At 35.7% G+C, this 288358-nt stretch overlaps 7 protein-coding genes and 3 long non-coding RNA genes across 23 annotated transcripts in view; 3 read left to right on the top strand and 7 right to left on the bottom strand.

Annotated features, from left to right (window-relative positions):
* The first annotated feature begins 89062 nt into the window (after positions 1 to 89062).
* On the top strand, positions 89063 to 90986 carry LOC123309908. Its single transcript, XM_044893209.1, has 3 exons — positions 89063 to 89272; positions 89323 to 89614; positions 90005 to 90986. Exons 1-3 carry the CDS (start codon positions 89270 to 89272, stop codon positions 90844 to 90846), a joined length of 1137 nt encoding a protein of 378 aa, XP_044749144.1. The 5' UTR covers positions 89063 to 89269; the 3' UTR covers positions 90847 to 90986.
* LOC123309909 (palmitoyltransferase ZDHHC20-A-like) lies at positions 90906 to 99505 on the bottom strand. Of its 3 annotated transcripts, XM_044893212.1 has the most exons (4): positions 98786 to 99504; positions 98477 to 98731; positions 95734 to 96045; positions 91282 to 91393 (listed from the first exon to the last, which is right to left on the bottom strand). In XM_044893212.1, exons 1-3 carry the CDS (start codon positions 99169 to 99171, stop codon positions 95760 to 95762), a joined length of 927 nt encoding a protein of 308 aa, XP_044749147.1. In that variant the 5' UTR covers positions 99172 to 99504; the 3' UTR covers positions 91282 to 91393; positions 95734 to 95759. The 3 variants fall into 3 exon arrangements, with proteins under 3 accessions (XP_044749145.1, XP_044749147.1, XP_044749146.1); XM_044893210.1 differs by lacking the exon at positions 95734 to 96045 and having other exon boundaries at positions 90906 to 91393; positions 98786 to 99505; XM_044893211.1 differs by lacking the exon at positions 91282 to 91393 and having other exon boundaries at positions 95694 to 96045.
* A 3160-nt stretch (positions 99506 to 102665) lies between these two features.
* On the bottom strand, positions 102666 to 127943 carry LOC123309342 (eukaryotic translation initiation factor 5). Of its 8 annotated transcripts, none has more exons than XM_044892413.1 (8): positions 127694 to 127943; positions 127448 to 127559; positions 110458 to 110548; positions 108047 to 108541; positions 105074 to 105371; positions 104201 to 104452; positions 103896 to 104141; positions 102666 to 103630 (listed from the first exon to the last, which is right to left on the bottom strand). In XM_044892413.1, exons 4-8 carry the CDS (start codon positions 108328 to 108330, stop codon positions 103385 to 103387), a joined length of 1326 nt encoding a protein of 441 aa, XP_044748348.1. In that variant the 5' UTR covers positions 108331 to 108541; positions 110458 to 110548; positions 127448 to 127559; positions 127694 to 127943; the 3' UTR covers positions 102666 to 103384. The 8 variants fall into 8 exon arrangements, with proteins under 8 accessions (XP_044748348.1, XP_044748349.1, XP_044748351.1 ...); XM_044892414.1 differs by having other exon boundaries at positions 108047 to 108613; XM_044892416.1 differs by lacking the exons at positions 127448 to 127559; positions 127694 to 127943 and adding an exon at positions 122280 to 122393.
* A 291-nt stretch (positions 127944 to 128234) lies between these two features.
* Positions 128235 to 167507, top strand: LOC123309982 (kinesin light chain). 5 transcript variants are annotated; one of them, XM_044893314.1, is made up of 10 exons: positions 128236 to 128421; positions 135293 to 135536; positions 136145 to 136361; positions 148886 to 149195; positions 151774 to 152008; positions 153161 to 153419; positions 156969 to 157173; positions 160211 to 160437; positions 164254 to 164388; positions 167173 to 167507. In XM_044893314.1, the coding sequence occupies exons 2-10, from the start codon at positions 135508 to 135510 to the stop codon at positions 167194 to 167196; spliced, it is 1641 nt and encodes a 546-aa protein (XP_044749249.1). In that variant the 5' UTR covers positions 128236 to 128421; positions 135293 to 135507; the 3' UTR covers positions 167197 to 167507. The 5 variants fall into 5 exon arrangements, with proteins under 5 accessions (XP_044749250.1, XP_044749249.1, XP_044749251.1 ...); XM_044893316.1 differs by lacking the exons at positions 164254 to 164388; positions 167173 to 167507 and adding exons at positions 162433 to 162444; positions 163518 to 163616; XM_044893312.1 differs by lacking the exon at positions 167173 to 167507 and adding an exon at positions 165851 to 166895 and having other exon boundaries at positions 128237 to 128421.
* On the bottom strand, positions 166739 to 177234 carry LOC123309985. Its single transcript, XR_006537307.1, has 3 exons — positions 176765 to 177234; positions 170156 to 170830; positions 166739 to 167208 (listed from the first exon to the last, which is right to left on the bottom strand). It is a non-coding gene; the product is annotated as an uncharacterized LOC123309985 (long non-coding RNA).
* A 175-nt stretch (positions 177235 to 177409) lies between these two features.
* On the top strand, positions 177410 to 186325 carry LOC123309987. The gene is made up of 2 exons (XR_006537309.1): positions 177410 to 177797; positions 186013 to 186325. It is a non-coding gene; the product is annotated as an uncharacterized LOC123309987 (long non-coding RNA).
* Positions 186326 to 186525: 200 nt separating this feature from the next.
* On the bottom strand, positions 186526 to 189966 carry LOC123309986. The gene is made up of 2 exons (XR_006537308.1): positions 188840 to 189966; positions 186526 to 186637 (listed from the first exon to the last, which is right to left on the bottom strand). It is a non-coding gene; the product is annotated as an uncharacterized LOC123309986 (long non-coding RNA).
* A 40243-nt stretch (positions 189967 to 230209) lies between these two features.
* LOC123309984 (facilitated trehalose transporter Tret1-like) lies at positions 230210 to 238262 on the bottom strand. The gene is made up of 3 exons (XM_044893317.1): positions 238142 to 238262; positions 234102 to 234344; positions 230210 to 231399 (listed from the first exon to the last, which is right to left on the bottom strand). The coding sequence occupies exons 1-3, from the start codon at positions 238206 to 238208 to the stop codon at positions 230336 to 230338; spliced, it is 1374 nt and encodes a 457-aa protein (XP_044749252.1). The 5' UTR covers positions 238209 to 238262; the 3' UTR covers positions 230210 to 230335.
* A 5224-nt stretch (positions 238263 to 243486) lies between these two features.
* On the bottom strand, positions 243487 to 263089 carry LOC123309094 (facilitated trehalose transporter Tret1-like). Its single transcript, XM_044891979.1, has 3 exons — positions 262741 to 263089; positions 249094 to 249336; positions 243487 to 244682 (listed from the first exon to the last, which is right to left on the bottom strand). Exons 1-3 carry the CDS (start codon positions 262805 to 262807, stop codon positions 243619 to 243621), a joined length of 1374 nt encoding a protein of 457 aa, XP_044747914.1. The 5' UTR covers positions 262808 to 263089; the 3' UTR covers positions 243487 to 243618.
* A 21146-nt stretch (positions 263090 to 284235) lies between these two features.
* LOC123309095 (facilitated trehalose transporter Tret1-like) overlaps positions 284236 to 288358 on the bottom strand; it is a 15349-nt gene continuing 11226 nt past the window's right edge. Inside the window, exons 2-3 of the mRNA XM_044891981.1 lie at positions 285638 to 285880; positions 284236 to 285582 (exon numbers count right to left, since the gene is read on the bottom strand). Coding sequence (XP_044747916.1) covers positions 284519 to 285582; positions 285638 to 285880 — 1307 coding nt within the window. The 3' untranslated portion in view covers positions 284236 to 284518. The remainder of the gene's footprint in view (positions 285583 to 285637; positions 285881 to 288358) is intronic.

A 288358-nucleotide genomic window follows, 5' to 3' on the forward strand; every position in this document is an offset into this window, starting at 1 on the left:
GTATAATAGGAACTTAGCATAGCGAAAGCAGTAAGAAATATTGTTTAAGTAAATTATGAAAAACAAGGGTCCCAGATGAGATCCCTGAGGAACACCTGATCCATTCGGAAAAATTCTCGACTTTTGCTCATTCACGCAGACAAATTGGGATCTATTCAGAACATAGGACTGTATCCACCTTAACAAGCTTCCACATATGCCCACCTCCGCCAGTCGTCGCAGTAAAATGCCATGATTTATTTTGTCAAAAGCCTTTTTAAAGTCTGTGTAGATAACATCTATCTGACACTGGTTTTCAAAGTCGTCATGAAGATTTTCAAGGAAATTCAATAAATTTGTTTCAAGATTGCGACCTTTGATGAACCCATGTTGATTTTCCACTATGATATGCTTTACATGATTAGAAACGAAATCATACACTAGTGACTCGAATAGCTTAGGAATAGCTGACAGTATGGAAATTGGACGATAGTTCTTGATAATATTTTTTGCGCCACCTTTATGAATAGGTACTATTTTCGAGAGTTTCCATCTATGGGGGAATATGCCCGAATGTAAGGACAAATTGAAAATCATTGTGAGTGGCTTCACCATGTTTATGCTACACTTTTTCAACAACAATGGTGGAATATCATCTGGGCCGGGACCTTTATCTGGATTAAGAGCGTCTAGAGCCTCTTTCACTGCCGTCTCTGTCAAAGTGATCTCGGACAAATACACACTATTATAAAGATTTTGGACCTCATTCGAAACATTATGGATATTCGCAGATGATTCGAAAGCACTGCTGAAAAATTGAGCAAAGAGATTGGCTATATCCTCAGATGAAGAAGCCTCAACATTATCGCTTTTCATTCGTGAGGGAAGTTTACCATGCTTTTTCCTATGAGATATGAACTTGAAAAACTCGGTGGAATCCCTTGAGAGCTTTTGTTCAACCTGATCTAAATAATTATGAAAATCTCTCACCATTAAGTGTTTAGAAAGTGTTCTGAGATGTTTGAAATGATCATAATCGGATTTATTCTTATAGATCTTAAATTTTTTATGTACCTTGAGTTTGCTCCTGATAGTATTAATAAGCTTTTTCGAATAAAATATAGGAAATTTTTTTTTACATCTAGGTTAATTCTAACAAACATTTCCGCTGACAGCGCATTATTTATTCCGAGAAAAGTATCGACTGTATCGAAATTTTGCAAGAGACTTTTTTTTCTCCAGAATCGAATGGGGAACTATAACAGAATTTTATTTTTCGAAAATGTATCCCACAAAAACAATTTTTGAAGGAAAATCATAAGGTTTCTACCTTGTTGTGTTATTTCGAGATTTTTTCGAATTTGCATTCTATAGAATTATTTCAAGAAGTAGAATAGCTTCAGGATATGCTTCGTCTGATTATTTTCCATTCCATAGAATTATAAGTATAGGCTTTTTTTATTATAATGATTTGATTCACTTCGAAGGATCAAGTCGACTTGATAAACGTCCTTTGAAGTAAAGTTGTTAAGAAAAAACATTCGATATCTTCTTGCTTGCGAATAGAAGGGACACAGAAGAAAAAGTTTTCGTAAAAGTGTAACTTTTTCTTCAGAGTCCATAAATTTCTCGATCGTATGTTTATATCTTCAGAAAATCACGAGGCAGCGCCCAGCCGGGTGTGAAAACTATCGCCGAATATCGCGTCCTAGCAAGTTTGTACCGGGATAAATCGGGCGTGAATTTCCAACATTTACTGGCTTCGACCTCGGAAATTGGCTAGGAAATCGGCACATGTGTATTCAGAAGATACCACGGCCCGCAAGGTGTATAATGGCACTCAATCAAGCGATATATTTGATGTATTCTATCTATCGCGGATGAAATTGAATGAGTTAATAATAGAGTAATTGAGAGCAAATCGAGAACTGATAATTGAACCATATCATTTGCGTATACAACTTTACGATTGGTATTCGTTATATTCATCACAACAATTAGCTCTCCTGCTACAGTGAGGGAATAATTTGGTTAATGCAAGTAATGTGAGAGATAATGAAAAATTAGGTAAGAATGGGGGAAAAAATTAAAAAAAAAATCTTATTTTGATTGTATCATTGAGAAATTCATTTGATAGGTATGGAAATCCGAGAGAGTTGAACCACTTCACACTCTGAAGCCATTAAAGTTGTATCCTCGGTTGTATCTGTAAATGGTAGCAATTTTTTTTTGCGTGAAGATATTATGCCCAAATAAATAACGATAGAAAATAGTGGAGTGATGGTGTGATGAATAGTTTGAGTAAAGCAATTCTTTTTTTAGGAACCGAAAATTGTCTCATGTCTCCCTAACCCTTGGGAGAGTTGAACAGGGGGCGAGAGAGACTTTACCATAAGTTTATCAAGAAAAACATTGAAAAAAAAAACAATTTCCAAGACCAATGATTGTTTATGTCTAGGTATCAGCGCATGGAATGCATTTTTTTTATTTCACAGTAACTCTCACTTATTTCCAAGATGTTCTTTACTTTTTTGAACCTTGGTATATTTTTTATACTTATTTCTATTATTCAATATTCTTTCTTTAAGGCAAACTATTATCTAAGCTCAGTACGGGAAACTTGGACCACTGATTATGTTTGCCGACCATAGCATGGATCAAGTCTCAAGCACCCTCTTTTAGTTTATTCAACAGATGTTTTTTACAACTACAGTCAAAACCGATTATAACGACACCGTTTACAACGACGAATCGGTTATAAAGTCTATATGCAAGGATCCCGACCGAATCCCTCTATAAATACTTATGGAATTTACCGTTTATAACGACATCGGACAAAGCGACATATCGGTTAAAGCGACGGAAAGTCATCAGAAATCCTCGAAATTCATCGGCTATAACGACCAACCATCATACTTTCTTATTAAATCCATAATCATTTTGAACCTTATTCTAATGAATAATAGGTATCACTTCACTCCATCTCCACAGTCAACACCACGCATGCTCTACTGCTCTATGCAGGTCATTTGATGTTTTGCGACAAGATCGGACTGATTTAGTGCGCATCACGAGAACCATCGTAGAACTCGTTGAATTGATTTTGACCTAAGGTTTATGAGTCGCGAGATGTCGCAAAAAAAGAGAAAAGCTTTTAATACTGAAGAAAAATTACACATTATATGGAGATTAGAAAATGGTGAGCAGAATGGGAATATTGCTAAGGAATGTGGCGTCTCACACTCTACAATATCAACGATTTGGAAGAATAAGGATAAAATAAAAGCCTTATTTGAAAACAATTCAGTGAAACTTGAACGATCCAATAAGTGGTCCGATCCTGCAGCAGTTATTATTTATTGTTTTCAAAAACCAGTTCAATTCTGATGTTAATCAAGGACTCTTAAAGGAAATGAAACTTAAAATGCAAAATGCTTTCGAGACTAATCTAAAAAATAATCAAACCAAAATTACCGATTATTTTGAAAAATAATTATGTATGTATATTGTTTGTTTTTCAAAATAATTCTTCGTTTTGACTTCTGTTCTTTTATTCGGAAAATGGTCCATATAGAAAATACCGGTTCAAAATAAATGTTCATTGAAATAAAGAAATACTGCTTAAAACGACTACCGGATATAGCGTCCATATTTTGGAGTCCCTTCAATGTCGTTGTAACCGGTTTTGACTATTATTAGAAAGGCTCATCGTTTGTGAAACAATATTAATCTATGAAAGCAATAAAACTAAAAAACACCACGCATCTATCAAACTTTTCAGACAGTATAAAAAACAAAAATTATTAAATTTCCTACTTCCTAACAACAAAATCACGTTCAACCCTCTCACTCCCGAACTGTTCTGATGGCGTCCAAATTGGAGCCGCCACTAGTTGTGTCTTGTTACGAGTACGAGGATGCATTGATATCTAGTTAGCTTTGACCAGTTCCGTGCTTAAAAAAAAAAGATTTCGTTACCATAGCAACGTAATAACTCATTAGATGTGTCAGTGTGAAGTTTGAGGTCAAAAAAGGAAACCAGAGTTATGTAATAATTTAAAAGAAAGAAGATGTTCACCGAAATTGGGAAAATCGAAAAATTGCAGTATCGAGCCCATCATCAAGTACCTACCTGTATTTAAAAGGTTTAAGAGGTAAGCAGATTTACGAAGATATGCTTAATACCCTTGATGATCAATGTGAGTACACGTATGCGACCGTGAAAAATTGGACTGCAAGCTTCAAAAGAGGTAAATTTTCCATTGAAGATGATGACCGATCGGGAAGGCCAGTTTCTGTATCAGTCCCCGAAAATATCGACGCAGTTCACGACATGATTTTATCAGACCGTCGAATTGGGCTAAAACGGATATCTGAAGCATGGAATATTTCATACAAACGCCTTTATAATATAGTTCACGTTAATTTGGACATGATAAAAATTGCTGCAAAATGGATCCCCAAATGTTGGAATTTTGACCGAAAGCGTGCAAGGGTAGAAGTATCGCGTTCGATCTATGTTCGATTTGAAAACGATGTAGACTTCTTAAACCGAATTGTTACCATGGTTGAGACTTTGGTGCATCTCTACGATCCAGAATCAAAGCAACAATCGATGGAATGGCTACACTCTGGTTCTCCAAGACCTAAGAAGTTTCGTGTCCAAAAATCTGCTGGAAAAGTTCTTGCTTCAGTTTTTTGGGATTGCCATGAAGGAATCATGATTGATTTTTTGGATAAGGCTAGAACAATAACCGGAGATTACTATTCGACATTACTGGCCACCTTACGGGAAAAAATTAAAGAGAAAAGACGTTGAAAGCTATCCAAAGGTGTTTCGTTTTTGCAGGACAACGCCCCTGCACACAAATCTAATGTTGCCATGCAAAAAAGTCGTGATTTAGGGTTTGAATTACTAGAGCACCCCCCTTATTCACCAGATTTGTCTTCATCCGACTATCATCTCTTTCCTCAACTGAAAAAAAGTTTAAAAGGCCGTAAATTTTCTTTCAACGAGGAGGTAATAAAAGCTGTGGAGCTATATCCTCGTATGTCGCAAGCTATTACGATTTCGGTAGCGCGTTATTTGAGTCGAAATATTTGAGGTGATTCAAGTCTTCTACCTGAGTAAGTCTCCCGAAGTCCCCCTACATATTATTTAACATTTACATAATTACGCCCGGTTTTACAATCGAAGGTTAACCTTTGGTTAAAGAAATTTTACAGGTTATGCGTTTTACAATAATACAAAAAGTGGTCAACTCTCAGTGAAGTTTTTAAACAATTCCTGAAGTATGGGTAAACCTGAAGTAAAATCAAAACAAGTTATTTTTTCGTGCTTTCAAAATATAGGAAAAAATATAAGAAGCAGTGGTATGAATGTGAAGAAACGATTCCAAAATTTTCAAATTTGGAACTAAAACTCCCTAGTTCTGGAAAATATTCACGAGACTACGAGGCCAATGCGAGACTCTCTACGAGAAGGGAGATGACACCGAGAAAAATCTTGTCTCGTCTCGTCGATGAAATATTAAGTCTCGATATTTTCGATAACTGGACTCTTGTAGGTATCACTATCTCGAACATTTTCAAGATATGATGTTCAGTTGCAATCATTATGCCCATGAAATTTGGCGAAACAAGTGGCCTACAGCAAAGAGGCATACAACTAAATATTGTCAAATTGGGGTATTTCAAAATCAGAGTTTCTTGTAAACTCCGAATATGATAAGAAATTAGGTATTGTGTTGTGAACTTGCAGAGTGATTTCATATTCCATCTCTAGGTAGAGTCGATTTTGCCAAAGTTTAACTCATACTCTAGTCCAAATTTCAAAATGTTATCGACCGAGGGAGCACTGTTCATGTCACTCACCTTGTATTAAATCATAAATTCTCCTAGTTTTTATGTGATATAATAGAATAGAGTAGAATAGAGTGGTTATTACGATCATCACAAGAAAAGCTTGAAAATTGGGATATTTGGAGATTTTCTACAAAGCTCTAAAGATGTTTGAAAACATACTTCAATTCACTAAAATGCCGAAACAATGACCTGACCATACGCTCAGTTGACCCCATTCATTTGATTATTCGAGCTACTTCTGGTTTCTCGAACGGCTTCGGTGCTTGAATTTTCGTTGTCTCTAGGAATTCAAGTTATTAAACTTCCTGTGAAGTGACAAGCGAGTAGAATGTCGGCAGTGAACCAAAAGGTGCTGCCGTCTTCCAAGAATTTCGCGAACGCTATCCCAAACCCGTTCGGAAGACAAATTTTTCCTCATTCTTTCGGAGCTTGTTCGTGACCTTCCAGAAAAGCAGCGGAAAATTGCGGCGCATACTTCAGTCTGTTTTTCGGGGTTCCAAGCGATACTTTAGGGTTGAAGAGTCCATTCGATCTCGCCGTTTCTTTTCGCACGAACGAAGGACAAGCAGTCTAACGTTTTCTACATAATCCGATGAATGAGATAAATGCGGGAACAGTGTATTCCACTTTTGAGTTCCCTCCCCAGAAATCGCCGGTAAACGAGTCAAAATTAAATCTCTTTGTTTTGAGACAGTGCATTTTCTTCATTTAATTCCATCTACCATGGACTACAACTATTTGAGGTTCTTGAACATTCATAGCATTTTGTGAAAATCCTTATCCTCACTTCCTTACTGATATATTATAAAAATGAAAGTCTATGTGTTTTAAGGTTTGTATGTATGTGTGTATAAGAGTTAAAGGTTTTTCAAATAATAGAGGTTTATCAAAAATAACATTTCATTCACAGTTCTCAAGAAGAAGATTGGACAGGTTTTCGATTCTAAGATAAAAACATGGTCGATTCATAATGACGAAATGCCAATTTCATAACATCTACTTGAAATGAAATGCTGCATTACTTTTCCACAGTAAATAAGTCCAAAATAAATTTATCTTCAATTGTTTGAAAATATATATTATATTAAAGCAGAATTGGAAAAATAGCATACATTATTTGAAGGGCCAGTTATCATGAGATTCATGATAATCAGACAGCAAAGTTCATTGTATATACTCCATTCACATTTATTTTAGCAATCGGTTGGCCATGGAAATTTGACACATTTCACTCTGTATAATACGAATATGTGGGGTTATGACGCTTATCAGAACAATTTTGAGTTTTCAATCAGCGCTAGGTTGTCTGTTCTATGTGAAAGTCTCAGCAATTATGTCTTTTATCACAATGTCGAATCACTTCGGAAAATATGTGACGAATATAATTGACGTTTTATCAAACTGATTGAAGGCATACCAAATCTATTTATTTGCATGGAAAATACAAGATATCAGTTTTTAAATATATTTTTTATTTTTGTATTGAATTACTGACACATTATAGGCAGAATCTTGAGGAGAGTTAATGACCCAGAGATGAAATGCATCTGATGCAGTGGTAGGGAAGGTGTATCTCTCGAAGGAATTAACGGATAATTACGAGAATGTTCAATTTTTCAACAGAAATCATCTTGAATCAATGGAAGTCAAAGTAATTAAAGGAAGTTTCAAGGCAAGAGCAACTTCACTTTTAAACAAAAATTTCACATGAATTAACAATTAACAGAACAACTGGCTGGTATTTATGGCTGCTTATTCTCAATACTTTGATATAATAGTAATAATTATATATTTATTGATCCCTTCAAACATTTAAAATGTATAGGACAAGTCAAGTGAAATATGTACTTATAGAAAAATTAATTTTCTGGTTATTCTACGATGACATTAATCGAGAACATTTTTTTGTCTCCCAATAGAAGAAAATTCTTTGTCATCCTCCTCATTCACAATCTTTCTGATGATGGAAACATTCAGTCAAAATATAAGTCGTTTAGATTCAGATGGAACATTATATAAATTCACTTACATTGAATATGTTCGCTACCGTCTGATCAGGCTCACTTACTATTTTAATGAACAAAAAATATATATTTGATCATTTATTCTTTTCATGAGCGAATAGGAAAGGAAAAATCAGATTGAAAAGGAGGATTTCCAAGCTTCCTATCAAATCAAATTAAAAAGTCATAGTGATGGTACAAAAAGGGGAAAATTGTAATAAAAATTGGAATAGTGAAAACTTTCTCAAGATTGTATGGAAATTGTTCTCATCTCTTCGGTAGATCATTTGTTATATACAGGTTGGTCAAAATTCTTCACCTACTGAAGGGATCTCGAGAACTATAGCAGCTAGAAGAAAACTGATAACACATTCTCTAGCTCTTTTTTCTTGACTAATCCAAACCTGAAAAAAAATCTAGGATCTAGCCTAACTTTCATAGATTTTGAGTTATGAACGAAAATTGATAAATTGCCGTTTTCAATTCGAATATGATATTATTAAATTTTTCGATCCAGTCATTTTCGAGATACGACAGGGATTTCTGATTTTTCAAATATAAACTATAGTTGAAAGTTCTTCCATCTTGCTGCAAATTTTTTTCTGATTTCAAAAATGTATCATAAGTCGCTATTCGCATAACATAACATAAGAAAAATATTCAATACTTTTTCCTGCTTTTCTATTAACTGTTGAATTTTCAGTAGGCTGGTGTAACCATAGCGACCGTTGAAAATGCATTATGGTTCGTGAACTCCCCATAATCCAATGTGAAGTCAACCTTTTGTGACAGGAATCACTGACAGTCGAATAATTATTTCTGCTATTGTATATTGATTTCGAGATCGATTATTAGAGAAAAAAAAATTATCGGTTTTTTTATTTGTGAAGAGTCAGTAATATGAAAAATACGATAATAAACTATAATTATGATTTTTACAAAATGTAAAATGATGAAAAATAGGTACATCTATTAACGGTAGTGTTCGAATTGTGAACCATCGTTAGATAAGCACGCCAAACTAACACTACTTTGGCGTTGCCGACGTGAATACTGGTGACTTCTCTCAGGACGTTTTCCGTTGTGTTTCTTAATTTTTTATAATTTGTTTCTTAATTGTTCATAATTTTGTATTCTTGTTTGGTTAATTTTATTTTTCAATCCGTGATTCCAATCACAGAGGCTCAGGTTCACGAAAGATAAGACATATTCAACGGTCGCTATGGTAATGCCAGCCTACATATAATTCATCAAGAAAAAATATACAATTTGTTTCTCGTGTAATATTCATGTGAATAGAGACCTATTGTACATTTTTGAAATCAGCAAAAAAAATGTCAGCAAGATGAAAGAACTTTCCATCACAGTTTACATTTGAAAAATTAAAATTCCCTGTCGTATCTTGAAAATGAATGAATCAAAAAATTCAGTAATATCATATTCGAATTCCTCATGAAAAAGTGCCTGTAGAATGTAAGAACGGATTTCGTTCAAAAAAGCGTTATTCAGCTTCATTGAAAACGACAATTTATCAATTTTCGATCATAACTCAAACTCTATGAACGTTAAGCTAGACTCACAACAGGTCAGTTATGGACACTGATTACTGCTCGGTATTAGAATCATATATGAAAGATCTCCTTAAAGGGACGGAGTTTTTGAAATGACTCGAATAAATTAATATCAAATAAATTAAATGAGGAAAATGAATATTTATTTTCAATTACCAACTGACAGTAACGACTCTATTTTCGTAGCATTTACTATATTTTCAAATGTCAAACTAAAGAATTACAAGGTCTGTTATACAGAGTGTCCTGGGAGTGACTGCACATACTTTTACCAGAGGTATTGGGTTGTACTTCGTGCATACCGATTGCTGTGAAATTATAAGTTCTGGCTTCCCTTAATTTTTCAAATTCTTAAAATAGGTTCAGTTATTCAGTCCAGAATGAAACGTTGATTCCAGTCCAACCTGACAGAATTAAACGGAACTGTTGAAATTAATCTATAAGATCAACTTGAAATTCCGCTTAATTCTGAACTGAGTAACCGATCCTTAGATGCGGATGATGAGCTTTTTGGAAAAAAAATATTATCGAACAAACAATATGTTGGGACTCTCAGCGAAAGATGCAATAAAAGACTTCATGAAAATAAAGATCCTAACCCTGATTTTTTAAAATCTACAATATATCAGACAACTGTTTTGAACGTAGGTATGCAATGTAAGTAAATTTATATTATGATTCATTTGAATCTTAACGACCTATATCTTAGCTGAAAGTGGGTGGAGAGGATTTCAAATAATTTCTTCACATTGGAGGACCCAACACGGTGGTGGCATTTGAGAATTTTATTTTTCGGTGAAAGAACGCAAAAAGTTACTACAGTCTATTTTCTATGAATGTCATATAGTAGAATAGATAGAAAATTGATTTTTCCATTTTTCATTTGACTTGTCCTATACATTGTTAATCTGTCGAGGAATCGATAAATATACTATTATTATTATATAAATGAATTGAAAATAAACAACCATGAATATGATTCAGAGTTCCTGTCTTTTTATATTTGTGTGAAATTTTTGTTTGAAAAAGAAGTTCTTCTTGCCATTGAACTCCTAACTCCCTTTAATTATTTTCACTTCCATTAATGCAAGATGTTTTTTGTTGAAGAGTTTAATATTCTTGTGATTATCTTTATTTTTCCTATGAATGAACTACAGCTTGACAGTTCGTAAGCACTAGATTAAGCAAAACTTTAGTTAAGTCAAGTTAACCAGCTATTGAACAACCGGCTCTGAATAGTAACGTTGTTAATTTTTTGCCCAAAAACGTAGAGGAGAACATGTTTTTGATTCATCTACCTATCATAAATTTTCAAGAACGTTATAAGTGTGTCAAAGCGATTGTAAATTTGTTGTAGAATTAAAATATGTAGTGTATTCATCAGAAAAAATTTTAGTTTACAGTATTTTTCAGATGGAAATCCGAGATTACTTTGTGAAGGGCATACTCAGCTTCCCCAGAAATAAAATGTTGGTGCTGCTGGTATTAATGGAAATCCCATAATCGTCGATTTTTTTAAACCCGGCAATATAACTGGCAAAATCCATTTAGATTTATTGGAGAACACTATTTATCCATTCCTCATGCAAGTATTATAGAATGCAGAAGACCATCAAACGATCATTTTCCAAAAAGATGGCGCAATATTTCATTTCGTTCAAGTGGTGCATCAGTTCTTAGATCAAAATTGAAGAAGGGGACATATTGAGTAGCCACCCAGATCACCTGCTCGGGCTCTACTGGGGTTTTTTCTATGGTGTCACTTAAATACAAGATTTAGCAAGCGTGAGTTTGTGATTTGCGAACTCGTATCATCAATCAATGCCGTCAAATGGCACCAGAAATAAATCAAGAATAAAACACTTTCAGCAACACTTTCAGGTGTGGTGCCTACTACCAGCATTCAATAAACTAACCACAAAAGTAATTACTTTTCCACTATTCGTTATTTCGTTATCGATCGAAATTTTGAAGTAAAATTTCAGGATCATATAGTACTCAATAAGATTTTCAACATAAGGTATCGCAACACCTCTCATCTCTATTCAAAATAGGTTGTGCTAACCCTTTTTGGGGGTTGCAATTACGGTAATGCAAAGAGCGAAAAAGTTGTTTACCCTCAAATCAGAAATTGACGGGTCCAAGCGACTTCCGACAATTTCATTTCAAAGCCAGAAAATAAATGGTATTCGATGGGCTACACTGTATATGCTGAATATGGTTTGGGTCTCACTTGGCCTCGTCACAGCAACACAAATCAACCCTCAACGGAAAAATAATGAAATAAAACGCCCCCTTATTATATTTCAGTAGAGACATTGTGAAGGTATCATCATCATCATCATGTAGCCGTTATTTTCCACTGCTGGACGTAGGCCTCCTCTAATCTCCCCCATGTCTCAACGGTTCTGATCTGGCTGCATCCAGTTCCCCGCAATTCTTCTTACATCGTCGCTCCAGCGTGTCGGTGGTCTTCTGACGCTACGTTTGTCGCCACTCCAATATCCTCCTAGTCCATCTTTCTTTTGATGATCTGAGTATACGACCTGCCCACCTCCCCTTCATTCTAGACATGTGTTCTACTATGTCTTCAACTTTTGTTCTTTGTCTGATTGTAATGTTGGGTATTCTGCCCCTTCTAGAAATTCCAAGCATGGCTCTCTTCAATACTCTTTGGGCAATTTTGGCAATTCTTAGTTTTTCTGCTGACCTTTTTGTAAGTGTTGTGAAGGTATACACAATGGAATTCAAACGTTTCCAACAACCTCTACATGCTGGATTATCTTTAAAGTATGTTTCCTGCAATCTGAGAATCTGGGCAAATGGATACATGCCACCATCAGCCTTCTAATTAGGCAGATACTATATCAGATGGCGCTATGGTTTATTCCTTCACTATACTGAAATCGAATAAACGAGCAAGTTTTTTCGTTCCTTTTTTTTTCGAGGTTTGAATTGACGGGGTTAGAGCGGGACGAAAGTATGGTCAGCATACTCTTTCTCGACGAAATGGTACTTCTGTTGATGCTTTGAGTAATGCAGGTTTGTTAATAATTCAGATCTGTTGACTTTATATTGCGGGCCTCATATGTCTGAATTACTTTTTTTTTTTATTATTCACCTGCCAGAAAGCGATACATATCTATTTATGATATTAGAAATGAAAAATCGAATTGTTGGGCCTGAAATTTTTACAGAACTTGAAAAAACAATAAATAACCTCATGGTCATACTGTTAACAAAATTGGTTTTCCGGTCGTTTCCCGCCGTTCTGCCATAGATGAATTATTCAGACAGATTCGTGGAATTAAAAGCATCCTTAGGAGTTGCGAACTTTTTAGAAAGTTTAATTAACTCCGTCAAGTCGAAGGACCGTTCATTATTTTTTTTCCTCTAGTGCGAAGTAGCGGGGTGGTGAACCGTCAACGGACGACGGAAGATTCTTCGCAAAATATAATACTCGCTATCATTTCACCTCAGTATTTACATTTTTCAGCGTCACCAATATCAATCAGCCATGCCGCTGGCTGATTTACCACCCCATTCTCGTCAATTTTGAAATATGAGGAGATTCGTTCGAATGTTTTTCACGAATAAATATTTTGCCATTCAGAATTTAAGGAACTTCGTGAAGAAAATTGGTATTTTCGAAGTTTTAACACGAAGTAGGATAGCGAAACCTAGCCGGTTAACTCACACCTATGCTGAAATCTAAAATCAATTCTCAAGATCATATCATTTTGAATCCTTATGTGCTCAGCTACTATTCACTACACTCAAGATTTTCGATAGCAATTCTGTCAGGAATAAACAAGATCAATGGCCACCACGTGTCCGAGTTGTGTTACTGCACAGTAATATTATTCAGTTCAAGATTTCTGAGAGAAATCTTTATAGTATTATGAGCGCGAAAAGTTTCTCTCGAGGATACTCATATCATAATTTTCACACTTCACTTCACTTTGAAGACTGAGAGGTACACAGGAATACTTTGATTAAAACTGAAAAATGAAGTTTTAATTATAAAAAAAAAAAATATAAACCTAAAAACACATGATTTTTCATATTGAGAAAATTCAATTCATATAAGATATAAAAAAAAATTAAAACAAAAATATAAAATTATTTTGTTGTTGATCTTCTAACCCTTCTGAAATCCGGGAGGGACAAGTATGAGCTTCATTTTGGCGACTCGATATTATCTCTCTCTTTGCGAATACTTTACCGGAAAACATCTCCCAATGGCATTAGATATGTGGCAGTTGGCGTCATTCTGTCAGGGAATTGTACTCTTGCAGCCTAGCAATGGTTGGCCTTAAAAACTCTTGAAGCATTTCCACAAATCGGTCTGTGTGTACTGTGACTGCGTAGCCCCTTTTTTTTGGTTTAGCAGGGGATAAATCTGAAAGTCAGACGAACCACCCTCTCCTGAGGGGAAACAAGTATGGGGTTTCCCACTCTCCTGAGCTCGAGACCCACTAACCCGTAACTGCTTCTTGAATATTGGTTTCGGGCATTTGCCTATAAACCGCTCATCTCTTAGTCGGTTTTCTTCTCGCACACTATCGTGCTGGGATTTATGTGTTTATACTTTCATATATTGGATAACACTTTATTGGATTTTTATTTTCTTTTTAATTGACCTCTTGGTCTCGGTAAATTCGCATTCTCCTTTTGTCTTCCTCTGAGTTGTAGTCCACTAGTCTCCTGAGTTCTTGATTCGGATGGTTTTTCGCTGTTTCGAATAATTTCTCGCCTTTTCTGTTGAATTCCGTTATGGTTTCCCATTTTAGGTCCCTATAAATCTGTCTATTCCTGACAAACTATGGTGCATCTATTGCACATCGTAGCAGCTTGTTTTCAGTGGCCTGAATTCTTTTGATGAGGCTCTTTGCCACGAAACCCCAGGCAACTGATCCATAAGTCAGTTGAGGCCTAGCAACTGCTTTATCTTCAATTTTGTCTCTTTCGACATGTGGCTTCTTCTTCCTATCAGAGGGTAGAGTCTATTTATCGCTGCTTTCGTTTTGTCGATTGCTTGTTTGATATGACTTTTCCAAGTAAGTCCTTTGTCAAACGTTATTCCTAAATATTTGGCTTCATTTTTCCAGTCGATTTCTTCGCCGTCAACTTCTAGATTCGTTGTGGGTCGCAGTCTTCTCTTCTGTAGTAATATTGCTTGGCTCTTTTGTCCAGTGAGCTTGATTTTCCACTTTATGCACCAGTTGTTTGTTTCGTCAATCGTTTCTTATAGAATTCGTTCTATTACTTTTGAGTTGCGGTGTCGAGTTGCTATGCCTGTGTCATCAGTATATATTGTTAGATGGTTCTTGGATTCTTCGGAATATCGTGAATGTATATGTTGAACAGAAGTGGCCCAAGTCCTGACCCTTGGGGTACTCCAGCCTCTATATCTCTGTGTAGCCCCGAGAATCTTCGAAGAAATAAGGCCCAACGAGTCCCAAACCCTCAATGTCTGGCTTTTGACGGTTTCGCAAAGGCGCTCAAATATCGGCTATTCTGTTTATTGATGAAAGTGGGCTTCGTTCGAGTTAAGGAAGTTATGCTTAGAGGAGTGCTCACGGCGAGACGGGGATCATCTGAATTATGTGAAAAAAAAATTGGGTTAGTGTAGGATTCAGTTATTTTTTTTAATAGAATCTTCAAGTATTATCAGTCTTTGTTTATATAGGTTTCAAAAGTGAACGTTCATCAAGAAGTGCGCATGGTACAAATAACCTGATTTTGTCTATAAAAGTTTCCGATATTCAATAATTGTCTGGAAGTTGCTAGTCCGAAAATTGCCAATTTTTCATCGTTTAAATTCATTACATTTGAAACACTTTCATTCTGTATTGAATGGAGATGGCCGATACTTAATGAAAATCCATAATTGAACTTGAAACAGATTAGATAATTTTCTCAAAGAGAGTTTTTTAACCACGACACGTGTTTCGCTATCACAATAGCATCTTCAGGTGGGTTAAGGTAAACCTTCAAGAATTTAAAAACTCATTTTGGGAAAATCGTATAATCTGTTTCAAGTTGACCTTCTTCCTATAACTAAAAAGATCAGTTAGATGAAGATTCTACAGAGATGATACTTTAGTGTGTATCAGTGTATCATTTGATCTGTTCTTATTATTGCTTCCATATACGAAAGACTTGAAGTCAAAACAATGTAGTAAGGTTGTCGATGATTCGAATTCTTGCGTAACCAAATAGATGTATGATCGGCGTTTCCATAAACACATTTGGTTACGGAATAAAGTCTGAATTTCTGACCAGAAAAATAACTCCAGATATAATTCGAGTCTTGCTACGAATTCCATCTTCTGCGAATCTCATAAATTCCGTCTGCACAAGAATGAGACTCGAGGAATTCGATCGTCTGAGAAGTTTATTCGCCTGCAGATGGATCGCAGTAACAGAGATGGGAAAGAAGATCCCAGTCATATTTACTCGGTTCACCATGAAGCTTGTCCGTCATTTTTCATTCCTCGATATAACTCTCAAATATACCTCCTATGTAAAATGGCTACATCTGTTTATCCAGTATTTTGACTCAAAACATTAGTTTCTGCATAAAGACATGATTAACAAATTTAATTCAACGTCTTTCTCATCAAGGATTTCATTCTGCAGAAAGGAACAATACCAATTATGAATGGAACGGTGAAACGTCTTGTAATTGAGAGAAAGGGCTCTGTACACCCATGGTTTGTCATCTCAGGACAACACCATATACCTACAGGCTGGGCAAAATGCGATGGGATTGAATGGCAACTCTTCGAGAGCTGGAGAAAAGTGGATGGCAAGTTTCCGACCTCGATTTAAAAAAAAAGGGTGGGTAAGAGCGACAACAGCTTCCCTCTATGTTCTTTTGTTTTCAAGTTATGAGTGGAAACTAATTTTTCGGCTATTTGAATTGATGCCTCTATTTCGAAAAGTTTTATCTGAAAACAAATGTTACATTTTAGAGACACTTCTTTCATTTTTTTCAATATAACAGGGTTTTTATTTTTAGATATTCCAGACCCATATTTTTTTCTGGATCGGAATACTAGGTATATAATATACGTTGTGCCTCTGATTTCAAACAAGAACAATTAGAGACACGATCTATATTATTTATTCTGAATCAGAAAGAAATATGCGACTGGAATATAAAATAACAAAATTAATAAAAAAAAATTTCAACTAAATCCTTCTGTTGTATAAGTGTTTGTGAAAACTTTATAATCCACATGGTTCATCATGAGTTTGAGAAGTCTTGAATCCAACTGAATTGCAAAATAGGGAAAAGAATAAGAATAAAATATTGAATACTGAATTTCTTTGATATACATTTAAAATTATCATGGAAAGAGGTTATCTTCATCGAATGTAATTGATCAAGTTAATTAAAAAAATTTTCACTCGAGACTGCATCTTGACTGATCTTACTTCTCATCGTTCTGTTTTATATGTGTTTGTAAAAACTTGATAACCCAAATAGTATAGCATATCTTAGAGAAATCTTGAATCAAATTGAATCAGAAAATACGAATGAGAATAAAATATTGCACGTGTAGTTCTTACAAACCATAGCACTACATCTTAATAAAAAGACTATTGGATACAGATCACATACTTTCCTGATTTCCTGACACCCTTGATTTACAATTTACTACTGAGACGTCAAAGCAATTAAGGCAAAATCAACATTCAATTAGAAAATCAACGATTGGATAGTCAGCAAGTCGCGGTCATTCTGTTATGTGTTCGTAAATGGACATAATTCCATATAACACCAGGATTGGAGATGGACATTGATACCTTAGGATTTTTTTTTCTTGAATTCTAGCAAGCACTATTCATGGTGCAATTTTTTGTGGAAAGCAAATATTATTTTTTTATTTTGATTTTGTATGGGCAATAGTTATAATAATAATAATAATAATAATAATATCTTTATTCCACTGAAAATACAGTGAAGTTAGCAACTTGAAAAGTTTTATAATGAACAGAAAAAAGAGTAAAAAACAAGTGAACAATAAAGTCAAAAATACAAATACTCAAATACATATATATTACTATTGTATATTGTTGTGTTAAATTAATTGATCGTCTGGAATTTTTTTAACCTAATTTATTTAAGTCAAATATAAGACGTTTCGGGTTCGGGCCCTTTTTCAATCTTTATTTTAACAATTTCCAAATCTTCTGCTTGTAGTGCATGTGTCTTCATTCACACATGCACTACAAGCAGAATTATTATTACGTGACACTTGTTGAGTTATAAATGTTATTTTATGCCGCATAAGTCGATTGACTAGTTCTGTAAAATTGTAAACAAAGTTGAAAAATTGCTATTGAGCTTTGAGGAGAACTAAAGGATATTTCAAATAGTGACGAAGATTTCATTACCATGGCATACTGGATGAGTGAAGGAATCAGGATGATGATAGATATTATTGAATTCCTTCGTCAATAGAAAATCTGAAGTCCTGGCGCCAGAGGCAGACCCCTCGAAACTGGTACGGATTTCAAGTTCAATTATGAATCATACGAATTCGAACTGAATCCTGAAATGTTAACTTGCAATTTATAGTCATAATCTGCATTCAACTATGGAAAGGACCGCCAATTATAAGAGCTCTCAGTACTCTTTCAGATCTGCTTTAGAATTCTCATGCTCTTAGACTTATGCTTAATCCTAGAAACGAGAGATTAATGATTTTGCCCAAATTGTATTTCCCTAGTATTTGAATTTTGAACCGAAAACTATTACATTGGACCCATTTACTATTGTAGGGAAGACCACTATGCTGAATGGGAATTTACTCGAACATCGAAGACATAGGAGATTATATTATATTATATCTAATAAAACAAATAGGAGAGCAAGTATTCAGGTGATCGAAATTATAAAAAAAAAATCTGTTGGACATTCTCTAGCATGTGGAATTATATGTCATACCTATCTGAGAGCCAGTGAACTGACTTGATTGAACCATAAACTGTACTGTGGACTGGCATTTGCGTTTGACATTCATTCGATTTGGCACGTATAGCTTAGAATCTAGCGCTCATATTCTCTTTATCGAAAACAGTAGAACCTATAAAACTTCACACCATCATTTTGTAATACACAATTTTCTTGATCAATGCAGAATATAATGCAAGGCACATGAAGCGAGATATTCTACAACAAGTTATTTATGTACTAAGGACAAGAAACTATCCATATTGGAGTCTGAAAATTGATCGCCAGCGCACAGCCTCGAAATATTAAATTTTTTTGTTGACCTAAAACACCTTTATGAAAGCACTTACTTTCCTGTTCGCTGTACGTCGCCTATTTCCTTAATAGCTCTGGAGTAGTGTAGCTGATATTGTGATGAAGTTTCATTTTTTGTTGAAAATTCATCCTCAGTTCAGAGTGATTCGGTAATTTTTTTCTCGTTTTCGATTTCAATTCAGGAATCAAATATTTCGGACCGTCTTACCCTCTTTTCAGTTGTGGAAAACGATGTAGCACTGAAAACTTCCTGTGTTATCTGGGGGTGTTAGTGAAAACAAGTGAAAGTCAAAAAAATCGGTGTTCACAAATTTCATTCGCTGACTCGCACTAAAGATAACAACAGGCACTAATATAAAATCAGTCAAGTGAAAAGCGAAATACAATTGGTGGAATAGGGACAGTCTATTTCGCACAACCAAAGAGGTTTTCCTTGGAATGAAATATAAATAGTGTGATTTTTTCGAACTCTGGCAGCTCCATGCCTTTGCCCGGTCACGAGTGGTCTCATGTGAATAAAGGAAACCATAGTTTCTGCTTCCAACGGGTTTGCACGCCAGCCTTACTCCTAGAAGTTATAGAACTGATTTGGGCTTCATTATCATTTATATTGAATTCACTTCTTGCATCTAAGGTGGTTGAGAATTTGTGTTTTTTCCGTAGAAAAGAACCTTTCGTCCGGACATAGTATTCGCCCGTATTAATTATCAGTACAAAAAGCTGGCCTGGCCTGTTTGAAAGCCGCGATTTGTTATTGCTGACGAATCTCCAGCGTCGTATACGACTCGCGTCTATCATCCCAACTTTTATGGACTCGTGTTGACCTCATCATTTCTTTAATGGGAGTTTAATGGAAGTGAAAACCCTAAAAAGTTTATCAGAAGCGAAAGATGCTACAGTTCCAAACCAGCAACAGCAAATAACGAGTACAATTCAATTGCCGACTCAAACCGCTGAAGTTGCTATGCAGACTGTTCAGCCAGTGCTCATCCAAGCAGGGTTAGTACGAAAGCGTATGAAGAGTACAACATTCATGAATGAAAATATTGTGTGCATATATAACAACATTACGGGAATAGGGCAAAACACACACAACTATAGGAAGATGAATCAAGAGGAATTCTGCAATGCCTATCCAAATCTCATCGTCACTGAACAACGAGAGGCAGACCGCGTAATTTTCAGAAACTCATACTAAGGGCTAGAATCAAAGCAATTGAACAAAAACTTCAGCTTCAGCTAGCAATAGAGAACAACACCAACGCCCCAGATGAAATTAACTTACCTGGGCAACAACAGCCAGAAAAGGATATCGAAGGTCTGCCTTACAAAGCAAGTAAGTCTGAAAACCAGGACGATAAGGAAGAGCTCCGCCGAAAACTTGTGTAGATACTTTGCCGAATTGGAAAGAACAGATCCTCTCCATCGAATAGCACCTCCACGACTAAATTCAGCCAAGAAAGTGTCACTTATAATATACATCTTGAATAAAGGAGGTTATACCTGAGTGCCTATCTGCATCTAGTTTTTCACTATACAGCGCTGACAACATCGAAAACCACAGGGGCAAAAATTCGACAAACGAACAGTAATGGTCCAAGATGACATTGGCTAAGAAGATACCATTGACGACTGACGCTCCTGACGGAGTACTTGAAGGGAAATCACGAAAGAAAGGTTGTTAAAGCTGCAGAAGAAAGCATGGATAGGAACAGGACACACACAGACGAAGAGACGTAGAATGCTACAGCTCACCTCTGCCTCGACACTCTGAAGCAGAAGTTAACTCTATATGCGGAAGAGATATAATAGCAATTATAGCCGTAAAAGAGACAATAATTCATTGGAAAAGTCGAAAGAAACTTTTTGCAGGTCACAAACATCGTGTTGAAGAAAATGGAAAGTTGCGACCAAAGGAAACCATTGAACAATTCTGGACCGAACAATTGTAATAATACACCCCGTATCTCGATCAATGGAAGAGCGGCTTTCCACTGATCATGGAGTGATTATTATTTTTAAGATGTTAAATACACAAAAATCGAATGCCCTCGAAAGGGGAAAAAAATGTGGATCCGGCCCGTCGCACGAAGGACAGGTCTTGAAATTGATATTATTTCTGGGGAGAAGTTTAAATGAAACTCATAAAAAACTTTAACAAATAAATCTATTGGCAAATAAAATTAGAACTTCTCTACAAATATGTACTCGGTCGAAGACGACCAACAAAAAAAAAATCTTCAATTTCTTAAACCTATGCAAATGAGCGCAAAACAACAAAACATATTTTTCGTAACAAAAAATCTTGGGTTAAAATTCAACTTCCCAACTTAGCGCGCAATATTAATCAATACTTAATCAATGAATTTTTTAGAGGAGCTTTCAAGACTCTGGACGAATAAAAAAATTAGAACTTTCTACTTTTTTCTGCGACTACTATTTGTCTGACGCTAGGGATGAAGAACTTTTCGACACCAGACTTTACCCGCACCAATCGGCGAATTCTTTACACTTAACCGAACTTCCCGCACTTTTCCGTCGCAAACGTTTTTCGCTTTGAGTTTCCCTATCCAAAATTTCAACACAATTTTATATCTGGTCTTACTACAAATCAAAATAAACGATCACTCCTCGTCTACTACTTTACTAATTCCCGATATTCCGTTCCTACTTCAACAAAACCAACAACAAACAAAGGACTGGACTTTTCATTGTACTCAACTCTTCCAAATATTTATGAGCCGACCGAGTCTCCGATTCTATTCCATGATCTACCTATACTTTTCTCTCATTTCGTGAAAACCTATTTATTCTAAGTCCCTTTTCGCTTTCTTTAATGACTGACTCTACAACAGACTTATAATTCCTCTACTTATCCGTACCGACTGGAAAGGGTATCTTTTTCGATATTTTTCAGATCACGTCCCCGGACCGACTGACTGACTTTTCCCGATGCACTTTTTCCCCGGTCTTTCTCTCCCACGCTATGGGTGGTACCCAAACGTCCCAAAATCGAAATCATTGGACGATCATTATTGCTGAGTTGAAAAATCAGCGTTCCCAAGCTCGGCGGTTACAAGAAAATTTCGGCTATTTCGAATTCTAAGAACTGTTTTCCTCTCAGGGTCTCCAGACTAATAAATCTTTCTTATTCTACATGACTGACCGTTTTCACCCGTTCTGAAGTCCTTATCACCGGATATTGGAATCAATTACATAGGCCGGCGATCGCCGGTTGCTCTCCGAAAACGTACATTGTATCAATATCTGCAGAATTTCTGACTGAGTGACACTAACTCTTTCAACTCTTATCGAGCTGGTTATTATTTAAATTACCGCGACTTGATACCGCCTGATCTCAAGCGCCTCAAGGTGTCATATTTCCAACTAAAAATCGCCTCTGCAGCACGGCTGCAACAATGTATGAAGGTTCCAGCGATACCTCGTTTCAATTATCCCAAATTAATTCGAATTCTCTTATTCCGATTTATTACACAATTATCAACGAAACTTCAGTTCAATGGAAATAGGTACCAGGTGAATAGAAGATGAAAAATTTGAAGCTCCAAAATATGAACCAATATGCAGCATGACATGATCACAGTTGAAGATGTAAAACCAGCTATCAGAGGACTACACAACTGAAAAACCTGGACCTGTTAGTTAACAGAACTTCTGGATCAAGAAACCTGGGATCATACATGACAAATGAATCTTCGGAATAAATAATGTCATTGAAAATTCTTCCAGTATTTCTATCACATTCCATAACATATACCTGTTACATACCTAAATACCAAAGGAATACAGAAGACCCAACAACGTGCCGAAATCGATGCACCGAAGGAGATAAGTACACGTATCTAGGAATCAAACAGTCTAGACAGATCAATTAAACCCAGATGAAAAGAAGGTTGGCGGAGGAGTACTCTCGAACATTAAGAAGGATATCAACAATTTCACGTCCTTCAATATCTATATGTCAACAAGGATAATGTAATATATAGACGAAACGTCCCTCGGTTAAGAAGTTGTGTTTCATAGGATGTCCTATTTCCCATTATCCTTGTTGACATTAAGAAGGATAATAATAACTGGTCTAAACAGCAAGAACATTACCAAATAAATTAATACATCGCTTGCTCAGCACTGAGCTACTCATTCGGTATCATCTCTTCGACAACCACCGATTAAGCAGTCTTACAGAGAAAAATAATAACAATGCTGACAAAACATCATGAACATCGCCCTAAAAGCTCAATAGAACGAACAGAGCCGCCTCCACACCTTGGGGGTCGAAGAATTGTGGATTTGCAAACAGTATTATGCCTCAGGATATTAAAGGAAGAATATTTTATGAACAGAGCTGCTTCATCAGAACTTCATCGAGTAGTTTGTGATGCTGATAATTCTACTAAGTTAAACTTGCAACAGGCACACTAAGAAATTGTCGAACACTCTGCAGAAAGCAAAATGTAGACACTGATTGTTACATGGGAGGCACCAGAACGAGGTCAATCATGTTTACTTCGACATATTTGCGTCGAACTACTGGTTAACATCCGGAAGGTTGTTTCCTGAGACAGAGGGCTTCATGCTCGCCGTCCAGGATCAGGTGATTCCAACAAGAAATTACATAAAATATGTCGCCAAGGATGCCTCTGTGGCGGACGATAGCTGTCGTTATGGCTGTGCGTCACATGAAACCATGCAGTACATCACCGGGTTATGCCAAAGTTCACGGGCAGCAATAGACATGATGCTATTGGCCAGATGTAACACTGAGAATTGGCAATAAAACACCCACTATTGAGCTCAAAAAGGGTTTCCTATTACAATTCAGATTATGAATTGGAAAATGATCATCAGAAGCTCTACTCTGGGTTTCGTACGGTTTCCACAGACCGGAAAATAATATAATAGATGGAAATAAAGCTCCTTCAATGGATATAGCGATTCCACATAATAATAACCTACAAGATAGGCACATCGAAATGATTTCGAAATATATAGATCTGGAAGAACAAATCAGACAATCAGACAATAGAATTTATGAAATATCAAGACTATTCCTATTGTCATTTCAATTTTCAATGGAAGAACTAACGGAGAATTTTAGAAAACATCAGTTGGACGAAAATATCTATAAAGTTATGTAGAAGGCGGTACTGCTGGGAACGGCGAGAATCATGGGGAATGCAGAGGAACTCCGTCTGCTCCGACAGGAAGTGCGGGTAGATCAGGAATGCAACCGACAACAGGAAGCCATTGGACATCAGGGAGCCGAGGAGCGGCTCGGACCCTAGCACCAACATAAGATCGAAAACCTAGGAAGGGCCAACAAAGCTTACCCCTGAATGAACTGATGAATATAGCTCCAGTTTCAGTTCTGTTTCACTCTTCAATTACCAAACTTTGAAACCGATCGATTAGTGTCAGCGAATGAAAAGATCTTCCTTTGTCTTCCTATTGTATCAAATTTTGTCAACTAGTTTCAGTCGTTTGCTCACAATAGGTAGTTTTCTAGAGATTGCTGCACGAAATCTCTCAAACCTGCCAGATCCTTCAGCTCGCCATTGGGATTTTCAATAAAACGGCAACCTCGCGCGGCCCAATCATTCGAATCAACCCTCTTGAATAGAACTCAATCACGCCGAAAGTGAATGGTTTCAATGATTTCCATCCATCCCGCTTCGGACCCGTTTTTTGCGAATGGGAATGAATCTGTTGCTAGACACGTCGGCCGCGTACACGTAGTTTCAAACCGGTGCCAGCGGCTTGTAGGATTCTCGGATATTGGATAAAGTGAGGATAAAAGGGGAATATGAACGCCGAAGATATGTTGGAAGGCGAATATTCATCGGAGCCGCAGACGGCACTGAAATATCTGGATTGTCTGGAATCTCTGTATGAATTTATATGTCATGAATATGTATATTGGTATGAACGCCCTCTGTTATTTCGGAGTTGGAAATGCTTCTCCCAAGACAACTGAAGTAGAAATTTCTGGGTGTAAGCAAGAAAAGAGAGTCAAAGCGATTATAAAATGTGGAAAAAACTGGTCTCAAACAAACGTCTACTCTCTTCAAATATAGATAGTGCGTGTTTGACTTGTATACATATATTTCAACATTAGATTCTTGAGTCAGAAGAAACACTTTTTTTCCGATTCGGGCTGAATAACAAGAAAGGCCATTTTGAATATTCATAATGGCCTCTTGTAACGCCTTTTTCTCGGTGTACTCGAGCGCCAGCTATTCTTAAAGGGAGGATAGCAAACCTACCCTGGTAGCTACTAGCCGAAAACAAGGTTCCTCGGTGTCTGGGGTGTCAGCGACAACCAGTGAAAGTCAAAATCAACGTACACAAATTATATTTGTCGACTCGTACAAGGAAACACAAATGGCACTATCATAAAAGTCGTACAGTGAAAGACTCGAGATCAGTGAATTTACAGGGCAAAACAGACGGAATGAAACAGGATCCGATCTCAAATATTATACGGGGTTTACGGACGTGTTCTCCAGCCAGAACCTAAGACGCACACTTAACGGACAAGTATCGGACTTCAGCTAGGTTAGGGATGAAACAAAACGGCACAGATTCCCGGCAGCTCACCCCTAAATGCGTTCTTCGGCCCATGAGTATCCACGCCAGCGGGGTTCTTCGAGAACAGCAGTGAGCGTCGGACAAACGAGGGAGGAAAGAGGATTGGCCACTCCAAAGTGCTTTCCGCACCCCCTGAGTATCCACGCCAGCGGGGTGCTTCAGCAATAGGGGTGGAACTTGACCCGGGGTGGTAAGGGATGGAAGAAGTTTTTCGCCACTCCAAAGTGCATTCACCACCCCCTGAGTATCCATGCCAGCGGGGTGCTTCAGCAGTAGGAGTGGAACCTAAACCGGGGAGTAAGGGAGTGAGGGAGTGTCGTCTTACCTATGGTTTCGGTTGGCCACTCCCAGAAAACAGAAAAAAATATCACCCAATAAAACAAAATTTTACTCCGAATCGAAAAAAAAAACTCGAAAAAGTTAATAGTAAGTGAAGTGGCCTGCGGGGGAACATTTGATTTCATACCCACAGGGGGGGTGCGGAAATCAGATGTGCCCCGACTTTCGAAATTCGGTAAAATTTGCGTCGATGAAAACGTCTTAAATTCGACTTATCTGTGCTAGCAAACAAAATACCCGGTTATCTTCCAATTCAGGATGTTTTATACGGTGCGACATCGTTTTTCAGAAATGAAAACGGAATAGAAACGGTACGGAATGTTTACAATTCCGAACGATGTCGGAATCCAGAATTGGAAATTGAAAATATTTCTCTCCAAAATTAATTCAAAAATAAAATTACTTAAAATTAAACTAAAAGGAGTATTCTAAAATGAGGGGGTAGGTTTGAAAACTACCCTCTCATTACACTCTTCATAGAAGATGTTAGTTATTTCACCTCGGAAAGTTAATAACATAAATGAATATTTGTTCTTCAAAATGAAGAAAATTTTGATTTTTATTCTGTTTGAAGAATGAAAAAATTTCTAACTCTCCGAGATTACAAACTGATTGAATTGAATTATAATGAATATAATGGGAGGACAACAACACCGGGGAAAAAACTTGAAAACTTCGAGAAAATTTGTATCGATCACTCGGGGCTCAAAGACGATTTGCGCACGGAAACTTGGGACTGCGTTTTTAGTTCGGAGGATGTGAATACTACTGCTTCGAAATTCACGGATATATTAAAACACCATATTAAACACAATTCAAGGAGAATCAAGAAGATCAGAAAGAACACTGCCATAAAAGAATGGATAATACCCTCAATACTCAGATCTGTGGATAGGAATAATCAACTTTTCGAGGAAATACAGAAGAACCAGGAATCAGATGTACTGAAAGAAAAGTACAGAAAATATAAGGCAACACTTTCCAAACTTATAAAACATTCGAAACGGGAGTATGTACGGAGGAATATCGATGAGAAGAGAGTTGAATCGAAAAATCTGTGGGAATGCGTTAATAAGATCTGCGGCAAGACCAAATCCAAGACAATTATTGATAGTATACAGCTGGAAAATGGAGAAGTATGTACAGTGAAAAAAGATATAGCTACTGAATAGAATATATTTTACAGTAAAGTTGGTCCGAAATGTAGAGGTAGATCGTACGATTCAAGTGGATACAAAGAGAGGGAAATATCTGTGGGGTATCGTTGTTCTTGTCACCTACGAATAAAAAATAAATTTTTGGTTATAAATAAATATATCTCAAACCACAGCAAATGAGTGATACTAACACCCCCTCCAAGGTTCACGTCTATTTGGAAACACTCTGTATAAATTCGACACAATAAGGTGGGAAAGCACACTTTGACACTAAAATAGAGTCAACTTATTACCTCAAATACCTGAATAGTAGGAATCGGAAACTGTAGAAATTAAATGTGCTTCATCGAACAACCGCTTTACAGCGGTAATTTTGTTTGTGTCGAAAGACACAGGTCCATTTGAGGTGTTGTCCATTATCAGACAGCTTAAATCGAATAAGAGTGCAGGAAGCGACAATATACGATCGGAAACTCTGAAAGAAGTACCAAATATTTAGCCTTCACTTCCTATTCTAACAACCTACCTGAAGCAACTCCACTTGAGAGAGGACCGGGCATTTCCATTCCATCCGCACAATCTGTCAGATATCTCGGTATTACGATTGATATGCATCTCAGATGGGATTTTTATATAAAACATCTTAAGGCAAAACTGAGAGGGTTGATTCAGAGATCTCGATATCTCAGAGACTTTTTGAACATTTGAATATCTTGTACTATGCATTGGTGCAGTCACAATTATCATATAGAATTACAGCTTGGGGAGGTGTGAGTGACTGTTACCTTCAAAGTTTGGAGATACTGCAGAAGTGGATATTGAAAGTAATCTGTGATAGAGGAATCAGATTTCCATCAGATCAACTGTATGCGGAAACAGGAATGTGTGACCTAAGACAGTTATTCGCTCTGAACCTTTTGATGAGCATTAACCGACGGAAAATAAAGATCAACCCTATATAACATCCACATAAAACAAGGGGGAGAAGGGAAGGAGCCGTTGTTCCTAGAACCTCCAAGACTATTTGTCAAAGATGTGCCCAGTATATAGCTGAATATCCTGCGCAGCACCTTCAGCGGTTCGAGTCGGCAATTGAATTGGACTCGTTGGTTGCTGTTGTTGCTTTGAAGCTGTAGCTTCTTTTGCAGCAAGAGCTCGCTTCCTGAACATCCTGCCACCGACGTCCCGCATGCTGTCATGTCCAGCGCCGGCTCCAGACATGCCCTGACGATCCCCAGGCAGCGACTTGTTTCCGAGGCTTCTCGTTATCACCATTTCCGTGGGTTTGTGCTCCCCTTTCTCGGTTTGGGTGAGGGGTAGAGAAATGAGAGCAGAAAAAGCACCCTTATAAAGGATGTGAAAGAGAGAGAGGAAAAACGAATGGGACTGCGGACAGCAGGCGTCGCTGGCTGCACCGTCTACGTCGTTACGATGTCTACCCGGCAGGCCATCTACCGGATAAATGCGGGTCAGGCCAGACATTATTATTATGACTTTAGCCTTGCGGCTTTCACACTCCTCTCCAGAGGAACATTTATTTATCCCAGATATCTCAGATATCAAAAGGATTAAGCTCTGTTGGAGCCCCTTCCAGGTTTTCGGGCTCCTGGTGGTGGTCGGGTTCGGGCCGCTCCTCGGCTTCTTGCTGTCAGTTGGATTCCTGATCCACCCGCACTTCCTGTCAAAGTAGACGGTGCTCCTCCGCATTCCACATGTACTTGCGTACAGTTCTCGCCTTTCCCAGCAGTACCGCCTTATTATTATGACTTTAGCCTTGCGGCTTTCACACTCCTCTCCAGAGGAAAATTCACTTATCCCAGATATCTCAGATATCAAAAGGATTAAGCTCTGTTGGAGCCCTTTCCAGATTTTCGGGCTCGTGGTGGTGGTCGGGTTCAGGTCGCTCCTCGGCTCCCTGCTGTCGGTTGGATTCCTGCTCCACCCGCACTTCCTGTCGGAGCAGACGGTGTTCCTCTGCATTCACCATGTACTTGCGTACAGTTCTCGCCGTTCCGATAAGTACCACCTTCTGCATGACTCTATAGATATTTTCGTCCAACTGAAGTTTCCTCAAGTTCTCTAGTAGTTTCTTCGGTATCAGGCCTGTAGATGAAATGACAATAGGGATGGTCTTGATATGTGCCTATCTAGAAGATTGTTATTATTTGGAATTGCCACGTCGATGAATAGTGCTCTGTCCACATCCTTATTGAGCAATATGAGGTCTGGTCTATTGTGGGTTATTTTCCGGTCTGTGGGAACCGTGCGATCCCAATTATTATTAATATTATTTTTAGCATAAATTATTGGTTTCTGACGTAAGTTATTATTTTCTCTCTTTGGACTAACCACTAAAACGGTGTAGACAACAGAACATAACAGATGTTTGTTAGTCTTTCATGCAGAATAGACTGAATTAATTTCGATGAAGTTAACACTAATATAGCTTATACATCAGAATAGGACATAGCAGGCTACAAGTCATGAAAATATCATGTACCTAATCCGCGTACTTTACACATATGAGTTGACGGAAAATATCGACTTTTCATAAACAAGTTGTTAATGAAGCCGTTGATTTAAGGCTTAAAGCCGAAGCTGGGTGAACTATGAGAGATAGAGGAAAATCATCGAGTACAATTTTGCAGAGCTCGAAAACTTCTATTAAAAAATTCGCGATAGCATATATCTAATTTCTAAGTATAATCCATATAATCCACAATGACCAATTTCAACATTTTCAATTCAATCCGAAACACACTTCCATTTTAAAAAAGCTCTTGACTGGCAGAGAATTCATTAATATGAAAATAAATATGACCTATATCTCCGGCTTTATTCCTGGTGAAAAGTGCTCCTTACAGCATGATTCTCTACTGGATATTTCGCGAGATATTACATGTTGAAGAAATACGACTTTAGGCAAGAAGTAAAATCTACATGGAATCTCAGTGTCAACTACTTCTAGGCAAGGTTGAACTAGGATCAAAGAGTAAACACAAGACTTGTCACTCTGTCAATTTGCAATTGATAGATTCATAGAAATTACAAGACATTATTACGCGAACCAAGCAGCGGGTTTAAACTAGTCAAGTAGAAATATTTGCTGAATAATATTCATGCTGTTTTCATGATCTGTTCGGTTTGTGTTTTCCAAAGTTTCTATACTATCGAGCAAGTAAGTATTCAATCTCTATCATCAAAAATTACACGTTCAAGTAAACATATGGCAACATAAACAAGTGAAGAAACAAATCACAGTTGTAGATGAGGTTTTGAGAGAAAAGCCAATTTTCTGTCTCAAGTAATGAAGAACATCAGAAACAACGCAATGGTGAAAAACATCTAACCCCTAGCTGTGGCGGTTAAGAACTCATTCGTCATTCGTCTTGTCCTTCGTATCAAACATCTAAAGGAACCCCAATGATTTTTGTGCTAAAACTCGTAACCCTTCTCTATCGAATAGTTACAAGAAGGCTGAAGAATTAAAACTGAATACTTAAACATCTCCACTGATTATAAGTCCCGTAGGGAACAGCTCGGGAAAAATTTCGTTCAGAATTCAATTTGCAGAGCTAAGTGTACGTTTCCGTACAAAACTTAATGAAATCAGAGAAATAAAGGGGCCATTCAGAGTTGAACGAAGTTTAATTCCGTTTTAGTTATTCGACAGGGTTTTTTGTTCTGTTCTTAGCGAGAATTCGGTTGAAACTTGGGAAATTAAGAGATCGGTGTACAATGAGAGGTTGCGAGAATCTGTGGCAGGGATTATTAATTTAATGAATGTGAAAAAGAATAAATGAACCATTCAGTGTTCAATATTGAGGATACTTCAGATCCAACAGCTATCACATCAAAATGGTATCTAGGGGTAGGCGTCCATTCCATGCCCCTTCATTCTTCAGGAGCTACGCATGTTAGCTACTACACCCTATGCACGAAAAGTATTGATTCATTTTTTTTTCCGTCGTAGTTTGTAGTTCGAATTGTCGCTGAATTTGGAAGGTTTTCATTTTCTTTTCTTCTCATTCTTTAATCTTTTTCTGCAATTATTGTTTGGACGAAACCAATACTTCAACAAGTGACGTTTCCAACCTGACTAGTACAACAACGTAATGTCCTATTTTCATTCAACTAACAAGGAAGTCGATGCTTATAAAAGTTGTTCAAGAAACAATTGAAAATATCATATTAAAGAAGTACAGAAGTCAAATTTGAACGTATTGCAAAAATTGTTTCTTGGTTTCTTATTATATCTAGTAATTCCTTATGTTTATGACGAATTTACTAAGAGTGTTCTGTACATAAACATTAATAATTTTCAAATTAAAATATTGTACTTCATCTGATTAGCATCTTCCTCCTGTTTTCACACATATTTGTTTGCATGTTGGTACAACAAGAAATGCCCGCAAATTCCCTGCTTTCCTTTTTTATCTTCACAATTATTCAATGTTTTACCTAGCAAATCATCAATTTTATGTGCATTCTCAAAAAATCCACTATTTTTCAGTTTTGTGTCTTTCCCAGTTTCATATCTACACCTACAGTTTTGTTTACGTTTATGTTCTATAGTTGTTTGAGTTGTTAGAGGACCTCGAGCAGTTCAAATATTTGGGAAGCTTCATAAATATTAGGGCTAACCTGAACACGGAAATACACAACCGTATCAGTTCAGCATCACGGGCATTCTGGAAGCTGAAAGATAGAGTGTTTCAAAATCACGACTTCAATCTGAAGACCAAGACAGCTGTTTACAAAGCAGTGGTCCTCCGAACGTTCTTTACGGAAGCGAAAGCTGGACGCCCTGATGGCAACACATTAAACAGCTTGAACAAATGCAACAACGTCATCTGAGACAAATAATGCACATCAGATGGTTCCACAAAGTTTTAAATGCAGAAGTCTTGCAGCACGCGAGTTGTATAACAATTCAGACCCAAGTAACGAGGGCCCGACTCAGATGGAGCGGCCATATTCTGAGTATGCAGGACACAAGACTCCCCAAAATAGCTCTGTAAGGGGAGTTCGCAGAGAGAGCTTGGAAACGAGGAGGTCAGTATAAGAGGTTCAAGGATTTACTGCATCAATCATCAATCCCTAAAATCAGTTGATGCCAATCATAACTGGGAGCAGCTAGCGTTAGACAGATCACAGTGGAGGTGTTTGGTCCACAGCTATAATGGAGTCTCTGGTTGGTGAATATCCATGCCCAGAGTGTGGAAGGATCTGTAGGTCACGGTTGGGTCTGTTTAGTCACAAGAGGGCACACAATCGCGAGTATTCCTAAGAAATTATAAGTTATTAGTATCGCACTGATGGTCTTTTTGTAAATTTATTCTCGGTAACGAGATTCAGCAATGAATTAATGAATGAATAAATAGTTTTTCCATCTGATTGTTGTGGAATACTATTGAAGAATAAATTTATTCGAGCAGGAATGGTGTGAAGCAGAATGTATTATTGTGTCCTGCGTCCATATGACTTATTAGTGATATCTTGAAAAATTATATTAATTATTGTCGAAATTGTTTGATCAAAGTGAACACACCAATTTCTTTGATTCAATACTTGAAGTGATTAACAAACAACATGTGTAAATATAGCATCAACAAATTCAAGCAGAAAAAATTCACAATTGATATTTCAGTAGGTAGGTACACAGATTTGAATTGAATTCTTAAAGATTGACTCTCATGAATATGACCAGGTATTCGCTGAAATGGATGAGAGGCGATAATAACTTGTAGATCGCTACATGGTCTCTTTGATTGTGATCTCAGTCATTTGTTTGTGATCAATCGAAATAACTTAAGAGGACATACATTGAAACTCCCAAGTGAGAGATTTTACACCTCCGCCAGACGGAATTTCATCTCCAACATGATATTTGAGGTTTGGAATCGAATGCTGGCCGAGATTGTTTGTCCACCTAGTTTCAACAGTTTTAAAAGTAGATTCGACGTGTGGGCTGCCCGAAATCTTATTTTTTCTTACGAGTAAGTGTGTTTGATTTTCCTGTGTTGCAGCATTCTTTTTTTATATATTTTTGATTGAGTTTATAGGCTTAGCCTCTACTCCGTACCATCTTTAGATCACCATAATAATGATAATAATTTTTTCACCATCCAGAATAGAAACACTGGATTGATGAAAGAATTTATACAGTGTGTTCCGAAACATTTTGGAATCGGAACGAACTTTTTTCGTCGACCTGAATAAAAATTGACATTTTACGTACCTACTAATTTCCAGACGAAAAGTCGCCTATTTTTGAAGGCGAGTACTTTTCGTACTGATTTACTTTTCGTCCGGACTAAGCAATATATTGAATCGCATTGATTGAATCAATTTTGTGAATACAGAATTTAATGAAAACATATGTAAGTGCCTGTGACAACAACTCTTATTTGATGTTGTCAAATTAATTCTTTAAAAAATCGGCTAGATTTTACCAGTGAATTAGGTAAGTTGTCTGAATTTTAGTGTTCAGTATAATCAAGAATGGATAGGGATAGTGATAGCGATATGGATAACAGTAACACTTCACCAGAGCTCAGGGAAGTGACAATTATGAACACCTAGATGAAGCCCTGAAACAGGTAACTGCGACGAAAAATTTTCTATATTGTCTCGCCTGCTTGTTATCCTCGGCTGCGCCTTAGCTATCAATTTGCAGGCTCTACTGTAATTGACAGTTTTTAATCTTTGGTACATAAATAACTATTTTCGGAAAGGTTCAGTTTCCAAGGTTGGAAACCAACTTTCTAAATATTTTTTTGTTATAGCTCTTTATTGAGGTCTACAATCTACTTCTATGAAGTATTGCGCAAACGTAATGAAAGTTACAGACATATTGAATGGATTCTCAGTTAGTTGATTAATCAGGTTGTTTTCGTGACATTGCAGGTTCTGCTAATATCGGTTGAAACGATTTCTGAATGGTATTCCTAGATCGTTATGAATTGTAAGATTGGAGATGTACCAAGGGGCATCTGTTATAGAGCGGAGTATTTTTGATTGGGTTCTCTGAATAATTCCCGTATTCGATGGTTTTGCACATCCCCAAAATTGAATGCCGTAGGTCCATATTGGTTTGATTATTGCCTTATACATCAGAACTTTATTTTCAATCGATAATTTTGACTTTCTGCCTATGAGCCAGTACATGCCTCGAATTTTTAGATTGATCTGTTGTTTCTTTGCTTGAATATGTTTTTTCCAGGTGAGACGTTGGTCTAGATGCATGCCAAGGTATTTTGCATCAGAACTGACTGGTATTTGTTCGTTGTTTATTTTGACCGGAGGGCATAAGCTTTTTTTATTGGTGAATGTAACATGTACTGATTTGGTTTCATTTATTTGCAGAAGCCATTTTTTATACCACACTTCTAGGTCGTTCAAGTGTTGTTGAAGATATTCCGAAGCCGTTTCAGCATCCCTTGAGTTGCCAAGGTTGCTACATCATCTGCATAAGTAGCTATCGTGGTGTTCTGATGTGTTGGTAGGTCAGATGTATAAATGAGGTATAGAATTGGTCTAAGTATGCTTCCTTGAGGAACTCCTGATCTAATTTGATGGGGGTTTGATATCGCTCCTTCGAATTTGACCGCAAAATGTCGATTTACTAAATAAGATATTAGCATAAGGAAGTACGGTTGTGGACGAAGTTTTTTCAATTTATACAGGAGACCTTTATGCCATACCTTATCAAATGCCTGACACGAGTCCAGACAGATAGCTGAACAGAATTTGTTTTCTTCAATACTGGTGGAAATTTTGTTAACTATGCGATGAATTTGGTTCTGGAATTATGTCTTGCAAGTTTATATCGCTTTTCACTCGTTTCAGTAGTAGTTTTTCGAAAAGTTTTCCAATAACTGTTAAGAGACTTATGGGTCTATAAGATTTCACATCATTTTCGGGTTTATTCGCCTTATGTATCATTATTATCTCAGCATATTTCCATAAAGTGGGAAAGTATGAAAGGCTCATCATTCTGTTGAAAGTTTTAACAAGGAGAGCTATTCCTTTTTTTGGCAGTTTTTTAAATATTTTTGCAGTAATGAGGTCGTATCCTGGTGCTTTTTTATTTTTGAGCTTTCTGATTTCTTGCCATACTTCTCTAGGTGTGAAGGGTTAAATGGGGAGAGACATTTGGCAGGCAGCATCCAGAAATGTGTCTATTTCTTCTTCACTATTGTTCGGTTGTGGATGATTTGGGGAGAAAACTTGATTAAGATGGGTGGCAAAGGTGTTCACTTTTTCCTCACCTGATTTTGCCCATTCTCCGTTGGGTGTTTTAATAGGAGGTTTTCTTGTTATGGGTCTTTTCAGCTTCTTTGTGACTTTCCAGATGTTGTGGTCGTTATTATCATCGATCTGTTGGAGATGATTCTGGAATTTTGAATTGAAATAAATGTTCCTGAAGTATTTTGCGTCACCAGCAAGCCTGTGAAGTGGCATTGACTTTTAGATTTTTGAAAAAAAAAAATAGTGTGCCAGTGCCTTTTTCCAAAATTGAATTCATTTCTACAATTCGTATCAAATCAAGAACAAAAAGAGTGAAATTGAGAAACGTTTGTTATTCAAAAAAATACTGGACAAGAGCCATCGAACAATGAATTTTTTCATATCACAAAACTCTTCAAATTGTAAGAATGTAGAGTTCCTGAAAATGGCCCGCTCCATATAGGATATAAAAGTCCAATCGTCTCCCCCTGGATTGCCGAATATCGAGGTATTTGTTATTTATTTGGAAGACATGTAACGCACTATATCCTGAAAACGAAGCATTTCCGAACAAACGCCTTCAGGACCTAGTCGACATCAAATAACTCAGAGATTAATATCCTGAATTTGTTCGCAATGTTTATAAAACACCTTAGATACGGAACAAATGTTTGTCCAATCACAAAAATTCGAGCTGCAAAGACGAAAACTTTCTCAGAATTCAGATAAGATTTGGATGAAAGAGCTAAGACGGAAAATGAACCTATTTTTAATCAACTGACTTCGATCGGGATGTGCCTGAGGCACCCTGCAGATTAGGCCTAGTGAATACTCTTCCATCGGGTTGCCTTCAGGTAAAACCCAACTATAAAAGTCGACGAATGGTAAAACGATGATGTTAGCAATGGACTTTATTTATTATCCATTTTCAGGGAGAAGTGGACTGTATAAGTTGTTTATTAGATCGTAATTTCTTGGAAAGCAGGAAGAAAGACTTTTTAATTAACAATGATCTTTATTCGTGGTCAAAGTCGAATACAATCTGCCTAATTCACATTATCTCAATCTCCGTCAACATATGTCGTGATTCTTTCGCTGCATGCGTGATGGAAATATAAAATAAATGCATTTTTACAATGACGGATCTGTGGATGCGAATATAATAATTATTGATCCTTAACAGATGACAATAGAAATATTTTCATTTGAACAGTTTTTTTATGTGAGTATATTGAGACTGAACCTTTTCTAATCCCTAAGTTTTGCTTGAAATATCTAGAAATAATTCCTCTGTAAGGCTATATAATTTATTATAGCTAGAGAGTCATTGAAAATTGAAGTAGCGATATTGGAAATCTTGGTCAATTTTTATCAAGTTTCACTTGTTTTCTGGGTCAATTTCGATTTTTTCCTTAAATCAGAGCTAGATGAAGCAGTACTACTTCTAATTCTTTTTTCTCTTTATGTGAAAATAAAGTATTTTGGACTTCCTCTGATATTTATCAACATATTTTCAGTTAGATGGAGAAGTTTGTACTTAAACTGAAAAAACCAACGCACTTCTGATTTTTCGATAAGATATCAAAGGGAAGGTAAAGAGAGAATCTCATTCTTCATCGTTTTAGTTGAATATGAGGAAATATTCACTCAAAAATTCCTCTTCGAAACCTTAGGACTTATTTATGCACTCAGACTCCTCATTTATAAATCGGACGAGGCGGTGGGAATTTGCATGCAGTATAATTTCAAAGAAATAAAGTGCTGAAAACTTGCATGCTGCGTCATAACCCCAGGTCTAGCTTGAAACTTCACCGAGGAGGGTAGTTAAAATAACATAAAGATACTTTTTATTCTGTCAGAAAGTTTTATGTATACGTACAATCTCCATTCCCATTTCAGATTGTATCAAGAGGAGTTTCAGACTGAGTGATCATAATTTGTGAAAGATATTAAAATGTGAGGTAAATAGGGAACTGTATAGATCACCCATCTTCAGCCATAATTACACCTGAAGCAATATTATCACAGCCTGCCACACACACACAGAATTTATCATTCTCAATGGAGAACCTTTGAAATCGAACGAAGCAGAAATACTCAATAATTGTATGACCGTAATTGTAATTGTAATTGTCCGTCAGGAACGTCCAGACAATATTCAAATTCCAATTTGCAATTATTCATTATAATCTGGATTTCGATAGGTATCTACAGGTCTACAATACGTCATACGTCATTGCGAATATTATGTTAAAAGTCTCCATCAATCCAGATTCTCCTTTTCCCGAGATTAATGGTCAATTTTTTCCATTGATGAACAAATCTTCATTCATGTTATTCGCTTTCCGAGATGAAAAAGTTTTTTCAATGAATTTCCACATATTATATCCATCCACATATATATATTTTGAAAATGTGTTGCCATTGGCTAATTTCGAAACCGGCTGGAATTGAAAACAGACGTTTGTTAAGTGCTGCCATCTTTTCGACGGTTGTGGAAACTATTGTAATATTTGCAACTTCCACTGATGGTTCAAGTGTTCTGGTATTCTTTCCTCCCTTACGCCTAATACGGATGGCGAGAAAGTCTCGTGGTATGAACTCCTCTTAATTATTTTTTTTATTTTCAATTCTCATTCAGTCTCATTCTTCATTAAGTGTTTGTACAAAAAGAAAAGGAAAAGTTTATAGCTCATTCCTGAATCTATTCCACAGATTACAGAGTAGATCTATTCATCATATTTATCATTCAGTTTATTACTTAACAAAGATATTTATCAATTTGAAATTTTTGTATTTTCTACTCTATATTTGGATTTGAGGATTTCGAATGGAGTTATTGAAGGTAAGATCTCTATATCTCGTTATTGTTCAAGCATTGTTTCGGCAAGGGAGAACAGAATAGAAATTTCTTGAAAATCCTTAATAGTGATGCTTATTATACCTACTAATACATTCAATATTTCCCATTCGTAATATCTTCACAACTTAGGGAATACTTTTGGACCCTATGGTCTTTAATATGAATCAAGGCTCTCAGGCGTTTGGTTGTGAAGATACAAGCTTTCAAATATGGGAAAAACAGAAATACTATTAACTTAACTCATTGTGTTGGACATTTGAAGGAATGGCATTTTGTGGGCATGTTTTACTGATAAAAGTCTCAATGAATATTTTTTCTATTTTGTTGTGATCTCTAAAAGAGTGACACATGCAACCACTATTCCATTTTTCACTAAAACTCTTATAATAAACAAAATCCCTTACTTTGAAAATATGTGTTGAGAACGTTTGATTGAAAATCTCTTATGATCTTTGTATTATGCCCTCAAAATCAATAATTTTGTAACGTTTTATCCTCGTATTTGTAGATCATGCCCTTAATAATGCCATGTCTTCAACTCTCCAGCACTTTCGAGAAATAAAATTTCAGAATATAACATTGAAAAAGTATCCGCTTGTAACGCTTGGAAGAAAGAGCTTCACTTTTAGTTTACATGAAAAATCCCCTCAATTGTCGCATAGGAATCACCTCCTAAAAAAATGTCTTCGTAACGTCCTGTATATATTATTCACCTTGAATCAATACTAAAAGTATTTTAACTTTTTTGTACTAGTTCGAAAATATGCTGATATTTGTTTCTGCATATGTCCTTCAATATATGTAATAATTTCAGCTCATTTTTTACACATATTCATTATCATTACACTTATACAAGCAAACAGAGAAGTTTTCATCTCTGTTTCAAGTATCATACCCCGTTGATATTTTCTTCTGCTTACACTGAGATATTGAACGAGGAACAGGTTCTAGAATCTATCTTTTTTTTCCATTTTTTTAAACCCAGTTTATTGTATTTGGATTGTAAAAGTTTGCATCACTCTATTTCAAAATAATATGTGTCCTTGTGCTTTACCATTTTTTCCGAATCGGCTCGGTTTGGAAGATACAGGCTTTTGAAAAACCATGAAAAATTGTTAAATTGAACTCGCCTGTCTCAAAAATCTGTAGTCATTTTTGATTTTGTTTATAATTTATGTCGTTGGATGAAGGTCTTTATTATTATTATTGATATTATTTTTCGTTCTATCTGCCAAACAGTTTTATCGAATGAAATGAATTTCGGAATCTAGTTTTTCATTTATTCGATGTACCAACATAATATTATATCACTCACGTTTTCCAGTTTTCTCATTATGACCATTACGTACCACAAAAATACTAAAAGTTCGAAGAAACCAACTTTTGAAAATTAAGTTGGACGCTATGTAATAAATCTAATGAATATTGGAACGTTTCATAAAGTAAAATTATTCTCTATACTTTCTCATATAACGCGCCGTTTTAGAGTGATTTGATGCTTAAAAATAAAAAAGTATAGGAAATAATTGTTTATTTTGACCTCAAGAATATAATGTTAAATATTTGTATGAGTCGAAGACTCACCCTGTATAGAGAGTTGAAAAAGATGAAATTTTTTCATGGTTACTTTACGCCTAGGTTTACGAAATACCTCATTTCTCATTTAGGGCACTCTGAGTACTCGGACTATATCATAGATCGAGATTCCTCTGAAGATGCCCACCGTACTGGCGTGAGAAACGTTGGATCTAATACGTGAACAACCTCTGTTAAAATCCACGAAAATTGCGAACATTCAAAGTTACTTACTTCGGTAAAGGCGATATGATTTTGAACAATCCATTCAGAGACAATTTGAACAGATGAAACAAAAATACTTTGAGTTATGTATTTCTTCAACTAAGGAACAGTGCCATATTTTTGAATTAATACGAAAATCCCGTCTGGTAAAAAAGATACTAAAAATTGATTAAAAAAATGGATGGGAAAGAACGATAAAGCAAATTTTCAGAACGACCCCCAGAAAAAGATAAATCATTTCCTAAGATCTATTCTCCTCCGTAGTGTCGTGAAAGCCAACTGTATATTCGTATTTCGTTATATCGTAGCAGTCGGGAGAATCCTAGGGAATTCTTTATTAAATTTTATGAATCGAAAGAACGGGACAATTTGAGTTGTTGTAGTAGAAAGCGACGAATTTAATAGTGGAAGTTTTTATTACGAACGGAGCCACGCCAGGGTAATTTCTTCTAGATCTACTTGTCATACGCCCAGAGCTCCAGCGGCAATAAAAATATTTGTCATAACATCGGGAGAGGAAAATCTTTTTCCGAGTAAAATCTAACAATCTTTATTTTGATGCATTGGATTTGTATTCCGTTCTCAAATTGTTTTTTTCTGAAGACAATGAAATATTTCTTTCCAATTCAGACACAGATTAAAATATATGTTATCTAACAACTTTGTTTTCGCTTTAACTTTTGTATTTACACGTTCTTAATTGGTTCGCCGTATTGGTGGCTTTATAATAATTATGAATTTAGTCTTGCGGTTTTCACACTTCTCTCCAGAGGAACCATCCTATCCCAGATATCTGAAATATCAAGAGGGTTAAGCTCTGTTGATCCCTTTCCTGGTTTTCGGCTTCCTGATGTTGATCAGGTCCTGTTTCCTCTTCTTGTCCTTGGGGTTCATTTGGTTACTGATCTCTCCGCACTTCTTGTCGTAGTGGATGCTGCTCCCTGTTCTCATGTCTTTCCCAGGAACTTGCTTACTGTTCTCGCTGTCCATAGCAATACCGCCTTCAGCATGACTCTATAGATAGTTAGCTCCAATTCAACTTTCTTCAAATTCTCTGGTAGTTTCCTCGATATGAGGCCTGTTAATGAAATGACCATAAGGATGGTCATTGTTTCCTGGTTTGTTCCTCGAGATATCTGTATTTCGATATATTTTTTATGTGCCTATCTAGTAGGTTGTTTTTATTTGGAATCGCCGATAGATGAATAGAGCTATATTCTAATTTTCATTCAGATCTTGTGTGATGATCATTTTCCAATACAGAATATGGATGATAATTGTAGTAAGAAACCATTTCATGACCTTAGAAGTTTATGTCTCATAGCCATCTCATGGAGTGAAATCTTTGCAACAGCATCATGTTTATTCTTGTAATCCGTGCCTGTGATGGCTGAATCGTTTCATATGTCGCACAGCCATAACCACAGCTATCGTCTTCACTGAGGTGTCCTTGGCTATATATTAACATGTAGTTTCTTGTCGGAATCACCTGATCCTGGATGGCGAGGATGAAGCCCTCCGTCTCGAGAAACAAATTTCCGTAAGTCAACCTGTAGTTCGACGCAGATATTTCGACATAATCATGCTTGTGGTTGACTTCGTTCTGGTGTCTCATATAATTGCCAATCAGTTTCTTCATTATGCTGTCAACAGAGTGTATGTGAGCCTGTTACAGTTTTAGTGGAGTAGAATAATCAGCATCCCAAACTACTCCATAAGGTTCTGATGAAGCAGCCTTGTTGAGAAATATTCTCCAAGTCCTTCAATTTTCTGATACATACAGTTCTTGCCAGAGAGGTGAATTTTCATCTAGATCCAGCTGACGCTGAAGTTCCTGTTTTTGCCTCGATCCTTGATTTGGGTATGAGTTCATTTCTGAGTCTGCCACTCGTTGTTCAGTGAGATTTGGGTAGGCGATGCAGAATTCCTCATGGAGCCTTTTCCTATAGTTGTTTGTATTCTGCCCTAGTCCCGTGATGGTGTTATATATGAGCACAATAGTTTCATTCATGGACGTTCTCCACTTCATGCGCTTTCTAACTAACCCCGCTTGGGTGATCACTGGCTGAATATCCTGCGTGTAGAACCTTCAGCGGTTCTTGTCGGCAATTGAATTGGACTCGTTGGTTGCTATTTATGATTTAGAGATGTAGCTTCTTTCGCATCAGGATCCCGCTTCCTCAACATCCTGTCACCGACGTCTCGCATGCTGTAATATCCAGCACCGGCTCCAGACGATCCTCAGGCAGCGACTTCTTTCAGAGTTGTGCTTCGCTTTTTCAGTTTGGGCGAGGGAAAGAGAAATGAGAGCACCCCTATGTAGGATGTGAGAGAAAGGATAGAGGAACAGGACTGGGTGGCCAGAGTTGGAAAACCATTGAACATAATAAAAACTAATTGAAGCTTGTGTACGAATAAAAAGCAAAAAGACAGAAAGGTGAAAACTAACGAAGTTAAGCTCCCCAATTTACCACGCTTGCGGATAGGCGGCATTACAGCTGCAATAAAAATCTACAATAAGACTTTAGTTTTTAACGTAAATGTTATACATCCTACAAAACTTTTAATTATGAGCTATTACAAAACTCTTGCCGATTTTCGTTGCCAGCTCTCGGACTATAGTTAGTAAATAATATAGAAAATGAAACTTTTTATTAACATTCAATAATTTCATAGTGAAATCTTTATTCCTGGGTGTTATCGAAAACTATCATCTACCATTTTCTAACATTTTTAATTTATTTTTTTTTTCACATTTCCTGTAACTGTTTTTTTTTTAACTGTTGGAAAAAAATTCTTATTATCATAATTACCCTTAGTTTTATATTATTCGGTCAGAATCCTGACCAAATATTTATTTCTTAATACTTTATGTTCAAGGGCTGTCGGAGAGAATGAAGTTATTACTCAAATTAATGTATATGAACATCTCACTGAAGCCCTCATATCTGGTCTTATTTCAAAAATTTTTTGACAGGAATGTGATCGAGTTCACATTGGTTAGACGAGGTGATATCTGAATACCGTAGAGATAGTATAAATATACACAACCTGTTCAAACAATAAGAAAATAACACGGCACTAGCAGAACATTTTCTCATGGAACTAAACTCATTTTATTTCATGAACATACTTATATATGAATAAGAAACAGTGAATGTTGAAAATATGAACGTTTATAATTTTGTTGACTGACTGAGCATATTCCAAATTGCAGATAAAACAAAACAAAAAAATTTAACAAGTTGAAGAGAGAATAAAATTAGTCCATGATACCAGAGCAATAAAACAATAAAGTATAAAACTCTCTTCAAAACACAGAACCTATCAATATATTTTTTCCTTTCTTTTCTTTGTTTATATTCTTTCTTTTTTCCATCTCTTTTTTCCACACATTCAACATTGACTGTTTCTTATCTTTCTCCTGATTCTACATGTGATGTCATCGTTATTTCTGTAAGCCTGAAGAAGAACCAATGAAAGAATGAAAGTTATTGAATAATCGTCAACATAATATAGCGACATGGCAGAAAGCGGTCTACGGTAATACGTAAAATAGTAACGAACGAATGTTCGTTTCTATGTTTGACTGTTCATAAAACATTGCATAAACGCTGCTGTTTATAGATGTAACTAGTGATACAATTATGGCTTGAAAAAAACCAAAGGAAAATTCTTCAACAGCAGTATGAGCCTGTCAACAAAAATTTCGATTTTGAGTGTATCAAGACGAATGTAAAAAGGGGGCGAGTAGTTTTGTACCATTTGAATTATTTTCAATTATAAAGAGAAATAACCATTGAATGTCCGAACATCAATAACGATTGATCCATTTGCGAAGAGGAGAATTAAGAATTGAGTTATTGATATCATAGTTCAAATTTTAGTTAGAAAACTTGAGGTGCAATCAACTGAATCAACTAAATTTTCCTGATTACTGTTCTATTTTACATTCTCCTATATAATGAAGCAGTTTAATTTTAATCATTTCATTGATAGCTCAATTTCCATATCGTTTTCTTTCCAAATCATTAATGAGTAAGCAATATTCGGACATTTGATTATGGAACTCATCATAATTAAAAATAATTTTCTGCTTTTTAGTTCGATTTGCTATTGAAGCGTGTTCCTTGATTCTTTCGAAACATAAATAATTTATTTTCCCGACCTTGAGTATTTGAAATGAGTTCACATTTTTTCATCTGACTTATAATCATCTGTCAGTGCAACATAGTTTTTCAGCATCCACAACTTCTATATAAGGTTATATGGCTCATGATCTAATATGGTTTTTCATTCATTCCCAAAAACTGCTCCTTCCACAGAAGTCCTAGGTGTTTTTCCCCAATTCTCGCTTTCCGTCTCACGCAAACACTTGAGAAAATGACAAGAAGGATGAGATGCAATATTGAAAAACCTTGTATAGTGTACGTCACAATGAGATATGGCGGTCTAACTTCAAATAGTCCCAGCGAAAGCAAACATAAATTTCTTGTGACGTTTATGGGGCAAGAACCTTAAATACTCACATTTTTCTTGGGAAATCTCAGTGTATGAATCTATCTGGACTTAACGGGACGCCTCGGCGCCGGGACGGCCATACAGACGCTCTGAGCCAACTCGATAAAAGTGTTCTTCTTTTTAATGCGGTTACCCTGCTAAATAACTGCAATTTCGCAAGACCAACATTTCACGCTATTGAAAGAAAAGTGGAGTTCAGTTATTTGTTCAGTCATTTGCAGAGGCGTACGGAAAAACTGGGAGTTACATTTCAGCGCTTAATCAATATGCTAAAAAATTATATAGTAGTTGTTTAAATAAAGCGTATTCCAAAATTTTATTGTTGTATTTGTTTACTTCTACAGACAGATATGCTTTTCAAATGTGTGGTTCAGTGATCTGAAATGAATTATCGAAACATTTTTTGGCTAAACGAATGTGAGAAAATTTCTGATAACAAATTCCCAATCAATAGGCCATAATCCATTTTTAAGTATAATGACAATATGAGACTTTGTACGTAAATGGATTTTTATTTTTTATATATTATCACTCTACATGTTTCGCTTTACTAGGGAGTTTCGTCCTTTACAGATATTGCACATGTATTCTCTGGTTATGCTGAACTCAATAAAAAACAATAAACACATTTGTTTATAGTTTGTAACGAGTGAATGGAAGAAAATAACTTGGTACTATAAAAAACTTTAAAAAACCAAAATAAATTTAAAAAAAAAACAAAAATTATTGTATTGTATAGGTTGGGAGTTAGCTTGATCTTTAAGATCTAGGAAATTTTATTGAGTTTAGCATAACCAGAGAATATATGTGCAATATCTGTAAATTTGGACGAAACTCCTGAAGATGCCCCAGTAAGGCGAAACATGTATAATGATAATATATAAAAAATAAAAATCCATTTACGTACAAAGTCTCTTATTATCATTAGATTTCTGATATTTTGCAATCCGTTTTTCAGATTCATAATGCATTTTCAAATTTTTTCGGAGTCATTTCTGATATTTATTATAACCTTACTATCGTGAGGAATACGTATAGTATTCAGTATTTATGTCAAAGTATACACCTGGTAGACCTCAAAGTGGTGCTATTGGATGTTCAAGATTTAAAAAAAAAAATTCTTCGGCTATTTGTATATAGACCAATATGACATTGAAAATTGTGATTTTGTTAATGATTTAATTAATGATTATTGTTCTTGAAACGAATCCTAAGTTCCGAAAAGGAATTTTTTGGTTTACAATTCTGGAATGAAGCAAATTGAATAACCATTTCAATACATAGGTGACACCAAACATTGGATTACTCAAATAGTTAATTAATATCGTCAGTTGCTCACCAAATACACATTAATCCAAAAAATCGAGTTGTTTATAATATGCGTATTAGGAAAGTTCAATCTAGTAATTCAAATTTTTGAAAACAAGAAACAAACGAAGATATACTGACAACTAGACAAATAACAAACAAAGAAAAAGAGCATGATGTGAATTCTAGAGATATCAATCTGAGAGTACATTTATTTTTTATTTTTCTTTCATTAAATTTACCTCTTCATTTCATCAACTTATGATTGAATTTCTATAGGTAAGTAATTCTAAGTTTTCGTTCGTTCCAATTGTTCCCTGTGTTATTAATTTGGACCATTGCTCTATAACGAATGAATCAAGAGTTGATTATAGGAAAAAGCAAATTTGAATAAAACTGAATATTCCTAATTTCAGATTGATACCTACCTCTAATGAATAATTATGTGTTCTCCGAGCGAAAAAGCACTACGCTCGTTAGCAAAGTGTCAATTTTCCTGACACTGTTTGGTAAACCATGCAAAGTTCTTCATAAAATGGAATAGCTGTTGTCATTTATTCGGAAATATATCTCGACAAAGTTCAGCTCAACTCTGTGACGTGGCGAAGATATTCTATCTGAGGAACTCTCGACCATTCACTACAGTCCACAATTGATAAATTTCAATTTGCTTTGTGTGGAAATTGTGTAGGTTTCCTGTATACTATTTTTTTGTTGTTCCTCCTCCTCAAGATTTCTGGTAGTTTCTTCGGTATCAGGCCTGTTGTATTATTCATATTAGATATTATTTCTAGTGAATGGCTTTGAAAACTCCGCGGGTAAACTTTCAGTGCATATCCAATATCCAATCATGGAGAAAGAGTTGGTTAGTAAGAATTCTTCTTTGTCACTTTTGAAATCCACGACTGTGTTTATACCATCAGAAAGAACTCAGACAACTTACCTATATTCCAAATATTATTCAAAATCGTCACAATGTAAGGAATATTTTTGCATTTTCATCCAACGCAAGCTGATGTAGCATGCTGTATTTTTTCTGGTTTCTCATTGCATTTTCTAGACCTGTCATCGTCTTGCTTTTGTGCTTTCAACAAGTTCGAAAAATACACTAAGTCGCCTCTTTCTATTATTATTATTATGAACTCTTTATTGCTGTAATAATATTTACAAAAGTGTGTAAATAAACATGTGCAATGGGTGGACATATCGCCAAGTGCGATGTCTTCCTGCCAACCCTCCTAACTCAAGACTACATGTAGGAGTTCGTGATTTGAATACTACTAGTATTGTTCTCTTGATCGATTGGAGTGGGAAAGATTCTATTAAAAGAGCGATAGGAGTAAAAAAAGACGACGAAGTGTATTTTTCGAACTTGGTATTTGATGATAAACCTCAGATAATTCATAATAACTTCAAGGATTCTGTCACTAGAATATCGATATAGGTAGGTACATGATAAAGATGCATACATACGGGTTGTTTCATCATAAACTGGACAAACGTATATTGTCGGTAAATGACACCGGGAGAATCATTTTTGCCTTATGATATATACCCCGTATTCGATGCATAAGCGAGATACAGGGTGTGCAACGTCGTATGTGAGCAATATTCTAATGAGTGTGGTTAGTTATGTATAAACCTCCAAGAAACGATTTCTGGTCACATCTGAGTATTTTTGAGTGCTCAATTCAGAAAAGATTTCGCCCTCCCGTGATCGCCAGCGTGGCTATTGGCAAAAACATGAACTACCTATTGATACATATTTTAGGGGACATTTAATGTGTGGTCTCAAAGCAGCGATCTTTCTCTTTCTCTCTACTCTGCATATTGAAGGCCGGGAATGATGCCAGATGGAAAACCAAGAACCGAAGTGTGTTTAGCAAATACTCACGTACTGAAAGCTTCAGGAAAGGAAAAAAAATATGCTTCAGAAATTTTTGAGATTTTTGATGGTTGCCAAACGCAAACGTCAATTTGATAAAAGTGAGGTTAGCACCAATCGCAGACAGTGATGGGTACTACAGACTAAACACATCGATAGTGAAGAGTTTTCATTAAATTCATTTTATTGTGATTTTTTAAGGCAAATTGGCTGAAAATATGGATCTCCTGGCCTTATAGCCCCTGACTATGTCGATAAAGTAGAAGTAGATTGAGAATCATCAAATAAACTTATATAGATCATATTGCAAGAAGTATATTCTGAATGCTAAGAACTGATCGCGTAATTGTGTATTTTAGTTTGTTGTCAATTTTCAAGAGAAGAAAGAATACCTGCATCTAATCGTTTTCATTTCAGCTACGCTCCTGTGCAGCATTCACCAATGGTCTGGACCTAGAAATTATGTTCTGTTTCAGTTCGGAAAACAGAGAAATAAATGAATTTTATGTAGGTGGTAATGGCCCGTTCCGACGTCAGGCATATTCCAAAACAGGAATTGCAGTTTGTCTTGGCACATTTTTCACTTTTATTATCTCATAGACGCAATGGTCTCCACTTTGCCACTTCTTAAAATGTTGGAAAATATTGTTGAGCACTTTGCAAATTAGAGCCAGGTCGTATCTCACAATAATAGCTGTTTCATAAAGCGGAACAGCTATTCTATCCGGAAAATGCTATTTAAAAGCGTTAATAGTGAAATTAGGCTTATGTTGTATATATTCAAGTGGGTACAGTGCGGCAACATTTTTCTCCTTTTTGGAAGAGAAGGGAGATGATGACTAACGGCTAGTTTCATAATCAAATTTAAAGTCTCTTCATACTTGAAACTTCGTTTATTGTCATTTTTAGTAGGTTTGAAAAAATCTTTAAAATTAAAGGGACCTGAATTTTATTATGAAACTGGACGTTATTCGATAACGTTAAGTTATTGTCTTGTTCACCGCAATTAAAAATCATTGGTGGACTAAGAACTAATAATTTGCATGAGCAATTTCTTGTTGTTCCTTCTGCAAGATCCTATCATGTCGAAAACTTCTGGAACTTTTATTCTATTGTTTCGTTTTCGGCACCTTTCAATAGTTCATATTTATCCATGACTCCCAAAACTACTGAAATACACATTGTGTTTCTCAGTTAAATGTACAGTGTGTTTCACGTGGGGCAATGGATTTTGTGACTCATTCGTTGAGAAAAATTGAAAATCTATATATACTAATATATTGATGGTTCACCATCGATATATTAGTATTCTTCAAGGGCTATCCACTTGAGTAGCAAATAAAGTATCGAACATAGGCAGAAGTATTATCACGAAAACATATCTTTTCGAGAAGAAATAAATTCTGCTGATTCAAATGGTTTTCAAAGTAAATGGTATGGAGAATCCTCTATTCGATCTCACAAATTATTTACTGAATCTGTTTCGAACACAAGATACCAAAAATTCAAAGAACACAACTCTTGAAAGTGAGTTCGATGCTATATAAGGAATATTTGAACGTCCTGTAAAAAGTATTCTTCATATTTTCTCGTATAATGGAACCTGTTTAAAAAATCAACAGATGTGTCACAAATTCAGCTATTCTGTAATTTTGTTTTCAGGGGTGGCACAGCTCATTATGAAAACTTAAAATGGCCGAACTGGATAAAATGGTATAAAAAAATTGTTTCTTTTGACCTTGAAAGTCAACTGTTAAACTATTTGCACGGAATCAAAGACTCACTTTGTATAAATGTAATAGTAATTTTTAATTTATTTCAATCTTTTCGGACAAAATGGTATCAAAGAATTGTTTCTTTTGATCTCAAGAGTCAACTGTTAAAATATTTCTACGAAATCGAAGATTCACCCTGTATAAATATAATAGTAATTTTCAATTTATTTCAATCTTTTCAATTTAAAAAAATATACCCTGAAGAAAAAAGATTTTTGTTCGAAAAATATGTCTATTTTTTTAATGTTTCCATGAAAACTTGATATCAAATTTTGTAGTATTCTCTTTATCACATTTGCAATCAAGTACTTATTAAACATAAAGAATGATATAGTTTTTCAAATTTTGGCTTGAAACAAATATAAAATCACCATTATATTCATGAATATAATATGAATTTGGAGCTGATTAAGCATTCAAAAAGTGTGAGCAAAATTTTGAGGATATTTTGTGAAAGAAAAATTTTACTGTTTTCGGGAAAACAGGACGTTGAAATAATAAATCAATAGTCAGGAATTGTTTTCTTCTTCAACGTACGGTCCACCACTGGGCAGAACTGAGGCGTTGTGTCCCCTTGTTCGTCCACCTCTAGTTGGAGAGACTCAAACCCTGAGATAGACAGACAAAAATGCCACAAGTTGGCAGAGAGGAGTCCCTCCCACTGTAGGAATGGTGATTGTTGCGTTTCATACGTGTGTCATCCTAAACTCTTCAATGTTGCTGCAGTTGAATAGAATATGTTCAACAGTTTCATCAGTGCTCCTACACCAGCGGCACGATTTCACAGGTGCTATATCAAGGGCGATAACTCAGAGCATCAAAAATGCACGAATTTCAAATTCGCATATTCAAAGATACCGCTTCGATTGCAGGTGATGACTATATTCGTTTTCCATAGAATTTCGAGAGAACATCTCCAGGGACGACGATGAAGCCCAAATTAATCGGATTATACGGAAAAGGGTGAACAACTTCAGTAATGGAATTTACTCCGTTAGAAAGTCCCAAAAATGTTTTTAATTTTCCATGAATATGGATGAGTGTTCGACTCTGATCAACGTGGTGTTAAAATACGTTATAATTAGCTTAGAGCCGGATGACATCTCCTTGAGTCTTGTTCTTTACACCAGGTGTCGATTCGGATAAGATGAACCAGATATAGATGACAGAGGTAATTCCCGGATAGGTTTAGCTCCGGTGCAATTTTCCAAGGATGATTAGGCCATGTATATGATTTCGGGGTTCCATATGAATACTATGAACGTGGAGACACATGAATATGTATCATATTTTTTTGAATATTTTTAGTTGGTGCAAGGTACAAATTATTCGGTAGATAGTGAATTGAAATGACAGCCAGAAACCAATATCTTTAATGTCATTCCAGATATGTTAATGGTGTTATACGGGTTCGGAAAATAATATTGTAATCATAAAATAAATGCATCTGAAATATCACAGATGTACACGTGTTCAAAATCGTTATGATTTTGTAAAAAAAGAGTGGTGGACGGTATTACCAGATAATTGATTTGGAGATGGTATTGTAAAAATATTTGTTGAATATCGTTCATAATCATAAAATGAATAAGTTACCTGCACGAAGCTGATACAGTTATAAAAAGAAATATTAACAACATCTATAGACTCTACACTCAGAGAGACATTATTAAACTAAAAAAGATAATCTAGAGTAGTTCAAATGAGAAGTTACTTGGGGTCCGACTCAGACTTTGAGAAAAATCGATAAATTCAAAATTAACACAACGTCTACGGTGAAAGAGCAATCAATGATAATTGATTGCGAGGGCCTCGTTATTCCATCAGAAAATCAGAAGGCTAGAATAATGAATTTTAATGAGATGGCACAGTTGTAATAATGAGATAGGCCATGAGGTGAAAACAAAATTGTCTAAGTCTGGTCATCAATCAGATATCATTACATTAAATGTGAGTCGAGCAATAATTATAATTTTAATATGAGCACAGCAAGAATTTCATAAATTCAATGAGAAGACCAAGAATGTTATTAGTAATATAAGACGAGCAAGCATATTATAATTAATTTAAAGATAACGTTGGTCTTGAAGAGTGCCAAAATTCATCAATGAATACAATATTTACAGAGATGGACTGCTTACATGTGAGCACGATTGCACATCCATCAGAAAAATGGAAGATACAATTGATAAATTATTAGAAGTACAAAATAGCAGTACCAATGAGGGAAACCACTAATCGTTGGTTTCGAGCAGAGCAGAAGGCTGAAAAACTAAAACATATAATGAGCACGATGAGTGAATATGAGAATATATCAATGAAAGTACAAAGTATAGATAGATAGATAGATAGATAGATAATATTTATTCGCCCAAAAATAATACATTATTCCTACATAATAGGATTCGAGCATGTCAAATTAAAAAACTTATAATAACTTACATAATGAAATCATCAATTTTAATTTTATCAGTTAGATATTCAGATACGCTATAGTAAGCTTTATTTATCAGAAATGTCTTTAATTTACTTTTCAACTGCTTGGTATTATAAAGTAGTCTGGTCTCTCCTGGTACCTTATTATATATTGAAATGACCTGGTATTCAGCATTTTTCTGGATGTAAGAAAATTTTAACCGTGGTGGCTTTAAATCATTTTTCTTCCTCGTTTTATATTCATGGTCCCTTATATGTTCTCGAAATAAACTCTGGTTACTGAGTACGAAAGAAACGGCCTCATAGATATAGATAGACGGCAATGTCAGTATACCATATTTCACGAAAATAGGCCTACATGACTCCATCCTATCCAAGCAGAAAATATTCCTTAAGCATTTCTTCTGAAGAACAAATACTCGAGCAGCGTCTGTGGAGTTCCCCCAAAAAACTACACCATACCTCATCCTCGAATATCCATGTGCGTAATACATCTCTAAAGCTGTCTGCTGACTTACTGAATCTGCTAGAACTCTTACAGAGTAACAACATCTTGCCAGTGATTTTGCCACCCCCTCAACATGGCACCTCCAGTCCAGACGTGCATCGATGTCAACTCCCAGCAGATTTACTGTAGGTTTGGGCTGTAATGAAAAATTGTTACAAGCAATTCTGTCCGGTTCATTTGGTGCTTCATCTCTAAATGAAAATCTTAACATTTGAGTTTTTTCAAAATTCAGTAATAAATTGTTATCCTTGAACCATTCGTCCAGTGTTAGCAGTGCTTGTATTATATTTTCCTTCAACTTTATTGAATCGTTCTCTGAGAACACCAGAGACGTGTCATCTGCATACATAGTTAGAAAATTTTTGATAACATCAGGCAGTTCATTGGTGTACACAATAAACAAAAACAAAAATGCCCCGAGGATAGATCCCTGTGGTACCCCTCTCTTAACTTGACGTTCTTCAGATTTCAGGAATTCGCCATTTTCATCTGTTTCAATGACACACTGTTTTCGATTCTTCAAATAAGACCTGACCAAATCCAGTGCTTCTCCTCGAACTCCATATCTCTCCAATTTTCTCAATAAAGTCTGATGATCCACTCTATCGAAAGCCTTTGACAAATCTAGGAATAAGGCTGCTGTATTATTTCCACTATTCAGTGAATCCATAATTCTGCATAGGAGTTGATATATAGCGTTTGTTGTGCTTCGCTGTTTTCTAAAACCACTCTGATAATCTGTCAAAATCATTTTCTTCTCAAAAAAGTCCAACATACGTTTCAGTAAAATCTTTTCAAAAACCTTTCCAATATTCGACAATAAACTGACAGGTCTATAATTATTCATATCAGATTTATCACCTTTTTTGAACACAGGTTTAATCAGGGCCATTTTCAGCTTTTCAGGATATATTCCTTCGATCATTATCCTATTCATAATGTGGCATAGGGGACCCTCTATTAAAGGCGATACCTTCCAGGTATCGCCTTTAATAGAGGTAGATTATACCAATTGGGAGTACCAGAGTACCAGAGCAGACCTTCCAGGGTGGAACCAGGACGAGAGACTGTCAACCAGTTCATAGCTTACCACTGACCGTTGAACCATATTTGAGAAGTTCACGTCGTGTTATGAAGGTAAACTACTAATTCCTGGAGAACATTCATCTGAAACTCGACAACTGTAATTAGTCATATGTAATTAAGCGTTTAACAGGGTTTAGATATGAAAAAAACTACATGCATCCAATTAGAATTGAACTAGCCAATTCAACATCGTCGAGACAACTAAATGAAAAACGTTTCATCGAAGAAGAGCAGATGCTGATCATGGCTTTGGTCTCATTTAACCTCGTCAGAACAAAACAGCTCCTTCTGCGATAGAAAAACATTCAGAATTAGCGGACCCTAATTAAATACTGGGAGTATTACCGAGTAGTACTCGGGCGCCATGTAAATGTTGATTATTGATTATTTTCATGAGCAAGTAGAGAGTACATGTATTAATCAGTATAAACTGTTTCAATCCTCCTTGATCTTATCAGTGTGAGACGGTCATTGATAAACGAAACAAAGTTTATTACTATTGAAAGTGTTTCACTTGTTTTTCTAATGTCTTGCACTTTCATATGGAATTTCTCACCAGTTTCTTGAATGTTCTGGCCTTAATTTTTTTTTCGAGTACAATTTTCCCAGTTTACATTTTCTGTGGCAATTGATTGATGATGAACTTCTATTATGAACATTGGAAGATTGTTCAACAAGAAAAAGCTCAGCAGTTGAAGTGGATGGAGTGGAGTGGCAGAATTCACACCTACTTTTCAGAATCATTTGATGTATAACCTGGAAATAAATTTAGTTATTTTCACACAATATGAAATGAACAAATGAAAAAACTCACTTAAAAAAAAAGAATTATCGGTTGGTCTTCAATTATGTCTTTTCATATTGAACATCCACTATTTTCTCCTCCTTAGGGAAATGCTTCAAGTAAAAGCCTGTATTGGCGGAATTAAGTACCTACTGCAATCGATTGCTGCAAAACCTAGCATTATCTATCCATTAATTATTCAAGAGAATATAATACCCCATTTTATCTTACAAGGGATTATGAATGCAGTCAGGGTAGTCTCTGATGCGGTACTCTAATTTTTGCATTTTCAAATATAACGGTATACAAACACAAAGCAATCTTCAATAAGACGATACGAAGGGTTAAAACATATAAGTATCTGGGTCTTGTGGTAGATGAAGACTTAAATTGGGATTCACACACTGATGAAATAGTTAAAGAAGCTCTCAAGTCTGATAAGCGCATCAAAGCTACATGTCACAAAATTGCAAATTGATCTTTTACAATGCATGTGTACACCCCACCTTCATATATCTTCCATCAATTTGTTAAAATACGACAGAATTAAATCTAAACAGTCTGCAAAGACTGCATAATATGGCAATTAAAAACATACATAATCTGCCATATGAGACCAGCACCAGCTACTTGTATAAAAAGTTTCCAGTGCTGCCGTTCTCTAAGAGTGTGAAACAGGAACAGTGTAAGTTGATCTATAAGATAAAGGCGGGTCAGTTGAAATCAATAGTGAAACTTAAGAAGCATTCTGACGAACACAAATACGGTACAAGAAACGCCAATAATCTGTACGGTGATTTTATTTTCAAGACAACAAGAGGTTCAAAACTTCCAACCTACTCTACAATAAAGTCATATAATGAGTTACGCAATCACTTGAAAAAAAAAAAGAAGACTACCATAAGTTTACAGAAGGGTTAAAAAATATAATATCCGAAATCTAATAAATTAAGTATTAATTGTACTATGTGTTAACAAACTTTGTTTGATTCACAGTTATAGATTATAATAAATAAATAAATAATTACAAGTTAAAAATGAGGAAACACTAATGAAAACTACTGAAAGTTAATCCAATAATTTGAGAACAACAAAAAACTTCTAAAAATTGCCTGAAAAATTACATACGTGTTGAGAATATTTTGTGAAAAAATCCGTTTGGTATTGATGACGGGTTGGTCAGTTCACGTCACGTGACCAAGTCCGCATGTTATTGCAGAAACGGAGATAACCAATCAAAATGAGACCACAATTGCCGCCAGTATCTTTTGTCTTGTTAGAGTCACTGTACCCAGAAGAAGCCTGGACGGCAGAAGGAAGGAGCATTTTCTTGTGCATGTTTTGGTGAACAGACCAAGATATTGCTGATATGTGAAATTTTCATCATTTCGTTCATATTGGTGATGACAATTGAGTTAATAGTTGAATAGTTCGAGCAGGGGTTATACTCCACCTCGACCTTATGGTCTATTGTTTTGTGCCCCTTATCAGCTGTTCTCACAATTGCGGCAATTGAGTTGAAAGAATGACCGATTCAATTTCAGTTGTGTCTGTGATAATGCTTCCTATTTTATATACCAATATGATCGTGTATTGAATTATTGGTTTTTGTTTTATACCCCATAGTTTCTGGTGTTTCAATTGACTCAGTTGGAACTGAATCTGACCACTGTTGATGGAGTTTTTTTGTTAGAGCTATTCCATATGCAGCAACAGAAATATTTAAATTTGAATTCAACTGATCAGTCGCATAGGTTTGTTCGAACTATAACAACGCCCGAGAGTCATTGGTAATTAAATCACGGTTTCGGAAATGGAATGGGGGTGAGGTTTATTGGCTTATGGCTAATTTTAATGGAATATCGAAAGCAGGTCATTCCAGTCGTTTGCTCGAATACGCATAATAATTTTCAATCGGATTCCAGGAAACTTTCGCTTAGCCACCGAATACTCCATCCTACTGAACCCAAAACTTCGTTAAATTCGGTACCTAATTAACACATTGGGTGCTTCGCATGAACCGATTCCATAAAGTCGTTATACAAGATGGCCCCGCAGGAGAGGTATCGTTTCAACAGAGAATTACTGGCATGTCACGTATATCATTCGAGTAGGGTATTATTTTATTTTGACCAAGTGATTCGATAATAAGTGGATGTTCGAATGAAAAATTTGAATATTTTTATTCGTACAATACGGAAAACAGTAATAGAAATCTATGGTTCCGATAACTCAGCGGCCAGAGACAAGAGAAAAGAGAGACTGCCGAATAGATAGGCAACACGGGGGACACGTTTTTAGAATTAGGTTAAGAATTTTTGGAATCCCGTCGGAAATGGCGCTAGTGTTTGGTGGCCAGTTCAAGAACTAGTGGATGTGGATGAAAGAAATCTGTAATCTATGACAGAACTCCAGTCAGCTGATTTCCGTCATTCCGTCTGAGTTTGTTTTGTTTAATGCAAAAAGTTAGAGTATTTCGAGATTTTTGTTTATTCCCCGAAAAAGAAATTGTTTGCTTTTGAACACATGGTGAGTTTTTGTATATATTTCTATTTCTATAATCAATTAAAATTATGTATTGCTTGATTTTACAAAATTGCGAAATGTTATTAATTTTTTGGATACCAAAATATAGAATATTTTTTCAGATCCCATGCCCAGAAGAAACAAGAAAGACTCAAATGGCTTTCAAGTCTGGATGGCTTTAAACAATAAATGCCACACAAAAGTTGTAGGGACCAGGGATTCAAGTTTTTGAGAACTAGAAGTCTCAATCTAGGGGATCCTCCGGGAAATATGTTTGCTTTTCCAACTGTTATTATTACATCATATAAAACTGCAATAATTTGATATTTGACCATTTCTAAATCTAACAAGAGTTATGAAAATGATGAGAATGGCATATTGTACTGCCATTTGGACATCTTGCATCGATAACCCCTAAGTTGAAATTATTTTTAAAGTTGCATGTAACATTTTTCTGGTTTACATGTGATGAACATGTGGACTTGATTGTTCATGATTAATTGGAGTATGGTATGTATTTCTCTAATAATTGTAAGAAAGTATTACGATAATATACAATATGATATGACCACATAGAAATAAAGCCTGAATCCATCAAATTCAGTTATTCATGTATATCAAAGTTCAGTTTTTGTGTTTAGTTTGGCCCATATTATTTATCCATTCAACCCTTTACAAGATCAGTTCCTTTATATAATGTATCCTGTACAATATTCTAATTATAGTTGTTATTGTCAAATATTTCTATTATATATTAATTTCGGTTAATTTTCTGTATATTTTTTCTATACAAATGTAATTTTCTAATATTTTCATGAATATATATTTATTTCAGTTGATTTTCTATTTTATTACACTATTTCATGATTCGTCCAAAAATCTATTATTACCAAGTTCGAAAAATACACTCCATCGACTCTCTCTACTCCTATCGTTCTTTTAATCGAATCTTTCCCACTAAACTCGATAAAAGAACAATAGGAGTAGAGAGAGGCGACGGAGTGTATTTTTCAAACTTGGTAAATATTATTTCAAAAACGAGGCCGTTATTTGAATTTCCCGCGCAAATTTTTTCGGATTAGTTTCTCCAGTAGCCAAGGGGGGCGCCACTAAACGTGTCGCCCATGAATAACACTGAATTGACTACTCTCCTCTTTCCCTTTCTCTATGTCAGCGGCCAACAGACGCGCAACTTAAAAGACAACATTGAACTCTATTGGAACCATAGAGTTCAATGGTTGAGAACTATGTAGTCAACAAGGTTGTAAACGTAGACATGGAGTCATGGACTGAGCATTCCCTTTCCATCTATGCACGAAATACGGTCAAAAAAAGTGAACATTAGGTCAGCTCGTTTCAGTCATCGTCATTTTAAGTAAAAAAAATTTCTGTCGCTTGTATTTTCTTGATATGGGGAGAGCTTGACCAAAGCAGACTCTCGTCGAGTGCGAACTACCCAGTGGTGAAGATATCGGAATTTTAATTATTCGTTCGTTAAAATTTTCGAAGTTGGTGTTATTTCTGTGTCGACTCCAGGTCTCAGAAATCGTTGGTTCTGCAGAAGACATCCGGTGAACTTATTTTTCGTATTCTTTGAAAATTATCTGAAGGGTGTTTCAAAGTGCGCGGTATTTTTAAGAATAAATAAAATATAGATGGCGCACCGAATTTGTCTGAGTATTTTGACATTTAAAAAGTACGATGTACGACATTTATAAAAATGGCTTCGTACACGATACAACAACGCGTTCAAATTGTTAAATTATTTCATGAAAATCAGCGTTCTGTGAAAAATGTTTTTAGAAAATTACGTGAATTTTATGGTTTACATTATCGTCCATCTGAAAGCACTGTTGGTCGAATTATTAACAAATTTCAAGAGACCGGTTCGGTGATAATCGAATTTTTGTGGCCAGAATATTGATAAAGAGGACATTTGGTTTCCACATCTCACTTTGCAAATGACACAATTGATTTATTGAAACAATAATTTCCTGGACGAATAATCTCCAGAAACGCTGATGTCAATTGGCAACCAAGACCATGTGATTTGACACCGTTGGACTTTTTTCTTTGGGGGTTATGTGAGAAGCCAGGTCTATAAGAATAATCCACAATCGATTCCTGAACTAAAGAATGAAATAATTCGTGTCAAAAGTGATTTAGAGCCTTAATTATGTCAAAATGTCATTGAAAATTTAAACAAAAGAGTAGACGTCTGTAGAGCTGCAAGAGGAGGACATTTGGCAGATATTATTATTCGTACATACATGTCATAACTGATTCTTCAATTACCAATAAACAGTTTTCGAAAACGATTGCAAATTATGTGTTTTATTTATTAAAACAAAACCGCGTAATTTGAAACACCCTTTATATTAGTATATAGGGTTAGAACTATTTAGAGGGGGACTACAAGGATATCGTAAAGTTACGTAAAGACAAACATATAAACACATATACAATCTAACAAACACACGGAATTTTACATTTTTAGTAGTGGTAAGTACGAGGGTATATTAAAAAATTCTTAGCCTACTATAGAACAAAACAAAATTTCAATGTCAAAATATTTTATTGCTCAACATATTCTCCTCTCAATAGGATACATTTATTACAGCGAACCTGCAACGTCTCTAGACCTTTCAAAAAAACTGTTTTTCTTGCTCTGCAAACCAGACCTCCACAGCTTCTATTACCTCCTCGTTGGAAGAAAATCTACAACTTTTTAAACTTTTTTTCAGTTGGGGAAAGAGATGATAGTCAGATGGAGCAAAATCTGGTTAATAAGGGGGGGGGTGTTCTAGTAATTCAAATCCTAAATCACAAATTTTTCGCATGGCAAAATGAGATTTGTGTGCCCAGGGGCGTTGTCCTGCAAAAACCAAACACCTTTGGATAGCTTTCCGCGCCTTTTCTCTTTAATTTTTTTTCCGTAGAATGGTCAGTAATGTCGAATAGTGATCTCCGGTCATTGTTCTACCCTCCAAAAAATCAATCATGATTACTTTATGGCAATCCCAAAAAACCGAAGCAAGAACTTTTACAGCAGATTTTTGGACACAAAACTTCTTAAGTCTTGGAGAACCAAAGTGCCGCCATTCCATCGATTTTTGCTTTATTTTTGGATCGTAGGAATGTACCCAAGTCTCATCCATAGTAACAATTCGCTTAAAGAAGTCTACATCGTTTTCAAATTGAGCACAGATCGAACGTGATGCTTCTACCCTTGCACGCTTTTGGTCAACATTCAAACATTTGGGGATCCATTTTGGAGCAATTTTCCTCATGTCCAAATTGACGTGAACTATATGATGAACGCGTTCAGATAAAATATTCTGTGCTTCAGATATCCGTTTAAGTCTAATTCGACGGTCTGATAAAATCATATCATGAACTGCATCCATCGCGATTGGTAATCATCTTCAATGGAATATTCACCTGTTTTGAAACTTGCAGTCCAATTTTTCACGGTCGCCTACGAAGGACAATCACCAAAGGTATTAAGCATATCTTCGTAAATCTGCTTACCTCTTAACCCTTTTAAATACAGGTACTTGATGATGGCTCGATACTCCAATTTTTCGATTTTCACGATTTCGGTGGACATCTTCTTTCTTTCAATTTACTGCGTAACTCTGGTTTACTTTTTCGGACCTCAAACTTCACACTGAGACTAGGCGCAACTAGAAAAGCAGGATAGTGAGGTGACGCAGCGTGAATTTTTGTAAAACATAGAAAAGAACAAGACACAAGACCACACAAATAAATCGTGACAGTGACTTATCAGATAGTACGTGGAGCGCAGAAAAAAGCTGCGTCGCCCTGCGTCACCTCACCAACCTACGTTTCTATTTGCGGCTGGTCTGACACTTCTAATGAGTTTCATTGTTCGTATCGCAATATTTTCTTATGTATGGAGCTGGTTTAGACTAACGAGATATCAATACATCCTCGTATATCACCAGTGAAAAGTTTAAGTTTCAGAGAAGCCAATTGCTGAAATCAATGTCGTGAAGATAGATAAACAACCCAGCCTGAACGGGCGATTGCCGAAGCCTTTGACGGCAAACGTTCCAACTATAATATAACCTGAATACGAAATGCTGTGTGAATAATAGATCAATAATATGTGAATGGAAATCCATATTTCCCCTATCGCTTTATGTCGTGACATTGAATACAAACGACAAATTTTTCCCGCCAACGTCCATAATTACGACCCGTTTCTGTCATAGAGAATTATCAGCTTTCAGAGCGTAGCAAAGTGGCTGTCTCGGTCTCGGCATAAGTTCTAGGGACGCAAATCTCGTAACGGGGGCCATAAGATAGCATAATGACAGGCTTCTTCCTTCCGCCCTCCGCAGACCGCCGACGATAACAATCAGTAATCAGCCGACCCTGCCGCTTGCTGACGTGTAATTTGTTGATAATGGCGAATTACTAATAAGCTGCCGCATTTTCGGATTGAGTGTTTTCTTCTTCTTCGTGGTCGTGGGCTCGTCATGAACGCTTGTTAGATCCAGTACTGCGTTATGAATCGGGATGATGAGCTTAAGGGTTCGGAGGGGTAATTCTGGGAAATGGGTTTTTCGTTTTTTTACAGCACGTGATGATTAGGACGACTTTTAGGTCGATTCAAACAAGATTTACTACTTTTTTCATGAAGAATAAGAATCCACAGTGAAAAATGTACCTTTCCATTAAAAGAAACAAGTTTACCTTGAAATATCATTGAAGTCAAAGTCAAGGCTAAAAAATATGTTCGTTCTCTATCCCCCTTGATATCTAACAATTTCTATTCAAAACATCCGCCTAGTGTTGGCAGGGTAATTATAAGCACTGCGCAGAAGAAGGAACACCAAAAATGTATGATTATAGATTATAGAGTTAGGTTAACCTAACCTAACTCTATAATCTTTGGTATGGTACAGACAGAGTCTCTGGTACAGAGTTTGTCTTTTTATGGTACTTGGAACGAGCGGACGTTTGCCAAGTCGTCTGTAGCCGCTTTAACAAGTGGGGTTGCGCGCTAACTCTCTCTTACTTTATCTCGGATATCTCTAGTTTTTAACAGATGGCAGTCCTAATTTGCGAACATTTTTTGTCATATATCATCATATTCGAAAAAAAATTAGCTGTAAATTGCTATCATAAACATCCGTGTACGCCTTTAAAAATACCTGCGGCCACTTTTGACAGGCTGAGGTGTTATCAGCGTATTGTTCCATCCATAAACGTATGGAAAAATGTGTGTTTGACTCAATACGTAATGAACGTAGTGATTCCTCAGTGGAATCTTAGACTATAAACTTGTGGGGCATTCTGAAAAGTTTTAACTACTTAACTTGATAAAGGGACCTGAAATAGTCATAAACACTTCTTTATATATAACAAAGAGTAATAAGATAAATAATCTTCATCCGGAAAACTACTAGAGGTCCAAGTTGTCTATAAAAGGCGATTCATTCTGAAAATATCAAGTAATAATTTTTTTTTCATAATTGTGTAGTTTTTTATTTCTACTTTTCTTCATCATCCATATTGAAGCTTATTATCGCTGTAAATGACAATTCTGAATAACCAGATATGATAAAAAGCAAAGATTATAAAGTAGAAAGGTAGAAAACGAATAAGCGATTAAAGTGATGTGAGCGCCATCTGTGTTTCAAAAGTGTTTTTAGGGCCCTAAGACTGGTTAAAATATCAATTCGGGGGACATTTGCAGAAAAATATGAAATTTTGTGAGATTTCAGATGGCCATTTCGATCAAAGAGGTTTTGAATGTTTTGATTTTCGTACCTTCTTTTGTTCATCAAACTCGTTCTAGTTGGTGATTATTGGAATTTTTGTGTAATTTCTTGGTGAAAACCTCAAAATATCGTCCGAAAATTATTGTATGGTGAAGAACTGTGGATCAAATAAAAAGAAAAATGGAAATATAAGTATTAAAACTGATTACAAGTGACTCGGTCATTCATTGGTTTTATTTTCAGTGCTACAAAGTGGATAACATTTTCAGGGCATAAAGGCCTGCAAACACTACTGACTACACCATGTGAAATGAACATTTTACTGCAAGTCAATTGAGAAATGTTCATTCAATTCACGTGAAATATTTTATGCAGGAAGCATCCCTTGCATGAAGGGCCCATTTAAGGGAAATAATGACTTTTATACGTCCATTCAAAGATTCCCAATTGCTACTCCTTTAATATATTCAGAAATGCAAAGGTTTCATTGATTTCGTTTTGGGCATCGAGTGACTGTCAAATCGAGTGAAAGTCAAAGTTTTATGAAACCTGCTGTCAGTGTTCTATTCATTCATTAATCAATTTGTATATTGTGTCATAAAGAGACCATATCATACAGAAATTATAAAGAAACTATACTGACGGGCTAACATACAGGTCATGTATTATACCTCTATAAGGTTTTTTTAATTGTGGATCCGAAAATTCTGTAAATAATAAATAATTATATGTATGTGAGTAACTGAAATGTGTATGTTATGATGTTATATTAGGTCCTTTCGTCTGTTTCTCAGTGTAGTTGTAATTAAGATGTCTAAAACTCTGGTGTATTCACTGATTCGATTTTGTTTTTAATTTCGTGGGGATATGGGATCAGTTTCGTTTTTCCCACTGTAGGTAGCGCTATTTAGAATTTGACAGAGCATTGTCAATTGATATTTGAAAATAATTTGAATACTTTACTACGACTTACGAATATGTTGTATTTATAAGCGATTATTATTGGTGTGTGAAAATGTATTCGTTTCGAGAAAGGGATGTAGAACATTCATTTATTCAACATGTCGTTCAGTAAGTTCAGTTTTCTGTATGGACAATCAAGAACTACAGCTAAGAATTCGGTGTTGTTAGAACTTGAGGCAGAACCAAATCAGATGAACGAACATTCAGGACGGATATTGCTAAGTTTTATGGCAACTTCAGCAATATTTCAAAGAAACTATTGGAAATAATGTAATGTGAATTGTGAACATGTATTGAGAATCAGAAATACATCCATCTATTCGAGTCTGTTCTTCAAATATTCTGCATGAGTAGATACAGTGAAAATTCCCTTTCCGTCAACTGTGTTTTATTAAAATTAAATTGAATAACCCCCCTCACGAATTCAATTTGTCAATTATCTTGAAGAAGAATAGTAAATACTCCTTCGAACCCTTATTCGATAGTGTGGAAATATTAACAAATTTGTTTTCACAAAGAAAATTAAACTGTAAATCACAAATAATCCTTAACAGTTGACAAAATGGGTCAGTTCATATTTTGCACTCGTTGATCGATATTCGATATATCAACGCAAAACAAAATAAAACGAGAGATCATTGGACTTCCTTTTATAGAACAAGGATAGAACGAAGCAAATGACATGGTGGCGCCGCCACGAAACTGATCCCATATCCCGGATTTTCTGAAATGTTGATGCTTGCAAAAAATGACAAGTGCACACACCAGTGATTTATACATCTTAGTGTAATCTACACTGCACTTTGAATCAGCTGTTTTTCGGTGGAATTGCGCAAACGAATGAAAAAAATACTGAGGTTAGGTTGTCACGCTCATAGACTAATAATTCGAAATCGAAATATGGTTACGTTTCTCAGAAGATGTGTTACTTGTTCATTCTCTTGTAAAGTGATGAACTTATCGCAAATTTTAAATTTAATCGTATCCATTTCGATAGATTACTGTGACGTCCGAGACATCAATATCAAATTCTGCATTTCACACCATAGAACACTAATATTACACCTCCTTTTGACTAGATGTAACGTGCGTTCAAAAAAATTCGTCGTCAAGTAGGCTATGAAATTTTGAAGGCTGATGTTCGGTGGCTGAACGTATGTCTTTCCTTGAATTACTTCATCTTTCCAAAATGTAAACAATGATGACATTAACCTATATAATAATTTTGTACGGAAAGGCACTTTTTAGAAAAAGTCACCTTTCATTGAGTAAGATGACAAGAATCCAAACAATCTGAGGCGGTTAGAAAAATTCTGCTGTTTGCATAAAGAACGGATGTCACAAAATGAAAAATATAATTTTTTCCATATCACAGTGAACCTTGCTACTCATATAGATTTCGGATCAAAAACTTATAATTTTTTTCACACTCTAGAAGTCAAAATGGGGTGCTTAAATGCTGGGGAGTTTTTTGATTATGATCAGAGTCGATTAAAAATTGATATTTTTTTAAGAGACGGAAATCATTATGAGAAAGCAATCTTTTTGCCATATGAAGATCACGTGATACCTGTCTGCCAGTTTTCCTTTCTCAGGTTTTAATTCTTTGGAATTCTGCATAAAAGCACAATCAATTAGAAGGATCTAGCAGAATGTTATGGTGGAACCGATTGATTGGTTTGATATACTTGAAAGTGTTTGTGTGTTTCTTGTTGAATTACTATATGAAGCTTGTTTTCCAAAATCCTTTTCACCTTAAACTTAATCAAAGTTTCTTCAAAATAGTGGTAAATTATGTGAATCAAACAAAAATCAATGGAAGTAGATGTCCCTGAAACAAAATTGATATTTGCCAATAAAGGCAGGAAATTGACAGCAGTAATTGAAACATCGCCATGTTGTGGAGAGAATCAATAGCGATTTATTGGAACGTGGGCGGCAATATTCATAGACATTCATTTCCTACAGGAAATATAAATTTCCTCTAATGCTACAAGTTGGGGTAAATGATTCCTATCTCCGATAACGTGACAGTTCTCAGGAGAACGATTGATGGACATCCTATTACTGTTCATTCAGTTCAGTTTCAAAAGATCGTCTCGTCACTTTCGAGTATACATTCGTTCCCATTATTTGAAATGAGACAAGACTATGTCAAAAAAATGCTCATCGATTCAGTATTTTCAAGTAGAATGTAGATCCATAATCCTGTTTTCAACCTCTTCATCCACCAACAGGAGATATAGCACCAACCAACAAAATACTTTCTAATTATTAATAACAAGCTGTACTACGCTTCGCAGGACCATTTTCGAATTCTCCCTTCAACAAAAGAGAATACATATTACTGATAGGTCTCAAATAATGCGTCCTCTAAAAAATAGCTGGACGAATTTCACTGCTACTCTATCTGTACATGGATGATACATATTTTACATCTAACGTCGACCATATTTTGTAATTTACTCGAAATATTTGTGGAACTATTGATCCAAAATATTTCTTAATAGGTAGGTATTCTTGATAAATTAACCATTTCGAGTAATTTGAGTTTCAAGATAGGTACGTTCTTCTTCCGAGAGTACAACTACAGCAAGTTGAAGAAAAAATCTTGAACACTACCTACCTTCGAAAGTTTGATTGACCTTACTGATGTTATGTCCTTAAAACGAAAAGATCTATCTTTAGAGTTGAATTTCTCTTGAAAGATTTAGATTTTATCGATAGGTATGTCAACAGTAAAAGGATATCATTTTGAGACGTATTATCTAAAAAAAACTGAGAAACCGAAAAAGATTCGTAATCAAATAACATCATCTTCAAATTATACTTAAGTTATGTAAGAAAAACAGACTATCGTTGCATTTGCATACTTTCACACCTCAAGATGCTGACGGGATTTCGTATGATTGAAGCACCTCTAACGATCGGTTTCGGACATAAGTTTATCAAATAAAGAGCCTTTTTTTTTGGTGTTTCATTATCCCTAAGAATATAGCTTTCGATTCCGAAGAATTGTCGTTCCAATAATACGAGCTAGTCATGAACTAATGTAAGAGGTCCCAGAGAAGTCGAAACATTCAAGTGCAACTATCAACCGGTTTCAGGATCATTTTTCCTCGTCAGTACTGAATCTTCAGAACGGAGGATGCTATATCGGGACGTCGTTTTGAGATATTCTCATCACGATGCGCCACCTATCACGCAAAGACTGAACCAAACCTCGCTTTCCCTGCAGACTCCTACAACAGTTCGTGTCTCCCAATTTCAACTACTTACCGCAGTCGTCGAATGTGAAAACATTCATCAAGGACTTCATCGACTTCTCTGGGACTTCCTATTAGTTCATGACTAGCTCGCATTATTGGAATTGTTACCTCATCATATGAATTAACAACTATTCAACATAAATTTAAAACAGTGAAACGATGATAAGAACAGAACATTGGATTAAATCCGTGACAGTTGGAGCCATAAAAACGATTTAACAATAACAAAAGGCATACATTAATTCATATGCGTCGTAGTGGAAACATCGTTAACGATGTTTCGTTGACATATATTCGCGTATTTAGTCTCATCTTAACCACCGTTTAACCAACAAATATACAGTATGGACATTCTCATAGGTAAACGTCAATACAGTCACAAATTCAGAACAACCATAGAGAAGACACAAGTTCAGAACAACCTCTGAGAACAAGCATGAAACCGAATTTCGAAGTAGGTAGTATCACTAGTATCCGTTGGGCACTTTTATCCTGGAGATCATGAAGTCGTAAATAATGCTCAAGTTGTTTGTATCTTCCCTATAGTTCACAGAATTGTGTCTTCTTATTTGTATCATTTCACTCAACAATCGTCCAGGGTAGCTTTGTTCTCTATCTAAGATAGTTGTGTTGTCAAAATCAAACCAATGTCCTGTTATAGAATATGAAATCTCCAATTACATTGAAACATTTGTATTTCATTTTGATACCTGCAGCGCCATCTCTTATTTACTTGGTATATTGTGTTTGTTTTCTGAGCGCTGGAAACTGTAACTATTTGTCTATGGTCAAAGCCATGACGCATGACGTAATTGTATAAGTTAGTCAGTCTTTGTCTAGTACGTAAGAAGAGAAGGTGATCCATTAAATGCTTTACAGAAAGACGATTGTATTTCTTTCCTGAACGAATATTTCAAGTGAAATATCCACGAAACCTCTAACAGGTTATGGGCCCAGGTACAAGAATTCGTCGTGAAGTATTTTTCGAATCGGTTTAGACATTAAAAGTGCGATTGGAGGTGTTCTTGGTTCAACTCGTAAAGCGGTCAGCAACAAGTGAACAAGATGGCGTCTTCCTCGTTTATCGCGAACGTTCCAAAACTAAAAGGACGAGAAAATTACAGTGAATGGGCTTTCGCAGTAACTAATTTTCTTGTGATAGAGAATTTGGACAAGTATATCACAAGTGAACCGGCGGATACTGCAGCTATTGCTTCTGATCAGAAAGCAAAAGCCAAGTTGGTACTCACCATTGATTCATCACTGTATGTTCACGTGAAGCAGGCAGCTACCACCAACAAAATGTGGGATAAATTGAAATCGATGTTCGACGATTCAGGATTTTCCAGGAGAATAACGTTGCTTCGTTATTTGATCTCAATAAGGTTGGAAAATTGTGACTCCATGAGTTCGTACGTAAATCAAATTGTAGACGTTGCTCAGAAACTCCAAGGAACGGGCTTCGACATAAATGACGAGTGGATAGGCTCACTTTTGCTCGCAGGATTACCCGAGAAGTTCTCTCCGATGATTATGGCGATAGAACACAGTGGAATTGAGATTTCTACAGACTCTATCAAGTCTAAATTGATGGATTTTGAAGAAGAAACGTCAAGATCAGGTGCTGCGTTTGCTGTGAAGGCACGATCTAGAATTCAATCAGGACAGAAATCTTCAAAAAAACTCTTGAATGTGAAATGCTATGGTTGTAATCAAGTTGGACATTATAAAAATAAGTGTCCGCAGCTGAAAAATAAAGTGGCAGATGGTAACAAATACGAAAAGTTCGAGACGAAAGCAAGTCAGGCTTTTAGTGCAGTCTTCATGAGTGGAAAGTACAATGACAATGAATGGTACGTTGACAGTGGTGCCAGTTCTCATTTCACTTCAAATCAAGATTGTCTGGTAAGTGTTTCAACTAAAACCACTTTCAATGATGTTACAGTAGCTAACAAGATGAAGATTCCAATCATATGTTCTGGAAATGTCAATCTCAAGACCAGAGTTGGTAATGAAACCTATGATATTGTTGTTTACAATACTTTATGTGCACCTCAATTGACTACAAACCTATTATCAGTAAGTCAATTAATCAAAAATGGTAATACAGTTAAATTTGAGGAACGTGGTTGCAAAATATTCAACAAAGATGCAGTAATTGTTGCTGAAGCAGATTTGATTAATGATGTTTATAGGCTTAGACTAGCTGATCCTGTATCAAATACAGCAATGGCATATTCGTTGGTGGATACTAGAGCAACAACAGATGTATGGCACAGAAGGTTTGGTCATTTAAATTTTAGAACGCTGAAAAGTATGGAACAGGCTGTAGATGGAATAATTTTTTCAAATGAAATTGTTGGGAAGAACAATTGTTCCATTTGCTGTGAGGGCAAACAATCAAGGGAACCATTTCCGAAGATAGGATCAAGGTCAACAGGCATCTTGGAAATAGTTCATGCAGATCTCTGTGGACCTATGGAGGTTTCATCCATTGGAGGGTCCAGATATTTTTTAATTCTTGAAGATGATTTCTCCAAGATGGCTTTTGTATATTTTCTTAAAACTAAAGATGAATGTTTCAGCTTCTTCAAACAGTTCAAGGCTATGGTTGAAAACCAGAAAGACAAAAGGTTGAAAATTCTAAGAACAGACAACGGTGGAGAGTTTTGCAGCAGAGAATTTGAAACATTTCTAAAAAACTCTGGAATTGTCCACCAGAAAACAAATAGTTTTACACCTGAGCAGAATGGAACTGCAGAACGGTTAAACAGAACAATTGTGGAAAGGGCAAAATGCCTCATGTTTGATGCAAAGTTGGAAAAAAGGTTTTGGGCAGAAGCCACCCATACGGCTGTTTACCTTAGGAATCGCTCCATAACTGCTGGTTTGAATGGGAGAACACCTTTTGAAGTATGGCATGGTTGTAGGCCAAATGTAAGCCATTTGAAAATTTTTGGAAGCCCAGCCATGGTCCACATCCCAAAACAGAAGAGGCTTAAATGGGACAGAAAATCCCAAGAAATGATTTTCGTTGGATACTCCGAAGAAACAAAGGGTTATCGGGTGTATAATACAAAGTCTGAAAGTGTTGAACTCAGTAGAGATGTCAAAGTACAAGAAGAGATCAACAACGACACAGCCATAATTGAAGAGTCTTCAGAAACTGATGCTTCAGTGGAGGAAGTTCTAGAGGAAGTCCCTGAAGAAGTCTTGTCTTCAACTGGTGTAGATAGTGTCGAGTACGAGGATGATGGTTTGGAAGGTGATGAAGAAGTAATCTTTGATAACATTGAGATACCCGAAGAACCAAGGAGATCTCAAAGAGTTCCCAAGTTGAAAACGTTCGATGACTTCGTGACATTCAAATGCGAAGCTGATAAAATCAAGAAAGCACTAGAAGATCCTGAGACATATGAAGATGCTCTATCAAGCGTGAACAGCAGTAAATGGAGACGTGCAATGGAAGAAGAAATATCAGCATTTGAAGAAAACGACGCATGGGAAATTGTTGATCGTCCAGAAGGTAAAACTATTGTTAAGTGCAAGTGGGTATTTAAAACTAAAAGTGATGGTGAAAATCAAGTGCGGTTTCGTGCCAGATTGGTCGCGAAGGGTTGCTCACAGAAGAAAGGACAAGATTATGATGAAATTTATTCACCTGTAGTAAGACACTCTACTCTGAGACTTCTATTTTCTTTGTCAGCTGAATATGATTTAAAAATGACTCATCTTGATGTTAAGACCGCCTTTTTAAATGGGGAATTAACAGAAGACATTTATATGGCTCAGCCATTAGGTTTTGAAGTCAAAGGTCAAGAATCTAAGGTCCTGAAATTAAAAAGGGCAGTATATGGTTTAAAACAGGCGTCACGAGCCTGGAACAAGAAAATTGATCAGATTTTAATTGATTTAGGGTTTAAAAGATCTGAATTTGAATATTGTTTATACACAAAGAGGAATGGTAATTTGATTACAATTCTTTGTTTGTATGTTGATGACATTTTTTGTTTCTCAAATGATGTCTGCTGGATTCAGCAGATTAAATGTGAACTTTCTAAAAGATTTAAGATTAAAGATCTTGGTGATGTACAAAATTGTCTAGGAATGAATGTTAATGTAAATGAAGGTAAAATTACTCTCAGTCAGAAACATTTCATTGAGAAACTATTGTTGAAATTTAACATGCTTGATTGTAAAGGAATAAAAACACCATTGGAAGTCAATCTGAAACTTGATAAGGTTGAGAATTGCAAAATGAATTTTCCTTATCAGGAACTAATAGGCAGCCTTATGTACTTGTCTGTTTTAACTAGGCCAGATATTTCGTATGCAGTAAGCTTCTTGAGTCAGTTCAATAATTTTCATGGTGAAATTCACTGGAAGTGTGCTAAAAGAGTGTTACGTTACTTGCAACAGACTAAAGATTTTTGCCTTGTTTTCGAAAAATCAAATAATAAACCATGTTTGGTAGGATACGTTGATTCTGACTGGGGAGGCAATTTTATCGACAGAAAATCTTATACTGGTTACTGTTTTAAATTCAATAATTGTTTAATTTCTTGGCAAAGTAGAAAACAGCCCACAGTAGCTCTTTCAAGTAGTGAGGCAGAATATATGGCTTTGAGTGATGCTGCAAAGGAAGGTGTATATTTGAAGAATATATTGACTGATTTATTAGGAGAAAGTTTGAAAATTAATTTGTTTAATGATAATCAAAGTGCTATCAAACTTTCTGCCAACCCTGTATTTCATAGTAGAAGTAAGCACATTGACATTAGACACCATTTTATTAGGGATTTGGTTGTTGATGGAACAGTTATCTTAGAGTATAAAGATACTAACCAAATGCCAGCTGATTTATTAACTAAAGCCTTGGGTTCTGTAAAACATTACAATTTTTTGAAAAATTTTGAACTTTATGAATGTTGATCATGTGTTTGCATTATGTATTTGTACGATTTAGTGGAGGTGTTATAGAATATGAAATCTCCAATTACATTGAAACATTTGTATTTCATTTTGATACCTGCAGCGCCATCTCTTATTTACTTGGTATATTGTGTTTGTTTTCTGAGCGCTGGAAACTGTAACTATTTGTCTATGGTCAAAGCCATGACGCATGACGTAATTGTATAAGTTAGTCAGTCTTTGTCTAGTACGTAAGAAGAGAAGGTGATCCATTAAATGCTTTACAGAAAGACGATTGTATTTCTTTCCTGAACGAATATTTCAAGTGAAATATCCACGAAACCTCTAACATGTCCCTCTCTGTGTATGTTGGGTGAGAGCAGTTTTGTTATCGATTTGTGGGCGTTTTATATCATTCCTATGTTGTCTTATCCTGTCCTGTAAGTATTGTTTTGTTTGGCCCACGTATACTTTGTCACAATCTCAAGTAACGAGGGCCCGACTCAGATGGAGCGGCCACATTCTGAGGATGCAAGACACAAGACTCCCCAAAATAGCTCTATACGGCGAACTCACTGAGGGAGCCCGGAAACCAGGAGGCCAGTATAAGCGGTTTAAGGATACACTACATCAATCCCTAAAATCAGTTAATGATAATCATAACTGGGAACAACTAGCGTTAGACAGGTCACAGTGGAGGTCTTTGGTCCACAGTTATAATGGAGAATCGAGAAGGATACAGCGGCGGCCAGATCTGGTTGGAGACTATCCATGCCCTGAGTGTGGAAGGATCTGCAGGTCACGGTTGGGTCTCTTTAGTCACAGGAGGGCACACAGTCGCAACTAGCACTAAGAAGTTACAAGTCTGTTCGAATTTTTTTTTTCTTCTTCTTTTTGTAGATTTATTCCCGGTAACGGGATACAGCAATGATGATGATGATGTCACAATCTTGGCAAGAAATTTGATGTACCAAGCTTGACTGCTTAGATGGAAGGGTTTTGTTTATTAGGTTAGTGAAGAATTTTCTGTTGATATCCAGGATGTTGTAGAATGCCGCCGTATAACCAAACTGTCTGAATATTTTATGTATTCTGTAGGACAATTGCGGAAAAAAATACCTGTTTAACAAATTTTGTTTTGGTGGTATCTTCAGGTTGTGGGGTAATGGTTATGTTTTCCGTTGTACCCTGATCTTGTTTGACCTTGTAGCCGTTAATGACCCTTCTAATAAAGTATTGAAGATAGTTGTTGTTAAAGAGTATATACGTTACTCTCTTTATGTTTTTCTTCTCAAACTTGCTGTGACCAAGAAATAGAGCCCTATGAATCAAATTAGCAGCAACATTTTTCTTTTGTTGGACACTGTGATTCGAAAAGAAGTTGAGACATCGACCGGAATTTGTTGGTTTTGCATACCAATCTGTAATAATTTCATCTTTTATCACAACAACGTCTAGAAAAGGTAACCTGTTGTTTACTTCTCGTTCCATGGTGAATTTAAGTTTTTCGTGAAATGAGTTGAAAATATTGAGTATGATCTAAAACGTGTTATCAACATATACTTTCATCAAAGGGATATTGAAATACAACTCACTAGCAACGCATTCGAACACCTCCAATATAACTAGTTCTGCAAGGGCAGCAATGGCAGGGGATCCCATAGCTGTTCCATCCAACTGTTTATAAATATGTTGTTGAAAGTGGTTGTTTAGATCCTTACCAAAATATGGCATTATATAGGTTGCCTCACTGAATTGGATAGGGATAGTTTCATTTAATTAGTTGAGATAACATTCGACAGTGGTTACCTTACTTTCAATAACATAGTTTTTAAACAGTTGAATGCAACAGCTATGGGATCCCCTGCCATTCCTGCCCTTGCAGATTTAGTTATTTTGGAGGTGTTCGAATGCGCTGCTAGTGAATTGTGTTTCAATATCCCTTTGATGAAAGTATATGTTGATGACACGTTTTTTATCATACCCTTCTCCACTGACATTTTAAGTCTACCCCGGCTCTCTATTGTTGAGATTATGGCGTGGGGGTTCCACTGATTGCCCCACTGGCACCCGAGCAAAGGCAAGGGGCTGTAGGTAAGGGTGCGAAAAAGTCTATCACAATTGGGCTGATTTTTTCTATATATCGTGTGAATGGAACTAGTTCTTGAACGCAATTATACTATCTTGCACTATATTTGCGTGAATGAAAGTTAATATTATATTCTCACCAAGCTTCATTACTCATTGGCTCTGAATCCTTTCGTTGAAACACATATTCTCGCACCTTGTTTCGGTGAAATCTGAGATTTGATTTCTGTTTCAAATTAGTTCGAATATACATACGACCCAACAAATACTGAAGTATGCCTGACATTCGTAGAAAAGCTTTTCATGTCAAGAGATGACGCTTGTTCGATGGCCCTTATACTCCAGTTGTGTAACAACTATCGAAATGTTTATTTTATTGGGGTTTCCCCAACGATGCGCCACGCCACCGCACGAAGCCTTCTGCTACTCCAATCTGGCCCCTTTAATACGACGAAGACCGCATAACTTCTGGAACGAGCTCGCATTTGACGTGTTCCGTTCTCTCCGAGGCAAAATCTTCAGAATGTGCCCTGCATTGCGATCGTTGTAATGGCCTCTTCTGGGTGTTTCTTCCGGTTACAACTCAATTAGGGCTGAATGTCATAATGTCGGTATGCTTATCCTATCCAAAAAGAATGCCTGTTGGTGGAAATGAGTGTAGATAGATGTAGATCAAACAATTATGTGTCGTTTTTGTTAAAACAGATTCAGGAGACGAAGGTACTTCTAAAAATGTGCTTTTGTCGTCTGATAACCCTGGTTTTCAAAAAAACAATCCTTCTTTATAATATACGATCTAGGGCCTAGGCGGATGTTTGACACGTACATATTTCAATATCCGGTTTCTTGAATCCAGCGATTATCAGCCTGTTTGAGTTTCTACCTATAATCTACTGCTCCACAAGAGTTAGGGATATCGAATTCAATCGTTTTTAAAAGTATGTAATCTTCTAGAAAATCGCTGTAAAATCATTCAAAACTCAATAACAACTTGAATCGATCCAAAAAAAAATCAGTATGAGACATTTAGTCAATCTGGTCGCCTTTCTTCTGAAGTTTGCATATCCTTCATGAATGTTCTTATTTTGAAATGAAGTCAGTTTATCAACGGCTTCGATTTGAAACGAGTTTTCTGAAAATGCCAAGACGTAAATTAACAAACGCTGAGGCTAATAGGGCTATCGGAATGCTACAGGGTGGCGTAACTCAGGTTGTTGTAGCGGAAAGGCTCCAAGTCAGCCAAAGTGTGATATCTCGACTTTGGAATAGGTTCAGGGAAACAGGTTCCGTGTTGGAAAGACCAAGGCTTGGTGGGCGACGAAAAACAACACCTGCTCAGGATCGTTTCATCACCGTTTCGGCGAGAAGAAACCTTACATCTACGTGTAGAATGCTACGGAATACTTTTCAAAATGCACATGGGGACCAAGTTTCCATCGAAACCATCAGACGACGTTTGAGGGAGGTGAATCTAGGTTCTAGACGTCCATTAAGAGGAGTTCCATTAACACGTGACCATAAGCGTCAAAGACTGTAATGGGCAAGGCAACATATCAATTGGAACGATCAATGGCGTAGTGTCCTTTTCACTGATGAATCCAGATATGGACAATTTTCAGATACTCGAAGAATAAGGGTATGGACAATCCCACGCATACCCCGTAATCGTCGCTATGTCCAAGAAGTCCATCCATTCCGAGGGGGTAGTGTTATGGTATGGGCCGGGATATGTTTCAACGGGCGCACAGATCTACACATTTGTCCTGGAAATATGACTGCCTTACATAGTAGAGGAGACCGTGGGAGATCGACAGATCGACCTTCACCGATCTGATAACTAGATGAGACATATTTTCTATCAAATATAATTTAAAAACAAATATGCCTATGATAACTTGCCTATCATCACCTTCACTCTTTGATAACCGAATGAGTTTTTCTCAATTGATTGTTTTCAACACACAGAATATGCCTAGGTAGGCTTGACTACTTATTTCTCTTCATGGCTACATGGCAAGTGGATGTGAACAGGTGAGTCAATATAGGTAACTACACCGATCTGATAACCAATCGAAATTGCGCTTATAGGTAAGATATTTTAATTACAAAACCAATTATATAGGCTTGCCTGCAAAAAAAAGTTCATAAAATATTATTGCCAAGCTAAAAAGTTTTTGAATTTTAGTTATTTGATAGCTGCGAGAGAGAAAGTAGAGCGTCCGAGGACCGTGTGATGGAACAGTAGCTGCACGCTACTTGACCGTTGAGTGTATCCGAGTGCGCAAGCTCGCTCATCGGTTTTTTGTTGATTAATTGATAATTAAATAAATAGATCAAAATGGAATGCCAAAAAGAACGCATACACAGGTCGGGGTGCAATAAAAATTCTTCTTGTCGCAATGTGCATAGGTTAGCATTAGCAAACTTATTATTCTAGGAAGTACCTATTTGGATTGGGTGTTCACCTTAAAAAATTGTTTGTTAGCCTAGTTTTGCTATTTATAGGGAAACAAAATCAACCCACCCCCTTTTATTACTCGCTCGCTGTGCTACCGTTAAATTAATATATCTACTGCTTCTTGTTTGTCATGTCTACAGTTTTTCCTTTTTTTCAAGCTTGCAATACTGCGAGCAGCTGTTGAGTTGTGTCCTGTTTCATCACACGGACCTCGGACGCTCTACTTTCTATCTCACACCTATCAAATAGCTAAAATTCTGAAACTTTGTAGCTTGGCAAGAATATTTTATGAACGATTTTTTGCAGGCAAGCCAATATAATAAGTTTTGTAATTAAAATTTCCTACCTATGACATCAATTTCGATTGGTTATCAGATCAGTGTAGTTACCTATATTGACTCACCTGTTCACATCCACTTGTCAGGTAGCCATGAAGAGAAATAAGTAGGCAAGCCTACCTAAACATATTCTGTGTGTTGAAAACTATCAATTGAGAAAAACTCATTGGGTTATCAAAAGAGTGAAGGTGATGAAAAACAATGATTAAAACCAATTAAATTAAAAATAGCTTTGAACACTTTTTGATAGGCAAGTTATCATAGGCATATTTATTTTAATTTTATTTTTATTTTGACTAATTCCGGTTTGCCCGATTCTAACGGGATATTTCACCTAATGAGAGGAAATTTTAGCGTGGTACAAGCCATCCCATGGCTCCATGGGGAGAAATGGTTTTTTACTGAGGTTTTTCCCTAAGCTCTTGTATCGTACACCAAATTGTATCGTACCCCGTTTAGGCAAACCTTTGCTAAAACTGTATATCATAAGCATGCTATTATTATTGTTTGCTATTAAAGATTGTAATGCTCTATATCAAAAGAATTAATTTATTTCATTTATTTATTTTATCCTGATTCTCCTTAGGTACCAAAGTACCCCTCAGAGCGAGTTTTGATCGAGCCATGATGACAAATTCTACCGATCTACCGATAAAGAGATAAAGTTCAAAAAAATTATCATTGAATTCATTCGGAAATGAAAAATGCATCACACAATCAATAAAAAAATATTGATTTATTCTTTTGGTCATTGGAAATATGCATCGTCATATACGAAGCAATAACATCAATAATTTCTATATATTTTCATCTATAAAACATAATTGAAATCATCTTTTATTCCTCAGAATTAGGTTCCATATTGTTTATATTCGATGTCTGAGTTGTGGACAATCTTTTTTGTTCGAAAAAAATACAGAGTGTCTGTTCGAAATTCGAACATTATTCTAAAAAATAATCAAGTTCAATAATATGGAAAATTACATCTGAATTATTCATCAAAACTGGGTCACGCCGAGCGAGCCGTCGATCTACCGAAATCTGCTGACTGGCTAGAAACAATTGATGCAACCGGGGACTCCGTTAGTGCAGTAATACCAAATATGGCAATGTTATTTCTATCGTCATTGTTCGATTTAGTATATAAGCTTAGATTGTAATTAATAAAATCATCATTCATCTTTAGTTTGATCAATATACCTCTTGGGCAACTGTGGAGTTAAGACATTCCCTTGAACGTTCTGAGTCTGGTCGTTCAGTTGCCCTAAAAACTTCAAGCAAGTGTTGTTTCAACCAAAGAAACAACATTTTTTGGTCCTTCGAGCCTGATCGAGAGAAAGGATTTACGACCCTAATCTCGATCAAAACATCAACGCCTGTGGGGAAGCCTTCCAGAGCCAAATCCAGCGCCAGCAGAAGCCCTCCAGAGCCAACAACAGCATCCGTGAAGAAGCCATCCAGCGCCAAATCCGAGCCCGTGAACAAGCCTTCCGGATCAAAAATTCAAAAAGCCAGGGAACACACCGAGTCCACTGGAAAAAATAAGAGCTGAGGATTTACGACCCTTATCTCAATTAAATCATTAACGCCTGTGGAGTTAAGACATTCCCTTGAACGTTCTGAGTCTGGTCGTTCAGTTGCCCCTAAAAACTTCAAGCAAGTGTTGTTTCAACCAAAGAAACAACAGTGTCTGTAAACAAATACAAAAGACTCAGGGAGATGATTCCTTGATGAAAATAAGCAGGGGTAGTTTCTAGAAATTATTTTCGAAATCGACCTCCCTTCCAAGATACAGCCTTTGGAAGGCGATGATTAGTTGACAGTTTTTAATTATTTATGGGTTCTAAAAAACACTGAGTCATAAAAGTTTTCATAATATGAAGCACAGTAGATGTTACGCGTACAATCTTTTTAGATCTCATATCTTTATTATTGGGAATTCAAAACAAGCGATACGCCCCCTAGTGTCAATTTTTGTAAATAAAAAGTTAATGCACTTTTGTTTGTTTACATCGAGAAACGGAGAATATTTTGGGGTTTCAATGAGATCTTTCATAAAAAATATACCTTAATCTGTTGAAAATATCTTTAGCTATCTTGTGATAATGGGGAAAGCTTAGTGAAGATTTCATAATTTGTATCCTTGGAGCAAATCTTCGATTACGATTTCTTGTGAAGATGTCAGTTTTTACTATTTTTCACGATGAAATGAACTTTTAGTCAATGTTTAAGGACATATGTAACTCGTCCTTTTATAGCATAATGAAGGTTTTGTACATTTCAAATCAGTTACGAAGAATAGGAGGTGAATTAAATAACCTGGATATATAACCTCAAAATGAAAGGATTTACACAAAAAACAAATCTGTTTCCCTCAGACAGGACATTTTTCATCTAGTAAGTGGATATACATATGAATTTCGATAACATTCACACAAAATTCATTCAGAAAATCATTTCTGATTCCCAGTTCAACTTGGACAAGTTTTTTTAGCATCAATATTGCAATTTTAGCTATTGTATATAATGGAGAAGGTAAGATATCATAGTTGTGGCTAGCATAAATCAATTTCCTTCTTTTTGATCGTGCAAAGAGCCAAGAAGTTTGAATTAAAAAAATATTGCTCTTATTTATCAGCTGATTCAGAACATACTAGGAATTTTTTTTTAAATACTAATACTTCATGACATTTATTGACCTAAAATTGATAATAATTAACACACTTGAATCCAGATTGGAAAACCAATCTTCAAAATTAAGAGAAAACAACTATCAACTGAGAAAAAAGGATTTTTTGGACGAAAATCTCAAAATCCCCTTCAAAAATGACAATTACTGCATTAACTTTTTATTTCGAACTGTCAACACCATGTCGCTGCCATCTACATTTGAGTTCCCAATTAGGGGTTTAAAATAACAACATGGATTCTAAGCGGGAGGTAGTCATTCTATGGAACTCTTATACAATGAAATGGAATGAACAGAGATCAAAACTGCTTGTAAGTTTTTAATTATTCCGAGAAAAGTATCGACTGTATCGAAATTTTGCAGAAGACTTTTTTTCTATAGAATTGAATGAGAAACCATAAGAGAATTTTATTTTTCGAAAATTATCCCAAGAAAACAATTTTTGAAGGAAAATCATAATGGGTTGTTATTTTCAACCCCTAATAATTAAGTTATGAGATCTAAAAAAATTGTGTGAGCAACATCTACTTGGTGCGTTATAATATGTATAGTTTTATGACTCATTGTTTCTCAGAACCAGTAAAAAAAAATTAAAAACTGTCAACTCGCCATCACCTTTCAAAGGCTGTATCTTGGAAGGGAGGTCGATTTCGAAAAAAATTTAGAGGAACTTCCCCTGCTTATTTTCATCGACGAATCATCTCCCTAAGTCCTTCGCATTTGTTTACAGGCACAGGCAAGAGAAGTTTTCAAAATTGATGCAAATGCTTTATTCAGTCATTTTGCTCATTTTTTTAGATTTGAAAAGCTCATTTTCACCTGGTTGCTCTAACTCAGAAGCACAATTTTTTCGTATCCCCATAGACTGAACAATAAAAGGAGGTAATAGAGGTGAAGAGCACTGAATTAAAATCAGAAGTTCGGAGTTTCTTCAGGATGGATGACTTCAAAGATTGCTGTTGACGTCTTGATGAATTGTGACTCTGATGAAGTTCATAATCTAAGTCAGTAACTAGGTTGTAATAAGCCATAACGTCGAGTTCACAATCGTACAAATAACGTTAATGATTAATAAAGCCGAGCGGCAACTTAATATTCGCTGCAATATACTCTGAATGAAACATTCATTAGATCGGGCTTCTGAAATCGAAACAAAATGGAGTATAGGGGAAGTGATGTTTAGCTTGCCAGGCATCTAACAGATTTCTTATCAATTTGTGTTAATTTTACAGGATGGTTGATTATTAAACACAATAGTCCAAATACTCAGTGACGTTACATGTGTTATTTTAAGAAGAAATATTTCCACAACGTCATTCTTTTACATAAGAATTGCTAGCTACATTTGAATCATACTACTGAAACAATGTCAATATTTTATCTTTGACTTTGACCCACTGCGGTGACATAGCTTGCGCTAATGTCAGTGTTTAACATGGGACCCTTATTCTGTAGCCCATCATAAGTGTCGAAGTTTTTCACCAACAAACGAATCACTTCTTTTCATGCATTTATGCAACAGGAAATCTTAAGGTATCTTGTAAATTTAAGAGGGTTTCCTTGCACTGCGACCTTAACGCAGTGCCCTTCATCAGAGCTGTTCTGGCATCACATCGTCTACAACTCTCCCTCCAGTTCTAGAATTCTAATGGAACCCAGTATCTGGCATATCTTCAAGGAGATTACTTCCTCACTTCCACAAGTTTCTTGTCCAAAACATTTTTGCGTTGACTAGCAATGGCGTGGCATTCCCTCGCCATCAGGTGTTTCGGAGTTTAATATTCTTGCTAAGATCCAGAGACCTTATCGCTATATCACATTCCTTATAGTTTCTTTCTAGGTTCATATCTTCTTTCATTTTTTTTTGCAAAAATACACCCTCATTTCACAATAATTTTTTTGTTTTGAATAATTATTCAAAATTATTCAAGTCACACTTTTTGAAACTCATTGACGTTTTGAAACGTTTTACTTTTCGCAACTGATGATGAAACGATACTTGCTTCCATAGTAACGGAGTGAAAAATTGAATGATTTCCGTCACTAGACGATTTCAAAGCAATCTCCGAGAGAAGCTTTTGAAGACGATTTTGGTATTTTCAATTTTGATATATAGCAACATCCCATTCAAAATTGGAAAAAATATTGTGTGAAACACGTTGGGGAACACTATTTTTCGTATCAATGAATATGTTAACGGCATGCAGACTACACTATTTTTCGTATTTCGCATTCTATACTCTCATTACGAAAAATAATGCTTTTCCCAACTGGTTGCCCAAATAACTATTTTCTTTGCATACGTTTAATTTAAATTTAGGATTCCGACATTGTTTGAAACTGTAAATATTCCGGACCGTTTTTATCTTTTTTTCAGTTCTGAAAAATGATGTCGCACCTTGAAAAACATCCTGAATTGGGAGATAACCGAGTTCAAGACCCGAATTTTACCGATTTTCATCATCTCAGACATATTCCGTTTCCACCAGTGGGTATAAAAGGAGATTGCATTAATTTAAACGACCAATGTGAGACTGTGACTTAGTAATGACAGGGTTCTTTTTGGTCTAGATTGCATAGACTCAGTTGCACCAAATGACGACGTTTCGATTTATTTTAAATCATCATCAGGGGATGTTCCCCAGCTGGTCATTCATTCTGATGAATTCTGAATTTTGGTAGAGTCTGTGCCGAATAGCCAATAAAGAGTAGTGATTGCGGGTTTAGTGGCGATTTGAATCGTATCAGTTCCTTCCGATTATGTCCAAGTTTTCCAATAGTACATTCATTTTTCAATTTTTATTAATCAGGTGCTAGTCTGCGATCCCGTGACGAGCTGGGAACCGCAGCCTAAACCCTCACCCATCTTGTGTCACAATTTAGGTTTTACCCCTACTCTTATTACGATTCTCTCCTGGTGTGAAAACTCGGGGGGAACAGAACGCACTCGTGGGTGAACTGCCTTCCCTTTGTTCCCTAACTTACCAGTGTTCACTTCTATTATTACTACGAATCTCTGCTGATGTGAAAAATCGGAGGAATAGAACGCACTCAGAGGTGAACCGCATCATTACCCGTTAAGTGTGAACCTTGGTTCTGGCTGGCGAATGAATCCGTTTGAGATCGGATCCCTTTTTCTTTCTGTTCAACTCACTCCGTGAATTCACCATCTGTACATTGCTATTTGTATGTAATTTCGGGTAAGACCCTATAAGTTCTCTAAACTAGACTGTTTCGATTCCACCAATTGTACTTGACTGAATAACGGCCGTTTTCAATAAATCTATGTCTATCTATCTATGTGCATTTCAGTTTAATGTGATCTTTTGTTTATTTTAGTTTATATTGGTTTGTGTACTTTTGGTTAACATAGGTATTATTATTATTATTATTTGGTTATGCCCTCATTGGGTCACCATTTTATTGCCTTATTTTTCACAAAACTTGTTTTATACAATATTTATTCAGGAGAAGTCTGTGCTGAAAGTGTGTTGTGTGTTGTTTGGTCTTATTGTGCGTTGTATCTCCTTTCAGTCCTGATGAAGTCTAGAAATCCATACGAAACATCAACTTACGAGTAAAGTTTGTTTCTCACCTATTATGATTTGTCCCGTTCACGTGAAACCCACTGTAGCCTTTTAACTTTTGGATCGGTTGTGTGGAACCCTCATTATTGTATTTAGGTACATAGATAGACTGGAATCCGGAGGGTTTTCCAGTGGAGGTTTGTAAGGCAATGGGGTAGTTGCGAGAGGGTATTTCCAGAGACAACAATAATGTCTATGTCCTGGTCGCTCCGATTCTATTGTAATTCGAATGCGGCAAGTAACACCACTGCAACTCGCCTGTTGCCGGTCACAATTCTTTCCTGTGAACAGACATATATCATAATGAATTGAAACTTATCCCTCTTGAAGAAGAATAGTAGATTTCCCAATGAAATGTTCACTTCCCACACGAATAGATCTCAGGATCCTCACAGTGTTTGTCTTGCTACAACTAGTGTCCACTTCTAACCCCGAATATCCCTAGTTTGAAGTATCAGCAGGTCGATATTCAGGTGACAAGCAATAGAAACGATCAATCACTTTCTCCAAATCATAAATCAAATTTATGTCCATGTAATAACCTCGGTTCGGGTTCAACATTGAAACTATCCATCTACTTCTATAATGTTTTTTATGTGTGGGATTGTTGATGTTTGATCGCTAGATATGTTAGATATGGATTCATGAAATACATCATTTCGTAAATTGAGTTGATATGGCCGATACTTGATGAAAATCCAGAATTGAACTTAAAACAGATATACGATTTTCACAAAATGAGTTTTTGAACCATAAGTTACTTTTACCCACCTGAATATGTTGTTGTGATAGCGAAACACGTGTCGTGATTCTGAAACTCATTTTGTGAAATTCGTATAATCTGTTTTAAGTTTGCATGATTTCGATGGGTAGGTATCGAATTATATATTATACAGAAGGACTAAACACAATTTTGTGCAGAAAATTTGCATATTGTAGTTTTAGACGATGCAATCATTTAAGTACATTGAAAGAAATGCTCAAAATATTCTCTTCTAACACTGTTTCCCAAAAACTTTGAAAGTTTCATTTGAAATATTTCGAATTTCTTGATTTTTTGGAGCTTCTGTTTCAATATAATGATGACACAAGTTGAGAAGAGCACAGAATAAGCTGTAATAGAGTAAATCACAAGATTTTAAAGATTTATGGAGGACAGCAAAAGGAACTCACAAAGGACTATTCTTCACTTCTTGAATAAAGCACAACGCAACTAGAAGTTCTGACAGATCCAGAATATCCTACTCCAAATGTAGCTTCAGCTGCCCACACACCAAAAAAGCTTTTACTTCTTATTACGCTAACCCAGTGCCAATTATTTCATATTAAAGAGAACTCTGTACGTCTATTTTAGAGAGACTAGCTACAGAAACCGTCACTCATATCTTTGATTCTAATCAAACATTGAAGAGTAGAAAGATGGGAAACGAAGCGACTAAAGTGATGTTGGTTCCACCTGTGTTTCAAAAGTGTTTCTAAGATCCCGAAAAGTGTGGCCTCAAACATTTTTCGCAGAACCTTCATTGAGTTTCTTCCCCATCTTGTTGGAAAAGTAAGGCACATTGTTTAGTAATCCTAGTCTATTTAGGTAATTCTGGAATGAGGAATGTCTCTAGCTTGTTTACGCAGTTACTGTTACAGCGCGGTTATTTTCATCCTTAAAAAAATATGGACTAATAAAATACCAAAAGATCCTACTCCACACCACACAACAACTTTTGGATTATGGAGTTCTGTGTAAAGATTTCACGACGCTTTTCATTTGAGTAGTATCCAAAATTCTGTTTATTAACCATGCCGTTCAAATAAAAATTTGCTTCGTCGCTCATTAGTAAACTGTGAATTGCTCGTCTTGATGTAAATTGAAAAATACTTGACGAAATGCTAACCTTGCTCCTTTATCTTGATTGCTAAGGTGTTGTGCTATTTGGTATTTATAGGGATGGAATTTTATATCCTTTTGAAGAATTCGATCTAAGCTTTCCTTTGATATTCCTATGGCTTTGTCGATTAGCAGAGCTTATTTAGGACTTCTCGTAAACGCAATTCTAACTCGTTCAATATTTTCTGGTGTACGAACTGATCTCCGACGTCCAGGCTTCTTCAAATTTCGTACAGAACCATTTTCACGCCCATGACGTACGAACCCATAACTTAACAGTTTTACGATTGGGCGCGTGACTCCTATATTGTTGTTATTACTGACGCCAGAATGCACGCCTAACTTTTTCTATCGAATTGCTTCTTATGTAAGTTTATACACCGAAAAAATTAAATAATTATTGATGAAAACAAACAAACGACGTTCCACGAAATTATTAATTTAAAACTCATTCGTGACAGGCGCCTACTTGATTAAACATTAACTTGAATCCCAAAGACGACAGCCAAAATGTGGTCGGTTTTTAGTACTAGCGATATGAGGGCCCCTAATAGCACAAAGTAGTCCTATGGACATCCATAGGATGTCCTCTTCGGACATTACGGACATCCATGGGACGTCCATTTCTGGTACAATGGACGTTCTATGGACATCCGAGGGACGTACAAATGTCACAACTTTGAACCGAATTCGGACGTCCATCGCGGACGTCCAATGGATATCCCGTTGGGACCATCATTAGCTATCTCAACGGTACAAAAATTTACCACGACGTTGGCTATCCTATCTATTATTATAGAATTTTAATGTCCTAGAACCCAATGTCTTACACTCAGACACAGATATTATTTTTTCTGTGTTGTTCTCATTTCCATCCATACTTACTAGAAAGTTTTTACACTTGGCCCGGATTCGAACTCGCGAGTACGTGGGGACATCGCATTACTGAGTCTTCGCTGCAACCGTCCTAGCTACCGAGACTATACGATATACCTACTTGTAGGAACATATTCATTATATTGTTAACTGATTTATGGAATAGTAGTCGATTAATACAGAAATACCATATAATAAAAACTAAAGTCTTAAAACTCAAACATAGATTATTTTATAATAGTAATTACTCCAGTATTTAGTCTTCGTTCATTATAACGTTATACATAATATAATATTCATAAGATATTCATATACTACAAAGCGGAAAAATGGAGTTTAGTGAAAAATAATATTAAATTTTGGTCTTCATTGATATACATGTATGTATTATTTGGTCCATATTACGGACTCCTAGTGAATATCCGCTATGGACATTCAGAAGATGTCCCTATCGGATATCCACTAGGTATCCGTGATGGACGTTATACGGACCATGTAATGTGTATATGTAATTTGGTCCATATTACGTCCATTACGGACTCCTAGTGAATATCCGGTATGGACATTCAAAAGATGTCCCTACCGGATATCCACTAGGTGTCCGTGATGGACGTTATACGGACCATGTAACATATACATGTTATTTGGTCCATATTACGTCCCTTACGGACTCCTAGTGAATATCCAGTATGGACATTCAAAAGATGTCCCTACCGGATATCCAATAGGTGTCCGTCATAGACGTTGTTTGGACCATGTAATATATACATGTTATTTGGTCCATATTACGTCCATAACGGACTCCTAGTGAATATCCGGTGCGGACATACAAAAGATCTCCCTACCGGATATCCACTAGGTGTACGTGATGGACGTTATACGGACCATGTAATATATATATATATGTATATAAGTTATATGGTCCGTACTATGTTCATCTCGGACACCTAATGGATATCCAGTAAGGACATATTTTTGACATTGCCTGTCGGTCAGGGACTATTTTGGAACTATATGATACGGTCATATGTCATATAGTCCTTATTATGTCCATCACGGTCATCCTATGGATATCCGATACGGACATTGTACATAAATCGGACTAACAATGGATATATATCGTGGACGTGCTAAAACTGTCCGAAAACGGACGTCCAAAGGACATACAAATCAAGTCCATGGACGTTCCGACGTTAAATGGACATGAATTGTACGTCCCATGGACGTTGTGTGCTATTAGAGGCGTTTCCTATCTTTCTACTCTATAATCTTTGGACGACAGAAGACATTCCCACACAGATAGTTGGGGAGCCCAAGAGAATTTACTCGAGCGTATCAGATTAATATAAGGGGAGATACCTATACCTTGGACCCTGTAGAGTACCTCTCTACGAAAAATTAGATATGTCTATATAGGGGAAATTGTCTGGGACATCAGCCTGTCAGATTAGTAAAAAAGAAAGATCATTGTACATAATCAAGCGTGTCAGATTAAGGTATACATATGTGGTTAATTATATGTTGAGATGTAGGTATATATATTCTGACAATTTACGCTTGACGAAATAAATGTGTGAGTCACGTGTGCATTCTCGAGCGCGGTGTCTTTTTTTCTTATATTGAAGTTAATGATTCAATAATAACGAAAAAAATATAAACAGACAAGTTTCAGCGAGCCGAAACATTAAAAATTGGCCATAAAGGTGACAAAAATCAGTTTTTGATAATTATCTCCTCTCCTGGGCTTCAAATTGTTTTCGCATTCATTATAAAAGTTGTGGGTTATAACATTTTCTACAAATTTTGTCCGAAGCAATTTTTTCCACGTTTTAACGTTTTCGAGATATATGGCGATGACTGTACATCAGATTGGGTTTATACATTGACCATGACCTTTGGCATGTGTGGCTAAACTCCTCCTCTTATCGCCCTCTAACTCGAAAACGGTTGAGAGTATGTAAAATTGCTTCAGACAAAAGTTGTATAGAATTTTATTATCTACAACATTTTATAATTAATACAGAAACAATTAGAGGTAGAAGAAGGGAGATATTTAAAGAATGCCTTGTTATTATCTTCAACCCCCTGATTAGTGTCAGATTTATAGGTCTGCAACACCGAGACCTTACTTCACTTCCGAATTGTCACTAGAAAAGTGGCTTCCTTTGGGACCAATTAACTTATCCTCTCAAAATCTGACACGCTCTCAAAAAATTTTTTTTACCATATTCAACTCTTCCTTACGGCTGTTAGCCCCACAATGGAAACTGTCAGATTAACATGAATTTATTATCAAAGACACGTGGGGCATATACAGTATCTTGATCAGACACGCTCGAGTATGTACAACTGACGATTTTTTACATCTTTTAGATCCTGCAAACGCTTTCCCCACCGCTGAAAGTGCATACATCATAGAACCTTTTTTTCTTTCTACCATCTACTCTTGAAAATCTACTAGGTCTCCAGGACGCATCGTCGGCTCGCGAATTAAGAACTAAGAGCAACTTCTTTAGTTATCCCGTAGGAAATTTATTAACAACATATATGGGTGGTCGATCATGGGGGACCCTGTATAATAATGTGGCAACATCAAAACGCCTTCTAGACCAAAGACCACATTGACTTTGCATATCTATAAAAACGAGACAGTCTTTAACATAAGAATGAGTTTTCTTCAACCTATGGATGTCCATAGGACTACTTTGTGCTATTAGAGATATGCTACCCCTTTCACTGAAGTCTAGTTCGCACGACGTTATTAGTTAGCGAGTAATCATTTACTGAAAGTGTGTGAACACCAAGGAATTCAGTCGATTACCTCTAGTAGTATTGGCGGATATTTTAGCTACTAAATTACTCGCTAGCCTAGTCTGAATGAAGTCTTGTTCAGACTGGACTAATTGTTTAGTCCAGTTGCGTGTAATTTAGTGTATGAACACCAAGAATAGCCTGGTATGGTATGACAGAAGCGGGTGTTTAAGCTACTAAAATTACTCGACTACACTAGACTACCAACTAGCCTAGTCTTATCATGGCTCGTGGAGTCAGTGAGCCAATTCGTCAATTCGGACAAAATTAAAAAGTTTCCCGAATTTTGCCTTGCCTTTGTTGGATGTCTAGATACAGCTGAGATTTTCGATTAAACTGAAACACCGTCAAATTCAATTTTCTTTATTTTATACATCTTTTCTCATAGTTTTTTCTTTCAAATGACGATTCACATCACTCATAGCATATAAAGAAATTCAAGAGTAACATTTGTTGATTTAATTATCAACGGCTGCTATGCATCTGAATTAATTTCGTTTGAAATTCAAAACAGGTCATCTATAAAAGTTCCCTAATACAATAAATCTCAAACATATGGCAAATTCTTTGAGGATCAAAATTTGCTCAAGAGGAACCTTTTCCTCTTTGCTCATACCCATGGAGACATAAGAAAAAGAATACTTTGTGAGCAAGGTTCTCGACCATTTAACTCGTTGTGTTAAAAGGAAAACAGTATTTTAGTATTGCTTAATGTTTCATGTCTCACATTTGGAAAATAATTGACGTGTTGTTGGAGGACATTTTAATCTTCAATTGAATTGTGTTATTTTAAGAAAGCAGCAAGTAAAAGTAAGTAGTTCATCAATTTTAACCTAAAACTTTTCGTCTGCTTTTCGATATCCATTGAATACAGTACAAGCTGCAGTATACAATCTAGTGATTTTTGAATTGTGTAAGTGACAGTTCCATAACCTTGAGAGAATTGAAATTATAAATAAGCTGTCTATGATAAGTGTTTGTAGTAAATTGAATAATAATATTGTTGAATAAGCACAATTTTTCTGCTCAGAGGTGATTAGAATAATTTGATTCATTATGAACATCAAATATCATGCAAAAATAGTTTCTCTTCATCGTAATATCGAACGTAACGATGGTAAATAAATTCTTATTTTTATGCTAAATAGTAATCTTCGATTTTTTCAGGAGGTTATTAAATGTGGCTTATGTAAAGAAGAAATTGAGTATGCCCAACGTTGTAGAGTTTATATAAAAACAGATGAACCTCGTCCTTTTCAGAGAATAAGTAAAAGACCACATATAGGGAGATTCAAACTCATATCAACTGCAAAATCTACAGAACATATTTCTTTTGCAAGAAGACTCAAACGCTTGCGAGAACTAAAAAAAAGTAAACAGTCTTCTAGCAATTCTTCTATTAGTGAAGCTGACCTGAAAGAAACCACTGAGAAAGAGGAACCACTGTGTGAAATTAAAGGTGATTCTTGTCAATGACAGAACCAGAATCTAAAAATTTCAAATTTAATGACGTTTCGTCACTTGGAGGAGTATCAGAGCAGGAAAGTTCAGCTCAACTTTTGGTATAACCAGAAGTTCCACCAAGAGAAGAATATTATAGTTGAATAGTTCTCGGCCATTCATTATGATCCCAAAATTTATCCTATTTTTTATTTATACTTCTTTATGTGAGAACCCACATTTTTCAAATATTTATTCATTCATTCATGATAAGATCCGTATATGCATAAAATCAAGCTTTCAAAATATTGATAATGAAAAGTTTAGGCTGCAAAAAAAGGATTTTGTTTTGCTTTCAACTAAGATTTTCCGTATTTTTCACCATTATAATTTCAATTTCTGATTTCAGAAAGTTCAAAGGATTGTGAACCAATCAAAGCTGTTGAAGAGTCCATTGTAGAAAACACCTTGAATAGAACACAAACAGAAAAAATCCCTGAAGAAAAAAAAACAGAAATTGTTGAACGTAGTATAGAACCTTCAAGTTCTGTCAGAGAAGAATTAATCATCATTAGGAAACTTTGCCGTAAAAGTTCTTGTGAAATTACTATTGAGGCTGGCAAATCAGAACTGCAAGAATTCAGAAGTCAAACTTCAAAAACAAAATCATTGAAACAAAAAATGAACTATCCTCACTTTCAAAGCTCCTTTGAAGAATATATTAAACCTATTCTGACCAAAAATAATTCTGTAGTGAGAGATCTTAAATCCTCCATTATGAATTCAGATTCAGATCAAGTCAAAAGATCTCCTGTAACGAGCACACCTAAATCAGTCAAAAATGGACCTATCATCAATATGGCAAATTCTGATTGCGAAACATATTATTGGCTTGAAATTCCAAAGCCTAAACAACCTGAATTGAGGAAGTTGGGTTATCAGTTTGAAAATCTTGTGGCGGAAGTTAAACATATGAAGTTGCCCAATCCTGATTGGAAGATCAAAATAATGGTTCACAAGCAGGAGATGGTTTCAGTAAGTTTCACCAAAAAATTATCACCAGAGAAAGTTGTTACTGTCAATGCAAAAAGTTTAGTCTGTGAGATCACAATTGATGGTAAAAAAGTTGTTCTCCTAGGCTCTCCCCTTTATATTCATTCTATTAAAGACTTAGAAATAATGTTAGATATAGTGAACGACGTTGAACCTAACAGTCCAATGATAAGTTATACAAAATCGTTATCGCAGTAATTCAGTAGAGAAGAAGAATTAGGTTATGCATTATTTTTGATTGAAAAAATTGTGTGAAATACCCTTAGTTGATAATTTTTATAAAATTGGATTAAAATTATACAACATGTAACATTTTAACAAATATATTATTATTATTACTTTATTCTTCAGAAACTTTCACGAATATACAAATTTGAATATTTGATCGAAACTGCATTTCCTACATGTTGTGCTTAGACTAAATAAAACAGTGTATTTTCTCTATAATCTGGAGTTTCTGCTGTAAGTACCCGAACTTCCTCTTGAACTACTACCAGGTTTGTATCGAACTTCAAAGTAAACGCCATTTCCATAGGAAGAGTTGTTGGGTATCCACCATTTCCAGCAAATTTCTCCAGCAACATCTAAAAAATTCTGCATACGTCCCATATTGAAAGTGAGACGTGGGTTTATGAAATGTACTTCTTGAATTGATTCTATTATCGTTTCATTCTTCAATATAAGAACTAAATGCTGACCAAACAGAACGGTCATGAAGATGATGAGGAATGAAGATGAGAAAAATCTGAAATAAATATCGCTTCAAAATACATCTACCTTTTAAAAAATAAAACATTATTATTTTAATTGAAACAAGGTTTCAACATTCATGAATGTTGAAGTTTTCTTGAAATTCCATTGCAGAAAAACAATTTGATGGACTAGGTATATTTCTGACTTTGTAGATTTCTTATGCATTATTAAATTATTATTAATTAATTATTTGCCCTGTTTTTGGATTTTGTCATATGAAGATGTCCTTCAATATAATAATTTCAGCTTATTCTTTACACAAATACATCATCATTACACTTATACGGGCAAAGTTAGAGATTTTTTTTGAGGTTTTTATCTCTGTTTTTTCATGTATCATACGAAGATATGTATGGTACCCCGTTGACATTTTTCCTCTGCTTACACTGAGATCTGGAACAAGGAACAGGTTTTTAGGATCTGTCTCTTGTTGCCATTTCTTTACACCCGCTTCATTGTTTTTCAGATTGTAAAAGTTTGTAACACTCTTTTTCAAAAGAATATATATGTATATACCACACTTCATTAATATTGAATTTGATCAGTAAAATTTTGATGATCTAGATCTTAAAAACTATGAGAGCTAGAAGAAAACGGATGACACATTTCCTAGCTCTGTTTCGGAGAAAAAAAGTACCGTAGCCTCCTACGATTTTTCGTTTTTAGGTTATTAGCAAAAAATGAGATATTGACTGTTTCGAGAAGTTCTCATAACTTTTTTGTCTTTGAAGTTACAGATCTGAAACTTGTACCTTCTACAGCACTTTTTCACGTAGAATCCACTAACGAGCTCCAATTTTTCTTTCATTTAGAATCATTAGGCGAACTTTCGCTTTTTTAAATGCAAAATTTCTTGAATTGAAGAGAATCTTTTGTCAGTGGATTCTACGTATGAAAGTGCCTAAGATGGTTCAAGTTTCAGATGTGTAACATTGAACTCTGAAAGAAGTTCTTTTAGAGTTCAATGATGTGTAACTTCAAAGAAAAAAAAAAGTTATGAGAACAGCTTTTTTGCTGCCTACTCAAAAACGAAGAATCGCAGGAGGCTACGGTTTTCACCATTGTGAAAATGTGTCATCCGTTTTCTTCTAAGCTCTTATAGTTCTCGAGATCCCCTCAGAAGACAACGAATTCTGCCCACCCACCCTGTATTCCATTCTGAGCACTTTAGTTGGGTATCTCCCTTATCTTGAAAGATTGCTTCTTTTTTATGAAAATTGAAAAAGCGCTAGCAGAAATTTGAAGTTTTTAAGAATTGAAGTGTCACTTTTTAGGCACCCCTCGTATCTCGGTTATCTTCAAACTTATCGAAAATTGTTCTGATTGAATTATTTTCGTCAAATAAGCTTTCCCACAGAAAAGTGTGAAGAAAGTTGGCCTGAATCTGAATAGTAATAATTCTTTGCAGTGGCGTAGCTTGCCTTAGAGGGGCCCTGTATCAAAATGTGTTGAGGGGCCCTAAGGAAGGGTGAAGTAAAAATAAAAGTAGCAAAAAATGTTCGATTAGTATCGAAATGATTGTATGTACTTATAATTAAAAGTTCTAACTCATACTTGGTGCTGGGAGCGAAATAATACACAAACAATATAAAATAATATACAAAACAGTTTTTTAAGTTGTTCCCCCTCTATTGACAATAACGATATGTCTGACAGCCGTTCCTGTCCCATAGAAGTCCTCAGATAATTTTTTATGAGTTTTAATTTTGAAAAACTCCTTTCAGCGATTGCAGTTGTAACCGGAATAGTCTAAAATGAAAGGCATGCAGTAATATCGTCCGGAAAACTGGATGCAAGGCTATTGAATTTTATCAGGACTAATTCTAAAAGTTCTTTGATGGCACGAATTTTCTGAATTTCAGATTTTAAGTATTCGTATCTATCTGAATGATCGATTCGGTGTGATGAACGGGATTTTGAAATGAATGGTTGTCTTAGCAGTTAGCAAAAATGCTATTGTAAAACCTGTAAGAGGTTTTCGATAACATTTTTGGGAAGTTTTTGCTTACAGACATTCGGGGGCCCCTAAAGCCTGGGGGCCCCGTATCACTGATACCGCGGTAGCTACGCCCCTGATTCTTTGGCTCTCGCTTCCTCCCCAAAAATCAATATGAAAATTGTTGAAGACAATCTCAAGCTGACTATTTCAGATAATGTCATTAGTTTTGTGGATAGTTCTCGAGACTTGCGGGTTTTGGGTTTGGTTTTGGATGACTCGATGAGATTTTGTGAACATGTAGGGAGCATGCCTGGTGAAGCTAATGGGTCTCTACATAGAGAAAGGGTCTCTGGGTCTCTAAGAATGTTGTTGCGCCATAGATAATATTTGCCTATCTTCACCAAGAAGCTATTATGTGAGGCTTTGGTCTTGTCAAAATTCAATTACTGCTCTTCTGTTTATGGTTTTTGCTTGAACTAGGATACGTTGGATCGAATCATCGAGTATTAAATTATTCATTGAAAAAGTTGGTATGGTTCCCCATGAGGCTACGTTTTCAAATTTTCATTATGCCCACTGCACTTTGCACAATATAATTTTAAAGAGGAGTCCACCTTATCTTTTATACAATGCTATGGCTATAATGAATTGAAAGAGCTCAAAAATGAAAAATTCAAAAGAAATGTCAAGGATTTCCTTCTCAGCTGCTGCTAGCTCTGGTTGTCTCCGAAACATATATATAAGTGTTTTCTCTCTGTAACTGTTATGTTAGTGAACTTCTTTTCACTCTATGGCACTTGATTTTTTTTATAAGAAGGGTCAAGTGGTAAAACACCTCTACTGGGTCAAACTTCCCCCTTGGGATTCCTTTTGGAAATAAAGACCTTATTATTATTGTTATCAGGACGTTTAAAATTGTTTTTAGATTTGGCCCCTTTTGAGGTCAGAAAATTTTCTAGGAGTTTCTATATAGATCATGCCATTTCAGTTGCTGGCAGGTTTCTACCTGTGAATATTTAACTGAACACAACTCGAATCTACATTATATCTGGAGTTTAATCACGAAAGATGAATGAGGGATAAGACTTTTTCTTTTTCATCTTTCGTAATTATCCAACCTTACTATGGATTTCCATCAAGTAATATAGTTTAATCTCCAAAATATTGAAAATTTTTCTTTAAACAGGATTTATAGTTAATACCAACAAAGGTATAACATCTATGCTTTTGTGCAGTAGCAGTTTATTGAAGATAACATTGAATCATTAATTTCATACTGTGCTTTCATACTGCCTGGTTGTATTTAATGTTTGGAAAAAAGCGAAAACACGTGAAGATGGTCGAAACGTTAGTTGTAACGTCTTTTTCTCGGTGTACTCGAGCGACAGCTATTCTTTAAGGGAAAATAGCAAACCTACCCTGGTAGCTACGAGCCGAAGACAAGGCTCCTCGGTGTCTGGGGTGTTAGCGACAACCAGGGAGTCAAAATCAACGTACACAAATTATATTTGTCTACTCGTACAAGCAAACACAAATGGCACTATTATAAAACTCGTAAAGTAAAAGACTCGAGATCAGTGTATTCACAGGGGCAAAATGGACTGAATGAAACAGGATCCGATCTCAAACGTTATACGGGGTTTACGGACTTGTTCGCCAGACAGAACCTAAGACGGATACAACGGACAGGCATAGGACTTCAGCCAAGTTAGGGGATGAAATACGACGACACAGAATTACGACGGCTCACCCTTAGGCGCGTTCGGCACTCCCCGGGTATCCACACCAGCAGAGTGCTTCCCTAACCGTTGGGGTGAACACTGGAACGAACGGGAATATTCTAGGAAGGGTAGCCACCCCAAAGTGCCTTCTGTACCCCCCGGGTATCCACACCAGCAGGGTACGTTATTGACAGTAGGGGTGGAACTCAGACTCGGGTGTAGGAGGGGAGTAGACGGAGACTGAAGTTCTATTGATATATAAAAAACGGAGTGTCGTCTTACCTATCGGTTTGGCCACTTGCACTCGTAAAATTTAAATCACCCAAATAAAGTGAAGAAATTATACTCCGAATCGTAACAAAAAAAAAATTCTAAAGAAATCTCCCAACAAGTTTTTACGGCTGACGGCACTAATTAATCGCAAATCGACAGCAAGTTAATCGTAAGTGAAGTGACCTGCGGGGAACATCAATTCAAAAAAATGAAATTACTAAAATGAAACTAAAAGGATTATTCTAAAATGGGTAGGTTTGAAAACTGCCCTCTCATTACATAGTTTTTAACTGAAATATTGGTAAATAAATTTACGAAGCATTTCAAACACAAATACACTTAATCTTAATCGACCAACAGCATCTAAAAGGGTTCTTTAATTTTGTTTTTGATACCCACATAAAAAAGTGTACATTGAATTCAGATCACGCCATATTCGCCATATATTTTTTATGCCGCACTCTATAATTGTAACCGCCATGGTGCGCGGAACTCATTGGAAAAAACCATTTCCACGCGTCTCTCCCGAAGCAGTCGAGGAAATTTCCTGTATAGCCCAAATTGAATGTGAAACGGTGGTCCTCGAATTGGACCGTCTGCTTTCGCCTTTGGAATGATTCCAATATTGTTTCGTTCTTTTTCAAAAGATTATACACCTGTTCTTGCAGCATCACACTCATTCCCACAACGAATACCATAGAAGTTACAAATCTGCAACAATAAACAAATGACATGAAGAGTCGAAAAAAAAATTATGTTGCAGATTCGTTAAAATTACCTACACTCATGTCAACTTTTTCTAACCCTTTGAATATTCAAATTGACCGGATTCATAGTTTTCCTTAGCGGATACCTGTGTGTTTTATTGAATCTCTCAGCGACTTTTGATAAAAACATTTAGCCATTAAAGTAAGATTGGTATTATATGAGTTTGAGTTTTCCATCAAAATCTGGGCTATTACGTGATGCACTGTTCGAGTTTTTTCTTCTGCTGATTTTGATCAGCAGATCAATTTTTCTCACCATTTCATATCTATTCTTAATATTGTTTGATATAAATAAAAATTTACAGATTCAAGATGGAAAAAACCTAAAACAACCCAGTAGTCGTGTGACCGTACCGTTCAAATAATCGATATGTTACGGCAAAAGATAGGTGTGAGTATAAACTTAAGATTAGCCGCCTAAAGTTCGATAAAATATTCATCTGCGTCAGAGAATTTCATCTTTAGCCGGCTAATGTGCGCATTACCCAAAACGGCTAAAAATGTATTCAATGGACACGCGAAAGGGTGATGTCTTTTGAATGATCGGATAAGAGAAGACGAAAGCACGAGGCCACGTTTTTGTTTCAATTTTTAGAATTGAAATATGCAAAATAGCATCGAATACTATTGTATTGAGGTTTTGTTACATAACGGCCATGGGTTTTCAATTTAACTTTTAATGAGTTATTTTCATCTGTTTAAGAAATTAATGCTCTTCAAATCGAGCCTAAGTTTTTTAAAATCAATCCACATACAGAAGTTAGATATACAGTTTTCCACAGGACAATAGGAACGTGAATAGTCAATTGTCCTTTGAAAAACCAGAATATGACCTCAGAAGGAAATGAAATATAAGATATTATAGACATATAAATTTTTTTTCTGTGAACAAAAGTATATTTTCCTCACCATTCAATAATTGGGTTAATGGAAAAATTTTCTACGAAATGGAAAAGATAGTTTCTAATGTTTCAATTTCTTTCCAATCAATACTTTTGCAAAAAAGAACAAAAAAAAATACGAACATGAATATAGTTGTATTCTTCTGCAAATTATGAATAATAACAAGATGAAAGATAACCATTATCAGTTCTCCCTCACACTCAAAGTAGCATATTCGCTTGAATTTTGTCATCAGGCGTTTAGATTCGCTAATAAGATTACCTTGAGACACATTATAGAAACAAATATATGTTCATTCTCAATTTCTCAACAGAATGCTTTTTCGTTATTAAAAATATGTGAAACTCATACAAAAATACGTTGCATTAATAGTTTGACTATATTACTATTTCTTCACTTTTTTTTCAATTGCCGAAAATTTGCGCCCCTCAAGCCTTGCCAATACTTTTCTCCTCTTCTATTAGCTTCTACATTTTTAGCCGATGAGATGTGGTTACACTCAGTGGCGTACCGACATAGTTCGGGGCCTGGGGCGGCTTTTGATGAGGGGGCCCTATAGAATATATTTAAAGATGAAACTTTTCCTCAAAATTTTTTGAAGGTTAGTTTTAATGCATCGTGATGAACACCCCACATAGTAACACTAATAAGTCTTTTCACTGTCACTCAAACAGTTTCGATAACAAATATAAATTACTATCAAGCACAATGAAGGTAGCAGACAACAGACATAAATAGGTATGTTTATTATTATTTATGTTTTATTATTATTTAAGCTTTGAGTGAAAGCTGCCCAGTGGACTGTATTTTGAATGTTGACGGAACAATAACTAACTAACCATTTGTATAATGTGGAGGTCTTTGCCGTCATGGGGCCTGATAAGTTATTTTAATTTTTTTTTAAAATATGTTTGGTTTTTTTTTTGCCCATCATTTGGGGGCCTATGCTGGTGCGGGGCCTGGGGCGGACCGCCCCACCGCCCCCCCCCTACGGTACGCTACTGGTTACACTTAAGTGTAGCCGGCTAAAGATAGAAGAAACTAACATTAGCAAATAGCCGAAGCTAAACCTAAGTTTAGCCGGCTAATCTTTTAAGTTTATGTTCACACCTATCTTTAGCCGTAACAGATATACCAACTGAATAATATATATATGAAGTCGTACTCAATGATGTATCTTCTCACTTCTGATCTAACCGCGGGCGGAGCGCGGCGTTTTTACTGAGAAGTGTAGGTATCAGATCCGTATTCCAAATGTATCTTAGATCCCTTTAGGTTTCTGTATTGATAATACTACATTTTGAAAATGCAGTATTTGATATACAGTTACTGCACAGTTTCTACTTCAATAATTCTGCTTTAAAAAAATGCAGTATACAGTACTGTACAATATACAGTAAAGTATACATGCAGTATATAATGAAAACTTCGACTAGAGAATGAGTTTTGAAGCAGCGTTTTTCCCTACTTACCCTGAACATATGAAACCTGTGTGGATGTTTGGTTTTACGTAACCGACATGAAGGTAATATTCGATAACTGCTATCGAGTAGAATAAACAAGCTAATGTTCCATACGTCAGCATCAACATGAACGATTTTTGATTGGCGAAACCAACACAATTATTCGTCCAAGGGCAATGATGATCCATTTTAAGGACACAGCTCTCACAAGAGGAGCAATGATGTGCCCTGTCTGGTTTTATTTGATGGCATTTCATACAATATCTGGAATTTAAAATTTATTTTTATATTGAAAAACTTTTCAAGATCTCCAAGCACCTTATCAGATTATCAGCAGTTCTTAGCCATAAAGTTAGATGTCTATTCTGAGCATATTGCTCTAAAACTTCACTTTGCTTCTGCGGAGTCAAATATAAAAGTCGATCATGCTCCACAGCCGAAAGCTTGAACTCGTTGGGAATCCTGTAGTTTGTTTTGCAGCACAGAACATGTAAGTAACACCATGTGAACATGAGGAAAAAGGCATTGCCAATCGTCAAGCAAATCGTCTGTCTCGTGGTATGCTTTCGTAATTCTATGATACAGAACTCCACAATATAAGTGTAATAGGTCCATGCGATGAGAGTAATGAGTAATGCCGAAGGAACTGCTTGTATACATTTTTTTAAACATGGCATAGCATTACGAGGCTTGTCATTCTTCATTTTAAAGTTTCAGATTTGACAACTGATCGAGCTGATTGATAAAATTACGAGTACAGATACAATTGGATATTTCTTTGGGAGTTCCAAAATGGTCGTCACGGTGAGATCATTACTTTTACACGTCCCATTTTGGACCTGAATTAAAAGAGTCTAGGATATTATATATTTTGTGTGGTCGACCTTCAAGACGTAGAGTTTTTGAAAGTGTGTGGTGATTGTTAGATGATCAGTGATTATCACGGAGATTGCGACGCAGCGTGTTTCATGAGATGGCAACCCGCCCAGAACATTTTAAAAAATTGAAAGAATGAATATACCCCTTGTCCAGTGCATAATTCGATTGAAATCAATAAACTTATTAATTTAACTGAATTTTTCAGAATTAATATAATTTTTTGTTCATATCCCGCTTGAAAAGGCTAAGCTAAGTTGATGGTTGATCGAAATTTCTCATTTTTGAGGCAGAATAAGGTCGCCGAGTCAGTGTAATAAATATTCATGGTTGACCTTGCATTACACTCATTACAGTGTGTATATTTAACGGCTTCGCGCTCTCCGCCATTCTATTTTAAAAACAGTTGACCGTGTATGAAGAAAGGTCTCGGACAAAATTTTTCGCAAATTTTAGGCTCTACAACTTTGATAATGAATGTAAACATCATTAGATCCATATAAACCGCGATAATTGCTTGAAACTTGCTTCGAAATTCGACTTTGAATAAATTGATTCCAGTTTATGGTGAGTGCAAGCACAATTGGTTTGTTCGTAGAGTGGTTTGCAACGGTTGTGAACTGTACAGAGCAAGCGCAATTCCATTTTAGGGTAGCGAAAATCCATTTGCGCTTGCTCTGTACAGTTCACAACCGTTGTGAACCACTCTACGAACAAGCCTATCCCTAATAGCACACAACGTCCTTGGGACGTCCAATTCATGTCCATTTAACGTCGGAACGTCCATGTACTTGATTTGTATGTCCTTTGGACGTCCGTTTCCGGACAGTTTTAGGACGTCCAAGATGGATATCCATTGTTAGTCCAATTTATGTACAATGTCCGTATCGGATATCCATTGGATGCCCGTGATGGACATAATACGGACCATATGACACATGTCCGTATCATGTAGTCCCAAAATGGTCCCTGACCGACTTAATACATGCAATGTCAAATATATGTCCTTACTGGATATCCATTAGTTGTCCGAGATGAACATAGTACGGACCATATAACTTATATACATATATATATATATATTACATGGTCCGTATAACGTCCATCACGGACACCTAGTGGATATTCGGTAGGGACATCTTTTGAATGTCCATACCGGATATTCACTAGGTGTCCGTAATATGGACCAAATAATACATACATGTATATCAATGAACACCGAAATTTAATATTATTTTTCACTAAACTCCATTTTTCCGCTTAGTATATGAATATCTTATGAATATTATATTATGTATAACGTTATGATGAACGAAGACTTAATACTTGAGTAATTACTATTATAAAATAATCTATATTTGAGTTTCAAGACTTCAGTTTTTATTAAATGCATTTCTGTATTAATCGACTACTATTCCATAAATCAGTTAACAATATAATGAATATGTTCCTACAAGTAGATATATCGTATGGTCTCGGTAGCTAGGACGGTTGCACCGAAGACCCTGTAATGCGGTGTCCCCACGTACTCGCGAGTTCGAATCCGGGCCAAGTGTAAAAACTTTCTAGTAAGTATGGATTAAAATGAGAACAACACAGAAAAAATAATATCTGCGTCTGAGTGTAAGACATTGGGTTCTAGGACATTAAAATTCTAATAAATAGGATAGCCAACGTCGTGGTAAATTTTTGTACCGTTGAGATTGCTAATATCCCAACGGGATATCCATTGGACGTCCGCGATGGACGTCCGAATTCTGTTCAAAGTTGTGACATTTGTACGTCCCTCGGATGTCCATAGAACGTCCATTGTACCAGAAATGGACGTCCCATGGATGTCCGTAATGTCCGAAGAGGACGTCCTATGGATGTCCATAGGACTATTTTGTGCTATTAGGGATGCTACCGTAAACCGTAGCAAGCTGGGTTCCCGGCTGCATAGTGTATACGTAGGAAATTCTGAAGATAGTCGAGGACGAACCAACAACAAGCAAAAGATCCGTTAGGATAGTGGAAGTAAGACACACTAAAGTTTGAAAGACCCTGGAGGCCCGAGTCAAAAACACTTTTACACCTCCAAAAAGAGATTTTGTCTGTGGCTCTTTACTTATGCAATCTGACAACAATGTTCACCGATGCCTTATTCTCAAGAAATAGAATGAACACCCATGTTTGTTCAACAGAAATTCCCACTACATGTCGACAAATTTCCAGCAAAGTTTTTTTCCAACATTTTCTTCAGCTTTAATGACTAGAAAATATTCCTTTTATTGTCAAAGAATGCGGTTATTACGAAATAAGCCCCCCCCCCTATTAACAACGAAATATCGGAGATTATTTAAATAATGTGTTCCCCAAAAGGTGGAAAGAGCCAATTTTTTTGACCTGCGATTTCTTTCTTTGCGGGGTAATTTGAAAACCTTGGTGTATCGTGAGGGAGAGGTGCAGACCTCTCGAACAAGAAGATTGTGATGATTATTGTGAAGAAATTTGTAAATATGTAATTCAAACGAATTTAATTGGTGAGATTTTGAAGTGCTATTCTATTTTTTACACTTGTGTCCTAATTCTCTTCTGTCAGTTGGTATCGAAATGAGCCATTTCAGAAAATCGTGTAACGTCCAGTTTTATAATAGAATTTAACGTCACTTTAAGCTTAAAGCTTCCTTTTGTGTCATTTTTAGTAGGGTTAAAGGAAGCTTTAAAATTAAAGCGACTTTAGGTTTGATTATGAAACCGGACGTGTAAGTTACTAAAAAATAATGAGAACAATTCGACAATCCTGTTTCCATTTTTATTACCACGTAAATATCGAACCAGCCAATATCCTAAACAAAACCACATGGTCGAATGAGGAGATGACTTTTTTTCCCAATGCTTTGCCATAATTCAGCTAATAAACGGTCTAGGGTCGAATAAGGAACTATTTCAGTAATCACTTTCAATTTTTTTTCAACTTTCGTCATTTTAAAGTTTTGTATAGGTGATTTTTGGTGAAACGCTTTATTTTGATCAGTTCTATTTTCTGTTAAAAAAGCCACACCTTTGAATACACCCTGTAAATACTCCTGAGTCTGCGGATTAGTGTTAGCAGACTAGACTATTGAAAACATTTTGGATTTTCCATAGCCGCCCTAGACGTCATTAATTTTTGAAGAGAGTATAGAACGGCTCTGCTACTGTTAAGCTTTCCCGGAAAGCTAAGAATTGCAGACCAGAGCCGTATTGATAAACTTCCCCTTTCTACATTCCATTGATACACGGAACAGTACATATTTAGGTATAACCTGCGTGAGTCGTTAGTATGAAATAAAATACTTCATAACGTTTTGAAATGCATTTTATTGACATTGAAACAATAATCAATTGAAACCCACATATACATTTTATTTTAAAATGGGACATGGTAAAATATGAAACCTATCTAACCATAAGTAAATATAATTCCTTTATTATAACATTTTCATTATATAAAAACTATTTTATGGTAATCGCAGAGCCAGAATTATAAATCTATGAGAATTTTTTGATTATTTACCAAATGTACCAATAGAGAATCAGATAAGTATCTGATGTTGAGTGAATGAAAAAATTACAACAAATAAAAACATTAAGGACACCTGTGGAGTGATCCCCATAAAGCTGTGTGAATTTATTGTAATTAATAGAAAAAGTATAGAGCAGACATTGGAGAATCAATGTCATACAAAACATCAACTTTTCGCTAAAGGTTATTTGAACATCGATCCAGTTTTTATTTGATTTTCTTTATTTTTTCTTTAAGAATTCACACATCTTTATATCAGTAAAATACTGCACCAATCGCTCAGATAATTGTGGGCTTAGGCCTACCAGAAAGCAATGACTCGTCCACTCAATTGAAATTCAAACTTAAATGAAATGGATGTTGAAAAAATAATATGCCATCAATTCAATTTGAAACTAAGAGGATTCAAGCAATATTAATAAAATGAAGTACCTGGAAGATACCAGATTAACACTGAAATTGGTACAGTATCCCATTTTGACGTCGGAAGTGCTTTAGATAGCATCTATATCAACATCTGCCACATCCTCTTCCTCCTCGATTTTTTTGGCAGGAGCCTCTTGGACTTTCTTTTTCAGAGGCGATATTTGAGCTCTATCGTTATACTCAATTTCAACATCGCTCTCGGACTCTTCACTGTCACTTTCTTCCTCTTCAGCTTCCTTGAGCCACTTAATGAACGGAGCTGCCTTATCATGAATTTCTTGGCTGATCTCTTTGGTGATATATTTTTTCGAAACCTGAAAAATTTTCATTCATTTTGATCCGGCAAAAAGTCTTTCGGGACTATTTTAGGTTAGAAGAATCGAGAGTTAATTCATATTTTTTATAATATTGTATATACTAATTTTTAATTAAATTTCTTGTCATCAAAGTATTATTTTGGGGGAAGTATCGACTCTTTTCATTATATAATTGATAAAATCAAAGTGTTAACAAAACTTCATTCAAAAGTTTCGTATGTATTTTCAGACTTCATCGGGACTGTAAAAAAGTAAAACTCACCTTCTCGCTCCATTCAATGATAGCAGTCTCACTCAATACATCCAAATCGTAAAGCACCTTCAAGATATTTGGCACTTTTGCCATGAGCTGATCCTTGTGCAAGGCAATGACTTGTTCAATACCGCCCATGAGATAGCGTTGCGCTTTTTTGTCGTTCAAGGTGAAACGCAGTATTAACATACGGTATTTCTTTATTTGGCCGAGAATGTTTTGATCGAAAAGCAACTCGCACAGCAACAACGGCGCCTATAGAAAAAATTGATGTTGAAAAAATCTGAATTGATATATTTCACTATGAAGCATACCTTTGTTTTAACCTCAAGACGTTCCGCTTCATTAGCGATCTCCTTTTGCACCGTGAGGTCCTCCAATTGGTTGGCATCACGTTTGGACTTGACTAAGCCATACAAAATGTCGATCCTCTCTTTTTCGGTTTTCTCAAGGTCATCGCTGATGGTCATGTTCTTAGCGCCGTCTGTCAAATCTTGCATTCTGGCCCTAACTGCTTCCTCAGACACGTCGACTGTCCATTCCGTATCATCATCGTCACCAGCTCCCTACAAGTAGACAGAATATTTCTTGAGCCTCAAAAATGATAAATACATTTGTTAAAATTGTTTGCTCATGCATATGCGGCATAGAATTGGAAAATGGACAAACGCCAGGATATCGACAAGGTCATATAATTTTTATACAAAATTTGAAATATCGAACAAGTTGATATCATTAAAACGAAAAGGGTTATATTGATGAACTAGATTATGGAACCCAGTATGAAGTGTGGGCTTCATCTTAACACTGTATAATGAAAAAAAGAGGTGAATAAGAATTATTGAGATGCCAGATCCGCACGGTAGAAGCACATAACACTAATATAAGGGTAGAAGACTGTGTTGTTTTTAGGCCTGGAAGGCATTTTTTTGACGTAAGTGCACGTTTTCAGGCTACCGGCAAATTACCATCCAAAACTGTGCGGGCAACGTTGATGTGTATGTCTTGATCCGTCATTACACAGACTATGACAGGAAGGAACTATTTGTGGATTATTTTAAGCCGATTGCGTGGGTCTTTCTAAAGGATTGATCGCTTGTATCTTAGTTCAAGTATGAAATGAATTAAAAAAACTTTTTCCTAATGACATTCGCAGCGTTCACTCTGAATTATAATTTCTTGCTTACGTTCTTGATAGACTCTGGAGGGGCATCTACCATATCCTGGTCATCTTGACCCTCGCCGTTGGCGTTCGAGTCTCCATTCTTTTTGCTACGTTTCGAACGTTTTCCCTCGGTAAGCGAAGAACCCTGCGATGCAGGGTTCAGGGTAGGCGGGTTCTTCAGTATGTAAGTAACCAGCTTATGGTTAGATTCGAGCAGGCCGTGGTATCCGCAGGCCTTGCAACCCTGCGATATTGTGTTGCGTTTGGTAGAGACTAGAAGGTCCGTCTCTGGGTTATCACATTCCGGACAGAGGACGAATCTACGAGAAAACAGATTGAATGTGTAGTGTGTAAATTTTTTTTTCGGGGTTGATATCGAACGAAAATGAACGTCCCCATAGTTTAAAAGGTTATGCCCATTTTCAACAACAATCCCTACATTTTAGGGGACATCTTAACTCATCATTAAGTGACAATGTATAGAACAATAAAGAAATAATTTTACTGAACAAATAAAAAATACAATGAAAGAAGCAATTTTGGTGAAAACTTAAAGAGAAGTAAGCACGAATTCAATGAAGATGAACAAACGTCTTTCTTACATTAGAAAAAGAAAGGAGCCTTGTACAATATGTTGGAGATATATGAGACCAAAACACATTCAAGAGCAAAATGGAAGACGAAAAAAATTTTCATGAAGAATCTACTGTTAACTTTTTAAGCTGAAAATGAATTTCACATATTCGGTCCAGGTGGTGGCATTTACCACCACTTACTTTAGAGAGTTCTACATACAGTGAGCAGGCATAGTTGCTCTATTAATACCTTCAGGTCGTTACTGCAGAATTCTTAGATGACAAATACTTTAATTATTGCTGCATTAGTGCAGTTCTGTTATTGTGAGAGGCGGTTATTGTTCATTCTATAAGCATGGATCTAAATCACCAAAAACACATGTTTGGTAATTAGCTATATTTTTACATTATTAAGTTCAGGTTATATAATGTATAAGTTTGATAGATGACCTTTTATTAAAAAATGAATAAACAATTTTTTTTTTCCATGTGTGGTATTTACTTGGCATTTGCCACTACTTCCTAATACCTATACTAGTCATGAGAACGACCTAATTTTTTTGAGGGGCCTACTAGGAGGTTACTTCTTAATAAATAACCGAGAATTTTTTTAACTTGAATTTCAAAAAGTCTGGACTGAAAGGGCCAAGGTAACGGTAGGGGTAGGTATTTTTAGATAGAGGCTAATTTAGGTGAAAACGAGCATCAGATATCCAATCGTTGAAAAACACAAGATTCATTCGTCAATGACGGATTCTCGGATGCCTAGGTTAGCATAATCCTTGGAACATAGATACAAGGAATGGAAAATAAACATTCCTTGTTGTCCAAAGACTGGAGTGAACTACTTGCTTAGTGTCGCCAATCATAATTGAGATATACTGCATTCACATTTATTTTAGTAGTCGGTTGGCCATGAAATAATTTTCTCAAGTTTTTGTAACTAGAACGGAGTAAGGTTGTGACACTCATGAAATGTCGTTAATGACAAAATGTCGTTAATGCCAGAACGCCGTTGCCACAACTTATATCAATTTTTATTACGAAAATGCCGAAAGTGGTTGAAAAAAGAGACAGGGTTCCAGGAAGTGCTATTTAGAATTCAGGTCAGCTCATTCAAATAGTTATACCCTGATATTCTTAAATCAGGTCAAGTCAGACGGTAACGAACATATTCAATGTAAGAGAATTTATATAATGTTTCATCTGAATCTAAACGACTTATATTTCAGCTGAATACTTCCACAATCAAAAAGATTGTGAATGAAGAGGATGACAAAGAATTTCCTTCTAATGGGAGACCCAAAAAAGTGCTGGCATTTAAGAATTTTATATTTGAGTGAATTAATGCGAAAAGTTTACTACAGGATTTTCGATGAATGTCATCGTAGAATAAGTTCCCGAAAATTGATTTTTCTATTTTTCATTTGACTTGTCCTATACATTGTAAATGTCTTAAGGTACCAATAAATACCTAATTATTATTATTATTATTATATCAATGCATTAAGATTTAATTAATATTTTTGAAATCTACAACTGATGTAACGTATTCAAACTTTTGCCAAAGAAGATAAACATTAAGGGAGATCGGCCACCGACTGCGAAGTTGCGCGAAGCTGGGCATTTTCAGTACTAATATAATTGACAAGCTACGAATCGAGTGACGCAGCTCGTGATTTAGCATTGAAAAAGCACAGCTTCGCTCAACTTCGCATTCGGTGGCCGATCTCGCTAACTCTCCTCAAGCTAATGCATAATATGATATTATACTGATCTCTTGTATTTTCCATGCAAAAAACTGGATTGGTCAGTTTGTATGAAATTCAATGATGTTCGTCACATATTTTCCGAAGAGATTTGACATTGTGATAAAATACGTAATAACAGAAACTTTTACGTACAAAGGGCAATATAGCGTAGATTTAAAACCAAAAAATGTTTTGGCAAGGTTCATAACCCCACATTTTCGTACTATACAGAGTGAAATGTGTCAAATTTCCATGGCCAACCGACTGCTAAAATAAAAGTGAATGGAATATAGTTGAATCTGACATCATTGTCACGTCAATTTTCTGAACAAAAAGGTAGGAGCTCTATAAATTCATTTATTTCACGCCACTGCCTTAGGGTGACTGGCCACCGAATGCGAAGTTGAGCGTTTTCAGTACTAATATTATTGACAAGCTACGAATCGAGTGACGTAGCTTGTCATTTAGCATTGAAAACGCTCAGCTTCGCTCAACTTCGCATTCGGTGCCGGTCACCCTTAGTGTCGCGCTAGACAGAAGCATCGAATGTTTGTACCACAACAAATACATTCATAGCACGTCAATGTCCATTCCATGTATTTATGTTCAAAGGCATGTTCGGGGCATTAAGATTAAACCTGAAAGAATCAATCAACAAAAAACTCTTACTTCCTGATGAAACCATCCAGTAGATCCTGAAGCTTGTTTGCATCGTGAGATCCGTTGACGATGTAACGTTCGTTCTTGAAATCGAACAGTGTCTGAGCGCCAAGTTCGCAGCCGAAATACTTGGTCGGATAGGTGGGCGGCCGACCAAGGGCCTTCGCGACGTCCGTCATGTTGGCAATGACGGTCTTGATGCCGTTACCTTTGCCCTCGACCTTGGCTATTAGCCTGGGCATCTTGTAACGGTAGAACACATCGCTCACGTTACGGTTAACGTTTATGCTCATGGTGGAGTACTTAAGCGGGGCTGCTGAGTGCTGATGTTTGAGAAGGAAGCGCTATTATTCCTTTTGGCTAGGGGAGAAATGTTGCCGGTTGATGGTAGGCGGCTGAAGAAATCGTGATATATTGATATTATTTGTAGGCGCGGTCGTCGTCAGTCACGTTTCTCTGAAGGGTTGAAGTTTCCGATGCCTATTGGATGAGAATTTTGTAGTCCTGGAAGAGAACACATCAATTAAGCTAGGTAACCGATGGTATCATGAACGCTGCCAATTATGTAACCATTCACTGAAATATGGAATAAAGTATTAAGTTTTTGAGATAAGGAAACATTTTGAAAGACACATTGCTTTGATATTATAACACAGCACGCCATTCGACACAATCGGAGCTTAGGCGTTTAATGATCCTTTGAAAAGTGCTTACGATCTGTGCGTCACTGAAAGTGATCAGCGAATTGTATTGAAACTCAGTAGGTACTACATTATGGCTGTATTCGGGTTCGAATTTCGGACGGTCCGAGAATTGTTCTAGAACTGCGCAAAACTATTGCTCCCTAGTATCGAATCCTCTGCGCAGTTTTAGAACCATTCTCGGACTGTCGGAAAGTTGAACCCGAATACAGCTTATGTCTTTCTTGATCTTTTGAATTCAATTCGATATACCTCCTATCAAAAATACAAAAACCGTGAACAAAATTATATCGACCTTTTGATATCCAAAATATCGGCAGATGGTAATGGGAATTATTATAATAATTTCCATGAATTGAAAACACAATGAACATAGCAGCTGTATTCGGGTTCGGCTTTCGGACAGTCCGAGAATGGTTCTAGAACTGCGCAGAGGATTCAATACTAGGTCGCAACAGTTTTGCGCAGTTCTAGAACAATTCTCGGACTGTCAAAAAGCCGAACCCAAAATATTCGTTCGTTTCTCTTTCGCAGTAAGTGTGCCATACGAAGTGAAAATCGAAATTCATTGTAAAAAGGAAATTTTTTGCTGAAAACAAAACTTTTCTAACTGATCCAGAAAAGATATATTTTGATATTTTAAAGATAAATTTCAATATTATGAGTTCTGCCCTGATAATCTTGCATCTGCCATCTCGAACAGCTATTTGAAGTCAACAAGCCCACACCTTTCTTTGAAATCGGACCAAGTTATAGATTTGGAAAATTACGACCGAAATCCGTAACTGATAGCAACGTTCGAAAAGAATTAACTTTTCTGAAAGGCCTGGATGAGCTGCATTCACGAATAGCCTATGTCTAAACACTCGTGAAACGCCCTGTATATTGAGACATTTCACAACAGTTCATGAAGTCCTTTCGTTTGCATAAAAGTGTAACACTTTTCTACACTCGATTTGATTTACACCAGTGTAGAAGAAGTGTAGTTCATCTACTCCAAGGAGTAGATAAACTAAACCTCCCCTACACTGGTATAAGTTCAATCAGCAAACGAATACTAAAATCGAGTGTAGAAAAGTGCTACACTTTTTACGCAAACGAAAGGACCTATAATGAAACATTCTCAAGATGACAAATTTGAAGAAGCGTATTAATCATCAACATGTGACAGCATATTACATGGTGAAAATTACTAATTACATCATAGGGTATAGACATAGAGCACTGGATCGTATTCGAATTCACAGCATCAGCTGACATCGTAACGCCGGGCGCAGTGCGGTATAGATTCAAGTAAATGTGTCTACAATAAATAGAAGACATGGTCAGCTCATGCAGCGCTCCTAAAAACTAAGATATAATCGGCAGATAGGATTCACGTGATCGTCATCTACCGATTAAATTGGTTCGTTTCTTAGGTCTTAGTATCTCTGCATGAACCCACCAACAGATAACATGATGCTAACTGAACACCCGCCATACCATCATGCTAGTATGATAAATTGATGTGGAAGGATAAAATAAATGTGTATGATTTTCAATTCCTTATAGCGAATTCCATTAGAAAAATCAGCTTTCGGAATTATTGTACCGACTTCAAAGTATGCAAATAGTGCGCGCTAGCAGAGCAGCTCTTCTACTGAAATTCGCTATAAAATTAAGTGGCAAGTTAGTTCTCAGGGTGTTCAGTGTTTCTCCGTACATAACTGCCGAACTTACCTATAACAGGTGGGCTCTCGTCGCTGCGAAGTCATACACCTCGCTAGTTCGGGCCCTAAACTCCCAACAATGCTTTTGTTTAGTAATGTCTCTGTAATAAATGAAAAATCACCGTTAAAAAAATGATCTTCATGAGAGCAAAGAAATACAAATGAAAGGGATATTTAACAATGGAAAAAAAAAACGGAATCATGTCACATAAGATGATCAATAAATATCACAATAATTATAATAATTTATGAACGAAGAGAAAAAGGTCCTATGTCCACAATCTTTATTAGGTGTTCTTCTTCTTCCACATATCATAGGCCTTAGGCCTGTGTTTTCCAACTCTCAGTTCTCTTGAGACATTGATGACCACGAATCCATCCATCTCTTTGGTGGTCTTCCTAAGGGGCGTCGTGTCCGTGGTGTACCATCCCTAGCGATTTTTGCTAGTCTTCCCGTAGTCATCCTGTCCACGTGATCATTCCAAGCTCTTCTACGCTTACGTCCCCACCTGACAATGCCTTCTACTTGACATTCGTGCCTTATGTCAGTGTTTCTTTTCCTATCTCTTAGTGTGTAGCCTGAGATGTTCCTTAGTATTTTCATTTCAGTTGTTCGAATGATATTTTTAGTTTTTTTGTTGTCAGCTCTTGTTTCTATAGCGTATGTTAATACCGGTCTAACACAAGTTTTGTATATCCTAACTTTAGCCTTTTTATTCATAAAAGTATTATTCCAGATGATGTCCCGTAGTGCACCTGATATTCGGCTGGCTTTAGTCGCTTGTCCATTCACTTCATTTGTTCTATTTTGGCTTGAAGTAATTTGTATGCCTAGGTAGTCGAATGACATAACTTGTTCAATGATTAGGTGTTAAAGAGTACTATAGTTTCGGGACTTTCAATATAGTCTCATTTTGAAGTCGCACAATATTAAAATGGAAACTTAATATTGTAGATTGGATCTTTGTCACTTAAAAATGTGACTATATTAAAAGTCTTCAACATCTAAGGGAGAGCGCCGACCAAAGCAGCGTAACACCGACATGGCACATACATGACTAAGGAGATGCATAATAATAACAACTGACCCTTCACTGAGAGGCGATATCTGAAAATTATGAACCGCCTTTGTCATATACTTATGTGCCATGTCAGTGCTACGCTACTTTGGTGGGCTCTCCACTAATAAAGATTGTGGGACATTTTTTGTAGTTAAGACCTGTCTTAGTAGGGCAGTATAGCTCGGCAAATATAGCTGTTGGAAAAAATCATAGTACGCTACTGGATTGCTATAAAAAGTGTCTATAATGTTTTCATTTCAACATCCTAGCTTAACCAGAAAAGCCGATAATGACGAAAGTTTAAATTTTAATTTTTGCCTATAACTCGAAAACAAAAGAAGATAGAGGAATGCCATGGTCCTATTGCCTGACCAGAAATATCACAAGAGCTCAATCGTTTGAAGTTTTTCGTATGGGAATGTTAAAAATAAAATTTTCAATCATAAATTGGCTTGACTTAGATCAGAGTGTCAGGAACGCCATCATGGACATTTAATGCGTTAGGGAGAGCGCCCACGTAAGTAGCGTAACACTGACATGGCACATACATGACAAAGGTGCTGCAAAATAATAACTGAATCTTCACCTGGATGTGCGATATCTGAAAATTATGAATCGCCTTCGTCATGTATGTGACATGGAAGTAGTTACGCTACTTTCGTGGGCGCTCCCACTTATGCTGTTGAATACAGTGAATTCTGTTGTAAAAATGTCGAATTTGTTTACAGAATGATCATCAATTTGAGAACTTTTTATGAGTTATATTGAAATTAATCATAGAAATTCTGCTCGATATTTATTCGAATTGAGTGTAATATGAATCACATGATTTTATAGAAGTAATATATGTTTGAGTAAGATGTCTAAGACTCTGGGATATTCACTGAATCGATTTTCTTTTTAATTTCGTGGGGATATGGAATCAGTTTCGTTTTTCCCACTGTAGGTAGCGCTGTTTAGACTTTGATAGAGCATTATCAATTGATATTTGAAAATAATTTGAATACTTTCCTACGACTTACGAATATGTTGTATTTATAAGCGATTATTGGTGTGTGAAAATGTATTAGTTTCGAGAAAGGAGTGTAGAACATTCATTTATTCAACATGTCGTTGAGTAAGTTCAGTTTTCTGTATGGACAATCAAGAACTACAGCTAAAAATTCGGTGTTGTTGGAATTTGAGGCAACTTCAGCAATATTTCAAAGGAACTGTATTTGAAATACGTAATGTGAATTGTGAGCATGTATTGAGAAATACATAAATCTATTCGAGTCTGTTCTTCAAATATTCTTCCTGAGTAGATATAGTGAAAATTCCCTTTCCGTCAACTGAAAATATTGGATATGATATTTGACCAATCAACTGTGTTTTATTAAAATCATATTGAATTACCCCCCTCACGAATTCAAGTTGTCAAACGGAAATTATCTTGAAGAAGAACAGTAAATACTTCTTCGAACCATTATTCGACAGTGTTAAAATATCGACAGATTTGTTTTCACAACGAAAATTAAACTGTAAATCACAAATAATCCGTAACAGTTGACAAAATAGGCCAGTTCATATTTTGAACTCGTTGATCGATATTCGATATCAACGCAAAACACAATAAAACGAGAGAGTATCATTGGACTTTTTTTGGTAGAACAAGGATAGAACGAAGCAAATGATATGGTGGCGCCGCCACGAAACTGATCCCATATCCCCGATTTGCTGAAATGTTGATGCTTGCAAAAAGTAACAAGTGCACACAACAGTGTTTTAGAATTCTTATGTTTCAGCTAACAAATGAAATTCTATGAACGGCAAGTTCTATTTCGTATCATAGAGATAGAGATTTATCTCCATCTCATTTTTGTGGTGCCGAAAATATGAATTTCAATAAAATGGTAATTTTGTCTTGAGTGAATAAGTGATATAGCGACATAAACATATATTTTCGAAAAGCAATTTTTTTTATAGCATGAGATCAAAAAAAGGTTCCATCCGTATTTAAAATGAAGAAGTTATTATTTTTCCACCTTTAATACTAGATATAAGAAAAGGTGGATATAGTGTCGTATTGCCAGTGAATTTATTGGTTAAATCTTCAAGACAAATGAAGGTATCGTGAAGCGGTTTCCACTAATGGACTTTTCAAGAAAATCGAGTACAGGAATCCTCTCAACGTTTTCTCCTATCTAGTCTGGAAGTTCCAGAAACAGCCAAAATCAAGCAATTTGGGATATTCTGTACAGGAGACTCCTGCAAATCCAAACCGACTAGTCTACTAGAATTCAACACAAACCAATCGATCCCTATTATAACAGCACAATAACAAGTAAGTTAAACATTTCCACGAATAAAAACAAGGAACTTATCGGTGTTCTATGCATTTTTTTAAATATTATCGGAAATCATTGTTTATAGTTCGCTACATTCCAACCTTCGCCATATCTTCACCGTTTCTCTTGACAGATCTAGTACGGAACAGAAACCAAAACTGCCGCTATCGAAATCGGCAATTTCTTTAATGAGTAATCGAATAAAAACTCACCTAATAAATCAAAATTCTCGCACTCATTGCAGAAAAAACGTTTTATCATTATCTGACAAACTCAGAATGATCGATGACATTTATCAAAAAACAATATTCACACGAAAATTATAGTCAACTTTCCATGACAACCAATATCCTAGAAAATTTTCGTTTGAACGCCATTGAATATTGCGGCAACATCATACGTAATAGCGGATTCTATAAATTTCTAAAAACGCTCATGCATATTTCTTTCAACGTGTGAGCGACATAAGAAACGATTAAAACCGAGTTTTCGACTTTTTCCTTTGTTCCTAATCAATAAATGTGAAATTATTTGATGCTGATGCTTAATGGAAAATCATAAAGTTTGAAATATCTAAATGATATTGCCAATTATATTATATTGCTTTTGAGAATGGCTCATGATTCCATGATTGATTTGAATTCAATCGGAAATCACCGAGGTTCTTTCAGAAAGGAACAAGAATCATTACTTCCACATTATTCTGGCTCGTTCAGTGCTTATTTGTTTTTTTTTTCAATGAAATAATAAAAAAAAAAGAGATATTGGCGGACAGTTTAGACTGAAATTGAAGAAAATTGTGCTATTATTCATAATAACTAGTGGCAAAATATTATATCGATTATTTTGGTTCATCATCGAAAGGGTGGGTGCAGCTAATCAACATTGATATAGCTTATCAAGAGCTTACTTACGGTGCAGAATTTCATTCCTTGCTTCAATTCTCTATCGGTACTTGTATGAAATAATCATTAGTAACATAATACCAGGATCATTGGATTCGTTTCATCAATTCGGTTAGAAGGTTGTTGCATTGATTCAAATTGTTGAATTCCTTACTATTTTACCAGATTCTGATTGACCAGCCCCATAACAAGATCTTCGTAACAGGCCCTTTGATTTTTCATCGGATCAGTATGAGTGAGTACGAATAAATACCCGAAAAAAACATTCAACTACATTTGAATTTTGACTGTGGATTTTGACGCGAGTCAATCTCGTCAAGGCACGCCGAAAAAAATTAGTTATCGAAAATGTAGAGTGAGTGAATATGAAATAATGTACCACCCAGTTTGCAATATGATTTCTATCCCTAAACACAAGGTTCAAAATTACCAGTTCAAAGTTTGAAAAATGTACAAGACGTGGATTTTACATTCGTTCCTATAAACCGCGGTAAATGTATAACGAGCCTCTTATACAGGGCAAAGATTATAGAGTAGAAAGATGGGAAACGAGGCGACTAAAGCGATTTGAGCGCCATCTGTGTGTCACGCGTGTTTTTAAAACGCTAGGACTGGTTAAAATATTAATTTGAGTGCCATTTGCAGAAATATATGAAATTTTTTAAGATTTCAGACGTCAATTTTGATCGAAGAGGTTTTGAATGTTTTGATTCTCATTCCGCTTTTTGTTTATCTGGCTCGTTCTAGTTGCTGATTTTTGAAGTTTTTTTTATTTCTTGGTGAAAACATCAAAATATTGTTCGAGAATTATTGAATGGTGTAGAACGGTGGATCAAATAATAAAATGTATTTTACGTGATTAAGTTTTTCACTCAACTATATAAGGAAAATAGAAGCGTAAGTATTAAAAGTCGTAACATGTGAATCAGTCATTCATTGATTCTATTTTTCAGTGCTCCGAAGTGGATAAAATTCTCAGGGCTTGAAGACAATTACTACAGCAAACACTATTAACTACACCATGTGCAATGAACATTTTACTGCAGATCAATTGAGAACTGTTCATCGATGAAAATTGTTGTATGCAGAAAGCATCCCTTGCATGAACGGCCTATTAAGAGGAAAGTATGATCTTTATAGGTCCATTCAATGATTCTCACTTGCTACTCTTTCAATATATTCAGAAATGTAGAGGTTTTATTGATTTCCATTTGGGAACCGAGTGACTGTCAAATTGTTTGGAAAGTCAAAGTTTTTTGAAACCTGCTGTGAGTGTTTTGTTCGTTCATTAATCAATTTGTATATTGTGACATGAAGAGACCATATCATAAGGATATCATAAAAAAAGCACCAAGAAACTATACTGACATACAGTTCTTGCATATGTCTGTAAGGTTATTTTTAAGCGTGGTTCTGAAAATTCTTTAAATAATACCTACATATGTAAGTAACTGGAATATGTATGCTATGATGGTATATTGAATATTGGTTCATATTAATTTCTGATATATGTATATTTTACAAATTCAACTGAGTTCATTAATTCAGAACAACCTTCTGTACAGATACAACACCTTCGACGTATAGCAGATCACCATATACTTTAGTGTCCCAGTTAAAGCTTCATTTATTGCTCACTATTTCAATTTTTGTAAATTTTTTATGAATTGCAAATAAAAATATAGCACATCCAACAGCGTTTTTCGTTGATATCAATTGATTCCAAACAATGTTCAGATGAAAACTAACATCCTGATCACAAAGCAAAACCATACTTTTGTTTTGTCGCTCAGGATGTTTGTTTTCTGATGGAAACAAGGTCAATATGGGAATGCAATACGAGAAATAGAATTCGAATTTCGCGCCCCTCATTTAAAAAACAGAAAACTGTTATCAAAAAGTTTTCCTGTATTGACAGTGCGTTTTTAGCGCCATCTCATTGTCACGCGTGTTTTCACTGGCCAAAATGTAGTCGGTTTTTAGTACTAGCGATATGAGGGCGTTTCCTATCTTTCTACTCTATAATCTTTGATACAGGGTTTATTTAAAGGTGAGGCTTTCTCTTAACAGAAAGAACTGGCCAAAATGTAGCGTTTTACCAAAAATCACCTATACAAAACTTTCAAAATGACAATGTTGAAAAACAAACAAAAAATGAAAACTGAACTAGATGCAACTAATCAAATAAACTCGGAGGTATGAATCATTCATTGTCCAGTCATATGTTTATATGTTGTTTTGTTTCGTTTTTCCGATGCCGGAATCACCTTCCACAGTCCCGTACTTGAACTTTAATGAAATTTTGTCAAACTTCTAGAGGCTGTAGCTCAGCCATCTTGAATATTTTATAAAGACCATTTTCGGTGAAATCACTTTTGTTGATGACTTGTACCTTCTGTCTTCTGAAAACACCCTGTATATTTGCTCTTTGTACACAGGATGAATATTTGGACTACATGTTGAAGGTGGTACAGAAAGTGAACAGGCTATTCACGATCACTGTTGAACACTTAAATCTGCTTTCATGTTTCCATTCGCCTTTAATCAACTAGCTTGGAAGGAACTTCGGGGTCATCCACGTTTTTTTGAGAGGTAGCGGGCAAATCCATTCGGTTGATGTCATTCATTTCTATATATACGAGCGTTGAAACAGTGTGGACGAGCATTATCGTCTATTAATACTGTCGCAAAGGGAACAATAATAAGTTCTACAATCATATCACGATACGTTACCGCTGTTCCGCGTGTTCCAGTTCTTATGTTCGAGAGCCCAACGACATCTCACACGCCGCTCTTCCCTACTCAATCGCGGGGGCTCAATTCTTGCTCTCAAAATTTGAGCCATGCGACCAATTTCGGATTTTTTGACCAGAAACTATGCGGTAGCTTGTCGGAATGAGCTATTAATTTGGGATGCTGTGAAGAAGAGATTTCGTCGTGCAGTAAATAGTATCAGTCGATCTTGTGCGACGGTTGTAGCTTTGGCTCCTCCACCAGTAATACAGCACTTCCACTACTACGTTAGCCATTCCTACACTTTGCAAAACCTGGAGTAGGTTAGTAGTTTCTTGTTAAGTTAAACCTTCGTTTCTCCAACATACAACTTGTTCAAGTTGTCGCACGTACGGGCCACAAAAAATATCATACACTTACAAGAAATGAGTTTCTTGTATTTTGTTTTTCGAATAAGCCATTTAGTGTCATGAGGACCTTATTTTATGCGTTATGCGCAAACACACGCCACTCTACATGGTATGTGCAGCAACACTGAAAATTCGATAAGTGCAAAAAGGAAGCTTTATCCCGAATATCCAGTTCAATTTTTGAGCAATGTAATAGGTATAGGCTTATAATAAAGATTATATTTATTCAGAAATGGGCAAACTATGGATACCTCTTCCATAGTTTTGATAGGGATATATAAACATGTAATCACATGTTTTAGGATGGAAATTTGGAGAAACATGAGACGAAAACAATTCATGTTTATTTGAGAACAACTGTTTTATGATTTGTAACATTGTCTTTTCAATAAGTATTTAATGAGAACATTACCCAAATGGGTAGCCCTAATGAATATTTGGATTATTCTTTGAGCATTGAGGGAAATGCGAACCCTGAATCAGAAATCGATCCTAATAATCCCCACAATGTGGCAGAGACCAAGAGTTCAGTTTCCAAGCTCATGCGGTCTTATCGATCGATGACAGATGAGCGGATAATAGTCTACCAACCTGGGAATTCACATTTCTCCGAATGCACAAATAATATAATAATAATCCTAGGTTTGCAGGTGATACTGGATTGTTTCATATCTGCATTGGTGGAAATTCGAAATTCCCACTTATTCACCGCGAGCCATTAAAATAGATGTACAAGACAAGACTCACCCTGTATAATAAACCAGTCCACATGGAATATGCACTAGAGCATTATTATTTATGTTCCGCAGGTTCATTTCATCGTTGAACTAATTGGCACGTATGAGTTCAGCTGAATCATAACGTGAGCCGAATTGAACACCCACTTACCCCATTAGTTATCGGTCTAACAATCTACTTCCTAACTTCAATATGTGTCACTACATTTTCCACAGCTCGATCTCAAAATCACGAGTATAGAAACGTGAGGGATTTCAACCTTCTTATATTTCCAGAACACAAACAGCTATCTTTCAATAAAAAAGAATGATTGAAGCAGATACGTCAAGTCGGGAACTTTTGCGCGTTTGCTCAAGTTAACCCGTCAAGGTACTGAAATCGTTCAACGCTGCATGGCTTCCAAAAATTCTTTTTTCAATATTTCCAAAAACACACATATAATTATGTTGACAACTAAAACATGTCCCTAAGGTAACTTATCAGAGGTTATTGCAATATTTGAGTCATCTGCCGATTAGTTTCCGAGATAGATACAGAATTTTTTATGGAAAATTTCGACTGAATATTCGAAAATTACAAACATGACAACCCCTTCCTAGGAAAAAGCTCGTTAGATTCGGTGTGGACATCATTGCCAAATCCTTCCAACTTAACAAGGAGTGATTGAACAAGAGGCTCTGATTGTTTGACATTATTGAAATGGTAATACCGAGGGTAATACATGGATCGCCACGATGTTTTTCACCACCACCTCAGCTTTCAAAATAGTTTCTTCAGTTGAAATAAAAATTCATCGTATATGAATATCATATAATTTAGATTTTTATTTATTATAATAAAACCATGCTGTGCCATTCAACTCTTATTCTTGTTATTGAATTGAGGCCTGGAAAGTTTTTTTACCAGCAAGTGTTACCTTCACCCACCGGAAAAAAGTCTCATAGTAGCGAAACATTTGTAGTGCTGAAAAAGTCACCCATAGTGACTACCAGTTTCAAAATCAATTTTAAAGTCTCTTTAAAGCTTCCTAAGTTATTCTATTTGGTTCTTCAACATTGATTATAATATCACCTCAATTGAATGCTTTCATAACAGTTTGCTAGAGTTGAGAGTACAAAAATTAAACTTTTTTAATGGTTTTGAAGTCTATAAAAAAAACGTAGTAGTGGACTTAATATAATCCAAGTAAAAAAAAAATATGCTGATATTTATATCTTCCACTGATATTGGTATTCATCTGAATTGAGATCACCACTTAATGCCTTTAAGCGATATCATTATTATCGAAAATAATATTTCGGAATCGAATGCAGACAAAATACATTATCAACGTTAAGGCGCGTTCTTTAATTCACCAAACTGGTGTGATTGAGGTGGTATAATATGGTGAACAAAAATACGTCATTTTCCGTGAGAATCAGCTCATTTCCACCAGTAGGTAATTTAGAAAAGACCCGGTGGTTATGTGGTGGAATCATATAACAACTGACATTAGCAGATTGAGCTAGTTTGAGATTGAAATCGCAACTTCACGTATATTATTTTAACATACAATTTTTGTCCTGATTGTAATGGTTAATAATATAGGTAAAGCAATATCCATATGTATATTATTCATTAGTCACATTCATCTGAAACAAATTTTAGGATTATACGATAATATTAATAAAACAACCTAAAATTTCTTATTTCCAAAAGATATTTTCTGGATACAACGATATGGATTTCAAATTCCATTCCAGATTGTCAAGGTCTTATGTTGAAGAAGTTCTTATAGTACTTCATTTTAATCCTATTACCCCTCACTTCAAGACTGCTGAAGCATCCCTCATGACCTTAGGGGTACAGGGTTAGGGTTATGTAGGGGACATGCCCATAATATTTCCATACAGACTTTGAAAAAAAAATTGCCTTGATTTAGTCTTCTAAACTGACTGCGCAATAAATTTGTTTATATAGCACTGCGATCATAAACATAAGTTAGCTAATAACATATCCACGAAACTCATCAACCTTTTCAGTCGGTGGAAAGTTCAAAACTTGGTGGATCAACCTGTTGAATTGAAAAACGGTGTGCCCACCACTTACACCACAATAATAAAAGCACGACTTAGTGGATTACCACTCTTCCACCACAGCACTTTGGTGAATTAAAAAACACGCATTTATAAGCCCCCCTTTGTTTTGATGTTATGAAATTTCAAATATTATATTTGATACGTATTATGGAACGTAGATATGTTTGTAAACGCAGCTGTCTTCGGAGCACTCACTTATCACCAAAAGGATATACTATACTATACTATATTATATTGATTACAAAAAATGAATTAATTACTTTGGAAAATTTCATTACTGCAAACTGCAATTACAAAATATTGTGACATGATCTTCATGTCAAACAGAATACATTACGTAATCCTGTTAATAGGAATAAACGGTAGTAAGAACTACTTGGTAATAAGAACAAAATACACAAATGTTTGTATTGACTACTCTATAAAATGAACATAGTATAATGTCGCTAGTATGAACTAGCGAGGGAGTGGATAAAATTTTACCATTGATTAATTTATTGTGCTCGCAATTCATGTTATTGAAGAGTTACCTTGGTCACAGGGTAAAAATTGATGAAAGATGAAAAAACAGAATGTTGTATTGGGATTTTTATTTCAGATAATAGACCAATTGATTCCCAACGCAAATGGCCTTCTTCATGTATGTCAATAACCTCAAAATACATAAACAAAAGGTTCTCTCAATGACCAAATGAACCTCAAACAAAATTTCTATCCTGTTCTGACAAAAGGTTAGGGTTGCCATTTGAAAAAACCCAACTACCCTCTGTTCCAGCATTTATTCACAAAATAGTGAATATAAATATCGAATAGGTATACGAATTTTGTGTACTATTTTTTACTCACTCTGTATTGCCAGTTACCTATGTATATCTGTCAAATTTTAGGTTTATGGGGATGACAGTGAACCATATTTGCCTAAAAACATATTGCAACGCGAAAATCACTAAATTAATTATTCTATTATTTGAGGAAACAATGAATTTGAAATTTTATACTGAAAATAATGTTGTATTCAGGCACCTAAAATTCGCCACTGCGTGGCCAGTTGACTATCAGTGACTTCACACTTGTATTGTGAAAAGTGATATGACAAAGGTTCATCACTGGAAATAATTAACCAATATCGTAAAGATTTTTTATTTCAATTTATGGCTGCTGGGGACATTCAATCAATATGCCCAAAAACTTAAACCTTATCTTCACCCCTATTTATGTCAGGGGTGTCCCCCTAATTTCCAAGCAACCACGACCGGCACCTATATCGCAAGAGAATGCTTATCCCCCTTTCCTGAAGAAATTAACAGAACACCATTTTGCTTTCCGAAATCTGGCTATAAATCATCTCGGCAAATGTGAAACAACGGCACAGATCGAGACCACGACCCGCCACGTACAAGTTTTATCGATCTACCGCACGAAGGACCAAACTTCGCACCGCGAACAAAAACGGTAAACGTTCTCAATCCACCCTCTCATCATGGAGGACGAACCCTACAAGATCGCCTCCAAATATATCGAAATTTTTTGGCGTCAGTTTCGCAAAAACTAAAAATAATAGACACACATACTGATCTCACCATTCTGAAGATGCGATAGCATGGGCATTGAGGAGGCTGTCGCTGAGCCCCCACAAACCGACCGCGAACTCTTGTCCTTAGGGGGTTTCTAAGCGAACGAACAGGCGGGCGAACCAGCACTGGCACGGTAACACCGCCGCCACTCGGTCACGCGTCGAGACGGAGGCGGCGAAACGTACTACGGAAGGGTTGGATGTACGGGTAGGCGGCGACACGTTGCCGGATCGCCGAAAAAATCCCATCTTTCAAAAGTGACGCTCAGAATTCATTTATTCGGTAATTACTATTATGTTGAAAAATGCTATATATAACAGGTCAATTTTTATTTTAGACTTGCTCGGTCTATCCGCAATTTAAAGTATTGAATAGTAAAGTGCAAAACACAATCGCGATGTTCACATACAGGGTGATTCATAACTATTGGGACATAGGTTAAGGGCAGATGGTTTGGACCAAAATAGGGCGATAGGACCAAATATACCTCAATAAAATATTGCTGTGGAAAAAGATAGAGGGCGTTAAAGTTGAATTTTTTATGAAGGTACAGAATAATATTTTCTTCGAAGTTTGAAAGTCCTTTATTGAAAGAATTTGAAAAGGCATAGAAGTCGGAGGAGGCCACGTAGAACATTTAATTTAAGTTTATTCTTTTTATGTTGTTGTTTTTAATTATGCTTTATCGTCGAAATAAATAAATAAAATATATAAATCGTTACTTCAAATCCCCTTCCGATGCTCTGAACTGTTCAATTGTGTTTTTCTTAAAAACGGGTGAAAAAATATACAGTGAAATTATTAGCAAAAAACGGAAAAAAAAATTCAACTTTAACGCCCTCTATCTTTTTCCACAGCAATATTTTATTGAGGTATATTTGGTCCTATCGCCATATTTTGGTCCAAACAATCTACCCTTAGCCTATGTCCCAATAGCTATGAATCACCCTGTATAGTGTTTGAAATCAATATACTGATCACTAATTACTCACAACAATAATCGATTAACTGATAACCAAAATGATGACTTGTTAAATGAATATTAACATAGAATTTCATTAACTTCATTTGTCAAGTGTCAACTGTCAGCAATCACTTGTCAGTAAAAGGTAGACTTACTAATACACTTGCGTAGGAGTTTGAACTTTCTTGATTTTCTCAGTTTCTCAGGCTGCTTTTCCGATTTTTTTTCGTTAAAACCTTCTACAAAATACACTGTGTGTACATTTTGATTGAGGCTGCACCGTATCTCAGCTATTATTAAAGATAGAGACATGCGGTTTTCGTGACCCGGTATCACTTTTTTTGTAAAACTTTTAAAGCCACAAACAGAAATATTCCATCTACTTTTGTTCCTGAAATACAGGGCGAAAACGAAAATGGAGATTACAGGCCCTGTATTAGATAGAAAAAAAAAAGAGAACTGCTTAAAATAGATATTTTCACATAAGTCAGTGTCGCCGTTTTCAAGATTGGGCACAAACTTGGTATTTTTGTAATGGAACGTGTATATTTATCGTCAAATTTTTGCTATTTTTTTTTAATAAATTGATGTATCACATTCTAATTTTCGATAAATTATTGCTTTAATCAGAAAAATTCATATTTATATTTGTTTTTTCAATAGTAGGCCATAAATTTTTTCACACATACAGGGTGGGCAAAATTCGTTGTCTACTGAGAGGATCTCGAGAACTATAGCTAAAAGAATACGGATGACACATTTCCGAGCTCTTTTTCGGAGAAACAAAAAATGGTGAAAATCGCAGCCTCATACGATACTTCGTTATTGAGTTTGACAATTTCCTGAAGTTCTCATAAATTTTTTGTCTTTGAAGTTCTGAAACTTGAACCTTCTACAGGCACTTTTTTACGAAGAATCCTCTGATGAGCTCAAAATATTTTTTCATTTCTAATCATGAGGTGAACTTTCTTTTTTTTTAAATCCAAACTTTTATTGAATTTGTTATTTTTGAATTGGAAAAAAATTTCTTTTGTCAGTAGATTCTACGTATGAAAGTGCCTAACAAGGAAGTTTCAGATCTGTAAATTCAAAGACAAAAAAGTTATGAGAACTTTTCGGAATCGTCAAAATCTCAATTTTTGTTTATACCTCGAAATCTAAAAATGAATGGCCGATTCTGTTTTCAGATTTGTATTAGTCATGAAAAAAGAGCTCGAGTATGTGTCATCCGTTTTCTTTTAGCTGCTATAGTTCTCGAGATCCCCTCAGTAGACAACGAATTTTGCTCACCCTGTACATTTAATCTTATACAGGGCCTGAGGACTCATAACATCTCCAAAAGTGAATATTTTCGTTTTCGCCCTGTATTACGGGAACAAAAGTAGTAGGAATACTTCTGTTTGTGGCTTTAAAAGTTTTACAAAAAAGTGATACAGGGTCGCGAAAACCCCATGTCTCTATCTTTGACAATAGCCGAGATATAGTGCAGTCTCAATCAAAATGTGACACAGTGTACTAGGACGGTTTCCAAGAAAAAATGAATTAAATCGGTTCAAACATTTTCAGGTGATGCGATGACAACGTAAAGCAGGGCTCCATTTTTATTTATACATAAATAATAAGGATAAAGATTACGCAAATTCCCATGCATAACTGAGGAGTTTGTCATGCAACCTGTACCAGGGGTGGAGGGTTATTTTTTAAGAAGCTTTTCATACCAGAAATAGATAGACCTTATTGTTGCCGAGGATGATTTTATCTTTTATGTTTTTTCTATTAACCCTTTCTTTGTTCATTTTATATAGGTATGAAATATTGATTATTTATTTTTCTTTTGTATTTTTGGGTCAATGACATGCAATTTAAAAGTTATTTATTTCAGAAGGAACGGAATACCAATGGGTCAAAAAGCCCAGACTGAATATATGGATAAGCATCATAACTGCCAAACAATTTGTATTGTAATATGGACCAGCGAACAAACCGGATTCCTGGTGATCCAGGATGGTATATGGATGCCATATAGGCATCCGCCAGATATCAGGGTTGATCTCTTCTTCGACAGACGTTCAACTTCTTAGGGTTAAAACGAGATAATCCCTGATGTTTGCCGAAACGTTGGATACATTAATCCAACATGGAAGATGATGGTCCAATAAATTCACAACGAACAATGTTTTTTGCGGTTTCCTGTTATTTGATTCGTGATTTGAAGTCTTCATTCTTTGGTCAATTGTGATACACATGGGTATATTATCCGTCAGTTTCGATTATACATTACTTATCTGCAGATTTCCTTCTTGGCTGAGAACCGACAACGCAGCAACCCCCATAATATAGCTTACGGTATGATCGATAGCCCCCGATAGTATAACGGCGCAATGTGACGCAATATAAACGGCGTCCCGCTTCTTTTATCGATTGGTAGACACGGGACGCCCGCCGAACCATTGCGACGCCGCTGTTGCAATGCGCCGTCGTGCTCTCCAGGTGCGTGGGAGGCCTTCGAGGGGGCTACCAATGGAAAATGCTGAATATTTATCAATTGCGGTTACCTAAAGTGGGTTGATCGATGAAGAATTACATTCGCGTAGAAATGAGAAAAATATCAATGAAAAAAATTTTTGTTTTATTGAAAAAAAAGCTATGAATTCTGAATCTTTGAAAGTCTTCAAATTTTACACTTAGGTTCCCCATTTAGAGTAAGGCTCAAAGAATGATGTAAGAAGGGGCGTAGAGAGTAAGATTGCGTGCCATTTTGGACATCAGGATATTCTTATGACAGATTGATGTCATGACATATCAATAGTTGACATATAGGAGACTATAGAAAATTATTTAACACGATAGGAACACGATAACGAACACGTGTTGATGGTGATATTGTAAAAAGGTATATGATGATAATATAGACAGGTATGGAATATTATGATGAAAAAGTAAAAATAAAGGAACTCGAAGTGCATTTCGAAATCTGATTAAATAGTTCCTCAAAAAACCATTTTCTTTGCGTCATTGTTCATTTTTTAAACGAAAACACCCTTATTATTTTCAAATCTTAAAATAAATTGCTAAAAAAATAAAAGTTCTCCTGAAGAACAAAATTTATTTTTATTTCTAGATAGATCATCATCATCATATCATTAGAAGTGCTCAATTGGGGTTTGCAAGCTATCAAAAATGTAGTTGCCGATTCTAACAACGAATCCATATTCCTAAAGTAGGCACAAAGCTAACATGTATAATCACACCGATAACAAGAAATAAATAATCACTTTACTACAGGCATGAACTTATTAAATTTTATGTGGGTGAAACAGAAACACTAAAAGGAGAGTATTTCCAAATATATATGCAGCGAAACTCATCAATTCAAAAAATTGTCGGATATCTATGGGTCGTAATATTCTATTCAGAAATAAATCAAACAAAGAAGGATTCTTCTCTGATATGGGTTGAATTGTGTAATATTTGATTCAACATCAACTATATTTATCACCTTTCACAACTTCATTGAATCAGTATATTTGTTCAATTTCTGGTAAACAATTCCCCACAATAAATATGTCTCAACTTTGTATCTTAAGCAGCTCCTCGTAAAACATTTTAATACTTTCGAACAGATAGTATTAAAGATACTGAAATAAGTGGAAACTATGTGGTTCATTCAGGTTTGTTTCAGAAGAATTCTGTTTTTACATACATGATGCTGGAATATTCCGGAAAAATCTCATCATAATAGAAAATGGCTATTCATATACCCACTTCGCATGAAACTAACAAGTTGAGAAAATTAATTGTTTTCATGAAACCCTTTCAATTACTGCATTTCAGTAGTGGATGTACCAATTTTTATCTATAGCATTTACAGCTCTTAAATTTAAAAAAACCAAGACTCCAATTCAGAAAGAAAAATTTGTTGAAATCCCTAGAACAAATGTAGGTAATGTTTGATCTACACGTTACTTTATTCTATAATATGGATGATGTAACACCCTCATCAACATTCTCATTCAATATGGTACTCTATTTTGAAAGAGTACAATACATGCAAAACAGGAAAAACGTGGTGAACCCCACTATTTGCTTTGGACACTAGCAGAAAATCTATATTTTTATTTCAAGATACCCATGTCCCAGATATTTTTAGAATTTGGTAAGTCAAAAATGGAATCAGTCAATATCAGGTTAAAAATTATCCAGCACTCACCTGATGATTTTACCAAAGTCATATAAAATAGTAGCGCCCCTCTGGACGATATCAAATGGTGGACAAAATATGATATTTGGCGAACAAACGAAAGATAATGATGGTTGGAAACCTGAAAATTTTATTAGCTTATAATTACGAACTCTGACATGTGCAGGAAATATAATGTGCTCTTATCACAAAGATATCTATGAACTTAAAAATATCGAGTGCTGTTTTATGCAATCCCTTGGATAATTAACATACCTCGTTTTCCGAATTTTTTAATAGCAATATTTATGGAGATTTTGCCTAGGACTACTATACCTAAACCAAGACCTCACCAGAAACTAATCGAAATAAAAGTGATAGAACAACAAATTATTTCTTATGTAGCTAATAAACACCCATAAAACAATAAATATGCCAGTGATAAAGAGTGCGAATCACTACTATAATTGCTTTTCTAGACAGAACCAGAATTTTCAATGCAGCAGTGCATGTAGTCGTATGACCTAATCAGGAGTACCAATCGAAATGGAAACTAAAATATGAAACGTCATATCTTTGCAGTAAAAAGTACAGTACAGTTCTCGAACATATTTTTCCTGAATTAGATATCAAAATTTCGTATTGTCCGCAGAAGAAATATGAATATTAGAATATTTGGAAGATACTACAACTGATTAGAGTAAATAATAAGTAACTTTTGACCATCACGAAAAAATATATATTCTTGTTTTTCTGTGGTGTTCAAGGATTCCTGCCACATTCTATGTTTTGTAGTTTGACAGAAACAGCTTATTTTGACATCAGTCATCAGTGACAGCTGAAAGTGTCTACTGTCTACATACGACAACAGTGGTTAATTCTATCTCAAATTCGTTTTACTCTAATCAGTGTGAAAGAAGGTTTTATGTTGCAGTTGGTTCAATAACTACCAGTTTGGTCAGCATTTCCTGATAAGTGCATTGAATACCGTCTTTAACACACTTGTAAGTATTTCCCTTTTATATTCAGCGTCCATATTAGAAATTTTTTTGGTCACGGATTCTTCCCACATAAAAGCTATATGTTGAGGATATCTTTCACTGTTTGGTATTTAAATAATAGTGATGAAAACATTGTATCTTTTGTAAGTATGAGGATATATCTAGTTGAGTTCTCAAACGTTTTTTTCACTATATATAAAGTTCAAATATCGAGGCAAACTCTACTTTGATATAGTATGACTAATATACCAAATTATCTCAGTCGCAGAATCTTACTCTTGTGTGGAATTCCTCCAGCCAGAATAATATAAATATATCGTAGATCGCATGATTGCATCAAATCTAATTTTGAAGATTCTTGAGTGTTCTCATGACTCAATTCAACTCCCCATTTAAAAAAATTGTCATCGGTCAAATTTATTCAAATCATGTTCATTAATGATTACATCTCAGGTGTTATCAAGGCTATGTAGAGGTACTGTCATTAATCAGCCTTTGATTTTTTTGGACTAGAAGATACTCATTGGCGTTCATATGCGAGGACAAATTGTGAACCTAATAAAAAAAAAATTGTCTCCCAAAGGATTATCAATAATTTGCACCTTTATTTCTGTAACATTCTACATTAATACAGTACACCCTCCTATCTCATCAAATTCCTATTGAGAATATGTGTTAATGCATATTATTTATGATAATTAATATTGATATGTGATTCAGTTCCAAACTGCATTTGAAATTGATGGTTTTTACACCTTTCAACTCCAAAGAATTGTTTCTTACCTAAATATTTTTATCTGTCTCTGGAGAGGCTATCACTTTTTATTCATTTTAAAGAATAATCTATATTTTCGGTCTGAAGGGTTGTTTTGATTTGATTTGACAAACATACTTATGTCCAAGCTTATTACTAATCTGAGGTAGATTTGAGCCATTCAATGCTTCAGAGAATTACGTTTAATCATGAGTGTGTATTTGGTTTTGTCATATGTAAAAAATACATAAGTGAACTAAATTTTATTGAAAAAACAAAAAATTATCAGTTTATCAGCACCAAAAAGTAAGATATTCAAAAAACAAGCATATCAAATATAGGCAAAAATATATATTAGAGAAATTAATGTGATGGGAGTTCGGTTACTTAGCACTCGAGTTCTAGTCAGAACTGTTGTAGTGAGATTGATTTTTTTTCATCTGTATTTGAAATGTATTTTTTTCGAATTTCTGACTAGAATGGCCTATAATTTGAAAAGTTTGGTTTTTTTGATGGAACTCTGTTGAAATATTCCATGAAATCGTCGAGGACAGCCTCGGAGTTTGAGAACTGAGCTGAAATTCATTTTTTTTTTTTCATTAGATTGAATGACTTGCCAGAACTATTCAAAATACTTAACAGGGACTCCAAAAATTCACTCAGAACTCCAATAAAATTACTGTTTTTGAAAAACCCTAGACAGCTAGACTCATTTTAACTATAGGTGCTTTATTGAATAGGGTGTTAGATCCTTAGAAAGTGGAACCTTCGGAGAAAATCATATCGATCGTACATATTTTTTATGTCATGTTTAACTGCCTTGTGCGATTCAAAACGGTCGAGCAATAATTACGTTTCTGGGAATATTCTAAATTGTCGAAACTGGCCGAAATTTCACACAGTGTGATTATTTTCTTTCAAGGGCTCTTAAGAAGGAATTACACCTTATTCAAATTTAAGTCACATTTTTGCCTGCTACAGATATCCCAAAGATTTGTGGTTTTCAAAGATATTTCGTGAAAAATGTGGTAGGAAAAGCCAACTAAACTATGCATATTACATTCGGAAAGGAAAAAAAAAATTTCGCATTTTTGCGGAAAAAAAAATTGGCTTTTCACCTGTTCAGGGTGGGCAAAATTGGTGATACCTAAACTACAACTTTTTAACCCAACGAGATAGAGGAGAATGATTGCGCCATTCATGTCGACTTTTTTCGAGAAACTAATAATGCCATCAACTGCATTCCTCTATCTTCTTTTGTTTTTGAGTTATAGGCCAAAATTTAAATTTGGGCCATTTCAACTTTGGTCATTATGTCCGTTTCTGTTTGTGCTTGGATGTTGAAATGAAAACATTATACAGTCCCTTTTTTGATAGCAATCCGGTGGCGTACTATGATTTTTTCCTACAGGTTTATTTGCTGAGCTATAACATAAAGTTGTGTCTTTTCTTATGGAGACAGTAGTTTTAAATGACCGCCATTTTTTACCGTTTCAGAAATGTATGATACATCGCCCTCTGTCTTTCTGAATCATTTTGAACTACAGAAAAAACACATCTTCATGTTATAGCTCAGCAAATATACCTGTTGGAAAAAAATCATAGTACGCCACTGGATTGCTATAAAAAAGTTCTATAATGTTTTCATTTCAACATCCTAGCTTAACCAGAAACGCCGATAATGACCAAAGTTGAAATTTAAATTTTGACCTATAACTCGAAAGCTAAAGAAGATATAGGTATGTAGTTGATGGCATTATTAGTTTCTCGAAAAAAGACGACCGTAATGTGCCATGCATTTTCCTGTATCTCTCGAAAAAGTTGTAGTTCAGGTATCACCAATTTTGCCCATCCTGTACATTACCCATTTCAAGAATTTTCCTCCAAAAATAATGAAATAAAAATGAACCAAGAAATGAACACTAAAATCGGCAGAAGGAATATTCGAAATTGAAATTCTCCATTCTCGTTTTGTGTATTTTGTGTAGTATACTCGGTAGTGCACCTCTTGATTATTTCTTCAATTAGTGAAAATTTGCACGTTCCACTTTTAGGGGAAAAGGAAACTTACGAGGAAACTTATATCATCTTTCCTGAACGGAAAGTGGGAGCTTGTTCATCCTTATTTTGAAAAATTGAACAGCTGGATATTGTACTCTGTCGTAAACACATCAGCTGGAAGTGTATTCTTCGGTTTTCTATTTGGTGAAGGAAGGATTTCTTGTTAATGGGAGTATAGAAATTCTTGGTGTCGTTAGTTTAACCATTGATTATATTATTGATAGCCATTGGTTTAACTGAATAGGGATGTGCTGCTCAATAATCCAGCTTCTCTTATTTGATCCCTTTAACGATTATAGAAACTCTATAGAACTTTTCAATGGGTAATGTGAGTCTTTAATTTCGAGTCTAGTTTGTGTTCTACATCTTGATCGGGAACCTACTTTACTTAAACAACATTTCATTAATTTTCCGGAAAGGCAAATGTTTTGTGACTATACTAGGTAGATGTCTAAATCATTTCTCTTTTAAGAAGTGAGTCATTGTGAAGCATATAGGTAATTTTTCGAAAATAATTATTTGAATATCTCTGAATTTTTTTCATTTAATTCAAGTTTTTTTTATCCAAGTCTGAAAGCATATATCCACTACCACACTACGAATGTAATAATCTTTCACACCTCCATTCAGAAACTTGAACTATGTTTGAATGTTAGGTATAATAAGTTAGATCATTTAAATCAATACATGTCTCAACAAAAATGGTCCGAAAAATATTGAAAAAATCAATCGTTTGATTAGGGTTGCAGTTGGGAAAATAGAAATATTTGTAGTTGTCATACTGTGAGATTCATGGTATCATTATTTTGATATATCGATGCGATTCTGTTCGAACGTACAATAAGCTCAGCCACTTGAAACACCCTGTAAAAAATATGCGCCGTTTGATGACAAAACGGCGTCAACAAACTTAATAGTCTCAATAACCTTCGCAACAAGACTCCAATTAAGCCGTCCATGCACCTGTCAATATCCGCCTTGACGTCATGCGCGCGCGCAGCACAGACGTCGCGACGCCGATGCGTCATCGTCGTCAGTCTCGCACTGGCGTCGGATCCCCGCGGCACTCCCTAATTTTTTAATGCGAATTACCAGAATGTAACCTTAATTTTAGCGGTATTAGATGCGTTTTTTGCTAGTGTTTTCGAATTTTCAAATATTATCGTTCGTTTATCGCCCGTGGTGTCGATAGTATTTCAAGGCAAGATACGGATTTAACGGTTCATTTCTTTTTGTTTGTATTGTCGTTTCTGTGGGTTTGTGTGATCAATTTATTTGTTTTTTGTTGTGTTTTTGGGAGATTTTGAATTTCAATGGTGTATTAGACGTGGATTTTTGATTTTATTGCATAATTTGAGACTTTCATGATTGGCATGGTAGATTGAAGATGTGGTTTACTATTTCGAATCACGCGATGATTGATTTTCTGCGGAATCTTGTAACGTAGAGAAAGTATTATGTATTGTTCAGGGTCGATTTGGCTAATCAATTCTATTAATATTCTGTTGAAACAAACAAACGAGGATTAACTTCATGCACATATTCTCACAGAACACAGCAATTTTAATTCAAAGCTAAAATGTGATGAAATTTATGGAAGGAATTTTGCCAAATTTCAAACAAAGGAACAATCAGACAGATTAGAATTATAAATCAAAAGATGTCCACCCTGATAATTCTTTTCAGATCATATTACAATGAGCTCAACAACTAATTATTTATCAACTACGACTTCGATACTGGCGCTGGTCTTTTTTCAATTTCGGTTTTGGAATAGTGAACATTCGAATTTTTCGAAGACTTTATTGATTGTAACATTTGTGTTGAATTTGCAGTATAATTGGTAACAAAAATTAAGAGTTTCTTGAATAGAATTTGGTTTATGGTGAAATTTGAAAACATTGGCTATAATTGAAGTTTGTGGTTGATTCTCAAAATTCATTGTCAGTTATTATGAGACGAAAGTGTTTTTTGTGTTGAGTATAATTTTCCAATCAAAAAAACATCCCGATTTCGAGTGAAATACGATACTTGAAACAATTTTTGAATCAACTCAAAATAAAACTTGAATATTAAATCAAAAGCAGTATGATATCAAAGGGGGATTAATCGGTGATCAATTCATGTACATGCTCAATTCAATTTTTTATAGAAGAACTTCATTGTTTGAATTTCTCATTTAGATGATAATTTCTTCCTCCTGTGGGAATAGTAAAAAGGGAAATGGACAGTAAAATTCTTATTTATACCAATTTTAAAGAAAATCGAAAATCGTTACACGCTAAATGTGACCCAACTCGAGTTTGATAAGATAACTGAGGAAATTAACTTCCTATCGATAGTATAAATGAAATTTCTCCCGATGATTTCCCCTCGACAAACGATTTAATTAATGTGACTATCATGTTTGTACACTATTGAAAGACTTAATTAATTTACTGTGCAATTGGTTAACCTTCACAATCTTGTATCTCGCCTCAGACCGTGCAGAATGTGTTTTTCAAACAAACCTTTTCTATATATTTTTCATTTTAGGATGAAAAACTTCATATGAACGTCCAAACTTTTCATAAACAGGCTTATAAAATTTCGGGTAAAACTTTTTTTATGACTTTCGTGCTATTATTGTAGATATCCTTATAAAATTTGCTTCGCGTCTTCAATGTATCAAGGTGCATTTTCTGATGTACCAACAATGCTAGCAACAATGTTATTAATTTTAATGGTCATTCACTTATTCGACTCTGGAAAGCCTCTCCAGCACTTCCAGTAACGCATTCATTATATTACAAAGTTTCGACACAAAAGTTGAACTTATTTCACATTATATTTTTTTAAAACTCTACCCATTGTCTATGCTACCCCACTGTCATTTAAAGTTGACTTTGCCACCTTCTACGTCATCACCCTTCCTTTGAACTGAATTGCACTCCTTTCTTTATCTTCTCGATTATTAAAAGTAGTAGTCCATTTTTACCATGAGAGGCAGTGACTCTTCAGTAAACATTTCGAGTGTTGAGCCATTTGGCTCCGATTCTGGCTAGGAATAGTCACCAATAAGCAATAGACACAAAGTAGGCGTTACGGTTTTAGTAAATACATAATAAATAAACAAATCCTGTAATTTTTTTTATTGAATTGAGGTGGACACCTCTACCAACGGCAATAACAAAACTATGTAATAAATAAGCCAAATATATCATGTTTTCATGAATATAACAAGTATTAACCTGAAAATGAAAAATCGCAAACCTAATTTTCAATTAAGTTTCAACGAGATTATCATGAATTATATTAGTTTACATTTTCTGGCAAAAAATATATTCAATAAATGGCAATATGTTTCCTTAAAATATTTAATTTTTTTCAGAAAGTTATAATACAGCGTTTTCACTGTTCAAGATATTTCATGACATAAAATTTCTTGTCTTGTCTTGAAATCTGGAATTATACTTCTTGTCTTGATATGAGTTTAATTTTTATTCAGGGAAAAGATTAATATACTTTACTTTTTCTGCACTTATTTGAATATAAGGTTTAATTAATCGGTCAAGAAAGGAATTTCTTTGTCTTTATTATTTATGATGATTAGCTCCTTTCATTTCGATGAAATAAATCAAAACACTCATCCTGACTTTGGATGATGGTCAGAATAACACCAATAGCTAATTCGTTGGAAATATCATCCCACGAGTCCAGACATATCATCTTTTAAAACTCCATGTTGTGACAGGTTTTCAAACAAAAACATAGCATCTACAGGGTTTAGGTCGCTGAAATAAAACCTCTAAAGAAATTAAGATATCAGATATATGAATCACATTTTGATTAGGCAAACTTATTTCAAAATTTAGTTTATGACTTTAAAGCAATATTTCCATATTCTTGCTATGAAATCATGCATATGGTGAGGTAGTATTGGTATCGTTCATTTTCCCATGCAATCATGTCTGTTGTGTAGGTCAAAATTTATTTATTTTTCATTATCAAAAACTATTTCTCATATTTATTATTTATTTGAAATTATTTTATCATGTTAATTTCCTTCTTTTATTTCAGACAATAACAAGATTTAACTTAAGGTCAAGCTTCTAAATGCTTTCCACTGAATTGAGAAAGCCATCGTCCTTTTTGTGATATAAAGTGGTTGAATCGTAGAATAAAAAATTGATACACAAAGCTATATAGTTTTTTACTTTTTGTACGCGTTCGCTGTTGGTGATGTACTATATCAAGCTTAAAAGCCTTCGATTTTGGATATAACTTTTGAGAAAATGTCTAGAACCATCAATGAATATAGGATGTAAGTTATTTCAACATTTATTTTTGTGTTTGTGTATGTTTCCAGGCTTTATATGCTTCAAAAGGTTCAATGATAAATGTGATAAATGATATAATTTGATATTGTTAAGTGATAAATGAATATTGGTTTAGGCTTCTTCGTCTCATTCAATTTTAATTTTTGTCTGTTAAAGTTGGTAGTATCAGGTTGATTCAGAAAATAGAAACAGTGATTAAAACGGTTCCATTAGGAAACGAATTCCTACAAGAATGGTAGAACTCAGGAACTGGCGGACGAGCTGCAGATGGTGCAGCGGCGTGAATAGCTCTGATAGAGGCACAATAGACCTTAAGATCGCAGTGTGATTCCTAAAACCAATTTACAAATTACAGTTACTCAAATGTTAACTTTTTCTAGAGACGAACTGAGTTTTTCACATGGGATCAATGACAACTGGCCTATCGAGCAACTCGCAAAAAATATATTTTCGTAATTATTGAGCCTTGCTTTTGTTTGTTATCAGCGCGTAGGTACATGCCAAATTTTCTGTGCGTTTGGGTGAAGAAAGCCTGATTTCCGTTCTCGCACTTTGACTATGTCCTCAATCGAACTTCCATCTTTTGTTGCAGTAAGAAAATAGAGAGTCTCGGTAAAATGACTGCGATGACGCAAGACGAAATCGTAACCGCTGTCAGAACGGTGGCCCAAGGACTAGAGGCTCTACGCTCGGAGCATACCGGTCTTCTACATGGTCTGCACGAGGCCCCGGATCCCTTGGCGAGCGAGAGGGCATCTCTTGTGCAGCAGAGTGCTGACATGATCGAACTTGGCCTTGGTGAAGCTCAGGTGAGTTCATTTTTTTGGTCAATCTTATTGGGGCTATTTGGAAATAGTTATAATTCACATATTTTGGTTGAAACAATTCGTTGTGTTTTGAGAGAGGTTCAACAATACAGGGTGAGTCTTTGACTCGTACAAATATTCTAATAGTAGATTCTTCAGGTAAAAAGAAACACTTTTTTTTACCATTTGGCCCTGATGAAAAGATATAGCCATTTTGAGATTTCATACTGAGCTGTGCCACCTTTGGAAAAACCAAATTGCCTTCAAAATAAGCAGCTAAATCTGAGACACTACACATCTGTGGATCTTTTGAACAGAGTTGTATTCAGCCAAAGTACCCAATTTTTCAAGTTTCACAGATACTTTCAAATTTTTAATTATCGAATTACTAGAAAACGCCGCATTATACGAAAAAATATGGAGAATACTTTTATTTGACAAAACGATGAAATATTCACTAGATAGCTTCCAATTTAGTTCTGAGAGTTCTTTGAATTGGGAATTCTCCTCAATTTGGGTTTTCACTGCATATGCATTTAAACTGAATAATTATGAGTTTCATTCATGATTTTTTCAAATGCACCGCGGAAACTATTCAAAATCATTCTTGAAAGATGGGATTTTAGGATTTAAATCGCTTGGTTTCAAGTTTACGATTTGGCAACAGCGCCTACCAGAAAAAAAAAATAGAACAATGTCCGATCAGCTTGTTTATAAAATAACAGCTGTTCATTTATAGACGCCTACTTACTGGCGAGCCTCAACTGCAACCGGCCATAAAAATCCCATAATATTTTACGACCTTCCTCGTTCGTCGCAGACTTCATAGACAGCCATCTTTGTCTAATCTCATCAAGATAATGTATTTGTTGTCCTTTATTATCAAGGCATATTTCAGTCGATGTTGCCAACTTGTGCAATTGAAATGAAACGATTTAAATTTTAAATACCCATTTTTATTTTTCATTTTTAAGTGCTTAAAATAATTTTTTTTTGGGAAACGGTTGAAATAATTATTTCAAAATGTTACGTTTCAAAGATATTCCATAAAAAATACATAATTTTCGTCAGAAGGAGTATTCCCTATTTTTGGGATTTTATGTGGTATCAGATGTCGGGAAAGAAGTCAAATTACTGGGTCTTCTACATATTCGTTTTTGACATTTCCAAGCTTTTGTTCAGTTTCTGAACTCCTTCAGGGACTAAAATAATTACACAAAAATTTTCATATATATCAATCAAACTTGTCAAAACCATGGTTAATGGTTATAATTACACAAAAATTTTCATATATATCAATCAAACTTGTCAAAACCATGGTTAGTACTCACATTCAATTTGAAATTCGAAAGAAGGATGGTACCATTCTACGAAAATTCTATTCCTGACCATGGTGTGTTTCAACAGCATCGTGAGTTTCCAAAGGTAACTCTCAATCCCTATACTGTAAGTTCACCAGCCTACTCCAATGCACACAGCAACATACATCAAGACAACAATCACAACTTAAAACAGCGAAGGCAAAAATTAAAATCGCTTAAAAGGATGCTTCCATATGAAAGTCTCTAACATCAAGTTAGGTTAGGAAACCGATAGGTGATTCTTCTGTGATTAGGTCAGAAAAAAGAAAGAAAGTTCTTTGTGGTTTTCTTGTCTATCGGTTATCCTAACCTAATTTGATGTTAGAGATTTTCATATGGAGGCATCATTTTAAGCGATTTTAAATTTTGCCTTTGCTGTTTCAAGTTATGATTGTTGTCTTGATGTATGTTGCTGTTTGTATTGGAGTAGGCTGGTGAACTTACAGCAGCAGGATTTCTGCTTCTATGAAAGTGAATGGATAATTTGAAAACGCGAAATAAATGTCGTTCTTTGAACTTATCATTGAATTAAAAATTTTCGTAGTGTGAAAATGCTCTTGTTTTTATTTTTTGTAATGTGTCTTTTTCGAGGTCTTTTTTTCTTTGAAACTGACCATGTTGAAATTAATAAATATTGAAAGAACAAGCGCTTATTCTGACTTTGCATTTACTGTGCGTTCTTACCTCACCTGCATACAAAGATTATAAAAACATAGGTTTTCCTATTATGGGAAAACAAAGCTACTATTTTGTTGATCAGTGTATCATTATTCATCATATTTTTTCTAGATTATTTGTTAAGCCTGTTTGTAACAACAGAAAATTCTTTGGAAAATTCTCTGAAGAGAAAATTTACGCCCCTCAAGCCTTCTACATTTTTAGCCGATGAGATATAGTTACACTTGAGTTTAGCCAGCTAAAGATGCTAAAGAAATTCTTCTGACAAATAGTGTATTACTTTCAACGAAGGAGCAATGTCTGGATTTTTTTTTTTTTAATTTCTCATGTTCCGTATGCTGGGAGAATAAAGGATAGTATTCCTTATTTTATAATTATTAAATCTACTCCATGCCAATGAGTAATGTGTCTGTGGGAAATGATAATAATATGATGAAGTTACATGAAAGAAGACTCCAAAACCACCTGTGATATAGGCAAGAAGTTATTGTAGGAAGAAAAAAACTCCATTATAATGGAATGTTCCCCTTTATAATGTAAAATGCATCGACAGTTCGTAAAACTGTTGCCTTTCACGTCTAACTTTCTCCTGTACCTAGTTAGAGAACTAGTTCACTTCACCTTTAGAATAATATTCTTTGTTCCCGTTTTGCTTTCGGATGAGATCGCTATGGTCTCGTGAAGGTTGTTGATGTACGAGAGTACGAGGGCAATTTTAGTTTGAACTGACATATTTTTGTACGAGGTTCTTCACTGAAAAGATCCATGAAACTGTTGGTTTTATATCCCCTCCGATAGGTTGTGAAATTTTCGTCGATCATTAGCTTTTCTCGAAACAGATTTATTTCTTCAAACTGCGAACAACCACCGACTTTTGCAGTTTATAAAGCATCGCCATAGCCCCTTTGGAATACTTGTATTTATTTTTCTTCAATTCACCTCATTACAAACTTCGTGGTTCTGACAGCTGTATGGTCCTGGATTCGAAACTAGAATTTTTTTATTTTTCAATTCAATCAATTTATGAGATTTGGCTTCTGTTTGGAGCTTTGTTTGGACAAAGCGCGAAACTTTTGACAAAGACGCATACGGATCGAATAAATCTTAAGCATGTTTGACTTTCAGATTGTCGTGAATAGATCTAGTTAACCCTATAAAAATATTCTGCATCATCGCAGGAACTGTTCGCCAGATGACATCAAAAAGGGACAATAACTCTCAAAATATCATTCTATACCCGAGTAGTATTTTTCAGATCGATAGTTTCTGTATTTTTGGGAAAACAATGGGAGCCAAGCATCGATGTTAAAATGCCATATCCGGCTTGACGAATTTTTTTGGAAGCTTGTTAGAAGACTCTGACCAAGTATTCGGGAAAAACATTCAGTTAATAGGCATGTTCATCTTATCTTCATGTTTTAATTACCATGTTACAAGAGCGCTTCTGGAAATCTCATCAGCAGTAATAGTGACATGTTTTCCGTTGTGGTTATATTAAGAAATAATCTAAAACGCAATACAAACTCTCGGGATTAACCTACAAATATCTTTCTAAAAGTCGAGCGAAGAATGACTGATATTCGTCGTCGAATTTTGTTTATACTCGATAACTCTGCATCGCAGAGAAAATAGTGTAAAAACAATTTGATTGCTCTATTTTGTGCATCCCATAGTACTGAATTCTGACCAGCCCCTCACTTGTAGGCAAGGGATGGGATATACTCTATGTAAAAAATACTCACGATAAATATTTCTGTAAATTTTTTGTTCATTTGCGAAAGAACAAGAAAAAAAATCAGAAGAAACGCCATACATGTATTTCGCAATTGTCAACAGGTTGCTCATAATAAGATATCGGTGATATCTTATAATATAATTGTTATATTCTGAGTAAATAAAAAAAATTACTCACTCACTACCGCAAAGATTAAGTATAGTCCTCAGCATTTTCTTAATATTTTATTTATCACTCGGTATTGAATTTTATTTCGATGCAAAATCCTACCGTTGCTTTTTGAAATATTCTAAAGAAACCCGACACTCAGTTTACTCTACTTTATTAATGCTGTACCTGCTATTCACCTTTAAAATTCCTCATAATTTCTTTATGCTTTCAACAAGATGTCTGTGCATTTATGTGGAATATTCATTGTGTTGATTTATTTATTTGTATTCGAACTGACAACTTTAGGAGTCAAAGAAAGGATACAAAAAAGTTGCATATTAATAAATGAATTGTTTTGAAAAATGTAGAAACATCAAAAAGCTTTAATTCGAATTATTGGAAAGGTTTATTTTTCGAGCCCATCGGGATCGCATCTCGGAAATGAAAAAAAGTGTAAGAGAGATTTTCAATTAAGGTTAACTATTCGTCAAATTTCATTCTTCTGAATGATTCCACATAGTTTCCCTATTCAATGAAAATAATTTTTTACTTAAACATAAATAAGTCAGTTTGAGGGGTTTAAAAAAATATATGAAGAGCTGCCTTCGATTTTCGTCGAAGGACTACCCCATGAAATCTTTCTCATTAATTTGAAAACAGCCTGTATGAACTTTTTTCAGAGAACAGCGTACGGAAGTGGGACTGCTGCGATCACGGTCATTATCAAACGGGAGCACGTCTTATGTTCAACTCTAATTAAAATTAAATACCATTCCGATAGATTTTGCATGCATCATAACTACGCCGAAACGGTATGTGAGCATGAAAAAACAGGTTGCTGCAGGGTATCTCGTTCTTGTGTTGAGGCAATTAAGGAATGGACGTGATTTAGTTATTTAGTGTAAATAAACCGGTGGCGAATGAATTATTGAAAGTTTGTCGGGATGATGATGATGTGATTGTTATAGTTTATTATTTTAAATAACAAACCTTTGGGATCGAATATGAATAGAACATTATATTTTCTCGGCAAAAATCATTTTATTCATCGACGTAGTTTCCTTCTAGAGTGATACTATCAGTCCAACGTCGCTCTAACATTTCGATATCTTTTTTGTACAACGATTTATTTTTTGCCCCAAAATAAGCTTCAATTTCGGCTATCACCTCTTCATTCAAGCCAAACCTTTTCAAATTATTTATGGTGAGAAATGAACACAGCCAAATTTCTTCCAACTATCTGATAGATACCTATTCGTCTTATACAGGGTGTTTTCAAAGGTGACTTTTTTTTTGACAGAAGGTAGAACTCATCAAAAATAAGTCGTTTAACCAAAAATTGTCTTAATAAAATATCCAAAATGGCTGAGATACAACCCCCAGAAGTTCGGCAAAATTGCATTGAATTTCAAGTAGAGGACTGTGGAAGGTGACTCCGGCATCGCAAAAATGAAACAAAACATAAACATATGGCTGTACAATGAATCGTTCAATACCAAGTCCATCGGATTAGATCAGGTCACTTTTGAAAAAATAATAATTGTTGTATCGTGCAATTTAGGGTGGAAAAAAATGTAGAAAATAGAGGCAGTTTCTTGAAAGTGCTTATATAGTTAGCTATATTATTATAGTTATGTTGAAAAAGTGCTATGATGTCTCCCCATTTCATCCCTTTTTTACGACGATTGTTGGAATGTTCGAACGAGAAGATTGTGATGCCCATTGTGAAAAAATTCGTGAATAATTCAGACGAATTTTATTGATGAGATTTTGAAAAATTTTTCTATTTTTTACACTTGTGTCCTATGTCACACAAGTTGTTATCGAAATGAGCCATTCCATAAAATCGTGTAATTAATTATTACTAAAAAATAATGACAACAATTCTGCAATCCTAAGTTTCCATTCTCATTATCACGTAAATATCGAACGAGCCAAACGAAACCACATGGTCGAATCAGGAGATAAGTTTTTTCCCACTGCTTTGCGATAATTCGGCAAACGGTCTAGGGTTGTATTAGGATCTATTTCAGTAATCATTTTTGATTTTTTTTTTCAACTTTTGTCATTTTGAGTTTTGTATAGGTGATTTTTGGCAAAACGCTTCATTTTGACCAGTTCTACCTTCTGTTGAAAAAAAAGCCTCACCTTCTCAACTGTATTTATATTCGGACGCTACAACAATGCGCTCTCGGAGTTGATATTTCGTTTCACAGGTAATTAATGAACTGGAAAACCTAGAACGAGCCCCCAAACACCAGACCCAGCTCTCATTGAACGCTGCGACCGGAAGCTTGAATGCACATTGAATGGGAAAGGATATTATTGAAAATTGACATTGTCGCGGTCAACAGTTTCGGAGAGCTCTATACTCAGGGATGGCAAATTTCAGGAGAATATCGGATGTATTGTCGATTGGGGATATGCGCTACTACGATATGTACCGGTTCTGGCGTATCCGATGGAATGAAATCATTCTTCAACTGTAATTCACGAGCACTGAGAAATTGAATGAAGAATAACCTATTGCAGAATATTTTAAAATAGATAATGAAAAAATGACATAAAATCATTATTGAAAATAAGTAAATCAGGAATTTATTCTGTAAGGAGAACATAATGTGGGATGCAAAGTATTTTACTTCACTAGATAATACTTTTCCAATTTATCTGACAGCATTCAGATGTCACGGCTGAAAAACTTGAAAACCTTTTGAAGCTATCTACCAGTCAGTCCCATTTTTTATATCTTAAACTTTAATGATGCAAAGCGCTGCTGGACTGGAACAAATTATTTTCGGAAGGGTTAGGACAATATTATGTCGTATCCAGAGTATCCAAATCTACATTCTGATATATACCATGGCTAACGTGCTGACATCGAAAGTGAGTAACGATAGAGCTCAAACTCTTCAGTACCTCATAACCCCACACACAACTGGGAATTCCAAACAAGCTCCTTGGTGTCAATTTTTGTGAATAAAAAGCACTTTTGTTTGTTTACATCGATGAACGGAGAATATTTTGATGTTTCAATAAGAGTTTTCATAAAAAATACAACTTAATCTGTTGAAAATATCTTCATCTATCTCGTCACAATGGGGAAGGCTTATTGAAGTCTTCATATTTTGCATCCTTTGAGCATATCTTCGATTACGAATTTCTTGTGAAGATATCATTTTTTACTATTTTCTACGATGAAAAGAACTTCTAGTCAATGTTCGAGGACTTATGTATTTCGTCCTCATAACATGGTAAAGTTTTTGTACATTTCAAATCAGTTACGAAGAATAGAAGGTGACCAAACTTACCTGGACATATAACCTCAAAATTAAAGGATTCACACGAAAACCAAATCTATTTCCTCAAGGGAGGAGTTTTTTCACCTAGTAAGTTGATATACTTGTGAATTCATACAAAATTCATTCAGAAGATCATTTCCGATTTCCAGTTCAATTTGGACTAGTTTTCCCAGCATTAGTGTTGCAATTTCAGCCATTGTATATAATGGAGAAGGCAAGATATCATAGTTGTGGCTCTTCATATAATCAATTTCTAATTATGATATTGTAAAGAGGCGTGAAGTTCGGATAAAAAGAATATTGCTCTCTTTTATTAGCTGATTCAGAACATAGTCGTAATTTTTTTCATAAATACTAATACTTCATGACATTTATTCACCTAAAATTGATAATAATTGATAATAATTAACACACTTGAATCCAGTTTCGACAACCAATCTTCAAAATTGAGAAAAAACAACTGTAAACTGAGAAAAATGGATTTATGTGACGAAATTCTCAAAATTCCCTTCAAAACTGACAATGACTGCATAAACTTTTTAGTTCGAACTGTCTGCACCATGTCGCTGCAATCTACATTCGAATTCCCAATCCCGACTGAATAAAACAGAGCACCTATTGAAATCAGCGTTGAAAATTACTAGTTGAAAGTTAGTACGACATCTTGCGTTCAACGACCTTAGTTTTCTCATATATGGTTACTCAAAAGTAGATATCGTCGTACATTTTTTCTTTGCTATTACAGTCGATGTCGGCACTTTTTCTATGGTTTACTGAGAAAGAGTTAAACTGTCTTCATATACACAACAAAATTGCGAACATCAACCACAGCCTTAAAACATAATTTCGAACAGATTGTTGAAGTAGCCTTGGCCAATTCTCTCTAGGGATGCGGTAAAAGCCGACTGACTCTTGAATTGTATGTGAAGGTGATTCATTGTGATTGAGTTCTGTAGACCGAAGGGACAGTTCCAAATGCGAAATTTATTCTACGGTATTGAAAAACACGAGGGGTGAACCGGTCGTGAATTGTGGTGTACAAATTGCAGGAATTGTCATGAATTGAATTGAATTGCCAAGAATTGTTGAGAATTGTCATGAATTGCCAGGAATTGTGGTGAATTGTCAAGAATTGTTGTGAATTGCCAAGAATTGTGTGAATTGTCAGGAACTGTTGAGAATTGTCGTGAATTGTGGAGAATAGGCTATTTTTCTAAATTTCAAAATCTAAGAATTTTTATAACTCAAATACATATACGGAAATTTATTTTTTTAGAATTTTAACACATTGCATTCAGTCGGAAATTGGGATTTCAGAAGAGCTCTCTTATAGAACATGGATATGTTCTAAGGTATAGAATTCAGAAATTTTTTTTTGTAATATGTGGATATTTCGGTGGATATGGAATTCTATATTTTCTTGATCGGTTTCACTGGTGTCGAATTGACAAAAATTACTAGACTGTAGTAAGGGCATTCTACGTTACACGCTTTTACACAATCGAATGTTTATTAAGTTTCGAAGGGGTATATCTGAATTTTGAAGCGAATCTCTTACGTGTTGGATAACTAATGGAAATGGGTGGTTTCCATAAATAATTTGAATTCGATTTTGGAGTTTTAGGAAACTTGCCCATCGTCGTAAATTATAAAGAATTGTTCTGAACTATTAATTTCCGTGAATTGTTCGAAAATTCTCATGAATTGTCTGGAATTGTTATGAATTGCAATGCATTTTCTAATTGTTGGGCGATTCGCTGTCTTGCAATTCACAGGTGTCCAACCTGTCCAACTATTAGGAAGCAGAAAGGGAGGTTTGCACATATATATGGATGTATATGGTCATATTCATGTAGACATGTATATAGTCGCATGCCGGCGCAATAGTGCAAACTCCGAGTTTAATTTCTGTATTCTGTGATTTGAATTAAAGTGATATAAGATTGAGCAGGTAAGAATTATACAACATCTAATTTTTTCATTATTTCTTATTGATACACAATAATTTCCTACGGGTGTGAAGCCCCTGGCTTTCTTTCATCCACAGTTACAATCTGTCAACGCCGCGCTCTGAGGATAACTGTATTGTTCAGTATACAATTCTTACAGTTCTGAAAAAGATATTAATGCTCGTTTTAGGATTTGAGTTTCTCTAGGAGAAAAAAAGAGATATGGTGCAATCGGATATTATTCATACCTTGATTTATACCAATGAAAATCATCAAAGCTCATTGTCAGCCCGTACGGGCCTGGAGGGATTCAAAGTTAAAAATTTCAAAAAGGTTAACACATTGTTAACCTGTACAGGGACTATTTACCAACAATATTGGTGAATATTGGTCCGATCTCTTTGCGTTCAATAGCAGGTACCTGGAACGGTTCCTTTGGTTGAAACCGTTTTATTACTCTGTTGGGAATAACCCATTAAAATCATTGTTAAGAACGGGCGTTCTTTCTTCAATGCATATCATATAATTTTGGTTATTTCAACCTCATTTTTAACACTCTTATAATTTCTGAGAAGATATCAATTCGAAATGTCGGTCTATATCGGTATATCGCTTGCAATAATGTCAATTGTATATTCACAGCTTCTTCCCTCTCAACCTGACAAAGATCATTCGGAGGTTCATCTAAGACTTGGAGACTCGCTTGGAGATGAGGAGATGTCTCTCCAAGTCTAAAATAAAAATTATTTGAAACATTTGTCTAATGTTTGTAATCAATAGAGCTTTAGTAATGTAATAATTAAGGTTCGCGTTGAATGAATTCCTAGAAATAGGTACACACTAAGGATCACCGAATTGGGCAATTCGGAGAGGGATATATTTTTAGTTGATTAATCAGTGAAGATGAATTAATAATATTAATAATTGTTTTCAGCACTCAAAAAGTAGACATAGATATTTCAGCACGTGTGTCGAATCTCTCGATGGTTATTCTGTAAGCTCTTTGTTATTCCATATAAATTGAACGAACAACTTTCATGAGAACACAATCTTGATTTTAACGCACCATGTTTCTGAAACCTGGTAAGTTGTGTTATTATTTTGTAGTACTTCACATACTTTCATAAAATTGCATAAAATAACTCGACATGTTGATGTATGATTTAAAATTAATAGCTTGCACAGTAACCATTTTTTTCAACTACTCGATCAATTTGCGTTTGATAGAAGGTACTGATTCAAAAGATTCCAACTAGAAGTATTTCTTCGCTTCATAAAATTTTATAACTCAATTTGGAAAAACCTACAAAAATTGTCGTTACGAACGGGTACGCTCTGTTGTATTCAATATTAGGGTTGCCCATTTTGACCAAAAAGATTTTATGCACAGAATAACTCTAGAGCCATTTGCTGAGGGAATTTTAAAAAATTTACCTGAATGTATTTTTTCGGATCATATAATTTTATACCTCAATTTGGAAAAATCCAAAATTGTCGTTATGGAAGGGAATGCTCTTATCCTATATTAGGTCGTTCTCACAACATTTTATTCAGTTGAATTTCAAAGTTGTTTGAATCAGCCTATATAACTATATAACTATGTTGATGAGGGGAGGTTAATAGTACATCAAACAATGAAGTAAAGGATATCCATGGATAGAAGCAATTTCTGTAAGCTAGCCTCAGTTAGCCTTAACTACTATCTGGCTATATCTATAATACATATTATTGAGTGGTTTCAGACCTCTCATAGTGTGATGTGAAGAAAATTCCTAAAATATATATTCAAAAAAAAAAAAACATAATTATGAATTGTATTGAATTGTCATGAATTGTATTGAATTGTCATGAATTGTATTGAATTGTCATGAATTGTATTGAATTTCCATGAATTGTATTGAATTGTCCGTGAATTGCCATGAATTTTCTTGAATTGTGTGAATTGTTGAATTGTCTGAATTGTTTTATATGCTATTATAGGAATTGCGTGAATTGTCTGAATTGTGGTGTACAACATTTTCGTGACCGGTTCACCCCTCGGAAAAACACTGGTCTCGAAGGAGCATATGTGTAGTTGTCTGAGTTTGAAAAAACGAGAAACTTTCAATCTATCAGTTAAGCGTGATTCAGAGATATAAGAGCATTTGAAAGGCACCAATGCTTCATATTTTCTTCGGACATTTTCATGAATCAGTCGGTATGCCATCTGAACCTCACGAGCCGCCGCTGCAATGGGATCTTATGGAGTCTGGGAGGAAATTCTGTCATCGATCACCCGCCGTGAATGCTGTATTATCCCTAGAGCGGCAACGGTTAATTAATGCAAATGCAGATTGTCCGATGAGTCATGAATTAGTGATTCGCGACAGTTCCGACGATTTTCGATAGTAAATAGGCAGAGACTATGAAAGCGAATCTTCTTTCAATCGAATGCGTTTGAGGACAGGAGTAGGGTAACTTGTTTTTACAGGGATTTCACCATTTTATCCCCATAGCATCCAAATCTACCCCTCCTAGTTATTGATTTTGTCTTCGGTTAGTATTGCAATTCGATCGAATCTATAATTTCGATAATTATGGGAAAATGAAAAAATCAGGAAGCCAAGCAGCGTTGGCTGTTGGCCGTATTCAACAGCGTTGACCGACCTAAGTAGTTATGAATTCGAAAAAAAGCTCATGTCAGGTTTTTGCATTTTTGATTAATTTTCTACGTGATTACAGTTTTTCAAATTAGAATTGAGAGAACAAGGTTATATCAACAGATAGAACATATAACAGCTGACGAATTTCCTCTGTGCCCCAATGGCGAAATTCTTCTGAAAACTGTGTGCAGAGCTTGAAAAATTCTCAGACATATTCAATTCGTTTATGTTCTCGACTATAATTTTCTAGTACCATGCCCAGATCTCAGATTATTTTTGGTTCCGTTTCGGATCTTCATCAAGAATTTATGACCGAGTGGAAACCTGAACTTTTCACAATAAGAATTATTATCCGACTCATTCGATGTCAAATACAAGGCCCCAAACATTTGTTTTTTTGTAGCGTTCTTAAATTTTCATTTCATACGTTCATATTCTTTTTCTTCTTCACTAGTCCTGAATCAGTTTGAACCAACAATGCGCACAGAACTGGTTCTCGTGTATGTTGGAACATATTTTAGATCTCCTAGTTATTCGGGGATCATAAAAAGTAAGTTTTTCACTAAGTCCAAACAAAGCCCATAGCAATACGCGGCCAATAAAAAAATATTATACTCAATCGAAGTTCAATACTCATTCTATGATAACGACCGAAGATACAAGAACATATTGAATATTCTTTTTTTTTTCATGTATACATTTTGTTTCAGGTCATAACAGCCCTTGCCTCGCACTTGCAGCTGGTTGAAGCGGAAAAACAAAAACTACGTACACAAGTGAGACGGTTATGTCAAGAGAACGCATGGCTGAGGGACGAATTGGCCTCAACTCAGCAGAGACTGCAGGCGAGCGAGCAGACCGTGGCGCAGCTAGATCAGGAGAAGAGGCATTTGGAGTTTATGAATTCCGTTAGGAAGTATGATCAAGACCTGAACGAGGATAATTCAAGCGAAAACTCTAAATCTGAAAAACAGGATCCCGTAATCGACCTGTTTCCTGACGATGATAACGAGGACAGAAGTAAGTATTTCAATTTGAAAAGTTTATGAGGTTATTGAGTCGTTGGCGGCTCGTGGGTAAAAGAAGTTTCTGCATCCGAATCAGAGGGTGCTGACTCAGTATAATAGAGAGAGTGTTCATAGTAAGCAGAAAACAGGAGACCATTTGAACCCCTCAAAGAAATTGAATACAGTCTTTTTTCATGTAAATTTCATGATTGAGAAGGGTATTGCTAAAGATTTGTTTTTCATGAAGGTTATGTGCGATTTATTGTATTTTCGAATATTCAACCAATACGTTCAATCTGCTTGCTCTGCGATATTCACATTTCCTTATAATGCAAATTCCATTTGATTGGGCAGTTTTAGAATTGTCATGTTTTTTTTTTGCACTCAAATGGAATAATTCCCTTTCTCTCGTCAGCTCTTACAGGTTTTCACCATTAGAAGCCTAAAACCTCAATATAAGGTGAATTGTGGCGGATAAGAGCTGCAATAGTTGCAGTTCTTGACAGCTCAGATGTGTTTTGTTTGGCTTGTCGTATGCCTCGTGTGCTCTCATTTCGGTTTTTTGGCTTGACCGGAACATAACGAGGCGTACGTACGGTGTAACCCTTGTAAAAGAATGTTTGATATTTGAAATCAACGGATAAAAATATTCCAAATCGATAGAACATGGCATTCAAATTTAAATTTTCTAATAGACCGCCCACCCTGAACAAGTCAACAACTCATTTTATATGTATGGTTAGAGGCAATGTGGCATATGTTAACGGAGCATAGGGAAAACCCCCAGTAAAAAATCCCTACCACCGCGTGAGTGTAGTGGATTTCAAGAAATGAAACTGTTCACGAAATAAGCTGAAATTTTTGATATTGAAGGGCATCTCGATCTGCAAAAAATCCATAGAGTCCTCTCTAAGTTATCAGAATTGAAAAAAAATCAGAAAAATGTGAGATAATAAAATTAAGATTTATACAGGGTGTCTGCGCTATGGGGCAGCGGTCGATTACTCTAATTCTATTAACTTTACAAAAAAGAGTTTCAAATCAAACTTTCCTCTTTTCAAATAGAGCATCTCCTGAAAATATTTAGAACTATACAAAGGGTTTCGTTTCTTCCGCACAGCTATCAACTTCGTTATTTTAATCGGAACACCCTATATATTTTTACATTTTTCAATTCCTTGTTAAATTTGAATATAAGTTTGATAACACAAATATGTCCGAATTCTCAATGGTTTTCAAGAAATTTGACTTTTTATCAATAGTTTGAGGTACTTACATAAAGGACTATAGCTCCGTCCCTATTCAATGTAATTGATTCAAATTTGGTCTGCGTCTACTCAATAAATGAGACACTAAAAATTTTCTTTGTAAATAACCATATTATACACAAGGTCCACGAAAATGTAGATCCATTATCAAAACAGAAATTCATCAAAATCTTAATTTTGTTAAATGGCAACCCATATTTTTTTCTGTTCATTTTTTAAAACACCTAAAAGAGAACAAAGAATGTTTAAATAATTAACAGAAAAAATATGGGTTGCCATTAAAAAAAAATGAAGATTTTGATGAATTTCTGTTTTGATAATGGATCTACGTTTTTGTGGACCCTATATATGATATGGTAACTTGCAAAGAAAATTTTGGTGTTTCATTTATTGACTAGACACACTCCAAATTTGAATCAATTACATAGAATAGGGACAGAGCTATAGTCCTGCATATGAGTACCTCAAACTCACAAACTGTCAAAATATTAATAAAAAGTCAAATTTCTCGAAAACCGTTGAGAATTCAGACATAGTTGTGTTATCAAACTCATATTGAAATTTAACAAGGAGTTAAAAAATGTAAAAATATATAAAGTGTTCCATTCCAAATAACGGAGTTGATAGCTGTGCAGAAGAAACGAAACTGTTTGTATAGTTCTAAATAATTTTAGGAGATGATCTACTGGGAAGTAGATTTTACTGGGAAGATCATAACCAGGAATTCTATTCGATGGATCAGTACCTAACTAATTATTTGTTAAAAAGTGCAAATAGTGCAAGTAGTCCTTTCAGACTGCCAAATGTCACTGTCCTTAAGGTGCCTACAGATTACTTTGACGTGACGTGAGATCACGACAATGCGCATGATTCAAAAATCTAACATACGATTTTGCGAGAGAGCGTTCAAATTGTTCTGACGTGACGTGGGACATGCATTCCCATGCGCATTATGACGTGGTCCCACGTCACGTCAGCGTGATCTGTAGGCCTCTTTACATTCGAATTTAGAAAATAGTCGGACCTAAAGTTTTACGCGACTTCAGTCTTGGAATCGTATTGTTTGGAATATAGGCTATAATGGAAATGAATCGGGTAGCAATATTCATCAACCAAAGCTAGGGCTGCCGTTCGAAAAGTAGTTGAATCATCCAGTTTACAGTTAGTAGCTCGTGAAAATGAGGATTGGTGTGTAATATACATACATTAGTTTTGTTTTGCTAATATTAATATTTTTCATTGGTCTGGAAGACCTAGGTTTTAGACCTTTTAAACTCAGAGTCCATTGTTCATTACTACAACTTCTCTTAATTTTTATTCCAGATGCTTCTCCTACACCTCCAAATCAGCTCACTCTGTCACAACAGGTGAACGCAGGCTACGAAATACCCGCCCGTCTGCGCACCCTCCACAACCTTGTGATCCAGTACGCCTCACAAGGACGCTACGAAGTAGCTGTTCCTTTGTGCAAGCAGGCTCTAGAAGACTTGGAAAAAACCAGCGGACACGATCATCCTGATGTTGCTACAATGTTGAACATTTTGGCTTTAGTTTATAGGTGAGCTGATTTAATTTATTACCCATTAAACGAGATTACCTTCGAAGTTGATCGGTATATTTAATTACATACTGGCGTCGATTTACGAGCCGCAAAAGCACGGCGCTTCATGAGGTAATAAAAGCTATCTCACGAACGGTTTTATCGAATGAAAGAAATTTCGGAATGTAGTTTTTCATTTATTTGATGAATTTTTTTCGAACACAAGATATCATCAACCACGTCTTCCAGTTTTATCATTATGATCTTTACGTACCATACAAATGCCAAAAATTCGAAGAATACAACTCTTGCAACTAAGTAGGGCACAATCAAATGAATATTTGAACGTTTTGTAAAATGAAAGTATTCTTCATATTTTCTCGTATAATGCGCCGTTTTCGAGTAATTAAAAACAATCTGTGAAATTTGAAAAATTGGTTTCTTTGGCTGAATACAACTCTGTTTAAAAGATCCACAGATGTGTACTGTCATAGATTTAGCTTGATATTCTGGAGGTAATTTTGTTTTTCCATGTGTGGGCTCAGCTCATTATGAAAACTTAAATTGGCTGTATCTTTTTATCAGGGCCGAATCGGAAAAAATGGTATAAAAAAAGCGTTTCTTTTGACCTCAAGAATCTATTGTTTAAATATTTGTACGAGTAGAACACTCACCCTGTACAGGATGTGGCTGCATCAAGATTTTGTTGCGAAAAGATCATTCATTCTTTCATAGCTTGAAATGAATTTCGGTCGAAAAATCCCATAGCCGAAGAGAAAAATGTTTCTTTTAAAGGATGAAGGAAATAGTTTTCAAAAATCTCTAAAAGGCCTGATCGATCCTGACCAAAATCTTTAGAGTTCAGATTCAAAATTGCGAACTGTTGCGTGATCACAACGATTTTTTTCATTGATTTGAATAACTCGAAAACCGTTTTTACGTCCAAAATCAATAGGCCTTTCAGCACCCTTCAAATTAAGCTCCAAAATTCTGGCTTCAAACTTGAGCACAATAGATTTCAGACAGACAAGTTTATTGAAGATTCTAAATCTACTTCATCTGAAATGGATTCAGTGATTTTTTTCGAAATATAAGTAGCTCGCGCTCTTGAACAAGGAATTCACATTTGTATCACAGTAGTATATCAACATGTTTTTTTTTTTTTTGCAGAGATCAAAATAAATATAAGGACGCCGCAAATCTTCTTAATGACGCTTTGGCTATTAGAGAAAAGACTTTGGGTGAAAATCATCCGGCTGTTGCTGCAACTTTAAATAATTTAGCTGTATTATATGGTAAGAGGGGAAAATACAGAGATGCCGAGCCCCTTTGTAAACGTGCACTAGATATAAGGGAGAAAGTATTAGGACGGGAACATCCAGATGTAGCCAAACAGCTGAACAATCTAGCGCTCCTCTGTCAGAATCAAGTAAGTAGCAAAAAATGACCTGCCACATCGGAAGTTCTGATTGCTTGAATACAAATAGTATATATTAGTTCACGTTCATTGAGTAATTTAACTGATTGCATAAAACTAGCTGCCCCGGCGAATTTTGTTCCGCCCTATAGATTTTTGATATTAATTTTTCAAGCAGGATATGAATAAGGTAACGTTAATGTACAAATATAAAGAAAATATTTTTATTACATAAAAATAGTATACTGATATGATTAAGTGTAGGCAAGGCATTTGGTGATCATTGTTGCACATTTTTTATTTATTTATTTTTTTTTTTGAATGGCTCATTCATTTATTGCTGCATACCGTTACCGGGAATAAATCTAAAAAGACTGTGTGCCCTTCTGTGACTGAAGAGACCCAACCGTGACCTATAGATCCTTCCACACTGCGGGCAAGGATAGTCACCAACCAGATTGGCCGCCGTTGGTTGTACACTGTAGTGGTGAGGCTTATTCTTGCCTACGCATCTATGGTGTGGTGGACTTCCATGGGGAAGAACTGTAGCCGCACCATTATCACCAGATGTTAGAAGAACGCATGTCTAACCATTACGGTCGCTCTGAGATCCACCTCTGTGGCAGCCACAGAGTGTCTGCTGGATTAACCTCCTTTACACCTTGTTGTTACAGAGGAGGCTGTGAAGACACCTCTTAAAGTTTGGGAACAGGGACAATGGCGCGATGAAAGATGTTCAGGGAGCACGCGAGTGCTCTCAAGATGGTGGAGGATGCTGGAGTATCCCTTCTCCAAAGAGGGCATCAGCTTCTTCTTCGCTGAACCCTACAGAAAAATATGGTCTACACTAAACTGGCTTTTTGTGCCTGAAGGTTCCTCCAGGTTCGCCGATGGCTCTGTGATGCCCACAGTGACGAGTGGGAATTGTGGGATCTCCTTTCAACCTGTCCATCTCCCTAGGGAAGGGTTGTTCCATAGTGCAGGCTGAACTCTATGCTGTTCTGGCCTGCACACTGGAGAATATCCACAGAGGGTACTCGGGTAAACATATCTATATTTGTTGTGACAGAAAGGGAACCCTGAAATCCCTTTCTGAGGAAAGGGTAAACTCACACCTAGAAGAGGAATGCAGGGAGGCTCTACGAGAGAGCTGGGCTCTGGTAACATTATAAAAGTCATCTGGTATCCGGCGCACGCGGGACTTACTGGAAACGAGAAGGCAGATATACTTGCTAAGCGGCGAACCTGCTCAGCTTTTGTTGGTCCGGGACCGGTGCTGCCCATCTGCCGTACATCTTTGAAGAACTTCGTTAATAAATAGGTAGAAAAAAAAATGTTTCTCTGAATGGAACACGGAAGTGGTCTCAGGCAGTCGAGGCTTTTCATTGAGAGACCGTCCTCTGTGGCTGCGATCGAAAAACTCCTGGCCTTTTAGAGCAAACAGCTGAGTCTGGTGACGGGAGCCATGACTGGCCATTTGTTTAATAAACACTTAAATAGAATGGGACTGGCCGGCTGTTCCTTGTGTCGCTAGTGCTGACGAAACTGTTGAACTTATTCTGTTCAGCAGCAACCTTGAAGAGTGAAGGATGACACTCCTAGGAAACACAACACAACACGATTCCTATGGTGAAAGGGACACCATATGTCGACATATGGTGTTTTTCTCAGCGTGTCTCAGGGTTTGAGTCTCTCCATCTACAAGCTACTCTCCATCAAATTTTTCCAAAGTTTCAATAATTTTTATAATGAGCGGGTCATTTACAAATCCAACAAATAAAATTTCATAACGAACAGTCCAGCCTATCTCGAGTTATTAATGGTGTATTTAACAAATTGGCGACTTATTTTTATACAAGGTGTGTAAATGAATAGTTGCTTAGATGCCTGAAATACAATTTTTTTTTTCTTAGAAACCAGTGAACATGAAATTGAGCATACATGTTTGGTGTCGGTGGGGTTCCCCTATTATATCAGCATGATATAGGCCTACTAGATAAATTTGGGGGTCTAAATTTTCGATATCCATAACTTGAGAATGTGTGATTCTGAAATTAATGGAATTTGATGGGCTTATTTACTTCCAATAACTATTCCCGATGGAACATGCAATTCCGAGATTATCAGGACTGTTCCTAGAAAATTGAGATGGATCTTTCAAATATCAAAATCTAAATTTTCTGGATCAATGATGACGCAAACGGCTTGAGCGTGTAAACGACCAACCACAATTTTCCATATCAGTATATAAAATGATCTGCGTAAAGAACAACTAAAGATAAAACTCATCTGTGCAAAGAAATTGATCAGAAAAAAAAAAACGAAATTAACAATTCTATTAGATTGGTAATTCTTCACTGATAACAAGATTAACTTCCTTATATGGGTGGTAGAAAGAAGAAGAACAATCTAGGGTAAAAAAAAGTGTACGGGAAGTGAAATTATGAAATTTGAAATAAGGAATTGTTATGTTATGCATATTTTTCTCTGATATATGTTGTACGTGATGCTGCTGCCTTACCCATATTTAAGGAATTTTCCAATGGTTTAGTTCTTATGAGATACCAGCGCTCACTGCATTATTTCGAATTTTTTTCTCTCACACTTTTTCGACCGAAATTCATGCGGTACTCGCATGCGATAGAGGATTTGAATCTCGCAGTTGTCATTTTTGACAAATGTTTACATGGCTGATGTTTTTATATATCATGTTCGATTATCGTATATTCGAGGCGAGAAACTCTCCCTGTGTAAATGAGGCTTTAGAACCCAAGCGCCTAGTGCGAACCAAGTGGAGTATTTCCCCACATAACAACTCGACCAAGAATGACAAAACATATTGAACTACATTCATTGTAGGTATAACCTTCTTTAAATGTAAGACTGCTGACAAAAGTTAAAACGAATTTTCGTATGAAATAGAAATTTTGAGATTTTTGATTATTGTATTCTGAAAGATTGAAACCTATTCAGTCAGATTCTAATGAAATTAATAGTTCATAAATAATGGGTGTATTCTGCTTTTCATCTGTAAGTTACGAATCTGTAGCGTACGATCCATCTGTCAGTGTCCGATTGACAGATTCTAAAACTAAAATAATGCAATTCTGCAACTATCTTCTTTACAGTGTTACTTTTGAACTACTTATCGTACGGATTCCTGTAATCTACAGATTACTAAAAACGTCCAGAATTACATTTTTTCTATTGTAAGCTGTGAAAAGTTGCAGATTGGCTTACAGATGAAAGCAGAATACCACCATTTATCATAATACACATGTTACTTTTATTGATTGTTTTCAGTAGCATTCTTTCTTTTCAAAGCGAGTTCAGGGACTTATTCAATGGGCGACCCTTTTCAAATACTAAGAGAATGTTGAACGTGGAAAAATTTTACCGACAGTGTTAATTTCAAGATACAGTTATTTATTATGCGCACATAACAATTTATTATACCATGACTTGCTCATGAATCATGAGCAACGAACGTGTTGAACATCAAGTCTGCAAATGATCCCATTCATAATTTTTTACCATTGCAATAAATTTATTTTGCTTCAGGGCAAATATGAGGAAGTGGAGAAATACTATCAGCGCGCTTTAGAAATCTACGAGAAGAAACTTGGTCCAGACGATCCCAACGTGAGCAAGACGATGAACAATCTGGCTTCCTGCTACCTAAAACAAGGAAAATATAAAGAAGCCGAGGTTCTTTACAAATCCATCTTGAACAGGGCACATGAGAAGGAATTTGGAGCAATAGATGGTATGAAAAACAATTAAAGGTCATGCTAACTATGACTAACATGTTTCTGTAGAACAGATTTGATACAGAATTCAGTTTTCCCAGGGGAGTCATATATATTTCAATATACATCATTCATAATCATTTCTGTTCCACAAAAACATCTCAATTCATCCTCTGAAGCTTCCTCGTTGTAAATATATTTTACTTAGTTTTGAAAAGCATGATTACCAAGCTTTGTGAATGTTCCTAAATTTGGGCCGTCTAAATTCAGTATTATTGCAGATTATGACATTCCATATCAATGTAAATATCGTTGAAATTTCAGAGTCCTTCCAGTGATAATATCATCTTTTTAATTAATTTTTAAGTATACATTTCGATTGGTGCTTTGTGAAACGCATGGATTTGCTGAGTTATTAGTATTCTATTGTTTTATCAATATATGCCTTATTTTATTCTGAACGACAAAGTACTTACATAAGATTTTCAATATAGTGAAGTGGAAATTCAGTATGCTATAGCATATCTTATAGAATGAAATGAAATTCCAAAACTTTATCCTTGGTTGATATCTTTATTTATAAAACATACTGAAAGTTGGGGATACGTGTACTGTTATATTTTAGATATTTTCTATAGAATATATTATATTCGTCAGTATTTGACCTTGAAATTTCTACACTTAGGACACTGTTGTTATTCCAAATTGGGTAACTATATTTTTCTTGAAGAATAAGGCAAGAGAAATTAATGGTTGTAGATCAATTCATCTCGAGAAAATGTGATAAACAGGATGATTATTTATACTAGTTCAAAAAAATATTTCTTTCAAGATCAGGTGAAATTCGATGCCAGCTTTTCTTGATACACCAAATATTACCGTCGTATAAAATAGTGTTGCTTAGTCCGGCAACATTGCCAAGTAACCCCTTCGATAGCTCATGAATTAAGAGCGGTAACTGAGGAATATATACAGGGCGTTTGTTTTTGGCCCTTATGAAGAAATGAAATTTCTAAGTCCGTACCTAGTATTTAAAACTCATTCTTCTGAAGTTAATTCATCTGAGCACACGAGTGTACCAAATTGAAATAAAATCCATCGAATTATGGAGGATACGAATTTCTCTTCAAAAACATCACCCTATATTTCCGTAATGAGTAATATTTGTAGGTCGGATTAAGATTACCCTTGTTGAGTTATACTTGTCTTATGAGTTTGTACAGTCACTGACCGAACACCCTATAGATAATCCGATTAAATGACATATTTTAAGAATATGAACTTTTATTTAAATGTATTATACTTCCGCAGGCGGAAAAGTTCTTTCTTATTTCTACTCTAATTGACAATGTTTCGTAATTTACTATTACATTTCGAAAAAAATTCTAGTGCTCAGATTTTCCATAATCAATTAAGGAATACCGTTTCTATAAATTTTTCATGGGGTAGTGTAGTTCTGGTATCTTAGACGCAATGCTTATTCGAATTATTTGAGACAGTTATTATAATCTTCACCCTAGTTTGGTTAGCAACAGTGGAACAACGAAAAGTAATGAAAAAAAGTTTGTTTGCTCTTCTAGTTTCAGAGGTCATAAACGCCATTTTGATTCTCTTTCGATTATTGAAAAATTAATCAATTTTAAAATTTTTGAAACTTTTCATTTGTGAAATGTATTTCTGTGATGCCTTTCTGTTAATTCTTTCGTGGTAGCTATTTTTATTATGACATAATACGAATTCTCGAATATAATTCGAGAATTTTCCCCATTAGAATATTATCTTGCCGACTGCTTTTTATTGGTGCAATTAAAGTTCAGATATTTTATTATAGTTTTAGTTCGTAGACTTGGTTGCTTTCCACTATGGAAATTAACGGGGGCATGGTTTTATTTGTTTTAGTTATACAGAGTGTTTTGTCCCTAGTTGTATTTTTTTGTTGCAATATACAATTCGAATTGCATGATGTGTTTTATTTTATTTGGTCTATCCCAAACGAATCAAAATTTTACTAAATACCCTGTATAACTCAAATGAAAGGAGTACATTTCACGAAGGAGCTGGTGAAGGATGTTTGGATCGAGGGATATCAACAAAATATTTATTAACGTAGCTTTTAGATCAATCAATAAAAAATAATCGAAACTATGCAAATACAGACCACATTTTTAGGTGAATATGCTGTAACTTGAAGAGAAGCCATACAGCATTAAAAAAATGGTAGCTCCAAGTATCTAGTGTTCTGACTCAAGCTCTATATGGGCAAGATAACTTGTTGAAATATTCTTGAACTTTCTGTTAGATGACTGGTTGGTAACATACCAGTAATCGAAAACAAAATGATCCTTTTCCTTTCAAAGAACGATAATTCGACTAGAAGTGCTCGTATCAAGGTCTTTAGAAAAATAAATCAAAGCTGAATGAGCAAGTTATCTGTTCCATGTAGAAGTTGAGTTAAAATTTGTTTCAAGGAGGTGGACCAAAAAAAAACCAAAAAATTTTTCTTCTCTTATTTGCTAAGATTACTCGAAAAGAATGTTGAAGATCACACCCGAAAACCGTATACTTGGAACTACCCTTCACATTAGCATGTTAAAAATCGCCTAAAAATTTTGAATGTTTTGGCCCCCCTTAATTTTCGTGGGAAGCATAGTTTGCAGAAATAACGCCTTGCAGGGTGTCCCTGATTTTTTCAAAATTTTTATAGTGAATATAGATTACAATGTTAATTCATTGGTTAGCACTAATAGTGGTTTTACGCAGAGTTGCTAAGAACTAAGAACCAATCTAATTGGCAGACGAAGATAATGTGAATGCCATCTGTCAATAAGATTGTTCCTTTCTTAGGTCTTTGTCCTCAGGAACTTGGCTAAAACCCACCATTAGAAAAGACTTGAATTGAGTATAATACATATTTCAAGTTCAATAGAGTGGTAAGAAAAAATCTTAGCTACAGCTTACTTATTATTGAAATGTGTTCCATATGTAGAGAGGTACAATACTGCCCTCAAATATATTGGCAGAATCATTGTAGTGAGAACGTTTTGTTCACTACAGGTGACAATAAGCCCATATGGCAAGTAGCAGAAGAACGCGAGGAGAACAAAGCGCGAAATAAGGAAAACGCCCCCTACGGCGAATATGGTGGTTGGCACAAGGCCGCCAAAGTCGATTCTCCCACCGTCACCACCACCTTGAAGAACTTGGGCGCCCTCTACAGGCGCCAAGGTAAATACGAAGCGGCGGAAACGCTGGAAGACTGCGCCTTGAGAAGTCGTAAAGAGGTGAGTGATAGTAGAACCCCTTCATTATTCGAACAATAATCTTATTTTCGCATTCTTAGGAAGGGTTTTTGATCTCTGTAGCTGATTCGGAAAAACTTGATAAATTCAGATATCTAATGAAAAAGGTTTCTGCATTCCCTCCGGGACAAATTGTTCATAGTGAAAACGTTAAAAATAAGAATTTGCTGGAAAGTTCACTACATGGGAAAGAAATATGTTGTATGAAAGCTTTTGGTGGATTTAGTATGAATTGTCTTGTAACACGAAAAATTGGACAACATGTGATCCAAAATTATTGTGTATGTAGGGTGTTACACCATAAATTGGACAAACACGTACAGGGTGTCCTACGGTGGATGACCTATTATACGTTTATAGAGAACTAATCACAATTTTGTGCTGAAAATTTGCACATTGGGATTTTCTATGAACTTTCTCCCTAAAATATTCTCAAACGTCTGCAGCTTCCAGTTATAGAGGAAACAGCCTACTACTTTCTAACTAAGGATGCCAAGTTATCCTTAGTTAACTAATTTGATGGCAATTTCGACAGTTTTCCACACCTTGGGTAAAAAGTCAACGTTTATGACTTATTGATGGGATTCTTATGAAAAAAAAATAGTGAAAACAGTCACACTCTTTCAAATAATTCTGGTTCGAACAAATCTTGAAAATTTCCAATTCTACTATTATGAAGTATTATAACACTATTTGCTGTTTGGATCGAAATTTTATAGGGAGTTCATAAGATGATCAATTTGGACAAATCGAATCCATCTTCAATATTTTCAAATTGCAACTTGAATTCTTTATTATTTCAGTAGATTCTACTTAAAAAAGGGATTAGTTACCAACCCTCTAATACCCAAGTCCGCCTTGAGACTGGTTGCATATAAGTGGATACAAAATTATTCTGCCCATGTCCGCCTTCAGTATAGGTTCATTTTGTGAGTATACAGGTGTTATGTAAATCAGTTAACTAATTGCGAAAAAAAGATGTAGTTTACATAAGCTGATTTGAAACTATACGGAAATGATTTTATAAAAGAAAAAAAACTTGGGCATTAGAGGGTTAATTCCCATGAAATTGCTAGGATTTGTTTGGCAAGAAACTATTCCTTATTCATATTATACCATTGAAAAAAGTTTGTTTTGATATTTGAACAAATGACGTATCCTATAATTTCTTGTTAAAAGTAAAGGTTTTTGAGTAGCTGAGATTAACTTCGGACTTAAATTTACCTAGTAGGCGAAAATCATGCGGATGGAAATTCACCAAATTTTTTTTATTGCCTTCTCGCTTCCATAGAATGTCTGCTCAGTTTCTGTAGTAAAAATTAAAAAGGGCTTTTCAGGTGCCATTTAGTACCCAAAATAATGATGAATCGCGCCTAAAATTCACTGAAGAATTCTATCACATGAGTATAAGCATTTGCAGCATGATCATCATTGTTATTTTACACGATTATACATATTTATCTATCATTTTGTTCGTATTTGCCCTACCTAGATTCCCGCCCTATCGTTGGAGAAAGTGTAATATTCCGTAACTGACGTATTTTACGTTTTACGGATCTATGTGTTTTTGACACGGAGAACTCAATTCAGATCTTCTCAAATCACCCCCTTACTGTTGCAGGGTGCTTTGAGAAGAGGTGAATTACGTTTTCTGAATTAAAAATACAAATATCCGTAAAACGTATATCAGTTACGCAGTACGACAGTTTCTCCATCGCCATCACCAAAGATTTGCCAGTTGCGCATCATCTAGACATGGTAGTAAAATAAGAATTTTTATTGATAGTTTTAGCCATTTTTGTGATTATTTTCAGAATTCAATCGAAGTACATTTAAGTATTAGCCAGTTTGCTTTTTCGGCTTATTAATATACTCTAATAAATATTTGACGGCTTGATAAATTATTCCATTTTTTTCCATTTCTTTATTAATATCATAGCTTGATAACACAATCTTTTTTTGCTCCCAATGCTGCAGCATGTACAACAAGTAAGTGCTATTAAACTTTTTAACTTTAGGTTGAGTAGAATTACCCATGCTAGTGGTGTTTTGATTGTGGTGAAAAAACGTGACTACGCAAATGTTTTTTGTGGATTTTTATATTTCTGGTGAATAAAATATAAACGAGACTCACTCATGCAAGCTTCCAATATTGATGACACTAGAGATGGCACACTTCCTCGTTAGATAGATAGATCACAAAAAATGATTAACTAACAACCAATACCTCAAGTATGGATGGGGAAGTTGAATCACAGATTTGTTTTTCTACGGCCAGGACTGAGGCGAACCACAAGGGCTAAAGGCCTGAGCCAAGGCTGAGGCGAACCACAATGGCCGAAAGCCCGAGCCTAAATCGAGGCGAACCATTGAAGGCCGCAGGCCCGAGCCGCGGCCAAGGCGTATCAACTCGAAAAGGTTAATCTATCAATGAAGTTAGATCTACCCATAAAGTTAGTTCTATCAATGAAGGTAGATCTACGAGCTTACTAGTTACTATAAAATACAAAAATAGTCTCGTTTATACTTTATTCCCCAAATACATAAATGGTCTACTTCGTACACATGATGTAATTGCTTGCTATTGTGTTGCACGGATTTATTATTGTAAAATTTTCGTGACGACATTTTGGATGATTTCGGATTTCCCAAAATCTATTCCAATGTGAGATTATTTTTTATTAATTTTGAAATTTGAGTTCTTTCATAAGGTATAATATGCTTTCACAATTCTCAGGGGTCGTTGAAAAATTCACATTGTGGAAACCCTATAAAAAATTTACATTGAACTTTTGAGAGGTATCGTGCATAGTTTATGACCGATATATTTCATTTTATACTAACTGGATATTCATTTTGGTTTCAAAAATAGCACCAACCAGTGACTTGAATTCTTGATGAAATGTAGTCAGATTTATAATGAGGAATAATACCAGTTCAGAAAAAGTATGCCATCGCTAGAGAAAAACTATTATCATCTAATTTTGGATTAGCACTCATTGTTAGCGTTGTAATCCCAAATGCACCTAAAATGTCGTTCACGAATGGATGTGTAATTTTAGGGCAAGGATATGGTACAAAAGCAATCGAGTATCACTTCAAGATATTCATTTCCCCAGAATATACAGGAGAAGGTGAATAAATAAGCACAATAGGAACTCAACAATGTTTATTTTCTCATTTAATTGTAGCGCAAGAAATAAGCATTCGCAAGTTATCACTAGTAGCTGATTACTACACAGAATGATTTGCATAGAACCTGTAGAAATAGTTGGGAATTTTGCAGTTAGCCGCTTCAGCTCAATTTTATGACAATCTTGCCGTTTGGAAATATAAAAAAATTTAAAATGGGGATATTGTTAAAGTCGAATTTAAGGATTTGAACATCTCCCTACGTCCAGTTTCATAATTGAACTTAAAGTCCCTTTAACATCAAAACTTAATTCAGTCCCACTGAAGGAAGCTTATAGGGACTTTCAATTCGATTATGAAACTGGCCGCCATACCCATTCCAATAGCCTCCTCCTTTCTATATCTTGTTGATGTAAGCAAAGTAAATGACAGATGATGCATACTCCGCGTGAACATATTGAACTGTTGTGCAAACTTAGCGAAACAGATCATTTCGAGAATCCCTTTGAGCGAATCTTTATAATGATCTGTAAATTATTGGATGTCGAAAATCAACCTAGCTTATCTGCAGCTGTTATCAAAAGACACCATTGCTGTTGTTTCAATGTTTCTTCACAATGATGAATTGCCATTTCATTACCTAATACATTTTTCCGTATTTAACAGGCTCTGGATATTGTTAAGCATTCGAAAGTCAATCTCCTTGGCGACCTTGATAAGCGCAAGTCTGGCAGTGCTAAGGATAGAGCCTCGAGAAGAGGATCGAGAGAATCACTAGAAATGACTTATGATGGAGATGAAGTAAGTGACATTGTTTAATCCTTTATTCTTTGAAGGTTTTCTGTCTGCAACTGTTTCTTTTCGCACTAACATATTTCTTGTTTCACCCTATTTTCCGATTGAAATATTTAGAGGTGAAAGACAGAAATCCTATTGATTGAATGTTTTTTTATTTTTAATGGTTTTGCTACGCTAAGATTTTATTTTCCAGCAAATATGGCAACGCTTTTTTTACGCAACTTTATTTTTCTTTTCTTCCTGATTGAATCCAGAATTATGCATTTATCAACTCCATTCGTTAGTATCGCGGAAGTAAATGCCCAAAATATACCTACTTTCGAATAGTGTTTGATTTAATATCTGAATAAATTTTATACCTTCATTAGTAAAATGAATAACTAAAAGCGAATATTGTGTCCATTATCATTGCGAAATTAATATCTTCCGAGAAAAATCATCTGCTTGGAATTCAAGTACGCATGTTCACTATCTTGGTAAGATATTCATTTTATCAAGATAGTTTTTGAGATCCCAACTTGAACATTTTTCCTTCAGTCATATTTTCCCTCGTAAAGCTAGCAGAACAACTTTGTAATTTCGTTCTTTTTCTGGCCATATTATAGCTGAGCATTAAGCTAGCAGAACCCAAAATATTTATAAAAAATCTGATCACATAAATTTGCGCCTATTTTAGGCGCGAATTTTTTTTTGTGTGCGTTTAAAGAAATACCCTTAGCAGAACCAACCCGCTATTATTTATCGAGAATCTGACTACACCATATTTTCATTCTGATTTTAGGCTGATTGGCCACCCTGGTAAAAATTTTTTTGCTCTCCAATTATTTGAGTAAAAATCACTTTTCAGTAAATCTTCGATTGTTCTGTTCTTCAGTTGATGGAAATTAATTTTTTTATGTTATGGTTGAGAACCAGTATATGTTTCCACCATTTAAACGTCGAAATAGTGGAAATTTATACCATGAAAAAGTTATAGGTAATCGGCATGTTGGTCCAACTTGATGAGAACTACCCTTTGTTCTTCAGTAGTCTATATTTCGGACATGTTTGGGTCCTTCATTCATAGATAACTGAACAAAAAACTGTAGTTCTCATAACATTGCGCCCACATCCCAATTACTCATAACTTTTTCATGTTAGTTGGAGGATACGGTGATATTACTTATATTGAAAATTTATAGCTATTTCTTCACTTCACTATTCATTCCGTAGATGCCTGCTATCTTTGACTTTCCACTCGGTCTCAACAAATATGACAGTGTGATGCCGCTATGGCTATCGCTTCTAAATATTTTCTTGAGATTTCTCATTCAGATAGTGAATCTATACCCTACCGAGAACAACTTTCGCTAAATTAACTTTGCCACTACGCTTTGCTGGGCTTTACCTAATATTTAACTAGTTAATAGGTTAGTAGTGTTCTCATTCGAACCTTTCCTGATTTTTTTGTGTTATTTCTCAACAGCCTAATACTGCAAGGACCCCAGATACTGAAAAGGGAGGATTGAAAACGAAACTCTTTAACGCATTGGGCATAAATTCACCCAACAGCAAACCTAGTTCTTAATTTAACGACCTAGTTTCATCCGAACAAGCCCTTCAAGAGATTAGTTGTAGCATTTGCGAATTTTATTCACTCATCATTCCAATCTTAAAATGCACGAATGAATTGAATTTGAAATACTAAGATTTCTATTAACACTATTGAAGTTTATTAGTACATATTTTCCTATTTGTACTATGTAATAAATTTCATTTATGACATTTTTTCGATAAATTTCAAGCTAACAATAGAAGAGATTGAAACAAGGGCGTTAAAATATGATGAAATATGGAAGGTATCAGTTATCACAAATTCAATTTTATTTATTATTTTTCTTTTTCTTCATTAATTTTTCAATGGAGACATAAGGCTTCCTTGCTTTACTGATCTAAATATTTTTCTGAATAGCATTATTCAACTACTCAATGTACAGAAATATCGTTTCAAAATTTTTGTTGAATTTCGTAATGAAACAACACCCATATAATTTTGAGTTTTTTTTATTTATTATTGTTGAGAAATTCTGCATTTCTTCAATGAAGTTTTTTATTTTGAGAAACAATATAATTTATTCTTATCTTACAAAGGTTTCATTGCGAAATATTTGCAAATTCAATACCTAGTAAGCATGGAAATAGCTTGTTTTCAGGAATTGTTCAAAATTGGAGTTCTCAGAGAAAAAATATTCATACAACTTTTTATATATAAAAATATAAAAAATGACATTGATCATTAAGATATTTACTATGATATGATAAAATATTAAGAATGAAATCAAGAATCCTGCTAGGTCAATTAAATTTCAGTAGATTTCGTGCAATTTTATAATTATGCATTTCAAAAAAAATTATTTTATACATAATTCGAGTAGTTTGTCGACAGATGACGTAAAATATATTGTATATTCAATGTATAATTAACAAATTGTGTTGAATTATGTTTGTTAAAAATAAATCCATAAAATTTTCTTTTTTATTTTTTGACTTGTACCCTTCATGTTTTCAAATTTCTCATGGAGTTGATAACATGCTTACATTTCCTCACATTGTGTGCTTCATTGTAACCCCCATCAATGTATCTTTTATTCATTGAGCACCTTCAGTAGTTTGGCTAATATTGGCTTTTTAATCTGTTATGTTCCATGAATTGCATCTGCATGTCAACATTATTCATCGTAAGTAATTCACCAAGATTTGGATGTCAAATTTTCATCAAAGCCCTCACATTCCTTTGTCTCATTTCAGAATGGAAGGAGATTTAGGTCATAAGGAGACGATTCTCTGCAAATATGGAAGTATTTCTCAGTGCAGTTCAAACTCATTTATTGTTTACAAGTTTTAGTTATGCTTATTATTAACATTTTCATTGCATACATGTTATATTTGGAAGGGCTAGTTTACTTGAAAAAACTTCTCGATCGATGAAAAATACGAAACACCATGTTTTAAGAAGGGCTATGTGATTAACGAATTCGCATTGCTAAATTAGATAATCTCATATTGAAAGACAATGGATTCTTTTTCTACGGTTATAAACTTTAATTCATGCATTGTGAAGCTTAATAAATCGCCTCCTATTGAATGCTGTGGAATATTATTGCTTCAGCTGAGATGCACATCTTTTCAAGTTTGTGCGTGCTATAACTTTCATAACGAGTTCTTACACTTATTGAATCAATTCACAGGTTTCATAATTATGCTTGAAATGCCCAAGTAAGCTTCATAATTAGAAATAAGTACCAAATAATATGTAAGTCAAAATATGTGACTAACAGAATGTAAATAAATTCAAAGTGTGAGGATTCTGCTGAATTTATAATCTACAAATTCGATTTAAATTCAAGGTCAATTTGAATTTTTATTCGTCAAGTTTGATAAACTGCAGTTGTTATGGTCTGCTTTGAATTGTGAAATAACGAAATTGGCAATATTCGAAAAGACGCCAAAGGATATTTTCAGATCGTTCAGTATTCCTCAGGGAAATAGGACGAGTAGGATTTTGAAGCAATGAGTAATAATAACAGGTTTTCGCTCTGTAAGACTACGGGACAAGATCTTGTATGACGAATTCAAACCATGAGAACAGCGTGTACCCAACTAATCGTTACCTACATGGTTGATGCTACATCGTCTGGTAATACTGGAAGTTGAGCCAAACTTGGTGTTTTCAAATGACTCACCCTATATTTCTTTACATTTTTGAATTTTCAACCAAAATTTTAACCTTTGTGATTCCCCATACCTAATCCTGAAGGTTCTGGAGATATTGACTAATTTGTCTCGAATTTGACATTGAGAGTCTTGATTTAATTGATATGACTTTTCGAAAATCTTCAGGTTCAGTTATAAGGTGTGAAACATTGAAGGATAGAGATTTTTGCATCCCATCTAATGTCTATTGAAATAGAAGATCTTCTGTTTGAAATGAGGAACTTTTTTGAGTTTAACTACCACTCAGAGTTAGAATCAGTTTTGAATTTCCCCGATTCTGATTAATGGGGAATTCTCCTCAGTTTGGGTTATCACTGCATATGCAAGTTTAAACTGAATAATTATGAGTTTCATTCATGATTTTTACAAATGCACCGCGGAAACTATTTATTTATTTATTTATTTATTGCACATTATTCAAAATCATTCTTCAAATATGGGGTTTCAAAATTTAAATCGCTTGGTTTCGAGTTTACGATTTGGCAACAGCGCCTACTAGACAATGAAAAGAAAAATGTCCGATCAGCTTGTTTATAAAATAACAGCTGTTGATTTACAGGCGCGTACTTACTGGCGAGCTTCAACTGCAACCAGTCATAAAAATCCCATAAAATTTTACGACTTTCCTCGTTCGTCACAGACTTCATAGACAGCCATCTTTGTCTATCTCATCAAGATAATGTATTTGTTGTCCTTTATTATCAAGGCATATTTCAGTCGATGTTGCTAACTTTTGCTATCGAAATGAAACGTTTTTAATTTTAAATATCCATTTTTATTTTTCATTTTAAAGTGCTCAAAATAATTTTTTTGGAAAACGGTTGAAGTGGTTATTTCAAAATGTGACGTTTCTAAGATATTTAATAAAAAATACATCATTTTCGTCAGAAGGAGTATTCCCTATTTTTGGGATTTTTTATGGTATCAGATATCGTGAAAGAAGTCAAATTACTGGGTCTTCTACATATTCGTTATTGACATTTCCACTCCCTGTTCCCTTTTCGTCTGAAATTTCACCAAGTGGCAGAAGGCGGAAGTAGTGTAACGTAGATATTTTGGGAGGAATATTTCAACAATTGTGTACAAAATATGGCATTTCACTTCGATATTATGGCAGATATTCATATTTATGATTTACCCAACTCGACTCGTCTCGTGTTTGGTAAACGTAATTTGTAACACCAAATGTGAAGATGCGGATGGGATGAAATTTTATTTCGAATTCATCTGACGTCTATGTCGATAACCATCCAATTTATGGGTTCAAGAAAAACTTATTACCAACCTATTTCGCTTTGTTAATCAAGTCCTTCATTATGCGCGTTTATTCTGAGGTCACATTGTATCTATTGCCTTCAGTGTATCTTATGTGACTCGGAATGCAACGTCTAACTTAATATGTATTTACCGGATCGAAACTTAAGTTTTTTTTTTGGTATGGAGCCTTGAATGGTTCATTATATTTATCAGGATTTATTATGTGTTTCTATTTCTTTATATTGCCCATTAAATTTTCATCTTACTCTGGTATTAAAATGGGGTCGAAAATTACATTTATTTGGCAAAGACTTCTACAAGATCTTCTTAAATGATTGTAATATCGCAGAGAGTTTTGAATTATTATTTGTCACCCAAAACCATAGATTAATAAAACAAAACTAACAAATATCATTTCGAATTTGAAAGTTATTCTAATTTTGTATGAACAATGTTCATTAAAATTTCGTAAAAATTACTAAAATCGGCAAAATGATAATATTTCGACTCCCACTGCGAGTTTACAATTATTTATAGACTGTATATCTCCAACTGACTTTGTCTGTTCTCACCATTGTCTCTCAATATGAGGAGATAATTGAATTGAAAAACGTGAAATGAAAGCAGTCTTCTGTGAGGAAAAGTATATTAGAATAGATGTGAAATTTCAACTATCCCGTTCAAAACTACTGATCTTTGCAAGCTTTCATCAACCAGAGACAAATACTTCATTCGAGAAATAATAACATGAAAAACTTACCTTCGTACAATGTTGTAATGATATGTGATACTTTCGTGGGGAAGAGAATTTCTGACGATTACTTTTTCTATCTCAAAAAAAAAATCGATGTTCAAACTTCTGATATTCTCAAAATCTATTCTGATCACTTCCTCCGATTCTTTGTTACGAAATTTATAGTTTATTTCGATTTGACAACATATTGTTTTATCTTTTTCTCGAATTTCGAATAGATATAAGTACTTAGCGACAATGATATCAGTTTATGTTCAAATGATGATGATATTTTCATGTTTGCCTAGCGGATAGGTAATTTATTCTTTAATTGAAAATCCATTCTGATGTTATTAGTGAACGTTAATTCTGCACTTCATCATTCCATAAAATGACATTTCATCATCATTAAAGCATTGATTAGGGTTAAGGATGAGTTAGGAGCTTTTTTACCAATCAGTGTATCAATGCAATATGGTTTTATTAATGTGCTTTGCTACATATGATATTTAAAATAAAACGTGATTACTAAAAGGTGCATTATATTTCCTTTTTGGTTATGAATTATAAAATATCCTGCAGAAACAATTTCTTCTTTCAACGGACAGCTACCACCAAGCTGATAAACATAAAAGCCAGGTTTTATATGAAGTTCAAATGTAGGTTTGGTGAGTCATCTCGAAATTTGGGTTGCCAGCCAATCTGAAAACATGATATATTGAATAATTATTGATATTAAGTTGTGTTATCATCAACACTGAAATTTTTGTTATGATAAATACTCGTAGATGTATGAAATCGTTCGCCTCGCATAAAGGGGTTTTACCGCTCCATCATAAATAAACTGAAGCACAAAAGTGGGGAAAGTTCACAAACTCTCAATCTATTACAAAAGATGTCTCGTGCTCGCTGGAGGTTGATATGGCTGACATGAATTTATACGAAAAAAAAGGTTTGCTTTGTCATTGTTTTTTGCTTCAAGTTCGACAAATTTTTCAAGATGAAATTTTATCTGTTTTTTTTTTTTGGAAAAAAGGATTATTATTTGAGAATTCTGCCAGATTTAGTCCTTATTATGCCTAGACTCGAACTCAATTCAAATGAAGCCAATTGAACTGCGTTTGAGACTTCTCAGAGAGAAGTTGCAGACTTATTCTAGGTTAGCTGAAGTGTTATTTTCAAGATGTAACACACGTAACCCCCTTTGTACCAGTAGATAACCCCTGAGTATCTGTCGGATCATGTAGCATCGGCTTCTAATGTTTGCTGGGTGCGTGCATCTGCTCATTGAATCAATGCGTCAAAAACAATATGAGCTTAATCTACGTCCGCGAATACTGGTGAGGCCTCTCACACAACCAGTGGGGTAGCGGAGGCCCTCTCCATACCCCCTGGAATGGGGAACCGCCCCTAAGGTGGCTCCAAGGCCAAACGTAAATAGGCAGTCCCCCGATGAATATATAATATATATAAAAAAATCATAACTAGCCACAAGCCAGAAATACAGGCGTTAGCAGAATGACTACGAGGAAGAAATGAAATACCATCCAAATGGTAAACTATGCATGAATAACCCCAATATTTAAAAAAATTAGACAGAAAAAAATGTGGAAACTACATATACAGGCATGGTTGGTATAGTTTACAGACGAATTCTAAAGGCAAGAATAGAAGAAGAACGACATGGAGGAGCAAACTGGTTGTAAAGATGGTAGATCATGTGCGGATAATATTTTTCCTGCGAAACCTCAATGAAAAAATAAGCACGGAACTTTGAAACCCACTTAGTTTTTATAGATCTGCCGAAAGCATACCAAGGCATTGGGAAAAAAACCATCAATAGAAACAATATTTCAGCTGTAAAACATATGTACTGTCACAGCAGATCAATGCAAGAAGGAAATATCTGAAGTGTTCCAATTGGTCACCTACAGAAAGACGCAGGAAGAGAGAGAGGCTAAAACCAACTTGGAAGGAGAGTGTTGAAGAAGCAATGGAAAGCAGACAACTACGGGATATTATAGAATCTTTTATTTCTATTTCCATTCTAGAGAAACAAGTATATTGAAAACTACGTTGAGAGTGCATTGCATTCGGATGGATCTATATCCATCCGAAAACACTGAAAAGTCGATACTTTTCAGGAATCTGTTCGTCCTTTCAGATGTGGCATAGTTGCTGTTTTTGGTGACCTTTGGTTTAATGGATAGTTGGTGCTTAGTTACCCACCTAATCCACTAAAAATTCAATGAGATCTATCAAAATTTTCCTTTTGAATGTGGACTGTTATTATCGAAATTGGATAAAATTTTCTATGAGGAGTCTCTAAACAAATTTTTGTGATATCCACAATCAATCTACCGTTGTTGATACAGGAGTATATATATTTCACCGGAATACATAAAATTATTATTTTACACTCAACGATAAATAATATCAATCTCTATATCTAATCAAAATCATGACCATTCATAGTTTTCTCCCATTCATTGCATCTATATAGAGCTTGCGAAATTATTTCAAGTATTTGAATTAGATATTTGAGTTTCATTCAGACATAACTCATGATGCAGATTCAATCTTGATAGATATAACATTTTCGAATTACCTTAGGATATCGATCTGGGGCAGAAAACATGTTCACCACTCTCATTGCAAGGCATGGTCTTCAGTCCAATATTTACAAGTATAACGCTCATTACAATCAATGCAGAAATATCTAACACAATGAAAAATTCTGAAGCTTCAATAATTATTCCTCTCATTAGAGAAAAAAAGCAGGGCTAAAAATAACCCACCCTAAGAATCATCCTTCAAAAGGAAGCCAATTGTCATTTATTTATGTGCCTTTTTATGTAGGCCACTTTTCCGACAAATTTCGTGGTTATGACGGTTTTAACAAGAGATGATATGTATGATTTACGAAAATCTCCCAAAAAGTTTTTAAATTATTACAAGTTTTGATGAACTTTTGGAACAGATACGACCGTACATAATATATTGAAAACGTTTTCGACCTAAAATGAGTATTATCTATTCTCCTTTCAAAAAACAGGGTGGTCTCGTCTTTAACAACTTTCGGACCTCTCTATAAAGTCAGAATAATTTTAGCTCATGCGATAGTAGGGTCGATTCAGTTTTAATCGTTCTCCTAGGCTTGAATTGCTGATCGATCAGTCAAAACGAAAAGAATTCCTTTATTCGAATATATTCGAATAGTCATGCAGTTTCACGTACAAGACACCAAGTTTAGGAATTTTTGTTCATAAGAGATCAGAGAGATGACAGGAACCACAACAATCAAAGAACACATAACAGAACTGGCAAAAAAGCCTAAAGTGGTGTAAGAGAAAGTGTGAACTATGACGAAAACGAAGAACCAGGTTGAGAGGAAAAACAGAAAGAGAAAAATTGACTGAAAATAATCTGAAATGAAACCAAAAAAATTACTGGAAAACGAAGTTGAAGATAGCATCAAGAGAAGCAAGTAGTTCTAGTTTGTACAAACACAGACCAAGGATGCAGGATGAAGTATACAGTATAAGACGAACGAGTGAAAAAAATAGCTGTGGGAATAAATCCAGTGCTGCAATTCTGTAAATAAATTTTAGTTTAGAAACCTAGACTATTTTTATTACCATATGGTGATGCGCGCGCCCCTTTGAGATTTATTTTCAAACACTTTTGAAGCGTCAGCTATTATTTCCGCCCGTAAGACGAAGCGTTCATGTACTATTAGTATGAAGGGACTTCATTCCGACAGTACACTAGGGGCGCGTTCCACTAGGCGCTCACAACGCTCACGACGACCTAAGGCCGTTCCACTAGAAGATCACGATCGCCCGCTTCGAATCGATGGCGTCATCGTTTTCGATCATGACGACCCATCTCTGCCCGTTGGTCGAAGTGGTCGTTTGTGTACGCGTGGCGCTAAATTTAAAATGGATGAATTATCGTCGATTAAGTGACGTCGATTTCATTTGATCTTTGTACGAAGATTCCTTGAAATAAAGTTATTATTTATTTATTTATTTTATCATCAAATTCCGCTACAACTTGTAAATTTTGTAAAATATCGGAGCCCATCTTCAACACTACCAAAGATCTTTGAACACTATTGCTTTCTCACGAACAAGAACACAAGATTTGTAAATAAATTCTTATTCCCACTGTACCAATGTTGTGCAAGCTAAACCGCTTAAATCAAAGAAGAACTTGGCGAGAGTTTGGTTCTTCATCTTTCTCAAGAGAATCAAATTATACAAAACTGATTTCTGCATTCATTTCGCGTTTTGAATTTTCAAAAACGAGTTCACCGTCGCTCACGTACCGTTCCACTAGCCTATGCGCTTTTGAAGCCGGGCACTAGTGGAACGGTAATTCGGGCGGTCGTGGTCGTGATCGTTGTGAACGGCGTGAGCGCCTAGTGGAACGCACCCTAGTATACTCCTATACCCATGCTCTCTATAGATTTTGATCCATCAGTATCTATACCATGTGGATGTCTGTTGCAAAGGTTGTTTCGATGTCAAATAGGTGTGTTATTTAGCATGGTGTAAAATCTTTGGTTTTTAACCAATAAGTTGGGCTGAAAGAATAGGCTAGTCGCGTTAGACTCTAAAATCGACCAATTATTAAAAGATTGCAATCAAATAATTCATTGCTGGAATGGCTTCAGATGTCCCAAATATGCATATCCTAGGTTTTCCCCCTCGCCGGAGTTGCGCATAAGTATAGGGCGGCTAAAATGTGCCCCCTAAAGGTGCACATGGACATGAACAGCAGTTTTCGAAAGTGACACAACTTCGAAATGTATCTAATTGTTTTGAAATGGATGGTGCTCTTCAGGCCATCCGACGCATTATTTAATACCTACTCACCACGATACAGATCTCTTTCATCATTAATAAGGTTACTTCAGAAGATATTTTCATAAAACTGGTGTTAAAACGAATATGTATTTTTCATTATTCTGAAAAATTGGTCAAACTTTGAGAACCTGTATAATAGAAACAGTTCGACATACATGTGACGAATTCATTTGACGCAAATTTTCAGGCTCCACAACATTTATATTAAGCTTGTTGTCGAAATTTCTAGTCCTACAGGAAATATGATCGACAAACCGCGAAAACATTTTAGCCCCCCTCCCCCCAACTTATGCGCAAATCCGCCTAGGGGGATAACCTAATATATTCATATAGGGACATTTCTGAAGCTATTCCAGCAATGAAATCTTTTGCAAATTTTATAATTGAATGCTGAAAGGACTGAGCAATATATGGTGTTTTCAAAGGTGTGAGTTTTTTTTTGACGGAAGGTAGAACTCATCGTCTCATCAAAATAAGTCGTTCAACCAAAAATTGTCTATATAAAATATTCAAGTATGGCCGAGATACAACCCCTAGAAGTTCGACAAAATTTCATTGAATTTCAAGTACGGGACTGTGGAAGGTGACTACGGCATCGCAAAAACGAAACAAAACATAAACATATGACTGGACAATGAATGGTTCAGTACCAAGTTCATCGGATTAGATGCATCAGGTCACTTTTAAGAGAATCATAATTGTTGTATCGTGGAATTTAGGGTAAAAAAAATGTAGAATATCGAGGCAATTTCTTGTAAGTGCTTGTGTCACCGCGTAAATATCGAACCAGCCAATATCGACACATGGTCGAATCAGGAGATGAGTTTTTTCCCACTGCTTTGCGATAATTGAGCTAACAAACGGTCTACGGTCGTATAAGGATCTATTTCAGTAATCATTTTCAATTTTTTTTCAACTTTATCATTTTGAAAGTTTTGTTCAGGTGATTTTTGGCGAAACGCTTCATTTTGACCAGTTCTACCTTCTGTTGAAAAAAGCCTCACCTTCAAATACACAATATGTATAACTCTCGCACAAATACAAGAATTCCTCAACTTGCTTGCTCGATAAAAAGTTTCTCATGAATGAGAAACGAAGAAGATGAATGTTTGAATTCCACGCAAGCGACCCAGTCTTTTTTAAATTCTCCACTTCTAACCGCAACGTTTCAGAATAATATGTGCTATAAAATATAATATAAAATAATAGAATAGAACAGAATAGAATGATGTGGCCAATACTTTATGATGACCCACAATATGGTATTGTATTAACCATGGTTTAACAACTCATGTTGGTGAAAATCATAAAGGTAAGTAATAATTCTGTTTTAGTTTCAGTTATTTAATTAAAAATGTTTATGAAAATAAACGTTTTCGTTTTATTACTGCCAAACTGTTTTATGTTTGGGTCTTTAATATACGGGAATTTGTTAATGGCAGGGTCGTCAATTTCTGCAAATCAATGTAACGAAACCTAAATAAATTCAATTTTTTTTTGTTCGTGGAAAACCCCCCTGCTGGCTTTTTCAAAAAATCTACTATTATAAGTACAGAAACTTTTCGGCATTAGTAATCACTGTATCTTTCCACGGGGAAAGATACATTGATATAGTTCAGTTCACTCAATTCATTTCCTAAATATTTATGTTTCGGATCCCAAGCCCCCCCATACGCGCTGTTTATCGGCTTCAATTTCATGTTACTGTATTATTATGTTATTTAGTATGGATTATCCTACTGCCAATACCTATATTCATACTTACGAAGAAATTCCATAATAAGTGAGAGTCCTATAGATCCTCGACACATATTCCATTAATTTTTACATATCCTTCTCTGCAACCTGCATCAATGATATGTCCAACACCAGAAACACCGCTATCAGATGCGCCCAAAACGGAGGTGCACAATACCAATAGCAAAATCAGCATAGAAAGCAAGAAAAAATGAAATTTTGGGAACACCATACTGATGCTTTATATCTATCGTTTACTATCAACAATACCTCTGACCACACTGTTTTTGACTGAACAATAAGTGTCCTGCTCTATCAGTTTTATCACTTAAGTACTTATTGCTGATGATAAGGGAGCAAATCAATTTTTTCATTTGATAAAAGATACAATAAATTTGTCAATTGGAGTGCTATTTATTTTACTCAAAATGGGTTTTCTTTTATGGGAGTAATTGATGTCAAAACGCTAACGATTAATGTTATATGAGGATAAACATCAATTCACGCTAGTTCTTATTAGGTACCGCCTCCAATTCTGTATTCATAAGTAAAATTTGTCAATATTTGCGCGTTATCTAATTCCAGGTATTTCTATGAAGTGAATAAAATTAAAATCAAGGGATTTATTCGATACAACAATGATTCTTGATTAATCTTGATAAATTATGTGAGTACCAATTGTTGAATGTACAGTAATGAATAATGTAGGTCGACTTCAATATGAGTGATACTCAAGTTGGGTCTAGCTGGGTGGGTGTCTACATTTGGACTTTTATGGAATAATATAGATAAACAGCACAAACAGGTTGAAGGGATGATTGGAAGATTTCAGTTAGAAAATTTCAAGTTGAATAATGCCTAAAAACAGATAAAGTATATGATTTACACAAAAATGAGTTTTTAAACCACGATACGAGTTTAGCTATCACAATTCACAATAGTAGGTATCTTCAGGTGGGTGAAGTTTCAGTTTCAGTTAAACTTCGGGTTTGATGAAATTCAAATACTATCGCAACTCTGGATGTGAAGTGGTATTGCCTTCATTTTATGTAACATTCCAGGTGAGTTCCTGACTTGCTAAAGCATTTATACCCAGTGCCTCCTCTTCCATCGGTTATGAAATATCTACCTTATTATCGTTGTCAATTTGTGCTCTCTTATTAGAACAAAATATGAGGGATATCTAACATTATATTGTAGCTATATAATAACATCATTGTGAGTAGGTATAGAGTGCTGAATAAATTATAAAATTTCTTCAGTAATTGATCATTCTTCCTATAGACATATTAACTAGGTAAACAAAAATTTACAGGATTCATATTGAAAGAGGACATTTTCATATTCTGAAAATAGCAGATACTTCAAGCAATGCAACGGTTCATTCGATTAATTTAATTAATATATTTCCTGGATTTTTTCTTTGGAGAATTTAATGATTCCCTCTAACCGTGATTTTGAATGATATATATTTTTTTGGTAATATTTTTCTTGGGGAGAGTTCTCAAGGTGGTACAGTGTTTTGTTCCTTTTCATTGAGCGATAATCAATTGACTGAGGAGAGAATATTTTCTGATATCAAAAGAAATTGAAAAGAAACCTGTGATACTTCAATATCACGTTCGGTACGTCTCTTCTAATCAATTTATAAATATTGAGATAAACCAGATATCATATCATTAAAATCAAAGCAGAGTCTAAGTAGGTAAATCTGTCGTATTTATTTTTTTTTGCGAAATTTCGCTCACTTGTTGATATTGTTCAAAACAACAAGGTCATTTGCTGATCTAAAGCATGAATACGAGTATTTGTATTTTTCTTTCCAATAAAACAAAACTCTAGAATATATATGCCTACTCATCAAATGCCACTGTTAGGTGAATGACTCGAATATGCTTCATTTTAAAAATTTTATACAATTTTAAGCGGAATATTTATCCCTAATTATAATTGAAACGTATACTTACTCTAGTTAATCTACCGGGTATTTGCTTTTGGAAGTATAATTATAATAGTGATAATCCTTTTAAATTTGTTAAATGAATAGAGTGCTTAGCGACAAACATTTTCGGTTGCAATCGACTTATTCTGAGGTCAAAGTTATAATATCACGAAAAATTTCGGAATATGAAAATTGAAATTCGAAGTAGTACTAATTGACGAAGAAATTGCAACACCCAGAAGAAGCTGTTTAAATTTTAATTTTTTTTTGGTGAAACATAGATAGTATAGCAAGGAGTAAGTGATTGAAATTTGGAGAAAAAAATCGTGAAGGTTTTTTCATATAAACATTTTCTGTTACTTAAATATGGTAGTCGTTTTTTGCAAATTCTTTCAAATTTTACAACTAACCAGCTGTTCGAGGAGATCCAAAGTCGATGTTTAGTTGTTGTTAAAATGCCTAGAGAACTTGTACGCGGAATTTATCGCCAGCTAAGGTTGTGGTCCGTATATACCATAAAGTAAGTCAAGTATGGGTGTGTTCTGTGGTATATACACTTTGGTTTCTTCTGGTTAGTAAGTGGTTCCGAGTCATTCGCTTGACAAGAGAAGACGTGCTACAGTGCTCCTAGTGCTATAAAAGAGAAAGCGGACGAGAAAGTCGAAGTGTCATAAAAGAGAAAGCGGACGAGAAAGTCGAAGTGTCACAGTGCCGTAAAAGTGAAAGCGGAGGTGAAAGTGTACACTGGCGAAGCTGCGGAATTTATGATTCCGTCTACGAAACTTCCGAAGTTTTTTGTAAGTTCTATAAGTGTATGTGTTATTGAGCGGAAATTCGTTCAAATTCAGTGTATTCAGTGTCGAGTCCAGATCCCAAGATCGCTGGTTCCACGGATATCACTGGTGAGTCGATTTATTTTTCTGATAGTATAGAAAATATTTAATTTAGCCACATAGCTTAATAGTAACATAGTAGTAAGGATTTCCAATATTCATTATTATTCCAAAATACCTCATATATTATAGTTCAATACGGACAAAAAGCCATGTCGGTGATCTCAGACAATGAGAGCTCCTACATGGAAGCTACGGACACCGAAGAATTTAGCGATGGAGATGCAGAGGAGCTTGTAAGGCTCAAAGAAGAGAATGGGCAGTTGAAGGCTCAAATAAATAAACTGACTGAAACCGTGTCTCAGTTGGTCGGGGAGATACGCCTCTTGAGACAGGAAGTTAACAAGAATAAAGCTCCTCAATCCCCTAGTTTTGCTGAAATTGCAAAACAGAATACGGCACAGAAATCCCCCACATTTGCAGAAATTGCAAAGCCGGTAGCGGTCCCCAAAAATTCCTCCAAACAGGAAGTAGCTCCAGAACCGGAGAAGAAGAGAAATTTTGCAACTCAAGTTGCTAAAACCCAGAACGCGCCGCCCACAAAATGCGCGCGTAAAGAAAGTTCATCTTCAGACGAAGAGACCGCAAAAAAAGCAACGGAGTTACCTAAAAAAGATAAAATTCCACCCATCACGACGATGGGTACAGCCGATTGGGTAGAGATCTCAAAAGCTCTCTACTTGAAGAAATTCAGCTACAACAGAGCAACCGTCGTAAAAGACGGGATCAGGATCGTAGCCTCGACTGTGGACGACTACAGGAACATAACAAAATATTTTGACCAGATTGGTAAGGAGTACTTCACGTACCAGATGGAGGAAGAGAAAAAGATATATGCAGTTATAAGACATCTCCCAATAGATGCTGACCTAGATTTAATAAAAAATGATCTAAAGGTCCAAGGAATCCATGACGCCGAGGTGTCCAGAATGACATCCAATAAAACCAAAAAGTTTATACCCTTATACCTGGTAAAAACTCAGAGAAAGGAGATTTTCGAAATAAGACGCCTCTACAATCTCTGCATTGTAGTGGAATCAAAAAGAAGGGCAGAAAATCCAAGCCAATGCTTCAGATGTCAGAGGTACGGACATGCCCAAAACAAGTGATCTTTTCCATACAGATGCGTCAAATGTTTGGGCAATCATTGCACAAAAGATTGCGAACTTACCAGAAAAGGTGAGGAGAGAAATGCCACATGCGTTCTGTGCGGTGAAGAAGGCCATCCAGCAAGCTACAAAGGATGTAGCGAATTCAAATTAGTTACAAGGAAGAGGAAAACAGGCCAGAAATCGGCTCAGCAGAGCACGATTCCTCTAAAAGTCCAGGAGAAAATGAAGCCCACCCCCTCCAAAGTAGACGACAAGAAAAAAGAAGAACCCAAACCAGTACAGAAGAAGGAGTCACCAAAAATGCCCGAAGCTAAACCTACGATCAACAAAACAAAAGAAAACAGAAAAGTCTCTGAATCCGCCGACGATTTAGACACTTTTACTGAAAAAATTTTCAACAAAATCATGTTGAAAATTGAAAGAGAGATGGAGAAAAAACTCCAAGGAATGTTCAGTAAACTGAAATAATGGAACATACAACTAGGAAAAATTCCCTTAAAATAGTCTCCTGGAACATAAACGGGGTCAGAACTCGAAAACCCGAGATAGAAGAAATAATATCAGAGAGAAAACCTGATATTATAGCCTTACAGGAAACAAGAATACAACCAAATACGCGATTGAATATCATGAATTATGAGATATATAGATGTGACAGAATCGCAAACACTGGGGGAGGTGTTGCCTTACTGGTTAGACGAGATCTGAAACACTATTTTAAAGGAAGATCTGACGAGTCACAAATAGAAACAGTGACGATTGTAGCTGAAATAAATCGACAAAGAGTCGAAGTCACATCGGCATATAAAAGACCCCCAAATAACCTATTGGAAGAAGAAATCAACAACTTACTAGATGGAACAAACCCGAAAATCTGCATCGGAGATTTTAATTGCAAATCTCCAGAATGGAACAGCAGGATGGAAAACAGAAATGGCAGAAAACTGAAAGATCTCGCTGAAAAACATGAAGCTATCGTTATTGGACCTGAAGAACCAACGTACCTAGCATTCGGAAATGGATTACCAGATATAATTGATATCGCAATTATGAAAAATATCACTAGAGAATTCTCGATAGAGACCTTGTGGGACGGAACCTCTAACCACAACCCCATCGAATTAACAATAGGAGATGGGCCAAGAAGAGAACTAATGCAAACAAGAGAATACACCGATTGGACGAAATATAGCCATCTGATACAATCGGAGGTAACAGAAATACCGACAATCAACACACCGGAAGACCTAGAAAGAGCAGTTGATAAACTAGAAAAGAATATAATAGATGCCTACAAAAAGAGCACAAAGAAAATAACGAGACCAGCACCGATACATCCACACGGTGATACACCCAGAGAAATCAAAGATCTCATCAGGGAAAATCGGAGACTAAGAAAAACATACAGGCTCAACAAAACAGATATAAATAAGAGAAATCTAAACCGACACAGCCAAGTTCTAAAAAATGCCCTGAAGGACATGAGAACAAATAGATGGAACAAAAGAGTTCAAGAACTAAATACTATCGATCATTCTGCATGGAAAATGCAAAAATGTCTGAGAAGAGAAAAGACTAAAATACCACCTCTCCACGGAGAAAGGGGAATGGCATATACGAATATCGATAAAGCAGAAGCACTGGCGGACTCGATAGAAAGAGAATCGAGAATAAATTACAGACCTGATGACGATAACGACGAGCTGGAAGATCTTGTAGAGAACAACGAAGAAGAAATGGACGAACCACCAGTAGACGACAAAATAGAAAAACCAACTTCTCCATTTGAAATAAAAGAGATAATCAGAAGCTTGAAAAATAGAAAAGCTCCCGGAAGTGATAAAATAACGAATGCTATGTTGAAGAAATTACCTAGAAAAGGTATAGCTGCTCTCACAAATATTGCAAACGGTATAATGAGGACTGAACACTATCCGGAAAAGTGGAAAACTGCAGAAGTCATAGTGTTCAACAAACCAGGCAAAGATAAGAAATTCCCCCAAAACTACAGGCCGATAAGTTTATTGTCCGCCCTAGGAAAAGTAGTAGAAAGGGTAATCGCTAGGAGGCTTACAGAAGAAACTGAAAATCTGAATCTCATTCCAGCAGAGCAATTCGGATTCAGAAGAGACCACTCAACTGAACAGCAATTACTGAGACTCACAGAATACATAACAGAAGGATTCCAAAATAAACAAGCAACCGGTCTTGTACTACTAGATGTCGCCAGAGCATTCGACAGAGTATGGCATGAAGGATTGATTTACAAAATGAGATATGCTGGATATTCAATGAAACTGTGCAAGTTGATTAGGAATTATTTGAGGAACAGAAGATTCTACGTGAAAGTGGAAGGAGAAAACTCCACAACCAGATATATGGAAGCAGGGGTGCCTCAAGTTAGTAAGTGGGTAGTGAGTAACCACTCTGGTAACTTTCGGTTACCAAATGCGTATACATATACGGACCATACGCTAAGTGAATTTGAAAGAGGTCGAATTATTGGTCTACGGGAGGCGGGGTTGTCATTTCGAGAAATCGCTAACCGTACGAACAGAAATCCAACTACTGTTATAAGCTAAGATGTTGTCAAACGTGGTTTGATCATTCCCAAAATTGAAGAAGAGTAGGCACCGGACGTCGAAGAGACACAAATGAAGTTCAAGATCGGCGTCTAAGACTTATGGCCATTAGGGACCGATTTGGGACAACTCGATCTTTGGCTGATGAGTAGTAAAGAGAACAAGGCCATCCGCCTGTAACTGTCCGAACGGTTTACCGCCGTATAAGGTCTTTTGGACTGCAGAATTATCGAACCCATCTTGTGTTACCCCTTATGGTTGAGCATCGACGGCAACGATAACAGTGGTGCAGAGGACGACAATATTGGAAAGTGGAATTGCATCAGGTCGTCTTTTCTGATGAATCTCGATTCTCCTTGGGTGCACATGATGGCCGAAGAAGGGTTAGACGACGTCGAGGAGAAAGACGTGAACCTCATTTTGATGTTGAGCGTCATGTACACCGAGCAGTAGGCGTTATGGTATGGTGTGCAATTGCACATGGAAGGTCACCTTTAGTTTTTATGGAGGTGACATGACAGCGCGGTGTTACCTTCAAGAAATAGTGGGGCCATATGTTCTCCCTTACCTTAACCAGCTTGAGAATCCAATATTTCAGCAAGATAATGCTTGACCTCATGTTGCCAGAGTTAGTTTAAACTTTTTTGAAGCGACCCATGTTAATCTTTTGCCATGGCCGCCCAGATCCTCCGATCTTTCGCCGATAGAGCATATTTGGGAAATCATGGGTAGAAGGCTTGGAAATTTACCCCAGCCCCCACGGACTTTGGTGGTTCGGAGACATGAAGTACAGGAAGCTTGGGATAGTATCACTCAAGAAGAAATAGACCATCTTGCATCAATGCCAAGACGTTTTGGGGAGTGTATAGATAACCACGGTGACAAACCTAATATTAACAAATTTAATAAAAGAAATTGTAAACCCTTCGTTCTCTTTCTCAAAATTTTAATCATTTACTCCTTGCTATACTATCTATGTTTTACCAAAAAAAAAATTTAAAATTTAAACAGCTCCTTCTGGGTGTTGCAGTTTCTTTGTAAGTTAGTGTATAAAGCACAACACAACTACATTCTGATGGGTTCAGCTGTAGGTAGTAGATAAATTCTAGTTATTAATTCCTTGTTATTTGTCAATATAAACCGTATTAGGTACTCATATTAGGTACCATAAAGTTAATTCAAAATTCCCTCTGGTCATATATAAGCTGTTCCTATGAATTGTGGAAATTTAAGGAAGATGTTCAAAGAGAAGACACCTGGTATAATACATCAAATCAATGAATGAAAGAAATAGATTCTTTTGAAATATCAGTATACAGAGGACTGCACAAACTGCTATAGTTATTTTCGCAAATGGCTTGAACGTGTAAACGGACCTTGAGTGTTTGAATTTAGAAATGAATCACGTTTTCAATTTAGAACAAGTCAATTCATGTTATTCATTTTGGATTAAATGAGATTAAATGTATTTGATAGAACTCCAAGAAGCCGTTGGTAAATTTGTATACAGTTATGCGCTCATAAGGAATTTTCTCATGTCATAAGCCAATTCAGTACATGTTACATCCACCAATAAAAAAAGCCTATACCCTCCGGTCAAAATAAACAACGAACAAATACCAGTCAGTTCTGATGCGAAATATCTTGGCATGCATCTAGACCAACGTCTCACCTGGAAAAAACATATTCAAGCAAAGAATCAACAGATCAATCTAATAATTCGTAGCATGTACTGGCTCATAGGCATCGAAGTAAAAATTATCCATTGAAAATAAAGTTCTGATATACCTATAAAGCAATAATCAAACCAATATATGAACTTATGGCATTCGATTTTGGGGATGCGCAAAACCATCAAATACGGGAATTATTCAGAGAACCTAATCAAAAATACTCCACTCTATAACAAATGCTCCTTGGTACGTCTCCAAAATCTTACAATTCATAACGATCTAGGAATACCATTCATTATAGATGCATGGCCACGAAAACAACCTCTATAAATCAACTAACTGAAAATTCATTCAACATTATAAGATTGAAGAGAACTTGGCCAGTTGACTTGAATTGAAAATATAATAAATAAGAATATTAGTTAAGTTAATATCTTCGACATGTCTGTAACTTTCATCACGTTTGCTCAATACTTCATAGATGTAGATTGTAAACCTCAATAAAGAGCTGTAACAAAAAAAATTTCATTGAAGAGATGGAACATGTGACGTTTTAGGGCATGAAAACATATATTGAAAAGTTGAAAGATCGTGTATGCAATTTAAAAAAAAATCAATAGTTTGGTTCCTACCAAATAGCAACGTCCATTTGTTTCATTTCCTTGAAAATCATGTTCTTCAGTTTATCATCGATAGTTTCGAATTAGTTCAAATAATGTTATGATTTTTTTATTTAACACATTCGACTACCCTTTTAACCTCGAATGAAAAGATCAAGAAATCAAAAGAGTAGACGTTTCAACTTAGTCTTCGAAAACCTTCACACGCTGAAGGAATAAATTTGCTTGTTTCTGAAAACTTCGCAAACAGTTCTTTCTGCTCTGCTATTATTTATGTGCATAAAGCTTGAATTCACATCCTTAAACATAGTCAATAACGAAATTAAAAAGGAGCTTTCTTTGTAGATTATGGATTCATGCAGTAGAAATAATTTTCTCATTTCGAGTACCTATTCATTTCATTACCCAAGTCCTCACATTTGATACAATTCATTACTGTATTGGAATATTTTAGGTCTCTTCTGGCAGCCCATTCTGTGAAATTTTCCAGACAATCTATGGGGACCATTTACTATTTGGAACTTTTTTTGGAGTACCATGAATCTGTTTTTTGAACTTCGCGGAAAATGTTCAAACTTGAGCACTTTTCCAATATTGTGTTTCACTGTTGGAAGGCCAAGATGCTGGTGGAGGCGAAATTGCTGGATCGATGGATTTGAGATGAAGTGGTGAATTGACATAAACACTGAAGAAACTAGATAAATTCAGAATCAGGGACTTGTCTTGTTACAATTTATTATTGGAATTAAAGAAAGTTGAATTCTTTATATGTTTCCAAAACAACTGAGTATACATTACATTTACGACTTCGAAAGTTTTTTCAAAGAAATTTCTTTATTGAATTGCAATATTCACATATTTATTTTTCGATGAGTGGTTTCAAGTTGTGTAAAGGAAAATTTTAATGAATATAAATTGTTTTACAATCACATCAAATTACTAGATTACTGAGAGTAAATGAAATTGGTTCAGAAAACTAAATTTTATTCATGAAAAGTATAATTGAAAGATTTTGGTGCTTCATTCAAACGCAGGTGTTCAGGGTGTTGAGATTGCATTCCGCAGCAATGAGATGACTCCTGAAACAGTCCAAACAAATATGAGTAATGTAGTAGGGATAACAATATTCAAATAAAATTGATAAATGAATATTTTCTCTGCAGCTATTAAGATATTTCCTATTAACGGTGTACTGTCAATTACAATTTAACACTACATACTCAAAAAAGTAGGTATCATAATACACGCAGTGGATGCCCGTGTTGAGGAAAAGTTGGGAAAGTCTAGAGGTAAGCAAATCCGAACATGCTCTGATAAGAGCCCTAGCGAACCTTGTACAACAATTTGCAAATGCCGAAAATTACATTATTTGATTAATCTTTTCCGGACATAAGATATAACCCACGTCTTCCAGATGTCTCATTATGACAATTACGTGCCATAAAAATACCAAAAGTTCAAAGAACCCAACTCTTGAAACTGAGTTGGTCGCGATCTAATAAATATTTAAACGTTTTGTAAAATAAAAGAATTCCTCATATTTTCTCGTATAATGCGCCGCTTATGAGTAATTTTAGTTCAAAAATTTTGAAAAAATGGCTACTTTGGCTGAATACAACTAACTCTGTATAAAAGATTTGTGTGTAGTGTCAGCAGTGATTTAGCCTTAGAATATAGAATAACAGGAAGGAGCATATTGCCCATTTCAATTTGACCGGAATGGAGGAGAAATATGGCCGACATATATTTTCGTTTCAACAGTGACGTAGGACAATGAAGTTTCCAAAAAACTAACTTCAATAGTCAGTTGATTCTGATTAATCAAAAAAATTAGGAAAGCACTGACGTAAAGTCAGAAGCTTTTTCAAGCTCTTTCAAATTGATAATCAAAGCGGAAATTCATCCCGCCTAACACTGCTTGGCTAGATACTTAATGGTATTAAGGTCTATGACTTAACATCACCTACGCCCATGGAGTGTTATTGTCATGGGATAACCTTGTTATATGTCATGAAATTCAGGATATCATAATTAATACCTGATATTCAGCTTAAAAAAATCACCCACCTATGAATTATTCACGCTACAATATCCAAAATCCTTATTTCCAGCAAATTTCAAGAATCCAAATTACCAAAATTAAGTTAAAACATCACTTTGTTCATTTGGCCACAGATAACAGAATCATTTGACTTCCAAGTCTGCCACTTTTAAAATTAAAACTTGAAAGACCAATATGGCCGTTTCCGTCGCACAATTCCCGTCACATTTATTCGAAAAAGCTCCTTCCTGATATTCTATGTTCTAAGGATTTAGCTAGGTAATTTTGTTTTTCCAGGGGTAGCACAACTCATTATGCAAAATGGCTGTATTTTTCATTAGGGCCGAATCGGAAAAAATTGTAGATATTGGAAAAAAGAGCTTTTTTTACCTTAAGAATGTACTGTCAAAGACCTTGTGTACAATGGTGTTAGTTAACCATAAAAAGAAATAAGGATTTATTCCTCCCAAAATGAATATCATTGAACATTTTTGATATTTCGAATGCAAAAAAGTCACTGCGAAGTCTGTTAAGAAATCAGGAAAAAAGAAATAAAAATCATATTTTTTCTAACATGGACTCAATGGGGTTTTAAGCAAGTAAAATTATTGAATCCTTCTAAAACTGTTTTCTTTATTCTCAGATGTTAATAAAATTTCATTCGAGAGATACATCTACTTATTTATGTATATCATTTTGAAATTTCATTCAAAAGTGGGTTAAGATCATTTATTCGAAAAATTGGGGGAAAAGATAGATATTCTTGCGATTTTTGATCTCTTCTTTTGATTTCCAACGAAATGTACAACCTTTACCCCTGGTGAACTAAACAAGCTAATTCAAATTTGAGGGCAGTATTTAAGAGGTCCTTACCCCTTAGGTACTAGTGTTTATCATATGAATGAATTTTGACGATAGTTTGAAAATATTTGCACTGTCATGATGTAATTTTCAAATTGGTGTGTTGATGAATGAACGGGAAAATGCCATGGAATAAAAATTATTTCTCACTAGCTTAAGGAAGATCAACTATAGGTAAGTACTGCAAGTTAGCTTAGGTTATGTTAGGCATTTCAAAGAATTCAGTTTCCACATAGAAATGTGGAATATTATTATCAATTTTGCAGTGGGAGAATTCAGTAAGTCTGTCATAAGAAAGAAAATTTGAAATTGTATAATATTTTGAAACATAGGTGGTTCATTTAAATAAAGAAGAATATGATATGTAAAAAATACTCACTCATTCTGCATCATCATAAACCTCTAATTCTCTGCAAGGGCCATTTCCCAAAGCGTATTGCCCTGGTGGACACTTTCTCTTTGGAACAAACATGTTGTTCCCTTCAGATTCCATGAAGAGAGCTACGAAAAGAAACAGAAGACCAAAAAGATGCGTGAGATTGAGTTTCATATTGACAACGGGAGATATCGGGTAAATGTAATAAGGCTTCAATGAAGTTCTTGTTTTTTAATAAATTATGCGATGGTTGAAATTGTATATAAATGATATATGCGTTTCCTAAAAGGAAGTGTTTAATTTGCGCATACAATATAATCTTATCTTGAGGTAAGAAGTGGGATTTCCTAACTACTCACGATAGTTCATTCGGAACAGATAATTCAATCAAAATTGGATTGCCTATCGATGTTTCCAGCAGGAAATTAGTGATTTTTTCAAGGGTTGTTTTTTAAGATATGAATAACTTCGTAATAACAATCGGTTACGTCATGATACCTATGCAGTACGAACGAAAATTTAACTTGAAGTCTTCTTAGTATAACCGTTCGCATTTGGGCTTCATATCTGATTTTATAAGGAAATTAATGATCTTGAAAACATTACGAATATATTTCAAAGTAAGTGGATGATGTTAGTGAACACTATTTCTGCAACTGCTATGCAGGACATATAATATATGATGTGGTGGGGCAAATCAGTAAGAAAAATTAGATATTATTTCAATGTGATGAGTTTTCGGACAAAGTTAATCTATTGAAGTCTCTACTTCGTCAGTTTCATAATAATTATTGTATATAGGTAACGATTGCACCCCAATTTAGCGAGAGCAGCTTTCTTATTTCTATGAATACTATAGTGACTTGGTTGGAACACATATCAATATCAAAGAAAATCCTCGATTCATAATGGCTTGACTCTACCCATAGTGGGTTTTTAAAGAGTTACTAAAAACTTTACCTACTATAATATACGGGCTGAAGTGTTTTCTATTTCTATCGTTCTATATTTCTATTTGATAGTGTGGTATCTGCCCAAATGACTCTATGTCTATCTTCTGAGTACTTGTGGTATCTTGATATAAGTAGGTAAAATATATCCAAAAAACAAATTTAATGATGTCTAGTTTCAATTCGTTGCTTGAAAATATGCATTGAAGAGCTCGATACTCTCCCTTAATTAATTCTCGAAATTCAAAAGCGTGTAGTGATTGTTGCTTGATTTTTATGCTGTGCATGGTAACATCATTTGTTATATTATTATCTCTCGCTTCTACTTATATTTGTTATTTGTTGTTTTTTTGAGGAAGATCAAGGCTTTGAAATGCTTTGCTTATTTAAGCTTAAGTTATCGAATAAACATAATTATTTTTAATTTTTATCGTTCTAAAGGAATCTGAATTGTGGGGTGTAGGTATAACTTTACAACTTATAACTACTATTAGTTAACAGGAACTAGGAATTCGTGGGTTGATTAACAAACCATAGCTAAGTGCCAACGTTTCGCAAAATATATTTGCTTCTTCAGGGCTATAAAAAGATCGAAAAAACTTAATTAGAACAAAAACAAATTGACAAGAGCTTTACAAACAACAACATGATCACAAACACGATGTTAAAGGCAAAAGACATGAATTTCTTCAATAATCTATCAATAACTCAGGTATTCATTACTTTCGGTCAATTTTCATTAAGTACAAACATTCTTCTTCATTCTCCTCTTATATGTTGATTTTGAAATTTGAGAAACGTCAAAAAAACAATAACAAAAAAGTATCAATTATCATGATGGTACAGTGAACAGAGTGAACAGAATTGATACTTTTTTGTTATTATTTTTTTGACGTTTCTCAAATTTCAAAATCAACCTATAAGAGGAGAATGAAGAAGAATGTTTGTACTTAATGAAAATTGACCGAAAGTAATGAATACCTGAGTTATTGATAGATTATTGAAGAAATTCATGTCTTTTGCCTTTAACATCGTGTTTGTGATCATGTTGTTGTTTGTAAAGCTCTTGTCAATTTGTTTGTGTTCTAATTAAGTTTTTTCGATCTTTTTATAGCCCTGAAGAAGCAAATATATTTTGCGAAACGTTGGCACTTAGCTATGGTTTGTTAATCAACCCACGAATTCCTAGTTCCTGTTAACCAATAGTAGTTATAATACCTGAAGGAAGTGAACCATCATAGATTTTACAACTTATATTGAAGATTTTCTTTCGCCTCTGCGTTTCTTGGTGAGACCAAAATTCTTATGATTAGTAAAGCAACAGCCAGAATAGCAGCTTGGATTTTATTGATCGCTTTCATACGAAATGTGCATAAGCTTATGCTGACGTATAAACAGAAGTGGTGGATTCATTCCTCAGGTTGACAAATTTTCTATTCAATGATAATGTGTGTACCAGAAAAAATCGACCATAATAAAATTTGTAATGGATATAAATACAACAACACTTTTTATTATGCATATATTCGCTGATCGATAATTTTGAACTGTCCGCATGATGGAACAATATCTATTTGCTTTGCTACAAATTATACTTTATTTGGAGTATTTGAATAATAAATTAGTATGGAAATACTCTTGTTATTGTATTTGTATGCGATATCAATTGAACAGAGACTAGCACAAATATTTGCCTTTCCCCTAACTCTAAATCAAGTAGTTCTATTGAATACAGAGAAATCTATAACTCATCTCTGATTATGAAGTATCTGTTTATACCTACGATAGGATGATATAAGGGTGGACGATTGAGTAACGTGAAATTATGGTAAGACCGCTTCGTAATCATATATCGTGAAGCCTTTTCCTATTGAATTAATCATATCAGACTAATCACCTTGAAACATATTCAATGAACTATTTGGGTAGTTCTATTGAATTCCGGCATGAATTCGAACTCTCATGGAAATTATATTGAGTACATAGTACGTAATGATTAAGAAGCATGTGAATTGGGCTCTCATGTTATGAACAATGTTTCACCTACAATCAAGTTATAAAATTGGTTGGCAGCTGGAACTAGGATTCTACCCTCTAAATATACAGTATACTTATACATAATTGATTTCTATCGATAATATTTAAAAGAACTTTTTTTATTTTTCTTGCAACTTCATATGGGTTTTCATCTGCCAAAATCAAAAATTGAAAGTATGTTTGAAGTAGGTACTCTATGAAAGAGTTGATGTTATCTTCATCTTATCTACTCACTCCAAAATTTTTCTATTCGGCAAACAAATCATCATAAACACTAACAAAGGAATCATCGAGAACCACCAAATTCATTGAATATTCTTCTTTATTTCTGCTGCATTTCAGGGAAAATCAGAGGAGACATTGAGGCGTTGGTAAGAGGTCAAGCAGTGGCGTCAACATGGAGGTAGAGGAAGGGGAGGGAGCGTAGTCTATATTTCCCTTGTAACAAAAGTGTCACATAGTTTCCGCCATATTGGTATGGGGAAATTGTGGCGAGAATTTGGTTTATTTGAATTTCTATCAATTCGAAGTTTCTTCGGTTCAGTTTTAACGACAATTGAATTCAGATATAATGCGGGAAATAATAAAAGTACCAGTTTAAAATGATAGCTTGTTAAATGAATTGGTGGGCTAAATTCCCTATAGATTGAAAAATTTGTTCCTATAATTGTGGGGCCATCCTTATTTCCTCATTATAAAATACATTTTTCCTGAGAAAAGATGATTTATGTTTTCAATAACGTTAGACCATTTATTTTTGTTGGTAAAGATTATATTTCGTTATCAATTTCACTGTGACAATTAAAATCGAGTTCAATAATGTACTACCCGATATATTTTTCATGTGAGGTGAGAAATTTGTCATTCTCTTTTAGTAATAAAATGTAAATAGTTCAAAAGAGCACCAATTTAGATATAGTTGAGCCACTTCTTTCTTATTTATATAAAACAATAAGCGACTTCACGATGAAAACAACATCATCAAATTTGTTTCTCTTACAGTTAATAAACTTTTTCAAATTCCATCATATCATATATAAACATACAATGAAAACACAGATAATAAAATTATTATTATTATTTATAATATTATTATCATTATCTGAACATAAAACAGGCAAGAAAAATCAATCAGAGCCAGATTAAGAAAGAACTAACGGAGGAGTTCATCCGAAGATTGAGAAGGATAATGAGAACTGGCCTTTACAGCAAGAATCTGATAAAAGCTATCAATACCGACGCTTGCTCGGCGCTGAGCTACTCATTCGGTATTATCTCGTGGACCACCACCGATTTAGCAGCCTTTCAGAAAGAAATAAGGACGATTCTTACTAAACACAATAAACATCACCCCAAAAGCTCAATAGAACGGACCGAGCTGCCACGACATCTTGGGGGTAGAGGAATTGTTGATTTGTCCGACCGTCCCATGTCCCAGGAAATTGAAGGACTTCGAAAATATTTCCTGAGTAAGGCTGCTTCATCAGAACTCCAAGTAGTTTGTGTTTCTGATAGTTCCACACCGTTAAAGCTACAGCAGGACTACTTGGAAACCGTCGAACACTCTGCGGAAATAAAATGCAGAAACTGATGGGCAAACCTTTGCATGGAAGACACCAGAACGAGGTCAACCATGATTACGTCGACATATCTGCGTCGAACTACTGGTTGAGACAGAGGGCTTCATGCTCGCCATCCAGGATCAGGTGATTCCAACAAGAAATTACATGAAATATATCGCCAAGGATGCCTCAGTGGCGGATGATAGCTGTTGTTATGGCTGTGCGACACATGAAACTATCCAGCACATCACCAGGGGATGTCAGAAGTTCGCGGGCACGGAGTGCAAAAATAGACATGAAGATTCTTCACCAAGAATTGTCATTAAAACACCAACTTCTAAGTTCGAAAAGGGTTCCTTATTACAATTACCATCCGGATGCTGTATTAGAAAATAAACATCACAAGCTCTACTGGGATCGCACGGTTCTCACAGACCGGAAAATAACCCACAATAGATCAGACCTCATATTGCTCAATGAGGATGAGGACAGAAGACTATTCATCGATGTGGCGATTCCAAATAATAACAATCTTCTAGATAGGCACACTGAAAAAACTTCAAAGTACAGAGATCTCGAAGAACAAATCAGGAGACAGTTGGAGCTGAAAGATATCAAGACCATCCCTATTGTCATATCATCTACAGGTCTGATACCGAAGAAACTACTAGAGAACTTGGGGAAACTTGAGTTGGACGAAAATATCTATAGAGTCATGCAGAAGGCGTTACTGCTGGGAACGTCGAGCGCTGTATGCAAGTACATGGGGAATGCAGAGGAACACCGTTTGCTCCGATAGGAAGTGCGGGTGGAGCAGGAATCCAACCTACAGCAGGGAGCCGAGGAGCGACCCGGACCCGACCACCACCACGAGCCCGAAAATCTGGAAAGGGCTCCAACAGAGCTTAATCCTTTTGATATCTGAGATATCTGGGATAGGTGAATTTTCCTCTGGAGAGGAGTGTGAAAGCCGCAAGGCTGAAGTCATAATAATAAACTCCTTTATTTCAGATTTTACATATAATTTCTTATATATAAGAAAATGAAATGACGTCAAATTAGTGACAAGAAACTAAATAATATTATCCGAAAGAAAATAATCCGATAAATTATATGGTTCCAATTGAACCAGCAACCTCTTAATGGGTTTCTTAAATTTACCCACATTATAACCCAACAAACACAATATACAGCAACTGTACAAATACTGCACTACAAATGCCACCAGAATGCAGCACAGAGATTGCTGTACTGAAACTGCACAGTTTCTGTATTGATAATTCTGCATTTTCAAAACGCAGTTTTTGATGTACAGTAACTGCACAGTTTCTGTATTGATAATTCTGCATTTTCAAAACGCAGTTTTTGATATACAGTGACTGCACAGTTTCTGTATTTGCAATTCTTGATTTCAAAAATGGAGTATTTGATATAGAGTTAATAATAGAATATAGAATAATAATTCATAGGAATTCTTAAAACTTAAACATATACCTTCTTCAAGAAGTTGAAAATTCGATTATGAAGGTTAAAGAGACATTTCATAAACAGATTTAATTCAATAATTGAAGACTCCGTTCATTACCAAAATATGGATTATACCCATGATAGAAGAATACTTCATCGCACCATGGTGGTACCAGAATTAGTCAAATGATGGCATCACTGCTCTTGACGGTTGCGATCACAGGGTAGCATACACGTCTATTGCGGTGCAGCATACGCCAAACGATGGCGCCACCGGCGACGCATTACTCTAAGTCCTCTATGTAACCAGCGTTTATAGCAGGCACAATCTACGCTGCCTCGACGATTGTCGTAGCTAACTCCTATGGTTCATTAATCTCCACCCCTAAGAGTAGGCTATGTTTCAATTGGCGTGAAGTCACCTTTGCGCTTACCGCAAAAATACTAAGTGAAATTAGAAATTTCTGATTTGCAGAATAGATTTTCTGTTTATAACTAGGAAACTTCTCTAATAGAATATTGTTTCGTAATTGCAAGTTTCGATATGGTTTTTACACAGTGACTGCTACATTTAAAGTGCAGCTACTGTATAGTTTGAGCACAGTGTCTATTGTATATAAACAGCTTGCTGTACAGTTCTTGCGTTAACAAACTGCATATAAAACACAGCTAACTGTACAGTATTTGCACAGTGACCACTGCATTTAAAGTACAACTTGCTGTACAGTTTTAGCACGTAACTGCTGCATTTGAAGTGCAGCTATCTGTGCAGTTTTTGCAAAGTGAATACTGCATTTAAAGTACAGCTTGCTGTACAGTTTTAGCACGTCACTGCTGCATTTGAATTGCAGCTTGCTGTACAGTGGATTGCGATGCCATCGCTGTTTTTGAAGTGCAGCTGTGGCTGTATGTCGAATGCAGTTTGTACTGTACAGTAACTGCAAAGTCCACCTGGACATATACGGTCCTTTTTGGTGCAGTTATTGCATTACCGTAACTGCAGTCAATTGAAGCAACGAAGTACAGTTTTTGTACAGTGACTGCATTTCAGTGTTTGCTGGGAACATCCCTTGAGACTATTCGGTAATCTATTAAACATTTTCACACATGCATAATATGGACCCTTTTCTATCATAGTTAATCTATGATGTGGAAAAATGAGATCCAAACTTCTTGTGTTATAATTATGATCACCACATGCGATGAACATATAGTCAAATGGAGAGAAGCTACAGTCATCCCCATCCAGAAGTCTAGCATCAATTGCACCGACCCAAAAAACTATCGCCCAATTTCACTAACCAACACAATGTGCAAACTCATGGAAAAAATAATAAATAAAAGACTATGCTATTTCTTAGAAAAGAACAAACTCATTATAAATCAACAAAGTGGCTTCCGAAAACATCGGTCAACCTTAGATAATCTTGTCGAATTACACACAGAAATATTAGATGCTTTCGCTGAAAATCAGGAGCTTATTGCTGTATTCTTCGATATTGTCAAAGCATTTGATACTACATGGCGATACAGAATACTGAAGATACTGAAGAAGTGGAATTTAGATGTCTACAAAATGGCGCACCTCAAGGATCAGTTCTTAGTACAACTCTTTTCCTGGTAGCAATAAATGACGTAATTCACCATATTAAAGCACCTATAAAAACTACAATATACGCAGATGATCTCCTGATAAGGTGCCGTGGTCGAAATTCAAACACTACCACAAGGCTCCTTCAAGCAAGTATAAAAGAATTGGAAGAATGGTCAAATATTTCTGGCTTCACATTCTCACTAACTAAGACAAAGGTAATGAAATTCACGAAAAAACATCAGAAACCATGCCACCTAAAGTTCTTCCATACCCCACTACAATGTGTGAACCACCATAAATTTCTCGGAATGATATTTGATTCAAAGTTAACATGGAGTGAACACATAAAGCAACTAAAAACTGAATATACTAAGCGCCTGAATATTATGAAAGTCTTAGCTAATAACCACTGGGGATCCGACGAAAAAACACTCCTGATCAGCAAACACTGAAATCCAGTCACTGTACAAAAACTGTACTTCGTTGCTTCAATTGACTGCAGTGACGGTAATGCAATAACTGCACCAAAAAGGACCGTATATGTCCCGGTGGACTTTGCAGTTACTGTACAGTACAAAATGCATTCGACATACACAGCCACAGCTGCACTTCAAAAACAGCGATGGTATTGCAATCACTGTACAGCAAGCTGCACTTCAAATGCAGCAGTGACGTGCTAAAACTGAACAGCAAGCTGTACTTTAAATGCAGTATTCACTTTGCAAAAACTACACAGATAGCTGCACTGCACTTCAAATGCGGCAGTTACGTGCTAAAACTGTGCAGCAAGTTGTACTTCAAATGCAGTAGTCACTATGCAAAAAACTGTACAGTAAACTGCACTCTGAATACAGTGTGGTCACTGTGCAAAAACTGTACAGCAAGATGTATTTTATATACAATAGACATTGCTCTGTACAGTAAGCTGCACTTTAAATGTAGCAGTCACTGTGTAACAACTATATCGAAACTTGCAATTACGAAACAATATTCTATGGAGAGAAGTTTCCTAGTTACAAACAGAAAATCTATTCTGCATATCGGAAATTTTCAATTTCACTTGATATTTTGGCGTTAAGTGCAGGGATGAGTTCACGCTATTTGTGGAATGGCCTGCTCTTTGGGGTGATAGTACGTTAATGAACACTAGGAGTTACCTACGACAATCGCCGAAGCAGCGAAGAAGAAAACACAACTTTTTTTTTTTTTAACTTTGCAGTTGTTTTAATTTAAAGTTTTTAAGCTATGTTACAGGGCTATATATACAAGGGGATATATACAATGTTGACATATGGCTTAATGTATAGTTTTGGATACTAGTGCCTAACTAATGTAGTTAGCTAACTCCTATGGTTCATTAATCTCCACCCCTAAGAGTAGGCTATGTCTCAATTGGCGTGAAGTCACCTTTGCGCTTACCGCAAAAATACTAAGTGAAATTAGAAATTTCTGATTTGCAGAATAGATTTTCTGTTTATAACTAGGAAGGACGATTGTCGTAGCCGAAGCAGCGTAGTTCATGCCTGCCATAAACGCCGGTTACGTAGAGGATATAGAGTAGTGCGTCGCCGGTGGCGCCATCGTTTGGCGTATGCTGCACCGCAATAGACGTGTATGCTACCCTGTGATCGCAACCGTCAAGAGCAGTGGTGCCATCATTTGGCTAATTCTGGTACCACCATGGTGAGATGAAGTTTTCTTCTACCATAGAATCCATATTTTGGTAATTCTTCAATTATTGAATTACATCTGTTTACGAAATGTTTCTTTAACCTTCATAATCGAATTCTCAACTTCTTGAAGAAGGTATATGTTTAAGTTTTAGGAATTCCTATGAATTATTATTCTAGATTCTATTATTAACTCTATATCAAATACTGCGTTTCGAAAATGCAGAATTATCAATACAGAAACTGTGTAGTTACTGTACATCAAAAACTGCGTTTTGAAAATGCAGAATAATCAATACAGAAACTGTGCAGTTACTGTACATCAAAAACTGCGTTATGAAAATGCAGAATTATCAATACAGAAACTGTGCAGTCACTGTAAATCAAAAACTGCGTTTTGAAAATGCAGAATTAACAATACAGAAAGTGTGCAGTTTCTGTACATCAAAAACTGCGTTTCGAAAATGCAGAATTATCAATACAGAAACTATGCAGTCACTGTACATCAAAAACTGCATTTTGAAAATGCAGAATTATCAATACAGAATCTGTGCAGTTTCAGTACAGCAATCTCTGTGCTGCATTCTGGTGGCACTTGTTGTGCAGTATTTGTACAGTTGCTGTATATTGTGTTTGTTGGGCGATTATCTATAGGACACTTATAAGATCAAAACTGGATTATGGATCTATTATATATGCAACGGCTTCTGCATCCGTATTGAGTAGCCTTAACGTCGTACAAAACTCAGCACTACGATTAGCTTCAGGAGCCTTTATCACAAGTCCCACTGACAGCCTCTGCAGGGAAATGGGTGAGATGCCACTCCATCTTCGAAGACAGATGCTCCAATTAACTTACGCATCTAGGATCTCGGCTGATGAACAAAATCCTATTCAAAACCAAATTTATAGAGACAAAAACCAGCAGCTCTACTCAGATCGAAGAAACCTTAATTCTCCTTTATACCACCAGGTGAATCATGTCCTGACGGATTTTAGAATACCTGTAACTCTAAAACATAAATTACCATCACAACCACCATGGTCTCACAAAAGGGCTGATACAAACACTTCACTTACACTATATAGAAAAACGAACATACACCCTCTCATTATTCAAGGAAAATTCAATGAATTAATGGCCAAACATGAAGATGAAGTAATAGTATACACCGATGCCTCCAAGTCAGCTGAAGGAGTTGGATGCGCCTTCCTCACACAGTCATCACATACAAAAAAAATTCAGACTTCCAACAGAATGTTCCATATTCACAGCAGAACTAGTAGCCATCTCGAAAGCACTGGAACATATTGAGGAACAAAACATTGACCACTCTGTCGTGTGTACAGATTCATTAAGTGCTATTCAAGCAATTCAAGAGCTCTACTCGAGTAACACTATGGTGACTAAGATAACAGATCTATTGACATCCTTGTACTCCAGACAGAATAGCTGCCAAATAGTTTGGGTTCCTTCACATAGTGGCATAGATGGAAATGAGAAAGCTGATCAGGCAGCAAAAGAAGCAATCTCTTCAGTAGAGGAAATTGATATGTTGACCAATTACGATATGAGTAACACCTACAAAACCTTTATAAAGAAAAAATGGAAAAATATTTGGCAACATCAAAGGTCCAAACTTGCACTCATCGACCCAACTATATCCAACCTAAATCCTATCACCCAACATAGAAGAGACTTAGTGACCATAAGACGACTCCGAATCGGACATAGCCTTGTATCTCATCAACACCTCCTAGCAAAGGATAACGCCCCAATATGTACTACATGCAACACCAATATCACCATCCGGCACATTATAACAGAATGCAGCATGTACCAGACCCAAAGGAATCATTTCAATGTGAACATCAAGATGGAAGAAGCTCTTAAGATCAACACAACGGATATCCTCAATACTTTAGCTTTTATAAAGTCTATCAATGTGAAAATTTAATTGTAAATAGTACCCTAAGTCATACATGTAACAGTACCAACACCGCTAATGACCTAGCTGTCGAAGCGGCAAACCTATAATAAAAAAAAAAAAAAAATACAGTCAATATTCCCATGCTCCTAAATTTGCCTCTACACGATTCTCTATAATTCATTTTTAAAATGTTCCTAATGATCCTCTTCTGGACTATAAATATTGACGTAATTTTGCAGTTCCCTCCCCAAAAAATAATTCCGTATCTCAAAATTGACTCGACATTAGCAAAATAAATTATCTTTAATATATTTTCATTTATGTAGTGGGTTAAAGTCTTAATTCCGTATCCCACACTGGATAACTTCAAACAAGTCTTCTCTATGTGTTCTTCCCAATTAAGAAACTCATCAACATGTACGCCCAGGAATTTTGTGTCCGATACAATTTTAACTTCCTGATTTACTAGGTTAATATAAGCTGGAACAGAATATTGTGACTGCCTCGTCCGAAACAACATTAGACTTGTTTTGGATTCATTTATCATCAATCCATTCATAGAAAACCAATCGTTCAATATGCAAAACTTATCTTTAGTTTTCTCTATAATTTGTTCCATATTATTTCCTCCAATTAAAATGTTAGTATCATCTACAAAGTTTGTAATTGAGCTATCATGAACTGTCAAAGGAAGATCATTTATGTAAATGATAAACAAAACTGGACCGGCAATACTGCCCTGTCCAACACCAAAATCTATAGAACAAATGTCTGATTTTACCCTATCCTTTCCATTGCCGACAACAACTTGTTGATTTCTATTTGATAAAAATGATCTTACCCAATCATTAGCTTTACCTCGTATGCCATATTTCTCCAGTTTTTTCAACAGAATTTCGTGATTAACACAGTCAAAAGCTTTACTTAGATCAATGAAAAGTCCCAAGACTAAATCTTTGTTTTCTAAATGATTCAATATTGCATTAACAAACTGATAAATAGCTGTGTTAGGTGATCTACCCTTTAAATATCCATATTGAAACTGAGCAAATAATTTATTTTCATTCATGAAATTATTCAATAGGCGAAGCGAAATATCTGCAAGAGTGAAGTCGTGCTGTGTTTTTGGGTGCAAAAATCGTGATGCAAGAAGGTAATTATGCGACATTACATTGAATTCAAAAGACCTTAAAACCTTTATTGAACAAGTTCATAGGATGTTCGCTACTTCCCCAAAGTACAATTAAACATCGCCCTACAATACTCTGGAGGAGGCAGGGTTTTCTCACTGAGGTTTCTTTTCTGAGCTCTTGTATCATACGCCGAATTATGTATGGTACCTCATTACATCAACCTCTACTGAAACTTTTTCATGTCATACAATCATATGCTTTATTGTTTCATATTCAAAAATGTATTGCTGATATTCAATAGAATATGCGTATATTATGTATAAATATTGAATTTTTTTTGTGATTAGGAATGATGGTAGTTTATGAGAAATGTTTTTGTGTAATGAATAAGTTTTGTAATTAGAATAAAGTATATTTAAAACCTAATTTTAATTATAAAATGAATCCGTGTTTGAAGAACAATGCAATAAATTTTTCAATTATGAACTGATTTTTTTTTCGATTCTTCGGATCAGAGAAAAATCCAGATTAAGATTCGTATTATTCGTTATCTCACTGCAATTTCTTAATGAGCAATTTATTTCGAATCTTTCTCTGAGTTTCACTCAGAAATTTTCAAATATATTCTGCCTTGATCATTACAAGAAAATTAAAAATGAGCGTTACAGATTCCCTTTTTATTTGGTTTCGTCGAAAATTAGTACATGTACCGTAAAAACAGATGACGCTGAAGTTTGTTTTTAGAGTGGTCCATCTATTCTTTGTTCATTTAAAGTATGGTTGTAGCAACTGCGTTATGACATTAACGACATTTCATGAGTGCCAACCTTACTCCGTCCTAGTAACAAAAACTTGAGAAAATCATTTCATGGCCAACCGACTGCTAAAATAAATGTGAATGGAGTATACTTACTTTAATCAAATCAATGTCGAAACAGACTACTTACTATGTTAGTAGCGGGAAAATAATATATCTATAGATTTTAAATGATTTATAATCTGCATACTAAAGCTGCATTCACAATCAATTCGCGGGCCGAAGTGCACTTCGGCACGAAATTTACCATTCGCAATAATCTTGGAACGAAATACTCAAATGAATCAAAAATGTAACTGATCAAAACATAAGCATCAGCATCATCTATAGCCGGCACGAAATTCCTTGCCGAAGTGATAGTTTGCAACTTGCAAGAAATTTTGTCTTGAATTTCATTGTGAATGGTAACGGAGAACGCCATCTGCCAAGCTTCCGTGCCGAAGTGCACTTCGGCCCGTGAATTGATTGTGAATGTAGCTTAACACGAGTTATTTGACCACAACACATGTTTCGCTATCTCAGTAGCATCTTCAGGTGGATGAAGGTAAACTGATTTTACTGTGTTAGCGAAACACGTATCGTGGTTAAACAACTTATTTTAGTGAAAATTATATATGTAATTCTATTTTCAGTTAAATTTTGGTTTTCATCAAATATCTGTTACAAGATTGTGAAACAAAAGGACTTTTTTTCCCTGTTCAAAATGAAGCACCCTCATTTATTATCAATCTTTCAATTTATCCAAATTTGAGATGGCACTGCACAACCCATTCATATTGATTCAATATTCACATTTTATTTGTTATGCAACATCGTTCAGGAGCCCAATTCTCTTCCTGGTCTACAGTAGAATTATCGACTGCCCACGATGGGCACCAGTGAGGGTTTTATGACAGAAGATGAAGAAGAATATTCTTAAAAAAATGACTAATGACGAATATTCTATAACTTTCAATGCAGTAGCAATTTCTACTAACAATGATTCTTAGTGTTTATTTTTTTTGTTGAGAAAATGTTCCAAGAAAAATATATGCACTTTATGAAAAATCTTTCAACATCAACTCAGTTTTCTCATCAGTTCCTCAATTCTTTTGGAATCCTTTTACTCAGGTTAGTAATAAGAACATTTTAAGCCTACAATTCTTTTATTAGAGTTTTCACAATGTTTTAATTTTTGTCATCATATAGGTACTTATACATAAGCCAGAAAAATTAAACTGGTTAAGAAGGACAATAAGGTTCTTCCTCTATGACCCTTCTGCACTCTCCACGAATCAAGATGAATCCCTCTTGACAAGCGTGTCCTGAAACAATAGCGATTTAACTTTTCCCCTCAACACAGAAGACTAAATATTAAGTACACTCATCACCGAATAGATAAGCTGGGATGATTGTGAACATGAAAATCCTCATTAGTGTCCTAACTTGAAAACTATTAAAATTGGCAGTGCGGGAATATCCTCAATTTTGTCGAAAACAGTGTAATTTGTCAGAGATTTCATTGATTAAAAAATGGATGATAGACCTGACTAAGGGCCAATTTCACCAAGAATATATAAATCAAGATTAGATGTAACTGGCGTTAAGGAAAGCTTTTCGTCGGTTTATATCGATTACATAGTGAAATAATCGAGGAAAAATCCATTTGAGAGAAAGTTGATACAGGTAGGGCGAAAAATAAGAGAGCATACTTATATGGCTCAAACTATATCCATTTCTGTAAACGAAAGTTCAAGCTTCGATATTTTCTGAAAAAAATACTTGCGATGTTATTGTGACTTGCTCACTACTTCTTACTCACACTTATTAAGCTTGAAAAGTTTCAGTACTTTGAAAAATAGGTATTACTCATGTCATGGTTTATACAACCAACAGAAATGGAAACGTGCCAGAATTTTACGACATCACACACTCTTATTCGAAATTACAATATAGACATTGGGTGCTTTATAAAAAAGGGTGAGATAAAAGTCTTCTTATTCGGTTTTATTATAAAGTATAAAAAGTAGCGATATCAACCATCAACACAAAATTTATTGCTATTCCGCAAGGAAATACTTGGCGGATAATAGGTTATAATCCACAGTAAATTCCATTTTTTGTTTTTAGTTTAAATAAGTGCTATTGGTAAGTTTTGCTTTTCACTATGACCTGTCCTGTACTCGATTGTTCTTCTAAAAGTATGAATAAATATCATTATTATCAATTCAATTCAGGATTTTCTTGAAATATCTTTTTCATCCAATACCTAATTCAGTACCAGATGTGTTCTATGAAATTTGTTGTGGGCCAATCTATTCACTAATTTCGAGTCGCAAAAGAAGAATGTGACTGTATTTTGGTATTCAGGGAAATTGCTTGATTCATGAACCTAATTGAAAATAACTGAATAATTTCTTAGTTTACTCACGAATGGCTGTTTTCCTACATATTCCTCTCAACAAAACGTAATTTTCTGGACACACAATGGTAGCACCTCTGATTCTCAAAGCTTGTGGAGCTGACGTCACGATTGAACTAGTGAAAAAGAAGAGTAGAAAGAGAAAAATAGGATTCCATCTATTCATGTTGAAACGACAGAGCGGATATCATTTCAAGATAATGCAGTAATCGGTTAGACTGAGGGTTATCATACTACGTGTAATAACTATTTAATTTTTCGATAGATGAAATACACGATCGGATCATTAGTCCAGGGCCAAACCGATTTTAGAATCCCGAATTGTAAGAAAATTCTTACTGAAAATTTAGTGAAAATTATAAGTGAATTAATATCAATGAAGAGAACTCAGTAGAAAATCCGGAACACTCTCAAACTCTTTGGATACGAGGTATAGTTTAACCGAAAATCGTAAAAAAAAAGTTCACCTTTAAAAACACCTCCTACCCAGAACTCTTACCAGGTTCTCTCTATTTTGATATTAATTTACTTATGATTTCACTGAATATTTTGACCTACCAAATTCTGGTAATATATTTTTTCTCTCAATTATGTTTGGCCATGGACTACATTCTGGTACGAACAAAAAAAATGAAAATCTGCACCACATCATAAGCAATTCAAATTTCAATGAAAGACATTGAAATTATTCCCGAACGAGAATACATTTCCACACTTTTGAAATATAATACACTAACCGGCAAAAAAAATCGGTCACCGGAAATTTTGCCGAAGTTCGTTGCCCAAGAACTTTCGTAATTTTTCATCGATTTCAATTGTTTCTACGCCAAATTGTAGATACATTTTTCGGTATCAAAAAAATTCCAGAAAAGTTTTCCAAAAATGGTGATAGCTTATTTATATAGAGTGATCAAAAAAAACCATCTATTTGAAGTTCAATTTCTTAACATCCTCTGATGATTTGAAGAGTATACGCTCAGTTTATTACAAAGACCATCCTTTTTTTGTTATCTTTTAGTTTTTATTTCATTTTGATTTCTTTTAAAGATATGTACATGTATTCAAATGAAAGGTTTGCCGACTGCACTATATCTGAACAAGTCTCATATCAAGGAAGTTCTGTAGTAATTTGGGACGGTATATCATAAGCAGCACTTACAGAATTACTATGTATTGAAAACGGAGTACGGACCTATAAATGCTCAACGTTACATACAAGATGTTCTCCAGGAAACTGTTATTCCTCTATTTTCCATTTGTTGTCGATGAATTCATTTCAATGCACGTCAATGCAAGACCGCATGTAGCAGCTATTTTTAACTAATATTTGGATGACGTTGATATTCAACGATTAGGATAATGGTCTTCGTGTAACCCGGATCTGAATACCATTGACTATTTCTGGGGTGAAATTCGAAGAAACAGTTGACGAGCTGCGTTTTGCGTTGCAATCTGAATATGACCATTGAGTATTAAAGTAGATTTAATACTCAATGATATGACACAGTTCCTCAAGACCGCATTAATTATTTAAATTATTCGTCTTATCAATTCGATGTCTCGCCGATTGCATGCAGTTATTTCCGCTGGAGGTAGGCATACGAAATATTGAAAAATGGCAATTATGTTTTCCCTTCGTTTTAAATTACTGTAGAATATTCAAACATTACTAATTAAACTCTTTCCCTAAAACAATTCCAGGCTTTTATTTGAATACGTGTACCTTCAAAAGAAATCAGGATATCAAGGTAAAAAAAGCGAAAGATGGCGAAAAGGATGGTCCTTGTAATTAACTGAGCGTAAACTCAACAAATTTCCTTCAGAACACTTTAGGAATAAGCTATCAACATTTTTTAAAAGTTTTTCCGGAGTTTGCTTAAATACCAAAGAATTTAGCTACAATTTGGGGTAAAAACAATTTGAAATGGATGAAAAATTACCCTGATCCTACATCACTAATCATCTTGAACTGAAATTGTTTGGATGACCACTTCAAATTTTGTGATGAAAAATTACGTTTCTGGACATTGAATTTCAGCGAAATGTTAGGTGGCCGAGTTTTTTTTTTCTGGAGGTATAAAGTGTTTCATTGTTGAGATTGTCAATGATTAAATATTTCGAAGTTATTCATCATATTTTCTTTGTAATCCGTCTGAACATCCTCAAAAAGTGAAACTAGCTTGTTTTCTGATTTTCTTCCATTCAATAATAATAAAGGTCTTTCTATGATTCATGTAACACTAATGAAATCTTTATATATTAAAAGGCAAGATTAGCTCGCGTGATCTTGGACTTGGATTGAAAAAGTAAAGTGGTGTTCTTTCCTTGATGATCTTGAAAAATAAATCCAAGGAGTGAAAGTTTCTTCTGTTTCCATGTAGAGCCATTCAATGTTTTTAAGGGTGTATGTTATGGGCTCGTATTTCCTAATACCGCAAATAGAACGAAGGCAAGAATTTTGCAACATCTGGATTCTGTTCACAAAGTCTACTTGACCTTGAGATCTAAATTAAATATCTCTGCACTCTCAGCCGATGTCGGAAAGAAATCAGCTAAGCCTCGGAAAACAGTCGCTGCCTGGGGATCGTCAGGGCACGTCTGGAGTTGGTGCTGGACGTGACAGCATGCGGGACACCAACGGCAGAACGCTAAGAAGGCGGGCGCCTGCCACACAAAAAGCTACGCCTCTAGACGAGGAGGACATCGACGAGGAGAGAGTTCAGGTTGTCGGTCGCATAGGGATTCAAAGCTCGCAAGAGCACCCCGTAGTCGGAACCGGCAGCCGAAACAGGACAGCACAAAGGGGACGCCACAAGTGGACGCCCGAGCAGCATAGCCTGCTGTCTGCGCTATACAGAAGATCAGGACCCGACAGAAGGTGATACATGAATAGGCTGCATGGTCTGTGGTGCGAAAATTGTCCAGACCTCAACTACATAACGCAGCAAAACCTGAGAGATCAGATCAGTCATCTCAAAAGAAGAGGAATCTTGCAGCGGTCTCGAGAGCAAGGAAGGTTGGAACAACAAGATGAGGAGCAGGTGACAGATGCTTTGAGCCAACATCAGCAATTGACGGTTGACATAACTCAAGAACAAGCTGTAGCCCTTTTGAGTGATATCGCGGGCCGAACCAGGACTGGTACACGCTCCAATAGGCCAATAACGGAACATGTGAGAGATGTTCCAGATATAGAACGCACTGAAGAGCAGGTGACAGATGCTCCAGGCCAACAACACCAAGCGATGACTCACAGAGGTGAAGCTGTAGCCCTAGAAGCAAGGCCAAGAAAGGAACAAGTGAGGGAAGTTCCAGAGATAGAACTAGCTGGAGAGCAGGTGACAGATGCTCCAGACCGACAGCAACAAAGGCCAAGGACAGTGAGAGATTCATCAGAGTTAATCGACAATACGAAAGAGGCATTTGAGGCTGCCGTTAGAGACCCACTGATCAAACCCACCCGGATAAAATCCAGACACAAGGCTGAAGATCTAGCCGTTTTGAATAGCATCATTCAAGATCATCTTAACGAGACCTGCTCACTGGAAGAGGTGGAGGCTGCAGTGAGAGCAGCCGCTTATCTACTATGTCCACCGAAAAGTACAGCTGCGAATAATAATAAAAAGCATAGGAAAAGGCTAAATCGACTTGACATAAAAATAAAATCAATGAGGCAGCAGGCATCTTGGTACCAATGTGTCATAGATGTTCTGAAAGGAAAAACTAAGTCGAGCAGGAGAATGAAGGAGATGATTGAGGAGCTTCGTGCTACACATGGTACCGTTAACTTGCCCACAGTCCATCTACTGAAGCAGAAAGCTGTAGATAAAATAAGATCACTTGCAGCAGCACGAAAGAAATTGATAAGGAGAAAAAGATGGATCGAAGATAACAACACCTTCACCGCGGAACCATCAAAATTATTTCAACCTCAACAGCAAGAGGTGCAAAACCCACCATCACCTCAAGACGTCGAAGAGTTTTGGAAAAGCCTGTACGAACAACCAGCAAAAACCAGGGATACTCCAGCACTTCCCAGATTCCAGCAGATGTGTGATCAAACCCTACAGCAGAACGACGAACTTTCTGAAATATCAGCCGAAGATATCACACAAGCCCTTAAGAACAAGAATGATTTCACAGCACCCGGACCAGACGGTATTCAGAACTACTGGTGGAAGAGCTTTCCGGCTACACATAAACACCTGGCAAGATTATTCAGCGGAAAGCTGATTCGCCGTGAGCCCATTCCTTCATGGTTGGTGGAGGGTAGGACAGTGCTGATACCAAAATCAGGGGACTTAGGGCAACCCAAGAACTATCGCCCAATCACTTGCCTCAATACACTGTACAAGATACTCACAAGTGTTATTCAGGATCGAATTCTGAGGGTTATTGGACCAGTATGGGACAGTATCTGCGAACAGAGGGGAGCAAAGAAAGGAGTGCAAGGATGCAAGGACAACTTGCTGATCGACAAGAGCGTATGCCTAGACGCCAGACATTACAAGCGCGACCTACATACATCATGGTTAGACTACGCGAAAGCATTTGACACCTCGCCGCACGACCTGATCATACGGCTATTAAAAATGCTGAAAGTCCACCCTAACATCATCCATGCGATAGAAGCCATCATTGCGTTGTGGAAAACGAAGTTTGCCATCCGAGCAGAGGGACGAACCGTTTATACGGGATGGGTGAGGTACAGAAGAGGAGTGTTCCAGGGAGATTCGCTAAGCCCGTTATTATTCTGCATAACACTCATGCCACTATCAATTGAGCTGAGGGCAAGCAAAATAGGATACAAGGCCGGTCCACCAGGCAGAAGGAACCACCTGATCTCCCACCTTATGTACGTGGACGACTTGAAACTCTACGCTCCCTCCAGGACCGCACTACAGCAACTATTGAATATCGTTTCCGACTACACCTCTGCAATGGGAATGTCATTTGGCTTGGACAAGTGTGCTGTTTTTCATCTCCGCAGGGGAAGGGTTGATGATCCAGGAGAAGATATCCAACTGGAAGATGGAATGACTTTTCGATGTCTCGAAGAGGGAGAAACTTACAAGTTTCTCGGGATGAAACAGAGGGGAGTACTGGAGACAACCCAGATAAAGGACGCCTTATCAGCCAGCTACAAGAAGAAGCTGAGAGACATCTGGAAATCACAGCTGTCAGGAAAGAACAAAGTATCAGCTACAAATATGCTAGCCATCCCGATACTTACCTACTCTTTCGGGGTGGTAAACTGGACGGTGAACGAACTCCTCGATCTTGATAGGTCAACAAGAAAAACGATGAACATGAATCGTAGCCTTCACCCAAATAGCTCGATTCAGAGGATATACCTTCCCCGAAGCCAGGGGGGTAGAGGATTGCAATGTTTGGAATACCAACACTATCAACAAACATTGGAAACAGCAGTAAGGGTCCTAAGAAGTGAAGATCCGCTTCTGAAGTTTGTAGCTCAGCATGAACTCGCGAACCACGGAGCCTTCCTATTCCGAGCTGCACAGAGAGCCTTGGAGAAGCTCGGTATAACCGGCGTGTCGATCGATCCTGAGCGTGCTGGAGCACCGATCACTCAAGCGGACCAAAGAAGGCTAGCAAGACTGATCCGGAAGTCTCAGTCGAATACATTACTCGAACATCATATGAGTAAGAGCCTGCACTCCATATTTTTCAGGAGTTTAAAAGACCAAGATCTGTCGGAAGAATTATCTTTCGCGTTTCTAAAGTCGGCTAGTCTTAAGTCAGAGACGGAGGGATTTGTGATGGCGTGTCAGGATGGAGTAATAAATACCAGATGGTATAAAAAGAACATCATGAAAATGGACACCCCAACAACGTGCAGAGCGTGTCATAGTCAACAAGAAACGATTATGCACATTCTTTCCGCCTGCAGAGTCCATGCTTCATCGGGGTATATAGAGAGACACAACGCGGCACTCCGAGTTCTCTACTTCCATCTGAGGGCGGCATATGAGATAGACAAAGAACCGGTGCTACCATATGTGCCTCTGGAGATTGAAGCGGTGGTCCAGAACGAGAAAGCTCGAATATACTGGAACTACCCTGTCTCAACAACACGGCAGATCAATGCAATAAAGCCAGACATACTTCTTTTGGACAAAGAGCTGAAGGAATTGTTCGTCGTGGAATTCTCATCCCCTGCAGAAAACAACATAGTGATGAAGGAAGAGCAGAAAAGGCAAAAATACAAAGATCTTATTTTCGAGCTTGGAACTATGTACCCGGGTCATAAAGTCAGGATGGTTGTACTAATCATAGGATGTCTCGGAGGAATGAGAGCCAACTACGTGGAAGAATTGAAGATTATTCCGGCCTGCAGATCTTGGGCCGAGACACTAGCGCACAGAATGCAGAAGGCGGTGTTGCTTGGGTCACTGCATGTCATCAGATCTCATGAACTCTAGATACCACTTGCAGCTCATCTCTTTTGTTAAGGGACGCCGCAAGGCCTGGACGAAGAACTTCTCCGTGGAATGTGTGAGGGGTTTTTAGTGAGTAGCCAAACAAGATCTCGGAGTCTCACACTACCTAGAGTGCGGACCCTCTGGGCGCCCATAAAGGGTTTTCCCCTCACACGAAGGAAAAAAAAAAAAAAAAAAAAATAATAACTTTATTTACCCAACAGGAAAATTCCCAGTAACAGGGTAACAAATTACATAAACTCAAAGAAAAATACATGTGAATTCCCCATAAGCAAAACGAAATGAAATGGCAAGCACCTATATACAATAATTTATCCGAGAAAAAAAAAGCACAAAACTATAATAGACCAATTTTAACTTTATTAGCACAATCACAAAGCCGATATACTGGTGCCCGCTGGAGAATGTTGGTCCGAGGCGTGGGCAGACTAAACATCGGAGAACCCCTGGCAGCCATTCTTGGGACGTGGATGTTTACCCGAGAGAGAAGAAATGGGCAGTCAATCTTTCCACTTAAAAGTTTTTGGGCGAATCTCGCACACTGCTGAACCTGACGTTCAATTAAGGTTGAAAGCCTCAGCTCCCTCGCTATGCTTGAAAGATCAGCACCACGCTCAGGATAAATGCCTGTCTTCCTATATTCGACATATTTCAGGAACTTCCTATGAATCCGCTCAATGGATGTAAGATGCGTGGCATAAATTGGGAACCAAATTATGTTAGCGTATTCCAACCTACTGAGAACAAGTGAGAAGTAAACACTTCTGAGAGCAGACAGATCGTCGAGCTCACGGAAGCTCCTGAACAGGAAACCCAAAGATCTACAAGCAGATGCACACAGATCTTCAACATGTGGAACAAAACTCAGCTCACTGTCAAACCAAACTCCCAGGTCACGAAAACGATCACCTACCGCAATAAGATCATTCCCAATGTGATAAGCAAAAGCTAGCGGGTGCGCCTTCCTGGTGAAAGTAACTTTAAAACACTTCTTCAAATTTAAAATAAGTCCATTCCGCAAGCACCAACCGCGAACCAACTCCAAACTTGACTGAAGAAGTAACTGGTCATTAATTCCAAATATTCTCATGAAAAGCTTCAGATCATCAGCATAGGCTAGAGCCCCACAATTGAGAGAGCATAAAAGGTCATCAATGAAAATCACAAACAACAATGGTCCGAGGTTAGATCCCTGAGGAACACCAAACTTGAGCTCACATTCAAAAGATCTGAATCCATTATAGAATACATAATTAGTTCTTCCACTTAAATAGGAATGAATCAACTTCACAAAATTAGGAGTAAAACCAAATGATGCTAGCTTTTTCAAAAGCAAATTATGGTCAACGGTATCGAAGGCACGTGAGAAATCTGTATAGATCACATCGACCTGACCTCCATCATCAAGGGACTCTGCTATGACTTGCGAAATTGTGGCTAGGTTAGTTACAGTCGACCTCCCCCGGACAAAACCATGCTGTGCTGATGATAAACGTTGTTTAATATGGTGGTAGATGCTTGAATACAGAACCTCTTCATATACTTTGGCAAAGTTCGGCAAAATGGAAATAGGTCTATAATTTTCCACAGAAGACGAGTCACCCTTTTTGAACACCGGAATTACCCTAGCTCTCTTCCATCTCCTAGGGAAGGTAAAAGTATTAAGGCTAATGGAAAATAAACGGTGGAGGGGCACGGCCAGTGCAGAGCTACACTCCCTCAAGAACACAGAGGGAAGCTGATCGTCACCGGATGTCAATCGATCAGGAAACTTCTCCATTATGGACTTTATCTCATCCTCTGACACTGATGGGATGAAAACTGGTGGAAGGTTAGTTGAATCATCAGTATTATGAACCCCATGCGCATCCAGGCCATTAACCCCAGAAAAATGAGCTCCAAACAAATCAACAATTTCTCTGGGATCGTCATAAAGACGTTCATCAGAATGAAAAACTCCAGGTACTCTAGTGTAACCCTTTCTTCGAGCTAAATATTTCCAGAGTGAAGATGGATTTGATCTTATTTGGCTCTGCACTTCAGACAGATACTTGTTGTACTCCAAATCAATTTCAGACTTGACCAACGCTCTCAATCGTTTGAACTCAACGAAATATTTTTCTAGACCAGTATTACGCCACTTCACTCTGTAATAATTCTTTAGGCCAATGATATGCTTTAATTTTCCTGTGAACCAAACAGGGAAGCTAGGCTCTGCCAAAGAGTTAGTCTTTTTAGGAACAAGGTCATCCAGAATCTCAAAAAGTTTTCTGTAGAAGAAATCCAAAGCTTCATCGACATTATCGAATTCTGCTATAAAATCCCAATTAACGGAGTTGATTGCCGTAGACAAAGAAGAGTAATCAGCTCTTTTAAAGTTATAGAATGAATTATCCTTCCTCGGAAAATTCACCCGACGCCTGGAAGACTCCACAGTAAGGACCATACTCAAAGCAGGATGGTAGGGGTCCTCAGGAACAAAAGGCGAGTCAGAACGGATGACTGACACCTCAAAGTTCTTGCTCGCTAGAACCAAGTCTAGCAGCCTGAGATCCTCATTCCGAACTGAGCTGCACTGCCGCAGATCCAGGAGATCGCACAGATTAATGCTGCAATGCGTCGAGTGTAGGTAGGTACGATCGGTAGAGTACGTTTATTGCCTATTATGCCCGTGAGGTCTGTTGTTTTAGTTTATTAGATTTGGATAGAGAGTAATGATTTGTTGAATATGTGGATTGTGTGTGCAAAATTAGTGAACTGTGTAAAATATTGAACAGACTAACTTTACTCTGTTTTTTGTTGTGATAAATTATTATTTTCAAATATAAATTATTCTATATACATATTATATTTCATGAATAAAAGTTTTGTTTGAATCAATTTTCATTGGAGTATGCCGACTAACCAAAAATTATTCATAGTAATTTCTGACACATAAACATATACCTTCTTTAAGAAGTTGAAAGAATTTGAAAATTTTATTATGAAATACAAGGTTAAAGAGACATTTCATGAATAGATATAATTCAATAACTGAAGACCAAAATGTGGGTTGTTTGAATTGAAATTGAGAATTTCTGATTTGCAGAATCCATATTCTGTTTATATATAGAAGAACTCCTGTACACAGAATATTGGTTCGTAATTGGAAGTTTTGATTTAGTTACTGCACAATGGCTGCTGCATACAAAGTGCAGCTTGCCGTACAGTTCTTGCACATTGACTGCTGCATTTAAAATACAGCATGCTCTATACATAGTCTCTGTACGGTGACTGCTGCATTTAAAGTGCAGCTTGCTGTACAGTTTTTGCAGTGACTACTACATTTAAGGAGCTGCTTGCTGTACAGTGATTGCAAAACCATCGCTGTATTTGAAGTGCAGCTATGCTGTACTGTGACTGTATGTCAAATGCATTTATTCTTAATTCGATTTCGGCATCATTTGTCCCTTCTTCATAGAAATTAATACTTGCATTCGAAACATATTTTGATCAAGACTCTTCCAAAGGAGTTATTTCGGTGGATTTTTCAAAATGCACCACCCTGTATAATTTTGAAACGATAAAAATGGCAATTCTTTCTTGGTCATAATAAATTATTGTCCCCATAAGAAATAACACAAGTTTATATTGAGCAAGGACACTCCTTGTACAAAGCAGTAAGAATACAGGAAGCTTATTTATTCTCTTCAACTGTCAAACTTCAGGAATGATGATTTATAACAATTATTGTATATAATTGTTATTATTAATTTAAGTCCGTGACATTGTCGGTAGTAAAACAGTAGGTATATTTAAACTGAAGTAGAAATATTTATTTGGAAGATTCGTGCTAATAGGAACAAAATTTCATTACACATATAAACTCTATATACACGTATGCATAAACATTTGTTTACACAGATTATTATTCCTATACAGATTCCAACTCCAGCATACATTCTTCAGAGTTAACGGGCAACAACCTCATTTTAAAACCCAAGTGGGGGCACCAACCATTATTATAGCATAATAGAGAAAATTCACACGAAAGTTGTGTATGCTGCCAGACGTGTTTACCAAGATGTAGTGTCCTATTTGAATTTTAAAGCACCCTTTTCCCGGTTCATTTTTCTGTTGGAATTTTCATTCACATAAATTCGTCTAGAGGCGGCTTGATAGAGTTTCATGTCGGCCGTATATAAAAACGCGGTCTGGATGAAATCTGTGTGGAAGATGTAAAGGTTGAAATTTATTATTTCGTGATAGAGAAATTGGAAAAAGGATATCAAGATATATGGTTAATTAATCGCTATATTACCGCTTTATGAAATTTTCTCTGATATACTGGCTGACAAAGAAACTGCAACACCAAGAAGGAGCTGTTTAAATTTTAAATTTTTTTTGGTAAAACGTAGATAGTATAGCAAGGAGTAAATGATTTAAATTTGAAACAAAAAATCGTGAAGGTTTTTTAAAATAAACATTTTTTGTTACTTAAATATTGTAATCGGTTTTTTCAAAATTTCAAAATTTTACAACAAACCAGCTGTTCGAGGAGATCGAATGTCGATGTTTAGTTGTTGTTAAAATGACTAGAGCACGTATACGCGGAATTTATCGCCAGTTAAGTGAATTTGAAAGAGGTCGAATTATTGGTTTACGGGAGGCAGGGTTGTCATTTCGAGAAATCGCTAACCTTACGAACAGAAATCCAACTGCTGTTATGAGATGTTGTCAAGCGTGGTTTGATAATGCCCAAAATTGAAGAAGAGTAGGCACCGGACGTCGAAGGGGCACAAATGAAGTTCAAGATCGACGTCTAAGACTTATGTCCATTAGAGAGACCGATTTGCGACAACTCGATCTTTGGCTGATGAGTGGTTAGGAGAACAAGGCCATCCTGTAACTGTTCGAACGGTTTACCGCCGTATAAGGTATTTTGGACTGCAGCATTATCAACCCCATCTGGTGTTACCTCTTACGGTTGAGCATCGACGGCAACGGTTACAGTGGTGCAGAGAACGACAATATTGGAATGTGGATTGGCATCAGGTCGTCTTTTCTGATGAATCTCTATTCTCCTTTGGTGCGCATGATGGCCGAAGAAGAGTAAGACGACGTCGAGGAGAAAGACGTGAACCTCATTTTGATGTTGAGCGTCATGTACACCGGACAGTAGGCGTTATGATATGGGGTGCTATTGCACATGAAAGTAGGTCACCTTTAGTCTTTATTCGAGGTAATATGACAGCGCTGCGTTACCTTCAAGAAATAGTGGAGCCATATGTTCTACCTTATCTCAACCGGCTTGAGAATCCAATATTTCAGCAAGATAATACTCGACCTCATGTTGCCAGAGTTAGTTTAAACTTTTTTGAAACGACTCATGTGAATCTTTCGCCATGACCGCCCAGATCCCCCAATCTTTCGCCCATAGAGCATTTTTGGGACATGATAGGTAGAATGCTTGGAAATTTACCCCAGCCCCCACGGACTTTGACGGCTCTGAGACATGAAGTACAGGTAGCTTGGGATAGTATCAAGAAGATCTTGCATCAATGCCAAGACGTGTTGGGAAGTGTATAGATAACCGCGGTGGACAAACACATTAGTAATAAATTTAATAAAAAAATTTGTAAACCCTTCGTTTTTTTCTTCAAATTTTAATCATTCACTGATTGCTATACTATCTTTGTTTTACTAAAAAAAATCAAAATTTAAGCAGCTCCTTCTGGGTGTTGCAGTTTCTTTGTCAGTTAGTATATTTATAATGTTTTCTTCAAATGTTCAAATAACCATTGAGGCAATCTCGCGTAGCATGCGTCGAAATCGAAATGTATCAATATACCCGAAAAACTTAACTCTTCATGTGGACTAGAATAATCAAAACTGGCCCAAAATGTAGGGTCTATTTATGGAAAACGGATCATACAGGATTGTTCTGAAAATTTTTGAACTAGGATTTACGGATCTATCTGACTAAAATATTTTTAATGTTGTGAAGTTGCCGCTTGCACGAGAAAATAGCTACTTAGTTATTTCAAATGGGACACCCTATCTATTATAACATTCATTATGTAAATTGGACCCAAAGGAAGCTACTTTATGAGAGACTGACAATTAGGATGTGACGCTGTCACCACGATCTTTTGAAAATGCAGTTATCGTTACTTGTATATACTCGTGTCAGATTTTCATACAGATGGAATCTCGGTGTTGCAGACGTGTTGATCTATTAATCTGACACTAATCAGGGGGGTTATTCTAATCTGACAGTTTGGAAATGATTACAAGTCGTTTTTGCAAAAAATTACCCTTCCTGTACCTTTAATGGTTTTTTGTGTTAATTATAAAAGTTGTAGATAATAAAATTCTATACAACTTTTGTCTGAAGTAATTTTACATCATCTTGGCCGTTCTCGAGTTACAGGACGATAAGTGCGAGGAGCTTAGCCACACATTCGGAAGGCCAAGGTCACTGTAGAAATCCAAACTGATGTACCTACATTCAATCTCAAAAACCTTCAAGCGTAGAAAAAATTGCTTCCGATAAATTTTGTAAAAAACCCCAGGAGAGAAGATAATTAAAAAAAGAACTGTATTTTGTCACTTTAATCGTTTCGGCTTGCTGAAACCGTCAGATTATATTTTTTTCGTTATTCGTGAATCAAAAAAAGCCACTGCTCTCGAGAATGTACACGTGACTTTTTTTTTGCCCCCACACAATTTCGTCACGCTTAAATTTTCAGATTGAGAGGATATACTTTTCAACGTTTTTTCTTAGTATTCTTAAAGGCTTCCTAGACAATTCCCCCTATATACAGGTCTAATTTTTGGTAGAGGTACTCTACAAGGTCCAAGGTCTCTCCTTTCATATTAATCTGACACGCTCGAGTAAATCCTGAATTTCCGTCTTGGACTCCCCAACTTTCAAGCTATCTTCAGGTTTTTGCGTACCTGCGTACGTAAATACGTATGGCAGTGATCCTCAATCTAAATAGATCGAGTTGAGAAATAATGACAAATATAAATCTTGATCAACTGCAAGCATTTCTTTTTAATTGGACATCCTTCAGATATACTTTTGATAATTTTTCGCTTCTTGAACGCGAATTTGAGTTTCGTAAAGCCATTTTATCCATTCTCTATGTTCATCTAATACTTCCAGGAGCAGAAAGAGGTGAAAACATCAGACTGCTGAAAACGCATCATAATTCAGGATTACACTGAAAAACTTTTATTTACAACGTGAAAATTGTAATGTCACACAGTTGGGTTTTCATACTTTCCGTGGGATGTAGAATATCCCACAGGAATTTATTTCAGTCATTTATTACTTCTGGTGTCTTTTTTCAGCGTAGGTGTGCGGGAGTAAAGTGATTTGTACCATATCATTATGATGAAGAGTTTCTAGGAAATATTTTTCAGATATTCGAAGAGGAAAGCCGCCTCGTAAAAAAAGATCTCCACGAATTTCTTGCGTCATTCCAATTACAAGCTTTCCTTTCGATGTAATGTAGAACGATGTCAAATATATTATCATGGCCGAAGAATATATATGTTCGCAGAACTATCCATATAATCACAATGCACAATGTTCGGTACGTCTTTGAAATATCAGTCTTCCATGCATTGATCGAAGCAGAATTTTTGGTCACGTGACAGTGTCTGAACGTTTTCGTTTTATAATTTTGAAATCTCCTCTCGATCATGATCCCGACGAAGCACTAGATAAAATTTTATAATGAAGTACTATTTTTTTCATGGCATATTAAGCGCTATTTAACCTCCTGAATATTTATACAGGTAAATTTCTATGTATATTTTTATTCTTCATAAAAAAAATTATTTTTGAAACTTGTTGTCATCGAATTTCTAAATAGAACCAAATTTCATTCGGAAAATGCGATAAAAAAAATGTTCGAAAAACGGCAATTTTAGTTATTTTCATGAAATTCTGAGTATTTTGGAACCATTACATTTTCGCAACTTACAACTAATGTTGGTGTCATTCGATAATATTTGGTCTACTCTATAGTGGTATGAAGTTTAATTCACTTGTTTTGGGACCATCTGTATGTTACAACAAAAGATAGGTGTGAGCATAAACTTAAGATTAGCCGGTTAAACTTAAGTCTATATTTGAGGTCCGCCTAAAGTACGATAAAATATTTATTTGCGTCAGGTAATTTCATCTTTAGCCGGCTAATGTGCACATTATTCAAAGGACACGCGGGGTATGGTGTCTCGTTAAAGGGTTGGTCCACATGAAAAAAAGAAGCATAATTAGGTAAGGTTAGGTTACATAACGGCCATTAGTTTTCAATTTCAGGATTTGCAGCGGGCTACACGAAACCTTGATTGCCCGATCAACGATTTGATCGATTTCCAAAATGAAATCACAATTCACGGGAATCTCTCCATTTCTGAATAAAATGAAGAATCTAGAGTAGGTATAATGAGAAGTCACTTGAACTCAGACTTGGACACAAAGAAACTTCAACTTTTTCAATATCAACGCAATGTTTACAGTGATAGATGCAAGAGGTGAAAACTTAATGGTTCAAGTCTGTTCATCAATGAGATCAATACAATAAATATGAGGGAGCAATAATGTTATTATTAATATAAACAATGTTGGTCTTGAAGAGTGCAAAATTTATCAATCAATACAACAGTGAAAAAATAGGAGATACAATTGATAAATTATGAGGGGTACAAAAGGAAAGTACTAAATGAGGGAAACTACTAATCGTTGGTTACGAGAAGAGCAGAAGGCTTGAGATCTAATCTATATGTTACGGTTGAAGGTAGGTTAGGATTAGCTTGCTCGATAAAATGTTCATTTACGTCAGGGAATTTCATCTTTAGCCGGCTAATGGGCACATTACCAAAACGAAACGGATAAAAACTTATTCGATGGACATGCGGAGGGGTGTTTTTAATGATCGAATGGGAGGAGATAAACGCACGTGGCCACGTTTTTGTTTAAATTTTTAGAATTGGTATATACAAAATAGCATTGAATGCTATTTTTCATCATTAGAAAAGGTTTTGTTACATAATGCTCACTTGTTTTCAATTCAACATTTAATGTGCTATTTTCATTTGTGTTTGATATACTGAGTTTAATGCTCTTCAAATCGAGCCGAAGATTTTTGAACTCGATTCACACATACAGTTCTCCACAGGTCAATTGGAACGTTGATAGTAAATTACCCGGTGAAAACCAGAATATGAAGTCACAAGTAAATGAAATATGAAAAATTCAATCTGAGAGGACTCTGCATTTTGCGAAACTCTTTAGGGTTTACACTCCCAGTCTCTGAAACAAAATCAATTCGCAAATTGAAATCATTGATTTACACCTGCGTAAATTCTTGCACTAATTTGTCAGGAGCAAATAAGAGCAAATAAAAAATTGTTGCCGTTTTGAAATTCTACTTTTCGTTCAGTGTTAGGCAACAATTGCACATTTTGCACCTGACAAATAAGTGCAAGAATTTACGCAGGAGCAAATCAATTATTTGAGTTTTTGAATTGATTTTGTTTGAAAGACCGGTACTGAAAACCCTAAAGAGTTTCAGAAGATTATACCTATATAGAGTTCAACAATTTGCCTTATGGAATGAATATTCGCGCAAATATGTCTTTTGTTGTTTTGTGACTTCGACAATAGTAGGTCACGAACTTGCTATTTTTGTAGCTTTGAAAGATATGTTGCAACATATCCAATGTTCAATAATATTGAAGTAGGCATAAAAAATCCTGGTAAGTCCGCCAGAAAGCCTTCAAACAGATATCAGCCTGGAGAATGAAACTCAAGAACAGTTCGAGAAGTTCAAATACTTGGGAAGCTTCATAAATACTAGGGCTAACCTAGACACAGGGACACCTAGGGACAGAGTGTTTCAAAATCACGACCTCAATCTGAAGACCAAGACAGCTGTTTAGAGAGCAGTGGCTCTCCCAACGCTTGGAAGCGAAAGCTGAACGCCCTACAGGCGACATATCAAACAGCTTAAACAAACGCAACAACGTCATCTAAGACCAATAATGCACATCAGATGGTTCCACAAAGTTTCGAATGTAGAAGTCTTGCAACGCGCGAATTGTACAACAATTGAGACTTAAGTAACGAGGGCCCGACTTAAGTAACGTGGCCCGAATTCACAGAGGGAGCCCGGAAACCAGGAGGACAGAATAGGCAGTTCAAGGATATACTACATTATTCCCTAAAATCAGTTAATGCCAATCATAACTGGGAACAACTAGCGTTAGACAGGCCACAGTGAAGGTGTTTAGTACACAGTTATAATGGACACTCGAGAAGGCTACAGCGGCAGCCAGATCTGGTTTGGTGACTATCCATGCCCGGAGAGTGGAAGGTGGAAGGAGGAAGGATCTGTAGGTCACGGTTGGGTTCTCTTCAGTCACAGGGCACACAATCGCAGTTATCCCTGGGAAATTATAAGTCTGTTCGCACCGTTTTTTTATGTCTTTTTGTAGATTTATTCCCTGTAACGGGATACAGCAATGAATGAATGAATGAATGAAAAGGCATGAAAAAACCCCTCTTTTTTGTTGCACACACTGATCCCTTCAGCAAAATTTGTATTTATTACCTACATTATTTTAATTTTTCTGCAATTGATTTATAACTTGTTGGCATTAGATGAATTGATATTATAACAACCTCATCTTTACTCAATGGAATATTTTTTTGAATTCATTCTGCACGTGATTAGATAGATCGATAAGTTCAAAATACGTCACCTATTCACCCAGACTTTCGTTATTAATTTTTTGAGTTGAAAGAAAGAAATATTCTCATGAAATAGAAAAACATGATTTGAGATTCACTTTCTACCTCTATCCTTGCGTGGGTTCTCCCTCACATCGGATTATGTTCGATATATAAACTTCTGGGCTAGCAGAAAAGTATCATCTCGAGCGGAATTCCATATATTGTAGCCAGGTGAGGCGCGAGAATGATACAAATTCGAAATTGGTTTCAGTTCGGCCAGCCATCCCAGCGCGGTGACGGCAAGCAGACCGGAAATGACTGGAATTGGAGTTGGGATAGGAAATCGGGATGACCGACTTATGCAGAATCATCGCTATTCGAAACAGGAAGAAGGAATGAAAAACGTCCTTTTGGGGTTTCTCTCCTCACGTGGGATGCCTATCCGAACCTCAGTGTTTACGGAATTCAATGAGTTTCCGTTTCATTTCGGGAGAGAAATTAATTCGTTCGAAAAAAACGGGGATGTTCATTCTTATTTCTCCAGTCGACCTCAAAATATCAAGTCACTTCAATATACATGAAATCGTCTATTATAACCCTTATAACTGGAGGATTTTCCACTAATGAATGATTATTCAGGGATACCAGAACAGAGGTGTGGTTGATACTAAGGGGATCAAAATATGAGTAAAAACAAAAAGCAAAAAAATGATTCATTGACGTTGACCGTTTGAAAACATCTACAGATGACAATAAACGCCATTTGAGAAATATTAAAACAAAAAATGAAGAAGGAAGGAATGTTTTTGCCCACTTAAATTGACAGGAAATAAAAAGAATTTGAAATTCCGTTACAATCACTGAACGAAGAAAACATTCGATCAAGAAACATGACATCGATTGAGAAAAAAACTCTTTTAGAATATGTTCTAAATTCGAAAGTTTTTCGCAAATATTTAAATCATCATAAAGCATTGAAAATTAACCGGAGAAATCAACCTACTCACTCTTCAGGCTCGTGGGATATTTTTTTCATTTCCAGAGAACTAGGTAATTTGTGTTTCGCTATCACAATAGCAGTTTCAGGTAGGTCAAGGTAGGTAGGTTAACTTCATCCACCTGAAGATGCTATTGTGATAGCGAAATACGTGTCGTAGTTTGAAAACGCATATTGTAGAAATCGTATAATCTGTTTCAAGTCCGATTACGGAAAAGTTCATTTGGAGTCAATTCTTGTAACAAGGTTTGTTGTTCGTTTCCATTTTCTTCTGACAAATATACTCTTAAATAAACATATGTACTTATTCAAAGATCATTTTACTGAATTAAATAATCCAAAATTCATCAAGAATATATGTTTTATATATTTTATGTAGAAATGTACCTACAAATAAATTCAATAGTGTGACGAGGAATGTTTTCGCTCCGCCACAAAAGGAAATTACTTCTCCGATACTTTCATAATAAAACCTGACCACCGAAATATTTTTGAAGAAAACCGTTATATCATCATAGAAGATCTTTACCGAGTGATATTGTGACATTGTTTTCCACTGACCAGTCCCATATTTGTAGCGGAGAACGTATATGTCTCAGAATTCATGTATTTTAGAATTCTTTCCGTTCAACCGTACTTTTTCTGACTCGAGAGAGGTCTTTCAACTTGTTCAGTTTTTCCTTATCTTCAATTTTTTCCGTCTCTTTCCGAGCCAGTTGATTGACCGAACAATTTGAGTGCATCCAATGGAGAGATGAGTTACCCATAGTGGGAACAATTTTCCGAGGAGAGGGGTACTTCTTCGACGGCCGGCGCTGAAGGTCAAGAGCGAGTTAATTGAGATCGAGCTGCCGAGAAAAGTGCGTAAGGTGTTATTGTCGTGAGCTAGAAATTACGTCAGGAAGTCTGAAAGTTTAAGGCAAGACACTTGTAGTATTATTGTTCCTTACGTGGTGCATACCTGAGGGCTATTTTCCGCTTTCTTTAGTCTGTTGGACTGGCTGAGAATACTTACCTACCGTTTAAACTTGATCTAGTTATTCTAGGCTGTGTAGAGTGCCGGCTTCCGCGTCCGTTCGACCGCCGTTGGGTCCCAGGAGAACTTGGGGTTCCTACTGTATTTTTGATGCTTATTTTGTTAATAGATTGCTGACTTCCGACCGATCAAGTTACATATTGACAGCTTCTTCCGTCCTGCTGTCTAACTGGCAGCCTTTTTGAGGGTCACAGAGAGAGAGAGAGAGAGAGAGGGTGCACTGCAATTGGACTGAGACCAGCCACTGTACCGATTTCCGCCGACAGAGGGAATGACTTGCCAGGATTTCAAAAGTTAACCGTAATTACCGTCTATTTCCACCGAACAAAACTTAACCGTATTTACCGTCTATCTCCACTGTACTCCTCTGGAATGATCGTACAAAATTTAACCGTATCTACCTTTTATTTCCACCGTACTCCTCTGGAGTGACCGTATCTTATCAGCCGCCCCCGCACCGATCAGGCCGCCAATTGACATCAATATTCATTATTACTTGTACATTTCTGTATATAAATTAATCAAGTAGGAATAAAGAACTGAACGTTTATTTTGTTGCCAGTTTTTTTTTTCCAGTGAGAGATAGTCCCTCAAATCAGTTAGAGCTAGATTTTCGTCAGAAGAGTACTCTTTTCGAACGATTAAAAATCGTCAGAAAGCAGAGACCAAGAAGACGCTACCACCCTAGTTTTCACAGCTACCCTTCTCCACTGATCATTCAAGTCTACCCGGGCTCTCTAATTCTTTGGAGATTCTCACCAGTGCTGAAAAATTCAGCCAACTTCAACTAGTGTGAATCAAAGTTTATTTCCGTCTAGCGACACTAGCACATCTATTGAATAAAAAATGAATTGTCCACTGATACACGATTTGAGGGATAAAAAAGGTTTGGTCTGCAAGCAGCGATAGTTCTCCTTCTCCCTACTAATCATAATTCAAAGTAAATCAACAGAATATTCTGTAAAGACAACAACCACTCATTAGAGTTGAACTAGTTAATCAAAATAAACGAAATGAAAAACGTTTCCAATGCCATAACAGCCCAGCATGGTGTAGTATTTCAATAAACATTTTAAATCATATTCGGAGGTTTGGTTGGTAGCAAAGCGGTCTCCGTGTATTTTAATTTCCTGTTTCGAGCAAGCTAGGTCTCGGTGCACCGCACTGGACATGGCGATCTTCATGTTCGGATTGATTTTCAGTTTCAAATAGCCTCAAGGGTATTTGAGCATTCGACGTATCGATATTAGTCCATATTTATGATCAAATCCATCGGACGGAACTTGGAGGTGCAGGAAATTGTGTCCTGATTGGGTATCCAAGTGGACGAGAGATAACGCAAACATCAGTGTGGATAATTTGATGGCTTCTCAGTAGTTTTAATTACATATGTTTATCTAAACATACAGATTATTTAGATCTCCATGACAAGGGGTTATGTCTTGAGCAACGTAAAGTTTTGATATCACATGAATGAGTTGAATTTGAGAAGAATAGACTAGGAAAAATGTTAATATATGAAAATTTAGCTATATAACCCAATAATCATTTATGCATCATTAAATATACAGCGGGTTGTTCAGTCACGAATTTTAGCCTATAGCATAGCATCATGATCTTGTCACCACTACCTACGACGATGATATTTTTAATAATCTACCATTAACCAGGTGTTATTGATCACCGAGGGATATCCACTTAGCAAATGGTACATGAATATCACCGAATTTCCTAAAATATGAATTGCTGTGTGAGAAAACTTATCTGCCTGAATAAGAGTGTCAGCATGTTTCGATATTGCGTAGACTTTTTTCATATTATCCCGAAATTTATAATTTTCCTCTGCTGCGAGAACTGTCAGAGGAAGCCATTTGACTAAGGTTTCCAGTTTTCTTTTTTAAACAAAAGCACGCTTCGTTTATAAATGACACAATAAACAAAGACGGCGAGCTGGGTACGAATACCTTGAGGATACCGTTAGTTGTGCGAGAACATTTCCAGCTAAAGAAAAGGCGACGTTAAGTATGAGTTATGATATCAATGAGTCTGAGACACGGATAAGCTGAGGTATTACTGCAAGTGAGGTTCTTGTACGGGCTATGCAGTGGCGCACCATGTTTTTTTGTTGTTTTATATAGCAAGTTTTACGACGACGATTTGTTTTTTATCTGCAGGTTTCCTCTAGATATAGTGGATGAATTGTATCAATGCTGTTGACGCGTATGAATAAAACAATTTTTTCTTCAGATATTGTGTTCTAGTGAATTTTGGTCTGATAATTGAATGAATAGTTATTTTATTTCTCACGTTTCGTGATGAAATATTGGATATATATATAAAATATATATATATAAAGTAATAATATAATATTGAGATTATGTTGAACTCTGATTGTCCTAACAGAGCATGTGTTACTTTGTACTCTTTACTCAATGAAATATTTCAGAAAACTGTACCACTTAAGACTAAAAGAAAGAGACGCTTTCCACCTTGGTTTGATAATGTGATTATCGATTTGATATATAGAAAGGAGAGATATCTATGGAAGTGTAAAAAATATGGATGTAGAAATGATTTGAACGATTATGTGAGTGTGAGGAGGTTGTTGAAGTCAAAGATTTCTGAATCCCATCGAAACTATGTTTTATCGACTGAACGGCGTTTTAATTCTGAACCAGCTCACTTCTGGTCTTACATAAATGATAGGCGCGGTCATTCTCGCATTCCTGGTGAGATGAGTGATGGCGAGGGCGGTCTATATAGTACACCGGGTGACATTACTAACGCTTTCGCTAAATATTTCGAATCCGTTTACCAGATTCCTCAATCTGGTGAAAATGATGATATCGATGAAGTGCTAGATGGGTCCCATGTTTGCGTGAGTTATGTGAGTGAGGATGATGTGATAAGGGCGGCTAAAAGATTGAGTAGTAAGCATACTGCAGGACCAGATGGCATTCCTAGTTTTCTTGTAAAAGACTGTATTCGAGTACTTGCATTGCCCTTGGCGCATATATTCAATTTATCGATGAAACTGGGTATCTATCCTGCAGTTTGGAAGGTTTCTAAGATTATTCCGGTACTGAAAAAAGGTGATAAATCTTTGGTCAGCAATTATAGACCGATTTCCATTCTATCCAATTTCTCCAAACTTTTCGAAATTGTATTATATGGTGCGATTTTTCCGCAGATTAGGGTTAGGATAAGTGCTGAACAGCATGGCTTTATGCCCCGCCGTTCGTGTCTGAGTAATCTGGCGCTGTTCTCGGAGATATTGGTGGAAGTCCTTGATCAATCCGAACAACTGGATGTGATATACACTGATTTCCATAAAGCATTTGATTCTGTAGATCATGGTCGTCTCATAGCTAAATTAAAACTTAAATTTGGGTTCTCTGACGAACTGATTAACTTGATGAAGTCCTATTTACTCAATAGGCTTCAGTTTGTTCGAATTGAGGGTGAATGTTCATATAGATTTGTTTCTTCTTCTGGTATCCCTCAGGGTTCAACTTTGGGCCCTCTCCTGTTCATACTCTTCATCAACGACCTGCTTGATGATATTGAGATTTTCGGCTTGATGTTTGCGGACGATCTGAAGTTGTTAATCAGAATTATAGGTTATGATGACTGTGTCACTCTGCAGTCTGCTGTTGATCGTTTGGTTTCTTGGTGCCGTCGTAATCATTTGAAACTTAATGTAGATAAATGTCATGTTGTATCGTATTCCCGGAAGAAAGAGATAATGAAGTATGAGTATGAGATGGAGGGTAAAGTCCTGGAAAGGTTAACGCTGATTAGAGACTTGGGTGTCATGTTTGATGAAAAGTGTACTTTTGTTCCACATGTAAGACAGACGCTGTCTTCGGTGTCTGGAACTTATGGTTTTATAATCAGACAGGGTAAAAACTTTCAAAATATCAGCACTTTCCATTCACTGTTCAATGCATTTATCAGGAGTAAGCTTGAGTACGGCAGTCTCATATGGAGACCTATTTACAGATGTCACATTGATCGGATCGAGGCGGTTCAACGCAGATTTTGTAAGTTTTTAGTATTCAGGCAGGATGCTGAATATCCACCCATCGGCTGTGATAACGGGGCCCTTCTGGCAAGATTTGGGTATCAGAGTCTGGAAACTAGGAGGAAATTAATGGCTTTGAGCACTGTTCATAAATTGTTTCATGACCGGATAGACTGTCCCTCATTATTGGAGAAGTTCAGAATTTTCGTACCTAGATTAGGGAGCCAAAATAAATACACATTTTATTCGAGGACAGGTAGAACAAATCTTAGCTTGCAGTCACCGGTACACTTTATGTGCCAAACTTATAATCTGATATCGGATGGGTGTGATATAAACGTGGATCCACTTCATAGGTTGTTGCGGGTGTTCTTGAGTTTTGAATTTTCATGATTGCTTCAGTCGTGGATTCGGTGGGATAACTTTGACGCTGGTTATTTGTGAATATCAATATATGTACAAGTATATATTTGGATATGTAATGTTATCTTTGCCTTTTTGATTCTTCAGTTTTTTGTTTTATGTGCGTGTTCTTCTGATTCAATGACACGCCGATTTTATAGCATATATGGTTTATTTGTTGAATTAATTCTCCTGTAATTGGGTTATAACCTGTTGGAAATAAATGCTTATTATTATTATTATTATTATTATTATATTGCGTTTGTCTCCGCTAACATGGTTAACTGTCAAAATTTATTCATTTTAGCATTTCTTGGGGTAAATTATAGAATTTTCTGAAACTTTTTAGGGTTTTCACTTCCAATCTCTGGAACGAAATCGATTGAAGAATTAAAATAATCGATTTGCTCCTTCGTAAATGGAAGTGAAAAACCTGAAAAGTTTCAGAAAATGCAGAATCCTGCTCGAGTAGGCTCATCAACAAGATGTATCAGATTACCTTTCAGACAGAGATGGTCCTACTGGACGGGATAATAATTTCAAATTATGGCATTTGATAATATATTCGACTCAAAAATACATATTCAGTCGTATTAATTTTGTATTGCGTTGTGCATGTGCTGAGGGTTTGAAATGAAGAAAAATTGAACAGAATTTAAAATAATTCAGAATCTCGGCAAAGGACAATGAATATTATAACCGAAGGAATAACAACAGGACCGCATTTCGAAAAAATGACATAAAATATGAATTGGTCCGGTTCCTAATCCCTTGTGACAAGTGTGCCATGCAAAATGAGAATTGAATTCCTTAGAATAAATAATTTAGTTTTTCATGGCAATACCTAAATTTCTGTTGAAGATGTAAAAAATATAGATTTTGGGGCTTGAATGAAAAATCATGATATTCTGAATACTGCCCTGAAAATATTGAAATTTCATGAACCGTTTGGAAGAGCTTTCTGATGTGAACAAACCCATTAAATTTGATCGAAATCGTATCTTGCATTCCAGAGTTATGGCTATCGCAAATTTAGGTCAATATTCATGAATCACCCCGTATCTCCAATACTAATAGCCTCATGGTACAAAATAGGCAAGTTTTCTGAAAGGCCGGGATTACCTGCATTCACCATTAGGCTATGGCCAACGGCTCATGAAACACCCTGTATATACCCTTCAACATGTAATTAACCACATATATCTTAATCCAACACGCTCGGGTATGTACAATGATCGCTTTGTTTTAGTACCTATTCTGACAGGATGTCCTAGACCATTCCCCTTATATAAAGGTCTAATTTTTGTTAGAGGTACTCCGCAGGATCGAGTAAATCCCGAATTTACCTCTTGGATTCCCCAACTAATAGCATTACACGCTCCCTGTAGGCCAGGATTTGATAGAAATCTTTTTACTTAGCTTAAAGTACACCTGTAAACATACTGTGGAAAAATCAATCAGTTGTTTCACGAATTGGTAACTTCCAAGGTAATTTTCAACACTGTTTTCGGTAATTCAATATTTTCCAAATTTGATGCAACATTCGAAGAACCCAATTTTTCGAACAACCATGTGAGTTATAAATATTTATCATTTAACTCACTTGTTGTATAAATAACTAAAAATGACTACACAGAGAAACTTTTGGGGAAAAACTCATTCGAACTGTCCCTAGAATACAGTGGTTGTGGTGAAATATTGATCACTAATTCAAAGTCAGGTTAATTCGAAAATTGCAGCAGAAGGATTTTACGCTACGACAAGAATTAAGTGAATAAGATAAGTTGCAAACTTTTTCATTTGAAAATTATTCAACCGTTATTAGGTAGATACCTACCTCCCGAATTTGATATTTTGAAAGCATATGATTTCAACGTTGTCTATGTGATTGAAAATATGTGGAATATTATGAAATGCTACAAATTTGTGGACAGACTATAATTGCTACAGGAATTATGATTAGAAATGGAAATCGATCCAAATATCTGCCCAAGATAGTTAACTCGGTTAGGAGTAGAATTAAATCGTTCGGAAATAAAGCAGCTAAACAATGAAGTTTCCGCGAAATAAACAGTATTAGGCGGTTTACCTTTTCATTCGGCAAAATTGAGTTCTTGAACTCTCGAACGTTACGCTCCTCGGTATCAAATGAACCAAAAAAATACGAGTTTCAGTATTCATTTTATTTTATCTCAACAATTTTTCTAATTTATGTTAAATAGTTTCGACGATTCAGGTACTCGAGAATTTTCTTGGGTTGAGGTCTCGTTGATTTCTCATGGATTTCATTATTTTTTCAGCATCATTTGGATTTCTTCCAGGGTCTTTCCTTTGGTCTCGGGAATAAATACTATGTTCAACAAAAACGTTAGAATGGAAAATGAAGCGAACATGTAAAATGCGAAATGCATTCCGTAATTGTCATTTAGCCACTGATATGCATATATTGATATCGTGGAAAAAAGGACATACATTCCATCAGCCACAGTCATACCTAAAGCTTTGACTTTTGCAGAGAATATCTCAGCTGTCATAACTATTGGTACTATACCGATTCCAAATTTGAAAAAAGCTGCGTATAACATGATGAATACTATTGGTATCCAGCTCACTGCAGCCACATCTACCCCAGATGCTTTCAAATGGAAGAATACAGCAATAGCTAACAGACACAATCCAGAGAAAACGCATGACACATTGACCAAAACTTTTCGTCCAAATTTATCAACAGTTAAAGTCGAGAATATTGACGCAATGAACATAACTCCGGAATAGAGAATTGCAACATAATCTGAAGATATCAGCGAGACATCAGCAGAGTTGAGAATCGTGTGTAAATTCATCAGTATAGCTGTAAATCCAATCATATGCTGCCCAGCGTTTAGTATGGTCATAACCCAGGTCGCTCTCCTATTACTTTTCACCAAAATTAAATCTTGCAGTCTTCCTTTCTCAGTCTTTTGTCGTTCTATCGCAGCAGTTATCGATTTGAATTCAACCTCTATATCGTCAGTTCCGCGGAGAAATTTCAAAGATTTTCTTGCTGCTTCCTCGTTTCCCTTGTAAATGTGATAGTACGGCGATTCTGGCAAAAATGGAAAAACTATCAGCTGTGTTGTGACGATACACGCTCCGACTATCGGTGGAATTCGAATGGATACGAAAGGTGCGATACTATACACTAGAAGAACTCCTCCAATTTCCATGACGTATATGGTTCCAGCCAAAAACCCTCTGATCTTCTTGTGAGCTATTTCTGCAACATACATGGGTGAACATACGAAAGCAACATCAGCGGCTGCTCCCACTAAGCTTCTCGCTACGTAGAGGTATTCCACCCTGGTTGCCGTAGCTGAAACGAATGTGCAGAATCAGCTGGTCAGTGAATAAGAATAATGCACAACTTAAAAAAGAATGATATGAGATTCAATTTGAATATGAATTTAATTAAAAAAAAAGTAAATGAAAAATATAAGATACTAGGTACAAAAATATCAAACTGGAAATAGTAATATGTTCCATATATGGAGTTCAATTTGAAATATGAGAAAATTATGGATAATAAGGAGAAATTTAATGGACGTAACGTAAGTTTAAAACTGTTCCCTCGTTCAGAGAGAATAACTGCTCCTGATCTCTTTAAACTTCTGGTATTCAGGGTTGATTCTTATATCTTCGTTGGGGACTGGGTCCTGGTGTTTCCTCAAGATTGAAGCAAATATTTTTGAGTGACTAAGCTGTCACTCCCAGGGGGGGGGGGTTAACCTTGAAATGATTTTGTTCGGGCAGAAGTAGTGCTATCTATCGAGTTTTTTCCTTTTAAATATCGACGAATAGATATCTCAGAGTAGTTTTCTTCACGAAGATCTATTTAATACTAATAACCAGCACTTTTGATGGAGAAAGAAGAAAAAGAATAAAAACAACAACAATGTGATGGAAGTCAAAACTTTTGACGTAGAAATGGTAAAAATGCAAAAAATTATTTGAGGAAACCGTATGTGGCGGGATATTTAGCCAGAAAAACGATGAAAGATATTATAATGAATGATCGGATTGCTTGGAAGTGATTAGGGCATAGGTATAGCTATAAGCCCACTACATAATTCTTTAAATGAAGCCAAACACAAAATTGGTGAGACCCTCCTGAACATTTAATACTATTTTTCATCGCTCAACTCTAAATATCCTCGCCAAAATAACTCTTTTTAATAACCCATTTCAAAATTAAGGAAAAACTCAGGGGGCAAGTAGATGTTGAGGAGTTTCAAGCCCAATATGAGGAGGTATTATCTTCTTTTATTCCTATAGAGAAACTTTTCCAAATCTACAAATTGGAATTTTCATGGCGAGTTTCAAATCTGCTGTGCATCATTATTAATTTATGTCGGAAATAAGATTATTTTCGGCATAAATTTGTGATGATACGCGACCGAAATTTCAATCTTGAGGTATTAAAATTCAAACCAAATGCGTTGGCAATTCAGTAGGCAACTGTAATTCTGGTAGCAACGCTGCCAAAATCATGCCGGCGAAAAACGCAAAAACTCAATAGATGTCGCTCTATAAGGAAACAAATTCAGACAGAGAGTTGCGCATCTATAGGTTATCTATGGTCACTCCCTTAGAATGTTTGCTTGATTTAATTTTTGTCAGTTTTCTACTCCTGAGAAAAAAATCAAAAAATTGCTTTTCAAGGGAGCAATATTTAAGCAGGGGCTCTTCAGAAATATTTATATGGAAGATATTTTTATTTCGACAAATAGTCTCCCCTCAAATTTCTCTTATAACTCTTTATGTACATCCTGTTCAGGAAGAGATCTAACTTATATAGTTAAAATAATGTGATTCGATAACAATATATTTTCTAAAAAAGATTTTTAACATATCTGATTAATTATTTTGTGTTCTTGCTATTAATTTTTTTGATCTTTCTTAGTCGTAATAACAAAGAGGATTTTTTATCACATAAAAAATCATAATGTGATACCAGTAAGGAATGCAAGACTAGACACTTTATAGAAAGCCAACGAAAACATGGCAGTAACTGTTTTTCTTTTTCTTCTACGTGCGTTGCCTCCATCGGACTGAACTAAGGCCATTTTTCGTCCACTTGTAGTTGAAGAAAGTCACACTCTGATACACGCCGACGAAAATGCCACAAGTCGACAGAGAGCTGTCCCTCTCACCCAAAAAATACTTCTTATTGTGTTTCCTAGGTGTGCTGTTCCCAACCATTTAAGGTTACTGCAGGTAAAAAGAATATGTTCAGCAGTTTCATAAGTTATCTGAACTAGCGACACAAGGAGCAATCAGTCCCATTTTCTTTGAATGTTTATTGAACAGGTGGCCAGTTAATACCACTAGTCACCAGCCTTAGCTGTTTCCTCTGAAGGGTCAGACAGGTGAAATATGAAAACTGTTCACTAACATAGTGATCAATGTTCATCTATAGCTTTATGGTCATATTTAATTCCCATTCGAAGTCTTTTATGAATATGATTGTTACTAGTATGATTAATTGGCTTTTTCCATCTTTTTGGAGTATTCGCTCCAAATTTCAGCAGTCTTATCATGATGATGACTATCATTAACGCAGATGACATCCAAGTGAATAATATGAGAGTAACCTATTTATAAATGTCCCATTTCGTGTTTAATATCCGTATATATTTCAGTATTTCAATTCTCTAACTGAAGCAACTTCGGACATTTCACAAGGATGTATTTAAAGGTGAGGTTTTTTGTCCACAGGTTGAACTGATCAAAATAAAACATTCCACCGAAAATTACCTATGGAAAACGATGCTGCTAACTGATTGTTGTAATGCAGAAAGTCATCAATAGAAATTTCACAGACTGTTTACTCATTCCGAATAACCCTTGTTATAAAAGGATATCGGATATTGAAAGTAAGTCTGCAGAAAAAATATTGCACGTACCATGTTCCTAAAATTGACTGGAAAGTTCCTACTGGTCCCGTAAAATTCCTATCACTATCGGAACTTTTTACATATATTATCTACTATTATTTTCAAACAAAATTATCATTACCTATCAGTGTCCATCCTATCAGACTTGTGGTAGAAGCTACAAGTACGGATTTTTGCCTGCCTATCTTATCTGCAAGATACACCGTTACTGGAAGTGCTACTAGTCCAAAAATCATGTACAATGCTTCCAGCCAGACCACATCGTTGTGTGTGATTTTAATTGGACTATCTTCCTCCAATAACATTGGAATTGTAGGTGCTGACCATCCAAAATGCATGCCATCAGAGAGAGCATTGAGTGTACCTGGAAATTTTCAAATTTTGAAATGACTAATTTGTTCATTGAGGCCGATCGTGAATTACAGTGAGATTCAATTAAACCTCAACTGACTGATTAAAAACCAGTCATCGGTTATAATGGGCTGGTCCGCATGAAACACTCCAATCGAATATTTCCGAGCGCTATAGAATAAAATACACTGAGGTTTCGTTATTTGTGATTCTCAATGTTGTTAGGGGGTTGAAAGAATTCGGCGGAAAAAATCTGCAAGGACTAAATTAGGTATAATTATATTACTCAATGTTCTTCAGAACAGCCAACTCGTCAACCCCTTCTAGGGTGTATGATTTCCAAAAAAAATCAGATGAAGTAGGTAACTCTATTTATTTTTATCAGGAATTCAAATCCCTGAGTTCTTCACATTTATTCAGATACCTTGCGTAATAGTTTTCAACTACCTGTGCCGCAAATATCTCAAGACTCAGAAATTTAGGATTTTTGAGAACTCAGCGAGCAGAAACCTATGTATTCAGTCAACCGCATCAAAATAAAACAGCTTTATGCAAATTTTTTCAAAGGAGGATCTACTCCCTACTGTCACAGAACAAGGGACTATTTCCACTATCCGAACCATTTCCTTTCCGTCGAAAAAATGTTGGCTAGAATATGGTGTAGATATGGAAAAGAAACGAAAGGTAGGGTATATGGTATGGATCTGGATATGGACAGGGTGTTTCATGAGTCGTTGGCCATAGCCCAATGGTGAATGCAGGTCATCCAGGCCTTTCAGAATACTTGCTCATTTTGTATCATAAGGCTATTAGTTTCGGAGATATGGGGTGATTAATGAACATTGGCCTAAATTTGCGATAGTAATAACTCTGGAATGCAAAGTCCGATTTCGATCAAATTTTATGGGTTTGTTCATTTCAGAAGGCTCTTTCAAACGGTTCATGAAATATCTATATTTTCAGGACAGTACTCAGAATATCGTGATTTTTCATTCAAGCCCCAAAATCTATATTTTTCACATCCCTTAAAGAAATTTCGTTATTACCAAAATTCTGTAGAGAATCCTCCAGAGAATTTTCATCTGTTACAAACGGGCTTTAAAGAAGAATAGTGGTTATTCCTTTGAATTCTCTGAAAGTGTTGAAATATCTGCAGATTGGTTTTACAAAGAAAATTAAAGTTTAAATCACAAATATTCGTTAACAGCTGCTAAAATGGGCCAGTTCATATTTTGAACTCGTTGATCGATGGAGATCACAGATTACCAACTGTATCGGTATCAAAGCAGAACAAAATAAGAGAGAAAGTATCATCCGACTTTATTTGATAGTACGAAGCACATGACATTGTGGCGCCGCCACGAAACGAATCCCTTATTCTCGATTTGCATGGTCAAATGTCTTTGCTTTCAAAAATTTACGAGTGCATACACCATGTCTTAAGATATCCTAATATATTCATTCTTATTATCCTAATCCTCCATAGGTACCGAAGTACCCCTCAGAAGCTCTGTGGCTTGTACGAGTTCGGAGAATCAGTTGTGTTCTGTGTAGTCTTTGCTACTGTTTCCACACGCCACCTTTTAGGCACAGCACTGTTAATTTGAACCCAAAAGTGAATGGTGGCCCGAACCCGTATGGACTAGAAGATTTCTTCTCTACTCTAGCCCGGGATCGAACACAGTACCTTACGGTTGCGAAATACGAAATACTGAGCCGACCGATGCTTCTAACCACCAAGCTATAGACGCTATTCAAAATAATTGACAATGGAAATTTAATAATGATCCAAACATTTAGGTCCCTGTCTTGCTCTTCCTTTCCTATAGAGATGGTGAATGAATCACTGATGCTCACATACTCGTATATGACGGAAATGTCCAAGAAATACAAAGCTCTTACTCTTTTGCGCTTCTATTTGAAATTGCAAACGATGGATGCTTAGAAGGAAACGTGGAACAGATTTAAAGAGTTCTACAGGTTGAGTTGATTCTGGTTATTTCAATATACTGAACAAAATGAAAGCTCAGTGCTTGAGTTGTTAAAAGAAGTCTATGTGAGATCGTCAGTTAATATCACTGGACTGAAAACTGAATGCAGCATCTATGTTCAGATGTTTATGTAGCCAGTGAAAATGCAGATTTCAATAACGCAAGTTGTACTGAAATGTCAAACAAGCAGAATTATTCGTTCAGGAATCACTTGAAACGTATATATTTCAAATAATTTTTCACATAAAAGAAAAAATACATGGTTTGGTTACATACCTATAATTTCTGAAACTCAGCATGCATTTCGATACATAGAACAAGGATTGTGATGGAGGTATTATACATATTATGTCAAGTGTAGGGGAGAGTGGGGTAATTGGGAACGGCGGGTAATTGGGAATAGCTAGATAAAAAATACTTCCTCATGTGCGACACTGTCTTCAACATTTTCAACGGATGCATCTGGCGATTCTCAGGGCTTACTCAAAAGTTGCGGCGATAAGTTGCATATTTCCTGTTACAGTGAGTCGATGAATGGATTCCGCATTTCAACTATAATTTTTTCGTGTGTTAATAATAATTGTAACTATCTTATTTTGAAGTTTAGAGGTGCCATGTTTTGTTGATTCCATACTGGTACTATGTTTTTCTAAAACCTACGTGATTTGAAGTTGAAAGAAAATGGGTAAGTGAATGCCAGCCATTTTTAATTCTTTTGATAACTTGGGGTAATTAGGAACGATGTCAGGTGGGTAATTGGGAACGCTCCTTATATCCCTTGTGTTCCCAATTGCTTCTGTACCGCTCTGGTTGATGGTTAACAAATATATTAACGTTGAAATATGCTCTATCTAGATGCCAAGAAATTATACAAAGAAGGCCGAAACTAAATATAAAATTGAATATTCCTGCTGTGTGTTCGAAGATTTAAGAAACGAAAAGCTCACATTAGGCTACTCTTGAACTAAATACTCTGTTCCGAAAATTGAAACAAAATGAATTTAAGATATTATCAAGTTCACTAATTAAAAATCAACACGAAAAAAAGCAAAGAAGGCAAATATCTACAGAGACATGTTAAGAAGGAAAAAATTTAACATAAAGAACCTAAAACCAACATAAAAAGGGTACAAAGAGGCTCGCCAAAAGCAAAGGACTGAGAAATTGAACCCAGGTCACACAGAAGAAGAATTTTTCTGCATAATTTGCTATGTAAGGTATGAAGCCCCACCAATGGAGGATTGGATCATATGAGGTACCTGTAAACTAGGGGCACATGAAAAATGTACTGCAAGAGAAACAAGACGTGGATACTTGTGTGGTATGTGCCACTTCTAATTATTTTTATTTGCTCCAGGACTGTTCACAATTACCCCATAGGGTGTCGGGTAAATAGAAACGATAGTATTTTTTGATTTCGTTGATATTTTTTAGGAAACGTTGATTTTTTATAGTTTTTTGTTTACGATTAGTACATAAATGAGCAAAGTTCATTTTTCAATGGAAGTTTAATACTTTTAGTGATTTTTTGTATAATTTTTCAGCATTTGAAATTAAGTGTTCCCAATTTCCCCACTTTCCCCTATAAGTGAAACTTCCTGGCATGCGTAACAAGTGCTTTAAAAGCACAGGTTTTGCTAACTTAGCAAATTTTAAAATACGGCGTGTTTTAATTATGTGACTTCGCACGCTTTCTTTATCATAGAACAAGGCATATGATGCAGGTATGATGAAACATAAATATTGCTTTATTAATTTTCGAAAGGGGATGCCCCTTATACTGGGAACACTCTTATTTAAAAATCGATTTCCCACTTACCAAAAAGCATACATATCAGTTGGGGACCTGTTCCTTTGAATGAATCGATATAACTTTGGAAGAACATTTTTTTACCTACTCAGTAAAGGTAGGTATTACTGAGACATCGCCGAGTATGCAACTGAAATAATTGATGTTATTGAATAAATATGTTTTAACTCCTTATCTGAAACACAAGGTTAATGAAAATTCGCGGATGCTTACAAGGTATTATGTCATATAATCCAAAAAGCCGTGGTTGAATTCCTTGTGATTATCTGGCTCAGTTCGAAATGCATTCAGAATTATCTTATAATAATGTCATAAAAAATTGTATCTGATCTTAAAACTATGTATCTTTTTTTGCAGTTGATCGTAAAACGATGGATGCTGTCATAAAGTGTATGCTGATATTGGAACAATTAATCATTTTTTACAACAGAGTGAATATTCTTCTTGCTTGATGATATCCCTTTATCAAGCAAATAAATATCCAATAAAAATATCAAGATTATATGTATACCGTCTGGAAGACAACATGAATCAAAATATCTCAGAACCAATTTAACTACTTGGATGGCCTATATCGTCATTTGAATTTGAGAATAATCTTATAAGATGGGTTAGAGCAACAAATTGAATTGAAATTAATATTATGCATCTGATTAGAAATATTACAGGTTTTCCCTTCCAACAACTTAATAAACATCAGAAAGAATAAAATAGAGATTGTTGTTTTTACAAATTGTTACTAATTTAAATAATACGAATGATTTTCCCTTTCATCAGACAATAAATTAAAAATATTCGCCAAGGAATGTTTCATTTGTTATTGTCATTAATATCACCATTCCCGAAGAAGAGTAGAATCCCTTACGATGTTCGTAAAACACTTATGACGCTTGACTTGTTGATTCAACTAGCCGAACTAGCGAAGGTAACATTATTTCATAAGGTGATTGTTCGCGCCTATCTTGTTTTCCAATCCTATCGAGATTTGAATTTTATATAAATAACATTCGCACTATCATTACTAAAAGTCAAAAGCTTATAGGATTCCATAAATAGAGGAATTTACTTGTTTCAATATAGAGATAATTCCAATGAGCTACATCATGAAATATTTACATCATCATTGTTTGTTTAGACTCATGAATTGTTGATATTATTATGCATTTCAACCTGTTTTTGGCAAACGAATCCTAATACTTAAAGAATGAAATGCGAGTGCTCACTTTGCAGGACTATCCCGAAAATATTCCCACAGAGAAGCTTGATCAGAAATATCACCAAAATATGCATTGCATAATCTCATACGTTTTTTGGATCATCACCATAATTCATCATTGCTGAATCTCGTTACCGAGAATAAATGCACAAAAAGACTCAAAAACAAAACTATCGGTGCGATCAAACTTATAATTTCTTAGGGCTACTTGGGACTGTGTGCCCTTCTGTGACTGAAGAGATCCAACCGTGACCTATAGATCCTCCCACACTCCTGGCATGGATAGTCACCAACCAGATCTAACCGCCACTGTATTCTTCTCGAGTCTCCATCATAACTGTGGACCAAAGATCTCCACTGTCTAATGCTAGTTGTTCCCAGTTATGATTGGCATTAACTGATTTTAGGAATTATAGTATACAGTATATCCTTAAATCGCTTATACTGGCCTCCTAGTTTCCGATCTACCTCTGTGAATTCGCCCTACAGAGCTATTTTGGGGAGTCTTATGTCTTGCATCCTCTGAATGTGGCCGCTTCATCTGAGTCGGGCCCTCGTTACTTGAGTCTCAATTGTTGTACAACTCGCGCGTTGCAAGACTTTTGCATTCGAAACTTTGTGAAACAATCTGATGTGCATCATTTGTCTTAGATGACGTTGTTGCCTTTTTTCAAGCTGTTTAATATGTCGCTTGTTTGGAGTCCAGCTTTCGCTTCCGTAAAGAAGCGTTGGGATGACCACTGCTTTGTAAACAGATATCTTGGTCTTCAGACTGAGGTCGTGATTTTGTCCTGTTCGAGTGATCCATCTTTTTGTAGAAGCTGCGTTAGAAGGTGTCTAAAAGCTGAATTGGTAAAGTCGTCAGTGCAACTTTGGTTGCGGTTTTGGCTGGATTTTCTTGTGGCACAAGTATCCTGAGACGACAAGGGACGTAACGCAGGGAGCCTGCTCAAGCTAATGTTTAGGCTAGGGAAAATTGTGGGAAACATAGTTATACCATACCTCTTTTTTTATATAGGTATGCACACAGTCAATAATGATAATTATAATAATAATCATAGAAATATAATGATTAGTAATCTTTTCGTCCAACCCCTCTTGGAAAAGAACCTGACCCGAAGAGTTCTTGGAGGAATAATAATTGTACGGAGAACCATTGATGGATGGTACCCGACACAAGTCAAGATCTTCATAACATTTACTTATTACTATTAGAAGTAGATTGTAAATATGCAATAAAGAGTTAAAAAAAAAATTTTCATTCAGTATGTAGGAGCTAGAGCTCCTACATATGTGTAGGATATGTAGCATATGTGTTTTTCATAGCTATCCATCGTTTGAATGGCTATTTAGCTATCTACTCTTCTTGATGATTCAACCTGTTCCGATCACTTTGGTGAAGACATTTTATCTTTTTCCCTTGAAGAGATTGCCAAGAAGTTAGAAACTCTCGATACAGGAAAGGGTCCGGGACCCGATTTCCTGTCGGCATTCTTTTTGAAAAACTGTGGTTCTTCAATGGCACTTCCACTTAAGATATTGTTCAACAGATCCTTATCAACTGGTGTTTTTCCTACCAAATGGAAGTGTAGTACGGTAAAACCATTGTTCAAGTCTGGGAGTAGGCATAACATCGCCGATTATATGCCTATAAGCATTATAAGCGCCATTCCTAAAATCCTTGAAACATCAATACTGGATCGTATAGAAATGGATATATCGTCCAGACTAGTCGAACAGCAACACGGCTTCACCAAGGGTAAAAGTGTCGACTCCAATCTATTGGTCTTCTCCCAGTATGTCTTCGATTCTTTGGAAGCTGGAGGTAAGGTCGATGTTGTATATACGGACTTTTCTAAGGCCTTCGATAAGGTGGATCATTGCATTTTGAGTGAAAAACTGTCGTCCTTTGGAATAACTGGTATGTTAAAGAAGTTTATATCATATTTCACCTGCCGTACTCAGTCAGTTAAAGTTCGTGATTCCTTCTCCCCATTATACATTGTTGATTCGGGTGTACCTCAGGGTAGTCATTTGGGCCCCCTGTTGTTTCTTATTTACATTAATGACATCACCACTTGCTTTAGGTTTGCACTTTTTCTTCTGTTTGCTGACGACCTCAAAATTTATTTAATTGTCCATACTCTGATCGATATGCTAAACCTCCAGTCTGATCTGGATCGATTGGAGCAATGGTGTAAAGATAACAAAGTCATCATTAACCTCGGAAAGTGCAAACATATGAGTGTAGTTAGAAGGGAATAACACTTTATATCGCACTACTATCTGAATAACGAAGCAATACATACTGTGAACATCGTTAAAGACTTAGCTGTTTTTTATGACAATAGGATGTGTTTCAAGGCGCACATTGACCACATAGTCAATAAGGGTTTTTGGATGCTAGGGTTCATCTTGCGGCACTCGTGTGAGTTTGGGGATGTAAATACCTTAAAATATCTTTATGTCAGTCTGGTAAGGCCGCATCTTGAGTAAGCCTCTTGTGTATGGTCTCCATACACTTATGAAGACTGTGACAGGTTGGAGCGATTTCAAAATAGGTTTCTTCTATCTGTATATTGCAGGATGGGAATCCCACGAGTAAATTTTTCTGCAACTCATATAAGATCAATTTTGCGCTTTCCTACTTTGCGGACTCGTAGAATCAGAGCGGATGTGTTGTTGTTCGCTAGATTGGTTGGGGGGCTTTTGTCCTCTTCCAATCTTCTATCTCTTTTTGGCTTTCACGTTCCGTCAAGAAGCGTTAGAGGTACCATGTTCCTATGTCTTAGGACTTATAGATACAACTATACCAGGGCTTCGCCAATTCCAAGAATCTCGCAACATGTAAACACTGCCAGTAGAACAGGCATAGACTTCTTTTACCTCAGTTACCCATCCATTGTGCGTTATGTCAATCGAAATTTGCTATGATCTGTGAATTTTTTCTAGAAGTTAAGCATTATTAAAATTTTTTGATTATATATTAGGTTGTATTATGTATTCATTATTATTATTATGTATAATCCATATGTAGAATTGGGTTTATCCCGTTAATAAATATATAAATAAATTTAGACATTCTATGCATGCATGAATTTGGCACCCAGCGCGAAAAGCGTTGCACTGTCAATCCATTTAGTACAAATACATTCGGGTTTGGGAGAATACCCTCAATTGTTACTGAACTTCTCAAACTGCCAGAAGCAAACTGGAATACATGAATTATAAATGCAATGCCAATCTTCTTAGTTGGTATGAATACATTTGGGAAAATGCCCTCTATTGTTGTCGAACTTCTCAAACCAAAGCAATATACCTACACTGTTTTCGAAGATTTTTCGCTTTTTTTTGCTAGCAGAATCAGAGGCAAATATTATGGAGATAAAAAAAAATGATGGTGTATGGAGGTCTACGAGGGTAGCCTAGAGCTATAAGGATCATTTCATTGCTTATAGAAATGCCATTGCTAAAAATCCAGCAGAACATCATCCAATTTTGTACTTCCTGTTTCTTCTAGTAATGATGGTACTGGGGATTCCAAAAATCATAGAGTTAGGAAGATGGGAAACGAAGCGACTACACTTGCGTGATCGCCACCTGGTGGTTCAGTTGTGTATTAAACTACTAAGACTGGTTAAAATTTTAATTAGAGTTTCCTGGACATGAAAATCCACTGTGGAAACCTCAAGGGACCACTCTTGACTAGATAGCACAGCATGGTTGATTCAAGTCTGCATTTTCAGCATTGCATACGATGATGGTTGGGAGTTGTAATTGATATAAGGTGGCGAATTCAAAAAAAGATATTATGAGAACAAAAATAACTCCAATTTATTTCCACTTACACATACAAATGTAAATTTTTACTATATAGGTACAATTTATCACTTACTTTTAGGAAAAACAAATATTAAAATTTCTGAACACTTGATGTTGAGAGAAAACTTGAATGGAATTCTAGTTTGATAAGTACTTACTAGCAAACATGGCTTTTCTAATTTATATCTCAATAAATATACTGATTTGTTATACAATTATGCTAATTATTTACGAGTGTGAATATGCACTCAAACTTCCCTGTTGTTCCACTGACGGGAGATTAATTAAAACCCAGTTGATGGTTTCAATGGTATTCCGGAATCTGAATACTGGGAAACGATTACTGTACTATTCCCCTGATTTTAACCATTGAAGTGGGATTAAAGTTCAACATATCACAATATATTCCAGCTAAATTTACTAATCAGATCAGTTCGTAGGTTCGTCTTCAGTCTTTCAACATAACCTGTATCTCTTCCAGAGTTTTGCCCTTAGTTTCCGGTACGTAATATAGACTTGCGAAAAATGTGAATACACAAAACACGGAAAATGTGTAGAACGCTGTATGAAGACCGAAATTTTCATAGAGATACTGATACATATAAATCGAAACGCTGGCAAAAAGTACGTAAATGCCATCTGACACCGTCATACCGAGCGCTTTCACTCTTGCCGGAAACAGCTCGGCAGTCATCACGATAGGAACTGTACCGATCCCGAATTTGAAAAACCCTGCATAGATCATGATGAAAACTAAAGGAATCCAAGTCACAGCTTGGACGTCAACTTCATTGTACTTGAGATTATAGAAAATTGCTATAACAAAGAGGCAAATAGACGAGAAAATACTAGAGACGTTCATGAGAATCTTTCTTCCGAACTTATCAACTGACAGAATCGATATTATGGAGGCAAAGAACATAACTCCAGCGAAAACTATAGCTGCGAAATTCGAATCGATGTAACTGGCTCCAGCTTCGTCCAGGATCGTATGGAGATTCATCAGAATGGCAGTGTAACCGACTAGATGTTGTGCACCATTCAATATTGTCATTATTATCAGAGCCCTTCTGTTGCTTCTAACCAGAATCAGATCTTGGGGGCGTCCTCTCTCGGACTTCTGTCGTCTAATGGCAGCACTGATTTCTGTTAGTTCGTCTTCGACATCGTCTGTTCCTCGTAATCTTCGAAGGGATTTTTTCGCTTTTGCTTCGTTGCCTTTGTACAAATGGTAGTATGGCGATTCGGGAAGGAATGGGAACACAATAAGTTGGGTTATGACTATACACGCTCCCACCATAGGGGGAATTCTTCTAGATACAAACGGTGCTATACAATACACCAACAGTATGCCGCCTAATTCCATTACGTATATGGTTCCAGCCAAGAAACCTCGAATCTTTTGATGAGCTATCTCAGCCACGTACATTGGGGAACAGACGAAGGCTACATCTGCTGCTGCTCCGACCAAACTTCGTGCGATGAAAAGATAAACAATTTTATCTCCAAATCCTGTGAATAGGCAAAGAATTAGTGAAAAATCTGAGTAAATACTTATATAAATCAGAGGTAAAAGTGTAGGTGTGTTTCCTGCACGATTTCGGAAAGTGACTTTTTGCAACTTGAAATGCGTGCGAGAAAAGGGTTGATCGCTCACGCGTTTTTTTTCTCAATGTTTCTTCCTTGAATAGAATATTCCAGCTATCTAATTTCAGGATGAGTCTGTTCATAGCGTCTGCTTAGTCATGACTTATTGGTCTTCGCATAAGAGTTTGATAAACTCTCATTGAGAACATCATATGGGTGCTGAGTACAATGACATGTATTTTCATTGTGTTCTCGATGAATATAAAAACCATAGGGGCTCTGACCACTAATCACTAATTATTATTAATTAAGAAAATGAGACGAATTTTAACTCGAGTAGTAATACTCTATGAGGATATTTATTAATTAACGAGATGATTAGTACAATAGAATTCCAGCGATACAAAGAATAGTGTAGTCGCTTTCCAATTTAAAACTCATTATTTTGTTTTTGAAAAATAACCCTCGGAGATTGTGTATTATTGGTACAATCAATGAATGAAATGAAGTAATATGTGATTATTACTGGTTTTATTAACAATTAATGAAAAATACATTAATTCTTCCAACGGCAGATCATGATAAAGGACTTTGGGAGCTAGAGTTGAAAAAACTTATGAAAACAGTACTACGTTACCGAATTCTTCAAGACATTGAAACCTCGACTTTATTTCATTTAAAAAAATTTCCAACAGTTTTGTCGGGCGTTACAGTACCTATATAAGATGCTTCAATAGTGTACTCAATGTTCTATTGAATCCAGTGGCGTTCGAGTTCCAATTGTAAAAAAATTTAGTTTTTTGTGTTACCATTCAAAAGGTGCTATATTTGCAATGTGTAATGAATTCAATTTTTACGGATTCAGAAACTTAATGAAGTTGTACATTTCTATCAGTGACTCAGTGACTCATAATAGTATCAGTACTACTTAAAGGAAGGTATCAATTTCAACTTCAAGCTAATAATATAGCAAAGAATAGCACATTTTGGTCCTTCGGTTGAATTATCAAGGCGAAACCACCTAGTACTACCAATTTATATGATATGGAATAAAAGGCCCTCTATATACCAGGTGGCCCACCCCAGACGCGGCGCTCATTTTGAGGGAGTAAATGAAGATATTTTGAAAATCTTTTCTTGTGGCGTGTGTAGGGTGTTCAAAAGAATAATTTAAAATTATTGTCATATATACAGGGTCTTCGAAAACAAAGATATAGACCATAGTTACACTTTTTTCAATGCAACACTCTGTATTTGGTCTCAAAAATGGAATGGCAAGCTCAAATTATGATGATTTTCTTCAGAACACTTTATACCTTAGAAGGACCATTTACGAGATAATGGCGAAAAGGGTCTACTAGTTTCGAATAAATAATCGAAAATTGCTCAGAAACTATCAGGTTTAGATGTAGGAAAATTTTATGAAGATAGTATCGAAATTAATTTTTACGTTCAACGAGATATAGAAATATCGGGTGTGCCATTTGAAATAAGAAAGTTTTCGACGATTATTCGTAGTTGATGTTTGAAAATTAATCATGATCACTATGTATATTCCAGAGTTGAAATTTTTTATATGTAGGAGTAGCCAACTTGTCTACTCGAAATTTTTTATCTGTATCGCTGGCATAACTAGTTTCTTCATTAATTACTATTAAAAAAAACTCCATATTCTCGATTCCAGAGTTCCAGAAGTGCATCTCGGAGGAAACTGAGCGAGCGGATGTTCAGGTTACTTTACTCTGATCGTACTAAAGGAACGGTATTGACGTTACAGATTGAAAAGATGCAATTCTGAAACGAGCCAATAGGGAACTCTAACGATTTATCAAAATCAGCTAAGCATTCGCTGTCGTGGGGCACACAAGCTTTTCCCTCCATTGATTCGCATGCTGTTTTGGTCGAGTATTGTGTTTTGTGTATTGGAAAAAATGTTCTTCCCTACGTTAGATTAGAGTGATAAGACTATAACTTTCTAAGAAATGCCTCTTTACACTGATAATAAAAAGCTTTGTTTGCCCCATAGCCATGAAGGGTCAGCTGATTTTGACAAATCGTTAGAGTACCCTATAGTCGCTGACATTTAGAGAATCTTCATAAAGTCAAAAGGCACAACAGAAATGTTGCAAAAATTTCCGAATGTCATAGAGGTTTCATTCTTACTACAAGTCATAAACCCTTTTTTGCCCTTCACTGGTGTATCATAATTTCCTTACAAGGTAGTCATGAGTCGTTGGCCATAGCCCAATGGTGAATGCGGGTCATCCAGGCCTTTCAGAAAACTTGCTTATTTTGTTTCCGAAGGCTATTAGTTTCGGAGATACGGGGTGATTCATGAATATTGGCCGAAATTTGCGATAGCCATAACTCTGGACTGCAAGGTCCGATTTCTATCAAATGTGATGGGTTTGTTCACTTCAGAATGCTCTCTCAAACGGCTCATGAAATATCAATATTTTCAGGGCAGTACTCAGAATATCATGATTTTTCATTCAAGACCCAAGCTTACATCCCTTACAGAAATTTTGTATTGCCCTTAAAAACTACATAATTTATTCTAAGGAATTCAATTTTCACTTTGCATGGCACACTTGGCACAAGGGAAAAGGAACCGGACGAATTCATATTTTGTCATTTTTTCGAAATGCGGTCCTGTTTGTATTCCTTCGGTGATAATATTTTTTGTCCTTTGCCGAGATTCTGAATTATTTCGAATTCTGTTCAATTCTTCTTCATTTTAAACCCTCATCACATACTGAGTGTTCGTAAAAAAGTGTTTGAAAGTATGCAAAGTCGAGTTGTGAATTATTTTGAAATTACATATTGAATTTAGATACAAATGATGTAAACCCTCTTGAAAAATGTAATCTGTAAGTGTACATATTTGCTTCATAACAAACATAACTATTAAAATTTATTCTTCCGTAAAACCTTAATCCTTTTATTTCCTTTCATAAAACAACAATGAAGGAACCGGACGAATTCATGTTTTATGTCATTTATTCGAAATGCGGCCCTGTTTTTATTCCTTCGGTCGAGGTTTCAAATTTCTTACAATTCTGTCCAACTCTTTTTCATTTTAAACCCTTAGTTCCCACTGAGTGTGCGAGAAAAAGTGACTGACACTTCTGACTTCACGAGAGCATTTGAGATGGAAGAACTCCATTTCGAACGTCTCTTATGATAGGTAGTACATTTTCATTGTTGAAGAATAAATTTCAATACTTATGTTTGTTATGAAGCAAATACACTTACAGAGATTACATTTTATAAGATGGTTCTCATCATTTGTATCTAAATTCAATATTTAATTCCAAAAGAATTCACAGCTCTATTTTGCGAACACTCAGTATGTGCTGAGGGTTTGAAATGAAGAAGTATTGAACAGAATTTAAAATAATTCAGAATCTCGGAGAAGGACAATGAATATTATCACCGAAGGAATAAAAACAGGACCGCATTTCGAAAAAATTACATAAAATATGATCGTCCGGTTCCTATTCCCTTGTGACAAGTGTGCCATGCAAAGTGAAAATTGAATTTTTTAGAATAAATTACGTAGTTTTTTGGCAATAACGAAATTTTTGTAAGGGATGTAAAAATATAGATTTTGGGGCTTGAATGAAAAATCATGATATTCTGAGTACTGCCCTGAAAAATATTGATATTTCATGAGCCGTTTGAAAAAGCATTCTGAAGTGAAAAAACCCATAAAATTTGATAGAAATCGGACCCTGCAGTCCAGAGATATGGCTATCGCAAATTTCAGCCAATATTCATGAATCACCCCGTATCTAACATAACAGCCTTAGGATACAAAACAAGCAAGTTTTCTGAAAGGCCTGGATAACCTACATTCACCATTAGGCTATGGTCAACGCCTCATGAAACACCCTGTTTATGCTTGTAAATACCCTGTGCCACTGACGTCCACAAAAAAATAAAGCTTTGCACCTTTGCAAAAAATTCAAAATCGACGAAGTAATATGGAAGTTATAGCTAGTCAAAATCAGGCCAATTTTTAGGTGTCACACTTAATTTGCTGCTTAGTTTAAATCGAAAGGGTTCCACTCTTCATTTTTGTTAGATTTTCTCCCAAAGACATTCCAGATCTGAATAATTCATTCTGCCCATGTCACGCCAATACTTATATCATTGAGTATTAACTTGAATACTCAAAGCTTATATCTTCATGATCGTTATAAAAATCAATTGTTTAGTAATCATGATATCGAAAGAAGGGTCAAAAGTTTTCAAAATATTTAATTCTCTCCTCGAATATTTTGGAGAGAATAACATCTGAAAGATCTAAATTTCATCATTCATCAAATTTTACCTATGAGAGTCCATCCTATGAGGCTTGTGGCCGATGCTACTAAAACAGACTTCTGCCTTCCAATTTTATCTGCAAGATAGATGGTTATTGGAAGACCAACAAGGCCGAAAAGCATATAGAGTACTTCCAGCCACACCACGTCCGATTGCGTTATTTTGATATCATCTTCTCCCCTCAGCAGTTTCGGTACCGTTGGTGCTGACCATCCAAAATGCATTCCGTCAGACAGGGCATTGAGTGTACCTACCGAAAAAATTCATGTAATTATTGCATGGCAACTGAGAGATAACACAAGGTTGATGTGTAAATCATTCGACGCTTGCGGAACTGATAACGTGACTGGTTATGTGTTAATTCAAATCTGGATTTGATCATTTCTTCTGAGAAATGTTTTCGTTGCTGCTATTGAGCAATTCAAAATAAAATGAGTAAATTTTTCTGCGTATTTCCATGTGATGTTTAGTTGAATTAAATAATATTTCGTGGGAGAGAACAATGATTGTACGATAATGTTATCAAAAATAGTCCTTAACGGAGAAAATAACCATAACAATACTCTGTGAGTATTCAGATTACTTCTTTATGCTGATGATTTGATTTCCCAGATAGTAGTGTTCAGATAATTGTTTCAACATCAAGATTTCGAACAATTCTTCTCTCTGTTGTTTCGCGAATGAATTACCAACAGAACGTTCCTGCGTTGGAAAATTTGTGATACCTACATCACAGCAGTAGATAGGGTATCATGCATAAGTTCAACGGTGAGTAAGAGAATATAATAAAGCGTGAGAGTTTGATAAATGCAACACAGCATGTGGTCGATTATCAGGAAGAAATTGAGTGAAATTATTTATGCATTTCTTGAACACCATTCACGAAGGGCTTTAGTTCCCACTCTGAGGTTTTTCTGTGATATATTGAAAATAACAAATTTTTTTCTAGAATATCCAACAGATTCCGAAGAAGTCTTATTTTCTCCCATGAAAATATTATCCATACATGTGCGGGAGGAACCCCAATACCATGTTAGTGAAAACACAAAAAATTCGACTTTTTCTAAAAAAAAAACAGTATCAAGTCAACAATAGGTAACCCAATTTTGTTTACATTATTTGTATTTGAAAGTTATTACCGATAATCCGTGTTTTTGGGCAAATAATGAAGTCTGTAAAAATGACTGGCTTTCAAAATGATTTGATATAGAGGCAATTTCTGGCTATTGTTTTCATTGCAACTGCCGGTTTCCTGTAATATACAGGGTGTTTCATAAACATTGCGAAAAAATTCAGGATATTGCTCCGTTATTTGGAGTTAGAAAGGTCCTCTAATCTTTCTTCTAGAAATGTTTTGTTTCTAAGATACAGGGCATTGAATGTATTCCAAATTTCCAAATGAATAACAAATTCCTCGATATTTTCGAAACGGCTTGAGATATCTACCTACTTGAACGAGATTTGGTAGAAATATATACCTCACTGAGGTGATTATTCCAAGTTGAATACCTCACCGCCTTCAGCAACTACACTGCGCAAAAAAATTAACGCACATTCTGAAAATCTCAATTTTAATGAAAGTTAACTCTACATTGCCTTTACAACTTATTTTTTATGTTCTCTCGGGAAACGAAACAAGACACATTAAATGGAAGAAAAGTTCAGGATTTCACCGAATCTTATATGAAAGAAGAGAAATGAACAATTTTCAAAATACTGAAATGCTGATAAGTGATTTAATACTTGGTATTTCCACCCCTTGCGTTAATTACAGCTCGGCAACGACGGTTCATACTCAAAATGAGTGATCTTAAAATGTTCTGATCTAATCCTTCCCAGATTTCTCCTAAGTCATTAAGAGTAGCTGAATGATTTTCTGAACTTCTCAGCCTTCTATTGAGGTTGTCCCAAACCTGCTCAATCGGATTGAGATCTGGACTTCTTGCTGGCCATTCCATTCGAGAGACTTCAACCTCTTCAAGGTACTCCTGATCGATGCGCGCACGATGGGGTCTGGCATTATCGTCCATAAAAATGAAATTTTCACCAATGTATGGGGCAAATGGCACTACATACTGTTCAAGAATGTTCTTTATATACTTATCAGCATTCATAGGTCCATTATCAACGACCACTAGGTCTGTGCGAGCAGCCAAAGATATTCCACCCCATACCATAATCGATCCGCCCCCGAAACCAGTATTATTCAGGAAATAGCACTGAGCATATTTTTCATGTGGACGTCTGTATACAAGGGAACGTCGATCACAATGGTAGAGGCAGAATCTAGACGCATCTGTGAAGAGAACTCTTTCCCAATCGGCCTCTTCCCAATGGATATGCTCTCTCGCAAAATCCAAACGCGCCCTTCGATGGGCTGGGGTAAGAGCTGGGCCTCTTGCCGCGACACGAGGCCTTGAATCATATTCTCTGAGGCGATTTCTTATTGTCTGAGTGCTAATTTGCACCTCATGAGTCTGCTCGAGCTGAATGTGAAGGAGGCGAGCGGTTGCAAACCGTTGTCTCAACGAAGAAACTCTCAAGTAACGTTCTTGAATGGCAGTTTTTACCCGTGGTCTACCCTGTCCTGGTCTTCGGATATTCATACCTGTCTCCCTGAATCGCTGCAACATTCTGGACACACTTGTATGGGAAACTCCAAACCTTTCTGCAATTCTTGTGTATGTCCACCCTTCTTCTCGCAAAACTACCGCTTGGGCACATTCCTCTTGGGTCAAATTGCGTGTTTCGCGTTGCATAGCGATCGAGTGTAGAAAACCAAACGAAAGAAAAACTATTGATCACTAGAATTGATCGAGAACAACTGATTTTAGAATGGAGCCAATACATTCAAAGTCTGATAATATCATCTTTTTTTATTCCTGCTGGGAAAAAACATCTGCATTGAAGAAAACCGTTGAAAGTGGATAACATATGCATGCATAATTCTGATAAAAATAATTATCATTGAGAACACCTTCAGTTGTAGAATAAATTTGAGATTTCCATAATGTGCGTTAATTTTTTTGTGCAGTGTATTTTGTTTGCGTACATGCATTGACTTCCTATTTTTGAAAACAAAAAGAATAGTTACGCCAGTGCCTTGTTCAAAAATAAATTTCTTTCTACAATTTTTATTCGACTTAGAACAGAAAAAATGTCTGTGTTTTTCTCTAAGATGCACCACTATTCACTGAAAAAAACACAGTTTTTCATGCAAAAAAATACTTGAGGGAAATCTAACAATGAATTTTATTACATGAAAAAGCTGAAGTATCCAGTCCTCTTATGATGTTTGGAAATATCGAAGAAATTAGTATTCATCTGGAAGTCATGTAACTATGGTATGTTTGATACCCGGTTAGAGTTTCTGGACAAAGGCCTACAGGAGCTTTCCGATCCAAAATATCTCTGAGATTAATATGCTTAATTTGTTTGAATCCTTTATGAAGCACCCTGTATTATATTGAATGCTCAATCAAATAGAATATATGTAGTTATTTGCAAGGAAACCTTTGACGTTTTCAGAGAAAATGCAAGTTTGAATGGGGACAAAATATAATATATTTTCGACAAATATCACCGACTCCCTACAGTCTACTCTACACCATTCAATATGGAAAATTAATTCAATCGGTATAAAGTTAATTTTTTTCAAGAACGATATCACGTAAAAACTTTCTGTAACCTTGTTTGAAAGTTTTCTTTGATAGCATGTTTCCATATCCTGTCAAAAGTACTATGACACTGATATTGTACTTCTCAATTTAGTTCAAAAAAATATCGTGAACCATAATCACGTACACTGAACATATGGTCGTTATGTAGGTGTAGGAGGTGATTTTAGATGAAATTTGGCTTACGAATGGAGACTAAGAAAGTGACTAATATTGAACTTTGTTGTCCTAGGCAATTAGTGACTTTTTCATTATACTTAAGTATTTAGAGTTGGTAGTTTTTTGAATGGGCTACTTCAATTTTACCTATCAGCTAATCGATTGATAAAACAAGGTTAATGAACAATATTTTTTGTATTTGAGTTAGGTACTTACTGCTTACCTTCGAAGTAATATTTCACTTATTTTAGTTATCAGCATTTCAAATTATGCTACTAGATAATAATTTCTTGGACGTAAATTGAAAATGAATTTGAATTCGGATAGAATTATATTAGCTGAATACATTTTTCGAAGAATACTCATGCGGTACCGATCATAGCTTGTTCAGATTGGAATTATTCAATTTTCATTTCATATTTTATTACCAAATGAATTATATGTATATATTTGTCTGTTATGAAAAGTTTGCCCGTCTCGAGGATGGACTCCTGAAAAAAATCAAATACTACTGGATTTTCACACAGCTTGACCAAGGAATCAACGCTTGATTGATAAAAAACAATTTTCGTTTTTAAAATGGGTAGAAAATTGTCTTCCAACCTGATATCATGAAAAATCCAAGTTTGTTCCTAGAAAAAGGAAGCAGAAATTGAAAATTATTCATTACAAAACGAGAGCATTTGGTGAAAACTTTAAGGGTAGGTTTATTTAAAACGGGTCCTGTTTCAAATAAACCTAACCTTATGTATGTGGTTTTTGATATAAGTATTTCATAAACATTCCATTCATTTGTACTTTCTCTGTGAAAAACTGAAGAGATCATGGAGTGAAGCAGCTGCAGCCTAAACAAATAATACGACTTAACTCAGTTGGGATCTTGCGTTTTGCAGCAAAACCCTCTGTTCTGTCAGCCTTCGATAAATTGATGCAATACGACTGTTCTCCATTTGTTGACGATTTCCTTGGGACCCTTATTCTCATTATTTTTAAGGAAACATTGTTAGTTAGCATTCAATGATAATGTACATGGTTATTCATAACTATTGGGACATACGGATATAAATATAGCGATATGACCAAATATACGTTGAAAAGCCTTTGCAGTGGGGAAACAAACAGGGTACTGCAGTTGAACTATAATTGATCATAATGTCATAGCAAAAATATTTCACCTGAAGAAATAACATTTAGCAACACAGCAACAAATTTGTGACATTCGGAAGCATACGTTTCATTAATTAAAAAATATTGAAATTTTCCTCCGAGGCGATGAAGTCTTTAATTGCGTTTTTCTCAAAAACCGGTAAAATTATCGGGTTCATACAATACCACCAATTTTATGAAGAAATGATTGTCACACCCTACTTTTTAATCGAAATCACTAAGAAATAATTTTTTTTTTTTTTTATTTTATTTCGAATTAACGTGTCTCGACATCGAGATCATTGACACGAGGTACAGTACACATTAACTTATTCTAAATATAAATTTAGGTATTCGGAGCTTAAAGAACTAACATTTGAGAGTTCATATATTATTGAAAAGTTCACATTTTTTGAGAAATTTAAGAGCTAATTCAATTCGTTTTTGTGAATTGAGGATATTTCCAAGATTCTCTCTCAGCCCAAGTCGTCGTCGGTCATCTCCGTAATATGGGCAGATACATAGTAGGTGTTCAACAGTTAGACTGGTATTGTGACAGTGTTCGCATTTGGGCTGATAATATAAATGAAATATGAAATAATTTATTTGGCGTTCGTTATAACAAAATTTTAAATAATACAGAAAATAAGATTATTTTCTCAAAGTTATACCTTCAGATTTTGATGGCAATGGAAAATAAACGCCTAAATTATCAGCAAAAAACGAGAAGACTCAACATTGATATTTTTCCACCTCAATATGTTAATGAGTTCTACTTGATTCTATTGTTACATTTTGATTCAAATCCTTCCTTAGGCAATGTTATGAATCAACCTGTATACTGATATTTCAAAATTTAAAAGACTCTGTTTCTTTCATACATTGATGTATTATATCAGGTGTCACCTCTTTGAATGAATTTTCTCAATGCGTACGAATAGTTTATAACCTGAGAGAATTTTCAATTAACTTGATGGAAACTTATATGAGTAATACGGTTTTTAAATAACAAAAGAAGTAATAGTAGTGCCGGGACACGAATTATTCATTTAACAAATTCGAAAGAATTATCACTATTATAATTATTCCAAAGGCAAATAATTGAAAAAAATTACCGGGTAAATTAACTAGAGAATGCGTTATAATTATTATTAGATTTAAATATTCCGCTTTCACAAAACGTTATGAACCACGAGACTACGACTTTTTTAAGAGACGAGATTAGAGCCCACCAGACGAGATGAGACTGCAGCAAAGTCATATGCCATATGCACTGTTTCATTAAACGAGGCCAATTTCTCAAATCATCTTTAGTTCATAGAAATTCTGTGCTTGGACTTGGTTCAAGAATTTCAATTTGTTTAACTAATTGCAAAGGGCCATTAATGGAATCTACGTTGAAAAACAATATAAAATCATTATCCTGAAGTGCCATTTTCCAAGATATCAAAAGAAATAATTTTTTTGATTGATGATAGGCGTCAACGTGATTTTTTTGTATTTTGGGTATTGTTATAATGTCATTATTGTTTCTTCAACCCATATTAACATTCTCAATTAAAAGAAACTCTTTTGTCGATCACATTTCCTATTTTATTCTTTTCAGAAATACATTAATTAAGGGTGCAAATTAATTAATTGAATTAGTTTTATTCAATCAAAGTTATTTATAATTTTTATGTCATTTCCGCAAATGTTCCGCACTAGAGATACATTACTTCTTGAAAATATCTCAGATAATGTTCCTCGCAGTGAAGCAACAAAACTGCTGTCCTGTGCCCCTGTTATTATTGCCAGTTTTCGAATAATGTAATTTACGATCTATTCATTATTTATTTATGGTCTAAGTGGATGAATTGTTGACAGAACATGTCGAAATTTCAATATTAAATATTCCGAGTTAGCTAGGATGATGAAAGGTGAATTCCTCAGAATTGGGCATTAGTCAAAGACAGTCGTGCAGACCATTCTTCTGATCCTTAAGGATACTAGCTCTGCCATCTTTGTTTATTCTAGAACTGTCTACTTAAATTTATACCTATAAAAGTTTATTCAATAGAAATAGCGACTTTCATCAATATTTTACACGTAACCATAATGATTTTATTATTCCTGCGTTCAGATATAGGATAAGCCGACACTCACCAATGTTTTTAGGTATGAAGGTTTATAATAAATTGAATATTGATACTTAAATCTCAAATAACAAATTTTTATTCAGGAAAATGCTAAAAGCCTTTTTGATCGACAGATGTTTCTATAGTGTGTCAGAGTTGCTTCATTAAAATAACGTGCGTTCAAAAAAATTCGTCGTCAAGTAAGCTATGGAATTTTGAACGTCGATATTTCGTGTCTAAACGTAATTCTTAGCTCGTGCTTTACTATTTTCCAGGTGAACTGTCATTTTAGCATTTTGGGTTGTTGTTGAATTAAAATTATCAGCAAATTATAAAGATGGTTTTTACGGACGTGTGAAAGACTTTTACTATTGAGTTCTACTTCAAAATTGGAAAGAAAATTGAAGGGAAATGGAAATATTCTGTTCCGGCGACTTCATTGAAGCCTATGTTGCTGTTGATTATTAAGAATGAATTTTTCCATTGTACTGTTTTTCGATGTGTTGACGAAACAGGTATGTTCAAACAAAAAAGGAAGTGGTATACCAAAAAAGAAAACTCTAGAGTTCAGTAATAATGAAAACATGGACAGAAGCTCGACAAACCTCTCTTCAGATTTTATCTCAAGTGGATGGAGTATCCGTTGGCATATGCCATCCGATTTTGAGAAAATCCACTTGTTTCCATAAAGATTGACATGTTATCAGAAAACTGAAAAGGTTGTGATTACCTAACCTTGTAGCATCCGAGAAAAATTGGAGTTCAGTATCATACTGAACTGATGCATACTGACAGTATGCATCAGTCAAAGGCAAAATGTGGACCTACTTTCTTTTATGGAACTTCAATAGCAGAACATTATGAAGGAGAAAGCATCATGCCTTTTTATAGCTGAATTGAATTTTAATAAATTGTCCAATAGCTATTTTCATGTAATTCAGTTCTTTTAGTTTAGTCATGGATTTTCAGTAATGACTGAATCAATTCAATATTTATAGAGAATTAATAAACATATATTATTGAGAATCTTACTGTGATCTATTCATATGACTGAAGTAACTAGAACCTTCTTACAAAAAACATACTACCACGATCAATTCAAGATTCATGTCTCTTACGCATGAAAATAGTGGACGGTTAAAATTTTTACGAAGAACTTTTCTAACCGCCTCAGATTGTTTGGATTCTTGTCATCTTACTCAATGAAAGAAATGCTTTTCGAACGTTGGGTGAAATTTACAGGTAACCTTTTCTGAAAAGTGCCTTTCCGTACAAAATTACGATATATAGGTTAATGTCATCATTGTTTACATTTTGGGAAGATGAAGTAATTCAAGGAAAGACATACGTTCAGCCACCGAACATCAGCCTTCAAAATTTCATAGCCTACTTGACGACGAATTTTTTTGAACGCACGTTACTTGTATCTTTTCTTTTTCTTTGCATGACTTTTTCCACAATGTACTGTTGACATTATTATTATTAGGGGAAATTTTGATAAACATTAGATAATAGTTTAGTCGTACAGCCTGTTTCTCCTGTACTGTAGACGAGAGATAAAATCAGTACTGAAAACAAATACCAAATAAACGTCCTGGATGACTTTCAAGTTCATCTATGGAATATACATATTATTGGGTGGACCACGTTGAAAATTCAGCCAGATATTTGATGACTCTTTTAGCATGCGTCAAAAGGAGTCGATTCTCATTTAATGCTTTTTATCCAAAATTCTTGAGTGTACGATCATAACCTCAAGAAAGGTGACAATCCCTTCGAAGACTTTGGGTTATTATTCTGCAACACCTTTTATGAATACGCTCAAAAATTTTCACTCTTAATATACGTAATTTAGCATGAGGAAGTTTCAAGGGAAGTATGATTTTTTGAGAATGGCAACCGGAAGAATGTTTTGTGGTTGTGTAGTGGATCCTACTAGTGCGTTTCATATGATAAAAAGGTCAACCATAATGTTAACGATTCAGCCAAGTTCAATGTCGTTCTAATATGTTCATTTTAAATTCGGTTGCGATATAATAATTTATCATGTTCTGGCTGATGAGAATTTTAACGCATAATCTGAAGTTGCCTAAGAGTTCCAAACTAATTGGTTTGAATGTTGTAAATATGTTTATGAAACGAATCTTATAAAGTGTTTAAAGCGTCACTTCAGATAGATAAAATATTTGTAAATTATATCAATAGACGAATGTACTCTACTTTTTTTGGGTTCTCTTATATAGGGAAGAGGAGCTAAAGAGGGAAATTCAAGATTTACTAGAGCGTGTTAGATTTATACTTATAAGGGAAGATACCTTGGGACCTTGTAGAATATAGGGGGAATTGTCTAGGACAGCCTGTCAGTAAAAAAAAACGATTATTGTGTGTGTAGATTAAGATATATGTGGTAAATTACATGTTGAAAAGTTTACATTCTCTTAATCTGACAATTTGATCATGACAATGTGTGAGAGGTCGCCAAACTCGCAAAAAAAACGTCACGTGTTTATTCTCGAGCGTGGTAGCTTTTTTCTTATTTCAAGCTAATTATTCAAGAATAACGGAAAAAATGTAACCAATAAGGTGAAATATCGATTGAAATTTATTCTGGGAGGATTCTGCATCTCTTCATAAACTTTTTAGGGTTTTCACTCCCAATCTCTGAAACAAAATCAATTAAAAATGAAATCAACGATTTGCTCCTGCGTAAATTCTTGCACTAATTTGTCAGGAGCAAATTAACTAGAAAAAATTGTTGCCTGACAATGAACTCAAAATAAATAACGTTACAGAATTATAATTTCAACGTTATTTATTTTGACTTCATTGTCAGGCAACAATTTTTTCTAGTTAATTTGCTCCTGACAAATTAGTGCAAGAATTTACGCAGGAGCAAATCGTTGATTTCATTTTTAATTGATTTTGTTTCAGAGATTGGGAGTGAAAACCCTAAAAAGTTTATGAAGAAACAATAAGGTGAAACAATAAAAATTCGCCATGAAGATCAGAAAGATAAGGTTTTTTGAATTCGCTCCTCGACTGAGGTTCAAATCATTTTCATATTCAATATAAAAATTGTAGAGCATAACATTTTCTACAAATTTCGTCCGAAGCAATTTTTTCTACGTGTGAACATTTTTGAGATATATGGCGATCGATGGCGATGAATGTACATTAGACTGGACATTCTACATTGACTTTGCCTTTTCTCATATGGCTAAGCTCATCGCACTCATCACCATCTAGCTCGTAAACGGTTAAGAGTTTGTTAAATTCTTCAGACAAACTTTTATCTACAACTTTCATGATGAATACAAAACGATTGAGGGGTGCAGGAAGGGAGATAAAAAAACAATTATCATCTTGAAACTGTCAGATTAATGGGTCAATACGTCAGCAACACCGAGATTAACCATCTGTATGAAAATCTGTGACCTTGCGTCACTTCCGAATTATCCTTGGAATTATCAGTCTCTTGTAAAGCTTCCTTATGGTCCATTTAATACTTCCTCTGAAAATCTGACACATTCAAAAAAAATTTTTCTTTACCATTTTCAACTCTTTCGTACGACCAGACACACCATGAAAACTGTTAGATAAAAATGAATTCATTATCAGACACGTAGGACATAAACAGTATCTTTGTTTTCATATCTTTGAAAATCTGCAGACGCTTTTCCCACCGCTGAAAGTGCATACATTATAGAATCTTTTTTTTTTCTACTATCTGATCTTCCGATTCAGCATCGTGGGCTCCCCAACTAGAAAGATTGCCATAATCACAATTGAACATGTCTTGTTGTACCCAGAACAATCAAGATGGTGGTCTTTTTTACCAATTTATAAAGCCCACATGAGTCTTGACATGCGAAGTAAAGCTATAATTTAATTTTTTGTCAAGTTAACGATGATCATAAGAGTTATCTATTTATTTTTCCATACAGTTTATAACTGGCTTCTCTCCAACTACTACTTCCAATTTTCATCATACTCTTGACAAAGTGCGGGAGTTCAAAATAAAAATAACATTTCTCCAATTGTTGGAACAAACGTTTCTATTTTTATGATTCGCGAAGGTAGATTGAAATTAGGACCTACTCCAAATTGGTAATCCATCACTACTACAAAAATCTAAATGGTCGACGAAAATAAACTGTGTGAATTTACTTCCTCTTCCGAATGTGCTGAGATTTTCACCACAACTCAAAACTTTAATTGTTCGACTAACGATTTGACAGTTATCGATGTCCAAAATGAAATCACGCTACTTAAATCCAGAATATATGAAAAAAATTTCAATTTGAATTTTATGGGCGTTTGATGATGAACCAAAACTGAAAATAGAGGATTTAGATCTTAATTCGAAAGAACATTAATTGGGCATTTCAGCTACCTCTTTTCTGAAACTCCCCAAATTTTTGTTTCATTATAACTTATGGTATTTTACTTCGATTCAACAAGAACTTGTTTCGATTTATGTTCGACTATAAAATTCAAAAGCCAGAAATAATTAGGACCAGACTGAATAAGACCATATTTTCATTCGATCTCAAGAAGAATAGCCTCTATAGGGTTTTTCAATGTACCTTTTATATTTTCCTTATCTAAATGGATTTGTGTGTTCCATCTGTCGATTATTTTTACTGAATTATTGTTCTGGGGTTTGACACATTTTCAAAAAATTTGTTCTAAAATAAATAGAGTTAAAGGTTTTTATTACTTTTATAAACCAGAACTTTAATGAAGAAAGATAAAATCAAAGCATGAAACAGGCGAATAATTGAATTTTTTTTAATGAATTGTGATTCAATGGGTATTTCAGTCCTACCACCTGTTAAAATAACTTTCACCACCTTTAAATTTCTTCTTGATCATGGTAATAAATGCTCGATTTATAACTTGATATTTGTTCCATTTATTAACTGTTGCCTTTTTATCAGAATGTCTATTTCATGAACCTCAAAGAAGAAAATCGAAGATTTGACTCAAATCATTTGAGATCGGGAGATCCAGCTTGGCCATTTGGGGTCTATTAATGTGAATAGCTGGATAGATCTTCCGATCTTACATGTCTCGAATACATTCTTTGGTGTGTAGGTTTAAGAAACCTATAAGTTCTATACTTTCCTTGTTAGTTTCCTATCATAAAAATTATAAGTTCTTATTGAAAATATTGATGATTTTCAAGTACAAAATGTGGTACAGGTCCCAATTTTAGTCACCAGTCATATTTTATGACGAAAAAATGCTATTGAAGGTTTCCCAATCCAATTTCAATCAGAACGAATTTTCTAAAAAGTTATTATCACACCCCAAAACAATAATTCATTAAAGATAAGCCACAGATGGAGCATACCAAATCATCAATTTTGAAGCAAGGGTGAATGCAGATGGCGAAAATATAAAATAATAATGTACAACTATAAACAGTGTGTTCGTCTTGAGTTTGAATTAAAATATGGACTAATTTATTTCAGTCGTGATTTATTTGGAATTTTATAATTTTTTGGAATTATCGTTGATAAATTATCAGTTAGGAAGACTCTGTTTATTGGAAACGAGATACCGAAAACATCCAAATGGGGTTGTTCTGTGAACTGAGCTCAATGGCCTCTATCCACAGCTTTAGATTGTCTGTTCATTCGTGAAACTATCTGTTAAGACAATGATGTGATACAAAAATGCTATTTTGAATGCTCCTAACTGAAATATAGCTTGAAAACAACTTGATATGTATGCGTCAATCAAGCGTTGTTTTCTTGATCAAGCTTCGTGAAACCTTTGCAATAATATCTGGAGATGTTTACTGCCAAACAAATCACTTTGAAGAACCTCGTTGATGACAACCTTCCAAATTCGTTGATTTCAATCAATTACATCATAGTCTATCGCAATCAATCAAGCAATAATTATCTCCAACGCGTGCAATAAGAGGAGTTTCATTCAACGCAGGTTTTCATGTTCAAAGAGTGTATTTGAAAATTCACGGCAAATTAAAATGATAAATCATTTCTTCTATAATATAATAATATATTCAACTCCTATCAATATCATCATATTCTCCATAGACAGCAGAATGCAGAATTCCGTTCGACAATAGGCGTGCTTCCTGTCTTGCTTTTTAATTTTTTGAATAAATTCGCCACAAGCCCTCAAATTGACCAATTGATAGAGACGAATAAATGAAAAAACTATAAAAAAGCAGAACGCTGTTCATGATTAGAAAAGGCATAGTTTTCTCAAGAAAATTTCCCGCTATAGAGTATGAATAGTAATTGAAAATAATCGCTGAGGTATACCATGGCATTGAACTCAAATGTTCGAAATGTTTGAATGGAATTGAGTTCAACTCAATTGGCGCGCGTGCAGAAGTGTTCTTTTCATGGTTAGCACGTGCCCCAATAGAAAAGATGAATGATTATTAAATATTTTTCCATGAAATGAGAAAAAAACAGAAATAACTTGTGTCACCATAAGTAGCAAAAAGAAAATTGAAAAAATTATTTGGGATTACCAATCTTAAACGTGAATTATAGGTACATTTGATGAACTTACCGAATAACATAGCGATTAGTTGAGGGGATGTACCCCTGAACAATTCTGAGTAGCTTTCCCTAGTCATTTTGTACCGTTAAAAACACGCAACTATTGAAATTCAATGAAAATCATTCCGGTAACAATCTATCATTTCTTGTGTCAGCACGGTGTAATAGATGTATTTCGTAAGCAGGATCATGAACTCGAAGGAAATACGAAATTCATAATCATAACACTCGATTTGGAGGTTACATTCGACTTGCACTTAAGCCGGCTTAACAATATTGGCAACCGAATCTGTCCGATCGATGGAACTAGCTAAGCTTAGCAACTGGTCTTGCTTGGTCTTCGATAATAGTGAATGTTCACACACACGGCATTTCAGGGTTATGTGGAATTGCCAGCTGTTTTTAATAGTGACCAGAGGCGGCGCATCAGAAAGGGGCAATTGAAAATTTATTGAAATGAATTGAATTGTTGAAAGAAAAAATCTGACTTCACAAATATTAAACTGAAAAAAATCACAATCGGTTTTTGCTTCAGCAAATAAAAAAAATACTATAAGATTACATAATGTGTTGAAATAAAGTATCGCATCATCGAGTAAAAATCTTCGAACCGAAAGAGATCGATATTCACTAAACTAGAAGGAGATTATATGGACGTAAAAATTAAATGACGCTACATTTTTGTTGCAACTCAACTTCTTTTTTCATGTACATGTATTTTTGCAGATCTCTAAATATCTGATTCCTAATTGTTCATATATTTAGTGGAAATAATTTGAAGGAACCAAAATAAATAACTTTACAGTTGAAAAATGGCTTATTCATTCACTTGAGACTAATGTGAAAAAAAAACACAAGGGTGAACACGTGTGTTCAGATAATTCTTGGCATTAGTATAATAGAGTACCAAAGTAATTCTTTGCGTTAATATAATAGAGTAAGTTTTGCCAAACTAAATAACACGAATAAATTGTACAATTAAGAAAGATTCCTTCAAGTGAAAAAACGTAATAACAACTTCAAACTTCTAGATCGAAAGTCTAGGTTCTATAGGGAACTGTGAAGCGATTAATTTCTCGTTTTATCAAATCATTTCCACTGAGATTAGTGAAATAACAAGGTCTTTCAAAGTTTATAAAATATACGAGGATATATTGAAAAATTCTTAGCCTACTATAGAACCAAACAAAATTTCCATGTCAAAATATTTCATTACTCAACATATTTTCCTCTTAATTGGATACATACATTACAGCGAACCTGCAACGTCTCTAGACCTTTAAAAAAATGTTTCTTCTTGCTCTGCAAACCAGACCTCCACAGCTTTTATTACCTCCTCGTTGAAAGAAAACTTACGACCTTTTAAACTTTTTTTCAGTTGAGGAAAGAGATGATAGTCGGATGGAGCCACTTCTGATTAATAAGGGGAGTGTTCTAGTACCTAATTCAAACCCCGAATCACAAAACTTTTGCATGTCTATATGAGATTTTTGTGTAGGGGCGTTTTCTTTTTAATTTTTTTCCTTAGAGAGGTCAGTAATGTCGAATAGTAATCTCCGGTTCTGCCCTTATCCAAAAAATCAATCACGATTACTCCATGGGAATCCCAAAAAACTAATGCAAAAACTTTTCTAGCAGAAAACACACGAAACTTCTTAGGTCTTGGAGAACCAGAGTGTCGCCATTCCATCGATTGTTGCTTTGTTTCTGGATCGTAGAAATGTACCCAAGTCTCATCCATAGTAACAATTCGGTTTCTAGATCGTTTTCAAATCGAGCACAGATACGCGATGTTTATACCCTTGCACGCTTTTGGTCAACATTCAAACATCCATTTTGCAGCAATTTTTCTCATGTCTAAATTGACAAGAACTATATGATGAATGCGTTCGTATGAAATATTCAGTGTTTCAGATATCCGTTTTAGCCCAATTCGACGGTCTGATAAAATCATGCCATGAACTGCATCGATATTTTCGGGGACTGAAACAGAAACTGGCCTTCCCGATCGGTCATCATCTTCAATGGAAAATTTACCTCTTTTGAAGCTTGAAGTCCAATTTTTCAAGGTCGCATACGAAGGACATTGATCACCAAGTGTATTAAGCATATCTTCGTAAATCTGCTCACCTCTCAACCATTTTAAATACAGGTACTTGATGATGGCTCGATACTCCAATTTCGGTAGACATCTCCTTTCTTTTAATTTATTGCGTAACTCTGGTTTACTTTTTTGACCTCAAACTTCATTCTGACACTTCTAATGAGTTATTGTTCGTTGCTATGGTAATGCAATATTTTTTATGCAATGAACTGGTCTAGGCTAACTAGACATTAATACATCCTCGTATAGACTCCCATCCATTTGATATAAGAAAATGGAGTTTTGTTTCAAGTGAAACCTAAAGTATTAATAAGAAGAATACGGCATTAGGTGCGCTATGTGTCAGTGTACCTACTTGTCTACAAAGTTTCACTAATGTCGTTATCTTCGTTTTGAAGATATTGACTTGGTTCCACACTTGTCGCAGTAATGAAAATATATTTTGTCTCAGAGACTACCACCAATTATTAGCTGCTGTTTAGCTTGCCGCTTATCGATAGTTAGGTAGTGTAGGATATTTTTTGTTGCAACCGAAGCGAACCTTGAGAGATACAACTATAAGTTTGCATGCTAACTTCTTTGTAGATCTCACGAAAAATATCCATATTTTGATCATCCATATCTTTTGGAAAGAAAGATACAAATATTCAGTTACCGTGAAACGTTGTTGAATTCTACAAATTTGCATAATAATAAGGTATAATGACTCAATATATTTACGCTTGAACAGGCCCGGATCTAGGGGGGGGGGCAAGCGGGGCGCTTGCCCCGGGCGCCAGCTCAGGGGGGCGCCAAAATCAACCAGAGGTTGAAAAATTTTTACTTTTGATTTTCTCGGAAAAAATTAATTTCCTAGTGCTAAAATGGAAAGTGTAGAATGGAAACATGATAAACCATCACTATGCCTAAAATCTTTAAATCAATGAGGCATCAATTAACTGCATATTATTCAGTCATCTACGAATGACCGCCACACTTGAGTGAAATAGGTTGAAAGATCTGATATGTTCACACATTTGCGTCGCAAGCAGTAATTTCTTTGCCTGCCGACTCATCGCCCTCTCATCTGGAACTAAGGGCCAAAATTTCCGATTTTCTATAGACCATAACTTAAAAACTAATCCTTTCAGCATCATTCTGTTTGCATATTCGTAATCTATGCCTTAGTAAAAACACCAATTTTGGTGGAAATCGGTAAGATTGAAATTTTTTCAAATTTTCCATAGATGTACCGAGTTTTTCACCATAATTTGAGCCCCCCTTTAACTTTGTTACTAAGAGAGGTACCAAAAAATGTTTTATACAAAAGTTTCACGAAATTGAGTGTTTTAATATGTTTTCACAAAATGAAATATATACAGAGTGGGCGATTTTTTGAAGAATATTTTTGGTCTCCGATCAAAACCGAATTCATTCTGTACACTAATTCGACGGCGTAGAACACGAATATGCAAACAGATATTAAAAAAAAAATCATTTTTCAAGTTATGGTCGATGGAAAATCGGAAATTTTGGACCTTCGCGGAAAAATTCATAAAATCTGAACTGTTCGTGATAGATGAATGAAGTGTGGTTTTTTATATTTGCAAAGAACCAATTCATCACCAAAAAAACAGCATATGACTAGTGCCTCTTTTCTAGCTGCTACAGCTCCTCAAAGTTGACTAATATTTCCGAAATTTTGCACTAAAAGTGATTTATTCCTCAAAATACTGATCCTCTAAAAATCTAATTACATATTCGTGATCTACGACCTTGAATTAATATGTAAAATGATCCGGGTCGACATATGTAGCTAAAAAAATAAATTTTTGTTCGGAATAATTTCGTTCATGAAGCGCGGGTAAAAACGATAGACGAGGGCGGGTTGCAAACGACATTCTTGTAAATACAGACTTTTTATTTTTAGAGCGATTGCAACCCGAGTCATTTTTTTGTTAATTCGATATAATTTCCCATATTTTGGGAAGAGAATAACTTTTAAAGGAATAATGAGAAAAAATATCTTTTGATGGAACAATGGGAAAAAAATAAGAGTGATTTTTTTCCCAAATAGTCATCTTAGGAAAAATCTAATTGCATAATCTATACGACCTCGAACTAGTGAAAAAAATAACTCGGGGTGAAAGCGATGACGAATATGCAATTAGATTTTTCCTACAAACCTTAGAAGGGGGGGGGGGGGCGCCATCATGAATTTTTGCCCCGGTCAGAAAAAATCGTAGATCCGGGCCTGCGCTTGAAGTATCATCTATGAGACATTTTGTCGAATTCTGTGGAGAACTTCAATCAAGCTCATCGAAATTGCAAATAATTATTCTAAGTGAACAACAAACGTTTACAGCTGTTTTCATATCAAAAATTGTTTGTGTCCTATTCCAAAGAAAGTTTACCGTAAGACAAAACTGTGAGGTTCTGTCTTCAAAGAATTTTGGCGAATTATCTCTTCGATTTTTTCCTTGCTGTTAAAAATAATCACTCCATGATTGTCAAAGATAAAATGTGTTATGTGTGAATCCAAAAAGTACTCCTACCAATAATGAATTTTTGTTGAATGCGAATATGTCAAAAATAACAAACATTTTGCCTCTTTAAGAATCATTGACTCCAATTATCCATTTAATTGGTTGAAAATGGAAGAAAAAATATGGTTCTGTCACTTGTAGAAGTGATCCAGATGTAGATTTGGACTCCTCGAATATGCAATGACATATATTAGACAGGATACAGTTTGTTACGCCGATGAAGGAGCCATCCCCGATATTGTAATCATCAGCAGAATCTGATGTAATAAGTTCAATATTCATAGGAGGACCCACTTTACAGTCTTAAAAACGTAACCCTTACGAGGGGAGGCTATAATCTCAAGAATTTCAATAGGGAACAATAGTCTAGTAATACTTCATTTTCAAGTTCTTTATGAATTTCTTTTCAGAAATGTTGGACTCTAGTTTCTCGAGCCAGAAGTTTATCAAGAACACGAATATTCTCTCATGGTCTGATTTCATCTTCTATAAAAAAAAAATGAAAACATTAAATGTTCGAAATGAGTTCCATCCCATTGAGGCCTCTGTGGTCATATACAGTATTTAAACATTTGAGATTCTCAAGCAAATTTTCACATCGTTATTTCTGATGGCCATTTTAAAGGAAAACTTTGTTTATTTGAGAATCTTATAAACTTTACACATTCTTTCAAGTGCAGTTTGTGATTGATGCTAATAAGATAATATCTCAGAATGCTTATTTCGACGCTTTTCTATTCGAAGGACACTGGAAGCAACTTCGCTAATTCTGTTTATAATTTGGAGAAAGTACTCCAGTGGAGGGAGAGCCCTGGCTGTCTCAGATCCAACCGAAGACGATTTCATTAGCAGCAGCATAGTAAGAACACGTTCGAGCACCAGGGGAATTGATTGTCAGCTCGGACATATCCAAGTTTTCTAGAGATAGAATGATCTCTAGATAGAATGATCTCAGATACATTGCTGATAAATGAACAGGAAATAAAGAATTTATGTGGGGACTCCTCGTTTCCCTGGGTCGATATTGAAGACTCAAGACATAGATTTTGGTTGACCACGGAAACAGAGAATGAAGGAAAGGCGGAATCAGGGAATAACTCATTTCATAAGAATGGAAAATTATCGACAAAATAATCGATACCGCAACACGTGGAAGATAACAGAATTTATCTTATGCGCTCCCAACATACGGTGAAATGAATCGATTCATAGAAACGATTGTCTTCCCAAATGACATTATTTTCCGATCCAACGAAAAACAATTTTAACCTGTTTCACTTTTCCTCTCACTTTTTGGATGATACTCTTCCATTTTCTTCTCTTGGACATGTTCCAATTTCTCTTATATATTTCTTCTTCATCTATTATTTTTCCATAGTAATTCCATCTGTTGTTGTCCCCCAAGTTGACGTAGAATTCTTTTTTTTTGTAGTACTCTTTCTGATTTTTCATTATGTGTTTCATGATTCTCCTTTATTTCATTTATGTCATTATCCAGTTGTTCCTGTACCTCTTTTCAAATATAATGTTCTGAGAATTCTAATTCCTCCTGATTTCGTTTCTCTGATGTTTGTTCCATTGATATTGTATTTGTTTTTTTTTCTTTCCAATCTCTCTGCACATTCCTTAATTTCTCTTTTTATTTCCGTACCATTTTGACCAAATTTCTCGAATTGTTCATCCAATTTCTTCAATTATTCATCCAGTTTCTTAGAATGCTTATCAAATTTCTTGAAATGTTCATTAAGTTTCTTAGAATGTTCAGCAAGTTTCTTAGAATGTTCAGCAAGTTTCTTAGACTGTTCATCGAATTTCTCGTTTATATATTCTCTCATCTTCAAAATATAATCCAGTATATTAGAATTATTGTTTTCTTGTGCTCCAGCTAAACTCTTGTTTCTGGATTTCACATTCTGAGTATTTCTATAATTCAAATTGCCCCAGGTTGGTTGCGCCATTTTGTTACGATCCAATGATTTCAGTTTTTATTTAGATATCTATTATTTTGTTATTTTCATTAAAAACAGAATCCTAACTTATGAAATCCAAAACCATTTATTCAATTCAAGGAGTGACTTTTCTAAAAAATATTCAGGCTGACTATTCATTTTTTCTGTTCCCATAATATCATGAATTTTAAAAAACCAAGCATCTATGATACTACCCTAAATAATTCTTAAAACTAACAACACAAATATCTTCTAATTTATCCTACTGATTAATAAAACTAACTCAATTATATTATAACTCGAACTACATACGTATCTACGTATAAATATAAATGTGATTCTTTTATAACACTGATGTAGGTGACAGGGTCGGACTGGTTGGGCAGGAAGATGTCAAGGGTATGTTTGTTCGATTATTTGAGTTTGTGCCCAAGAATTCTATACATACAACGAACGTGTTTTGTTCTTGATGTTCATTGAGAATTGCTAGAAGTGCATATATTGTCGTCAATTATTTCGAAAAGATAGTACATACCTTTCATCTTCTATTTTCTTATTTCTTCAGGATTAACCACCGAACTGGGGTTCCAAGTGTTACTCCTCCATCTTTAAATGAAATATTAGTATAATGGAATTGTGAAGCTTCATATTTTTCTTCAATACTTTTAAAATAGTTCAAAATTATTTTTTTTTTGTATCGTTTTTGCTAAAGACTGTTGGTATCGGATGCAGGGACTACCCAAGGAGGTGTCTGGCTGTTATAGGTTCGAAGAAGCTCAGGGATGCTCTATTTCTCTTGTGATAGGGATATTTGAAAGATATCTTCGTAATGTTTTAGGGAAAAACAGTTCCTGATATAGGGTGTTTCTCCTAATGGCATATGTAATCCTTGCTTTACTGAAGCGGTGTTCAACGGGTAACTATAGGAAACAATGCAGACTTTTGACCAGAGTTATACAAAAGGCACCTGAGATCGATCGTTCGGCCTTGGACTCTCTTTGTTATTTGTTTTGATTATGTTGAAATAAAGTAAAAATCCAACCACATAGACAAAATACTGTCTATGTCGTCTCCTCATGTATGGTGTGGAAGTGCTCAATCCTTGAGTTAAATTGATCTTCACTTTGTGTTTTTTTTCATGTGATTCTATCATCTAATATCATCCCTAAAAGGTTCGCATACATAATTCTTGTGCTGTATAGTGAATTTAGCCTTGCGTCTTTCAAACCCTCTCCAGAGGAACATTCACTTATCTCAGATATCAAAAGCATCGGTTGATGAAATGAAAATAGGCATGGTCTTGAAAATAGGCATGGTCTTGATATCCTTCAACTTCCATTGTCTTCTGATATATTCCTTGAGGTCTCTGTACTGTAATTTTTCGATGTATCTATCTAGTGAGTTTTTGTTGTTTGGAATTGCCACGTAGATGAATACTGCTTTTTTCTCCTCCTTACTCAGTAATATGATTTGAGGTCAGGTTTATTGTGAATCATTTTTCCGGTCTGTTAGAATGGTGCGCTTCCAGTATAGCTTGTGATGATAATTTTCCGATACAGAATCTGGATGGTGATTGTAATAAAGAACCTTCTTTGACCTCGAAAGTTGATATTTAATAGCCAATATGCTGCTTCATTTGTATACTGGTGCTCCAGGATGACATGGCATTTTCCAGGAACTCATTAATACTGGGATCTACCTTGTAAATCTTCCTGATCATCAAGAGCCATTCGGAGGTATGGAATCGAATGCTTTTTTATAGTTTACATACGTAGCGTAAAGATTTCTCCGTTGAGAAAACGCTTGATTACAGATAACTGAATCCATTATCCCATGTTATTTGCTTCATAGAGGTTATGAAAACGGTTTGATATGCAGGATGTGATTAATTTAAATGTATAGCGTTATAAATCATGTGATTGGTTGATCTTCAGAATTTCTTTGGTTTTTAGGTAACAGGTGTGTTGTACTGTGTTTAAAAAATGTCAGCCTTATTATTACATAGATAAGATTAGATTAGATTATCCATCAAAATAATCGCTCAGACAGAAGAGTTCCATGTTGACTAGCAAATTCTTGACCTTCTTCTTGAATAAGCTTATAGGTGAACATATGTTTTCACATTATCTGGAAGTTTGTTGAAAAATCTTATACCTGCATGATTTGGACGAGTCTCTGTTATGTGTAGTTTATGCTTGGGATAACTAATGTTAACTTTTCTAGTATCATGATTGTGAAAAGAGCCCACTTCTGGGAACAAGTTTTTGTTTTTGTAAATGTACATTATTGTCTCAAAAATATACAGCCTATATATTGTTAATATCCCATGACCTAATTTTTACACTTAGACAGCTGCAAGATAAGGCCCGTGAACAACAATCAAGGATCTATACATCTTGCATCGATTTAAGTAAGGCCTTCGACTCGGTGAATCGGAGAGTGCTATGGAAAATCATGGGACGCCTTGGAGTACCCGAAAAATTCTTAGCAGTGTGCAAGAGTCCAGATACCAACAAAACCGCAAGAAAACAGCATAATGGCTCTACAACCGACCATTTCTTAAACAACTCTGGAATAAAACAAGGCTGCGTGTTAGCGCCTTTACTGTTCAATATTTTCGCCATAGCTGTCTCGATAATTGCTGACATGAATATGCATGTAAGAGATGTTGAAATAAGATTCAGATTTTATGGAGGTCTATTTAAACTGAAGCGCCTCAGAGCAAAAACCAGTACAAAATTTATCACGGAACTTCAATATCCAGACGAATGCGCTCTCATCGCAAGCAGCTCAGAGGATCTACAGATAATGTTGGACACCTATAAACATATATACGAAGCTTTACGCCTTAGACTCAATGTCGACAAAACCAAAATCCTGGTAAGTCTGCCAGAAAGCCTTCAAACAGATATCAGCCTAGAGAATGAAACTCTAGAACAGGTCGAGAAGTTCAAATACTTCGGTAGCTTCATAAATACTAGGGCTAACCTGGACACGGAAATACACAACCGTATCAATTCGGCATCACGGGCATTCTGGAAGCTAAAGGACAGAGTGTTTCGAAATCACGACCTCAATTTGAAGACCAAGACAGCTGTTTACAAGGCAGTGGTCCTCCCAACGCTTCTTTACGGAAGCGAAGGCTGGACGCCCTACAGAAGACATTAAACAGCTTGAACAAAGGCAACAACGTCAGCTAAGACAAATAATGCACATCAGATGGTTCCACAAAGTTTCAAATAAAGAAGTCTTGCAACGTGCGAGTTGTACAAAAATTGAGACCCAATTAACGAAGGCCCGACTCAGATGGCCACATTTTGAGGATGCAAGACACAAGACTCCCCAAGATAGCTCTGTATGGCGAATTCATAGAGGGAGCCCGGAAACCTGGAGGCCAATATAAGCAGTTTAAGGATATACTACATCAATTCCTAAAATCAGTTAATGCCAATAATATCTGGGAACAACTAGCGTTAGACAGGTCACAGTGGAGGTCTTTGGTAAACAGTTCTAATGGAAACTCGAGAAGGATACAGCGGCGGCTAGATCTGGTTGTTGACTATCCAGAATATCCATGCCCGGAGTGTGGAAGGATCTGTAGGTCACGCTTGGGTCTCTTCAGCCACAAGAGGGCACACAGTCGCAATTAGCCCTAAGGAATTATAAATCTGTTAGCATTGTTTTTTTTTCTTTCTTTAGATTCATTCTCGGTAACGGGTTGCAGCAATAAGTGAAAGTGAATATCCCATTCTCTTTGAAGATAACTCGAAAGATACCTCTGCAACTTTGGGTACATTTCAACCTGAACATCGCTCTCATAACCTCTTCCGAATTCTGAACAGTTCCAATATGTTATGGTGGATTCCCCATAAAATAATACCATAATACTACAAAACGAGGTAGTTTCAACAAACGGTTTGGATGCAATTTTTCTAAAAATGAAATTATGAATGGCCATACTTCGTTTTTTATCCACGACAAAAAAAACAAATCATGAAAGACCTGCAGTATGTTTTATTATAAAACCATAGTTCAAGGTACGATATCTTTTGACTACTATCATCCAAAAAAGCCTCATCACCAACCCAAGATTCTAATGAATATATTGAGTTATTGAGATGATTGAATAATCCGTTTTATTGATTGGTTATGTGCGCCACTGAGTTCCCCACAATTCATCTATTTTCATTTTTCATTGAAGAAGATGTATAACGGGATCTATAACCATTCGGTATTATTCCGCTGATCACTTTTATTCCTATGATTTTGTTGAATTAGTGACAACGACTTTTCCAGCTGCTGTGGATCTGGAGGATACTTTTTAGATTTAGATTATTTAGTTCGAAGAAAATCATTTCGTTTATCGGTCGCAGAATAATACTCATCTTCTACATAGTATGACGTCCACGGTCTACGGTGAAATTAGCCGTTACATAAACCCAGCTGACGAATAAGTGTCGTCATCTGGTCAGCTGTTGGTTTTTCTACGATATCAGGTTATTACGCAATTGTCAGTAAATGACGCACCAATTGTGACGTTTCCACTACGTAAAGAAATGACAAGCTTCATGATGTCATAAGCTAATTATAGCCAATAAAAAATATAACATCTTAATTTAGTGTGTACAAACCATATGAAATAAATTCCGCGTTTTTCACTGTCACGTTGGAACTAACAGCATTTCTCCTGGCATTTAGAAAGAGTAGCATTATATCTGATTTGAATTTTCTCTGATCCCTCAATCAGCAGATTAAAAAAATTAATTGTTGTAATTGAGAAACAAAAGCTTGTTTTTTCAATCGAACCAAATATTGTTGTTGAATTTCATCCAGAAAAATGAGGACTGAACAGAAGTTGAATTGGGGAGTTTTTGCGCATATTCAATCATGACCCAAGAGGCCACCCAGTGTTTTATTCTATAGTTAATCTAACTGAAAATTACTGAATCCAAGTCACAACCTCCCCTTATTATTATCATTGAATGGTCTAGGTTTCCACGGCTTGGCCCAGCCTTAGAGAACTGCTACCACTTTGATTTACAACTCTACTTATTAAATCCTAAATCTATCACTATCATTTGTATTGACAAATCAGAAGACCTCCTTAGGTGCATTAGCTGATGCTACTTCGTGGGTACACAGGACTACTCTGGTAACCTTGAACTTAATAGATTTTATCGAAGTTGAAAAGGTTAACAGTGCAACTGCAGCCTTAGGCCGTTGAACAAATAGGTCGTGGGGTTTAACAGATATCATGGTTGCTGAGCGCCACTTGATTTTATGTCTTCTTAAGTACGATAATGGTCGTAAATATTATAAAACGATGTGATGTTTATCAAATATGGAGAAAATAAACTTAAAATTCAGTGTTACACAGAGTATACTTAAATTAGGTTTAGAATCAATCTGTACAGGGTGGGCAAATTTCGATGTTTTAGCACTACAGCTTTTAAACCAGAGGAGATAGACAAAATCTGATACCCCATTCTCTTTCTCTTTTTCTGAGAAACTTAAAATGGTAGTAGTGATTTTTGGCCACTTTCTTTTGTTTTCGAGTTATAAGCAAAAATTGGAAAAATGGCGATATCGAAATAAATTTATAACTCCGCTAATACTGATGATAGAGCACTGAAATGGAAACATTATACAGGCACTTTTTTACGTAGAATCCAGTGGCGTGCTCGCCTTTTTAGCAGGATTTTTAATTACGAAGCTATTACCAAAAGTTATGTTTTTTTTAAATAGGAACACTAATTTTCTGTGCAATTTTTTGAAAGCTTAATTTTTTCTGATTTCAAAAATATATAACATCATATGGATTGTATCAATATAAAGGATAGAAAATGGTCAAAAACCTTTTTTTTCAATATTTCTATGGTCTCAACTTTTGACTAGCACAGAAAAATAGAGTTTCCTGTAACAAAAGCAGTCTCCTTCCTGCAATGTCATTCTTTCTATGCTTTTTACCAATTTTCACAAAATTTGAATTTAGATATATTTAATGAATTTTCATAATAATGAAAAGACTTATAGAAGGAGACAGTGGTAATCATACGATGCTATATGTTTCTGTGCCTATCAAAAGTTGAAACAGTAGAAATATTGAGAAAAATGGTTTTTGACCATATTCTATCATTTATATTGATACAAACCATATGATGTTATATATTTTTGAAATCAGAAAAAATTAAGCTATCCAAAAATTGCACAGAAAACTAGTATTCCCATTTAAAAAAACATAACTTTGGGTAATAGCTTCGTAATTAAAAATCCTGCTAAAAAGGCGAGCACGCCACTGGATTCTACGTAAAAAAGTGCCTCTATAATGTTTCAATTTCAGAGCTCTATCATCAGTATTAGCGAAGATATAAATTCATTTCAATATCGCCATTTTTCCAATATATATATATTCTTTTGAAAAAGAGTGTTACAAACTTTTACAATCTGAAAATAACAATGAAGCGGGTGTAAAGAAATGGAACAAGAGACAGATCCTAAAAACCTGTTTCTCGTTCCAGATCTCAGTGTAAGCAGAGGAAAAATGTCAACGGGGTACCATACATATCTTCGTATGATACATGAAAAAAACAGAGATAAAAACCTCAGAAAAAACTCTCTGTTTGCCCGTATAAGTGTAATGATGATGTATTTGTGTAAAGAATAAGCTGAAAATAATTGAAATTGAAGGACATCTTCTTCATATGACAAAATCCAAAAACTTCTTCCCATTCTTTCTACTATGATGGTTGACGAAGAATAATCTGAAAACAAAAAAGAAAGAAAAAAAACGAGAGGGGTGTATTGAATTTTATATTACTCATTAAATAATTTTGAAATTAGTAACCCAACTCAAAAAAGAATCGGTAACCGAATGAATACCTTCGAAACCACCCTGAAAACGATATATTCGACAACTCTTTACCAAGTGGTCTATAGTTTCTTCTTCTGCACCACACTCACATCTTGGACTATCAACAGCATTCCACCTAAAGAGCATGCTATTACACCGACCATGGCCAGTCCTCAGTCGATTTAGTGTACACCAAATTTTTCTTGGAAGATCAAAGCCAGGAACTTTTTTTGAAGGATCAGTAATCAAATCTTTATTAAAGAGATTACATGAATTGCATTCTGATTGCCAAAATTCTTTATGGTTATTAGTTGAATACAGAAAATCATTAGTCCATAAAGGCTTACGAGATTTTAATCTGGCACTTCTAGAATCTGGTAAATATGATAAAATTGGAAATGAATTTGGGTAGGAATGGAATTTATTCCAAGACTTCGAGACTGCCACCTGTCGGCGAATATGAGGTGGTACGATGTTTGACAGAACGGGTAACCAATGCAAAGGTGTAGATTTGATAGTCCCCGTAACGATCCTCATAGAATCATTGAGTATGGTATCGATTTTATTGACGTGAGCACTGTTGAACCAAACAGAGCAACAGTACTCAGCAACAGAAAAAACTAGGGCCAAAGCTGCCGTACGAAGTGTGATGGCATCAGCACCCCATGAAGAACCAGCTAATTTTTGAATTATATTGTTCCTCGATTTTAATTTCAAACGTAAACTCTCCAAATGAACCTTAAAATTCAATGAAGAATCTAATTTTATTCCGAGATATTTAGGATTGAAATTATGTTGTAAAACATCATCATTAAAAGTTACTTTCAATTTTCTATATTTTTGCTGATTATTTAAATGGAAACAGGAAACTTCTGTTATATTTGGATTAGGACATAACCGCCATTCAAGGAAATAATTTTTCAGGATTTCTAAGTCTTTCGTTAAAGTATTTTCTATTACCTACTTCGAAATCAGAATGGCGAAAAGCAAGAGCAATATCATCGGCGTAAATAAATTTTTCGGAAGACGTATCGGGGATATCACATAAATATAAATTGAAAAGAAGAGGAGATAATACCGATCCTTGTGGAAGTCCATTATTTAAAGTTTTGAAACTACTGCTTTTATCATTAACAAAAACACGAAGTCTTCGATCAGATAATATATTTTCTATCAAACGAACCATTTTACCACATTTTAAGTGACTGTGAAGTTTAAAAATTAAACCATCTTTCCACACCGTATCGTACGCCGATGATAGATCTACAAATGCTGTTCCTGTTTTCTTCTTATTATTGAAACCCGATTCAATAAAAGTAGTCAGGCTCAGTACCTGATCAGAACAATTTCTATTCTTTCTAAAACCTCCCTGGCAATTTTGTAAAACATCCTCAACATATGTTTCAATCCTGAATTGGATCAATCTCTCAAGAATTTTGAAAGGGACACTTAATAAACTTATAGGACGATAATTATTCGGATCCGAAGAATTTTTACCATGCTTCAAAATTGCAATAACTTTTGCTTTTCTAAATTCAGTTGGAAAATTACCAGAATTCAAAATATCATTATAAAACGATAATAGCCAAGATAAAGCTTTTACTCCCAAGTGTTTTATGAATTCTGGGTAAATGCCATCAAACCCAGCAGCTTTTCGAGATTTCGTGCATTTAATTGCAGATTTTAATTCATCCATATTAAAAGGATTAGAAATAACATCAACAATAGATGCCGATTTCCTTAATTTATGTAATTTTTTCCTCATGTCTTCAACTTTCGATTGGGAGATTTTAACTGTGTTCGCTACATTTACAAGTCGGCGAGCAATCAGTTCTGGATTCACATTTGAAGGGGCTTTAGTTAAAGGAGCAGCTTCTCCTAATTTCCGTAAAACATCCCAAGAACTCCTACTCGAATGAGTGAAATTCATATTAGACACAATATCATTCCATTTTTCTTTACGACCGACATTAATAGATTTTAATAATGCATCTGATTTCTGTTCTGTTGGGGATCGTTGATATTCCTCATACAAACTTTCTGTTTCCCTTGACCAACCAGGGATATAATTTTTTCGAAAACCTCTTGGAATAAATTTTTTCGCAGCAGCTTTGATAACACCCATAAATCTAAAGTAATTTTTATAAGAAGGACGAAACCATCTTATATCACTATCAACTTTTTCCTTAAATTTATCCCAGCGAGCTTTCTGGTAAGGAAGTATTTGTGTGAAGAATATTACCTAAACAGAGTAAAATTGGTCTATGTTGACTGTGTGGGAAATTATTTAAAACTTTACGGTTTACAGAAAGAGGTCTGGAATTTACTTCAGAGGAAACTATACATAAATCTGGATTATATCCTCTGTTCCATCTGGCCGAATGAAAAGTAGGCCTATCTTTTGCATCGAAAATTAGATGATGGTCGTTATTTTCAATCCATTCAGTTAAAGCTGTCCCATTATAATCGTTAACCGCATAACCCCACATAATGTGATGACAATTAAAATCTCCACAATAAATTGAAGGATGAGGAAAAATAACATCGAAATTTCGAGGCCAAAGAGTATTGGGGGGTTTGTAAATATTGATTATAGAAATGTTATTAAATTTGAAAGCAATGAAAAACACTCCGTCAATATCACCTTTTCGAATTAAGTTAATATTACCAATTAAAGAATTCTCAACGTAAGAAGTCAGACCATAAATGGGACTCAAAAGATAATCAATTAATACATAACCTGCTAAAAGGCCTCTTTCTTGGAGTTGTTCTTGGTTTGCACAGTGAGTTTCTTGGAGAAGAATAATGTCTGCACCGCAATCAATCGATAATTTAGATAAATAATCGCTTTTGTCTTTGGAGATTCCTTCAATATTCAACGAAATAATTCTAATAATTCCACTCTCTGACCGGGAGATTCCTTTGGAACAGGTCCGGTCTTCCAAGTGATGATTCAATCGTTCTTCAGGTGTTCGAGGAACGCTACAGGACCCTAATGTTGGGGAATCATCTCCCGTAGATGTACGGTTATTATACATTGAAAAATAATTAAAAAAATCAGGAGCAAATTAGAAAACTTCTGACAGCTATCTTGACATTTTTGCTTATAACTCGAAAACAAAAGAAAGTGGCCAAAAATGACTACTACAATTGTTAGTTTCTCAGAAAAAGAGAACGAGAATGGGGTATCAGATTTTGTGTATCTCTTCTGGTTTAAAAACTGTAGTGCTAAAACATCGAAATTTGCCCACCCTGTACATACAATTATAATTCGGGAAAGTGATAAGTAAAATGTTCCACAATTAAATGTCGGTTCACTAAAAATGTAGGTACACCACACTACTAAGATTCATGGCTTTCAGAAATCAAAAGAAAAACTGGCCTTTATGTTTGGTGGAAGAGCTCACGTTAAATGAACAGCAAAATAAGGCAGTGAAAATTCTGAAGTCCTCAGCAACATAAATTCGGTAGAAGAAAGGAAAATGTTCCTCAACTTTCAAACCGCGTGTCTGAACAAAGCCCCCGGCGAAATCTAGAAATTCTAGAATATTCAGACACCATTTTGTGAAATGAAGAAGTGATAATACATGTAAATATTTTATTAAAACATTTCATCTTACTCACCCTCGAACTCAAAAGAAAACCAAAGATATATCAGCGATAATCTCCTATTATCCGAAATCTCAGAATTCACATAAACTGATGTAACCGATACATAATGAAAATCCATAATTGAATTTGAAATATTATACTCCTTTCACGACATGAATCGTGACCTACAGACCAACGGAATACAGAAGACCCAACCATGTACCGACCAGTCACATGGCTTTCCAGCGATGTATAAATTTATCAAATCGTGCATTTCAAACCAAATTCATAATCATTGTGAAAGAAATAACATCGTCGCCATGTAATAAAAAGGATGCACCAAAGACAGCCGATTCGGTTATCTGCAATAAAGCATTCTCTAAGCCAACGAATCTTTACGCTATGTACATAGACTGCAAAAAAAGCATTCGATTCCATAGCTCACGAATGGCTCTTGACAATTTTGAGGATTTACAATGTAAATCCCAATATTGCTAAGTCGCTGGAAAACTCCATGTCAACCTGGCATAGTAGTTTTCAAATGAAAGTAGCAGATGAACCCATTACAATTGGACCTATTCCAATGAGACGCGGAATTTTCCAAGAAGACTCGCTGAGTCCTCTGTGGTTCTACATGGCTCTGAATCTCTTGCCTCATAGATTTTGAATTCTACGGACTACGGATTTACCATCAAGACTGTCAGTAGAACTATGATGAAACTGAATCATCTCCTTAACATGGCCGATTTGAATTTCTTCGTATCTACTAAAAAACAAATGCAACAGATGCTGAAAATGGTAGAAGGATTCTCGGAAGATATCAAAATGAAGTTTGGACTGGAGAAATATCGACATCTGAACATAATGATAGGGAAAATAGAAGATGGTACCTTCAAACTCAAAGAAGGTGCAGAAATTGATGCATTAAAAGAAGGAGACACCTACAAGTATCTAGGCATGAAAAAGTCAAGAAAAATCAATCAGATCCAGATGGAGAAAGAATTAACGGAGGAGTTCACCCGAAGATTGAGAAGGATAACAAGAACTAGTCTCAACAGCAAGAATGCTCAGCACTAATCTACTCATTCAGTATCATCTCTTGGACCATCACTGATATAGCAGCCTTACAGAGAAAAACAATGACGATGCTGACAAAACACTACAAACATCACCCCAAAACGTCAATAGAACGGACAGAGAACCGACACCTTGGGGGTAAAAGAATTGTTTATTTGCCCAACCGTACCTATGTCTCAGGAAATTGAAGGACTTCGAGAATATTTTCTGAACAAGACTGCTCCATCAGAAGTTGTTTGTGATGCTGATAGTTCTACTCCGTTAAAGCTGCAGCAGGAACACTTTGAATTTGTCGAACCCTCTACAGAAAGCAAATTTCAGAAACTGATTGGCAAATCTTTGCAATGCCGTTTTTCAATAGATAGAGTGATTCAAGGGGGAGGTTCATATGTATAATTATTTAATGATTTCGGTTGAAATATGACGATAAGGGTGACCGGCCACCGAATGCGAAGTTGAGCGAAGCTGAGCGTTATCAATGCTAAATGACGAGCTACGTCACTCGATTCTTAGCTTGTCAATTATATTAGTACTGAAAACGCTCAGCTTCGCTCAATTTCGCATTCGGTGGCCGGTCACCCTAATTATTGAACATGTCGGAAAGAGTCCATTTCTGTCGGGCTATTATGGACGACGCTGAGAAAGAGAAAAATGACCAACTAGAATTTTGTACAGTTCCATTAAAAAGTCTGCGATGCTATTTATCCAACTCTTAAGGATAAGCCACAATAATCAGTTTCAACATTGAAAATTCGATTCGAAAATATGCTAAATTTGAAGAGGTTTTTTTATCTCTTGAAATGAATCAATATACAAAAGAATACGATCTTCATCTTTGAATATTTTGTCAGGAAATTAATTCGATCGTCAATCTCACTACAACATAAAGTTCCCACAAATGGGCCGACCACTCGGCGATGTAAAGCCCCCCATACACGAAGCGTGTGTTTATCTTGAGAACTTGGAGCCCACACACTTCTGGAGTTTCATCGGATGTAGTGGCACATATGTCGAGGTTTACTTTTTGAGACGGACAAAAAAGTTAAACCTTTGCGGTTCACCTATAAGTGTATGACCAGCCTAAGGTGAGCGATATTGCGTGTGGCTTTATGTTTGAACCGAACTGTCGGTTCAAATGTTTATGAATTTGCTGTTTATGTATACTTACCTAATTATATGTACTTTTTCTTCTTATTGAATGTTGTTGGAAAGTTGCTATCTCGATTTTTTTCAGATTGATAGGTAGTTGTCCTTTTATCTTTAGAATATGAAAATCATATTACAGGCATTTTTAGAGGGCGCATTATTTATTATATCAAGTAATATGTACTCTCTATTGTGTTGAAGAAGGGATTTCAAAAATTGGTCCTGCAAACAGGATAGCTTGTTATTCATAAGTCCTGAGCGGCTGGACTGCTGGTTATGAAATATAATTTGTTGGATTTGTGTGGGGCAGAGTTAGTTTACTATACACCAATTAAGACTTTGGAAAATAGCTAACATTTTTGGCAATGCAGGAACAGATTTTCCTTTTTTTGAGTATAAGGCGTCATTATGTTTGGTCCAATAATTGATAATGGTACTTTTCTTCCTGATATTATTTTTTTTGTTGCATTCAAGTTCAGGCATATAACCTTAGTTTTTCTACAAAAGCATACAGCAAATTCGATGAAAAACAAAGTTTCAGAAAATTCATTCAACCATATATTTCTGTACCATTAGATGGCACTGTAAACATCGACTTCTTGAAGATGAGGCATCCAAAAAATTCACTTCGTAACCCTCCCTCCCCCAACAGCTTGCTTTATGAAGTAGCCAAAATTAAACCAACAAAAATTTGCTACACCATATCGAGATTGTACGGGAATTCTGCATAACTAGAGTTTTCGAGTAATGTATGTACTCGTATGTATGGTGTTACCTCCTCAGTAAGCTTTCATAATTTAAAAATCTCGTAAAAACAGGCTGAAGGACTTCGGTTGTTGGCTCTCTGAAAAATAATGTACAATTATTATTATTATTATTGAATAACTAAACATGGCATTTATTTCATGAATTTTCAACAGCCTGTATTGTAGAGTTCCCAGAGTCAATTAAATTTGTATTAGTATTTTTTCTTTATGTCTAATTATCATCAGTCACAGTCACTAATTCACTTTCACTACTTTGCACTACTTTGTAACTCTTCGGCATTCACTGTTCACTCGACTCTATTGAAAACACTTACGTTTTTGGGGTCCGCCGTGCTTATCTTTTATATCGATACGCCCCTGTTCGTGAATATTCCAGCAGCGTCGATAGCTCGATAGACTCAACCTTGGTATAGGTGAAAATCTTTTTTCCGATAATCTTGTTCATAGGTTTTATTGGAAGAAGACATTTTCAACTCGTTGATCCTGAAGAACCTATCTCAGGGGTATAACCAGAAGTTGCCTGTGTATCAAACTATATCTAGTTATTATTTTAAATGAAGCCTGGGACTCCTTGGTATGTACAAAATTTCAGCATCATGTTCTCCCGAAATTTCTTTTGATTTTGTACGTAAATCAATTTTGCTAGATCCATACCGTAACTCTTTAATTTTCATTTTATTCATTTTTTTCCTTAATGACATCATAATCACATTTTTGTTTATGTTCTTGTGAACACAAATATTTCACTAGCCTTTTGCTTAGATTACTACCTAAATTTTTATTACAGTGCCATAGATTTCATTGCTGAGTTGTTACAAAATATTGTATTGTTTTATGATGATGATGATGATGATGATTTCAGCATTACTCAGATGCATAAACAGAACTGTTTACTGATGGCCACTGATTTCATTTTAACACAACCTCATAGTTTTTCACCTGCGCAGATCTACAGACAGATCAACAAATCGTATTCTTCAGTGAAAACAGTATCTTTGCTGAAGTTCAGATGGGGATAGTGGAAAGGATATGACAACATCTTAAGTGTGTTTTCAATGAACCTAACTATCCATTGTTTCAGTTACTGAAGATGAAAAAACCATCTGATTTCGTTTCTATGATCTATCTGATCTGTAGATATATATTTTAGAATGTTTTCCAATCGTCAGTAACGTCCGTTTTCAATAATCCTATCTATCCATTGTTTCAGTTACTGAAGATAGAAAATGCATGTGATTTCGTTTCTATGATCTATCTGTAGATATATTTTAGAATGGTTACTAATCGTCAGTAAGTGAAACGATGGATAGATAGGTTTATCGAAAACGGCTGTAAGTCGAGATTATCATCATCGATAATGATCTCGAAGCAGTGAAATCGATGATTCATGGGTGTTTCTCATATTAAATCACCACATAAGGATACTGTATGTAAAGTATTTTGTGGATTTCATGGAACAGCAAATTTTCTATCGATGCATCATGAAAACACAAACCTGTTTTTTAAATCGCTGAACCTACAATTTTCATCATTGTCAAAAAATACAGCGATTGTTAAAAATGTAGGTAAAATCCTCGTAGAAGGTGTGAGAAACTTTCACGAAAAACCTACTGAGACCATCTTTTCAAAGCCTGCTATTTTTAACAGTTATTTCAGTTACATGAGAAATACGGTGGCGCTTTTGAGTTGTGCAAATAAAAATGTTATATAAAATAAACAGATATGAACACATTCACATATTTCGAGAAATAACTTTATCAAACCTGAACAACGAAATTCTCAACTTTTCAACATCATTTGAATTTCCTCAAGTGTTTTGTTCTTAGTTTCAGGTAACATGAACAGATTGAAAATCAATCCACTGAATGCAACTGAAGAAAATAAATAAAACGATGCATGTAATCCGTAAGATTCGTTCAATGTCTGATAGATATAAACCGATAAGCTTGCGAAAGCTACAAAGATACCATCAGCAGCCGTCATTCCAAGGGCCTTCACTTTAGCAGGGAATAATTCTGCAGTCATCACGATGGGTATGATACCAATACCGAACTTGAAAAAAGCAGCAAAAAGCATCAAGAACGCTAAAGGAATCCAAGACGCAGCATGTACATCATATCCAGAGTATTTCATGTTATAGTAAATTGCCATCGTGAGTAAGGAAAGTCCTGAAAATAAACAGGAGAAGCCATAAAGTTTCCTGCGGCCGAATTTATCAACAGACAGCATAGCTACCAATGAAGCTATAACCATGACACTGGCAAAAATTATGGCGGAGACCTGCGAATCCAAATACGTAGCTCCAGCCTCATCTAGAATGTTATGAAAGTTCATAAGGATAGCGGTGAATCCTACCATATTTTGTATGCAGTTCAAAATTGTCATTATGAATATAGCTTTTCTGTTACTATCTATGATGAAGAGATCCAGCAATCTTCCTTTCTCCATTTTCTGTCTTCTAATCGCAGCAGAAATCTCCTCTAATTCTTCTTGAACGTCTAGATTACCTCTCAGTCTTTGTAATGATTTTTTTGCTGCTATTTCATTATTTTTGAATAGATGATAGTATGGGGATTCAGGCATGAAAGGAAAAACAACTAACTGTACTATAATGATACTTCCTCCTACAAGTGGTGGTATCCTTATTGAGGTGTAAGGAGCAATAACGTAGATAACCAACACTCCAATTAGTACCATCGTGTATATTATTCCAGCAAGGAATCCTCTTATTTTTTGGTGAGCTATCTCTGCTACATACATCGGAGAACATACGAATGCGACATCTCCAGCTACCCCAACCAAACATCTTGCTACAATGAAATATTCCACACGGTCTGCAATACCTAGAACACAGAAGAAAACAATCTCAAAGTTATTCAAACCGAAATTTGAATTCACCTATCAGTATCCATCCTACCAAACTAGTCGAAGAAGCTAAAAGAACTGATTTCTGTCTGCCGATTTTGTCGGCAAGAAATATGGTTATTGGAAGTCCTACGATACCAAATATCATATAATAAACTTCCAGTTTCATTATGTCGCTAGATGTCACCTTGATGGGGCTACCTTCCTTCTGCAAAATGGGTATAGTGGGAGCAGTCCATCCAAAATGCATTCCATCGGAAAGTGCGTTCAATGTTCCTGGAAAAAAAATTATGAGTAATACTTAAGTTGGGAAATATTTCGTATTTAGAATAAACGTAATCTTGTTGCGAGAATCACTGTATATCTAAGGCCCGTTGCACTAATGCCCCTGAACATGAGTACTTAACTAAGCGTAGCTTAAAGTTAATGAACGCTTAATTTTATTTCCAGTTGCACGACAGCGGCTTAACAGAATCTTAAGTAAGGGGCCCTTAAGTTTTGGTATCTAGTGATATTTCAGTTTTTTATTTTGGTACTCCAATAAAGCCTTTTCATTGGTTGGCCGGTTGAAGATGATCGTTGTCATTTCATTAACCTAACTTTATTGTCCTGTCAGTCAGTGTCAAGTAAACTATTATATCAGAGACAAGTCTCTATGATTATTATCCAAAGTGACAACTTTTTGTTGCTGAATTAGCAATATTATTGATAATGAAATGGATTATCAAATAAAAGGTACTTGATGTTATTAGAAAAACCCCAGCAGTTCTGCAGCCAGTTTATGAGTTCAACAAATTATTTTAGGTTAGAATTCCGCCCTTAAATATCTAAGTGGTCATTACAGGGGCGCTTAAATTTAAGGCTCTTTTAGCCATTTGAATGTCACTTAACAGTTGGTGCAACGTAATTTAAGTTAAGGGTTCATTTTAAGGGACACTTAACACTAAGTGCGTTTGGTGCAAACGGGTCTAAGTGGAAGCCCACCAAAGTAGCGCAGCACTGACATGGCACAAACATGACAAAGGCGATGCAAAATTTTCAGATATCGCACATCTGAGTGAAGTGTCAGTTATTATTATGCATCGCTTTTGTCATGTATGTGCCATGTAGAGTGTTACGCTACTTTGGTGGGCGCCCTCCCTAATGGAGATGAATGTTTCAAATACTTTGAGTGAAACCGCATTTTCTCTGTGTTTCCTTATTTATTTGGTATTGAATTGATGTGATTGCTGAAAATCCTTGTTCCCAAGTTTCTCGTTTTCACTGTTGTAGTATTGCAGCCTTCAGTTTCGAATCAGAACTATTTTATTCTGGCTACAAATGTGTACCTCGCCAAACTGCCTGTCGAAAAATAATTCCTTATCCTCGAAATACTGACGAGTTACATGAAAAAATTTCGAGTCTCTTCGAAAAGACCGAAACATGGGATATGGGGCGATATTGGTGTTTCCCTTTTTGTGAATCAGTTTGGGGAACATTCCGGGAATAAATGTGATAAGCGTATTGGTTTTAGTTGAGTTGGTATTCAGCCTCACCATTGAGTATTAAATATACTCAATTGTCCCACTATAAGGTGTATAGGGTAAAAGGTATCATAATATCGGGATTGTTATGAAGCCAACATTGAATTCTTGAACAAGGAACAAGGGGCTAAAAAAAGTAAACAATATATTGGATCTGCGGTTTTGGCAACGCAGCATACAATATTAGCTTTCTGTGCATACAGTTTTCAGCGGCTCAGGCCGCGTGGAGCTCCTATTATTTTGTTTAACAGGAGTTTATACCACAGGACTTTTTCACCATCCATATAAGGCCCAAAAGAGGAGAGAGCAGAATTTTTTTTCAATTTCACCAGAATACGAATTTCAGCCAATGGCGAAACTTTTCGAGAAATTTTTTCATGTGGAAATTCATTGAAGAGATAATTTCACCTCGGAAAGTTGATAAAATGAATGAACATTCTTTCTTTAATGGAAAAATTATTAATTTTTTTTCCGTTTGACGAATAAAAAAATTTCTGACTTTTCGAGATGACGAACTGATTACATTGATTAATAATGAAAACCACATATAAATTAGTGGTTTCTGACGTAAGATATTCATTTTCTCTTTTTGAAATGATCACTTGAATGGTGTAGAACCCTCTTAACTCTTGAGGAGATCCGCAAATTGAAAATACACTTGCACTTGATTATTCGAATATCGGGCAACTAGTTCAAAACTGCAAATTATGGGGGACCTCAACTATAATGGAATTGTTGAAAACGTAAAAGAGTAGATCAAAAATAATTATTTGTTGTATGATATGACGAAATAAAAATAATTGATACATGGAATATTTCAAGAATTCTCTACTTAATTTTCTCATTTAATTTTCACAAGCCGAAGTATATCCTATGTGGTTCGAAAACAAGTAGAAAAGATAATACAGAATAGACAGAATGCAGTGGAAGGAAAAAAAAAGTCACAAACAAACAGTGCCAAAACTGCCACTACCAAAATAAGAACTGAAACTCAACACACTTCATTGAATTGAGTGACTTTAGCACCAGTTATCAAGTCTTACTTCAAATTGGTTCACATCTGGCGCGCACACAACCTGACTGGGCAGTTTTTTCTACAAATGAAAAACTGTACTCGGCAAAAAGTGTTCACGTAAAGACGATCTGAATGCCTCCCTGTAGAACTAGTAACGTTGGCCTCGCAAACTTGCATTTGTGGTTAAGTGGAATAAATGTGATAGATTAATGTGAT

This window comes from Coccinella septempunctata, chromosome 3 (genome assembly GCF_907165205.1).
Source record: "Coccinella septempunctata chromosome 3, icCocSept1.1, whole genome shotgun sequence".
In the NCBI taxonomy this organism is placed as follows: Eukaryota; Metazoa; Arthropoda; class Insecta; order Coleoptera; family Coccinellidae; genus Coccinella; species Coccinella septempunctata.

Excerpts from the sequence above, each read along its gene's own strand:
- LOC123309982 (XM_044893312.1), top strand. The coding sequence starts at position 135,508 with ATGTCTAGAACCATCAATGAATATAGGAT. Across the intron at positions 135,537-136,144 it reads ACCATCAATGAATATAGGAT|TAAGAAAATAGAGAGTCTCG; the intron begins GTAAGTTATTTC and ends CTTTTGTTGCAG. Across the intron at positions 152,009-153,160 it reads ATTTTGGCTTTAGTTTATAG|AGATCAAAATAAATATAAGG; the intron begins GTGAGCTGATTT and ends TTTTTTTTGCAG.
- LOC123309094 (XM_044891979.1), bottom strand. The coding sequence starts at position 262,807 with ATGACTAGGGAAAGCTACTCAGAATTGTTCAGGGGTACATCCCCTCAA. Across the intron at positions 249,337-262,740 it reads ACTAATCGCTATGTTATTCG|GTACACTCAATGCCCTGTCT; the intron begins GTAAGTTCATCA and ends TTTTTTCGGTAG. Across the intron at positions 244,683-249,093 it reads CATAGGATGGACTCTCATAG|GATTTGGAGATAAAATTGTT; the intron begins GTAAAATTTGAT and ends GCCTATTCACAG.
- LOC123309342 (XM_044892413.1), bottom strand. The coding sequence starts at position 108,330 with ATGAGCATAAACGTTAACCGTAACGTGAGCGATGTGTTCTACCGTTAC. Across the intron at positions 105,372-108,046 it reads CTGGATGGTTTCATCAGGAA|ATTCGTCCTCTGTCCGGAAT; the intron begins GTAAGAGTTTTT and ends GTTTTCTCGTAG. Across the intron at positions 103,631-103,895 it reads TCATTGAATGGAGCGAGAAG|GTTTCGAAAAAATATATCAC; the intron begins GTGAGTTTTACT and ends AAAATTTTTCAG.
- LOC123309984 (XM_044893317.1), bottom strand. The coding sequence starts at position 238,208 with ATGTTCTTCCAAAGTTATATCGATTCATTCAAAGGAACAGGTCCCCAA. Across the intron at positions 234,345-238,141 it reads ACTGATATGTATGCTTTTTG|GTACACTCAATGCTCTCTCT; the intron begins GTAAGTGGGAAA and ends GAAAATTTCCAG. Across the intron at positions 231,400-234,101 it reads GATAGGATGGACACTGATAG|CTACGGCAACCAGGGTGGAA; the intron begins GTAATGATAATT and ends CATTCGTTTCAG.
- LOC123309908 (XM_044893209.1), top strand. Across the intron at positions 89,615-90,004 it reads ACCACTGTGTGAAATTAAAG|AAAGTTCAAAGGATTGTGAA; the intron begins GTGATTCTTGTC and ends TTCTGATTTCAG.
- LOC123309909 (XM_044893210.1), bottom strand. The coding sequence starts at position 99,171 with ATGAAGAATGACAAGCCTCGTAATGCTATGCCATGTTTAAAAAAATGT. Across the intron at positions 98,732-98,785 it reads ACTGCTGATAATCTGATAAG|ATATTGTATGAAATGCCATC; the intron begins GTGCTTGGAGAT and ends TTTAAATTCCAG. Across the intron at positions 91,394-98,476 it reads ACAGGTTTCATATGTTCAGG|ATTTTTCTCATCTTCATTCC; the intron begins GTAAGTAGGGAA and ends TATTTATTTCAG.